Below are 288,358 nucleotides of genomic sequence, written 5' to 3'. Positions count from 1 at the left end.
TATATATATATCAGTATTGTTAAAACTTGTGACACTTGAAGAAGGCCATTTGTTGAGCCGAAATATTTGTCAGCACGATTTAATAACAACATTTTCGTATTATAACATCTTATATCAGTACCGTTGTGCAAATCTTTAGACTGATATAATTTTTTCCTTATCTGCATAGTATCGCCTATTCTAGACGATCCGGTACATAGTAAATTTGCTGGTTTGTCGTTTTTATAGACTTTTATATATATATAAAGAAAGTCAAGACGATTGCCGAACAAAGAAAAGTTCATCAAACCTTACAAAAAAAATAACTTGATCAACCCTCGGATCCATAGTCTTTTAGGTATAGTTTCTGTAAGCAATTTATGGTGTAAAGGAAAAAATATACCTCATTCGAATCTGAATTGTTTCCCTTTATACAGTACTTGAATATTCTAGAAAACTGCAATGATTTTAAGGTAAAAATCGGTCTTTTTTCCTTTCTGATTTAAAGTTAACAGTGCGTTTACTGATATTTGATGGTCATATAGGTAAAAATGACATAATTTGTTTCAGCACAGCATGTACAAAGGGTTTTGAAATTTGCTTTTTTGATTCGGTAGTCATGTTGCAGATTTCAACTTATTGATACAATAATTTGGGATTCAAGATGATTTTTTGGGGGGTTGATAACCCTTACCAACCTCCAGTGGCGGATCCAGAGGGGGCATAGAGGGCGTACGCCACCCCTTTTGCTCGGGCTTTTTTTTTGTAAAATGATTAATCAGACTAGACTACGTGAACTTTGCCGTTTCCCGCATACTGTAGTATTAAATCTTATGGGACAATTCTTAACTTATGAAGATATTTTTCGCTGGAATTTACTGATTGTATTGTCAAAGTCATGTGATTCCCTATGGTGGATTTGACCAGTAAGTCGAAAAAAACGTCGCTTAGTCATTTTGAAATTCAAATTACAGTAACACATTGCTTAGGCTGAGGATAACAATTATGACACCAAGTCAAAGCGACACAGGATTGAGCAAGAACGTATTAACTTCTATTTCACTATTCCACCAAACACTTTATAGACTATTACACTCTCATGAAATAAAGTTCCACGGCAATATTATTTACCTACGAAAACAGTCATGTTTAACCCCAAACGCCCAAGCCTATTTTAAAATAACATAGCTGAATAATGATCCCCACTCAGTATATTCTAAATATATTTAAAGTCTAAGGTATACGGACCATTTGATATGTGGAGACAATTTGAGATATTTGAGAGAAAAAAAATACTCTGATTTTTGCCTTAAACATACAAATTTTGCCTGTATCTGGATTTAAAACAATAATATTGTCCACTGTTTTTGCTATTAGAAACAAAAAATTCCAACAGAATTATTTAGCATTAAATGAACATGATAAACAAAAACGGCATATTTTTTTGTGGCAGGGGTTTGTATGTCTGACAGGAATGTCTGTATCACCGAACTGATATATCAAATACTTTTTTCAAGACTGAAACCTGCCTGCTGGGTATGGCCTTTATGTCTCCATTTGTCGACCGTCATTCATAAATTTGTTGTCATTTCAGACTCATTCGTAACCTTTGGTTGATTTGGAACCCCTCACTTCCCTTAATTTTGTTGGGTGAAACATATCAACCAAACATTTGGATGAAAATTGCTTGTTTGTCTTTTTTAACTGGTGTCGGCTGTATTGTAAATTTCATAGAATACCCCGGTGTATATCTTGTTTACAACAAGAAATTTGTGAGGTTATGATAACTTAACTTACAACAAAACGGCGAGGTTTTTCCATGTTTATTTTTTATTGACAAGTCCCAAATCAAACTTATCAGTTCATATCTTTGGATCCATACTATCATTTTAATGTAGACAATTAATACAGCAAATACAGCATCGAAAATGTCCAACCCTTACACTTTACTACAACTACAAAATATGCATGCTCAATGCCAGAAACCGTTTAAAAAGTGCATAATACATGTACACTTATTTAATGTTTTTAGCCCAAAAAGGTCCCCAAAATTGTTCGCCTCGCTACGCTCGGCGATCTTTAAAAACTTCGCCCCCTTTCTAAAATACTGGATCCGCCCCTGACCTCTATAGAACTACTGTAACTTTGAGAAAGCATCAATAAAAGCAGTTTGTTTTTGTTATGATATTATTTTCATTACCATTCATTTTTACAGATTCATTAATTTGATTCAAGTAATTTATTTTAAAAAAAAAGACAAATACTACAGCAGTAAAACTTAACAAGTTCTAATTTGGTAGTTTTAAACTTTGGGGTTTTGAGTTTTAATGGTAGGTTAAAATGTAATGATTGGGAACGAGAAAAAAATATAATGAAATTGTGGAATATATTGCCTAAGACTCACAAAAAAAAATAAAACAATTTACCGTACCACGTCATACACAGAACACAACAACGTCGAATCTATAATTATAGTTTTTAAACATGAAATATACAATGTTAGCGATAGCTGAATTGAAAATAAGGAAATGAGGTCTGATTAATAAAGTAACTTTGAATTCAGAATATTAAACCTATTTCCTTATCCAGAAGTGGGGTCTGGTAAATACGGCTGATCTTCAGGACTCACTTTAACTGTTGAAAACCACATTTACATGTAATATAGTCTTCTCTGTTAGATTTAAGCTTTTTATAGAAGGATGGTATTTCGCATTGGAACCAGAAGGCAAACCATGATGTGCAGAAGGCAAGTGCTTCTTTCCTTAATCATCTTTTTTTTTTTATTTTTTTCCTGTGACAGTCCTGTCAGTCCTCAACTCGATCGACGCATCTTCATAAACTTGAATCCGCTTGTATTACGCTACACTCTATGAACAAAGTGTAATAGACTAGTCGGCCGAGAACCAGCTTAACCATTTTCATATCTGGTCCGAGACCACAATTATTTCGTAGTGCTTTTTTTTTTGGAACATAAATGAAAATTTAAAAATCCCACCTGCGCTTTCTCAATGAAATTTTTACAGTGTGTTGTACTACTTTTGGGACAAAATATATCAAAATCATAGAAAACTTCATCGGCTCTAACTCAAAATATGGACAATTTTATGTTTAGGGCGTTTTAAAATCTTTTGACAGCTTCCGAAGTGCTAATTTTTAACCTTCTTCAGCTGGACCAAATCACTACTTTACTTTAAAATTCTGGTCCCAATTATTTTACAGTGTAATTTCATCCCCCCCCCTTTACTTGCAGTTTAAGGCATTAAACATGGAAAAATACATTTGGAAGGGGTATAAAAATTACTGGCAAGTAACCCACTGTCAACACTAGGGACAAATCAAGGGACGACAACTGGGTCTCGGACCTAATCTTACTTATGCATTTGATTATTTGTTTTAAAACGAAATTATAAAGAGTTACACGGCATCATTTGTCTCGCTTTGATTTCTGCTTGTCAGAGTATAAGTGTAATGTTGACTGGAAGCGTGCGTCTAGCCTGCGATTGCTGGTGTCGGTGTACATGTTCCAGTGAAATGTTGAACGATATCCATTTGTCAGTAAAATACGGGGAGAGGGTCGAATTTCTTATTTATTTGATATTCTCTATGTTTAGTTCTTGACGAAGCTTCTGTCCAAGTTGACGTTGTCAAAAAAAAAAATAATCTAAAACTGTATGCAAATGCTAACTGCAAACAGCTTAGTTCAACGATCAGTATATATTATAAAAAAAGTGAGAAAAAATATCTTCAACCGCGTACGTCGAAATGTAAGGTCGCTTTATTTATATATTTTATTCAAGAGGTAAACAACTTCTGGACTTGTGTATTGCGTCCAAATTACGTATTTTAAATGGGAGAATGTGGGGAGATTCTTATGGTAAATACACTTGTATGAAGACAGTGAGTAGTAGTGTGGTTGACTATGTTATCGTGTCAGAAGACTTGATTGCAGACACTTTATTTTTTCATGTTGCTGATTTTTGATCAACTCTGTCAGACTGTCACTGTAAACTAACATTTGGCCTGTTAGCTAGTTACTCACCTAAAAATAAGGAGCAAGACATTACTATTTTATTTCCAGGAAAATATATATGGTCAGAAACCTCTACACAAAAACTTCAAGATACTTTATGCCAGCCAAATATTAGAAACAGTATTAAAAAATATTTGGACTCAAAATTTAATCTTTCAGAGGATAATATTGAACAAGCGGCTAATGAATGTTTAAATATAATAGATAACGCTGCCAGTAAATGTTTAATATTTCGTAAAACTAAATTAAAAGGTGTACGTAAACATAAAAACAAAAAATGGTTTGACCTAGACCTAGTACAAAAACGTAAAAGTCTTATTTCTAAAGGTAAGCTATTATCAAAATTCCCTTGGGACCCAATTATAAAAGGGTCTTACTATAAATGTTATAGAGAGTATAATAAACTACGTAAATATAAAGAAAGGAAATTTAAACAAAACATTCTTGACAGTCTGGATAATTTAAGGGATAATAATCCAAAGAGTTATTGGAATCTCATTAAAGAATTAAAAGAAGACAATTCGGATGGACCAGAAAATTCTATTTTCAATCTTTAAATTTTAACTCTGATAAATTTAAAGACAGATTAGAGGAAATAAGTAAGAAAGTAAAAAATTTAGAAAAAAATCCAACTTTTTGTGAACTAGATTACAAAATAACCCTAAAAGAAATCTTGGATGCTATAAATAAACTAAAGAATAATAAAGCTGCAGGATTGGATGGTATTCCAAATGAGATATTAAAATCAGGGGGAAGTATATTTGCACCTGTTTTGTAGAAACTTTTTAATTTAGTATTCTGCTCTGGAACATACCCTCGCAAATGGTCATTATCTTATTTATGTCCAATTTCTAAAGCAGGGAGTCCTAGTTAACCTGAAAATTACAGAGGCATAGCAATAAATTCATGCATTGGAAAATTATTTAACAGTATTCTCAATAAAAGACTTGACATTCATCTTGATAAAAATAATATAATTCATCCATGTCAGATTGGTTTTTCAAAAAAGAGTAGAACATCTGATCATATGTTTGTTTTAAAAACCATATTAGACAAATATACTAACAAAAAAGGGGGAAAAATGTATGCTTGCTTTGTGGACTTAAAAAAGGCTTTCGACAGGGTCATATACTGTGGTATGAAATATAAATTATTGGAAAATTTTATACTATTTTAAAAGATATGTACAGCAAGAATGAAATGGATGTGAAAGTGGGCAATGTATTAACAAGTAAAAACACAAAAATACTGAACTCCGAGGAAAATTCAAAAAGGAAAATAAAAAATCAAAAGGCAAAATCAAAAGTCCAAGCACATCAAACGAATGGATAACAACTGTCATATTCCTGACTTGGTACAGGCATTTTCTAATGTAGAAAATGGTGGATTGAACCTGGTTTTATAGCTAGCTAAACCTCTCACTTGTATGACAGTCGCATCAAATTCCATTACATTGTCAACGATGCATGAACAAAACAAACATACTCAAAGAGTAAAAATGTCAAAAATAGGGGTACAACAGTCAATATTGTGTTATCATCTTAATATGACTACATAAACAACAAATGTAACAAAGTAGCACAAAAAGGCATACATCAAATTCAACATTCTCATTTTGCTTTTCCTATACGGCTGAATTTATCTATGTAAAGTCTACCCATAAATGAAAGAAGGTTTTCATTACTGGTGTAAAATTAACACCATCTTTCAGTTCGCTAGTTGGGGTAAGACAAGGGGATGTTCTAAGTCCAAACTTATTTAAGCTTTTCATTAACGATCTGCCCCCAGAATTTAAGCCAAGTCCAGATGCTGCTGATATCAATGGGCGTAGAATTGATTGTCTTATGTACGCTGATGACATTATTGTATTATCAAACACTAAAAAAGGTCTTCAAACCCGACTTCATATATTGCATACTTATTGTATTGACTGGTGTCTAGATGTAAACTTGTCCAAAACAAAGGTTTTAATTTTTAATAAGCCTGGAAAATTTTTGAAGGAATCACTTTATTTAGATAAAGAGGCTATAGAATGTGTTAATAAATGTAAATATTTAGGGATAGTCTTTACTTCTAGTGGTCTTTTTCAACAGGGGAAAGAAGAGCTATTCAAAAAATCCTTAAAGGCAAAATTTAAATTACAAAAATCCATGTCAGCTTGTAATCCAAGTATTGATACTGCAATTCATTTATATGATCACACAATAAAACCAATTTTATTATATTGTAGTGAAATTTGGGGTTCATTTAAAATTAACTCTGCTGCTTGCAAGAAAAAAAGTGATTATCTATTTGAATTAATATACATAAATGATTATTTGGAAAAATCACATTTCAGATATCTAAAGTATATTCTTGATGTAAATAAGAAAGCCTCAAATTTAGCAGTGTTATCAGAGGTTGCAAGATTTCCTCTTTATTTTTCTGTCATTATATCTATTGTAAAATATGTACACAGGCTTAACAAATTGAAAAAAGGGTTACTTTATGATGCTTATGTTTGTAATTAAATGCAGAAAACATTAATTGTTGGTATTCATCTATGAAATATGTACTTCAATCACTTGATATACAAAATTTAGATACAAAGCTCAATAAATTAATTAAATTTGTAAAATGTAAACTTTGTAAGAGTTTTAAAACATTTTGGTTGGTCAAAAGGTCTGAAACCTTATCACAAGGTAATAGTAAATTAGAAAATTATTTCAACCTCAAGACTGACTTTGTAAAGGAGGCTTATTTATCAATTAAAGATTTTAGTATAAGAGCTATATGTAAAATGAGAATAAGTCCTCATGATCTTAGAATTGAGAAAGATAGATATAGTAAAAAATATATAGAGAGAACTCAACGTCTATGTCATCACTGCTTATCACATGGATCAAATTCTATTGAAGATGAGACCCATTTTACAGTAAATTGTCCATTATATAATAAACAGAGGAAATTATTATTTGATAAAGTTATCACTTTTTGTACTAATTTTAAAGAACTACCTAATGATAAGAAATATTTCTGGCTGTTCACAAATGAACATTTACCTACTCTCATGTGCCTAGGAAATTACATTATTAAAGGTTTAGAAATACGATCCAGATGTAAACAAAATATATGAAATAATATAATATTTTATTGTTATAACATTTAATATAATAGTTATATAAAACACATGTTGTGTTAGGCTCTGATCCTGTCCATAACGTTATAGTATGGTATTTGTTTTCTGTTTTGCTTTTTCCAATCATATTGTGTTGTAAAATGACGCCCTTTATGGGTTCTTGATTAGATTAATAAAATTCTTCTTATCTCGTTTGGCGACAAAAAATATTTCAACTTGAATTTCCTCCCTTTGAATATTTTTGTATTTAAAAGACAAATCCACAGGGACTCGGTTAGCAGATTAAAATTTTGTAAATCAATGTTTTTAATTTATTTTTTATTATTTCCTGTATAGTAATGTAAATAGACAGGAAATAATAAAAAAATAAATTAAAAACATTGATTTACAAAATTTTAATCTGCTAACCGAGTCCCTGTGGACAAATCCACTTAAATTAGATGCATAGACCAGTTTATTCCACCAACAGTTAATATTGCAGTTAAAAATATCATTAAACGATGCTCTTTTTAAAGAATTATTCGTAGTTGACTGTGAACGTCATGTTGCCCAATGTAATGTATGTTGTTCCTTGTCTTATTTTTATTGAGAAGAAATGATCTGTTAAAATAAGTTAATCGATATAGACTTAAATGGTATAATAATTTACTTGTATCACTCCGATTATGGTTTCCTGGAAGCATCAAATTAGGCAAATAATATAGAACTATGGTTTTGAGAATAACTTAGGAAAAAATGTACAGATTCAATTAACAAGCATGATGAAGGAGCCGTGGTTTGATTTGAGTAAAATATGAAAAATACCGAACTCAATAGATAATTCAAATCGGAAAGTCCCTTATCAAATCGCAAAATCAAAAGCTCAAACATATCAAACAATCGGAAAACACCTGTCACATTCAAGACTGGGTAGTTGGTACACGCATTTTCCTATGTTGAAAATGATGGATTGAAACTAGTTTTACAGCTAGCTAAACCTCTCACTTGTATGACGGTCGCATAACGTACCATTATATATTGGCAACAATGTGTGAACAAAACAAATGAGTGTCCTGGATAACAAAACAGTCACAAACCTCTCAATTTCCTCAATCTAATTGAAATATTGATCTCTGATTACGTTATACTACACATGTAGTATAATACGTAATCAGAGATCAATATTTTAATTAGATTGCAATATTGTCTCTGATTACGTTATACTACACATGTAGTATAATACGTAATCAGAAATCAATATTTTAATTAGATTGCAATTTCCTTAAATTCTTTTTCTTTTTTTTTTTTTTTTTTTTAGATTTTCTAGATTCATTGAATACTTCTTCAGGTCACACTACTTTACAATTTTGCATAATTTTGATAACGTGGTTAAATTAAGACCCCCCCCCCACCTAAGAACCAATATGCCAACTTGCTTCTTTAATATTTTGAATCAAACTGCCTGAATATCTTTGTTTTCGCAGTCGTGTTTGTAAAGAATATTTAAAAATATTAGAATCCTTCTTAATTTAACGTTTACCTGAGGGAATTGCAATTTTAGTATGTGTTAATTTGATAATAGAAATATTGAAACAGAGCGAGATTAATGAGCGGAGTGTATCGTCGGCGAATGAAGTTGATTGGACCATCATCCACCATTTACTTACAGGGCCCAGGCCCCTGGCTTAGAACAGACACACACATACATTAAGAGGCGGAATTATACATGGGTGAATGATACCATTGTTATGCGTGTATTGTTTTCAGAATAAATCAGGCTATATTTTCATTTTTCTTTACAATATTATTGTATATTATTGGTTTAGTTCATTGTTGAAGGCTGTACGTTTACCTGTTTTTATACGCCCGTCGTCTTTTAGACGGGACGTATTATGGTATACCGTTGTTCGTCCGTCCGTCCGTCTGTCCGTCCGTCGTACCGTCTGTCCGTCCGTCCGTCTGTCCGTCCGTCGTCCACACTTCGTACAATAACTCAAAAACACTTTCACCAATTTCCATGAAACTTAAGTGAATTGTTTATATCTATTGACGTAAGCTCCCTTTCGTTTTTTTTTAATTTCAGATTTTAAGTTTTGGATTTATGGGGCTTTATTCATAAAAAAGGGGGGATTTTCAACACTTAGGACAATAACTCAAAAAGGCTTTCACCAATGTCCATGAAACTTTGGTGAATTGTTTATATCTATTGATGTAAGCTCCCTTTCAATTTTTATAAATTTCAGATTTTAAGTTTTGGATTTATGGGGCTTTATTCATAAAAAAAAGGGGGATTTTCAACACTTCGGACAATAACTCAAAAAGGCTTTCACCAATGTCCATGAAACTTTGGTGAATTGTTTATATCTATTGATGTAAGCTCCCTTTCAATTTTTATAAATTTCAGATTTTAAGTTTTGGATTTATGGGGCTTTATTCATAAAAAAAAGGGGGATTTTCAACACTTCGGACAATAACTCATAAAGGCTTTCACCAATGTCCATGAAACTTTGGTGAATTGTTTATATCTATTGATGTAAGCTCCCTTTCAATTTTTATAAATTTCAGATTTTACATTTCCGTGTTATGAAATTTTATGCTTAAAAAAGGGGGGATTTTCCAATTTTGGGACAATAACTAACACTTTCACAAAATTTTATGCAACTTTGTTAAATTGTTTATATCTATTGACATAAGCTCCCTTTCCATTTTTATAAATTTTAGATTTTACGTTTTCTTAAGTAATGAATTTTTATACTTAAAAAAGGAGGATTTTATGAAACTTTGGTGAATATATTAATGTAACATCCCTTTTGATTTGTATATATATTTCTAGTTGATCATATAAATTCTTTTAAAGCATAAAAGACGAGTTAAAAGAGCAACGGGCGTATCATGCGCTAAAGCGCAGCCCTTTATTATTTATATCTTCAAGTTATTCATATTCTCATCATTTCGTTGCCTTGGTCTCAGGTAGATAGTTTTCTCACTGGTGATCACACCATAATTCCCCATGTTTATACTACAAAACTGTTTTTAAATGATTACACCAAAATAGTGTTTATTTTCAGATTTCGATTATCAATATCGAATATATCTAAAATGCTTACCAGCAAAAAAGAAAAATCTAAACAGAAACTGTCAAAAGAACACAAGTGCGTAATCCTGAGATAAATCATATTGAAGAATAGAAACCAATTTTACTTGTCAAATATTTCATTCGATTTTTCTATAATGGCCTAATAATGATAATAATCTTTAAATAAAGGAGAAATTGATTCACCGGGAAATATATTCCTCTTTACGTTCAATTGTGTATATAAATTGATTAAACACTATCAAAAGACCTAGCACTTGATTTTTTTCAACAATTTATAATTGTTTTCATGCGTTTACTAAGTGGTTTTTAATTTTCGAGGTTATATAGTTTGACAAAGACGATAATTTCAGTCTTATATCTGAAGTGCAACGATATTTAAACAAATGACTCGGATATGCACAAGTGTGATGAAATTATCCTTACCCCATGTCCAGTTTTTTTTTATTGCATTACACCAAAGAGGATTGTACTGCATTTTTGAGTCTTCTTGGGTTCAATGTTATAATGTCTTTGCACTTGTGATATTTTATGAAATTGAATTTTACACCTGATAACTTGGATCAACTTATATCTGTTTTAAAGCATATGCACGGTGGGTATGGTTGTCCTGCGAGAGAACGTTCTGTGCTGGTGATTTGGTCCTGACGGGTGCTGGTGATCAATGAAAAAATGTAAACAAAGACGAAAATGATGATTTTTGACGTTTTCCACATAAAAAATGGAAGAAAACAGTTGAGATTTTTCAATTTTGTTTCTTATGGGTTCATATGTAAACCATTAAAAAGTTGACCCTCTAAACTGTTTTAGTAAGCGTAACACAAAAATGCTCATTTTCAGAAAATCTAGAACTGAAAATATAAAACAAAAATGCTCATAGAGTCCGCTTTCTATACCGCAATCCACACGACAAAACTATTTTGTGAAAAAAACATTGCAATTTATTGAAATTAAGCATTTTCTCAATTTATTCATGTCCTGATACTGTGCTGGTGGGTCCTGTCATTGTGCTGGTGGGTCCTGATACGGTGCTGGTGATTTTGGATACGAAGTTGGTCATATTTGAAACAAATGTTACAAAATCAATAAAATTGGGCAGATAATTGTTGTCAATAGGATCTATGACTCCTATTTTAGCTCTTGTGCATCCTTTTGGCTGTTTAATATGTGTTTTCAAATGATCGTAACTTGTATTACATAATTACATAAAAGGGCAACATCTTTCGTCCAATATCAGATAACAATATATAGTATCTAAAATAAGAATAGTTTTGTTAAGATATTAAATGCCCCTTACATTGATGCTTCAACAATGATCAAAGCCCATGCCGCATAGACATGTTTGTTAGCGCTCCGCATACCCCTCCCCGCTTCCACCCAACCAACCCTCCTCATTTCCTCCTTCATTGTTACAGTGGTGTACCAACACAACAATTTATCACATAAAATAATAACACAAAGACACACATTATTGAACAACGAATGCTCGCAGGTACTGAAAGCTAGTTCAAAGCCGCATTTTCAACTAATAGATAAACCATGTTCTCATATACAAAAATCCCAATCGTGTCGATTAAAAAGGTTCAAAACTTAAGTTCACATTTTAATGTTTGACGAAGCAGAACTTTAAAAGTGTGCAGTGAATCTTGTGTTCACAACAGTTATTGTCATAATTATGTTTACATAAGACTTAAGGAATTAAGAAGGTACCAAGAAATATTTTACAGTTCAATTTAATGATCATGAATGGAAGGAAATGGTATGGAAGTTTACATAGGACAAAAAGAAATTGATAGTATTTTTTGGCGAAAGACTTAAACGCTTCTTTGCATTATATACTAGTAGTACAGCTCTTCTATAAAAGCATGCAAAAAAAAACTTTGATTGACTTGCTTGCTGTGTTTGCTTGGATGTTTTCAAACAATAGGTAGGCGGAGTTTCAATACATACTGAGATTTGATTGGACAAATACAAACTGACAGGAATTGAAGTTAATGTTTATTGTCCAAACAAATTCTAGTATATAGTAAACAGACTACTTACCTGTCGTTTACAAACATCCAAACAATCATAGCAAGCAATTTGATCAATGGTTTGCTTTGCATATATTTATAGAAGAGCTGTAAATTCTAAAAAAAAAAAATTCTTGTTGTCGTAGATGGTTAAATCCTCAACAAAATCTCAATAACTTTGTTGGAACGAATAAAGGTTTTAAATTAAATTTTCGTGGACTTTTTAGCTTCCACCCTGACGAGGCATGTTAGCTGTTCGTATGCTGTTGCACCTGACGCACGGAAACTTTCACATTTCCATCTTCTTTTCTGAAATATTTTACCCAGCTCATACTTGACAGGATTGTTATCCTAGTAAAAGGTGTAACCAATGAATTGAACACAAGTTAAAAATTCCACAATACTATATAATTCATTTTATGTGTCAATTTGTTCGAAAAAAGTCGAAAAGAAGAGAGTTTTTTTAATGTCATGATTATCTGTCGCTTTCTAGATCTATGCTTAGCATTTATTTCAGATGACATGGACTCCTCACCCTGGTGACCCTGCTGCCTTTCATAACTTTATCCGTATATATTAATAGATAAACAAAAGGCTGCAACTGGTATTTTTGTATTTAACATGATTCGTTGTAACGAGAATATTTGTGGTGAATGGAAACTGTGAGGGTCAAAATCTTAAATTGCTTATAAATGTTGCTGGACCCAGTTTCGTTATCTGATCTGAATTTTCTGAAATGTGCAAGGTAGATAGACATTGGCCTTTTGATTTTTTTTACTCGGTAAGTTTTGCCCTAATTGCTTGAACTTTTGCAATATTAAAGCCGACTTCAATTAGTGTGTAGACAAAGGGAATATCTTTGGTTATCTTGCTTGCTGAACAGAAAAGTCATTGTTAGGTTATGTACACTACCCTACTTTAAGAGTAGACTAGTCCGACAAATGACACATCTTTCTGTCTGCAGGACCAGGCTACTTCGAAAGGAGGGTAGTATACCTTACCTAACAATGACTTCACGGTTTAGCTAACAAGCAAGCTAACCAAAGATTTTACATTTGCCTACATACTCAATGGAATCGGCTGTAACTAAAAACTCGAATACATTTTAACAGACAGTGGTCATGTTTGTTGATGAATATTGTTTTTCCTAGATTCACTCTTGAAAAATCATTTGGTAACATTTGGTCAAGTAATTTCAGAAAAGATCTTTTTGTAATTGCGGACGCCAAGACAATACATGAACCTCACACGACACAGGTGAGCTTATATATGATCTTATAGCGATTCGGGTTGATAACCAGTTGAAATTAAGCCAGTTTTTTGTGTGTGTAGATTTGTATTGTTTTAAACTGTTATGACCTTTTAAAGTTAAATGTAGGTGTTTAATCTAAGAATTTCTTTTTTAAACTTATATACTTGTTTTATACTCAATTGGTAGTATAAAGCTACGAGATATTTTAAATTTTGAAATTGACATATTCTAGTCTGCCCTTTCATAAAATAGTGATTTTTTTTTAGTGTTCTATCGAACTTTCGAAAAAAAATACCTGATAACCGTTCAGACAAAAAAAAATATGTTGAAAAAATAAAAGGTACAGCAAGTGATTCTTAATAGCTATAAGATACATTTTTCTTTTAAAATACAACTTTTAAATCTTACGGGAAACTATTCCAAGCTTAAAACTTTCACTGTAACCTCGCTCTAACCTATCCCCCCCCCCCAAAAAAAAAAAAACCAAAACCAAACAAACAAACCCGCAATACTACTGTCATTCTTATAGTCAGCACTAAATTGTTCACAAACAAATGTGTTTTAAGCTGCTAAAGATTTATGATTCAAACGCTCAGAAAGTCCTTTGTTCTATATTTTTGCTCTCCATTTTTATGCAAAACCTTTTACATTTTTATTTTATGGGTTATTGTTGAAGGTCGTACGATGACGTATAGTTGTTAACACATACTTCCCTTGGTTTCTTATGGAAATTTGTCCATTGACAACAAACATACCACATCATCTACTTTATATAAGTATTGTATAAATTACAACGTATTTTGGTGATCTTGCAAAATGATCGTAATCCCGAAAATCGTAAACATATTTTCTTATCTTAAAAGGGGGCAAGAAGGGTTCCATTAACAGGCCAATAAATAAGATTACAGTTAATTTAAAAAAAAAATAAAAAAAATAGGGGTATTCTTTCTCTCATAATAACAGTAAACAGATTCACAACAATGTCAATTTCAAGAAAGCAGACAACAGTTAATTAGTCAGTAGCAGTACAGCATCAATGATCTTGAATATATGCCACTTTTAACTAAAATATAAAGGCACAGAACCAGGACATAGGAGCACAGAACCAGGATCACCAGCACAGCGTCAGGACAATTCCGTTTAACGAACTTGCACGACTTTTGCAATATAATATTGTTGTAATATACTTTGCATGGTACTTATGACGCATCAGAGAAAAATTAAGCAACAAAACATTCGTTTTATTGCCGTTCTGATACAATGTAAACAAACCCACCAGCACAGAATCAGGACCCACCAGCACCTGACAGGACCAAATCACCAGCACAGAACGTTCTCTCGCAGGACAACCATACCCACCGTGATATGACGTCGATTATTAAATGCGAAAAGATTTAAGAGTCTTTGTTTCAGAATATTTGTTTAATCTGCTGAAATTTCAGTTGTAGACACCTTTTTTTTACTGAATCTTTCGAGCAATTCTGTATTCCACTTTGATGCAAGTACAATAGTTGGTTGGCTTAAATTGATATATAAATTGATATATATGAACCTACTTACGTAGATACCGGTATGTTGTGGCTACTACTATCATTATTAACATGATTTCATATTAAAATAAGAAGATGTGTTATGATTACCAATGAGACAACTCTCCACCAGAAACTAAATGAAGAGGAAGTTAACAACTAAAGTTCAGCATACGGCAGGTACCAAACTTAGCAAATGACAAATGTAAAACAATTAAAACGAGAAAAAAAATAAAGAAAAAAACAAATATGGTATACAGTAACAAACGGCCACCTCTGAATTTTAGGCTCCAGACTGGGACAGGCACATACAGAATGCGGCGAGGTCAAATGAATGATGATTGATCCGTCTCCCTATCATGGGACAGTGGTGTCACAGTACATCAGATCAAATTATACAATTCAGCTGAAAAGGGCATAACTCCTCAGATTGATACAAAGCTAAAAAAAAAAACCAAACACAAGACACTAAGTACAGATCCGAGAGTATATTGATGCACGATATGTGTACTTTCAATGTTAAATCGCATATGTTTCGACCATTACGAAAATGCGCTAATTCTACGCAAGGCTCGTCATCAAAAGGGTGTAATCATGGTTGTTGAAAGAAACACTGAGTATGGCAAGCCGTTCTCGTCAAAACTGTGTTTAAACCCTTTTTTCGAAAAAAAAAATACACACTGAGATTTAAAAACCTAAAATAACACACTGAGAAATCGAAATTGCACACTGAGATTTAAAAAAATACACTGAGAATTCAAAATTACACACTGAGATTAAAAAAATACACTGAGAATTCAAAATTACACACTGAGATTTTAAAAAGACACACTGAGATGAAATAAATTGAAAAACACACACTGAGAATTGTTAATTACACACTGAGATTTCAAAAATACACACTGAGATTAATATGCAAATTACTAATGAATATTTATGAGATGAATAATTCAACAGATTAATATCTTGATCTCAAGAACTCTTGTCATAATGAAATGCGATTCCTTCAACCAACATTCGTGATAAATTTCAAGACTTAATCCCGCTAACATGTTTAACCCGGCCACATTATTTATGTATGTGCCTGTCCCAAGTCAGGAGCCTGTAATTCAGTGGTTGTCGTTTTTTTATGTGTTACATATTTGTTTTTCGTTAATTTTTTTTTACATAAATAAGGCCGTTAGTTTTCTCGTTTGAATTGTTTTACATTGTCTTATCGGGGTCTTTTATAACTGACTATGTGGTATGGGCTTTGCTCATTGTTGAAGGCCGTACGGTGACCTATAGTTGTTAATGTCTGTGTCATTTTGGTCTTTTGTGGATAGTTGTCTCATTGGCAATCATACAACATCTTCTTTTTTATATTTACATCGCTCATATTCATAAGTTTGTTGCCTATAATTACTACCAGTATATCGGGATTTTTTTTTTACTTAAAACCGTTTAAGCATGGGTCCCTTTTCAAAAGTCTTCCAACTGTTACCCTGATTTCGCAAGGTAATCTTTTATATTTTTGTTACGTTTATATGCTATAATAAACACTTGAGTAAACATTTCACTGCATTCTTTGTTTTTTTGCAGATTGTTCCAATGTTTTCTTATAATTTGAATAAAGTTTTTCACCATTTGGTTATATTTTGTAATAAGAGTAAGTGGGTGTTTTCTTGTTCTTGTATTTCTAAAGTTTTTTTTATAAATAATTTGGAACCAAATCGAAGGACTAAAGAGTTCTGTCCCCTAGTTGTTTTAAGCTTGTAATAGATTCAGATTAAGTATGCTAATTAAATATGTGCGCATAAAAAGTGCGCACAAATCTCAGTGTGTAATTTTAAATTCTCAGTGTGTAATTTCAAATTCTCAGTGTGTGTTTTCAGTTTATTTATTCTCAGTGTGTCTTTTTGAAATCTCAGTGTGTAATTTTCAATTCTCAGTGTGTGTTTTTCATTTTTGTAATCTCAGTGCGTCTTTATGAAATCTCAGTGTGTAATTGTAATTCTCAGTGTGTAAATTTTTCGAAAAATGGTTTAAACATAGTTTTGACGAGAACGGCTTGCCATAACTGAGAGACTTTTAAATAAATACTGAGTACCCATATCAGCAACGGATACTCCCGGTCGATGACCTACATGTGGATACAAGCAAACATTGAAGAAACGTATAAACACCATAGTCTGCAACAAGTTACTTGTAAAACAACAAACACTGTATCTTGAATAAGGAGACCCATTTCCTAAACGTATGAATTGTCACCGTATTGACTGTAAGCCAAACCTGCTATACTAAGTCGACATCAAGTTAAGGTCTTCTGATCATACTAAGGCAAATCTCAAATGTTACCAATTCTTTATATAAAAAAATATAATATTGATCACGATACGATCACAGAGACTCGATTTGCTTGTATCCATGTGATATGAACTTTGGTTTTGATTGATAGTTTGATCATTGGTAATCATACTATATCTCCTTTATTTTGAGTTCATTAGAGGTTCGGAAAGATTCCTTAATGTATATATAGTAGTAAAATAACCACAGGGACACAAACGCATTGTAATCTATGTTAAGTTTTTCTTTTGAAAATCGATTTCCTGTCCAAGTTATAAAAGTAGAATAATAGTATCTGTATACATGCTATTAGATCTTGATTGTTGAATGTTTTAAATGGGGAAAAAATTATCATAACTACATTAGTCAGTTTCGCTTAAATACCTTATCCAATTTGTTTTTGATAATATATAAAATTGAGAATGGAAATAGGGAATGTGTCTAAGAGACAACAACCCGACCATAGAACAGACAACAGCCGAAGGCCACCAATAGGTCTTCAATGTATATGTATATGTTTAACATGATAGGCAGTCTATGAAAAAGACTATTTAAACAGTCTGTGTTTTCGTTAGATGTTTTTTGTTGTATCGATCTGATGAGTAAAGCCCTTTTTAACAGATTTTTTATAGTTTGTTCTTATGTGGTACTGTTACACCACTGCCCCAGGTTAGGGGGAGGGTTTGACGCCATCAAACTAGTTTAACCCCCCCCCCATTCCATATGTGCTTATCCCAAATCAGGAGCCTATACCGGTAGTTCAGTGGTTGTTGTTGGTTCATGTCTAAAATTGTTGTTTTCGTATATTGTTTTGTTATAAATCATACCGTTAGTCTCCTCAATTGAATTGTTTCATATTTTTCATTTCAAGACCTTTAATAACCGACTTCACGGTAGGGGTTTCTCATTGTTGAAGGTCATTCAGTTGCCTATTATTGCTTACATTTACTTCATTTACACTTTGGTGGATATTTGTATCATTGGCAATCATACCACATCTCCTTATTTTTATATGGAAAAAGCAATTGTTATATCGGATCATGCAAGTTGACAATCCATATCGTCATATAGACACCTGGACTGTCCTGGATGCAGAACATTGCTAGTGTATCATTTGATCTGGGAGAGCCTATGAAGACGATTTGGACAAACAATAGAGACAACTGTACCAGTGCTACCGCCGACTTGTATTTTCAAAACTCATACGATACCGTACACTATATGAAGGTCTTGGTCTAAAATACCAGGGCGGAATAAATTGTTAAACAATTCAAACGAGATTTTTTATGAAAAGAGTTAACATAAAACACATGACATAGAACTGAACAACAATCATTGACAAATAGGTTTCTGACTTTAGACTGGCACATACATACTTTGGCGAAGTAACACATGTTATTGAGCGTGCACCCTTCCACCTAAAAAAATGTAAAACAGTTTGAAAGTTCTTGCCACACCATAAAATATGGTCATGAAAAAGACAAAAGATACAACCAATATTAGACAAGTCGCCGTTCCTAAAGAATAGTTCAAATCGTATTGCAAATAACTATTTGATCATTTCCTCCCAACCAATTCTTGATAATCAACCAGGACACATCATCAGAGGCCCCTGAGGGGCCTCGGGTGTATTGCCATCGCCTACTTTTCAAAGATCAAAGAGATGCATATATAATTAGTTTTGGAATAATAACCGACATTATAGACCCGCGGACCTATATAGTGCAGAATAAAATTTCGTATCGCTTCTTTTAAATTCATGTTTTCAATGGATACTCAGTTTTTTTTAATTTTTCTTAATGCAAATTTATAATATGAAAATGTTTTGTCGTTAGAAATATTTGTATATTAATCAAACGATCTTCAATATCAATGACGTGTCGAAAAATTGTTGTTGCGGATGAATACCACGAGTGCGCAAGAGGGCAAGCGCGAGCGTGTAGAAAATCGAGAGGAAATCAATTCACACATTTATACACAGAAAGGTAATTATATTTCAATTATTTGATTTGGAGTAACCTCTTTAAACCGTTTGTAGCATATATGTCTATAATATTAACGTAACAAAATCAGGAATATTTAATCTGACACAATATTAATATAATTTATCAGGCCGCGTCCCCCGCAGCCATTTTGAAAATACCAGCAGATTGGGTAGGAGTAACAAGAACCTGCAAGGCCCTTAAAGACAAGGTTACTTTTTGTGCATTCTTTATGCACCAATTTGGGGTTTTTTTAAATCTCAACAATTTTTGGAGTTAAATTTCTTTACTTCGTAAATAACAAGTAGATTGATCACTTGGACACACACGTGGAACTATTTTCTGTTTTTAAAGGCAGTGCTTTAAGGCCTGACTTTCAAGTCATGAGGTTAATCTTTTCATACGCAATCTATGCAGGGGGTCTTTTGGCCAGAAAAAGATCCGGAAATGTTCGAATTTCTCCTCTTTTTTTTATGGTATGATATGGTTTTTGTTTCTTTCATTTACATTGGGGACTAAAGAAACGATCAGTGTGTATTGTTCGTTTTATAGAACTTGTTATTAATGTGTATTTTGCATTATAAGCAGTCAACCTGACTACAAACTATCATTATTTGTATTCCGTGTGGAAAGAGGTCGGGTCAATTTCGAGTGTTATCTGAGATCTAAAGATTTTTTAATTAGTTCAGACGTTGATATAACAATGAAAAGTCGATTGAACATGATTAATATTGCATCTTCTATAATTCAAAGCGGAATTCAGTTTATAAACGAGAAACCGTAAAGCGTTTTCAATTTCGGTATAAGTTATGTATGTTGTCTACGTATTATCCTGGTTCCCGGTACTACGTTCCGGGTATTAGCTATTTGATATATCTGATGTGTAACATTACGATCAGGTACCAGCCAATCTACGTGTGTATGTGTACATGATTTCCCGCCAAAATGACCGACTTACAGCTATGGAAAAATAGTCCATAAACGTTCCGTATAATGATATGCAAATTCATAATTAATCGTAACTTTTTTTATCTTTATATAATAAATATAACAAAATGGATTCCACAAAATTGAAAATAGCATTATTTTACGAGGATTTCTAATATTTTTTTCACTTCCGGGCGCAGTAATACGTATGTTTTGAAGGAGCTCGAAGAAATTGACAAAGTGAATTGAGAAGGAAACGGATAGATATACGTCCTTGCTATCAGGTAAAACAATTTAAATGTACAGAAAAAACACATTTACTTCACACAAATAGTACAGGCTTAAGCATTTTATTGTCTTATACACGACTGTAGTCTAGTGTTTAAACGACGGCGGTGACCTACAAGGTACGGGTCATACTGGGTCAAGTCTAAATATGTAAACATATCCACGTGCTATTAGGTAGAAAGCATCGTAATGCAATATCTGCAATTTTTTCCTCCTTTATACATCGTTTAACCAGATATATTTCTCTTTCAAATACACTTAAACACGGGTTGTACGTACGTATCTTTTCTAGTGTTTTCTTGTCCTTATTAAAGTTCATTTGTTGATGTTTAAATATTTTTGAACGACTGAACACAGGAGTGAATGAATGCAACAATGATATATACTGAAGACTTGGGCTGTACAATGATAGTGTACGTATATCATACTGATAATTATTCTAGCAGTAATTATGTTAATTTAGGATGTAATGACAGGAATTCATGAGCTATGCCTCAGGCTTTCTGAAAAAATATCAATGACAATGTAAACAGGAACAAAACATTGACACGAATGATGCTCTCTTCTATATTATAGTTATTTAGGTATGTGTGTTGCACAAGTTTCAAAAAAACTTAAGTTATAAAACTTTTTTTCAGGGCACAAACCCACTTTAAAGAGACTTGTCTACTGCCACACCAATCCTATTTTCATGCACCATTTGCAAGCAAGAGACTGAATGGTTTGCAAAATTAAAAATCAGGACGGTGTCCAATTAAACCAAAAGAACTAAACTGGATGAATATTGTAGGAGAAATCTAGAGGAAAGTTTTGATTTGTGAAATTGGTTTTCCTGAAAAGTCATTCATCCTAGCCTGCAGAAAGGAACTATAACTGTCCCCCACCAACTGACGAGCTAATGTTGAGCTTCACATATGCAATTACTCAAATACCATCAATGTCTATGTTTTCAGCACAGATTTCACAAGTTATGACACAGCTGTGCTTTTTTTTATACCTGTTAAAGAGTTGTATACTAAATTTTATTTTTTTTATCAATAAATATATCTTGTGTCATTTAAGAACTTGTATTTTGCCAAAAGATGCATACTAGTGAATGAAAGTGGTGCAGTTCATTTTGCTTTGGTATATAGAATTGAATTACAATTGTTCATGTTATTGGAATGCATATAAAAATAAGGAGATGTGGTACAATGTATATACATGATATTTAGTGAGTTTATCAAGCAAAAGTGAATAAGAAATAGGTATAAGCAGTTACAGGTACTACTGTACAATCTCAAACAATGAGAAAAACTCATACCGTAAAGAGAATTTCATATTTACAAGTAAGTTTTGTTTGTGCGTTGAATAATTTTCTTCTATTGTTTTAATTGCAAATATTGGAAGTGGTTAAAATGCTAATGAGACAGCTGTTATGGCCACAGAGCCTTAATTGAAAACTTCTTTTTCATTCATACCGGTAGATTTTGCCTGGAGTTAGAAACATATCTGCCAACTTTTCAAAATGCACATGGGGGTTTTACGTGAAAGATGGTTCATATAGTCATACAAAACCTTCAAGGGGGCCTTCAAATGGAAGCAGGACAAGTCGCCCCACTGGCTAATCGCCCACTTTTAAAAAAACCGCCACAAACTGATTTATCAAATCGCCCCACATGTGAAATTGGTGAAATCATGTTAAATATTACTCCTGCCAACCCGCCCTACTTATAAAAAAACGGTAATATTTAGATTAATATATATATATATATAATTAAAAATAAAAACTCGCACCACTTTAATGAAAACTAATCTACACAGAATACAAACAAACCGAAAATTTATTTAATTACTATTATTGATATACTGAAATAATAATTCTAAAAAAAAAATGTATTGTTGAAGAATAACTAAGTTTTGAAGCTTAGTTATTTGCATAACAATTGAAAAGAAACCTGTTAATTGTATCATAGTGCAATATAAGGAATTTAACTTATATTCAACGGGATAACATCTTTTTCCATAAGTGGGGAGAGTGGCAAGACCTTTTCAGCTTTTGGTCTTCGGTGCTGTGCGGCTTTGTGCCTTTTTCACTTTCGATATTTTATATCTGGGCGTTATGTATTTGGGTTTAGTTTTCTGTAATTAGTTAATACTTCAGTTTCTTTATGTATATCTCTTTCATATTCATTTGATAAAATTTACTGTTTGCAATACCATGAATTGTTCTATATAATAAGAATGTTCTTATCCCGGGCATAAAAACAATGCCGTATTTGGCGAAACCTTTTCAACTTTTTATCTCCAGTGCTGTACAACTTTGTACTTTTTTCTCTTTCGATCTTTTATATCTGGGCGTCACTTGTAAGTCCTGTGTGGACAAGGCGCGTTTTTGGCGTATTGAATTTTAAACCTGATGCTTTTTGTTATCTATTAATCATGTTTTTCTTTGTCTAATATGTTCTCCTATTTATTTGTATTGTAGTCCTGTAATATGTTGTCATTTCAATGTTATATTTAACTTTGCCATTAAAGTGCGAGGTTTGGCATGCCACAAAACCAGGTTCAACCCACCACTTTTATTCCCTTTAAAAGTGTCCTGTACCAAGTCAGGAAGATGGCCATTGTTATATTATTGTTCGTTTCTGTGTGTGTTGCATTTTAACGTTGAGTCGTTTGTGTTTTCTCTTATTTTTGAGATATTGAGATCAGACGTGGCACGGTACTTGTCTATCCCTAATTCATGTATTTGGTTTTCATGTTATATTTGTTATTCTCGTGGTGTTTTGTCTGATGCTTGGTCCGTTTCTGTGTGTGTTACGTTTCGGTGTTATGTCGTTGTTCTCTTATATTTAATGCGTTTCCCTCGGTTTTAGTTTGTTACCCCGATTTTGTTTTTTGTCCCTGGATTTATGAGTTTTGAACAGCGGTATACTACTGTTGCCTTTATTTGGCATTACTAAATTCATCGTGGTTAATAATATATTTATCTAGATTTCACTGATTTCCATTAGGTGGGACCAGTTAGCAGGAGTAATATTAACGGAATTTAACTTATATACAACGGGATAACATCTTTTTACATGAGTGTAGTAAATTCTTCCTGGTTAATAATATATTTATCTAGATATTATCGTTTTCTATAAGTTGGGGCAAGTTGGCAGGAGTAATATTAAGGGATATAACACATTTCACAAGTGGGGCGATTTGGTTATCCAGGTTGGGGCCGTTTTTTTTTTAAAGTGGGGCGAGTTAGTGAAAAAGTGGGGCTTTTTGCTAATGGGGCGATTTGTCATGGATTCCCTTCAAATATATTCTAATGTGGTTTTTGGCTTCTTCGTGCATAAACAAGCTCATTGCCATTGTTGAATTAATTGTTTTCTTTAAAATAGTCGACAAAATTGCTCTTACAAAATTTCCATTTGGGAGCCTCGAGCTCGATGGGGGACATACTCTGAAAATACTGACAGTTGGCAGGTATGGTCATCAAAAAAGTTGATGTGTTACTATGTACATTTACCATTATGTTACTTGATGTTCTTGCTATACACACAGTACAGAGACTAGTCAATCTTTGTGAACTTCTTTTTATGGGAGTCATAGAATATGCGTATACAATCAATAATTAAAAATAGTCTATTTATATTGAAAAGGAAAAGTTCTTATATGTCTAAAGAAGAGGGATGAAAGACACATAAGGGACAGTCAAACTCATAAATTTAAAGCAAACTGACAAGGCCATGGCTAAAAATGCATTTCATGGCGAGGCACAGAAAATATACTGTAAACAGTAGACTATAGATATAGGTGAACTAGGTACAAAAGAACTCTAAATCTTAAATTCTACAAACCACCTCTGTTCTATGGAAGATAATGATATAACTGGACTAGAAATACACACAACCTGTAATTAACTGCCTTTACAGCGCTTTCGCGCTTTGATTTAAGGTACTGTTTCGGATTTTCGCTCCTTCTCCGACTTAGTTTGTTGCATTAGTATATTTGATTAATTATGTCCCTTGACTGGAAAAAACGCGGATTTTGTTAATGAATTTGTAAGTAATTCTATTATATAATTATTGGTTGAAATTATTGTATTTTATGTAATATTCAGAGAATCTTCGACTTCTTATTCTTCCAATAGAGTTGGATTTTTTGAGTGTATAATAAATCAAGAGTTATTACACTGAAATGTCAGAATTTGGGTAAATCATGATCACCATGTCACAATTAGTGGCGTTGTCCGTTACCATTTACTAGCCTATAGATATATTGGGAGAATCCTTACAATTTTGGAGATATAAATATAGAGTAACTGTCCTGTTTTTTAAGTGTTCCTTGCAGTATTGTATAATTTTGACCATACTGTACATGACATGTCAGGGGTGTGGAAATATTTGTTGTGAGCACTTGTCCCTGGGCAAGTAAAACTGAAAATTTTACTTGTCCGGACAAAAATTTACTTGCCCTGATGATCCCAATAAATATTGAAGTATTTCTTGTTAGCTAATATATGATTCTTACTAGCTTGGCACTATTGTGCATCACAAACGAATGAAATCCATTTGTTTATATGTGTAAATTTAAAAAATTAGGAAAGTAGGAAATGGGTTAACATCAGTGGGACAGAAACCTAACAGGAAACCAACCAATGAAATGACATGTAAAGGACAATTTTGCAGCAGTTTTGGAATAAAAATTGTAGCCAGTAGGTACATAATATACTAAATTTGAGGACAGTGATTCTAGCTTCCGTTTCTTTTTATGCCCCACCTACGATAGTAGAGGGGCATTATGTTTTCTGGTCTGTGCGTCCGTCCGTCCGTCCGTCCCGCTTCAGGTTAAAGTTTTTGGTCAAGGTAGTTTTTGATGAAGTTGAAGTCCAATCGACTTCAAACTTAGTACACATGTTCCCTATGATATGATCTTTCTAATTTTAATGCCAAATTAGAGTTTTTACCCCAATTTCACGGTCCACTGAACATGGAAAATGATAGTTCGAGTGGGGCATTCGTGTACTGAGGACACATTCTTGTTTTTTTAAATACTTTGTGTCCTCCGTTTGCTGTAATTGCATTTAAGGTTTTCTACTCGACTCATGATTCTTTTTGTCTTGCTTGCCCAGCTTTTTATTAAGTATTTGTCAATCTGAACCTCGATACAAAATTTAAAGAAATGACACAACCGGTAAATGATGGATAAAATTTAATCGACGATCCAGGGTCAATGGACAAAGCCAATGCAATGTTACGCGACTCTGGTTCGCATACTTATTTTTATTTATTTTGGTAAATTAATCGATCTATTTCCAGTAACATGTAATATTTATCGTCATGAACATTGATGTTTTTACTTGCTGAAGATTGGTTTCTTTTACATAAATTAAACATCTTTATACGTTTTGAAATTAATTTTATGTTTTTGTTGGATTTGAACTTTGTCTTGTACTTGTTGTATATTTTTTTACTTGTCCACAGGCAACCAAGACAAAAATAATTACTTGTCCGGTTGTTCAAATGTACGAGTCGGGCATAGCATTTCCACACCCCTGCATGTATTGCCAAAAGTATATGATAATTTGATGACATACATGTGCTAATCATACTCTACAGTATTATTTAAATTGTGTAACCATATCCATGTAAAATTTTAGTAATTTGAATTTGACATTTGTTCACGCATACATGAGTACTTGAATTGAGCAAATACAATCAGTTAACTTTCACTACGAGCACCCATGAGATCTTAAATTGAGCAAATATGATCACTTACATGTATGAGTAAAATTTGAGCTAGATCTACTCAATTGAGTTAGATATATCAATATTGAGACTAATCTAAATGGTTAATTTGAGCACACATGAGGCTATTTATACTAATGAGAGCGATATTGGGATTTTGTATGAGCAAACTTAGCAAATCTTTATTGAGACAAACCTACATGTATGAGCGCTATGCGGTGCACATGACTGCAAGAGATATTTTAAAAGTTTTCCGGAACCCCAGATTAAAAGTTGAACTGCAACATTGCAAAGGGTTAGTGTATTATTTTATTTTATCAAAATGTTAAATGTTTAAAATGTTTAATGTTTTTTGTTTCTTTATTATTCTGTGGAAATTTAAATCTGAAGAATCTTTCTGCGAGTTTGCATGAATAATTCCATGTTTTAATTTGTACCATAAGCCCAAGTCACACATAAGTTAACAGGGATTTAAAATGTCCACGATTAAAACCACATGTACATGTATATTGTAGATAATTTAAACAAAATGTTCAGCAACATTTAAAGGAACCTATCTATTTTTAATTCCCAAACATAATTGTTATTACTTAAGCAACCTTGTTAACAGTTTAGATTTCTATCAAATCGGATGAGAATCCAGGAGTTTTAAAGGGGGAGGGGTCTAGCTCCCTCCTCCCCCAAAAAATCTGCATCAGCAATTTTAAACCCTCTTACGCTATATATTCATGTAGCTGTACAGTGGGGCCTATGGGACTACAATCTACATTGTAAGTAGACATCTGAATCACCGAAAATCAACCTATATTTTCATGTATAATTTGATAATTAAATTTTAACACATTTATACATTTCTTTTAATTTGTTCTTGACAATTTTTTGTTCATTTAAAAATATAGGGACAACAGAGTTGATGTATGTGGGTTCGATTCCCACCCTAGGCATTCATTTATATTGGCTGGTGCAAAGCGGGCAGTTTAGCTTAGTGGCCCCACACTGACTCTGTTGTTCATATGTCACTTAAAAAAATCAGGCAGCCTCCTTCAGGTCTTGCCATCTTTATTTTTCTTTTTGTAAATCATACACAACAAAACCATTGAATAATTGTGAAAATTATACCAGAGATAACTATGGTAAAACTTTAATTGTTTTTGGCATAATTAACCTTGGCTGCCATCCAAGATCCAAAAAGTTTTTATATTGATGAATTATATATATCAGATTTGGATTCTTTTGGTCACAAAACATTTTGGATGGTAGGTGGCGGCCAAATCTTTATTCCTAAAGGCTTAATTTCGGGTCTGAAAATTGCCCAAAATCATATTTTGACAAAATTTGGAACATAAAATGTATTTTTATGAAAAGAACTGATTTATTAAGCATTAAGACTTTTGAAATAGACCCAATTACGAAACAAATTGTGAACTTTTTGGAGCTTTATGTTAAAGTTTATATTTTAGGCCATTTTGGGCAATATTAAAGTGAAACTTGTCCTTTGAATCAGTGGTTTCACAATTACCATACTAAATACTAAGTATCTGTTAGAAGATAGCTCTTTCACAGTACATTGTTAAACTTAAAGATAAATATATACCAACAATGACCAATATTAATGATGGAATGAGATTATACAATGTATATAAACTGTTTTATATTGTTACATGTACAGTACATACATAAATGAAAATTAACACCAAACTGTTGTCATTATTCATAAAAAAGAAACGAAAAGGGAGGTATGATTGGTATTCAGACACCAGCTCTATACAAAATGATGAAAAAGAAATAAAGCTTACCATACAACACTTTTACAATCAGAAAAAAACTATACATACATCAGTAAGAAATAGCCATGAAATGACAAATGTTAAACAATATATACAAGAAAACTAATGGCCACATCAATGTACAAACGCAAAATCAAGATATACACCAGTAACACCAAAAAATTACAAGCCCTGTTTTACATGCTTCTTACTAAGGACCGACACATTCATATGGTAGTTGTGTTCTATATGTATGGTGCAAAATTTTCTCATTGCTTAAAACCAGTGGTATCCAAAGTATTAAATCCAGAACAAAGTAAAAAAAGACTAACAGTTGAAAAACTATCCAGATGTTGTGAAATGCAATTAACAAAAATACCATCATTAGCGAAAGGCTATCTACATATAATACATTGTAATATTTACAATGAACCATTTAATAATTAGAAAACAGAACCTACAATGTACATGTATAGCTGCTGATTTTTTTTTTTTTTTTTTTTTTTAAATATAATGGATAAATGATTGACTGTGTTGCAATAAAACCAAGATAACTCAGTGAAGCTATTTATGAACATTTAAAAAGTTTTTGTTGACTGCAACAAAAATCTAGAATAAGGGATCATAGTAATATTGCTGTGTTAACATCCACTTAATTAGCGATTGATCCAAAAGCTAAATGTTCAGAAAGTAGAAGACCTGGATACTACATTTGTACATGAACAAACATTGTTAATAAATGTCATTTGTAGAGCAGGATCTGCTTACCCATCCAGAGCACCTGAGATCACCCCCAAGTTTTTGTGGGGTTCGTGTTGCTCAGTCTTTAGTTTTCTATGTTGTTTCTAGTGTACTTTTATTTGTCTGCATGTCTTTTTAGCTCACCTGTCCCGAAGGGACAAGTGAGCTTATGCCATCACTTGGCGTCCGTCGTCGTCCATCGTCTGTCGTCCGTCGTCGTCTGTCGTTGTAAACTATTTCAAGAATCTTCTCCTCTGAAACTACTGGGCCAAATACTTTCAAACTTTAACTGAATGTTTCTTAGGGTATCTTATTTATAAATTGTATCCGAAGTTTTGATCTATCAACAAACATGGTCGCCATTGCTAAAAATAGAACATAGGGGTCAAATGCAGTTTTTGGCTTATAACTCAAAAACCAAAGCATTTAGAGCAAATCTGACATGGGGTTATATTGTTTATCAGGTCAAGATCTATCTGCCCTGAAATTTTCAGATGAATCAGACAACCCGTTGTTGGGTTGCTGCCCCTGAATTGGTAATTTTAAGGAAATTTTGCTGTTTTTGGTTATTATCTTGAATATTATTATAGATAGAGATAAACTGTAAACAGGAATAATGTTCAGCAAAGTAAGATTTACAAATAAGTCAACATGACGGAAATGGTCGGTTGACCCCTTTAGGAGTTATAGCCCTTTATAGTCAATTTTTAACCATTTTTCGTAAATCTTAGTAATCTTTTACAAAAAGCTTCTCCTCTGAAACTACTGGGCCAAATACTTCCAAACTTTAATTGAATGTTCCTTAGGGTATCTAGTTTGTAAATGTATCCGAAGTTATGATCTATCAACAAACATGGTCGCCATTGCTAAAAATAGAACATAGGGGTCAAATGCAGATTTTGGCTTATAACTCAAAAACCAAAGCATTTAGAGCAAATCTGACAGGGGTAATATTGTTTATCAGGTCAAGATCTATCTGCCCTGAAATTTTCAGATGAATCAGACAACCTGTTGTTGGGTTGCTGCCCCTGAATTGGTAATTTTAAGGAAATTTTGCTGTTTTTGGTTATTATCTTGAATATTATTATAGATAGAGATAAACTGTAAACAGGAATAATGTTCAGCAAAGTAAGATTTACAAATAAGTCAACATGACGGAAATGGTCAGTTGACCCCTTTAGGAGTTATTGCCCTTTATAGTCAATTTTTAACCATTTTTCGTAAATCTTAGTAATCTTTTACAAAAATCTTCTCCTCTGAAACTACTGGGCCAAATACTTCCAAACTTTAACTGAATGTTCCTTAGGGTATCTAGTTTGTAAATTGTATCAGAAGTTGTGATCTATCAACAAACATGGTCGCCATTGCTAAAAATAGAACATAGGGGTCAAATGCAGTTTTTGGCTTATAACTCAAAAACCAAAGCATTTAGAGCAAATCTGACATGGGATAATATTGTTTATCAGGTCAAGATCTATCTGCCCTGAAATTTTCAGATGAATCAGACAACCTGTTGTTGGGTTACTGCCCCTGAATTGGTAATTTTAAAGAAATTTTGCTGTTTTTGGTTATTATCTTGAATATTATTATAGATAGAGATAAACTGTAAACAGCAATAATGTTCAGCAAAGTAAGATTTACAAATAAGTCAACATGACGGAAATGGTCAGTTGACCCCTTTAGGAGTTATAGCCCTTTATAGTCAATTTTTAACCATTTTTCGTAAATCTTAGTAATCTTTTACAAAAATCTTCTCCTCTGAAACTACAGGGCCAAATACTTCCAAACTTTAACTGAATGTTCCTTAGGGTATCTAGTTTGTAAATTGTATCTGAAGTTATGATCTATCAACAAACATGGTCGCCATTGCTAAAAATAGAACATAGGGGTCAAATGCAGTTTTTGGCTTATAACTCACAAACCAAAGCATTTAGAGCAAATCTGACGTTGGGTAATATTGTTTATCAGGTCAAGATCTATCTGCCCTGAAATTTTCAGATGAATCAGACAACCTGTTGTTGGGTTGCTGCCCCTGAATTGATAATTTTAAGGAAATTTTGCTGTTTTTGGTTATTATCTTGAATATTATTATAGATAGAGATAAACTGTAAACAGGAATAATGTTCAGCAAAGTAAGATTTACAAATAAGTCAACATGACGGAAATGGTCAGTTGACCCCTTTAGGAGTTATTGCCCTTTATAGTCAATTTTTAACCATTTTTCGTAAATCTTAGTAATCTTTTACAAAAATCTTCTCCTCTGAAACTACTGGGCCAAATACTTCCAAACTTTAACTGAATGTTCCTTAGGGTATCTAGTTTGTAAATTGTATCAGAAGTTGTGATCTATCAACAAACATGGTCGCCATTGCTAAAAATAGAACATAGGGGTCAAATGCAGTTTTTGGCTTATAACTCAAAAACCAAAGCATTTAGAGCAAATCTGACATGGGATAATATTGTTTATCAGGTCAAGATCTATCTGCCCTGAAATTTTCAGATGAATCAGACAACCTGTTGTTGGGTTACTGCCCCTGAATTGGTAATTTTAAAGAAATTTTGCTGTTTTTGGTTATTATCTTGAATATTATTATAGATAGAGATAAACTGTAAACAGCAATAATGTTCAGCAAAGTAAGATTTACAAATAAGTCAACATGACGGAAATGGTCAGTTGACCCCTTTAGGAGTTATAGCCCTTTATAGTCAATTTTTAACCATTTTTCGTAAATCTTAGTAATCTTTTACAAAAATCTTCTCCTCTGAAACTACTGGGCCAAATACTTCCAAACTTTAACTGAATGTTCCTTAGGGTATCTAGTTTGTAAATTGTATCTGAAGTTATGATCTATCAACAAACATGGTCGCCATTGCTAAAAATAGAACATAGGGGTCAAATGCAGTTTTTGGCTTATAACTCACAAACCAAAGCATTTAGAGCAAATCTGACGTTGGGTAATATTGTTTATCAGGTCAAGATCTATCTGCCCTGAAATTTTCAGATGAATCAGACAACCTGTTGTTGGGTTGCTGCCCCTGAATTGATAATTTTAAGGAAATTTTGCTGTTTTTGTTTATTATCTTGAATATAATTATAGATAGAAATAAACTGTAAACAGCAATAATGTTCAGCAAAGTAAGATCTTCAATTAAGTCAATTTGACCAAAATTGTCAATTGACCCCTTAAGGAGTTATTGCCCTTTAAAGACTTTTTTCACAATTTGTTCATCATGTTGACTTACTTTAAAAAATCTTCTCCTTTGAAACTGCTGTATCAATTTCAGCCAAACTTAGGCTAAATGAGTTTCAGAGTATCTAGTATAAATTTTATATTTTATTTCCTTGTATGTCAAGAAACATAGCTCCTATGGCTAAAATAGAACATAGGAGAAAACGATTATTTTTTTTTGGCTTTTGAAGAAAATAGGACGATCCAAAAAACATTTAAATAAATTGAAAAGCCAAAATAACCATTGATGAGAGATTTAACCAAAAGAATTAAGGTGAGCGATTCAGGCTCTTGAGAGCCTCTTGTTTAGTTTTAGTCATGGAATTGTAAGTTTATTTTCGATTTATGAGTCTGCTGTTCATCTGGTATCTTTAGCTCCAATATTACAATTTATCTGTTTTAATATGATTGTCTTGAACCTCTTTATCATAGTTCAGTGAGTGACTATATAGCTACTCGAAGAATTGTTTGCTATGTTGATTCTCTATTATAAGTTATATGCTAACTATTTTTGTATGTGTGCAACTATATGGTCATAATGCCAGTCTAACAGTTCTCATTTGACCACATAATCATTGATAATTCACTAAGTTAAGTTTCCTAGTTCAAGTCAGAATCTCAGATATGATATATATATATATATATATATATATATATATATATATATATATATATATATATATATATATATATATATATATATATATATATATATATAGCAAATTATAATATTTGTACTATATTGTAAGGTGAACATATCTGTCCGGCAGGTATAATATAAACACCTGTCTGTGTCATTTATCAATAATTCAACATAACTTGAGGTCCTCTGATGTTCAGTACTTCAGTACTTTGATTTTTCAATTATTGATACCGAGTTCTGTGATACAATGAGGAAAACATTTAAGCTCAGCAGTCATTTTGTTTATGATTGGATACCATCATATCGGAATAACTAGGGTGCACCAGTAAAACAAAAAGTCCACTCAACCAGTGAATATATTTCAATGGTACATAAGGGTGCATTTTGCTCAGGCATTTCGGCACATGATTCTTATCTATATGAGGATTAGTTCTTAGTTTCAAACAACACAAACAAAGGACTGTACCAATTATTGTCATTTGAACTAAAGGTGTTCTGGGCTCTTTATATCGAATACAGGAGAGGTGGCTTTATGTTTGAACTTTGCTTGTAGACAAATCTTGTTTATTTGTAGTTATTGTTTTGTTTTGACGTATTTAATTATTTGATAACTTTTAATTCCGACGTTAACCTTCAGATTTAAGTAGCTTATGTGCAATATTGTTTACAAACATATTTGTTTAAATTATTGAACTTTTAATATAAATCTAATCGACAATTCAAATTACCGAAATACTCTTTAATTGGTGATTCATATCGCTTTTATAGTCACACATACCAAATAAAGTGATAAAACTACTAACAGTTTTAATATATGTTGCTAAAACAAAAAAGACAAATTGACAAGTCATTCAAAAATTTATTACAGGTAAAATACATTTTATTAAATAAATATCATTATCATAAGATATGAAACGCATCAACTTAAAATCATGGTTGAACAGATATCTCAGTTTTGAGAGTTAAAAAGCAAGATAAGACAAAATATACTAAAGTTTTATGAACGCAATGAACCATTTATGTATTTCTGTTTTACTTGGCGAAACCTGTCCTCCGAACAGATAACAGTTCTTGAAAAGAAAAAAAAATATAGTCCCATTTAAGTCTATGCCTTGTATATAAAAATAAGAAGATGTGGTATGATGGCCAACTAATGACACAAAAATTAAAAACTATAGGTCGCCAGACGGCCTTCAAAAATGAGCAAAGTACATATACTGCGTAGTCAGCTATAAAATGCTCAGAAAGGCAAAAGTAAAACAATTCGAACAACCTATTGGCCTAATTATATATGTACAAAATAATGAACGAAAAACAATTATGTTACATAGCAACAAACGACAACCACTGAATAACAGGCTCCAGACTTGGCACAGGCACATATAAAAAGTGGCGGGGCTATACTGACAAATCAGTTGAACGAAAATTAACTCATCAGAAGAATAAAGATATAAAATGCATCAAAGAAAACACAAAAACGCACACTGGACATTTATAACCTTGCATTGGTCGTCCAGAACATGCATAGAATATTTGCCACTGGACGCAATCTTCGCTTTAAACTTAGTTAGTTCTCTGGTGTTGTTGATGGTGTAATTTATTTTTTTGCTTTATAAAAATTATCTCTATATTCGTAATTTGCAAAAGTCAGCTGTTTTTATCTATTCATATCAGAGGCGAACATCATGATAAATATATACAATGTTCATTCTAGTATATATACATTCTACATAAAAAAAAAACAGATATCCGATCTATTATTCTTAGCCATATTGGACTCTCAAAACTAAAATAATATTCAAGTTCTATCCGTTTATAAATAAAATAAGAAATATGATAGTAAAAAAAAATGCAGAAAAATGAAAGTTTAAGAAGTTTAAGAATATTATTGTATATAACATGTATATGCATTACGAGCAAAAGTTTACCAACTATTACCAGACGAAGCACTACTGCGCGTCGTCAGATTTCCCATGTCCCGATTTAGATATTTGTCAATTGCATTCATTCCAAGACGACACACCTCTATTGGTGGACGAACAAGTGGATTACCTTCCAGCAACGAGGAAATATATCTCCAGTCCCAGTCAATATTCCTCAGCTGACCAAAGTTTTTAGGCAGAGATTGCAACATATTGTTCCCAAGCCACAAACAACGTAACTCGGTCATTTGACAGATACTGTCGGGAAGTGTTCGTAAGCGGTTAAAGCACAGAAGCAATGTGTGAAGATTCTTCATGTTAGAAATCTGATGAGGAAGTTCTTCAAGCAAATTGTCACACATATCTAGAAATTCTAAATTTTCAAGATCACAAAGTTCGAGGGGAAAGTCTTCAAATTCGTTGTTAGACAAATGTAGACTTTTAAGATTTGTTAGATTTTTAAATCCATTTGGTAAGCTAGACAAATGGTTATTACTCAGAGCAAGTCTCTCCAAACTAACCAATAATGTTACTTCTGTTGCCAATGTTTGCATTTCATTGGTATCCAGAATAAGCACTTTCAGGTTGATCAATTTTCCAATTGCCGGAGGAAGTTTTGGAAGTTTAAAATCAAGACATGCCTCTCGCTCCGGACTCAGTTCCAAAACTTCTAATTCCAAAATACTAAATATAGATCTGGGCAACTCGTTTAGATCTCTTCCTCTTATTTTTAATTTTTTCAGTCCGTAATAAATTGGATCCTCTGTTTCTATAAGCCTTCTGAGGGATCTTGCATCACTGAGATTACGTGGTGTACAAATATAAGCCATGTTCAAGACTGATTAAAAAATAATTGTTCCTTTAATATACGTTTTTCCTCTCCATACCAACTCCAATCAATATAAATTCTACAAAACAAGAATTTTAAGATAATAATTTGAATTTATTTTATTGAATTTGATTAAATATTAACGCCCCATTGTGAAATATTTGTATTTTAACTAAGACATGCTTTAAAATCAATATCATTATTTACCTCCTGTAATTTGAGCTGCTTTCTACCTGCCTTCCTACACCTGTATCAAGCTTCCCAGGTGTATAAAGCTTACTTTAAACTTCCCTCATTCCTACGTAGACATGTTACGTTTTAAATCCGTTCTAACCATTAACTTTTATAAACGTATCAATTCTTTTGTTAATTCTTTTCATAAAACCGAATGTTTACGTTGACCGATGAATTAAACGGGGTTGAAATTTGTAATGTAAAATCGTGCTTTAAATTGCTTTGATCTTATGTTGCAATTGGTTTCAATATTAGTAGGGACTAAAACTATATCCATAAAATAAGTTTTGATATTTGTTTTCCAACGAAAAAGTACATATATCAAAAGTCCTTAAATAGTAAAAATATTTAAATTATTCTTCATTCAGGATAAGAAAAAGAAAACAACAATAAAATAACAATAACAAATTGTTAAACACTATGAATTGTCAATTCCACCTGCACATAGAATACTAATAGATTGAAGCCATTCTTTGACTTACAATGCACATATAAAAATTACGATTATCAATAATGAAATATATGGGTTGTCTTGTTTATGAATATACTAGGTAAAGCGTTTTAGGTTAGCGATGCTTTAGTTTTAAGCTTACTAGAACGCACCCGCGAAATCGCGGGCATATACAGCTTAAGAACTGTTGTAGGATGATGTTTTGTAAAAGATATTATGGATGGAGAATTCATAAAAGGTATCAAAAGCCCTCTCCCTTTTTCCAAAGTCCGATATTTGTTTCCTTTCTGTTAAATTCAATTATTTTCGTGTTTCTGGCCTCAGACCACAATCATTCTTCTCCTTCAACTTCGTACTTTATTTGGCCTTTTTAACTTTTTTAGATTCGAGCGTTACTGACGAGTCTTTTGTAGACGAAACGCGCGTCTGGCGTATGTACATAATCTAGTCCTGGTATCTATGATGAGTTTATTTACTACAATGCTTCTTTTGGTAAAAGTCAAATCAAATTAAAAATTTGCACCGTTTCAAACATGAAATATATGTAACTGCTTATATAAAGACCATTATTAATAAAATATGCTTCTAGGACAATCCATCAGTGCCTTTTCTTCTGAGAGCCTTATTAACATACCAATGGTAGGATATGAATCATGTATAAATGACAAAGACCGACTTAGGCTAATTTGAGGGGTGGTCGGAGGGGTCCTGATCTCGAAATCCCGAGCTTAAAATCATGAAATCCCGAGATGCAGAATTTAAAGAAATTCATATCCCGAAATCCCGAAATCGAAAAATATATTCCCAGATTGCGTAAGGATCAATCCCCAAATCCCGAGCTTAAAAACACCCGATCCCGACGCCCCGAAAAAAGGTCCTGCCTCCCTCTTATCTCTACCTTACTTTCATTTTTGCCAAATCACTATTTTCCCTTTCAACAATAAATTTTTATGCCCCATTTATGTCTGTGCATCCGTTCGGTCGTCCGTCCGTCCGTCCGTATGTCCTGCTTCAGCTTAAAGTTTTTGGTCGAGGTAGTTTTAGATGAAGTTGAGCATGTTTTACTTATTAATATTTATGCAAGTGGTATGACCCCTTAAATAGTAAACATTTCAAAGAAAACAATAGACAGAATGAGGGACTTTCTATACTAACATAAGAATGGATGACAAATGCGACTATGTATGTTACCTATAGGACACAGAGGCATGATGATTGATTTATTGTGGAAGGAAGAGAAACGACACACAAAATGAGGTCTTCTCGTTTAATAGTATAGATTTCACTTCTAATCCACTACTGCTGATACTAGAAAATTAAATGCAATTATACCACATACTTTACTGCTGTTTTACCATGCAGCAACCAGCATACACTCCTATATATTTATCATATAAAAATCGATATCATTCCAATCTGTCTAGTACAAAAATCTTCAAGTACCAAAATTTAAGTCCATTCTGGCCGTGTTTTTTTTCTTCTTCGGGAATATCCAATAGAGTCAAAATGTACAAAAAAAATAATGCACTTTTATCAAAATTTCAGATTTAAATTTTGACATTGATCCTTCGGAGTGGGAGAGAAATAAAAATAAAAATATCTTCACGATTTCATCGTGTATTGTAGTTAGCCTTTCTCTATAGCGAAACAATTGGACTAAGTTTTGTTATCATGCTCTCTTAATGGGGAGAATACACTCTCTACAATCCATATGCTGTTAATCGTCGTTATCGTAAAAAAACTTAAATGGTCAAACGGTACGACCGAACTCTATCCGACATTGACACAGTGCCAAAGAATGCTAACCTGTTTGTTCAATACACCACAATATTGAATGTTTATTTTCATAGTGATCAGTTGTAATAAAAATATATGTACATTACATATATTCGTTATTTAAAATCAAAACCTTTCGACAAAAAATAATTGTTTAAACTTAAATGTCGATATCAAAACTGACATCCTGGTTTGACGTAGGCAAGAAAACATTTAATCAACTTATTATATAGTAAAACTTTAGTACATATACACAACTATATAAACTAAGATGTACTTTTATTTACGGTGCGAAAAGGAAGCCAGTAAAATGACCGTTTTGATATTAATGATACATTTAATGGTAACTTAATGATAATTCATATTGCTTATTCTATAAAAATGGACACAATTTTATAAAGGAATTAGGTATATTTGTACTTCAAAACTGCAGATTATATACCTTAAAATCTCACTTGTCGCACATGTGTAGCTTAACCAACTAGACAACCGTCAATATTATATAACCATTTTGATGCATTGTGGTTTTGTTTATTTTAGCTTAGTAGAATAACGATACGACCATTACAATGGTGTCTAACTAAGAAAAGTATACTATTCATAAAGCGACAGCTACAGGATTTTACTATTATTTATCTGTAAAATTCTTAGACTCGTGCTTAATATGAATATATACATTTGATATAAGAGAGACTAATAAGTATTACGCCGTCCCTGTGAGAGTAATGGCGAAATATTATATTTAAACCCATACTTTTTATCCTTTTTTTGAAAAAAAGCACAGTAAAATCTTCATTTTGGCAAAGTATAAGAAAATTCGATCATTTTTTTTCTATACCCCTGAACTGAGACTACTATAACACACTATAAATCGGTAGTGACCAATCTCTGTGTTATAGTAGTCTCAGGCCTGAACTGTAACTGTCAATGCTTTCAAAACCAGAAACTGTAGCAGGTGCTCTGAAAGTATGTTGCAAAACAGACTTTCCAAATATTTCTGTTATCTTAAATAGCATAGCTACCATGGGGGTGACGAGTTGCGAATGTGAGCGATCCAACAGTGAGTTATCACTTTTAAAAACCAACCTGAGAACAACTATGGGACAATCGCGTTTAAACGGACTTGTGTTGATGCATGTGCACTACAGTTTGGAACTAAACATAAAACAAATTATAGATAACTTTGCAAGGAAACACCCGCGACGCATGATGTTGAATGACCTGATAAACGACTCTTTGTTAAATTAGTAAATTTTGAACAATTTTACGTAGAACTGTTTTTACCGATTCGGAACATTTATGTGAACTTTTTTTACAGCTTGCCTAATTCAGATGACAGTTGTATGTTGTGCTATTTTAGATTGCAAGATATTGTATAGAGTCTTAAATAAAAATCAGTTTTACATGTCTTTAAATTCCTTTACCTAGGAATATGTGCATTGCATGGTGTTGTCCAAATTCATGATCTTCCATAATGTCGAAGGTTTTTTTTTAACCTTTTTCATACCATTCAATATTCATTTGGGACCACCCCAATATTTTTCTGGATTCGCCACTGACTGAATTGTAAAGTACAGATAATACGTTTAACACACTATCAACAAAGACCTAAAATAAGTGATATTCATGAGCAAAGATTAAAAATTTATTTGTAAAGAATATAAGGGCACAAATGTCATCAAACAACCAAAAAGACATTAACATTAGAATATCGTAAAAATAAGCGTTAAACAAACTTATCAAACAAGTAAGATCTTTCAAATCAAAAGAAGCAAACAGCTGACTGAACAAATATTTGGTTTGCACTTCCATTTTTTATACTGTTTGTATCATGCTTATAATCTGTTTGTCGTTCGTGGCGGTTAAGGTTTTGAAATTTGTATTTTCTGAATAAATTTTTGTCACCACTACTTTGTATAGTCTTACTATACTAATATTTGGTGTCACTAACAAACTATGACTTAAATTTAAAAAAGAAAGAATATACCTTGTGGTCAATTAAATTCCATGACAAAAAAAGTTCCAGAAGCATAGACAAACAACAGCTCACAAAACAGTACATATAGAAAAGTTATGATATCGAGCAGCGCAAAATATTGCGTGAAAAAGTCTAATCGATTTTAATAAAAGTCTACAGCGGAGATATTTCTGTTTTATCACATTGTTACTGTTAAATTATTCTTTATAGTCAATGCTGTATCTTGTAACAGGATATCGGAGACATTCATGATGTTTCATTTTGAATAAAAAAACTACATACAAATCAATGAAATTTTAATTTTAGTTTCATTAGTGTTGCCATTGACACACGTACAGAGAATTCGATTAATTGGATGAATGAATTTTCTCATTGATTTTATTATATGATATATATTTCAAAAATGAATTTGTAAAATTTGATATTGCCTTTTAGGTTGCCTGTCCAAAAGCGTTAATTGGAAAGAATACACAGTAACCTTTACATTTTCGTTTTTAAAATGTTATGCAAGTTGGTATTTTTGCATATCAAAATGCTGTCAATCTTTGTGCTCAAGTTGATGGAGGGAGGGCACTGAGCTGCTAAAGAATATTGTCCAAGATTGATCTGACGATCTTCAGAGGTCAATCGTAAAAAAAACAGACAATCTGGACTATTCTGAGAGCATGTAACTTTAAAAAGTATATATATATTAGCATTGAAATAACAACGAAATCTTCCCTGACTTTTGACCGTGGCATTTTTAAAATTTGCTTCTAAAGTGGAAAATCTAATTATAACCTTTGAAGAAACTGACAAATATAACTCAGTGTATGGCACGTTCTCTGCATTGAAGCGAAAGGGATTATAAATTTAAAAGATTTGTTGATTGTTGAATACATTTAAACGTCCAGTGGCAGTTATTTGATGCCGCATATTCATAACAAAACGTTTCATTATATGTAAACTCTGCAAGGTTGGACGATATGGATAAAGGATGGGGAATGTGGACTGTAAAAAACAAAGTTATGTTGGATAGGGGACATTTTGCCTTTCAGAATATAACCTAGGAATCTCTGAACGAGTTGTTGCAAGGGTTCTTTTAAGTGTGACTCTCTCTACGGGAGGGATCTGACCAAAGGTACCTGATACTTCATGTACAGTAAAACGGACGTCCCACTTGGCAAGATTTTTTCCCAAGTCTGAAGTTGACCAAGGTGGCCATGTTTCTATACCCGAATTACCCCTGTGGTTAAATTCAGAAGCCGGCGTTCTAGTTAATATAGTGAGGCTTGAATCAACATGAAAATAAAGTTATCATTTCTCTCTCATTCTTGCAAATGGTTTGAACAGCATGCTGTATGAGCTTTATGTAAAATTAGTTAAACCGAATGTTGCTATGGGAATCACGTACTGGTCTTAAATTATTTGTCTATTGGGTGTTGGCCTATACGTATGTGTAAAAGAGAGACATGCAGAAGTTTCTTAGGGGAAAAGCAAACTCATATATGTCGATGACAAACTTTCAACGCCGTGGCAGAAAACGAAAATAAAACGACCAAAAGACAAACAAAAAATATATAAAACACATCATAAAAAACTTAAAACTAAGCAACACGAACCCCATCAACAAAACGGATATAACATATATGAAGGATCGACAAGACTGTGTTAAACACATTTAATTGGTGAATGCCGAAAGATGTATGAATATGTTCTTTGGCTTTCATTTTGTTTTATAAATATGCAGAAAAGATTTACAATTCGTAATATATTAATATATGAATAATGAAAATAAGACAATATATGCGTTCCACGTGTATATAAATAAGCTTATAGTTAAGCACTATTTTTTGGGGGTAAATCTTCGATTATAATTAAGAAATAATTAATTTCGACCATTTTTTTTAAGAACGGTGTCCTTTACAGTAATTCAGAGAATACACAAAATATTATACTTTCATAAAAAACAAAGAAGGAAACATTTTTCTAGATAAACGAACAAGGCAGGGAAAATTCATATTTCTTACAGACTATGCTGAATTTTCAGATCATATCTAATTGTTTCAATCATTTTCTTCTTCAATAGTATTTCTTTTATCATACTTGTTCAAATATGGAGTAACCAAAAAAAAGAAATAAAAAAGTAGCAACAAACCTGTCAATTGTAAATATTACAACCAATATTTCATTAAATAGTCTGCCTTCAAATGTCGTTCCTCGATTCAATGTATATAATAAAACCAATATTTCAAATTAATAATTCACTGATGCGTTAAGCACTTATCAAACTCGATAACTAGTGATTTTTGTTGTCATAGAATGGAGACATATTAATACAATGTAAATATCGAACTGAAGCGACTGGGGTTGGTTGCTTCATAAACACATAAAAGAAGCAGCAGTAAAATAAATTCCCGTAAACAACAATTGGGAATTCTATAAATGCGGAACAGATATATGAATAAACATCTCTGAACACTTCACGAATAACATCTACTCAACTTATATTTGATTCCCAGAGGGAGAAATATAGATTCCTACACTGCAACAAGTGTATTACGATATTTCTCCACTCGAGACAGTTAAATTTTATTATTTAAAGCGCGAGGCTTGCCGAGCTCTTTAAATAACTAAAATTTAACTGTCGAGAGTGGAGAAATATCGTAATACACGAGTTTTAGTGTCGGAATCTGTTTCTCTATTGATTATTAACCTTCTTTTTCAAAGATTTTCAGAAACTTGTATTTTTTATATGCGACGTCATCAGGCATTGCCGCCTTTTTTCATGGCGTCACAATAGCACCGTGTAGCATCGTACAGCGGATATAGGTACTAAGCAAGCGGGCATGATCGATTTTGAACTGACACGGTAACGAAAATCTTTGTTTTGTTTTATCATCATTCAGTGTACATTTCTCAACATCTGAAATTCTTGCTCCAAAATGATTTTCGCATCGATTTTTTCCTATTTATGAGACAACTTTTATATTCTTATAAGAACAATTAACTTGTAAATGCGCAAATAGTTGTGAATGTCAACACCAACTTTCAATTTCGATACAATTGTTGAGACATTTACATGTTTTACCTCAAAGAAAGCTAATACAGGGCAAAAGTAATAGTTACTAATCATAAACTTACCTGTGATTACTCATTCCTTGAATCTTTTTTGGGTAATAAACGAGTATGAACATTTGTTTTTGTGTACGGTGTACAGCAACTTAACTATGCACCGTACAAAAGGCTTTATGTGGTCACCTAAACACCGTACACAACGCTTCTTTTCGGAATAAAATCTCGAAAAAAACATATGCATGAAAGATTTCAATGCCAATTATTAATACAACTATACTTATTACACACTCACAGTGGCCTTCTATCAGAAAAAGAGTTACAATGAATATAGAATTATATCGGATGAGACGAGTGCCAACTTCTTTGACAAGTATTTGCACATGTTTTTAGTAATCGTTCTTGTTTTGGGGGAAATAATGAGACATCTGTAATCATCAACCTACGACCAAATCATTTCTTAAAACAACAATTATGTTTAAATTGAGGTACACATTGATATTATGTGAACAAAACACAGGTTTTCGTCATCGTGTGAGGTCAAAATCGATCACGCCCGCTTGGTATAGTACCTATATCCGCTGTACTGATGATACACGGTGAATAGGAAAATTCAGAAGAAAACAAAACATTTAGACGTCATAATCAAATTTCGACATCATTTGCCGAGAACAGATTTTTCACTAGTGAGGAGAAATATTTTTCTCAAACCGGTCAGGAAATGTGAAAATAGCACAAAAATTAGAGAAACAAAACCGTACACCCCGTTTCTTTCTTACCTGATGGATACTACTGACAACGAATTTCAAAGTACTAGTTGTTGCCCAAAAAATAAATATGTAACACTAACTTACTTCTACATTATCAAGTACAATATCTGTAACGTTAAAGATCCTTTCAGCATTTCTTGCTAATTTCGACGCATTTCCATACATAAATGGACCAAAATGCAGCCGTTGATAATTTGTCAGTATTGTCTTATTGTATACTATATGACTACTATCTTACCTTCTAATCGCCCAATACTTTCATAGAAAATGCATACTCTTTCATGAACTATATCAAGCTGTCATATCAATGTATTAGTATTAAATGAACAAATACATTAATTAAATAGCTTTATAGAAAACTGCGTGTGTAGATGATATTAAATGAAAGGAGTGTTTGATATTGGCTCATATACAATTTATTATTCATTTTGTAAGTGTGACACTTGATCTCTTATTAGTTTACAAATTGACAAATATTGCGTAATATATACTAAAATTCAATGTAAACCTTTAAATACGAAATGAAACCACTAATGACAATCTTGATACTATACTTATATTCAAAACCAAGGTTAAAATAAGAGTTAAAAAAGTAGAAAATTCAAATCAAACGGTAGAAGTAAGAACGAGCTAGTTCTAGCTATTTACCCCATGTGTTCTTTAATTCCCGTCCCTGTCTTGGTTCAAGAACTTTCAATGCTGCTAAACTTCATATCAGTATGACATTAATTTACGGTTTCAAAAGATTAAATGATTTTACTAATATGAAAGCAGCACTTTGCAGAATTTAGAATATAACACGCAAAGTGTTCTAGTATTCAATATTACAAAACAATTTGACAGACTGTGTACAGATAAAATAATGTGTTAGTTTCAGTACATAGTATCAATGCGTCGATCAAACTGCTTGCTGAGACTATAACTATAAGTCCTTATACGATATCATCCGAACAGTAGCCTCATATCATGTACTGTTCACAAACAGTTAGCTTAATGCAAAAAGTTATGATAAAAGAGATGATTTTTCATTTCCTATCGTTAATTATCCATTTTAAGATGGTGACGTTCCCTTGTCAACATCTTACGGTGTTCATATATCTCAACTTGTACGATTCACTAGTGTCTGTAACAATGTTTAAGATTTTAACTAGAGAAATTTATGTATTACTGGAAAATTATTACACCAGGGTTTTGAATATTACAAACTAGTCATAACATTTACTAAATTTTATCATCGGTACAAGAAACATCATTCGTAAATGTAACTCAAAATGCAGACTTCTTATATATACGTTCAGGTATTTCACATCCAATCTTTTATGGTAATATTCTTTACAAAGCACAAAAATGTCAGTATTCACCTCAGAAGCTAACAAAACCGTTAAACAGATTTATTAAGAAGGGATATAGTTACGATACTGTTTTCAGGTCATTAAAGATTGCATCTTTGGCTTTAATATTGATTCACTTATAGGGTCTTTGCATCGAAATTAAACATATTTATTTAAAAAAAAACAGTTCTTGGCATGACACGGGTTATGTTGTTCTCATATACTTTATGATGGTATAATACTAAACCCCTAACGGGAGGGATTGTGCCTGATATTCATATGATGAAGACATAATCTTTCAATCAGTTTAGTTGAAGTCGGGAGCTGGCATGTCAGTAACTACTAGTTATTTATGTATTATTGTCATTTTGTTTATTTTCTTTTTGTTACCTCTTCTGACATCTGACTCGGACTTCTCTTGAACTGAATTCAACTGTGCGTATGGTTATGCGTTTACTTTTCTACATTGGCAAGATGTATAAAGGTTGGGGGGGGGGGGGAGATCTCAAAAAACATGTTTAACCCCGCCGCATTTTTGCACCTGTCCACCTCTGGCCTTTGTTAGTCTTGTATGATTTTTAATCTAGTTTCTTGTGTATAATTTGGAGTTAAGCATGATGTTCATTATCACTGAACTAGTATATATATTTGTTTAGGGGCCAACTGAAGGACGCCTCAGGGCGCGAGAGTTTCTCGCTGCATTGAAAACCTATTCTATTGGTGACCTTCTGTCGTTGTCTGTTCTTAGTCGGGTTGTTGTCTCTTTGACACATTCTCCATTTCCAATCTCAATTTTAGATTTGCCGCCTGTCATTGTTCAAACCCCTTTCCATCTAAGAGGTTAGGTATCTGTCTCATATACATATGCTTCACACCTCCTTTTATTCGTTTTGCAAATTCCTACAGAACTGAAAATTCTGTTGTAAAGACACCAATTCCAACTATTTCATTTTACTAACTAAAATTATAAATCCTGGTTCGTTCAAAGAAATACTTACCAATGATAATTGCACTGCAAGGACAGGGGACACACTTGCGATGCAACCTATTGAATAAAATGTGGAATGCATCTATCTAAAATAACTGAACATAGTATAATATTTTGTGACAGCGACTTTTATTTTATAATGTGAAATTGAAATGTTGTCAGTGTAGTGAAACTAAAGAGAGTTGTACTGGATGTATACCGTACACAGTGGCATCAGGTTGCCTGCTGTATGTATACAATCATGCTCTATGCACGTACGAAAACACTTTCGCAACTCATTGTCCATGTGTTCTTGTTGCACAACACAATGTTTGAAATATCTAATATACCATCCTTTTTCCATTGGCAGTCTAAATTTCTTTTCCTTCACGTCGGTCCACCAAATTTATAGAACTAACATTTTGGATTTTATAGTGAACTTGTCCTGAATAAATATATGTGCAGGCTGTTGCATAGGCGCTTTGGACATGGAACCTTCTTTTCATTCATTCTTTCATTTTTTAGGACTGTATATTTTTTTCATTCAAATGTTCTTTGTGCATGTATTAATTTCAATTTATTTACCATTCTCTTGTTTGTTCTTTGTTCTTAACTACAGATCTCACTATAGCTGTAACCGGGAGCTGTAATGTATTAGCGCTGCCCTTTTATTCATATTTTACACATTTTAGTAACAGAAAATCGATATACGTACAGCTTCTTGCCTCCGAGACTTTTAATTCGCAGTATTTTCTTTCATCCAACAAGATGGTTATCAACTCAAAGTCTTATACATAGATATAAGAAGATGTAGTATGATCTAGTATGAGTGCTAATGAGACAAATCTCCATCCAAGTCACAATTTGTAAAAAGTGAACCATTATAGGTCAAAGGAGCATTTGGCTCACACCAAACAGCAAGCTATAAAGGGCCCCAGAAATGACTAGTGTAAAACCATTTATTCAAGATTTCATGCAAATACATGCAGAACCTGATTTCGACATTTACTCAAGTTCCGTCATCAGAATGAACTGTATGGTTAAATGGAAAAGCAATATTTCAAATGTACCGAAGGTAAGCCACGAATTGGTCAAAAATAAGGAAAATATGAGTTTTAAAAATCTTCAAAAAATATTAAAAAAAAAACCAAAAAGATACGGTCAATAAACGATCGTGTAGATCAACTTACAGTACAAACAGTCTTATTGTGTTGTTGGATCGCTTTTCCATTTTTAGTTTTTGTTTATCATATTGAACTTTTAAAGTACATTTAAAACTATTGTACTCTTTCTCATGAAAACCATTATTTATATGTGTTGCTCGGTATCAAAAGAGGATAAATAAGGCATTTCAAAGAATGATCAGTCATCTAATATTTACTAACCGTTTGTAAATACAATAAACCTATAATATCAAAATGCATTTCAAATGAGTAAACAATTCTTTATGAAACCAATGATGATTTTCCGAACACAAAGAGAATATACATTACAATATTTGAAATATCTATGCTATAGGGACTCGGTTAATTTTACTTTCCGTATTTTTAACCAAGGTTTACTAAATTATAACTGATTACACAGATGTGTACGTTCAATATGTGGTACTATAAATTATAATAAAAAAAATCCCAATATTACGGCGTACATTGATAATAAATAAAAAAAGAAGGCATATGATGGTTAAATAAATTGTATCCACTATTATATCCGATATTAAAAAAAAGAAGAGTATAGTTTTTACAGTAAGTTTCATTACAAATGTCTTCAATATAAAAACGGAAGATAATTAGAATTATGATTTAAAGATATACGAGATATAAAAAAAAATGAGATTTTGTTTTGTTTCATAAATGAAAGTGAAATAGTAAAATAATAATTCATTTTTAGAAGACAGTCTGGTTCAATTTGGTAAAATAAGGTAAGAAAGATCGCTGATGAATCATTCACTTGCTAGTGAATAATTTGACCTCAGTGAATCCGTATTCATGTGAACTTCAATAAACACTTCAGCTAGAGATGGGTTACGCATGAATTAGGCGTGTTAAGTTAAAGAAATGAATATCACTGACATTGAAAGTAAAACAAGGGTAATCCATTTAATTGACTGATTCGATCAATAAAAACTCATTCTTATACAGGTAAAAACGATGATTAACATATATTTTAAAACTATGAAATGAAATCAAACAGGGCCTAAAAAAACCAATTGCGGTCCGCTATAGAACCTTTTGTGACCCCACAGTTTAAGTGTCTTTTACAAGTACATAGTGAGCAGTGGTCGTTACAGACAAACGTTCACATAATCTGTCCCAGTCAATGGGATAATTTAGGTCGTCAATCAATGACCACAGCCACACTGTTTTGAATATGATTCTATATTTATATGTATGTTTATATCGGGTTATATGACTGTCGGCAGTCTTCGGAGTTAATAACGTCTAGACTAAAATACACACGAAATGTTGATACATATTATCGAGCCTATGCATTTTAAATTGTTTATTTTAAACTTTTTTATAAATTAGATATTCGTTTTAGTATGTTATAAATCAAATATCAATTTATGTCAAATCGGTTAACGTGAATTTGACAGCTGGAAATTGGATTTCTTTCACGGTGCTTGCATCACACAGGGTTGGTTAAAATTTGTGGGTTTACTATCCATACAAACCCCTGTGCCTTATTCAAACACCGTCAAAGAAACCCAATTATTGATGATGCAATGTTGTGTCTACATTTATCAAACTAAATACCTTAAGGTCTATACGTTAATGCTAATAAAACTACAGAATCAGGAAGCATTTCCATTTTCTGGCTTCATGCAATGAAGTAATGAATTAATCAAAATGACTACATTCAAGTGTAATGTACCAGTTGTTTATTCTTGTCAAGCTGCAGTTGTAGTATTGATCTGTTGCTTTTTTTTATATTTTGTTATTGAAATTCCTTGTATCTTACATCCATTAGATAGCATTATAAATTGGCAAACATAAAGCATTGATCAAGCTTATGTGATTAATTTCATGAAGTTTGTCTGACTTAGAAGGTAACAAACAATGAAAGATAATTTTGAAATACACAGACAAATACCTTTATGTAAAATAAATCAGTCAATGTTTTCAAATCTGAATTTCTACAATCAATGATTCATGATACGGCCATTCTACGGCTTATGATACAGATATCAGTTTGAAAGGACGACATGCAGAACTAAAGGAATTATTCATCATATTTTTGTGTGAAAATTTCGAAATTTTGTAATAAAGTACTATTTGTAAGCTATTTTTGCGATATTACTTGTCTATAGCAACGGATATAACATCGTAATTAGATAACTTTGAGCTCCCCATAGGGTTTGCGGTAAATTCAAACTGTGAAACTATAAAACTGTTGTGTTTCTTGCATGCATAAATGATACGGAGAAATAATCATTAATTGCGATAAAACATATATAAGTTATTACTTTTAGTTTATTCGCAGGAACATGTCTCTGAAAACAAGTGTTAAATTACTAGTATGGTATATAGGTTTTTTTTAAATATAAGTGCCTGTGTTTTAGAATAGAAAAGTAACTGAGCTGATAAATCTATAAATACTATCCATCAATATATTATGTACCAGGATTTGAGACTTGATCAAAAGTTATTTTAATAAAACGAAACCTTCTATACTAGTATATAGTCTAGATACCAATTAAATGCATTAAACCACAAAACTTACTGGGTCATGTTTTAGCGTTCTATGTGATTTTTCTGATACAAATGAGGAATAGACTGTGACCAACATGGCATGGATAGTGTGCCTCCTAAACAGTTTGGGGAATACAATCAAGTTTTGAGGTATTGCACGTGAGCAAATAGTGTGGATTTATTATTAAATAAAGTGATGATGAACTTGGTGGTGAAATAATCTTTGGGGGAAAACTGTCGAAAGATTGAATTATAGTAGTAGTTGAAAGATAATTTTGCTTTTGGCCTCTTTCGCTTGATCTAAATAACACTCCAAAGTCAGTACAAAGCATTTTCTTTGGAATTAGGAATATTCGATATGTTGTAAAATAATTCATGCAAAATTGTCACAATGTAGCCCAAACGTTTAAATTTCTATCAGTACAATAAAAAGTAGGATAAAACCCAAACATTCAACAGCTAGGTGATACATAACGAAAATATATAGATCTATGAATCTATAATATTTTATGCAAATTTCATCTCTAGTAAAGTCCTTCAAATTTTATTACATCTTCAGGATTTAAATTGATGTATACAGTTTTACAATGTTCAATCGAATTCAAGGCAAAAATCACACTAATTTGATAAGCCATTTTAATTTCTCTAAAAACACTAAAACATATCTCATAGAAATGCAGAACAAAAAAACTGAATTGGATGAGGCTAAAGACGTGCTTTTTATCTTATCCGGTTGATGATGGTCTGGTCGAAACACAAACATAGATAATTTATATTTCAGATAATCTTCTGAATATGAAACTGGAAATCTAGGGAATATTGAAACCAAATTGAAATATTTCCCATATTAAATTTAGATTTCAAGATAATATAGAATGCTAAATACTAGTGTACATATTTATACGGTTTCGGTTGTGACATTTGACTTTTAACGAAAAAGAAGGGTGTGGTCTATTTATTCACGAAACAAATATCCAGATCATATAATTACATTAGATGTACGTTTCATTATGATACTTTATTCTGAAATTGAAAACCCCTTATATGAGCTCAGGGAAACTTACGGTCTTCATCTGAGACTACTATAACACATGTGCTATAGTAGTCTCAGTTCATAGACATATCCAAAAACTGGCTGCTAGCGTAGTGGCTGCTAGCGAGTGGCTGCTAGCTTGAGCCTGGTCAGTCTTCATGTAGAATATATTAGCACGATAAATCAACTTTCGTTGAGGTCTGTATTTATATTAAGCCTATACTCAAAATTAATTAATCAACATATTTGTTTCGTCGTCACTAATATAGCAATAATATTCCAAATAGCATGAATTAAAAAGAAAACAAAAGTAATTGATACATGCATATATTGCTACTTATTTTCTGTTATATAATCTAATGTCCTAAACTGGATCCCTGCTGTTGTTCAGTGGACCGGTGATACGGAAGAAAAAATGCAAGTTGTGATATCAGTGTATTAGAAGAATAATTAGCTGCGACAAATAACGCTTGATTAAAATAAGTACGCGGCGTTCAAATGTTCCCCGCCGATGCACATTTTTCAACTGTCAATGGGCAATAACTCTAATATATTTTTGGGGTTTCTTTTTATTTTTTTTAGTAACGAACAACCTTCGTCCGAGGAATTCTAATATATGGCCTGGGATATTCATTTCATTAAAATCTGACAAGAATTGTATACATACGTGACAGCGCAAATAACAACCGACGGACCGGTGCAACGACACACGGATATGGGCGCCAAGCGGAATATTTCAATATTATCCCTTTCCCCGTAAAATGATGTGGGACAATAAGGAGATGTACAGTAATTATAATTATCAATGAGACAACAGGGACCAAAGGCCATTACGCAAGCAAGGTGAAACTTAGACTGCTAACATCAGATCACAGCTAGGAGTGTTTACTATCCATGGGAATCCCTAAACTTAAGTGATGTTTCGGGAGTTCCCATATGCATGGAAAATAATTCCGGCCAATGAGAAACCCTTAAACGTGATTTTGTTAGGAGTTCCCATGGATGGTAAGCACGGCAAATAGTATAACAAATTGTGATATGATGTTACCAGTCTATCCCTTTGAAATTTCATTAAAGTTAGTATGAAGTAACTGAATGATTTTTGCCGACTACCCTTTTCAGAGACTGCGTCTTGTGTTCTTTGTGTAGTTAATATATTAATGTATCTATTTAAGGCAGTCCATTACATATCGGTATATTTATTATAAGAAGTTGATTCTTTCTTTTAGGGTTTCACAAAAACATTAAAAATTCTTGTATTATATGATGCATAATCAATTGATATAGCTTATAAACCATTAACTTATTTATTTACTTACATTTTGGGGTAACACGACGGTTGTCATATGTAGATCCTGCTAATCCTGTAAAAGTACCTGACTTCACCCCCGGTTTTCGGTTGGATTTGCGTTTGCCCATCACTTGTTTTATGTGTATTGTTTCATAGACTGTTTGTCGGTATTTTCATACTTTTTCTTTTCGGTTATGGTCAGTGGCGGATTCAGAAATGTTCCTAAGTAGGGGCCCAGACTGCCTAAAAGGAGGCCCGCTCCGGTCAAGCTCCAGTGATTCCCTATATAATCAATAAAATGTTTTGTCCCCCCCCCCCTTAAATCCGCCTATGATGGTGTTGTCTGTTTTTATTAAACCTTGGATTTTTATAGTAAGGATTTCACTATAGTAATCCTTCTTCCGTATTCAGTTCAGACCACCATCTGGTGTATTTCCTTGATTCATATCGGATGAGTTAAAATTGTCCGACCTTTATACCTTAGGCTTCAGCTAACACATTCTGAGTTATTTAAGCACAAACTGTCAAACATTAAGCATACTTATTGGAATCCGTACTGTTGAGTAGCACTTGTTAAATTCGGTTAGAAATAAGTTCTGCTACCAAAGAATTTTATTTTGAAGAAAGCATATTCAGATTAAATCTGAGAAGATTATTACAAATGTATAATCTCAGATTAAAATGATCAAAAGTGTCTACCCTTATTTGTTCCGCAAGTATTTTCAAATTTTTTTGGGGGGAAACTACTTAATCTACATAGAATCTATATAAACTTATGAGAGACATATTTTATACAATATTGTCTGGGCCTACTATTATAAGAAAAACAACGCCGATTTGGACGCTATCTCACTATTCATTAGTAATCATTGGTGGAAAAGTTTTCGAAGGTGCCTCGGTGACCGAGTGGTTACTACTATTGTAAAGCAAAATTATATCCGGGTGAAATTTGATCCGGAGGAAAAAATGTCACAGTAGTTGTTGTTATTTTTTATCCGGAGGAAAATATTTCCCTGGGATATTTTTTCCTTTGTCGTGAAATTCTATCTGGGTAGTTAACTTATTGAATAGTTATTAGAAAAAAATTATCCTTTAAAAATACTATGAAATGATAATAGTGTATTTGAAACAAAGCGAAATTGTTAAAAAAAATGTATTATAATGGGAAATAATTTCACAAATTATCCTTGAAAAAAATTCCTGAAATATTTAAGTCAATATCATCCTTTTTAAAAGAAAATTATTATGAAACATAGGGAAGAAAACCAGAAGTAATTTCAAAGATCGTAATTGTGAAATAATATCATGATTAAATAAGGTTAGTGAAATTCATGTAAAAGTGAGTTGTTTTCAGATCTCAGTACAAATATAAAATTAAAACGGTAAGGTAGAAATTTAGCACATACTTACAACAGAGCCCCTCGCTCTAATTTTCATAGTATATACCTTTCTATACAATAACCGAGACATAGTTGCATTACTACTGTTAACAATAATAGAAGAATTTGATTATGGTGATATTTTTAACTATATAAATAGTTTTGTCTGGGAACAGAGATGTAGTTGTTGATTATATGGAAATCAGATAAATCATAGCATAACAATATACTAGAACAAAAGCATGTTTAACAGCTGGATGGTTTTTACCTGTGAAATGTTATCTGTCTTATTAAATCAAGTTGTGAGTCATCTTTTTATATAAATGAATATATAAAAAATAAGATTCAAAGAAAAATTTCATTATAAAATAGATTCAGAAATATATTATATTAATGTCATTAATGTCTTTAAAACACAAATTGCTCATAATTAACTCCCTTTGATAAATTATGTAAATTTAGTCTACCTTTGTGAAACATTTTATTATTATAGTCAGGTATATATTGATTGTGAGTAACTTACATAGTAGTTAATGGGACTCTATTTCACACGATTCTGTGAAATATAGTACGGCAAATATATACCGGTACATACTATCCGCATAACACAGATAGATTTTCACTCCTCTGGAAAAAATCAACCTGTGAAATACCATGCCTGGAAAAAAATTACCGGGACAAATTATCCTCAGGATAAAATATCACAGGAAGAAATAAACCGTTACACTATCACTATACTGGGGTTGAGAGTTCGAATCCCAAACTGGCCGCCACGAAAAAGCCTGCAGCGGTGTTTGAAAGAGGCGTTAAAAACACAGAGAATAGAAAATTCTACTTGTACAGCCACCCAGTTTGGCATTCTCTTTCGTGCAGGCATCCCCGGAGTATGTCCGTCATTCGTCAAACTTTTAGACACCGGAAGTAGATGCCACGATTCCAAAACAAGCGTCTGCACCTTCTAGAAAATCAGGTTTCACACACAAAAAGACCGAAAGACAGGTTGACAATTACTTATCAATAGAGAACTATATTTCAATGACAGGTAGTTGGTCATGTTGACAATTTTAATGATTCTGTGTACCTTCATGACAGAGTATGGGCCGAACAGATTTTGTTCCGAATCGTGACTTCATTATCTTTGTTTTGTGATTACGTGTTCCTCTGTGATAACCGGCAGTTAAATGTAAACATGGATCCATTCACTAAGAGTAGGGACATTTGTCTATGGTTTCAGCAACTTGGCATTCTTATTTTATTTACACAGGTTTTCTTATGTCAAAGTACTTGTGATGTTGAACTTGACACTTTGCAAAAAAGAAGTGCACCTGGCCTTAAAGCCCCCAAAAAACTTTGGTGGGCCAAAGAATTAACTCCAGATTTACATGTTGCTGGAGGTTTGATTGAAAGACAAATAAAATATGCAGCTGAGGCTGGATTTAAAAGCATTATTTCACTATTTAATGACTTGCGTGCTGGAGATTTTGGTGGGGAATACTTACCAACTGCAATTGAGGCAAGTCACATAGCTAAAATCGCTGGGCTTCAATATCTTGCAGTATTAGAAGAAGATGAAGAATTTGCTTCTGAAGATGCAATAAGAAAATTGACAGAAGCTATTTCACAAGTACAGAAACCAATTCTCCTACATTGTAATCGTGCATTTACAATAGCATATACAACATTGTTGTATTTGGCAAATCAATCAAGACATGATCCTAATTTTGTTCCACATGTTGACAGTGAAAAATTTTACAAAATGAGTGCCCTTATGGGTAAAGATTTTACCTCAAATGAAACCTTAAAAGCTGTGGTTGCAAAAGTCACTGGTGAACCAATTGTAGAAAATCCTCCAAAACCAGAAACTGAGCCAGATGACTGGCTTGATTTCTGGCTTGCTCATCCTGTATACAGAAACTGGTATACTGCTGGACAGATCAGAAAAGGACATTTACAGGAACTTGAGTTCATTGGCTTTAAATCTGTCATTAATATGAGACTTGATACAACACATAATGGAAAACCATCACAAGAAACTGTTACACTTCTCAATGTCCTAGATGGCACACCAACATATGACAAGGATTATAAACCTTTAAGACAAACACATTCACATATAAAAAACATAATTCTTGATGCTTCAAAACAGAACCATTATATCTCGCCAACTTCTCCAGTCAATTATGAACATCGACATTATGAAGAATATGGTGATGAGATAGGCTACAATGAAGATCTTCAGAGTGAACACATTAAAGAATTTGATCTTGACTACTACCTTTTACCAATAGGTAGGTTCTTTATTTATATATCATTTTAGTATCTTCAAAAAAAACTTTCTTTTAGAGGCAGGTACAAAAAACAAATATAGTTGCAGTGTTCCCTGGCATATGATTTTAATGACAAAAAGATGTACAGCTCTTCTTGAGCCTGCTTCTGATATATGTATGGTATGAAAAAAAGGGAGTTACCTCTGAAATAAGAGGTCATCTAACATGCACATTGTTATAACAGTCAAATTTGGAAAGAAACATACACCTCTAGAGCCAATCATATTTAGTTTAGCATAAGTTAATCAGGTAAATAAGTATACATCAATGTACAGAGTAAACTAAATGTTCCAATTATTTATTAATAGAGTCAACTGGAAAGTATAGTAAAGAATTGTTTGCAAAGTATAAAGATAAACTGCTAGAGATTGGAAAACAAGGCCCTGTGTTAGTTCATTGTGCCAGTGGAAAGAGAGTTGGTATGGTTTATGCTAATAGACACTCCCTTTTTTCATCATTTTTGATTTTCAAATTTTGATTACCTATCTTTTGTCAATATCATAGTCAAAGTAACAATAATTTAAAAAAAAAACTTCTTTTAGTGCTTAATATGATTAGGGTAATGTAGGTATGCCGTATGCCTATGTCTGTTTGGCTCAAAAAAATATTGGAAGCCCTGGGTATGCCTATGTCTGTTTGTCTGTATTTGTGTCAATTATGTTCCAAAAGAGGGACAAAAGATACCAGAGGGACAGTCGTCAAACTCATATACAATGTATGTAGATTGAAAATAAACTAACAACGCCATGGCTAAAATTAATAAGACAAACCGACAAATAATAGTACAGAAGACACAACATAGAAAACTAAAGACTAAACCACACCAAAATCTGGGTTGATGTCAAGTGCACTGAAAGGGTAAGCAGATCCTGCTCCACATGTGGCACCCGACATGTTGCTTATGTTATTAAGTTTGTCCAAAAGTTTCCAATTTATGAATACACAATCCCTATATCAATAATATGTAATACAACAATTCAATGTAATAAACACCAAAATACAGATATAAAGGTGTTAGTTTTCTTCACTTTACTTTAAAAAAATAAAAATCAACAAAATGCACCATTTCATAGTTATGTCCCTTTATTAGGTATGTGTCTAGATGATACATGTAGATAAAAAAACAAGTAAATAAATAAAATATTTAATGAATGATTATAATAAGGTTAATAAAAGACATGCTGAGGTTGATTCTTTCAGTGTTATTTGAAATTGTGTGCCATTTGTAATATAAACTTTTTATTATGGAAATAATGATGTGGTCTAAAAAGAGACTATAAAGTAAGTTTCACAAGCCTATTTTTCAGCATTTATGGCAGTCCTTGCAGCAGCTTTACAACATGAGAAAGATTTCAAGTGGGCACTGAAACGGATCAATGAACTAGGATTTGAAGTGAGTCGAACCAAGAATAGAGATGTGTATGAGATGTATTCTGCCTGGCTTAATCCAGATCATGGTAATAAAACAGAGTTATGATAAAAACAGACTGAATATCCAATTTTCATAGTTTCTATTGCTCACGTTACATATGTCTTGTTACTGTTAAGTTTATTTTTATGTTTTTTTTTCTCATAAATGTCATCTCTTGGGTAGACTTCATGACTTGAAGGAACATAAGCTTACCAACATGTTTTCTTTGTTGTTCAACAAAGGACAGAGATAATCATTTTATTTTCTAGATATCAAAATTCATAAATATGACTAACCCACCAAATTATTAGTGTCAACTAATAATGTTATAACATATTAGAAAGAATTATTCCTAAGGAATGATACCAATTTGTTTAAGGTAAAATGCTTGATAAAATTGAGAATGGAAATGGGGTATGTTTCAAAGATGCAACAACCCACCAAACAGCAGAAAGCAGCACAAGGCCACCAATGGGTCGTAGTGTAAACATATTTTATTACTTAAATAAATTCAAGATAAATAATGAACACAATTATGCATTTACATTTTAATACAATTGAATAATTAATAGGATCCGGAAACAAGCTGTTAACTTATATTAATCCATTTCCCACCAATGGGTATTCAATACAGCGAGAAAATCCTGCGCCTGGACGTGGGCTTGAAAACATGTATAAAATCACATTGCATGTTCTTGACAATCTCTAAATTGTCAAGTTTTTGGCAATTCCACTCTATTAATATTATTGTTTTCTAAAAAAATGAATTTAAAACTATTTGAAGAGAGACAACTCTGTCAATAAATTTGCTTTTGATATATATATTTGTTTCTACTGATAATATTCACAGCATTTATTCAGATATGTATTCATATGCAATATATGTTATCAAAATGTAAGTTTTTTACTCTATACCTATGTCACAGAAAGTAAAACACATGAATCTGATAAAACATAAAAATCTCAGAATGTTCTCCACTGCCAGTGTTTAATATCAATTTTTCAAATTCTTCACAAACTTTTAAATTTTACATCTATAAATTAAAGTATAAAATATAAGACATGTTAGTATTTACATGATAAGATCATATGTTATGTGAAATCTCTGTGATGTCTTTATGAAAAACTTTAATGAGGAGCAAAAAAATATAGTTTAATATTCAATTCTGTGATGAAATATTTTTTTGTAGCATTTCTATTTTTATACCTGTTACAAATTGTACTTAAAGTTTTAGGTTTTCCCCTTGTACCTACATGTACATCTGTTCAGAAATCCATTTTTGTACTCCACAACTGCAACTCTCTTATATGGTAAGGTATAACATTGCTATTAGTGTTGCATTGATTTACATTTTATTCTTTATGTTTTGTGCTATATCTATGTTCCATATGAATCCTGCTCAAATTTATTAATCATACTGTTATTATTACACATTTCAGTATCTACTAGCTATGTAAATTTTCATGTTTATGATCATTGATATGTTACATAAGATTGTGTTACTTGTCATATCAGATTATTCCATTAGAAAACTTTTTCATATTTTTCTATCAAAAGTTAGATATAACCAATTGTAAAAAGTTATGGTTCCAAAGTATCAGTTTGTACCGTATATGTACTATTAAAATGACAACTTTTACATTGAACTGTTATACAGAGGGCTATAAATTGAAATTACAAGTAATCCACAAGGCCATTAATAATATAGGAACTGCTTTATTTATTAAGATGCATGCATGCATGGTTATAAAGTTTTGAAAGTTGTGACTCAATTATTTTGTTTATTTGAAAGATTCACCGGTTACTCGGTAAACATGAGTAATGACTGACCTGATGACCACCACAAAGTTTACATTATATGCATTGTTTTGTTTTATAAATAAGATGTGAGCGACAACCCACTTAAACAATTATTTTGGATAAAATACCCCAAAAAATTAGAAGCTAACATTTTTTTATTTGTTTTAAGAAGGGGTTCATCTCTCATAGATTATTTTTAAGGACATCCTATTAAATTGAGATATGTTAATCAGTTGAAGAATAAAACTAAGAATTAAACAAATATTTTGAAATATTATTCATATCTCAAAGACTAAATTAGTAATTTTATATTGATAATTTTGCCATGTTTTAACATTTTCAAATCTAATGGTCACAAACACATGGTTTAAGAATGCTGATTATTTTAAAATGTTACCTTTTATGAAAATTCCATAAATTGCTGCTGAAACAAACAAATTGAGAGTTGATGAGACTGTAGCCTTCAATGTAGTGAATCAAATCTAAGATATTTTTAGACTATAACTCTTTCTTACATGAATAACATTTTACTTGAAAATGGTAAATGACAACGGGTAAACAGATTGAAATATAATGAATTATCATTGTTATTAAATTGTAGATCATACATCTATTTATTTTGGTTGTAGTAAGGAAATGATATTATTATATTTATAACAAGGAATTAGTGTTTTATTGCCTGTATTGTTATTATAAATTGTGTATTTAGACATTTTTTTTATTACTTTCAAACATTCCCAAAAATTTCCAAAATTTCAATTTGAGCTAAAATCTATCTGTGTTTGTCTATAACATGTATTTCTTTCTTTCTTTTTTTTTTTTTTTACATGAAATGGGTTACAATGTTAAAGTTTTTTAATAGACAGTTCTATTTTTCGTGGATAGGTAATCAAAGGTAATCTTTTTGTACTGATAAATAGTTTTTTTTATTATATTTTTAGATATTTATTTTCTTATATTGGCTACAAAATCTATAGAAGGTTGATTTTAAATCTTGGTATGATCTGATGTCAATTGAAAATAATTCTAGGCAAAGATCATTATCATGTAGATCTATATTTATTCTTGTTGCAAAGAGTAGAGTCATATATTTTTTCATATTTATAAGATATGTTTAGCAAATAAATTTATTTTCCTTTTGGTTAAGGGTATTGGAGGAAAAAAAATGGAGTTGCTAGCTTCATTTATATTACTGTTTATAAATATGAGCATTGGACATTTCTGTTGAAATTACTAATAATTTTTGTCCTAAGATTTTTTTGGTGAAAAAAACGCCTGCATCTGAAATGAATGTATTGATTATTATTGAAATAATGATTTCTTCCCAATTGTTCAAACCCTTAGAATATGTTTATTCATTATTGCTTTAAATTGTTCTCAGTAATTATTACATGATGTTAAAAATTATTGGAATACTTTTTAGCTCACCTGGCCCGAAGGGCCATGTGAGCTTTTTCCATCACTTTGCGTCCGTCATCGTTAACTTTTACAAAAATCTTCTCCTCTGAAACTACTGGGCCAAATTAAACCAAACTTGGCCACAATCATCTTTGGGGTATCTAGTTTAAAAAATGTGTCCGGTATCCCGCCATCCAACCAAGATGGCCCCCACGGCTAAAAATAGAACATAGGTGTAAAATGCAGTTTTTGGCTTATAACTCAAAAACCAAAGCATTAAGAGCAAATCTGACATGGCGTCAAATTGTTTATCAGGTCAAGATCTATCTACCCTGAAATTTTCAGATGAATCGGACAACCTTTTATTGGGTTGGTTCCCCTGAATTGGTAATTTTAATGAAATTTTGCTGTTTTTGGTTATTACCTTGAATATTATTATAGATAAAGATAAACTGTAAACAGCAATAATGTTCAGAAAAGTAAGATTTACAAATAAGTCAACATAACCGAAATGGTCAATTGACCCTCTAAGGAGTTATTGTCTTTTATAGACAATTTTTAACAATTTTCAAAAAATTTGTAAATTTTTACTAACATTTTCCACTGAAACTACTGGGCCAAGTTCATTATAGATAGAGATAAATGTAAGCAGCAAGAATGTTCAGTAAAGTAAGATGTACAAACACATCACCATCACCAAAACACAATTTTGTCATGAATCCATTTGCTTCCTTTGTTTAATATTCACATAGACCAAGGTGAGCGACACAGGCTCTTTAGAGCCTCTAGTTTTTTTTATTGAAACTCTTTTTACTTTATTGTGCAGGAGCTTTAATTTGGTCAAACTATGTTACCATATCTCAAATATTGAAAGAAAAATCAAGCATCATTTAATTACATATTAAAAAGTCCAACTTCATACAATGTAGGATAAAGATGAGCTCTAATCATGACTACTATATTGACTATCATGCAATGTATTTTTAACTTAAGGTGGTACCTAACACTACAGGGAGATAACTCTGTAAAATCAGCTAAACGTTTGAATAACTATATGTTGTTAAGAGAATATTAAGCTTCTCAAAGATAAAAATTAATGTTTGTCAAACTGCTATATAACCAGTGTAATTATCCTGATGAAATGGTTGGTTCAAATTTTTTGAAATTTTTATATTTTTGTCAAAGGGTCAAAGTAAATATTTTGTCAAAATTTTATGAAAATTAAACGAGACAAATTAATTTAAGAAAACGTGTTAGGTACCACCTTAACATATGTAGCATATTATAAATCATCTAATCTTCTTGTACCAACTATCAAAAAGATTTTTAAGTGATGTTTGAATTCATTGCAGTAAGCTCATTAGACTTCTTTTAAGATTTTAACTTTTGTTATTCATAGATATGCAAATTCATTAAGGAAAAATTGTTATGTTTTTATTGAAAGGGTACTGGCAAATCATGTATTACTGATATATTTGTTTAAAAGTATTTTCACTGATGATTTAAGAGCTTTAGATGTGATAAAATGTTGTATGACATTGAATCGAATGAATACCAATTGTGTATACATATTCTGTTATGTTATCTATTTTCTGTTCTACAAATCTATTGACATTCTCAGTCATTTTATCTATAATTTTCTTAATTTGTTTAATTATATACTTATTATGAAAATAAAGAATACATTTGATTAAAATTCTTATTATGCAAATTCTGTCCATTTACTAAATTTGTTAAAACAAATTTTACAACCCTTTACTGTTGTTCTTATAATGCTAAGGAGTAGTGGTATGGTTGCAAATGATACAACTATCAACCAGAAACCATAAGACGGGGATGTTAGTGTCAGACTAACATTACATACTTACAAGATTGCTAACCATAAAACACAAAATAGACCCAGTAAAACTTGCTGCAATCAAGTTTACATATGATAATTTTCTCAATGCAGTTATAAAACATGGTAGCCTGAAATTGAAAATGTTTTATCCTGATTGGAACTAATTTCTCTTTGGTTTTATTGTCTCTATTGTGATGAAAGTGGCAGAATTTGAGACATGAAGATTACAATGTGAGACATGAGGATTACAATGTGAGACATGAGGATTACAATCTGGCGTCAAAAACTATATAGACAACTATAGGATCTGGGTTTTCTCTTTGTTGAAGGTCAAAGGGTTATATACATAGCTTACATTCACTTCATTTAAACTTTGGTGGATAATTGTCTCATTAGCAGTCATAAAACATCTTTTTATTATTATGAAGTAGACAGCAACTAATGACCACCACTGAAGTACATGTAAGACACCTGACTTGGGACAGACATATACAGAATGTGGTAGGGTTTAACCAGTTTGTGAGTGATCAATCCTATACTTGGAGTAACAAGACAAGATAAGAAAAAAAATAATACAAACCAATTGAAGAAGCGTGTGATACCAAAGGAAAAACTGACAATGGTAAAAACACAGATTTGACAAAAAAACATGTTCACTAAACACTTCTTAGACAAGATACACACAGCCTCACTTTCTTTACTAACCACTGATTTAATGCTGATGGTCCTAACTATAACGCTTTACTATGAGTAGCACATAAGCTTTACTATGACATATTGCTTATAGTTTCTAAGAAACAGACTGAACCATTAAAATGAGGTCAAGGTCATAAGACCAATGTCGGAAAGACATGTTATCCTTACAATGAATCTTCATTACATATAATTGACCTATTGCTTATGGTATCTTAGAAACAAACTTAACATTGACCAATGAACCATGAAAATAAGGTCCAGGTCAAATGATAACTGCCAGACAGACATATACACCTTACAACCCTTACATATAACAAATATAGTTGACTTATTGCTTATTTATTGCAAAAACTTAACATTGAGCAATGAACCGTGAAAATGAGGTCAAGGTCAAATAAATTTCTGAGACTAACATGTTCATCGTAAAACATTTCCATACATCAAATAAAGTTGACCTATTGCATACAGTATTAGAAAAAAGACCAAAACTCAAGACTGTACTTTAACCACTGAACCATGAAAATGAGGTCATGGTCAGGTTGGACATGTACACCTTAAAATCATTCCATACATCAAATATAAAAAACCTATAATTGATTATAGTATCTGATATACGTACTTGACTACGAAAACTTAACCTTCTCTACTGATCCATGAAAAGAGGAAGAGGTTAAATGATAACTGTCTGACGGGCACGATGACCTTGCAAGGTTATCCTATTACTCATAATAAGAAAAATTAAGATTACTTACAAAAAATCTTTTTACAAGTAGTCACTTTAAACCATTAAAATATAACAGACGGAAACTTCGTAACAAATATGGCATCTCTACATGTATACATGTGTGCCGTTTTCAATAAAAACGTGATTTCTTGTCCCAGCCACTTTAAAAAAAAATGTGTTTGATCTTTACAAGTAATTTTTTGTGCAGTCAGTACATTGAATTATATTTAACATTTTAAAGCAAAGAAACAGGCTATTTTTTAGAGGGATTGATAAGATATTGATTCCTGAATGGTCCAAAACAACCAAAATGGCATGTCCCTAGACAGCCTGATCAACATTCACACTCTAAAATATCGTAAAAAAATGTAGAAATAAATGTTATTTTTACTTAATATAAGTTCTTTAATAATTCAAAAGTATGTTTAGAGCCAACATATTTTAATAAACAGCTAGATTTTCAGAAAGTGTGTCCCTGACAAAATGTCCACTAAGAAACGAAGTCATTAAAATTTGCTAATAAACAGTTTAATAACATCAATGTAAGTTTGCTTGCAAGAGATATAAACATTACGGTCTTACAAAAGAATTGATGATTTTGTAACGGCAGTTAAATTGTTGGTAAGAAAAATTGAGCACATCAAATGGACCAGAGTGATACTGTATTTTTGTTTATGTCCACTACGAAACGGGTCAAATCTCCTTCAGTATCTGGTTTTAAAATTATGAAAAAAAATATCAGTGTTCAGCTTAATACATGCTTTGCTGAATACAATCAGTCTTGTTACTATTGTAACATAGGGACTGTGGGGGAAAATAAAACATGTGAATATGTCCCTATGAAACGGTCACCTACGAAACAAGTATGGTAGAAAAACGTTTCGTAGTGGACACTACCACTACCATGCAGTCTCTTTTTACTCTTTTTTTTCAATTATATTCGTGCAAAACAAATGACAAGGGTTAGTTTCATGTAATTTTTAATATGTTTTTATTAACATAGAATAAGGTTGATGTCAACTACGAAACTTTTGGTCCACTACGAAACGGTTTTGTCAATTACGAAACGCATCAAAATGTCCACTACGTAACATGAGTTGTACCTTAATATGTGAAGTACTGTCTAATCTTTATAGATATAAAAAAAAATGGTTCTCCAATTCAGAAAAAATAAGATCTTTCTAGTACTATAAAGTAAACAAACTGGAATGTCTATAGGAGACATTTAAAATTGCAATAAGATGTGTGTTTAGAAGTAGTTTCGTAGGGGACAAGTGTCCCCTACGAAACAGTACACAAATTATGAAAACAATAACATTTTAAAGAGTATTTAAGATTGCACTTTTTGTTTAAGGTATTCAAAATAACGCTTGAAATCAAATTTTAGAAAAGTTGATTTTCCATTTTTTTTTCGGTCTGAAAGTCACGCTTTTATTGAAAAACGCCCATATACAAAGTATAAAGCATTCAATTATTCCAACTTAAATATGAAGCTTTAAAAAATAAAATCACAAAAATACTGAACACCGAGGAAAATTCAAAACGGTAAGTCCCTTGTAAAATGGCAAAATCAAATGATAAAACACATCAAACGAATGGACAACAACTGTTAGCTAACGCCCCGCCGGATCACTATCCCTCTGTCGAGCTCTCTGCGACAAAAGTCGTTGGCTCGACAAAAACTCAAGACTGAACACCTCAAAAACTTGATAGAGAATGTGTCTATGACAATATTGGAACTTATCCGTAAATTGGTATTGACATCAAAGAACAATTTGAAATGCACGAGTATACCCTATCAAATGTTGTTGGAAGATATTTTGCAAAATGTGTAATATTTTTTTTTCTCACAAAAGCTAATTCCGTATTCGACCGCAGAGGGACACAAGTTTGTGGAAAAAGCTACCATGAAGAGAAATTGATTTTTTTCACAAAAGGTAAATCAACATACTACATGTAGAAGCTCAAGCCGATTTTGAAGTTCGTTTAACCGGCCAAAAATCAATAGAGTATTGTCATTGAGAACCATTAAGTTTTGGTGAAACTCTAGCACAGAAAAGTTTTTAACAACAATATAGTCATCATCTCACCTAAATAGAAACGAATAGGACCTTCCTATTATAGTTTCAACACTGCATTTTTTTTTTTACAAAATCAGAAATAATATTGATTTATCGTACGACATTGAAGCGCTGACTAACGACATGAAAGTCTTGACGGACGACATGAAAGTGCGGACAGAAATAATATTGATTTATCGTACGACATTGAAGCGCTGACTAACGACATGAAAGTCTTGACGGACGACATGAAAGTGCGGACAGACATAGGGCTCATATTACGGTACTATACTGTTTTCATTAAAACAATGTTAGATAAGTTAAAATTTTTCAAATTGTTCAATGAACGAATAAATACTCCATGCGCTTTTAAATCACAAATTCAGACCAGATGCTCCACAGGGCACACCTTATACGACCGCAGAGTTCGAACCCCGAACATTGGGGCAAGTATGGACACAACATTCAAGCTTGATACAGCTCTGAATTTGGATTGTGATTAAATAGTTGACACAACACAGGTTTCTGACACATAATGAATGTGGTCTAAGAACTTAAACTTAAAAACTTTAAATTTTAAACTGGACATTACCAATTATGGTCCAATATCCAAAATCTAAATACATGGTTAGATTCAGCATATCAAAGAACCCCAATTATTCAATTTTTGATGAATTCAAACGAAGTTTAATTTTTCACCATCTGGGCCCCTTATTCCTAAACTGTTAGGACCAAAACTCCCAAAATCAATCCCAACTTTCCTTTCATGGCCATACCATACACCTTGTGTTTAAATTTCATAGATTTCTATTTACTTATACTTAAGTTATGGTGCGAAAACCAAGAAAAATGCTTATTTGGGCCCTTTTTGGCCCCTAATTCCTAAACTGTTGGGACCTCAACTCCCAAAATCAATTCCAAACTTCCTTTTGTGCTCATAAATCTTGTGTTTAAATTTCATTGATTTCTATTTACTTATACTAAAGTTATTGTGCGAAAATCAAGAATAATGCTTATTTGGGCCCTTTTTTGGCCCCTAGTTTAAACATTTTTTTATTGTTCAAAATGACAAAAGGATCAGACATAAGTTTTACATATTTTAGGCCCCTAATTCCTAAACTGGTAGTGATATGCGTCTAGTGCATTTATGCCGCTGACTAGCATTGTATGTGAAAAGAGAGCCGAGTGCGTCAGTCTCTCCTGTCAGTACATAGCCTCTACACTACCAAGACTCCATTGGTGCCTCCTCGTGGTAACACACGGATACTGGTCTCATTCGATGCCAGGCTTTACTGATGGAGATCGGGGAGCAACAAGGGCCCTGTAGATGCAGTGTGTAGGTCCATCGGCGTGTGGATATGCCCTAGCACTCATTAACCTTGTCCCAGCTATGGGTAAATAGCCAGTCAGATGGGGGTTGATAGCCCAGAAAGGCAATCCATCTAGGAGAGACAACTCTGATACCAATCCGGGTAGATCTTTGCTCGTAAGCCTAGGCCGGCATTCGATCTAGGGGAATGGAACCTCAACTACAAATCCACTGGCCCTCCAGGTTAGGGGGTTGAGCACAAGACTAACTATCTCGTCTCATAAAAAAACTCTAGTTACGGAAACCAGACCAGTAAACATAAACAATTGCAACGGTATACCAGTGGATGCACGTTGTCAAGGCAACAGCATGAACGTTGTTAGTGAAAGCTTTCTAGAAGCTAACAACAGGAAAAGCAACCTTCTGGGGCCGAAAGAACATCTAAAGATAGGAGCATGGAACGTACGAACCATGTATGAATGTGGAAAGACTGCCCAGGTAGTTAAAGAGATGCAATCGTACAATATTGATATTCTTGGAGTAAGCGAATGCAGGTGGACTGACTGTGGATCTGTTACAACATCTACAGGTGAAACGATTATATACTCAGGTAGAAAGGATAATAAACATCACCAAGGGGTTGCTATTATCATGAACAAAAAGGCTAAAGGTGCACTCATTGAATGGTCACCAGTAGATGAGAGAATTGTTGTTGCAAGATTCCATTCCAAATATGCCAAACTGACAATGATACAATGTTATGCACCAACAAATGATGCAGATGATGAAACAAAAAGAACTTTTTATGAGAAACTCCAAAGTATAACCTGCAAAACACCACGACATGACATCCTTATAGTCTTAGGTGATATGAATGCTAAAGTAGGAAATGATAACTTAGATAGAGAAAGAGTTATGGGCAAACATGAACTTGGCACTATAAACGAAAATGGAGAACTACTTGTAGATTTTTGTGGAGATAACGACCTTGTTATTGGAGGTACACTTTTTCCACACAAAAACATCCATAAAATCACATGGAACTCCCCAAATGGTCGTGACAAAAACCAGATAGATCATTTGATGATAAACGGAAGATGGAAAAACTCACTTTGTGACGTGAGAGCTATGAGAGGAGCAGACTGTGGTAGTGACCATCACTTGATTTGTGGTAAAATTAGACTGAAGCTAAGAAAAGCAGTAAAGAATAGAACCAACAAGAGGGAAATATTTGATACAGTCAAATTAAAACAACCTGAAATTCTCAAGAAATTTAAGATCGAGCTAAGAAACAGGTTTCAAGTGTTAGAAAACCTACAAGACAACAAGCCAAGTACTGTAGAAAGCTTAGAACAGGGATGGAGTAGGATTGAAACTTTGTTTAAAGAAACATCAAGAAACACTCTAGGGCTCCGACAATGTGAAAGGAAGAAATGGATAAGTGATGACACATGGACTAGCATTCAGCAGAGAAAAGACATAAAGACAAAATTGAACAGCACAAAATCAGAACGAATCCAAACTACCCTAAGGAAAGAATATTCAGTCAAAGACAAAGAAGTAAAACGTAAAGCAAAAGCAGATAAGGCAATATACCTAGAGACACTTGCTAAAGAAGCAGAGACAGCAGCTTCTAAAGGAGAACTTAGCACTGTTTATAAAATCACTAAAGAACTAAGTGGTAAGCACACGAGCTCCAGTGTTCCATGTAAGTCCAAGGATGGTAAAATACTAGCCTCAGAAAGTCAACAACTGGAGAGGTGGACTGAACACTTCAAAGAAACATTGAATGCAGAACACCAGGCAGATGTTCCAGTTATAGAACAGTTTGGAATAGAACTAGACATCGATATTGGGGAAGTATCAAGGGATGAGATCAGGAAGGCAATAATTCGACTCAAGAACGGGAAGTCACCTGGCTTAGATGCAATAACAGCTGAAATGCTTAAAGCAGACATAGAAACAAGCACAACCATGTTTCATGAACTGTTTAGGCATATCTGGACACATGACACTATTCCAAATGATTGGGCAAAGGGTCTTATAATCAAACTACTCAAGGAAGGAGACAAAAGTGACTGCAACAACTGGCGTGGTATAACTTTGCTGTCAGTACCAAGCAAGATACTACTGAGAGTACTTTTAAACAGAATAGATGATGCTATAGATGAAATTCTGAGGAAAGAGCAGGCAGGGTTTAGATCAGGTAGAGGATGTATCGACCATATTTTTACACTCAGAAATATAAAAGAGCAAAGTATAGAGTGGCAAAACAAACTAGTCCTAAATTTCATTGACTTTCGTAGAGCCTTTGACAGTATTAAAAGAAATTCCTTATGGGCCATCCTTAGGGCATATGGTGTACCTTTTAAAATAATCACCTTAATACAAGCTTTCTACAACAACTATGAATGCTGTGTATTACATAACGGTCAACAGTCAGAGTGGTTCCAAGTAACATCTGGAGTACGACAAGGGTGTGTAATTTCTCCTATCTTATTCATTACAGCAATAGATTGGTGTATGAGAACAACATTGGGTAATGAAATCACAGGCATCAGATGGACCATGAATTCTTTTCTTGAGGATTTAGATTTTGCAGATGATATCTGTCTACTTTCCAGCAACAGAAACAACCTGCAGAACAAAACCACCAGACTGAATGAAACAGCACAAAGTATAGGCCTGACTATTAATGAGAAGAAGACCAAGCTCATGAACATCAGCAGTAATACAATTCAACCAGTGTACTTGGGACATAACATCGTAGAAGAGGTTGAGGACTTTACATATCTTGGAAGCATGCTAAGTAACACCAATGGAACAGCAAAAGATATAAGAGCCAGAATAAGCAAAGCCAGATATGCATTCTGCCAACTACAGCCTATATGGAAGAGAAGGTCCATCAGTCTGAAGACAAATATCAGAATATACACCAGCAATGTGAAGTCAGTCCTTCTATCTGGGGCAGAATGCTGGAGAATTATCCAATCAGACATGAAAAAGCTTTCCTCATTCCATAACACCTGCTTGAGGAAGATCTGTAAGATATTCTGGCCCAATACTATTTCCAACAAAGACCTGTACCACAAAACCAATCAGTGTTGTATTGAAACAGATATTAAAAGGAAGAGATGGCGTTGGATTGGCCACGTATTGAGGAAAGGAAATGAGGATATCACCAAGATTGCTTTGAGATGGACACCTGATGGTAGACGAAAAAGAGGGAGGCCAAAAGAGACCTGGCGCAGAATGATAGAATCAGAGATGAAAGACCTTGGGAAAACCTGGAAGGAGATCGAGAAGAAGGCAAAAGACAGGCAAATGTGGCGAGTACTGGTTGAGGCCTTATGTGCTGACAGGCACGAAGAGGATGAGTGAGTGAGTGAATTCCTAAACTGTTGGGACCTAAACTCCCAAAAACAATCCCAACCTTCCTTTAGTGGTCATTAACCTTGTGTCAAAATTTCAAAAAATTCTATTTACTTAAACTAAAGTTATGGTGCAAAAACCAGGAAAATGCTTATTTGGGCCCCTTTTTACCCCTAATTCCTAAACTGTTGGGACCTCAACTCCCAAAATCAATCCCAACCTTCCTTCCTTTTGTGTTCATAAACCTTGTGTTTAAATTTCATTGATTTCTATTTACTTATACTAAAGTTATAGTGCGAAAACCAAGAATAATGCTTATTTGGGCCCTTTTTTGGCCCCTAATTCCTAAACTGTTGCGACAAAAACTCCCAAAATCAATCCCAACCTTCCTTTTATGGTCATAAACCTTGTGTTTAAATTTCATAGATTTCTATTCACTTATACTAAAGTTATAGTGCGAAAACCAAAAGTCAAAAATTTCAATTTTTGCGGTCGTATAATAATGTTATTAGGTTGCTGTTTTATTGAAAAATATGGCTGAGGATTAAATAGCAAAATATAGGTTGTTCTTCTTTTGCGTCTCAGATCAGGCCGCCTTGAAGTGATGTTCACTTTTACATTTCAGTGTAGTTTGACTTATTAGTTTGTACGACAGTTTTGATGTTAGTCATGATGTTATCTGTTTCTTCGACTTATATTTTTGAGTTTGTTTCCTTTGGATCGTCTTGCTTTTTCATCCACGAGGAAGATGCACAGATTGTCAAAAGTTCGATGATAACATGCACTCACATGGCTAGATACTAAAAAATTAGAATATAGAGAATATATAAAAAAAAATCTAAAATTGAAAACAACGTTCATAAGTTCGTCTGAACCAGTGAAAACTCTACGACAGATTTTTTTCCATCGGATCACTAGTGATGGTGATACAAGGCTGAAAACACATCATCAGTCTTTATTTTACTTATGCTTTAGTTAAAGTTCTAGATTCCTTAAAATGTAATTTGATTTTTGGAAAAAATAACATTTTACCCAACACAAGCATATTACAAACCGACTTTTGTTATTAAATTAGAATAACGCGAACATAAAAAACGACAATCTTCTTTGTTTATAAAAAAAATCCACCAACAAAGCCGTCAAACTACATGTAGGGCGAGACCGTGGTAAATAATGTCTGCTTTAATATATAGTATTACATGACACACAATAATACCAAAAACTGATCTAACATTTTCAAGTTAGTTTCAATTCATTGTAACCATATATATCCTGATTGTACATGTATAACCTTTCAATATGCCAATTCTCAATCATTGTATGACAGACGACATTCAGGAATTAATCTACTACTGAAATAGTTTTCTGCTAAACTGTCATCCCGAACCAATCTTATACTTCGTCGATACTGTCAATGTAAGCTAGCCGTAATACAGTCTAATTTTCTGAACACCCTTATAAGCCGTGAGACAGGGCCTCAGTTTTCTGAACACCCTTATAAGCGGCGAGACAGGTTTTTTTCTGATGACATGTCATCCTGACCCAATCTTACATGTCGTCGATACTGTCAATATAGCTAGCAGTGAACCAGGGCATCAGGGTAGTTTTCGGATGACCTGTCATCCTGACCCAATCTCACATGTTGTCGATACTGTCAGTGTTAGCTAGCAGTCAGACACGTCACAGGACACCAGGCTAGTTTTCTGAACACCCTTATACGCCATGAGACCGGGCCATCATCTAGTTTTCCGATGACCTGTCATCCTGATCCAATCTATACTGTAAGTGTTAGCTAGCAGTAAGACACGACACCAGGCTAGTCTTCTGAACACCCTTATCCAGATATATTATGTGGAACACCGATCATAGCATTTTAATGTAAAACCATGGGTAAGTAAAGTGGGGCTCAAAACTTCATCAATTATGCATTTTTATATGTTACTTTTGGTAGAATAACAACAGCAAATTACGTTATAAGATAGTGCCTACTTTTGTTCTTGATTCTGATTGATTGAATTATGTTATATAGATACAATGGATAAGCGTGGATTCTTGTAACCCGGAAACTATGGTATTGGTTGAAATTGTAATCCAGAATTAAATGTCAATGTAACTTGTCTACAATTTGTTACTAGAAAAAAACTTTTTTAGACGTGGTTTCTTTCTTCGGAAAGTCACAGAGACCATATCAACTACTGGTAACAGTTTTAACTTCTTTTTCAATTGTCGACTTACATAATTTTTATGAATTGACAATACAGCCAAAGTAACCTAGAAACACAATCATACAAGTGTTAATTGAAAAAACGGGACATTTGGCAATAAATTCGATCTTGAATTGTACAATATTTTATGCAAGCAATAGTGACTATACCAAACCTAATTGTCTGTAAAATAAACGGAAGGATATAAGGATATGACTTCTCCACGTAAAGTCTAAGAATACAAAGATCATCCGGGTTCAGAAGTACATCCTACTTTTTTTTTAAATTATTGTTGCACTTGAGGTGCACATTCAGCTGACAATTTTGTGGCGTTCTATACGATGATGATGATGATGATGATGAACCAGCTTTCTTATCATCAAAAGCAAATATTATTTTCTTCTGTTAACAGCTCATTCATTTCAACCTAACGGTCTATTAGGAAAAAGACTTTGGTAAGATGGTGGGGCAGTTCGTGATGATTCTGTCGGTAATCCTCTGTGCTCTTCATAATATGGTGGCGGCGGAGAGCCAGAACTTAGATGATTTGGCTGTGAAACTATAGCAATACACAGTTCTCGAGTATCTGGTTGAGTCCAATGTCGTTGATTGAGTCTACGCCGAACTGGTTGCGATGTTATAGGTCGAATTCTGCGTCTTCGATGTGTACGCCTCGTATAATGTTTTTCTATAATATAACCACAAAAGAACAGGTTGAAGCAAGAGTTTCAATATTTGATACAAAACATTACATGAAGAGCATTATTTTTTTTTCCAATTTATATAAATGCATACATCGGAAGAACAGGTTTTTCAAAGCAATGCGTTATTTTTATAATTGGAAAACTACCATGCATTTGGACTGTAAGAATTGTGAAAATAAATAAAAATAAATAGCATTCTGTTGCAGAAATGGGCAATACAAATATTGCATTCATCTTGGAATTTAAATGTCGTATTGCTATTTGCAATGTATGTTTTCCAATGTATGTTGTCGATAAACTGTAAAATCTTTATTTTTGAGGAGTTTAAGTTTCCAAGACTAAATTATTTAAAAGGCTAAATGTTTTCACATTTTTACTTATTCTCATAACTTAGTTGTTATTTCGCAATTCTATCATAGTTTTAAAAAATAAACCACTCGATTAGTAAAACCTACTAGACATTTCAATGTAGGAATATCCCCAAATAGCGCTCCAACACCAACCAACGAGCAGAAATGCTGTAAACAGTAGCTGAAATAGTCCAAGCACCAAGCCACAACAACACGATGTACATTTATCCCCAAATTCCATATCGTCATTTTCAGCACAACAAAAAACTGAAACTCCTGCAACAACAGTGCCTAAAAGAAAACAATGCAAAACAAATTCTCAAGGTAATGTTAATCTCATGAATATATTTGTGTAATAATCTAATATTTGTTACACATACCATTATAGTAGAAGTTCTAAAAAAAAGTAGACATTCAAAAATAAAATACACACACCATATGTTTATACTTTACGTCTAGAATAGGTAAACTGGTGATCGGGAACGAAAAATCGTTTGTTTTGTCGTAATTTTCGTAACTCCATGTGCACTATGAAACGAATATTCGTATCCGTGCCAATTTTTTATTATTTGTGCTCAAAATCTATAGTCATTTCATTTTTTAGCTTATGAAGAAACGGAGAGAAAAATAAATCAGCTATCTTAAAGATTACATGTTGTGACCGTACTATTCCTGTCATATTTAAGGGTCATTAACATTTATAACCGATGGTTTACGAATTTGGTTATGTCAAAAGTTAAGATAATATAGTCAATTGCCAATCCACTTTATCACGTGATCACTTGAGCAATGTATCATCTTATTCCATAGAGGGAACATGACATGTGGAGAAGGATCTGCTGACCGTTCCGAAGAACCTGAGCTAACCCACCCCCGGTTTTGGAGTTCTTATTAATCAGTCTTTATTTTTCTATGAAGTGTTTAGTGATCTCTTCGTTTTTTCTTTCGTCGATTTCGTGTTTTGTCATGCATGTCGTTGTCAGTTTCAATTTGACTTATGAACTTTGAATGCCCCCCTTTGATCTTCCGCCTCTTTTGTAAATTCGCCTTAAACATTACAAAAACCCAGAGGAAAACAATGAGTGCAACAGAAAGACGTTTGGTTTTCTTTTTTTTCTAGAATACTTTACACATTCTCTTTTTCCAAAACCTCTTTCTTGTTTCCCGATACCACATTTCCGATGCTATTTTTTTTTTGTCAGAAATCTGAACGTCTCCAGGAAAAAAGGAGAGCGAAATTGTCTAAAAGAAATTCGTTTTCTTTTACCATTTAGATAAAAGATAGAAAATCAGCAGCCGCACATTAAGTTTTTTAAGATTTTGAATCTCTGTTTTTGAATCTTTTTTTGTTGAAAAAAATAAAAGCGAGGTGCATGCTTGCGTACCATGTACAGTTTGACTTAATGTATATTGACCTCAGAATTCTTTGACTATGTCCGAGACAATATGACATGTTAACTGTTTTTTCCCTATGTTTTGGGTATCTTTAGAGGTCTCTTTGGAGACGCTTACTTTTCAACTTTTTTTTCTGAAATTTTATTTCTTTACACATATAATGATTATCTTACCTGATCCAGGTATTATGAAGTTCAGAACACAGCAAAAATAAGCCATACAAAGTGGCATTGCAGGAGTTACAATTCTATCTGCAAAATCACCAGGCATTACAATTATTATTCCCAAAACATAACGAATGTATGGCGATGTAGTGCAATTAAAATCTTTCGTATTTCTTCTTTTTCTCTATGTTTTTAGTTCGTGTTGTTCATTTTTAAGTTAAGAATCATTACATATCACATATCGCTATATACACAAATATTTAAAAGACATATTTTGTGTACGTCTGTGTTGTCAATCAATATGTTTGAACATTTTTACGTATACAAACATAGATTTAAATTTCATTCATTTACAGTTATTCATACAAGTGTGTGTTGTACAGCAATAACTCTAAAAAATAAATTTTAAAGATATCGTTTGATATCGTAGTCTATAATCGACTTCTCAAACTGCAATCTAGATACCCGAAGGTTCTAAATCTTTTAAGATTCTATGTCTGTAGCGATTTTCTTACGTGGCCGCTCACATTCTGTATGTTTGTGCCGGTCCCATGTGTCTAAAGTAAGGAGCTTGCAATTCGGTGGTTGTCGTTTGTTTATGTGCTACATATTTGTTTATCGTTCATTTTTTGTTCATATTTAATGCCATTAGTTTTCCCATTTGAATTGTTTTACATTGTCATTTCGGGTCCTTTTATAGCTGTCTATGCAGTATAGGCGTTGCTCATTGTTGAAGTCCGTATGGTGACCTATAGTTGTTAATTCTTTGTAATTTGGTCTCTTGTGGAGAGTTGTCTCATTGGCAATCATATCACATCTTCTTTTTTTAATTTAAACACAGACTGGACTGGCCAAATCAGAAAATTGCTACGGATTCAGAACCCAGAAAGGGATTTAAAAGGTCCTTCAATGACAGTGACTGGTTACTACATGATAATATAGAAGTAATATAATATGTCATCTGTGTAAAAGGTATAATAGTTGCTTATTTTATTTTAAATGCTTTATTCGTGAAAAACATTTTTTTATTTACTGCACATAATCCTTTAATAACTAGGAAAAACTTATCTTAGCTAGCCAAGGTTTTTCGATCGACTCCCCTCCTCTCCACTACAAGGGTTATGATCCACTCCCCTCCTCTCACACAGTGGAGAGGAGAGGAGTGGATAGTTACCCTTGGCTAGCGAAGATGGGAAAAACATCTCAATGATTAACTCATGTCCTCACTTTAAGCACATGAATCCTAGATAGAAACTGATCTGGCTACTTAATTAATGAAAAAAAATCTACTGGTGATACAAGCAATAATACCAGTTCAAACTTCATTGACATACACTAAACCAAGTCGCAACCAGCAAATATCTAGGTGTAACCATTAGTTGAGGCAGAAATATTGATAATATGACTGGCAACCGAAATAAGAAATTATTATTTATCAGCCGAAATCTTTACAAGAGTGCATACGCTACGCTGTTCAAAATGTCTTGCCTGCTTTACTGACCTTCGGTTGTATGTTGAAAATTTTACACAAAAGGGTTTTACTAAACTTTTTTAATGATCTATGAAAATGATGTCAAGGTAGGATAAATCGTGTCAAATAAAACATGTACACCTTACAATTTGTTCTTCTATACATCAAACTTAATAGTTGACATACTGTTTTACTCTATGCTTATCGAAAACAGATCAAAATACAAAAACTAAACATTATTCAAAGAAACATAAAAAAAATAGGTCAAGGTCAGATTATCGGACAGACATATGCACATTACAATAAGTACATACGCCAAATATCTTACTTAAAAGTTAACTCGTTGTAATTACTTAGCTAAGTCTTTCGAATTGTTAAGGGCGTACGATACAGTTACAGGGGAGGTAATGACGTAAAATATTATTTTCGCGACGTCGAACTATGACATATCGGGAAAAGATGCATTTTTCGACTGATTTTGATCATTTAAACTGATTTAATTTGAAAACGAGTGCATGGACCCTATTTTTTTAAAACAAAATTTTGTTTCATTTTGCAGGGAGATTATGTTGACCAAATTTTATAAAACTGTAAATAGTGCAATTTTTTTAATTTTGATAAATATACAGCAAAAAAATACGTTTTTTTTCTCAATTCATGACCATTTGATAAATATGAGTTATTTCTGAATAATTTAATTTTGGATGTAACGCGTCTTCTGATTGGCTGACGTTATTTTGTTATTAGCCCATAGACATAATTTAGTCATGTGACCGTGACGTCATCAACGGTTTTTCATGGTTTTTTACGGTTTAAAATGGAATTTAGAATTAAATTATAAGAAATGACTAAGATTTTTCTGTCTATTCGAAAGAACATAAAAAATGTTATGCACACTGTTAAATAACCCGCTACGCGCGTTATTCAGTGTGCACAATTTTTTTTATGTTATTTCTTCATAGACAGAAGAAATATTACAGTCCTTCCTTAAATAAAAATGCATAAATTTTTAGGATACTTGTAAAATACAGAAATTACAAATTATTTAACAAAAACAATTTGTGTTTATCTTTTAAAACAAAAAAGTTGTGGCTTTCTTTCGAAAGGGAAAATACGGCCACAATTCCGAATTTTGAGCAAATATACATAACTCAAAAAGTAGCACATGAAGGTATATTTTTTATTACATATTTGATTTAATCAGGCAAAAAATAGCCTATATGGAAATTTTCATCAAACTGTAAATACGGGATCAAAACTGTATCGTATGCCCTTAAAACAAAACTCCACTCCAGTCTGATACTAACCGGCCTCCGTAGTAAATAATTTGACAGGACTGGTAAAAAAATATGCATGTGCGTCTCGATTTATGCGCTCAATAGACAGTTTATGGTTTAAACTTGATCTATATAGTGCCTGTCATATCTATCATCATGTCTATAAACATGATTAATATAATCCAATAGTTCTCACGGTACTCTGACCACACACAGACTCTTAACTGCTTTACACGTGTTATCTGTATAGTAATGTTTACTGATGTAATATAATATCCATGATGTGTAGCTTGTAATAAAGTGTAGTTTAATATAAGTCTTGAATGAATACAGACGTACATACATGCCCCATGCAGAATATAACATCGATAAATGATTCGACACCATTTAATCCATGAAGGATTTTGCATACGGCTTTGTGAAACACTTCGCTAGCAGATTTGATTCCAAACGGTAATCTTAAGAACTTAAATCTTCCGAATGGTGTATTGAATGCACATAAATTAGAACTTTCCTCGTCTAATTTGATGTTCCAAAATCCACTTGAAGCATCAAGCTTACTAAAATATTTTGCTCCTGCTAACTTAGCGGTTATTTCTTCCTGTCTCGGCAATATGAAATGTTCTCTCTTTATTGCTCGATTAAGATCTTTAGGATCTAAACATATCCTTAATTTACCATCTGCCTTTTCTACAATTACTATTGAACTAACCCATTCAGTAGGTTGTTCCACTTTTTCCACAATGCCTAATTTTTCCATTCTCTCTATTTCTGATTTTAATCTATCTTGCAGAGCAATCGGTACTCTACGTGGTGGGTGAATAACCGGATTGATTGATTTATCTAATTCAATATGATGATATCCTTCTAATTCCCCTATTCCATCGAATAAATCACTATTTTCTTTCAAAATAGATTCAGCACTTTTCTCAACTGACATAACTCTATTAATTAGATTTAATTTTTCACAAGCACTTAATCCTAAGATACATTGAGCATTGAAATTAACAACTGCAAATTCCATTCTTTCAATTTTATCTTTGTGAGATACATTTATGTAACATTTCCCTAGCACATCCATTTTTTCACCTGAATATGTGACTAATCTTGTTTTGCTTGGAATAATTTTGGTATCTCCTTTCACTAATTTCAATACTTTGTACGGAATTACATTTGCTTGCGCACCCGTATCCAATTTGAACTTGTGATATTTTCCATTCAAATTCAAATTAACCATCCAAGAATTTTCACTTTTCTTTTGATTTTCGATACATCCAATGTATAATTCGTCTTCGCTGTCGCTTTCTTCTTCAATAGCATTTATTCTTCTGTTTTTGCACATTTTCTTAAAATGATTCGGCTTTTTGCACTGGTTACACGTTTTTCCGTAAGCTGGACAACTTCTAGGTAGATGTTGCATTCCGCATTTCTTGCAATCGTATTTCTGGCCTTTTGGGTTGTCTTTTCTATAATCTCTGTATTGTTGTTTCACTTTTGGTTTGTGTCCTGATTTATAGTCTTTCCTCATTGCGTGAACTGTTTTTTCATCTTCTGTTATAGATTTTAATTGTTGTTTTGAAACTTCCGATGCGCGGCATATATCTATTGACTTTGCGAGTGTCAAGTCTGGAATTCTTAGTAATCTTTCGCGAACATTGTCACTTAGTATACCACATACTATCCTGTCTCTGACAAAACTGTCGCATAACTGTCCAAATTCACATGTTTTGGCTCTGTTTTTTAGCTCTGTGGCATAGTGGTCTATATTTTCTCCTTCACTTTGCGAACACGTGTGGAATTTGTATCGTTCGTAAGTCTGGTTTTTTATCGGATTGCAAAATTGCTCAAATTTTAATAGCAATGGTGCAATTTTGTCCTTTTCATCTTCCACGAAATTAAATGTGTTGAATACTTCCACGGCATCTTCTCCAATACAATGAAGTAACAGCGAGCATTGTAACTTTTCTGCCTTTTCATTGAACTCAGTAGCGTCCAAGTAAAACTGGAATTTTTGTTTCCATTTTCTCCAATTCTCGGAAACATTTCCCTCTATACTTAAGGCTATGGGTGGTTTCAGTTGATCCATCTTGGTAGTTAATCAATTCGTTTTTTCATCTGACACCATGTTATATTCTATCGATGATATATTAGTGTGGGGATGTACAAAAGAAGAGCACGACAAGAGATTAAAAGAGGTTCTAGAACGAATCCGTACTGCAAATTTGAAGCTAAGGCGTGATAAATGTGAAATGGGAATTTCTGAAGTGACATATTTCGGTCACAGGTATACACGAGAAGGATTGAAAATCGACGACAACAAAGTAAAAGCGATAACCGAAATGAAATCACCGACCACCAAAAAAGAACTTGAACGATTTCTTGGAATGGTGACGTATATAGCAAAATTCGTACCAAATTTCTCATCAAACACAGCAGTATTGAGGGATTTACTGAAAAAGGATGTACCGTTTCAATGGGACGATAATCATGATAAAACATTCAAAGATCTGAAAACATTGATCACAAACTCTCCAGTGCTAAGATATTTCAACAGTACAAAGCCAGTGAAGTTATCCGTAGATGCATCACAAAATGGACTAGGTGCTGTACTATTACAGAAAGAGTTGCCAATCGAATATGCATCGAGGGCATTGACTACATCGCAGAAAAATTGGGCACAAATAGAAAAAGAGCTATACGCCATCGTATTCGGGTGTGAAAGATTTCATCAGTATGTATACGGAAGGACAATTGAGGTAGAAACAGACCATAAACCTCTAGAAGCAATATTCAAAAAGCCGTTAGTAAACGCGCCTCCCAGAATACAAAAACTTATGTTACGACTTCAGAAGTATGACATTAATGTAGTGTACAAACCAGGAAAATTGATGTACATATCAGACACTTTGTCAAGAGCTTACCTTAATGAGTTCGACAACTCATGTGACAAGGACATAGATGCACAAGTACATTTATTAGTAAAACATGTGTCCGTATCAGAGTCGAAAATGGATGAATTCCGAAGAGAAACAGACTGTGACGATGCATTAACAGAGCTAAAGAAAACTGTAAAGGACGGATGGCCCGAGAGCAAGTCCGAAATAAACGACAAAATTAAACCATATTGGGACTACAGAGAAGAAATTCATGAAGCACAAGGATTAGTGTTCAAAGGAGAAAAAATCGTAGTGCCGTTTGCTTTAAGAAAAGAAATGCTGCAGAGAATTCACGAGGGGCACCAAGGCATAGAAAGATGTAAAAACAGAGCAAGGGATGTTTTGTTCTGGCCCGCAATGTCAAAACAAATAGAAGACATTGTCCAAAGGTGTGACATATGCAAGCGATTTCAGAACTCAAATGCAAAGGAACCAATGATTAAAGCCGAATTACCATCGCGACCGTGGGAGAAAGTAGCCACAGACGTGTTTGATTTTAAAAACAGACAGTATTTATTAATTGTGGACTATTATTCAAAGTTTTTTGAAGTTAGTATCCTGAACAATTTGACCAGTGATACAGTCATGATGAACATGAAGTCCATATTTGCACGACATGGCATTCCAGAAGTACTTGTATCTGACAATGCAAGATATTATACAAGTTCAAAATTCCAAGAATTCGCGAAATCGTGGGAATTTAAACATATAACGTCGAGTCCGAGATACCAACAAAGCAATGGATTAGCGGAAAGGACAGTGCAAACCGTTAAACAGCTACTAAAGAAAGCTGATTATGAAGGAAAAGATCCGTATATGAGTATATTGAATTTCAGAAATACTCCGTTAGACAGTGACATGCCGTCGCCATCTCAACTATTGATGGGTCGCCGTTGTAAAACGAAATTACCTATAACGAAGAAGTTGTTGAGAACCGAAGTTCCGGAAAATGCAAAGAAAACATTTGTTAAAAAACAAGAGAAACAGAAACTGTATTATGATAAGAAAACAAAAGAATTATCAAAATTGAATGTTAATGACAATGTATATGTTCAAAGAGAAAAGCGTTGGGAACCAGCAGTCGTTGTTCAAAATACAGACAATTCGCGTTCGTATATTGTTAAAACAGAAAATGACAAACTGTACAGAAGAAATAGAAAACATTTGATGGAAAACAAAAACAATGTTGTAATTGAAAATGACGATTTAGACGATATAGTGCAACCTAATACTGTACGAAACGAAGTAAATGATTATAACCGTACGCGTAGTGGAAGAATGGTGAGAAAACCAGAGAGACTAATTGAAAACATGAACTAATGTGTAGGAGTTAGATTAATATTTAGATAAGGACAATTTAGCTTTAGAGACAATATTTTCATTAATTACATACACATCATTTCAACATTTCATTATTACAATTTATTTGTTTAGTAAGGCAAAGTTTTACATGATGCCATTTCATTTCATTTAAGTAAAGAAGGGGGATGTCATATCTATCATCATGTCTATAAACATGATTAATATAATCCAATAGTTCTCACGGTACTCTGACCACACACAGACTCTTAACTGCTTTACACGTGTTATCTGTATAGTAATGTTTACTGATGTAATATAATATCCATGATGTGTAGCTTGTAATAAAGTGTAGTTTAATATAAGTCTTGAATGAATACAGACGTACATACATGCCCCATGCAGAATATAACAGTGCCCGTATACATTTATCTCCAAACATATAAAATATCAATGATATTGAGGACATTGAAATTATATGAATTTTGATCAAGCACATAATGAACAAACATGAAAATATATATGATCTTTCAAAAACTTTATTGGTACATGTTTTTAAACAATAAAAAAAATTTGAATATAAATGACGGTTCATAATTCATATAACTTCCCACTTAGATCTTTAATACCGAAAAATTCATTTCGATATAGCAGACGAAGTTGTTTACATATCACAATCCTTTATTGATTTTACTTTATGACTGCCTCCGCATGCCATATAAATTTAATCTATGTTATGAAAGCAATAGGTCACGGAGTTTGTGTAGTATCTATATATATTTAGCATCATTGGCTATATAAGTGCGCAATTCACTAGCAGAATGATTGTTAGAATAGCAAAGAGGAATACAGCAGTTGTTCAGTATGGAATTTTCTTTTTTCGCTCTATGTCGACAGGAGGTGTTGATCTTCGCCTTGATACTTTGTCCACAAGAAGTGCTCCTGGATTCAAATCATCAAAGAAATTATGGTGGGCAAAAGAAGTGACACCAAAACTGTATGTTGCTGGGGGATTAACAGAAACGCAAATAAAATACGCACATGATGGAGGGTTTAATGGTGTTATATCTATTTACCATGAAAACGACCCTGGTCAGTTTGGTGGTGAACAACTAGCATCTGTATCAGATGCCAAATATGCTGCAAAGATTGCCGGTCTTCAGTTTGATGCCATTCTTAAAGAGAACGAAGACTGGGCTTGTGTCAAAGCAGTCGAGAAACTAACTCACTCAATTATTGAAATGGAGAAACCAATTTTGCTCTATGGCAGCCAACCACAAGCTGTAGCTTTTACAACATTATTGCATACGGCTCACATGTCAAAACTGGACTCTAAATACGAACCAAGAGTTAATAGTGAGAAATTCTATAAAATGAGTGCTTTAATGGGAATGGATTTCACAGAAGATAAATTGAAATCAGTTGTTGCAGAAATTACAGGTGAGCCAATCGTTAGCAACCCCCCAAAATGTGATGCATACCCAAATTGGTTAGGATATTGGCTTGCTCATCCTGTATGTCAGAATTGGTTCACTGCCGGTCAGATCAGAAGGGGTCATTTAAAGGAACTGGAAGCTCATGGATTTAAATCAGTCATCAACATGCGGATGGGTAAAACTTTAGACAGCAATCCTTCACAAGAGACTGTAAATCTCATCAACATACCAGACAACGTCAATACTTATGACGAGAACTTTAACCCTGTGCGACAAACACAATCGACCTTGGAGAAAGTGGTCTTAGATCCAGCCTTGGACAGAAAACATATATCTCCTTCATCGATGGTAAATTATGAAACCCAGAACACTGAGGAGTACGGTGACGCAATTGGCTTTAATGAAGAAATTGAAAGCGAACATTTTAAGGAATCATCATTGAAGTATTATCATTTACCTTTAGGTAAGGTTGCTTTTTAATCAAATTTAAGACTTTCTAAAAAGAACAGTTAGAGGGAATATTATAGAAAAAAAAAAGAAAGACGATGAACAAAGGTTTTTGATTGTATGCGCTTTGCAATATATAAAGGTGAAATGAAAGCCCAGTATGAAATAGGTAAAATTTCTCCTGAAGTAATATCAAAGGTCCCATAAGAAAAAACATTGAAATGACTACTCTATTAATTGTCAAACATTTGTTTATAACCATAGTTACAACTTTTTACTATGTTTACTAAACATTTGATATTTGCAACATACATTTCTACATACTCTGGTTGTCAAGCTTTAATTCTTTCATTTTTAAATCAACTTCATTTATAACTTTTTCAGCTTACCAGCTAAAGCAATGTTATGTAATATTCCTAAATGTGAACCAAGATTCATGGATTATTAGTTGTCCATACTATATTTGCATATTTAAAATTAAGATGAAATTATATTTCAGATTTAAATATTACATACAGCGCAGAAGTATTTCAACAGTATAAGGACAAGCTACTAGAAATAGGACGAGACGGTCCAGTTTTGTTTCATTGTGCTATAGGAAAAAGAGCCGGTAAATTTTAATAGACCATGAAAGTATATTATTTGTTCATTCGAATTCTCATTCAGTGATGAGGTCAACTAGAGTCATTAACCTGAGGTCAAACGACCATGATACATAAAGATATCACGGCCATAGTCAAGGTCAACTTATTAACCAAGAAAAACTCATAGGGTAGAACAAATTTTTTTTACCCTTCACCTTTTAAAACCCCATATTTTTTTGTGCCATACTGACATATATATCTAACAGAAACAATAATATAACATGTGTTTATGGTTATACCCATCAATTTCTAGTTGACTTTCCACCTCGGTCAACGATACTATAAAATATAATAGTTGCATCGTGCGTTCTTGAGGTTCCTTACCTTCTGACAAATATGGCCGTATTTTTTTTTAAATCTTAGTTCAGACTAACGTGTGCACCCAGTAATGTTTACGTCTGCACGGATGGTTATACTGCAGATAACCTGAATGCATTCTTTGGAAGAACCTTAGTCCTAATGACAACAGCAAATTAAAAAAGAGTTTTCATATCGAGAATGAAGCCCAAGTTCATTATTTTTATACGACCGCAAAAATTTTAATTTTTCGTCGTATATTGCTATCACGTTGGCGTCGTCTTGCGTCGTCTTGCGTCGTCGTCGTCCGAATACTTTTAGTTTTCGCACTCTAACTTTAGTAAAAATGAATAGAAATTGATGAAATTTTGACACAAGGTTTATGACCACAAAAGGAAGGTTGGGATTGATTTTGGGAGTTTTGGTTCTAACATTTTAGGAATCAGTGGCCAAAAAGGGCCCAAATAAGCATTTTCTTGGTTTTCGCACTATAACTTTAGTTTAAGTGAATAGAAATCTATGAAATTTTGACATCAGGTTTATGACCACAAAAGGAAGGTTGGGATTGATTTTGGGAGTTTTGGTTCCAACAGTTTAGGAATTAAGGGCCAAAAAAGGGCCCAAATAAGCATTATTCTTGGTTTTCGCACAATAACTTTAGTATAAGTAAATAGATATCAGTGAAATTTAAACACAAGGTTTATGACCACAAAAGGAAGGTTGGGATTGATTTTGGGAGTTGAGGTCCCAACAGTTTAGGAATTAGGTGCCAAAAAGGGGCCCAAATAAGCATTATTCTTGGTTTTCACACCATAACTTAAGTATAAGTAAATAGAAATCTATGAAATTTAAACACAAGGTTTATGACCATAAAAGGAAGGTTGTGTTTGATTTTGGGAGTTTTGGTCCCAACAGTTTAGGAATAAGGGGCCCAAAGGGTCCAAAATTGAACTTTGTTTGATGTCATCAAAAATTGAATAATTGGGGTTCTTTGATATGCTAAATCTAACTGTGTATGTAGATTCTTAATTTTTGGTCCCGTTTTCAAATTGGTCTACATTAAGGTCCAAAGGGTCCAAAATTAAACTTAGTTTGATTTTAACAGAAATTGAATCCTTGGGGTTCTTTAATATGTTGAATCTAAAAATGAACTTAGATTTTGATTATTGGCCCAGTTTTCAAGTTGGTCCAAATCGGGGTCCAAAATTAAACTTTGTTTGATTTCATCAAAAATTGAATAATTGGGGTTCTTTGATATGCCAAATCTAACTGTGTATGTAGATTCTTAATTTTTGGTCCCGTTTTCAAATTGGTCTACATTAAAGTCCAAAGGGTCCAAAATTAAACTAAATTTGATTTTAACAAAAATTGAATTCTTGGGCTTTTTTGATATGCTGAATCTAAACATGTACTTAGATTTTTGTTTATGGGCCCAGTTTTCAAGTTGGTTCAAATCAGGATCCAAAATTATTATATTAAGTATTGTGCAATAGCAAGAAATTTTCAATTGCACAGTATTCAGTAATAGCAAGAAATCTTCAATTGCACAGTATTGTGCAATAGCAAGAAATTTTCAATTGCTCAGTATTGCGCAATAGCAAGAAATCTTCAATTGCACAGTATTGTGCAATAGCAAATATTTTCAATTGCACAGTATTGCGCAATAGCCAGAAATATCTAATTGCACAATATTGTGCAATAGCAAGAAATTTGCAATTGATTGGAGTTATCTTTCTTTGTCCAGAATAGTAGTTGAGTCAACTTAAATCATTGTTTTATACAATTTACAATGTATATTCACTTTTACTACCAACTGATAAATTGAAACAATCTTTACCATTCAGTGATAACAAGCACCTTTTGTTACATTTTAATATTTTATGATGTATTTAAATGAGTAGTTATTGTTGCAAACTCCATTAGAAATTTGAATTGAGATCAGTTTTGGTAAAAGGGAAAGGGGGATGTGAAAAAAATGGGGGGGGGGGGGTTAAATTTTTCTCATTTCAGATTTCATAAATAAAAAGAAAATTTCTTCAAACATTTTTTTGAGAGTATTAATATTCAACAGCATAGTGAATTGCTCAAAGGCAAAAAAAATTTTTTAAGTTCATTAGACCACATTCATTCTGTGTCAGAAACCTATGCTGTGTCAACTATTTAATCACAATCCAAATTTAGAGCTGTATCCAGCTTGAATGTTGTGTCCATACTTGCCCCAACCGTTCAGGGTTCAACCTCTGCGGTCGTATAAAGCTGCGCTCTGTGGAGCATCTGGTTTTATTTTTTAGAATAACTGTCTTGCGCATCTACTAATCTAGTACAAAGAATAATTACAATGAATGGATTTAAAAAAAAAATCGCAACATTAGCCACCTTTGATTTGTAAATATATTAATACTCCTGACTATAATATAAGGCAGCCGTATTACTTTTATATTTATTATCTTATTATCTGAACTGATTTATTTCAGCATTTATTGGTGTCCTGGCAGCGGCATTGCAGTACAATAAAGATTTACCGTGGGCTTTAAAGCGCATTAATGAGCTCGGATTCACTGTCAACGAAACAAGTTTTAGTGATGTCTACAAGATGTACAATGACGTGCTTAGTCCAATTAAGAATACATGACTTTAGAAATTTCTTCGCACTGATTTTTTACCAGTATTTATATACATGATCATTTTCTCTTCAACATAGAAATAACTAACGCAACATTTAATGAAACCATTGCTTTATAATTTCTATAAGTTGTTTCTTTTTTGTTCTATCGCAAATCCAATGCATATTGCACTGATAGTTATGTATATTTTCTATTTTGAATTGCGTTTTTAAATAAAGATATATTTTTACTGTATATATTTTTTCACAAATTGCGCCCGAATACATAAATAAAAAAAATCATGAATTATTGATATGCTTCTGCATTTATACTTTAATACATTCACGCAAGGATTTATATAGTAAAACAGTACAAATCCTTGATTCACGTAAATCGCTTTATGGAAAGGGTTAATTGGCAATTTTCTGTAATTCCAGCCTTGCCATGGTCGGAATAACATAGCAAATATTGGAGTATATATTCGCATGTAAATATTGGTGAGACACAAACTATTGTCACCCTTTGGAGATCTTTGGAGGTACTATTAAGCTGTCTATATTCCTACGGTCGCCCTCGGTGACATGGCAAACTTTATACTTAGAGATGATTTCCAGTACAGTATCCCTAAGCTAGATTCCTATTCACCAGACTCGTAATTTAATTTGCATACTATTAATTTAATTTGCATACTATTTTGTTTGTGACTTCTGGCTCTATAGTCATTGTAATAGATCTCTTCATCAGACCAATTATTATCTGGTGGGTTTTTGAAGGCATATATGGGGAGCTTTGTTAATTTTATCTGGTAGTTTGTTCCAGGTTTATTATTATTTGTTCTACTAAAATTAATACAAATACAAATACCTGATTGGAAAACCAATCAAGTAATAATAAGTATATTTAAGATAAGTGTTAACTTCTTTATAAACTTTAAATTATATTCATGAACTCTTCTCAATATAGTTTGTTGTTCATAGGGACTGTCACGAACTGTAATATCTGTGCACGTAAAGGAAATTGGTAAGTTTGAACAAATTTAGTTACATGTTAATACTTATATACAGAATGATTGTTTGTTAGTAGCTGTACATCAGTAACTGATTTATAATTCAAGTCGAAACCAATGTAAACATGGTAAACATACATATATTGTACAACTTTACGTATAATTCAAACCCCTAACTACGGGGCGCCGAATGGGACCCTTGTGGTTTTGTACAAAATTCAATTCTGTCATAACAAAATCATTTTTGTCTTACAAAACTATGTGAAACAGACTTGTTTTATGAAAACTTCAATTTTGTGATTACAAAATTCATTTTTGTAGACAAAATTCATTTTTGTCATGACAAAAGTCAATTTTGTCAAAAAGGTATGCAATATATAAACTTATTTGCATACAAAATTGACTTTTGTTACCTGATATGGAAATTAAAACACAAAAGTCAATTGTGTTAGACAAAATTGACCTTTGTGAGACAAAATTGACTTTTGTGAGACAAAATTGACAAAATTGAATTTTGTCTCACAAAATTGAGTTTTGTCTCACAAAAGTCAATTTTGTATCACACAAGTCAATTTTGTATCACAATAGTCAATTCTGTCTCACAATAGTCAATTTTGTCTCACAAATGTCAATTTTGTCTCACAAAAGTCAATTTTGTCTCACAAAAGTCAATTTTGTGTGCAAATTAGTTCACAGAATCCAAACTAAACAAATTTGCATACAAAATTGACTTTTGTCGTCCAATTTTCAAGTTAGGTAACAAAAGTAAAGTCTGTGTTACAAAAATGAATTTTGTCATGACAAAAGTAACTTTTGTCCACTGAAAAATAATTTCAGGGGCGGATCCAGCCATTTTAAAAAGGGGGGTTCCTCACCCAGGACAAAGGGGGGGGGGGTTCCAATTACATGTCCCCATTCAAATGCATTGATCGTCCAAAAAAAAGGGGGGTTCCAACCCCCGGAACCCCCCCCCCCCCCCCCCTCTGGATCCGCGCCTGAATTTTGTATGACAAAACTTTAAATTTGTAGTATGCTACAAATTTTGTTAAACTGAACTCATTTTTGTTGAACAAAACTCACTTTTGTCCGTACAAAATTGAATTTCGAGTACAAAATCACAAGAGTCCCATTCAGCGCCCCGTACTAACAGCCACGATATATGAAAATTGAATATGGTAAGATATTTATCATCTTGAAAATATGATCATATGACATAATGTTTGCCAGACGGAAACTAGCGTATAATATGATTTGCTTTCCTGTTATATTCATATAATCTTGCATAATAATTAATAATGAACATCCGGATGTTGATGAAAAACTAGATGTTTGCTGAATTTTAAACAAACACCTTTTGTAGTCTTTGTCTCTACTTAGACTTCTTATTGAGTTCACATTACAGAAAGTTGTACTCATGCACACTATGTATCGTTTATACTAAAGCCATGTGTTCATCAGTTGTAACTTTTCCCACCTAATATTGGTGATGGGACAACAATATTTAGAAGAAAAAAAAAGAATCATTGTGATGTCTTAATGCCAGTCAGACAGGATTAAACTGACCTTAGACTCATTTCATGTTCAGTGACCAAGGTTAATTTTTCGTAGTCGTATCTCGGGTACTATAAGCTATAGGTTAACTATATTTGGTGCCTGGAATGAGTGTAAGTAAAAGAGACAGAAGATTCAAAGGGAACATTAAAAACTCAGTTAGTGGGGGAAAACTGACAGCTCGAAAGACGACGTAAAGACAAACAAAATAACACAACACTGAGCAACACGAACCCACCTAAAGCTGGGTCGATCTGGGCAATAAGTTGATTCTACTCTACTAGTATCACCCGTACATATGTAAATCTTCATCAGGTTACCATGATTTCATTTCCATGCTTCATTGGGGGAATGTTTTGTTTATGCGGTTAGGCCCTTTTCTCAGATTGTGTATGGAATGGTTGCAAGTCTGTCTGGTAGGTTTTATCGGACTTACCTTATTTTTACGGTTCATTGGTCAATTTTAAGTTTTTATGATAGTGTTAGTTTCTCAGATACTTACATATAATTGCTAACACCCACACCATTTGAACTTCGGTGGATAGTTGACTCTTTGGCAACCATACCATATATCCTTTTTATGTCGAGCATCCTATTTTTGTCGCAGAAAGCTCGACATAGGGATAGTGATCCGGCGGCGGTGGCGTTAGATAACTTCTTAAAAGCTTTATATTTTAGAAGATGGAAGACCTGGATGCTTCATACTTTGTATATATATGCCTCATGTTACGAAGTTTCCGTCAGTCACATGTTCAATTTCCTTGACCTCATTTTCATGGTTCAGTGACTACTTGAAAAAAAAGTTAAGATTTTTTGTAATGTTAAATTCTCTCTTATTATGAGTAATAAGATAACTATATTTGATATTTTTGCCTTGTAAGGTCCTCATGCCCATCAGACAGTTTTCACTTGACCTTGATATCATTTCATGGATCAGTGAACAAGGTTAAGTTTTGGTGGTCAAGTCCATATCTCAGATACTATAAGCAATAGGTCTAGTATATTAGATACATGTATATGGTAGGACTGTAAGGTGTACATGTCCTACTGGTAGGTATTTTAGTGGTTATAATTAAGTTTTTATGTTTTGGTCTGTTTTTCTTATACTGTATGCAATAGGTCTACTATATTTGGTGTATGGAATGATTGTAAGGTGTACAAGTCTAGCTGGCAGGTGACATCTGACCTTGACCTCATTTTCATGGTTCAGTGGTCAAAGTTTAATTTTTGAGTTTGTTTTTTTTTTTTTTTTTCTAATACTATATGCAATAGGTCTATACTATTAAACGAGAAGACCTCATTTTGTGTGTCGCTTCTCTTCCTCCCACAATAAATTAATCATCATGCATCTGTGTCATATAGGTACCATGCACAGTCGCATTTGTCATCCTTTCTTATGACTATTCAGTTTGGATTATTTTGGGAGAAAACGAAAATAAAGGTGTCCGAATATTTTTTCCGTTATCAAACCGACTTTTATGTCAGACATGACTTCCGGATTAAACATTGAGAACCAATCGAATGATAGATAACAAAAATGAAAAATAAATAAGCCAATCAGAGCGTTGTCCATATCTTGGTTTTCATATCGTAGGAACCACTACTTTGTACCTCGGTTTTAACTTACACATAATTTTCAAAAGTACTCGGACGGGAAAAGGACAATTATTTTCGCGTTTATCTGCATGTATACTGTGATCAATATACTACTATAATATATAGAGACTCTATATAATATAGCAGTGAGTTTCCGTCATCAAAGCGACTTTTAAGTCAGAATCACGGACTACCGGTTTTAACATCGAGAACCAATCGTATGATAGATAACAAAAATGATAAATAAATAAGCCAATCAGAGCGTTGTTCATTTCGTGGTTTTAAGATCGTAAGAACCACTACTATTGTACCTCGGGTTTAACTTACAGGCGTTGTTCATTTCGTTGTTTTAAGATCGTAAGAACCACTACTATTGTACCTCGAGTTTAACTTACAGGCGTTGTTCATTTCGTGGTTTTAAGATCGTAAGAAACCACTACTATTGTACCTCGGTTTTAACTTACAGATAATTTTCATAAGTTCTCGGACGGGGACGGGACAATTATTTTCGCGTTTATGTGCATGTATACTATAAAAATTATACTACTATAATATATAGAGACTCTCTATATAATGGAGAAGACACTTTGAATTGATAGTTAAAATAGAAAATTAAATACACTTTAATATTTATAATATAGTATACGTTAACGTATGTTCATAATATACAGAAACGCGAAAGTAATAGAATTCAAGTAACAGAAAAAAATAACGGACTTTGGAAACAAGGGAGCTTAAACTGTTTCCAAGTACCTATGCATTTTGACACCTTTTCTGAAATACTCCAAATATGAAATTGTTTCAAGCTAAAATCCCCCAGACACAAAATCTCACAAGCTCTAAATGCCCGCGATTTCGCGGGTGTGTTCTAGTATATTTGATGCATGGAAATATTTTATGATCTATATGTCAGTCGCGCAGGTTTTATTTGACCTTGATCTCATTTTAACGGATCATTGTACTGTGTTGTTTTTCTGTTTTGGTCTGTCTTTCTTCAAAAAGCAATTGGTCAACTTTTTTTGTTGTATGGAAGAATTGTAAGCTGTACATGTCTGCCTGTCATGGTTCATCTACCGGTAACCTTGACCCCATTTTCATGGTTTATAGGTCAATGATTAGTTTTCTTGGTTAATGTAAGTTTATGTGACAGTTGTAATAAAGCTTTATACGTAGGACTATCAACATTAAATATCAATGATAAGTAAAGAAGGCGAGACATTTCATCGTGTTCACTCTTGTTTTTATATCAAGTAATAGGTCAATTAAATAGTATTATGTATATATGCAATGCTTACAAGGTGTACATTTGTGTGTGCCCTCTTTTATTTAAATATATATATATTTATATATCAATGCTACTAATAGATATTATGTGTCTTCGAATCATTCTTTTTAATATAGTGTATGATAAACAAAGAATACGGAACGTCAGAAAACTATCTTTGATGTCTGGACAAGCCAAAAGAAACAGCAGTAGCAATAGTAATGATTCCTTACTTGAAAAAAGTTTGTTACTGGATGCTAGTGTAATCATCACAGGGTATGAAAAGCCCTGGCTTGATAGATCTGCTATTAGTTTGGACGCCGGGTCGGATACAGATCATGAGAAAATAGAGAACAATGAAACAGCTCTTGATTGCAACTTAAACATACGAGGAAATTCAGGTATATTATTTTTGTATAAACTACAATTTTCGTTCTATTGAAAACAAAAATACAAGTCACATGTAATACCTCCTATCCTCGTTCATGCCATCGCTGTGGATATTTGTTTACCCTGATTACCGAAACTGTTGCCACTTAAACAGTTCACATTTACTTTGGTGCATCGCAGGTATTACTGCTATCCATATTTATGGATCAGTAGTGATCATTATATATAACATTGAACCAAATAAATATCAAAAGATACAAGCAGTCACAAATCTGATTATGATAACAAAGAGCACTATGACCAAATGAGATACGCTGCAACAAAACTGGCATTGATATTTGAAATCATATGAAATCTCAATATACAACACAGAAAACTAAAGATAAAGCCACTCCAGCTTAAGAAAAACCAAAGAACAATAGAAAAATTGAAATTCGAAACAGAAAACACAGTTCTCAAAACTTTTCAGTGTATATAGTATATCCAACTATTGTATGTGTATTGTTTTAAAACATTCTCCACCAGGCACTCTCCGAGCCAAGAGTCCATACAGTCGCGGGGATAAATACATGAGCAATAACGCACCAAAAGGGGACTAAATCAAATTTCCAAACCATCCTTCATCATTTTTGTCGAAAAAGCGAGACATAGCGGTCCTACATTCCGTCGAAAAAGTTCAGGTTTTTAGTATTCTTAATTTCTCTCTAATTATGAGTAATAGGATAACTATCTTTTGCATGTGCGGACCTTGTAAGGTCGTCTTGCTAGTTTGGTTTGTCTGACCTTGAACTGATTTTCTTGGATCATGTAAAGTTTATGTGATAGAAATGAAAATAGACAATTGCAGTAGATATATCATTTTATATTTTATACTTTTATAGAACAAAATAATGAAACAAGGCGGTCATCATTGATGTCTATAAAGAACGATTCTGGAATCGAAAATAGTATGACAATAGATAAAAGTATTATCATTACCCAGTACGAGAAACCTTGGGCTGACAGATCTGCCATTGACCTTGAAACTGATTCTTTTTCTGAACAATGTGTTGATAAAACAACTGAGTCAAACACTACTGAAAAGGTTAATAAAAAGGAAAAAATAGAACTCGAGCCTGATAGGTCTCCTCAGTGTCATTCAGACATACAGCAAACAGCACGTGATCATGAGAGAAGAAAAACCCGTAAACACAAACATCAAGACGATGAAAACGACAGTAAACAAAAAAGAAGCAATAGAAAAAGTAAAGAACGATCAAGAAGTAACACACCCATTCATCGCACAAGACGAAAACCACGTAGATATCGATCAAGAAGCAGTGAAACAAAACATCGGTCCAGAAGCAAGACACCAATGTATCGCACAAGACGTCAAACTAGTAGATATCGATCAAGAAGCAATGAATCAAAACATCGATCAAGAAGCAAGACGCCAATGTATCGCACAAGGCGCCAAACTAGAAGTTACCAATCAAGAAGCAATGAAACAATACATAGATCAAGAAGTAAGACACCAATCCAACGTTCTAAACGCAAAAAGCGCAGATGACGTTCTAAAAGTCATTACTTCAGGTCAGCGATCATTGACATTGGACGCAAGACATCCACACGTAGGAAATAAACTGATAAAAGCGTAGTTAAACAATCAAAGTTATGATGGAGTTATCAGTAGTACGACATTATTGAAGTGTTGTTAGTTTGTCCTTTTGCAGCACATGAACTATTTTAAGATGTTGGTTTTTTCTGGGAATAAATGCAATAACCTAGCATGAGGATGTATACTCTAATAGGAAAATACATTATTTTTTATGCAGCAAAAATACTGCAATCTGATTGGTTAATTACCCCGGTGTAAATAAAATTTGTTCACCCCGGGATAAATAAAATTTTGCCAAAAAAAAAAAAATAAAAAAAAATTGCCAAAATAACTCAAATGTCAAAAAAATAAAAAAAAAATAAAAAAATATAAAAAATAAAAACTAAATAAATTTGAGGATAAAAATTTGAAAAAATTTGAATAAAATAAAAAAATCCTAAAAATTCAAAAGAACAAATTTTTTCTGAATCCCCCCCCCCCCCAAAAAAAAAGTATTTGACACTATGCAGCAACATCTACGCTGAAAAATTTCCATAAGCATTTTTTATTTTCTTATCCCGGTTTTAGAAATGAATAAAGGAATTGTTTCATTCGTCTTAACTCGGCTGATTCCAAGGAGAGTAGCGGATTCTACCGAGGATTGCAGAATGATTATGTTCATAAGAAATAAATTCGTTATCTTGGTGTTATCAGGGGTGTACGGAATTTTACACCGGTGTTGAAAATTCATACACCCATTCGACTGCGCCACAGGGTGTATGAATTTTCAACAACGGTGTAAAATTCTGTACTTCCCTGGTTACACCAAGATAACTAATAATACACCGTATACGCTAACGCATTTATCAAAATAAGGAGATGTTGTATGATTTCCAGGGGGACAACTATCCACTTAAGTTCAAATGAAGTGGATGTAAATAATGATAGGCAACCGTAATGCCTTCAACACTGAGAAGAACCCATACCGTATAATCGGCTATAAATTTCCCCGATTGATGAGGGAGGGGGTGGGGGCGCAATAACTTTTTGTGTTAACCGGTTTTGGCCTTTTTCAAGGTGTTAACTGAGATAAATTTAAAGTGTTAACTGTTTTCAACCCACTGTGTTAACTGTTAGTAGCATTTTTGCATTTGTTGTTAACTGTTTTTGCCAAAATCGAGGTTTGAACATGTTAACGGACCCCCTATTGCCCCCTCCCCTCATTGATGATTATACGTTGTTGTTTTTTAAAGAAAAATTAAAAACTAATACTTTTCCTCGATTTCAATTACTTATTAATCATAAAAGAAGGTAAAATATCATAACAAAAATAATTTTAAACTGTGAAAATTTAGTGACCACAACAAATATTTCACACACTCTAAGTATTCCCCTTTTTACGAACACAAAATTCAAGGATCCCGTATTTTTTTTTAACTTTCTATACGAAAGTTGCTGCCCTCATAAATAGTAGCACCGAATGTTATCAACGGCTAGCTTTACACTAGTTAGTTTGTCTTATGGGTAATTGTGTTTTTCGATGTTGTTTCGTTGCTATCTTGTGCACAAATACCTAAAAATCTCCGTGTCATCATCAATCATATTAATGGCTATATATCAGCTAATCCAAACACTCGTTTCTTTGCATAGAAACAACTCTTCGTCAATCTGAGCATAGAGAGAATACTTTATATCACAAACTATAAATGTGTATACAAAAATTTAAAAACTAAGAAAAATGTATGTTGGGTTCTTAAAAGCTTTATATTTTAGAACCAGACTCAAGCTAGCGACCAATCCTAGCGACCAATCAAGCTAGCGACCAATTCTACCTACCTACCTAGTCCTTATTATGCCCGGGGCACATAGGGCAAGGACTAGTTCTTTCCACTTATCTCTGTTCTGTGCTTTCTTTTCTATTACACCCCAGCTGATTCCATGTTCTTTCATTTCAGCTTCAACTGTTCTTCTCCAAGATGTTTTGGGGCGTCCTTTCTTCCTTTTCCCCTCAGGTGTCCATCTTAGGGCTACTCTGGTCAAGTCCTCTGCTGGTCTTCTAAGAACATGGCCAATCCATCTCCATCTTTTCTGCTTCAATAAAGTCTCCATGTTGTTGGATCCTGTTGTTTCATGGAGGTCTTTGTTTGTGATCTTACGCGGCCAGAATATCCTTAATATCTTTCTAAGGCAACCGTTGTGAAAACTGGAGAGCTTGTTGATGTCTTTTTCTGTCATTCTCCAGCATTCCGCCCCATATAGTAGCACTGCTAGTACACAACTGTTATATAATATAATTTTGGTGTTCTTACTGATGTTGCTTGTCTTCCAGATGTGTCTTAGTTTTAAAAATGCAGTTCTTGCTTTTCCTATTCTGGCTCTGATGTCTTTGTCTGCTCCTCCTTCAGATGTTACGATGCTGCCCAAGTAGGTGAAAGATGAAGTGCAAACTAGGGGTGTCCCATTTAAATCTATTAAAGGAGGCTCTGAGGCAATCATTTTTCAGTCTTTCTGTACAGTTCCCTACGGCAAAGTTTTTTCCCACACCTAGTGGGATTGAAAGCTTGTCCCAGACCCTTTTATTCATGAAAATGCCCAGGTGGGAAAGTGCACCGGAAGCTGACAACAACATACTCAATTTCTCATTTTGGTCCATTATGGGTGGTGGCAGCAGTCGCTTTACTCCCATCCCCCTACGGCAAAGTTCTTGATCGCATGTGGTTAGATTGAAAGCTATTATCCGTATTTTCAACTCGTATCAATCCCTGGGTGGGAAAGTGCACCTGTAGACTTCACTGGCCATCCAAAGTCCGAGGTACCTATACAGTTATGGGTATGGGCTCATTTTTCAGTCTTTCTGTACAGTTCCCTACGGCAAAGTTTTTTCCCACACCTAGTGGGATTGAAAGCTTATCCCAGCCCCTTTTTTCATGAAAATGCCCAGGTGGGAAAGTGCACCGGAAGCTGACAACAACATACTCAATTTTTCATTTTGGTCCATTATGGGTGGTGGCAGCAGTCGCTTTACTCCCATCCCCCTACGGCAAAGTTCTTGACTGCACATGGTTAGATTGAAAGCTATTATCCATATCTTCAACTCGTATCAATCCCTGGGTGGGAAAGTGCACCTGTAGACTTCACTGGCCATCCAAAGTCCGAGGTACCTATACAGTTATGGGTATGGGCTCATTTTTCAGTCTTTCTGTACAGTTCCCTACGGCAAAGTTTTTCCCCACACCTAGTGGGATTGAAAGCTTGTCCCAGACCCTTTTATTCATAAAAATGCCCAGGTGGGAAAGTGCACCGGAAGCTGACAACAACATACTCAATTTCTCATTTTGGTCCATTGTGGGTGGTGGCAGTAGTCGCTTTACTCCCATCCCCCTACGGCAAAGTTCTTGGCCGCATGTGGTTAGATTGAAAGCTATTATCCGTATTTTCAACTCGTATCAATCCCTGGGTGGGAAAGTGCACCTGTAGACTTCACTGGCCATCCAAAGTCTGAGGTACCTATACAGTTATGGGTATGGGCTCATTTTTCAGTCTTTCTGTACAGTTCCCTACGGCAAAGTTTTTTCCCACACTCGGCGATGTTATTTTTTTCGTGTCCAACGTACATTCTATCGGCAAGCCCCTCAAGGTCCATAGGGGTAAAGTTCGCCACCGGACATGGCTCAAATGAAAGGTAATAAATCAGAGCAGGGTCCACTGAAATGATTTTTTGGGGTTTAAAACCTTCTGGGAATTGAATCCCACCTACACTTTCTCAATAACATCCAAATATTAAAGAAAAAGTCCTTGGCTCTAACTTCAAATATGGACAATTTTATGTTAAGGGGGTCCAGAAATCTTTTGAAAGCTTCCGATGTGCTTTTTTTAACCTTTTCTTACTAACTGGACCAAATCACTACTTGAAAATTTATGACCCAATTTTTTTTTAGAGTGTGCTTAATCCCCCTTACTTGCTATTTGAGGCATAAAACATGAAGAAATGCATTTGGAAGGGGTATAAAAAAATGGCAAGTAACACACTGTCCACACTAAGGACTATATTCGTGGACAACGAAAAATCAAAGGACGATAACTGTGTACTCGGACCATTTGAGGATGCCGAATGTATAGAAAGCCAGTATATATTAATTCTTTCGAACATAAGATATTTCTTATTTCGTTTATTTGAAAGCTTATACATTGAACACAAGACCGAGTTTAAGTCAACTCACATTAAATAGTTATTCTATGCTACGCCTACAACAGTAAAGACCGTAATGTTATCTGATCTGTAGGTTTATTCGTTCGTTCGTTTTTCCATGTATCCATCCAGTTATACTGTCTTTGTTTGAATCTAAGACGACATTGTAGTCAGATCAAGTTGAAACTAGGTAAACATATTTATTAAAATATGTTCTTTTTAAAATTATTTACGGTTCTCTGAATATGGAAAATAATTGTGCGATCAAATCATCATAGACAAACACTGCTGTTTTTTTTTTTCTAATTCAATTCTTTACTTTTTAATCTCATTTCGTATCCGTAAATTACTCGTATATAACTATTATGTGATTGGGGGATATACGATCCGTTTTTAATAGTTTATTTGCAATTCTAGATTTTTTTTTTACCATCTCGGTTAAGAGTTTGGAAAACCGAGAAGACTTAAAGAAGACCTCAAAATATAGTATATGCCTTTCTCAATAGAGTTAAATACGTAGAGGAGCGCACTTTTCATTCTATAAATACATATATAATAACATAAAGTATGTGTTTATGTAGGGGAATAAAAATCGTTCGCTAAAAAAGATTGTTCCTTTGCTTTTGTGTATTTTTCGCTGTGCATTTGCTGATTAAAGATACCTATCTCCTTTGTTGTTCTATTGTATTACTATATTTTGACTTTTTACGATTTTCTGGGACGTTCTCTCATTACTGATTATATTGATGCAGACATTTAGCAAGTAAACTAGTCAGTACATTAGGCTACAGACGACATTGATGTTGTAGTGTCCCTTTTGACTTGATATGATGGATATCTCTAGTTATTTAAAGGTTAAAAATCAATATAAACCGTATTGGTAGCCATATTTTATTTTTAACAGAACTTTGTTTCATTATGTCGTTTTGTGGTTTTCTCATATACCACATTATGATTCTTTGACAAGTTGATTCTCATTGTGTTCTTTAGTGGTCGCTAGAATTGGTCGCTAGCTTGATTGGTCGCTAGGATTGGTCGCTAGCTTGAGTCTGGTTATTTTAGAAGGTGGAAGACCTGGATGCTTCATAATTTGTTTATGGATGCATCATGTTACGAAGTTTGTGTCAGTCACATGTCCAATGTCCTTGACCTCATTTTCATGGTTCAGTGATTACTTGAAAAAAAGTTAAGATGTTTTGTAATGTTAAATTCTTTCTTATTATCGTAATAGGATAATTACATTTGGTATGTGCGTAGCTTGCAAGGTCCTCATGCCCGTCAGACAGTTTTCACTTGACCTCATTTCATGGATCAGTCAACAAGGTTAAGTCAAGTCCATACTATAAGCAATAGGTCTAGTATATTCGGTGTATGGAATGATTGTAAGGTGTACATGTCTAGCTGACAGGTGTCATCTGACCTTGACCTCATTTACATGGTTCAGTGGTCAAAGTTAAGTTTTTGAGATTTGGTCTTTTTTCTAATACTACGTGCAATAGGTCAATTTTTATTACTATAACTTGTGTATGGAAATATTTTATCATCTATATGTCAGTCGCGCAGGTTTTATTTGACCTTGACATCATTTTCACGGTTCATTGCTCAGTGTTAGGTTTTTGTGTTTGGTCTGTTTTGGCTAAAAATAGAATATAAGGTTAAAATGCAGTTTAGGGATTATAATTATAATGGTTGCATTATTTCATGCATCAATTGTAAACAAAAATATCAGGTGAGCGACACAGGCTCCTTGGAGCCTCTAGTTCTTTATTATTGATGAAATAAGTTGAATACCCCGTAAACATGGAAATTGGAATAGTAAGGCATATGAGATTGTATTAATATCTGGCAGTGACTTTTATGTATGTTAATCACAGATAACCTAAGTGGTATTGCTATGAATGGTTAATGAGAAATACCTTGTGCGTAAAAGTATTATGAGCTGGCCTTATACTGCTCGTGTGTGTGAGAAATTGCTTTAATATGTGTACATTTCATCACTTTTAGCATCTACAAAATAAGAGTAAGGTCTGTGATAATTTCATAGTATTCTATATCATATGCTATTGACTCACGTTTATGACAAGCAAGATATTTTCTATACATGTAGTACTCCGCAATGTGTTACCAGATGCTTATTCCACAAAGTTAGCTATACCAGTTACAGTTTACTTGCTCGTTTAGATATATATCATATTGAACGTTTGAGAATTCTGAATAATATGAATGTAAGAAACAAAGATCTATATTGGTAATCTTGATCATGTATTTGTATTTGCCTATGATAATTTTCTGTCTGAAAACGAGATTATACATCAAACTCAAATTGGGTTTTCTAAGAAATCCAGGACTTCAGATCATGTCTTCGTTCTAAAATGCATTATTGATAAATATTTAAATTGTGGTAGCAAAAAACTATATACATGTTTTGTGGACTTTCGTAAAGCCTTTGATAAAGTGCTTCACGTTGGTGTCATGTTGAAATTGTTAGAGGGAAATATTGATGTTTTTTTCTATAGAATTCTAAATAGTATGTATAACAATGACAGACTCTGTGTGAGGGTAGATAATAAAATAACTGATTTTTTTAGTTCAAAAGTTGGAGTCCGACAAGGGGATGTTTTAAGTCCTAACCTGTTTAAATTTTTCATAAACGATTTGCCCAAAGCTTTAGAGGACAACTGTGACTGTTTACAATTAAATAATAAATGTGTACCTTGCCTTCTCTATGCGGATGACCTGGTGTTATTTTCAGATAATAAAAAGGGGTTACAAACCCAACTTAATATTTTATACCAATATTGTAATGACTGGTGTCTTGAAATAAACACAAAGAAAACACAAATTATAATCTTTAATAAAAATGGGAGACTACTGTCAGATGAATTTAATATAGGTGCAAACAGAATAGAGTGTGTGAAATTCTATAAATACTTAGGATTAGTTCTTACTAATACTGGAAAATTTAATGCAGCTAGAAAAAACCTATATGATAAAGGACTAAAGGCTTCTTTTAAATTTTACAAAAACATTAAGTCATGTTCTCCATCTATTAAGACTTTACTTCATATATTTGATCACACCATCAAACCAATAGCTTTATATGGCTGTGAAATATGGGGTATGTTAAATTTGACTCCAAAAAGAAGAGCCATGCATCTTTTTGAAATCTTCAAAGATTGGGAACCTGATAAATTAAATCTTAAATTTTGCAAATATGTACTTGGTGTCTCCAAAAATTGCACAAATATTGGAGTTATATCAGAGCTAGGTAGATTTCCTTTATATATTAACATAGTAATTCAAATGTTTATGTATTGGCACCGCCTTGAAAACTCGCCCACTGATCTCTTAAGTGATGCTTATATTGAAAGCTCCTCTGATAAAGCTGTGGCTAATCAATCGTGGTATGCAAACATAAAGTTTTTTAGGGAAAAACTTGGTTTAAATTTAGCACTTTGTAAAAAACTCAGTAAAAATAAATTCAAAATTTTACTTAGAAAATGTATCAAAACTGATTTTTTTAACATATTGGAGCCATCAAAAAGACTCAATTAAAAAAGATGATCACAGTAAATTGAGCAACTACTTTAAATTTAAACATAATTTCACTTTTGAAGATTACTTCAATATTAAGAACAGAGATAAGAGAGTTATACTAACTAGATTTAGAATAAGTAATCATTGTCTCCGCATAGAGAGAGGCCGTTACGAACGAAAAATTGATGACCATGGAAAAAATATTACACTGCCAAGATCAGAGAGAACATGCCAGTTTTGTTCAATGAACTCGGTTGAAGACGAAGAACATTTTTTATTTAAATGTACCCTTTATAATAAGGAAAGAAAAACCTTTCTGGATGAACTCTTTGCAAAATACCCATATTTATCCCAAATATCCGATAGTAATCTGCTTATTTGGTTTATGTCAAACGATAGCCTTCATTTTAACTCTAAATTATGTGAATTGCTATCCTCATTTTACACATTGAGAAACTAAATATTTGCTTAACTGAAACTTATAGTCTTCACCAGTTCATTGTAACATTATATACTTGAATTGTTCTTTTCTGGGCAGTAAGAGTTATCTTTCGTTCCATATATACACTCTCCTCATAAAAAATACATTTGTATTGGTATTTTTATCTGTATTTTATTTTTTTCATTTACATGTTGTACTGTAAAATCAATCATCCTTAATCAGAACGATAGTTGTATGTGTGAGTGTATGCGAGTGGGAGAGAAAGGATTTTTATTTTTACTTTATGTGATTACATGCTTGTTATGAGCCCTATGATTAGGAAATAAAATATCTTTATCTTTTATCTTTATCTTTTATGCTCTGATTTGCAAATATGCAATGCACAAATTCATTGGAAATTTTCTTTCTGTTTGGTAATGTTATATATATTATGTTATATATGTGGCATTCAGTTTATATGCTATTTACGGAATTGCATGTACAAGTGATGTCCGGAAACGCCTTTTTGTTTTACTCTTTCTTTTATTAAATGTCGTCAACGTAAGACGTGTTTTTGTTAATGAGCAAGTCCCAACCCAAAACTAAAGTTAAAAGATGAGTCCCATATCGTCACAACTTGACCTTAATTTCTGGTTCATTGTCATTTTTGAGTTTTTATGGTCGGGTTTCAGTGGTGGATCCAGAACTTTTCCTAAGGGGGGGCCCGCTGACTGACCTAAGGAGGGGCCCGCTCCAGTCATGCTTCAATGATTCCCTATATAATCAACCAAATTTTTCCCACGAAAGAGGGGGGGCGGGCCCCCCAGCCCCCTCCCCCCTGGATCCGCCTATGGGGTTTGTTTCTCGTATGATAATCATACTTCCCTATAATTGCCTTCATCCACTTCATAAGTTCATTTAAACTGAGAAGGGGGGGGGGGGTCTTTAAACTTCAGTGGATAGTTGTCTTATTTGCAAACATACCATATCTCCTTTTTAGCTCGCATGACCCAAAGGCCCAAGTGAGCTTTTCTCGTCACTTGGCGTCAGCCATCGTCGTTAACTTTCACAAATAATCTTCTCCTCAGAAACTAATGGGCCAATTTTAACCAAACTTAACAACAATCATCATTGGGTCACATAGCTTTAAAAATGTGTCCAATGACCCCGGCCAACTAACCAAGATGGCCGCCACGGCTAAAAATAGAACATAGAGGTAAAATGTAGATTTTGGCTTATAAATATCTCTGAAACCAAAGCATTTAGAGCAAATCTGACAAAACTTGTTTATCAGGTCAAAAATCTATATGACCTGATGTTCTGAGATAAATTTAACCAAACTTGGCCACGAATGAGCATTATGGTATTAGTAGTTTTTGTCGAGCCTGCAACTTTTGTTGCAGAAAGCTCGACATAGGGATAGTGATCCGGCGGCGGCGTTAGCTAACTTCTTAAAAGCTTTATATTTTAGAAGGTGGAAGACCTGGATGCTTCATACTTTGTATATAGATGCCTCATGTTACCAAGTTTCCGTCAGTCACATGTCCAATGTCCTTGACCTCATTTTCATGGTTCAGTGACCACGTGAAAAAAAAGTTCAGATTTTTTGTAATGTTGAATTCTCTGTTATTATAAGTAATAGGATAACTATATTTGATATGTGCGTACCTTGCAAGGTCCTCATATCCGTCAGACAGTTTTCACTTGACCTCGACCTCATTTCATGTATCAGTGAACAAGGTTAAGTTTTGGTGGTCAAGTCCATATCTCAGATACTATTAGCAATAGGGTTAGTATATTCGGTGTATGGAAGGACTGTAAGGTGTACATGTCCAACTGGCAGGTGTCATCTGACCTTGACCTCATTTTCATGGTTCAGTGGTTATAGTTAAATTTTTGTGTTTTGGTCTGTTTTTCTCATACTATATGCAATAGGTCTACTATATTTGTTGTATGGAATGATTGTAAGGTGTACCTGTCTAGCGGGCAGATGTCATGTGACCTTGACCTCATTTTCATGGTTCAGTGGTCAAAGTTAAGTTTTTGAATTTTGGTCTTTTTATCTAATACTATATGCCATAGGTCATCTATATTTGGTGTATGGAAATATTTTATGATCTTTATGTCAGTCGAGCAGGTTTTATTTAACCGTGACCTCATTTTCACGGTTCATTGCACAGTGTTAAGTTTTTGTGTTTTGGTCTATTTTTCTTAAACTATAAGTAATGTGTCAACTATATATGTTGTATAGAAGCATTGTTAGCTGTACCTGTCCGCCTGGCATGGTTCATCTGACCTGGACCTCTTTTTCAAGGTTCATTGGTCTTTGTTTAGTTATCTTGGTTAATGTTAAGTTTATGTGACAGTTGTAATAAAGTATTAGTATTTCAGCGTGTGCACTCTTGTTAAAAATGTGTCCGATGACCTTGCCTGCCAACCAACATGGCTGACATGGGTAAAAATAGAGCATAGGGGGGAAATGCAGTCTCTAGTTTTTATATCATGCAACAGGTCAACTAAATATTATGCATATAACGATTACAAGGTTTACATTTCTTTGTGTGACCTCTTTTTCATATTTAGAAAAACAATTACATAAAATAATATATAAATGCTACTAGTAGATATTATGTGTCTTCAAATCGTTCTTTTAATATAGTGTATGATAAACAAAGATAGCAGGTCGCCAACAAACCGTCTTTGATGTCTGGACAAGCCAAGAGAAACAGCAGTAGCAATAGCTATGATTCCTTACTTGAAAATAGTTTGCCACTGGATGCAAGTGTAATCATCACTGGATATGAAAAGCCCTGGCTTGATAGGTCTGCTATTTGTTTGGATGCAGGGTCGGATACAGATCATGAGAAAATAGAGAACAATGAAACAGCTGTTCAAGGTACATTATATTTGTATAATTAACTTTTCAAACGATCAAAAATGAAATGTAAATCACATAAATACCTCCTATCCTCTTTCATGCTATCGACTTACATATGTTCACCCTAAGCACAAAACGGTTGCCACTTTTACTCTGGTGTTACTGCTTCATATATTTAATTTTCAATGACATATTGATGGATCATTAGCCTTCATTACATATAATATTGAACAAAAAATATCAAAAGATACAACCTAGCAGTCGCAAACCTTATAAGAGAGCACTATGGCCAAATGAGATACTCTGCAACAGAACATGCATTGATATTTGAAATCATATGAAATCTCAATATACAACACAGAAAACTAAAGATAAAGTCACACCAGCCCAAGAAAATACCATTTGGAGAATAGAAAAATTACTATAAAAAAAAAAAGCAGAAAACACAATGAATATTTTTTTACTGTAATATTCAATTATTGATTTATATTTTTGAAACAATCTTTATCAGGAACGCTCCAAGTCAAATGGTTGTACAGACGCAGGGGTATAAATACATGAGCAATAATGCATGAAAAACAAAGATCCAAACCATCCTCGGTCATTTTGCCTAAAGGAGTTGCAATCGTAGTTTTCGTTTAATAAAAAAAGGCAAAAGATAACAAAGGGACAATAAAATCACAAATGGAAGAAAACCCGACATTACCATTACCAAAAAACGAAACAAGATAACCACAGTCTAGAAACACTAAATAAATTAAAAAACACAGCGACACGAAATCAACAAAAATCGAAGGCGGTCTTAAAAGTGCTCCCAAAGGGTATGCAGATCTCCTATTTCACATGTGGCACCGGCCCATCGTGTTGAAAATGGCAAGTACAAATTCGGTGACCATTCATTCGGTCATGCCGCAAACAAGGAAAAAAGACGTGAATATTGAAATGACAATTGGAAGCGTTTGAAATTGAAATAATTTGCATCGGAAGGCACCCATAACCATATGAAATAATTTTCATATAAAGGTAAAATAGCTTAATCCAATGATAGTGTATATATTGATGGTTTAGTCTTAGAAAACATTATTTATTGTTATTGGGCTTTGAACTATGTTTCAGTTACTGCGAGTAGTCTTAGTTTTATACTTTGTATCTTTCGTCTTTTTGTTATTTTTAAGTGCAGAGTAGCGATCCGATGAGTCTAGCCTTATCAAGTTTGTTCTTATGTTGTTTCGTTACACCTCTATCCCCTGGTGACGAGATAATTGAGTGTTTACATATATGTTTAGCTCCGTCACATTCTACATGTGACTGTCACAAGCTACTGCCTGTCATATACAAAGAAGATAGGATATGATTTACAATGAGACAACTTTCCACAAGAGACCAAATAACACATAAATTAACATCTATAGGTCACTGTACGGCCTTCAACAACTAACAAAGCCCATACAATATATTCAGCTATAAAAGGTCCCTAATGACAAATGTTAAACAATGCAAACGAGAAAATTAATGGTCTGATATATATACAAAATAATGAACGAAAAGCAAATACATACCACAGCAACAAAACCACAACCAATAAATTACAGGCTCCTGCTTTGGGACAGCTAAAGCATACATGTGTCATAATTGTTTTTTTGTTAAACACCAAAATTTGGAATAGACGTTACTAAAATGAAAAACTTGTGTCTAATTTATATTTCACCCTTTTATAGATCAAGATAATGAAACAAGACGGTTTTCATTCGCGTCTTTAAAGAACGATTCTGGTATTGAAAATAGTATGACTATAGATAAAAGTATTATCATTACCCAGTATGAGAAACCTTGGGCTGACAGATCTGCCATTTACCTAGAACCTGATTGTTATTCTGAACAATGTGTTGTTAAAACAACTGAATCAAACACTACTCCTTCAGACGTACAGCAAGCGAAACGTGATCGTGCAAAAAGACATACCCGTGAACACAAACACTCAGACAATGAAAATGACCGTAAACAAAAAGTTAGCGGTAGAAAAAGTAAAAAACGATCAAGAAGTAACACACCCATTCATCGGAAAAGACGAAAACCACGTAGATACCGATCAAGAAGCAGCGAAACAAAGCAACGGTCCAGAAGCAAGACACACGTGCATCGCATTAGACGCCAAACGCATCGATACCGATCAAGCAATGAAACTCAACATAGATCAAGAAGCAATGAAACTCAACATAGATCAAGAAGCAATAAAACTCAACATAGATCAAAAAGCAATAAAACTCAACATAGATCAAGAAGCAATGCAACTCAACATAGATCATGGAGTAATGAAACTCAACATAGATCAAAAAGCAATAACACTCAACATAGATCAAAAAGTAGGACACCAATATACCGTTCTAAACGCAAAAAGAACATATAACGTTCTAAAAGCAAAAAATCAAGTCGAAGATCTAGAAACATTAATTGACATTGGCCGGGGAGCAAAACATCCAAACGTAAGAAATATACTGAAAAAAAGTAGTTAAACAAAATAAAGTTATGGTGGAGTAAGACATTATTTAATTGTTGAACTTGTTTGTTTATCCTATTGCAGCACATGACCTATAGTAAGTTGTTGATTTTAGGTAATAAATGTAATAACCTAGCATGATGATGTATATAATTAATAGAAAAACACAGTACACCGCATATACAAAAGCACTTACCAGGAGTTATTGTTCGTTCTTCAAATTAGTAGTGCAGTTTTATCGTAACGCCATGTCACAGAAAGTGCACACCCACTCACCTTTCACCAGTTTCTAGAGATAAATAATTCTTCAAACTCATTTATTCCTTTAGACAAAGGTTTTTGATTTGACTGTTATAAACCCATCATATTTTTTTTCGTGTGTCATATGTCCATTGTACTTTTTTGATTCAGTGACTGCTTAAAAATATACTTGTAGTTTTTTAAAATGTGAATTTCTCACTTACTATGAGTAAAGATCAGTAAAAGGATACCCGTATTTGGTAAATGGGTTCCTTGTATGATATCCGTCAGACAGGGTCACCTAACTTTGACCTCATTACATAGATCATACGTCATTAAGGCCGTTTCTCCGATACAATAAGCAGTAGGCCAACTATAGAACTTTGGTGTATGGAAATTCAAAGATTGTAAAGGTGAAATTTCGGTTTTGCAGGTTTCATCTGACCTTGATCTCATTTTCATGGTTCATTGTTTTATGTCGAATTTTTGTCGAGCTTGCGACTTCTGTTGCAGAAAACTCGACATATGGATGGTGATCTGGCGGCTCTACTATGTAGTACAACGAAATTCGAGTTATAAATTTAAATTATATTGGAAAGCGCCACTAGCTCATTAGAGCCTCTAGTTTATTATTATTTTACATGCACTATTTGATGACACATATCTACATATTTGGCTTATTTGAGGATACCAACATAATTTTATTGAACCCTATCTTCAACTTGTCTAAACTTCACTATGCCCTTGTAGTTTTGAACATTTCAGTGCGTGCTTTCAACACATATGTCAAATTGAACTTGAAATTTCAAATACACTAGAACACGCCCGCGATATCGCGGGTCCGTGACTGAATTAAGTATCTAATTATGTGTAAGCCTTATTTTAGTCTGCATTTTTAGTATTGGTATTATCCGATAAAGTCATGCTGATTATAAGATGCATAGTTTTCTCTGCTTTCAAATTCTTTTGTTTGAACCCGTCGACCTGGAACTTATCAATTATTGGTAATATTAATTATTTGGAAAACAAAAGGGCCTTCGGTTATTCGTTTATTTGTCGAAAAAAAGGTCTTTAGATTTAGTAGTATAGATATACTATGAAAAGTAGGTCTGCTTAATATTTGGATAACATTTAAGAGGGACAATTTTGAAATCAACACCAGACAAGCTGTACGGTCACCATTAAGAATAAGTTGACGGTAAAGATGCATCTGTCTCAAATAACAAAGAGACATGTCTTTCGGTCTTAAGATACCCCAATATACTTCTGATGCTACCGATTGTTTCCCAGTCGGAAACCCGGTTGAAATAGAACAAAAGAATCGAAGCTCTTTGTTAGAGAAGGCAATAAATGCTTACTGTAATGTTTACTATAGTGACCAAAATTTTAAAAGTTAATATAAACAAATAAAATGACAATTTTCTTCTCAATTACGAAGTGATCTATTTTAAAATCACCATTTGCATAAGGTTTCAATTTATCTATTACATAGTTAAGCAGAACAATTAGATATCAAGTTGACGGCATGGGTATCTATCAAGTTGGATGTAGAAAATGCATAACCTCCGATTTTTTTGAAATAATTACCACGGACGGAGAACATATCAATCTATTAGTTCAGTAATTTTCGTGTCTGCCCTTCCATTATGTGACACAAGAAAAATTCTAAAAAATGGGTAACAATTATATCGAAAAGAGAAAATCGAGTGCACCTTTTTATGTTAGGGCGTGTTTGGGTTGAATATTTTGTCTTGAAAACGTACAAAGCAAGAATATTTGATACATCATCTCGCTTCAGATTCTATCATTTTTATATATCAAAGCTACAGGTTGACTTTATAACATAAACAAATCACAGTGCGAAAAGATGAAATATATGGGTCAGTGAAATACCTATCTACTGAATCATAAAAACAGAATAGGTGTGTTCGAATAGCTATTTTTTTACTAAAAGTACTTGACGACAGTCTTTCAAGTTGGATGATGAAAATGCATATCTTCGAAAAAATATATTTTTTTGTGTGTGACAACTAGGGTTTATACTCTTCAACAACTAAAAAAATCTAGTCTGCCCTTCCACGAAATATTTAATTAGAATTTTTTTTAAATGTTTATGAATTTTTGAAAATTCCACCTGACAACCGATAAGACAATAGTTTTAAGTAGAATCAATGCAGACAAGATCATTAACTGATGCTCATTAGCTAGTAGATACAGTTGTCTTTTAAAATACAACTGACATATAAGGATCGTTATGGTGCTATGCGGATAAATTTATCGGTTTTCAAGAGCAAAATTGACAGCGCGTCATCCCTACAATGGCTTCCATTTCTACGATTGTGAAAATGAACTGGCGTAATGGGGAGATAATTTAGACGAAGTAGAGTCCTGACTGTTCCAATCACCTATTGTTATATTTTTCCCGAAAATATTTTGTTAAGGTGGTAAAGCATGCATAGCAAGAGCCCCTTTCCCTGTTGATTTGCAAGGTTTGAACACAGGTATAATCTTCGGTTGCCTCTCATCCAAATGTACGTCCATTTCAGTTAAACATAATGTAGAATTTGGAGCTCCTTGAAAGATGCTAGTACTTAACATTATTTTAATGTAAGAATAGATTTGATCCCTGGTTTAGACAAACTTTACATGTAGGCGAGTGATATGAGAGCCAAATTTACATTTTTAATGCACCTACCTAACACACGGCTAAATTATATATCACTGGAAAGCTAAAAATGTGCACTTTCTAAATATCCCGGTCGTCAAAAGAAATTATGGTGCATTTTTTTTTTTAATCGAGGTCAAAGGTCATGGGTGCAATTTCAATTCACGGATACTTCCAGTAGAAAAATCGAGTCAAAACAAATGCAAAAATGAAACAATTTTATAGGAATGCTGTATTACTGTTGGGAAAATATATTTCTATCATAGTATTAATTAATTTTGGTTGATTTTAACGGTAACGCATGTTACATATGTTATAACGTTTTCTCTCGGAGTCCTTGAAAATCAACCATCAAGTCACATAAATGTATCTGTAGTCGCCCTTGCATTATCTAAATCTTATAATGTTTAATTTCTACTTTCTTTTTGGCTAATTATTATATATTTAATTGATCCAACTTTTTGTGTACTATACATATGTGGATATCTATTTTTCTTTTTTTTTTCTTTTTGGGCTGCTTGTTTGTTATCTATATCAACCACACTTGTAATAAAATGCATTAGTATTAAAAAAAAACCAACATACTATAGATTCTTTATCTACGTATTCTTTAAGAACTTAAATAGTTCTCTTTTAACTTTTTTTTTTTTTTATCTCATTGTTTGTATTGTATTATGAAAAAATTATTGATGTTGTAATGTTTATGCCCTTTGGGGCCCATAATTGGAAATAAAAATATCTTATCTTATCTTATCTTATAATACCCCCATATCATTTGATTGCACGTATTTACAATCATATATCTGCAAATTTGATATAAATAATCCGAAACAAAATATTTGAAGCAGGGAGAAAATATAACATATGACGTATTTTTAATTGTTTAGAAAGTCCCATGATGAGCTGTACATTAAAATTGAGGAAGCGTATGGTCTCCTGTTAGTTTGAAAGCCTACCAACCGCTTCAAGATCAGACAACCATAGGGCGGATTTTTTTTTTTTATTATTGTAGTGCAATATGTTAAGTCTGGATCATACCGCAATTTCATTTACATCACTAAATCAGATATGATAAGAGTGAGTACTAACTAACATTACTAAAATGAGTAAAGTACTACTAGTATATTTATATCAACAAATTGACAATTTTAATATAAAACATCACAAGGAAAATATGACCACTCATTGTACGTCAAACTGTGTTTGATTTTACTTTAGTCGGCCGCCGTGTATCTTGAGATATCTTATCAATCAAACAACACTTGACAAAGGAGTTTGTACTTTTTTTAAATTACGCTAGTGATGACCTTCGGCTACTTTGACACTACGTATTACTTTTTTATATCTTGTTTCACCGCTTCAAACGGAGGATAAGGTTCTCCTAATATTGAACCTTTTATTTGGCTTTCTTATGTTAAAATCCCGTTAGCGTATAACCTAAATGATCGAAACGTCGGACCAATGGGATGTAGGACCATTTAGGTGTCGGAATATTGCGATATCGGAATATTATAGCTTCATTTTAACTTGTAATCTCATCATTCTTATCGGTCAAAATATCCAAACAAAGACAACTTCCTTGGCATAGGCATATACCAGTACAGCAGAGGTTTTACTCAAAGCGGACACAAGATCTACTATATACAGATTGAATTAAAAATTGGAAATGGACATGAGGGATTTGTCAAAGAGACACCAACCCGTTCAAAAAGCAGGCAACGGCCGAAGACCACCAATGGGTCATTAATGTAGCAAGAAACTCCCAAACCCAGAGGCGTTCTTCAGCTGGCCCCTAAACAAAAATGTACTAGTTGAAATGATAATGGACGTCTTACTAAGCTTCGAAATAATTATACTCAAGAAATTAAAACAAAAAATCATACAAAAATAAGAAAGGCCAGAGGCTCCTGGCTTGGGACAGGTGCAAAATTGCGGCGGGGTTAAACATGTTTTTGCAATCTCAAACCTCCCCTGCGTGAACAGATCAAATCTTGTAGAAAGTTGGATAACATCATACCGGACCGATGTTGCCTTTTAAACATCCAAAATCATACGGAGAACTTTTATCAGGGGCGTAGCTAGAATGAAACGATGTGCAAGCATATACCGCCGAGCGATGCGAGGCGAAAAATTTTGGGACCCTTTTATGCAGAAAATGGTTTGTTTTTCGGGATTTGGCCATAGGACGGTTAATTGAGAAGCTACATGTACATAGGACGTATACATAATTCATGAATGCAAACTATTCAAAAATCTTCTGAATAGAACATCTAAATAGAATAAAGCATGGTTAATTGAATACATAAACAACACATTTTTGTGTTATGGAATTTACTAAAAATTGTCAAAAATCTGCCCTTCGGGTCTTAGCAGAAACGAACTTCTTTATTACTTTGTCAATATTCACACAAAATCCCGATGAATATGCAGCAATGCTAGCGATGCTAAACCGTCGTTGTTCGTTGTTAATCGTACATATGTTTTCAACAGACGTAGTACAATGAACGATCTCTCTGCGGTAGCACCCGCGAGATGTAATCCAGCGTGTTCGCCATCGAGCGACCTCCCGATTGAATTTGTCAAAATTACATGACAAGTCAGTTTCGTATGTCTCAAACAATGCTGCGATTTGTTCGTTTGTTGTATTTCCTACAACACGAGGAAGCAGATATGCGCAAAGCAGTGATTTTTCTGACTGATATCAGACGCGACTCCAGTTCCATAAATTATCATGTACCTATGTACATGTAGCTTCTCAATTAACCGTCCTATGGCCAAAACCCGAAAAAACAAACCATTTTCCGGTACCACGATTTCCCGAGAAATACAAGAAAAACATTATATCCCCAAAACAAACTGATATATCCCGAGAAAAAGACTTTTTATTGTGTTATGCTACGTTTTATAGTGTTATACTACTTTTAACAATATTAAAGAATATTAATTAAAGATATTACTCGTAAATTATCATGTGGTCTATGGACGCAAAATATAATGAGACTTTCCAAGACTGTTTTTGCGTGTGTGCAGGGTGATTGGCTTTGGTAGTCACATCGCATCGGCATAATTAACGATATCGAAGGGTTCTGATAAATCTAATGGCCGATTGGTACATCGCATTCCAAACAGATAAACCGTACTCTGTAAAATGTTCTCAATTTTTAATTTATAAATTTTTATTTTGCAATTTTTTTTTTTGCATGCCGAATTGATGTGCACGCAACTGCGTGTTGGCGTATAGGGAGCTACCCGCCTGTTTATTGTTTCTGTAGTTAGGTCGACATTGTCTTGGATAAAATTTTGACCCCCAGAAGAAAAATAATGCCTTGTAGATTGTATGCCCCATTTTCAATTTTTCTAATCTGTTGATTAGTCAAACTTGTCAATAGTTATCAAAGGTGTGTCCATAAATAAACGGTGCATTTGTAATGATAAATCTAAATGAAAAAGAGTTAAAAAGAATAAGACAAAATTATAGAGCTTCTGTATACAATATTGAATGTACCTTGGCCTTGTTGAGGCTGTATACATGTACATTGTAACTATAAATTGACCATATATTTTTAGTATTTGTTGAAGCTGATAATATGTTATGTAGTTTTCTCGGCGGCGATCCTCGGGATAAATTAAGCCCGGTTAACTGATCAAGTAATTAAAGTTGTTAACCAGAATACTTCCTTGTGTACAGGCACGTCATCTTTAATCGTCGAAATGTTAGTAGAAGCTGTTTTATGTTCAGAATAAAACAGCTCTTTACTTTCTGACTTCAAATTTTGTAGCAAATATTTAGCGATGCAAGCTCGATGGTATAAAGATTTAATAGTAAAATTATCATGAGTTATTTTGTAAATCAGATCATTACGTCCACTTGTGTTTTTGTCCATCTGATGAGTTAAGCCTTTTTCAACTGATTTTTATAGTTCGTTCTTATGTTGTACTGTTATACCACTGTCCCAGGTAAGGAGGAGGGTTGGGATCCCGCTAACATGTTTAACCCCGCCACATTATTTATGTATGTGCCTGTCCCAAGTCAGGAGCCTGTAATTCAGTGGATGTCGTTTGTTTATGTGTTACATATTTGTTTTTCGTTCATTTTTTTACATAAATAAGGCCGTTAGTTTTCTCGTTTGAATTGTTATACATTGTCTTATCGGGGCCTTTTATAGCTGACTATGCGGTATGGGCTTTGCTCATTGTTGAAGGCCGTACGGTGACCTATAGTTGTTAATGTTTGTGTCATTTTGGTCTTTTGTAGATAGTTGTCTCATTGGCAATCATACCACATCTTCTTTTTTATATATTGTAGGAGATATATGTATTAACACTCAATCCAGCTTGAGTTTGCTACTCAGAGGATACCTTATGAAGTTGTGTAACTTGCTTATAGGCTTTATACATTTGCAAAATATACAAACAGACAGGTCGGTAGAATTGGTACATGTAGTACAAAGTCTTTATACAGACAAAACAGAAGATGATAGGTTGTGCTTACTTTTGAAATATTCATAGCAACTCATATGATATTTTGTATTTTCAAATGGGATGTTTTCATTTTTTTCATATTCATCGACCAGTCTTCTGTAAACTTCATCTTTTCGTTTTCCCACTGCGGCAATACAACTGTATCTTCATTTAAGTGTTTAACTACATAGTTTCTATGTAGTAAATACATGACAGACTATGCATCTGTGTCAATCAATGGATAGTTTTTGCTCTTTAGCATAGGAAGGGTTTCATTGTGAACTGGACTGTGAAAATTTGACACGACTCGGAAGATTTTCTTCAATTTTCCGATACGATTCCTTATTTAGAAATGGGTGAATTCTACAGAACTCAAAAACTATGTTTTACTTTGATTTGATCTTAATTTCTGACGATTTTATATCTATTTAAGCTACACTGAAATTCAAGATAGAAATAGAACCGTTTAAATATGATTCATCGTACTCTAATAGTTGATCAAGTACACGGAAATCGAGTCATATATTCAGTAAAAAAAACGATAACGAAATAGATAAGGGATTCCGGAAACTATAGTGATTTTACCCAACATCATAAAATTACAGAAATTCGTGATTTTAAGAAATGTTGAGATAAAGTCTTGATCTTGAATGAAAAAACGATAACTGATGAGTGATTTGGTGTGTTCTAAAACGGATAGAGTGCAAAAGCATTTAATGACAAATTTAATTGTAGATCCGAAAAGGTCAGGATTATGAAAATTTTCGTACAAAATGTCTAATATTTAGAAGGAATGCAAAAGCATGCGGAGTTATAGTTGTAAATATTGTTTTTCATTATTTTAAGAATCTAATTCACTTAATTATTCTGTCTGAAAGAAGAGATACGACTAATTTCTTTTGCTTGAAAAACATGTCGTAATTTTATAATTTTCAACTAATTTCTGAAATAAACGTCAATTTTACAAAAACTGCACCGTACGATTTTGTGACGACCGGGCAAAAATCAAAGTTAGATCATTATTCTTTCATTTAAAAAAGAAATTAGCCGTGTGTTAGGTGGGTGCATTAAAGTCCTTAACTAGACATCTTTTTCAAATATTACACTCGCCTAATGGGATATAAATCTTTCAAATATTACACTCGCCTAATGGGATATAAATCTTTCAAATATTACGTCAGGTTATAATCACATACGTTATGAAGAAAATGTCTTATTATTTGATAGTTTAAAAGTAAACATAATGATAAATTCATTGAATATGAAACTACAGGAGAAAGCATATTTTAGGACATGTCACAATAAATAGTCTTATCAGTTCTTTTATTAATAAAAAAAAATAATCATAAAATATAACAATGGAAATGTAAAAAAATGCACTTTGTACAAGACTAGTGTGTGATTCATTAACAAAACACATATAAAATGTATGCAGACAAATGAGTTATGCCAGTTAAATAATGTTAAAAAAAATATACAAATGTCCTGTTTAAAATAATAAGTATATGCCAGTTATAGATATAATGCACTTTACAAAAATCTCGACTCACAAACTCCTTGAAAACTCAATCACACACGCACTGCTATAGACGTTTTCTGCATTCCCCGAACATTGCATGAACATTTTGTTGTCGTTAGTTACTTGGTATAACGATTTATAAATGAATTAATATATATAAGAACATTTGACGTGTTACATGTAGCCATTTTGATAATGCAAGCAAACTCACTCATAGGGTACAGACATACAGAATAATAATACAACAGAAGAGAAACATTGCAAAGTATAACTGTAAACTCCATAAACATCATCAACAGTAAATTTAAATAAAGTTGTAGGGCCAACTTCCCTTATGTCACACCACTGACCATTTATTAAAAGACACAAATATTTTCTTATATTACATATGTGTATTATGCAAGGCTTATGTCAGTTATTTTTTGCTCATGCGACCAAATCTTATATGTTCAAGATGACAAAAAACTGCAATTCTTACAGTTTTTTTTGCAAATTTTTAGGTTATCTTAAAATGAACGAGCCATAGAAAAAATACTGAAGGAAGTAAAAGTAAAGCATGACGTATCATTAGTATACAAATTAAATCATTTTGGATACAGGCGTCAAAATCATTTTCATCCTATCACTGGCTATCGGTACGACAGGAAAAAATTAAATAATATCTGATTTTAAACAAAAGTAATTAATACTATAAAACAATATGAAAAGGATAAATTATATTAAAACAGTGTGTAAAATTGACAGACTCTCACATTTCTCAGATCTTTTTCTTACATAAAACAAGTTCACACCGATAAGGAATGGTTAAAAGCACTCCGACTAAAATATCACCCATCATCCAATAGCAGCCTACAACCATAAGTGGATGGCGGGGACTGGCATTAGTCAGCCTACAACCATAAGTGGATGGCGGGGACTGGCATTAGTCAGCCTACAACCATAAGTGGATGGCGGGGACTGGCATTAGTCGGACTGGTTTAAAAGCACCGTTAAACAAAAAGATATTTGCATTGATATTAACCCTCCGTACATATTCCTGGCAATCGGAATATTATACTTGGTCACGAAAGAGTGAATGCTTTTTCATACCACATCTTCTTTTTTATATTATCATTATTTCTTTGGATGTGGATCATTGACATCATAAGGAGGTGGTGACTCATGATACCCTGGTGGTGGTTCATGATATCCTGGTGGTGGTTCATGATATCCCGGATGTGGATATCCCGGGTTGTCTTCCGCCGGAGGTGCAGAAGGAGCAATAGGTGATTGATTAGATTGTCCTTGTGGATACCCTGTATGTCCTCCTGGAAAGTATCCTGGTCCTGGGCCAGTCTGTCCAGGATATTGACCCCCTTGAGGATAGTATCCTTGACTTGGACCAGGCTGTCCACCGTATGGTCCTCCAGGCGGTGAACTCCACTGACCAAGATTACGAGGATTTGCACCAGGTTGACTGGTCACTACGGTATTTGGTTGTGCATCATCAAATGGTTTATTATCATGATAGTATTCCTCTACAAAATGTACAAAAAATTATATATAACGTCTTATCTGACCTTGCATAGTTTAAATGACATCGCTCAATATGGTAAGTTTACAACCGCCAGGGTCCACTTGCGTAATGAATCACAATTTAGTTTTAAAAGTACGACTAATAAGTACTACAAACTGTAAAATAAGATTTTTGCAGTCAGCACTATTGGCGGTTTTGATTTTATTTTGTTAGTCTAGGACATTTAGGATGAGATATAGCACATGTTTTAAATTACATGCAACATATTCATTTAATAATTTTAATTGACTACTTGTATGTACAGTACTTCAATATTGATCGATCGCCATCTTTATTACCGACAATTGAGTTTAATTGTAAGAACTCGTGATCCTACATCCTGTTGATATTTTTGCATTGAACAAGCCGTTGATGACGTCTTTTTCCCCTCACTATAAATATATATATAAATCCGTTGGATGTGCAATGATTGATACATTAATCTGGGAGAACATGATTTATTCATTAGTTGAAATTGGCTTTTGAACTAGTTTTCAGTACTCTTATTTCTGTGCTTTGTATCTATTGTGTTTATGTTAGTACAGTGGTTGTATCAATAATACTACTCACTGTATGAATATCATTAAGGTTATTCTATGATATTACGAAACAAAGAAGTTTTTACATTTATACTCACTTGACATTCCAATGAACGAAACTCCCCAAAAACAGCTCCATACCCATCCAACAAAAAGTATTGGTGCGAGTATAATTTGTAAAAGTCCAAACAAAACACTTAAAAAGAAACTACAGAACTTGTCACAACACGTCATATCTTCATTTCTAGCACAACAACACACGCAAAAACCAGCTATAATTGTACCTGAAATTATAAATATTTACTATACTTCAAGGGAGAAAAATGTAGATTCTTTCTTAATTATTCTAAACGTTTATTCTGTGAACCGCAAAACCTTTTAATAGATACCGTGTATACGAATTAACACAGATGTCACTGTAGGATTATGTACAGGTCAACTCACTTGTCTTATACAATATAACATGGTCAAAATAGTCCCGAGTATAGATAAAGTTATGAATAAACTCCTTCTGTGTTATTTAGAATTCGAGATTTAGAACTAAAATGTGAAAGGCACAACGGGACAAGGCTAAATGACATGATGGGTGATATATATGGTTCTTGCATGTGTATATGCGATACTTCAACAGACTGTCGACATTCCAATGGGAACAAATTGTACCCCTCTTCTTGCAGGCTTGTTTCTTTATTATTATAAGGCTGACTTCATACAGGAACTTCTTAGGAAGAAAGATAAGACGTTAGCAATATCCTAGCTTGAACTCTACTTTCCGCTATATAGATGATGTTCTTTCACTAAATAATTCAAAATTTGGTGACTATGTTGAACGCATCTATCCCATTGAACTAGAGATAAAGGATACTACAGATACAGGTAAGTCGGCCTCATATCTTGACCTACATCTAGAAATTGACAATGAGGGTCAGTTGAAAACAAAACTATACGACAAAAGAGATGATTTCAGCTTTCCAATTGTAAACTTTGTATTTCCAAGTAGCAACATTCCAGCGGCACCTGCATACGGTGTATATTTCTCCCAATTGATACGATATTCCCGTGCTTACATGCATTTCCTATCATGATTTTCTTGATAGAGGGTTGCTGCTCACAAGGAAGCTATTAAACCAAGAGTTCCAGATGGTGAAGTTGAAATCATCCCTTCGTAAATTTTACGGACGCCATTATGAGTTGGTTGGCCGTTATGGAATAACCGTAACGGTTTCACAAATCCCTTTCTCTTTCATGAATGTGACCTACCGAATTAGACTAGTTACCGGATTTGTAATAACATAAGCAACACGACGGGTGCCACATGTAGAGCAGGATCTGCTTACCCTTCCGGAGCACTTGAGATCACCCCTAGTTTTTGGTGGGGTTCGTGTTGCTTATTCTTTAGTTTTCTATGTTATGTCATGTGTACTATTGTTTGTCTATTTGTCTTTTTCATTTTTAGCCATGGTATCTTTCGTCCTTCTTTTCTAACTATGAAGAAATGAACAAAACCGATATGGCGTATTGGTGTCTGGGGCAGTAATAGGAAAATAAACATCTTCTATTGTTACAAGTGGGTTTTTTTTCTCAAAATTTCTCGAGGTATTCGTATTCATTTTTGGTATATTTATATCAACCATGTGGAGCATTATAAATAAGAATTAGTATACATTGTATTCCTACAAGACAAATAACGAGCACCTCTGTCGCTGCATGTTATTGATTGAGGCGAGGATTGAGGTTGCATATATGAAGGGCCTGATGGTGGGTGTGTGGGGGTGGGGGGGGGGGGGGGGTGGGTGGGTTGGTCTCATCAAGATTCACGAGTTGATTTTTTTGTCACTCACGATTCACAGAAAATAATTTTTTCATGATCACGGATTACGAAAATATATAAAAAAATCTGTTTTCTCACATATACCGAAGCATGAAGACAAGAACATGACGAGAATTTTTCCTCTACGATAAGTGTCACTGGAGTAAAGCTGATGACCGTAACTGCATTCACGGTCATCCCAAGATGTCGGATGAAAAATTAGGTCAGTATCTGTATTGTCTGTTACCGACAAATGCTCCTAAAACGCGAAATTCAATTTGAAAAAATCGCTAAGATGTCCGTAAATCATTATCAAAATATTTTCAAGTTGACCGTAACATAAAACAAGGATGACCGTGATTGGTAAACAGATGACCGTAACCGTAAAGAATGACTGTAATTTATAAAGGATGATCGTAACTTTTAAATGATGACCCACAATTCTAAGAATATCCGTATTTGTATTCATGGCTTTTTGTTGTGTTTGTCTCAAAAGGGGCTTAGTTAGTGGATATAAACATGTTTCATCAATTTATCTTTAACTATTTGCCGTATTTTGAGTTCATGACAATGATAGTGAATTGCAAATTTCTCGTAAACAATGAAATATTTATTGATAACGACTTTAAAATTTTACTACAAATTGACAGAGATACGACGAAAAGTTGAAGAAACAAGAATGTGTCCCTCTGAGGTGTCTCTAGTACATGCCTCATCTACACTATAATTTTCTATGTTCAGTGGACCGTTAAAATGGGGAAAAAAATGTAATTTGGCATTATGAAAGAAAGATCATATCTTAGAAAACATGTGTATTTAGTTTCAAGTTAATTGGACTTCTACGTCATCAAAAACCTCCTCGACCAAAAACTTTAACCGGAGATGGAGCAGACGAACGGACAAGCATACGAACGGACGCACAGACCAGAAAACATAATGCCCATGAATGGAGCATAAAAAAACACTAATCAAACATATGAATATCCGGTAATTGAGCCTCTGTGCATTGTTCCAGAGGAAGCAGATTAACATCTTAGTCTGTCTTTATATATGAATAATATTGCTGTATATACAAATTGACAAGGTTCCCCTCAGTGGTGGATCCAAGGGGGAGGGGTCCGGGGGTTGGAACCCCCTTTTTATTTACCGATCAGTGCATTTGCATGGGGACACATAGATTGAATCTCCTTTACCCTGGGTTGGGACCCCCGTTTTTTTTAAATGGCTTAATCCGCCCTGCCTTTGTGATACGCTAAACGCACAAGACTATTTTAAGGCCATGATCTATTTTGTTGGAGCTCGTCTTCACTAGTTTAGTCGTAGTATTTTAAAAACAGGTTCTATTATTTTACTTGCAAGACAAATCAAAGACGATATAATATCAATGGGTGTACATCCACTGGCATTTTTTTTTTAAATGCATTTATTATATGTCATTACAAGGAATTCCAGAAATAAAAAAAAATGTTTTGGCTTTTAGTTGGAGGCTGTGCAGCACACTTTTTTTTTTTATAATACTTGTAAGGTGTCATTTAATCGCGCTTTTGTTGCATGTTTTTCCCCACTTTTTCATGTGCATGTCTTGTTGTATGTGTTCATTTTGAAAATTATATCCTCTACCGTTAAAAAAGATATATATGGTGAACTTTGTATTTAAAGCACGTTTTATTTTCTCCTACCTATAGGATAATACTCTCATATAAATACGTTTTATATCAACACCATTAATCATTTGATACAAAAATGTTGTTATACAAATACGGATATTTCTTAGAATTGACGACCATCCTTTAAAAGTTACGGTCATCATTTAGAAATTACGGTCATCCTTTACAAATTACGGTTATCTTTTAACCAATTACGGCCACCCTCGTTATAAATTGCTGATTCTGTTACGGTCATCTCGATTGTGATTTACGGTAATCTTAGCGATTTTTTTAAATCGAATTTCCTGTTTCATGCACATTTCTCGGAAGTAATTTGTGATTTCCGTGTGAATCTTTTATAAATTTACATCGTATCGATGTCTCCTTTGTAAGGAAAATGATATAGAAACACTGTAACAGACAATACAGATACTAGTACTGACCTATTTTTTCATCCGACATCTTGGGATGACCGTGAATGCAGTTACGGTCATCAGCTTTACTCCAGTGAAGTGTTGTAATTTTAAACTATCGGCAAACAGGAAGTGGCTACCGACGTAAATTTCTTTATTCCATATACATTGTCATTCGTACATTTTATGCAAGACATGACAAGAACCATAAACCAATTAATAGTAATAATTTGTATGTTGTATACAAATTCACATTTCGTCTAACATGTTATAATAAAATACCCGAAATATTTTACGACAGACAAATTTTTACCAGTAAATTACTAATTTTTTTTTTATCTCATTCATGTCATTTAAGAGATTTGAAAAGTTCTGACAAATACTGTTCATCATTTCGAAAAAAGATCTCTCTATCATGATCATTTTTATACATACAACTAATAATAAAATGTTCATTTTAAACCAAATTACGACGCCTCATTTCTTTTTATTTATAATAAGATTTGTATCTGTCTTTTATCCCTTTTTTTTTTTTTTAGATCACCACGATTATGGGTCTCTTCAGTAAAATTCCCATTTTACATGTGGCAGAAAATTGGCAAAGATAGATCTACAGAAACACAAGTTTTCATATTGAAACAAGCATTTAATTGTTCTGGTTTTTTTTGGTTCGTAATAAAAGAAGCAATACGTCTGAATTTTGAATATTCAGCTTTTTTTTATAATGTTACTTGTATGTATTATATATGAAAACCAGCATTCTATATTACTATCATTAAAGCATATTTTGTAAAAAAAAATATATATAGGTATCAGACAGTCATGACAGTATTATCATGATTATAAAGCCTTGTTCTATAATTTTTTTATAATTTAATCCAATATATCAGTGCAATATTTTACAATATAACTAGCTTTCCTAGTACTACTGCACCAGATAAATTTCTCTGACTAGTATATTAAGTTCAATGGCCATTTCATATAGATCTAGAAATTTTTTGGCTTTATCTAAAAAATAATAGATATGGGTAAAAATATTCTGAAATAAATATTCATTTTTTGTGGACTATTCATATGATTGACAAAAAATGACTACATCTAGATATAAAGTATAGATTAGTATACTATAGTACGTCATTTGGACATTGTCAGAGGCAGATTTAGGGGGGGGGGGGGGGGCGGGCCCCCCTTTTCTGGGAAAAATTTGGTTGCTTATATAGGGAATCACTGAAGCATGACCGGAGCGGGCCCCCTCTTAGGCAGTCGACAGGCCCCCACTTATGAAAATTTCTGGATCCGCCACTGATTGTACATGTACATGTAACATGTATATATCAAACTGATGCATAATATCTAGTAGTGAATGAATTTCCACATGCAAGCAGTGGCGGATCCAGAAATTTTCATAAGTGGGGGCCCACTGACTGACCTAAGAGGGGGCCCGCTCAAGTCACGCTTCAATGATTCCCTATATAAGCAACCAAATTTTTTCCCAAAAAGGGGGGCCCGGGCCCCCCTCTAAATCCGCCTCTGGCAAGATATGTTCAATTTTTTACTATAAATGAGGGGGGTTAGGAGGGGAAATCCCGGGCTTAAAAACACGATATCCCGAAATCCCGGGCTAAAAAACACGAAATCCCGAGGTCCCGAAATTCGAAAACTAGAATTCCCGGATCCCGAAAGTGTCAATCCCGAAATCCCGAGCTTAAAAACACCCCGGCATTCCCGGAGTCCCGTTAAAGGTCCTATCCCCCTCATAAATGTGCAATGCGTGTTGACACTCACATATACTTAGAAATATGAATCAGAATGACATAATTTGTATTACTCACCTATACCTGGAACTAGAAAATTTAATATACAACATATTACTGCCAGGGGCATGGGCATTGCCGGGATATATTTCCTGTCTTTCTTGGCCCTGGCCCTGGGCCTACAACCACTACCTTCTCCTAGTCCCATTCTCTTTCCTTGTTTTGTTTAGGTTACTTCGGTTTGTGTATTGAATACACTAATACACTAACTTACATGTAAAAATTTATCACGTTGTATTGATCAATATGGTTATTTTTAGTAACAGGAAACTTACACTTGTTTAAAGTTAAAACTAGCGGGAAATATGAATACCTCGGAAGACTGAAAAATACATTATTTTAGTCATAGACATATAATACATGTATCATATGTCTCTGTTTTAGTTGATTTATTTTTAAATATTGGATTCACTTTTGAAAAAACATAATATCAATATATTTTTTTGGTCATAAGCATAGATACAGAGAAAGCAAGAGATTGAATAATTTATTATTTTCATTTGAACATTGCGGTTAATTTCGCGCGGATTTGTCATGTTTGAACAAAATAGCCCACGCAGCATTTTATTAGGCAGACTTCATTTTCATTTGTGAGTTTGAGCCCTAAATGCGGTGCTTAAAAGTGGCGTGAAAAACAACAAAAATTAAAACCAAATCATGTTCATCGCGTTCTTGGGAAAAGTTATTTTATGGCAAGCCGTTTTCATCAAAACTATGTTTAAACCATTTTTCGAAAAATTTACACACTGAGAATTACAACAAAGCACACTGAGAATTAAAAATTATACACTGAGAATTAAAAATTATACACTGAGAATTAAAAATTACACACTGAGATTTCATAAAGACGCACTGAGATTACAAAAATGAAAAACAGACTGAAAATTGAAAATTACACACTGAGAATTGAAAATTACACACTGAGAATTAAAAATTACACACTGATTTCTTAGTGTGTTATTTTAGGTTTTAAAATCTCAGTGTATATTTTTTTCGAAAAAAGGGTTTAAACATAGTTTTGACGAGAACGGCTTCCCATATTATTTTCCTAGTTATTAATACCAGTTAGGTCCACAGGCGCTTGGGTATATGATACAGATTTTTTGAGGGATTTTTTTTTGCTGATTAAAACATTCAATTTTCTATAATAAGTATTTATAATACATATCTATCACTTCTGTGCATGTCACACCTAGTTTCGAGTGATTTAAACGACCCAGAGAAAATACCCAATTTTACTATCCATACTAAGAAACAAAAAGGCAACTAACTCGACGCCATTTTTCTGCTATCTATAAATAAATAGATAGGTCGAGTTAGTTGCCTTTTTGTTTCTTAGTATGGATAGTAAAATTGGGTATTTTCTCTGGGTCGTTTAAATCACTCGAAACTAGAAGAGACATGCACAGAAGTGATAGATATGTATTATAAATATAGAAAATTGAATATTTTAATCAGCAAAAAAAAATCCAAAAAAAAATCTGTATCATATACCCAAGCGCCTGTGGTTAGATCCTCAAAATATTCATTTCCAAACTCCTCCGTTTCCTTCCCCAGATTATGAAATTATCGGGTTAGCCTCACGTATCAAGGCATATCATAGGGGAGGGTTGAGATCCCACACCCAAGCACATAAACTGAGCGTAAATTAACTCATTTTGGGCCTGCCAGGTACCTCTACTCTAGCCTTAGTTAGTCTTGTGTGTGTATTTTTCTTTTTTAATTTTGGTTCATTCGTTTGTTTCAGACTTGGGTTAGGCGTCCATGATTTCTCTGAAGTAGTATGATACATTATTGTTTGAGTGCCAGTTGAAGCCAACCTCCGTGTGCCCGTTTATTTCGCTGCTTTTAAGACCCATTGGACATGGTGGCCTTGGGCATACAAGTTTTTGCTTTTCAGTGATCGGGTTTTTGTTTGTTTGACAATTCCCCGTTCCATTCTTTATTCTATTTACATTTTCTAAAATAAATTGAAACATAACGGCTGAGCTTGTCAAACTCAGAGAAATTAAATTGCCTTATGGGTTGTAAAATCAGCAACTAAATAAACAGACCGGAACATATCATGTTGTCAGTACTATATTTCCAGGTTGGACGGTGTATTAATAAACAAAATGACAATTCAAAAACTAGACATTGACCAATTACAATACAGGATACAATTTAAAACAAACTTATTTAAAAATGTTGTTAAGCAATTATGCTGTTGTGCCCTGAGAAATAGCAATGAAATAATCATACCTTTTCATGCGGCGCAGAACGTTTGCGCTTTTTTTAATGGACATTTGCGCTGTATGAAAAAGGACAAATTGTCAATAGCGCTTTAAATATCAATACACCATTTGAGTTAAACTACGGTTAAAAGTTGGAAATCATTTAACTTATAAAAGTTTCATTTCAATGTATAAAGAATTGTTTTATCTGTTATAAATCATGATGTATTGTCATGCTGCCCATCAGGGGCCCTTGATTGGAGTAATACATATTCTATTCTATTCTATTCTCTACATAGGTGGATCCAAGGGAGCCCCCTTCGTGTAAAAAAATGGGTTGATTATATAGGGAATCACTGAAGTATGACTGGAGCGGCGGCCCCCTTACGTCAGTCAGCCCCCCCCCCTTTTCCATAAAGTTCTGGATCCGTCACTGCTCAACTATATAGTTTAAAGACTTCATTTTTCGTCATCAAGCTTGTTCCAGATGAAAATGACAACGCTCCCAAGAGGATGCACGGAAGAATATTCCTTATAACAACCACAATTCTGTCTAATATACAGCATGAACAGCAAGTGATTTGAAAATAAAATGTCGTCATCAAATGTCGGTCTTTACAATTGAACCAAACTTAATAATGAACTAGATAAGCCATGATAGTTCAGTTCTTTGTTATATGAATGTTCTTGCGTGTGTTTGTGTTGTATTTCTGTCAAGTAGTGTTTTGAAGATAGTTAAAAGTTTTTAACATTGTCATAAAGCGGTAGGTTTGGATAGTCAGTGAACCAGGTTCAACCCATCATTTTTTTTTTCTTAAAATGTCCTGTACCGAAGAATATGGCAGTTATCTTTTAGTTCGTTTCTATGTGTGCTGGCATTTTTTTTGTTGCACTACGGTGTTCCTGTTTCCTTCATTTTCCTCTTATAGTTGATGTGTTTCCCTCGGTTTTGGTTTTTTAACCCGGATTTGTTTTCTCTCAAATCAATTTATGACTTTTGCACTCCGGTATACTACTGTTGCCTTTATTCAAATCAGCTAAACACATACGCATACATGTTACATAAACTGTGCTACTGTGATAGTTCTGTGCCATAAATTACCATTAACATGTATCTGTTGAAGTAGCTACGACTAAATTTTCCAATCGTAGGTTTTTATTTATGGCAATCACTTTAATGTTGTGTATTGCAATCTAATTATTCACTGCGAATACGTGTACATCGATTGAACTGAATAATGTACACTTCTTCACCACCACAGAAAGCACTGGTGGTAAGCGGATAGTCGTAACTAAAAGTTACGACCATCCGGAGATGGGAGACAACTCTAGGGATAAGTTTTTCTTTTCATATTTTCGTGCAGTAAAAGGTTCATTTGAGCCAAACCGCTTGTCTCATATACACTTATCGTGAGTGCGTTGATATTGAAACCAAATTTGATAGACAAAATCATTCCAATTTTCGTAAAATAGTCATTCAAAAGTTGGAGCATGATGGTCGTAACTTTAAATGTGTGATGGTCGTAAATTCAACTATAATATTTTGAATGATGGTCGTAACTTTGAAAGATGACCGTAACTCGAGTATTTAGACAAACTTTTATCAAAGTATTTTAAAAGTAAAACTAATAAACTCAGATGTCATATATGATTTGTTACAAACAATATTATTTGTTACTATGATAATGGTATGCAGAAATTGAGCTAGAAAATTATTAAACACACACAGTTCTGATATATTCCAAACGCTCATCATTTAGGAGTAACAGTGAAAACTTATCAACTCGCATTAAGCCAAAAAGTATGTTAGGGTTGTGTATTAATATATTTTTTTTACTGTACGTTAAGGCATAAAATTATTAAATGCACGTGTGTTCCCTCATATTTTTTTTTTCATTTTCGACTTTTTTTCTGCAATCATGTCGGCAGATGAAATTAGCTATTTCAGTTCTTATAAATTATAGGCCTTCAAATATTTGGCTTTTGGTGGTTCATGCGGAAATTAAATCCACAAATACACTTCGGAGTCCTGGGTTGAGTTCAATATCGTAGCAGCTACGTATAGTACTACGTAGATTTTGACTATTGAACGTGTAGCTATAGACTAGTTGCTACATAGATATTGATAGCAGCTACGTAGCCGCTACGATATTGAACTCAACCCAGGATTTTTTAACGTGCTGTATATTGTTTATCGATTACATAACGATTATATTATATGTTATTCAGGTCTCAGACAGGGTATATACTGTGACATTCCCGGCTTAGAGTTTCAGTATATCCCCTGAGCCGAAGGCGAAGGGGATATAAGCCCTAAGCCGGGAATGTCACAGTATATACCCTTTCTGAGACCTGAATTACACATATATTACGGATTACCCCTGACTTAATGTTATTATTTTCCAGTGCAGGTATTTGTTGACAACACATATATAAGTTGAAAAACCCAACCTGATATGTTCGGCATACGTGAAGGATTTTCTAATTTACTGTAAACATAATTTTATCGTGTATGTAATAATTTATAATAACAGCTTTAACATCAAATTTAAGTATTAAAAGTGTAAATTGCGGGATTTTGTATCAAAAATGTATTATTGACTGAAGCAGGTCATTATTTTCCCTCTGTGAGCCTCTGGCAGTCTGATAGCTCTGGACTACGTCACATAGTAACCGGTGTTATGATGACGTTTTTGAGGTTCCATTTGGGGATAAAAACGTCGTATATACCCCGGCAGTTTCCTGAATATATACTGACATCTCTATGTTGTTATCCAATCACAAACCTCGACACATTTGTAATCCGTAATATGGGGACGAAGTCCCCAATAACAGTAGAAAATTCAATAAAAAAAAAATTCGGGAAAATTTCCCGAATTTTTCATTGTACTAATGAACTCAAAATCGTTCAATTTTTTTTATGTCATGTTTTGAAATCCCGGACCTGCGCAGAAATGTACAATATACTTCCTTTTTCCGGTCTCGTTTTTATGAAACTTTGAGGAAAATATATATTTATCAGTCTAGTATAAAATAGGAAGGAACGCGCAATACTTATTTCATTTTTAATAATTCCTTGATATGAAAAAACGTTACCTAATGATAGCGTTTCTTGTTTACATTGCATATGACGTCATAATTTAAATAACGTCACAACTAAAATCCCTAACAACAGAACCAAAATCGGAAACGTTACTGTATTTCCGTGTCTTTTTTTTGGACAAATAATTGAGTTACAAAATAATAATTCATACAGACTTCGTCCCCATTTACAGGTAATGCCTGCCTCATATTAAATATTTATCATATGTTTAGCAGTAAATACAGTAGTTTTGCATATGTGATAAATAGCCTGCGGTTTAATCCATATCGCGCAACTTTGATGCGCACCCTTTATCGCATACCCTTTATCACACCCCTACCCTTTATCGCATACCCTTTATCACACCCCTTATAGTATAACTAATCGCCGTATTTGAATATCAAAAATAAGACAACGTGTGACCGAACGACGCATGGATTAAACGAGTGCGCAGCACGAGTTTAATCCATAGCGGCGTTCGGTCAAAAGTTGTCTTATTTTTGATATTCAAATACGGCGATTAGTTATTCTTTTTATTACATTGGCAAATGGCCTTTTTTTATGAAATTAATGTAGAAAATGTAAGGAACTATATCTTTTTCCTACGCATTGACAATTTGTTTTGATCCGACGTGATCGACGTCTTGACAACGCCTATTGTTGTATGACGTCAGAGAGTGAAATAACCACGTTTATTTCACATGTGAAATTATCGGTTTTTATCTAACTGGGAAATCAATGTAATTCATTGCAACCAATGTAATAATACCCTTTATCGCATACCCTTTATCACACCCCTACCCTTTATCACACACCTACTTTTTTTTTTTTTGCATAGTCAGTTTTGGTTTTTTTTTTGCTTAAAATTTAAGAAAAAATTTCCTCAAAATTGGTAAATTTTTTGAATGACGTCATTGTTTGGTACGTGACGTCACGAACGTCGAGTTTTCACATTGTATGTGACGTCACGAACGTCAAGTTTTCATATTTTTTGGCACACTAAATGCAACTATGAAAAATACAAAACACACAAATTAATACAATAATAAACAAAATATTTTTAAAACAACAGCACGCAAATTGTAAGGTAACCCAGGTGCTTCGGATAAGTAATTGAGCAGTTCTTTTAAGGCCTTTGAAACAAGACAAAAGTATAACTGAAGGTAACCCAGTGCTATGGATCAGAAAACAGTTCATATAATATAATACTCTTCTGTTGAAATATATGATAAAGCGTATAATACATGGCAAAATCCGTATCACATGCCGTATCACCCTCGACCATTATCATCCCTCGGGCCTAAAGGCCCTTGGGCTGATATTGATGTCTCGGGATGATACGACATATGATACGGATTTTGCCATGTATTATTCTCTATATATATAGCGGTATATCATTGATATTAGTTCTAATTATTGGTACGGAATGAAAACTGAATCCATTGTGTCGCAATGAAAATTGTATTAACATCGAAAGTAGGAATATTGTTGATATATATATATTTTACACTGCTACATGCGCTGACTTTAAGAGTAAAATAAAATACTAGTTTGAAGCCAGGCTTAAGCTTGTAACCAGGATAATATGTCAAAGACTTAGGTAGAACGAAATGTACTGCGGCAACTATCACATACAAACCCCACGGTATGCAGTTTGAACATTATGTGTATGTTATATGTTTATATTGTATGAATGGCTACACGCTACTCATGGACTTCGTAATGGACATAACTGTCCACCTTATTATCAGCTTGATTTCACCAAATAACAATATGACTTCTAAAAATCCAGGCTAAAAATAAAGCGTACGTGTTCTTTAACTCAGGTACGGACCTGCGAATTTGCGGGAATGGTCTAGTCTAGATAACGACCTTCATAACCTATCAATATTAACTTTTGGATTATTTTGACTCCTTACTAATGTTCTTCGACTTAATGTATCAATCTTAAATTGTAAATTTAAAAAAAAATCAACTAGTAGGTACATCCTCAATAAGTTTTTACAATGTTTATCTTTAACAAAGATGCAAAATCTCAGTAAAGAAGAAAACCAGGATACTGTTATTTCATGTGATGTCCAATTTATTAAAAATGCCTTTCCTTAAAATAATTTATTTTGTAATTAAAAATGATTTGATACATTTCGTGCTTTTTATTTCTAACTAAGAATTATCATAACCAAGGCTGTGTTTCTTGTATTAAAATGAATTCTCCACTTTTGAGAAATTTACATTGTTAATGAATTTAATCGCTTACATTAATTCAAATATTTGTCTCTGGTTAGTTTTATACATTATATTTTCAGTATATATGACTGTCATTTCATTTTGTATTGTTTCGTTCGATTCGTTCCAATTTTCTTCCGTTTTTGCACTTTACAGGTACCCCTCTCTTCACCCCTTTAGATTTTATCATTGGTGAAAACAACTTCACAATATATAATATAATATATTCATATAATAAAAAACACGTTTAAAACTCTTGACTTGCCTTGTTCGGTCCAAAACATTTTAAAAATTTGGAATTTAAACCAATTTGAAACTTTCATCAAAATTCCCCCAAACTAATATTTAAAAACTTTTTATTTTTTTTTTATTGATAAGTGTTACACGGATTGAAATTGCTTTATTTTACGTTGTATGTAAAAATTTTAAAAATCTTCAGAAATACAACATATAATATATGCATACAATAAAATACACGTTTAAAACTCTTGACTTGCCTTATTCGGTCTTATTTAAAACAGAGTTACGACCATCACAAATTTTCGTTATGACCATCCTCAACATTTTTGTTTTTTTAGTTACGACCATCATGCTCGAATTTTTGAATGACTATTTTACGAAAATTGGAATGTTTTAATGCATCAAATTTGGTTTCAATATCTCCGGACCACCGAATAGTATGTATGAGACAACCGATTTGACTCAAATGAACCTTTTACTGCACGAAAATCGGAAAAGAAAAACTTATCCCTAGAGTTGTCTTCCATCTCCGGATGGTCGTAACTTTTAGTTACGACCATCCGCTTACCACCAGTGAGAAAGGAAAGCTGACAACAGGCAATAAATAGGTGTCCTGTTTGTCACAAATTTCATGATTATTAAAGAGAAAAAAATCCAATATCAAAATCTATGAAAGGATGTGATGATCACCTTTTAACGTCGGTCAGTATACAGCAAGATCACTTCAGGTGGGAAATTTTACTTATTTTTTCAAAACCAATCTTGATTACTTAGAGAGAATATGTCAGCAATGGATCCGACATGATTCCCACATTTTGATCTACCAATAAAGAATGTTTTCAAACAAAAAAATGTATTTATTTCATATGGTAATAAAGTTGATAAAAAGACTGCACATAAACATCCGAACCAGCGGATTTGACAATTTATATAAAATACTTAAATTCATTGCCTTTATTTCAGTATTAATTTCTCATTTTGATTTACGCTGACTAGCAGCAATACTGAAATGTTAGTTTTTTTTCTATTTTCAGATTCTTTGCGTCCTCGGATCCTGTGAGACTTCTGTAAAACATTTATCACACACTGATACTCTGTCTTCAGCACGAGTTCTCAATACCTTAGTATAACACCTTCCACAAACATCTCTTGAACAACGCCGACAAAGATGCTAAAAACGAGAAAAAATACGAACAACTGAATCTTTTGTCTATTTATTTTGATATACAGCAAAACAACCTACTACAGTGGGACGAAGGACTATTGGGCATAATGAGAGCATTTACTTTAACTATCTATAATACTTATAAAGGAACAAACCAATCAATTTAGAGTATATTTAGCATCCGCCAATCTTAGTTTTAAATGCTACATTCTTTGTAAGAAGTTTTTGACGTTTTTGTGTGTACACACTCTTGATGCTGGTGTGGTGCTAAGTAATTTAATTCAGGACACACTACATGAAATATAGCCACAGTAGGAATAACAAAATTATAATTTCAAACGACTTTGACCCAGTTCTATAAATAATTTCGACAAAAGAGTTAAAAAAAAAAATCTCTGTAAAAACATACTTTACGAATATCAGCCTCATATACTCTATTGCACTGGGGACAATCCCAAGACATAACTTCACTAGAATCTTCCATTATTTGTGTTGTAGTCATCTATAAAACAAACATATAAGTCAGTTTGAGAGTTCAAAACATCAAAATTAAATTTGAGTCAGTTTGACGAAAGATATATATATATATATATATATATATATATATATATATATATATATGCTGTCATAACTTTAAAAAAAAATCTACGAAAAAAAAATCACTGCGATCTTTTAAAGTCAACAGTTGTTTTTCTTATTTGAATGTCAGAATCACCTATGGAATGGTAAGTCCGATTATTTGGAATAAGATGCGTATTATTAACATCTTATGTGATATCAACAATTGTGTTACATATGGTATATGAAAATAAGTAAACGATGTATGGTTGCCGAAGGGACGACTATCCACCAGAGAGGATAAGAATGTTCACAGTTACATCTCACCTCCACTATATACATGTTTTGTCTGTACGAAATATTCTTGGACTTGTGTTTCAAACCATTTATGGATTTTACTCATTATTGAAGGCTTACTGATGACCTAAAGTTGCTTTCTATGTCATTTGGTCTCTGGTTGAGAGTTGTCTCATTGTAAATTATACCGCATCTTCTAATCTTTACATATAACATGCACTCTTGTCATAGAAATGCATTGTGTTTACAGCCTTTAAGATTATAGTAATTTTACTATAAGGTTCTCCTTTGATCGTCATTTTCAATCATTTTAGAAATGGAAATTCTATTTGCGGTTTCATATTATGTAGACATGGTCCGACTGAAAGTAGAGGAAACTCAAACATTTTAAGAGGTCTAATTATGTTAATTTTTTTTACAAACTTACAGTTCTTGCAGATGACACATCATTTAGACGTCTTGTATCTGTTGTTAATGGTGATGCTGTAGTACTTCTGTATCTTTCGGATGAAGGTCTAGATGCGTAACGAGGTGGAGGTGATCCGAACATTTGGTACGGAGGGGGAGGACTATTATAGTCTACGTTTGATGGTGCTCTCATAGGATAGATGAAGTTTGATCGAGGCCTTATACTTCGCCGGGATCGGTTAGATGATGGTCTGTTCCGCCAGTATGTTGATTCTGGATCTAACGGATTGTAATTTGAAAAATCAGCTGCAGAAGAAAAATAAAGCATCTTGTAATATATATTGAAATAACCTTACATTTGTTTAAAAAGAAAAGAAAAATGAGTCCAATATGAACAATTTATTTAAACCTTGTGATATATGTACCAGGTTCTATACATCCAGTTTGTTCTTCTTTTCAGATTAATTGCAGATGCTTGGTATCTGCAGGGGAATCAAAAAAATTGTGTCAGGGGAAAAAGAGCAAAAATTCATGAGAACAATCAGCTTTGAATTCGTATGTCAGATAAGCAACTATAAACCATAAAGGGTCGATATTTCATCATAGGGGGACTATGTTTACTTATATATTTCAAAATGAAATGCTCTTTTTAAATCAACAGGTCATGATTTATTCGCCTACTCCTGAATATACACCCTTCCGCTTGAGTAACTTATCCATCCTTTTATTAAGTCTAGTAGTGTTATGATTATTGTCTGTTTATCGCACAGTTACGTTACAAATATTTCAAACATTTTCATGCCAATATCACATAAAAAAATAAAATCGTATATGTATAGGTTGTGCAAAATGTGTCTACCGCTGGATGACTAGAGTAAATTTAGACTGGCCCTTGAATATGTTGTAGAGGAGCAGATATTTGCTATGCAATAGGCCGCCTATGGACACACCAAAGATATGTTGCAACGGTTCTATAAAGCTGAAACACTCTTCATTTGTGGGACATGGATTTATTACAATAAAATGATTGACAAAATGACCCAATTTGACTTAGATAGCACTATAGCACAAAGGTCATATGCTGTTTTTATTTAAAAGCAGCATTCTTTAACTTAAAAACTATTTAATCCAGTCTTTTCGTCAAAGATGTCGTATTGAACTGACAGAAATGCTACATGTTAAAAAACAAAATGTCTTTTTATATTCAAATACTAAGTACTTGCGACGTGTATGCCAATCTATGGAGTTAAATTATTACTTTTCTATACTTACATGCTGTTCCTATCAATGCTATTCCCCATATTGCACTCCATACCCAACCTATCAGAAAACAAGCTGTCAGAAGAAGTTGGAGAAATCCTACTCCTATAATAACACAAGCAGACACACAACTGTAGTCTTTTATTCCTAGTTCAGACTTCGCACAACAAGGAGCACATAGTCCAGCTATAATAGTCCCTGAAAATGCAGAGAATATACCTATAAATTTCAATAACAGTCCTATATTTGATTTTCGACGGATATTTGTACACAGCATTGATAATATTTGGGCAAGATTATTGTGTAAAATATATAAAACACGGATGTAAGAAGATTCTCTACTTAATCCCCGATTGATGACATGTAAACATGTCAATTACAACAGATTGATACAAGAGTGTATATCAAAATAATAAAATAGAGTACTGTGTTTAACTAAAAAGCAAAAATGAAGATATATTTACCGAATCCAGGTAAAATAAAGTTAAGAACACCACATGTTACGGCTAATCCCATAGGAAGTATTGGTACTGTGAATTCATCGTCATCTGTTTCCACAAGTTCACGTTGACTAGCAAAATTAGCATGTCTTCCATTCAGTGTATATGCTGGAAGTACTAAAGTTCTATCTGTCGTTTCTGTTCTCCCACTTGATCCTCTATCTATCCTATCAAGTGTTCCTCTGTCTGATAATCTATCTATCCTATCGGGTAATGCAGGTCTAGAATGGTTTGAATTATTTGTCATTTTCAACTAATGTATAGACATCATTACATCACAGGAATGTAAGAAGTCAGCTTGTACAGTCAGATTCACATAAAAAGTAAGACCAAAGTTCGTTTCTAACTTTTTATACATTTGTAAATTTATTGTGGTCTGTTTTTCCCGTATATCTGTTGATAAATCTAGATAGTTCCTTCACATCAAACAAAATATTTCCGAGTTCAATACATTTTTGAACAATAATGTTAGCTTTAGATAATTGTTTCCAACAGGATTGTTATGATATTTCTTTTCAAGAGACAAATTTAATAAAAATCTCGTAACCTCAGACTTCTATTAAAAAACAAACAAAATGTAATAGTAACGTTACAATGAGTGAAAACTAAATAAATAAATCATGGCATGCTTGAAAAGGTCCCAAAAGATTTTTAAACGACAGTCTTTTTAGAAGGTTATTCCATACGCTCTTTGAGTTAATTGTTCCCATATTCTAAAGGCTGTTTGTAAATAAAATGTATAGAATGTTGATAGGTAGGAATACTTAGAGTTTAAATACACATTCGTAGGTTGTATATATATATATATGAATAGGCAATGTATACGTTACACGTGTTTCAGAACATCTCGAGGTTAGTCTAAATGCCGGTGCCTTATGCAAACAGTTGTTTAAAATTAAATCGTTTCAAAGAAAACAAATGCATCAAAAACTATTTGGCCAGTACAACTGTAAAAAAACATTTTTATTGTAGTTCCCCCATCTTTTAAATCAATGAAGATATATAGAGACCACATGCTGTTCATGGATAAAATAGTCGTCTTATTTATTGTATAATATCTGAATTCAGACATTTATACATCTTCGCTAGACAAATGTTATGACCCAGTCCCCTCCCACATTCATTACTGTACGATGGACTGAAGCTGATTACATTCTTTGGTCTTTAGTTGCTAGTGGTCTGTTTGGAAGTCTTATTCTACATCTTATTTCATATTTCCAAAAAAGTAAATCGAGATTGAGAACAGTTATACAATATGTTGAAAAAGGTGTTCATACTATTTTTGAATACTGTATGTACTGTCAATAATAACATAAATCTTTGGCAGTGGAAACGTTTTAAAAAAAAAGCTTTATTTTAGTTGTTCAGTTCACTAATTTCATTACGGTTCTATTCAACTTGATTCATAACTTTATTAAACTGAATTTTTTTAACGATTCAGCTACAAAACACAAAATTATAGATTCATTTTTCAAATGGATTTCATATATTTGTCAGGGGCATGGCCAGGTATTCAGTCAACTGTAGGCACCAATCGACAGGGGGTTTGGGGGCTGCTCAAGGCCCCCAGCAGGGTCCAGGGCAGAGCCCTGGTAGGGGGTTCAGGCCCCCCGACGGAAAACGGTTTTCAGCGTTTTAGCAGCAAAATTTTATGTACAAAAATATTAAATTTACTGGTTATTTAATCATGATAATTATGATATAAATGATGAAAAGTTCGAAGAATTATGAATAATTTACCATAACATCTACCTGGTGAATTAAATAACGCAGTACAAATGGAAATATATTAAAAAAAAATATTTATACAATATGCATTGCCCAACGTAGATCAGCGTAGCAGTACACCCGGTTTGGTATTGTTATATCTATTCCGTTCTGACTGATATACATGTTTAACTGAATTAATAGTACATATTGACAATCCTTCATTAAAAAAAAATAGGCACGTAAACACTGATATTACTATATAATAAAACTATCTTTTTGGCTAGACATCAACCATCAATCTTTCGATTCTAAGCCTTCACCCAAGCCACAAACATATACACACATAGTTCACACACATTTCACTAATGTTTATATAATCATTGTATGATGTTTTTGTATCTTGCCCGACAAGGGCCCATGATTGGTTTAATAAATAATGTCTAATGTCATAGTCGATGCCTAATGCAAAAGTTCTGTTCTGTTCATACTATGGTAACAAAATTAAAGATATTCATATGTCTTTATATCCTCTACTATAAAATACATACCTGCTTCGAAATTTGAATAATTGTGGTCATTACACGCATATATGAGAGTACTCAAAATTACTGGAAGCTAGTTGATTGATTGATTTTTAAACATTCAGTGTCAAATATTTATGCAAGTTCAGGACAAAATCATAATTTTACAATAATTTAAATACAACAGGAAGCTAGGTCCTGTAATAGGTGTCGTACAGGACGAAGGTCTGGAAATTTGAAGATGCCATGCATTGGAAATTGATGGATTATTGGAGAGTAGCAGAAATTTTGCCTTTCAGTAGATCAACTACGAACTCCTCAAAGATTGGCATTCTCTCTACAACTAGGCATCGGGTTTAATGTCCCCATTTTGACCAGACGTGACTGCGTATTTATACATCCTGCACAACCAAACGGACGACCAACATTGGCAAGGGTTTTGTTGTAGGTCGGGTGAAGACAAAGTGGAAAGCTAGTTGAAAACTAAAAACAACTAATTAAAAAAATCATGTATCTTAGTAAAGGTTCATTCAAGTTTTTATTGATAGAAGTGAAATGATCTGAACCAAAGTTCTAGCTTATAGTTTCTATATAAGGTAAAGTCATATTAAAACATTCAATTTTATCCAACATTCCATTCACTAAGGACGAGAGACTAGTGTACACATGACATTCGATTATTAAAGAGTTTTGACAACTTCACTGGCGTTTATCTACAGATAACGTTGTTTATCATTTTTTTTTAATAATTTTTTTTTGTGAAAAATGTATGTGTAGGCACGTGCCTTAAGTGCCTAACGGCAGCTACGCCCCTGTTCGTATACAATATACGACTCGTATATCGAAAACATAATCCAACCATAATGATTATTAAAAGCATAGCATTTAACATACGAGTTAAACACAAAGAGTACATTGGTAATGGTAAAATAATGAAAATTTTCTAAAAAAAATGCACATGAAAATATTTTGTGGTAATTATAACAACAGATTTTATAAGTTTTCGTATTGTTAATTGTCCTTTCCTCAATGGCCGTAATGGTCAATCATGTACCCGGGCGGTGGCTTCATCTCTTTAATTTCATTTATCTTCTTCTTCTGTTTTCGAGTTGGAATCAAACTTCACGAAAGAAAATTAAATATTTTAGTACAACAGAATTTGATAAAATAGATATGAAACTCAGTTAACGTTTGGTATCATATCATGGCTGGGGAAATGGAATTCCAAATGTGGTATTTTGCATAAAAATATATCTTACGGTGGTATTACTTGTATATAAGTAATACAGAAATTATTTAACAACCTTTCTAAACTTGACCTAAGTTGGTAAATACACAGAACTCCGCTATGTATAGTACTTTGCTTGCTTAACCGAAAATTATCATGGTTTTAATTTACGGAAATTCGGAGCGTTTTCGAATAGCATGTATTTTATTTGTCAAATGACACTTCCGGCATGGTGTCAAAGCAAGCAACGGATTATTTATGCAAACAAATGACACTAAGCAGCTGAACTAAATTGAAAACTAATGTATATTGAAATGAATTCAGCATGTATGTATATGGGCGAAATACCCTAGTTTAGTTTTAAAGCCTATATGATTCTCCCAGGCACTCGTCTCAGAGTTTTTTCCCTACCTTTCACTGAGACTAAACACTGTCTCAGTATAAACTATAACACAAGGTACTTAACTTGCATTTTAGAAAGATGTCAGGCGGTGACGAAATTCCGTTATATGCCGCTTTCAAGTCTGTCAAACCCAAATTAAAACTTGTTATATCGTAAATCTAAATTGATTTATCTTTACAATGGTGTATAACATGCCTACATTTGTTGTAGGAATCATCTGAAGCAATCCTACCAAAGTATGTCAATCGTAATAATTTTGCCAACCGCTGAAAAACTGGCAATAAACATGTCACGTCTCCTTATATATCTCAGTTTCCGATTGGTCAATTTTATGGGAAAGTCTAAATGATTATCGGAGTTATCTGACCTTGTTTCATTTTCATATACTTTAAAGGGAAATTCCGCGATTTTTTACTTATCATCTAATTATGTTCATCTTAACATAAAAAACACATTTGCAAAGTTTTAAACTTATATTCCTTCTAATAACGGAGAAAATCAAGTATTTGTAACTTTTTTGGTTGAATTCTCGAGTGGGTCGTGACGTATTAGCCCGATTTATTGAATTCTGGGAAAAAATAAAATCTGTTTAACTCTTATAGCTTATCGACAATATACGTAATTAAAAGCGCACAGCTGACGAATGGTCGTAGTTATTAACCACAATATAATAATGAACGAAAATGAATATGCATATACCGTTTTGTATTCATTGAATTAAACTCCTATAAAATTATATGTCTCTGTCTCTAGTAAATGTTTTTGAATAAATTTAATTAATTATTGTTGAGATTTTATTCATAAAATATTTATTGAACATTTTTACTATTTACTTGTCTATTTACCGTTATTGTTTTGATAATCATTTCAATGCAACTAATGTGTGAGCAGAGTGTGTATATTATTTTGTAAAGGTCACTGTATATTTCTCGGCTTGAGGTCAATTCGTTTACCTTGTAGCTATTTAGCCGCAGGTGTGAGTTCAAGCGTACACAGGTATAAATGTTGTTATTTGGAAAGGTTATACAGAAAGGATTAGAAAGAGTATGATGTCACGATGTTAATACACTGAGATTTAATACACGATGAGAATAAAGATTCAATAATTAAATTGTGTAAATTAATTGAAAATAAAATTCAGATTCGTAAATCCGAAAATGTATAAAAATAAAAGGAAACAATTTTTGATTACTTTCTTAGCGGCAATTGGCGTAAAGATTCAAATATGAAGTAAAAAATAGTAGTTTTAATCTTTAATAAAAACTAAATGCAATATTACCCAATTTGATATACCATTGTACATCTGTTTGATATCATTGACTTTACCGGAATTTCTTAACTTGTATTCAAATCTGGCTGTGTTTAAATGCTAATAAAACTATTGCAATTTTAAAGTTTTTAATTGACAAAAAAATACAACATACATGATTTTTTTTTTTAGTTTCTTTTTAACATTTTATTCTTACATAATTAAATTCATTTGACAATCATTTACACGAACTTTTTGTGAAAAAATACCAATTATCTAAGCTAAGGCATTATTTTTTTTAAGGCTTTTTGAGGATTTTTTTTTAATTCTATGATAATAGTTGTGCAATGTTGAACATGATAGCCGTCATTAATCCAAATAAGTAATACAGTAGTTGTAATAAAAGTTATATTTTAGTCATGCATAACTGATATTGACGAATTTAGAATAGTTCGTCCATACATCGTTGTTCTTGAAACAATCATTATTAGTATACATGTAAGTTTCCTGACGTATAAGAGCCATTGAGGATGAGCTCCAGAGAAAGCAGACTAGTAGCGTTTCGTTCGTTTGTTTGTTGGGAAAGGAGAGGAAATGCAACCGCTTGTACAGATAAACAACAGAATTACCATACAAGCATTTATAGTCAACACAATCAGAAACAGTTCCCATCGTTAGACGAGGAAAATGAAGGCTTTCAAGAATGAACAAGTGACATGTCTAACTCGAACAGTTAGAAAACGGACTATCGACATCGACCGCTTGTTCTTGATATTTGAAATTGTATGCATATATACGTATACGTTTATGATAGTGATGTGTTCTTGTGTCTGACAAAAACTAAATTCCTTCATGGTTATATCTTGCCATACGTTTATATTGGTTTGTAAGGTGATTACTCAAAATCGTTATTTGAAAATCCTGTTTGTGAGATGTATATTCATTTCAATACAGAAATTTCGTCTATATATTTCACAAGTGTATAACACGGAGAAGCTCTGAAGGTCCATTACTCCCATTTTGTTTGGGTGTGAACCATCGATGTTGACAGCAATATCAAAGAATAAGATGATGATGGTAGAAAGAACTATGGGCGTTATGTGGCAAATATTACATGCATATCGGACAATGAGTTGTCAATCTGTATGAAAAGATTTCCAATACAACCATATTATTGAGAAGGAATGTTTACATGCTATACTCTCGTACTAGTATTACAGGGTTCTTGTGGCGTTCACCTTAGACACACATCTTTTTAACGATGTTTAAAAAAAAGACAGAACCAATTTAATGTCATATTTCCCTATTTTTTTAAAATATAACTAAAAGTCTTTCATCTAACAAGAATACCCCTATTTAGCGGACAAGTAATTTATTCTTTTTTCTGTTATTGAATACCAAGAAAAAAAAAATCCCGAAATTAATTTGAAACTTTGATACTCAAAAGTTTCCCAGCAAAATATTCACATCCCTTCGGGATAATTAGTGTTCGTCCAGTGGCATATATAACAAGTGTGATGACGAATTCCTTCCTTTGTTCGAGAACAATCTTTTTGAAATATAAATCTGTGATTTTACTATGTCCACAACTTCAATGAACCAAAGCAAAAGTTATACATCGACCTGTATTTAAATCAAATTGGTTCTCTTCTTCTTCTGGTATACAATAGTCTATCGACATTCGATGATTACATACTGTTGGCATACGTGGACTAGTCTATTTACAACACTTTTACCCCTATTTATTCAAAATATATGTTTTTTTCTTATGTTCACTGTATACATGTATATATTTTAAATTGCGCTATAGTTCCGTACCATTCTATCCAGTCGTATAAACGAATCGTCGGCAAGTGCGTACATTTTTTTAAATCAATATTTCTGGTATGTTCCAATCTGTCCTTCACTTTTGACAATGAGTATATATTACATTTTCCCAAATTCACCCTTGGAAAAAATATTTAAATAGATTTTAATTTCATCAAATCTTATTTTTTGGGTATTATTTATATTTTTATGAATAATATTCTTTACACCAGAAATGTTATTTATAAACAAGCGTATGAGTTTGGTAATGACAAGTAAGACAGAGTTGTATATTATACATCTGATAGTTCAAAATGGAAAGTTAAATGTTATCAGCCGTGTACACTGATCAATACCTGCAGAAGTGAAACGATGCGTGAACTTTCAAGCCCGACAGGAAATCGCTTGAATACCTGGACGTGTCACCTCACACCCCTCACAATACCTTTGGAAGTAATACCTTTAGCCATGCTGGTGATCAGAAGAGGGAAGATCAAAATTTATTTGAAAACAGTTTATTACTTTAAAGAATTATGAACAAATTAGATTTTCGAAAACAATTTTCACGGAACACTTATTTATGATTTCAACTTTGACTTTTCACCTAATTCCAATATCAAGTTTAAAAACAACAGACCATGGTTAGTTAGTCGGATAAAACAACCGTACGATTGACAAGATATCGACACGCAATTACGACTACATCGGTTACTGTAGTTTTGTTTCTTTGTGGTTTATAGACATATCGTTTCATTAATCGGGAAAGAAGGACAAAATGGCGGAACGCAGAGAATTAATACTCTAAATTTAAAATCGATGGTGATCGCTTATCTAGCGGAATAAAACTTTAATATCTATGAATTTGAGCATTTTTATACAGAATGAACATAATATCATTTTTTGATTTTTTTGCGAAGTTTCCCTTTAAGTCAAGAGAGAGTCTGAGTGACATTGACGTCATGGGAAAATTTGTATCTAAAAAAAGAAAACTCGTAACTTATAAGACATACCACAAATAACACTTGTGAGGTTTGGGCCAGCTGAAGGACGCCTCCCGGGTGCGGGAATTTCTCGCTACATTGAAGACATGTTGGTGACTTTCTGCTGTTGTTTTTTTCTATGGTCGGGTTGTTGTCTCTTTGGCACATTCCCCATTTCCATTCTCAATTTTATTATGGTATACAAATGTCCAGTGTCCGTCTGTCTGTCCGGCGTAAACTTGTCGCACCGTAACTTGAGAACGACTCATCCAAATTTCATGAAACTTAACAAGTTGTTTCTTATGATGGTCAAATGATCTGTATACTTTTTGGTGAAAATAAGACTAAAACTTTTTGAGTTACAGCACTTTGTAACTAAAACAGGGGTGTTTTTTTTTCACATGTTGCACCGTATCTCAAAAAACGATTCTTGATTATTGCTTAAAACTTTACACACTTCTTAGTTATATTAAACTTAATATCTGTATACTTTTTGGTAATGATTCAAAATTTAATTTTTAAGTTTTTGAGTATTTTGTAAAAAAGGGGGAGGTTTTTTTTTTCGCGCTGTATCTCAAAAACGATTTATAATAAATATTGCATTAAACTTTACACACTTCTTTGTTATATTAATTTAAAGATCTGTATACTTTTTGGTGATGATTCAAAATTTTTATACGACCTCAAAAATTGAAAATTTTTTGGTCGTATATTGGTATGATGTTGGCGTCGTCGTCGTCCGAATACTTTTAGTTTTTGCACTCTAACTTTAGTAAATGTGAATAGAAATCTATGAAATTTTAACACAAGGTTTATTACCACTAAAGGAAGTTGGGATTGATTTTGGAAGTCTTGGTCCCAAAATTTTAGGAATTAGGGGCCAAAAAGGGCCCAAATAAGCATTTTCTTGGTTTTCGCACTATAACTTTAGTTTAAGTAAATAGAAATCTATGAAATTTTGACACAAGGTTTATGACCAGAAAAGGAAGGTTGGGATTGATTTTGGGAGTTTTAGTTCAAACAGTTTAGGAATTAAGGGCCAAAAAAGGGCCCAAATAAGCATTATTCTTGGTTTTCGCACAATAACTTTAGTATAAGTAAATAGAAATCAATGAATTCAAACACAAGGTTTATGACCACAAAAGGAAGGTTGGGATTGATTTTGGGAGTTGAGGTCTGAACAGTTTAGGAATTAGGGGCCAAAAAGGGGCCCAAGTAAGCATTATTCTTGGTTTTCTCACCATAACTTTAGTATAAGTAAATAGAAATCTTTGAAATTTAAACACAAGGTTTATGACCATAAAAGGAAGGTTGGGTTTGATTTTGGGAGTTTTGGTCCCAACAGGTTTCTAGGAATAAGGGGCCCAAAGGGTCCAAAATTGAACTTTGTTTGATTTCATCAAAAATTGAATAGTTGGGGTTCTTTGATATGCTGGATCTAACTGTGTATGTAGATTCTTAATTTTTGGTCCCGTTTTCCAATTGGTCTACATTAAGGTCCAAAGGGTCCAAAATTAAACTTAGTTTGATTTTAACAAAAATTGAATCCTTGGGTTCTTTGATATGCTGAATCTAAAAATGTACTTAGATTTTTGATTATTGGCCCAGTTTTCAAGTTGGTCCAAATGGGGGTCCAAAATTAAACTTTGTTTGATTTCATAAAAAATTGAATAATTGGGGTTCTTTGAAATGCCAAATCTAACTGTGTATGTAGATTCTTAATTTTTAGTCCCGTTTTCAAATTGGTCTACATTAAATACCAAAGGGTCCAAAATTAAACTAAGTTTGATTTTAATAAAAATTGAATTCTTTGGCTTTTTTGATATGCTGAATTTAATGATGTACATAAATTTTTGATTATGGGCCCAGTTTTCAAGTTGGTTCAAATCAGGATCCAAAATTATTATACCCCACGAAACGAAGTTGCGGAGGGTATAATGTTTTTGACCCGTCCGTCAGTCCTGTTTTTTGTCATCGCAACTCCTCTCAAACCACACAACAGAATTTCACGAAACCTTTTCAGATAATAAGGACATACTATGTAGTTGTGGCTGTTGTGCATATCGACGGGAAATTTGCGATTCAATTTTTTTTCTAGGAGTTACGCCCCTTTGAACTTATTTACTTTGATGTACTACTGCAACAGTTTGTCATCGCAACTCCTCTCAAACCACACAACAGAATTTCACGAAACCTTTTCAGATAATAAGGACATACTATGTAGTTGTGCATATCGACAGGAATTTGCGATTCAATTTTTTTTCTAGGAGTAACGCCCCTTTGAACTTATTAACTTTAATGTACTACTGCAACAGTTTGTCATCACAACTCCTCTCAAACCACACAACAGAATTTCACGAAACCTTTTCAGATAATAAGGACATACTATGTAGTTGTGCATATCGACGGGAAATTGCGATTCAATTTTTTTTCTAGGAGTTACGCCCCTTTGAACTTATTTACTTTAATGTACTACTGCAACAGTTTGTCATCGCAACTCCTCTCAAACCACACAACAGAATTTCATGAAACTTTGTAGATAATAAGGACATACTATGTAGAAGTGCATATCAACAGGAAATTACGGTTCAATTTTTTTTCTAGGAGTTATGCCCCTTTGAACTTATTTGCTTCAAAGTACTTCTGCAACAGTTTGTCATCTCAACTCCTCTACATTGTATGTATATTGACAGGAAATTATTATTCAATATTTTTTCTTATACAATTTTTTTTTCTTATACTTATTTAATTTCTCCAATGACAATGTGGGGACGTGGGGTATGTGAGCGTGCTCACTAAGGTTCTTTAATTATATTAAGTATTGTGCAATAGCAAGAAATTTTCAATTGCACAGTATTCAGCAATAGCAAGAAATCTTCAATTGCACAGTATTGTGCAATAGCAAAAAATGTTCAATTGCACAGTATTGTGCAATAGCAAGAAATCTTCAATTGCACAGTATTGTGCAATAGCAAATATTTTCAATTGCACAGTATTGCGCAATAGCAAGAAATATCTAATTGCACAATATTGTGCAATAGCAAGAAATTTTCAATTGATTGGAGTTATCTTTCTTTGTCCAGAATAGTAGTTGAATCAACTTAAATCATTGTTTTATACAATGCACAATGTATATTCACTTTTACTACCAACTGATAAATTAAAACACTCTTTACCATTCAGTGATATTAGATTGAATATATCAATAAAGGTGGTAGAATTAGAAAATGGGGCTATTATACTTTTTTTCTCGTTCCTTTGTGGACACTCATCGATTGTTATTGATAACACACTTTGACTGATGGCCATAGCAGAAGCCATGCGAGGCGTTGTTTGACTTCAATCTGTATCACACAAATGCTTACTGTATTAAAATTTTATTTGAAATCAAACGTTTAAAAGATGCCATTCAAAGGCTATACTAAACAAAAACCGTTTCCGGAAAAAACGGTTTTTGTTTAGTATAGCCTTTGAATGGCATCTTTTAAACGTTTGATTTCAAATAAAATCCGAATTTTTTTTTTTTCCGGGAAAAAAAAGTTAGGGTCGGCGCCAAAAAATTAGGGTCGGTCGGGCGACTGGAAACACACCTATTTTTTTTTTTGGCCTAACAAGCACTTTTTGTTACATTTTAATATTTTATGATGTATTTAAATGAGTAGTTATTGTTGCAAACTCCATTAGAAATTTGAATTGAGATCAGTTTTGAAAAAAGGGAAAGGGGGATGTGAAAAAAAAAATGGTGGGGGGGGGGGGGGGTTTAATTTTTCTCATTTCAGATTTCATAAATAAAAAGAAACTTTCTTCAAACATTTTTTTTGAGAGGATTAATATTCAACAGCATAGTGATTGCTCAAAGACAAAAAAATTATTTTAAGTTCATTAGACCACATTCATTCTGTGTCCAAAACCTATGCTGTGTCAACTATTTAATCACAATCCAAATTTAGAGCTGAATCCAGCTTGAATGTTGTGTCCATACTTGCCCCAACCCTTCAGGGTTCAACCTATGCGGTCGTATAAAGCTGCGCCCTGCGGAGCATCTGGTTTTACATTTTAATATGTATTTAAATGAGTAGTTATTGTTGCAAACTCCATTAGAAATTTGAATTGAGATCAGTTTTGGAATAAGGGAAAGGGGGATGTGAAAAAAAATTAGGGTGGGGGGGTAGGGGGTTCAATTCTTTTCATTTCAGATTTTGTAAATAAAAAGAAAAATTTCTTCAAACATTTTTTTGAGAGGATTAATATTCAACAGCATAGTGAATTGCTCAAAGGCAAAAAAAATTTAAAGTTCATTAGACCACATTCATTATGTGTCAGAAACCTATGCTGTGTCAACTATTTAATCACAATCCAAATTTAGAGCTGAATCCAGCTTGAATGTTGTGTCCATACTTGCCCCAACCGTTCAGGGTTCAACCTCTGCGGTCGTATAAAGCTGCGCCCTGCGGAGCATCTGTTTTTTTTGAGTTATTGAGTATTTTGTAAAAAAGGGAGGTTTTTTTTTACATGTCACGCCGTATCTCAAAAACTATTTATGATTATTGCTTTAAAACTCTAAACACTTCTTTGTTATATTAATCTAAAGATCTGTATACTTTTAGGTTTTGATTCAAAATTTAATTTTAGTAATATTTAGTTTCACATGTCCCGCCTTATCTCAAAAACAGAATATGGTTAAAACTTTCTCAAAAACTATTTATGATTATTGCATAAAACTTCCACACAAGATGTTGGTCGCATCATGCGCTCATGGCGCAGCTGTTTATTTTTCAAGGTATCTCAGACTCTTATACAATTTTACTAACTAGGTGATAAGTTCTATTCAGACAAAAAATTACATTTTTATCTGAAACAGTTTTTATAATTAATCATTTACTGCGAGACGTTTATTGCCAATTTTGTGTAGGTAGACAAAATTATTAGATTGACATACTTGAATAGGACTGTTAAGAATGATTCCGACATCAAAAGTAGGCATGTTATACACCATTGTGAAGATAAATCAATTTAGATTTACCACATGACAAGTTTTAGTGGGGTTGACAGGCAAGACATCGGCATATACATGTAACAGAATTTAGTCACCGCCTCATATTTTTCTAAATCTCGAGTTAAGTACCTTGTGTCATGTCTGTTATATAAAGGTATATATAGGTAAACATATTTCTGAGAGGAGTGCCTGTGATGATTCTCTACAGCCGACAGTTGGGAGCAGGACTGGCTCATGCAATTTTTCCAGTTTTAACCCTGATACTATATTATAGTGATAAATACAACTTTCTCAGTGTAACTAAAAATGCAAACCTTTAGACTTCACTTATAAATTAAACAATCTCTTTTGAAAAGAATTGATTCTACAAAATATGTAGGCGTACATGTATCTCCTTAATCAAATTTAAAAATGGGACAAACATATTGATAACATGACATCAAAAGCAAATCAGTCTCTTGGATTTATTCGTAGAAACCTAAACATAGCTTCACCTAAAGTCAAAGCTCATGTATTTAAAGCTTTTGTCCAACCAAAACAAGGTTGGCAAAAAAGCGGTCAATACTAGTATTGACCATGCCAGTGGTAAATACCGGTAATTACCGGGAAATACTGGGAAATACCGGCAAATACTGGTCGATTGAAATTTTGAGTGGTCATTACTATAAAAACCACTCTCTACCTGGTCAATTATAATTACTTTTAAATAATTAAATATAGAAAGTGTTCAAATCAGAGTAGTGCACAACTGTTTGGGATCCACATAATGTAAAAAACAGCAATTTTCACTAATTAAAAGAGATCAGAGAAGAGGTGTCTACATTGTAATTCTCATGTTTACCTCTTACCATTGCAAAATCGTACCACATCAATTCGTACCAATGTGAATTCGTTCCATTTAGAACTCATACCATTGCAAACTCGTACCATTTAAAATATATTCAATATACAAATGTCTTGTTGCCTACCATTATTCCTACCAGTCACAAGAACATTAGACACATCATGATTATACATTTCACATATCAATTGTTTTCCTTTATCAAAGGCGGTGTTTTGCATTTGCGCAGATTTTTTCTTTCATTTGCGTGAATTACAGAATAGATAAAAGAAGATGTGGTATGAGTGCCAATGAGACAACTCTCCATCCAAGTCATTTTATTTTTTTTTATTTATCATTATAGACCTCTTCCATTAGCCACTTGTACAAATGTAATGAATTGTCAGTTATAACATGTATATAACTGTTGTCCCCTGCTCACCATGGGGAGGTGGAAGAAAGCCAACAAGATACATCTCCAGACTTTTTCCTTGGCTGTACCCGTAGTTCTTTAGCCTCTGTCTTTCAGTCAACTGCTACATGGTTGTGCTTGTTCTGTGTTTTGACAATAGTCAGACCATCACGATACAGGCTTCTTCTTAATATACAAAATTATACACAAATTGTTGCAGTCCCTACATATAACCTTTTGATCCCACTAGACATGCTAGACAATATAATCAGCCTGATTCAGGCATAGCAGTCCACACTCATTTGGGCATTGAAATACAAACAGTCATGACAGTTTTAATTGGAATCATCTGCCACAATAAATAGTGTCATTCAGTACAGTACAGGGATACAAGAATATCATCTCAGAATCTGCTCTCATCCCTGGCCCATTTTCTATCCCTAATTATTTTGTTATCAAATGTAAATGTATATAGTTTTATCTAAATGTAAATTTTCAAGTGTACATACATTATTTCTTTTTTTTTTTAAGTTGACGGGGAACTGGACGCCAAATATTGAAGTATCGCTAGAAAATTTAAAGAAAAAAGAAGAAAATGGGTAGATCCTAGTTGGACTAAGACGTTTCCATATTACCTAGTCATTATCCTACTATGATAAAGAATTTTCTGATTATTTTGTAGGTTTTCAATCCATCACAAGAACAAGACAAATATAAAAAAGTTTCATGATGGAGACAGAAGTTGCCAAAGGGGATGACATGGTTGACCACAAAGCAAAAGCTAATCTGACTTACCTGAGATATTTGCCTAGTGTAGTATTAGTTGTAGCATTAGGGTTGGGACTGTACACACAATGGCAGTTTACACAGAACAGTGTGATTCTAGGATTTGCAATACTGGGATTTTTCGTTTTTGCAGTCTCCTGTGCTTTGCGATATTATTTTAATTTTGAACTCATTGGACAGACATTATTGCATATATGGCTAGGATGTATTCTCGGCATAATTATATTTGCAGATCAAAAAGAGATTGCGTTTGTAATGTCGCAAGAAGTGACAAATGTTTTGTTGGTAACAAGTGCCGTTTTAACATGGTGTTGGAATCTGTTGGAGAGGATGTTACATTTAGTAAAACATGAATCAAAGATGTTTACAACAGTACAAATTTTAGAAAGTATTGGATTAATGATCTCAACACTTGTAACAGGAAAAGATGCCTTATCTTTTTCACTTTTGGTGCTTGCATTTAATGTAAATTTAGCATCTATAAGACTAAAATCATTCCTAGGATTACTGAGTTTTATAGCAATGGTGTGTGTTTCTGTTTTTGTAATTTTTCAGCAGGTTGAATTGTCGGGAAACTTTTATGGACTAGCCTGTTTCGCAGCAAGACATTCCTTTGAACCATTTATTGATTTATATTTTTCTGGTTTAACAACATTGCAAAGATGGCAAGGATTTTTCAATCTTTCCAAATTTTTAAGATATATATTTGTTCTTGCTGTATTTGCCTTTAACATTGCAACTGGTGCCGTGATTGGTAAACTGTCAGCCAATCACAAAGAGTGGTACATTGTTGTACCTTTAACTGTTTTCTTTGCCTGTATCTGGCTATGTTTTCATTTGACGTATTTTATAACATGCTGGAAGCTTATGTCCAAAATCACTGAATGCAATCTAACATATAATAGCTTAACTGATGAGCGTAAGAATATGAGCAGAATAATGGCTTCAAAAGGAGTACGCCATTTCAGTTTGATCTCGCAAAGACTCATCTGTATAACTTTGTTGACTACAGTTCTACTTGGAGGATTAGGATGGGAAACAGGAAAAGATACCCCATACAGTTTAGGAATGATATTACTGGTACTACCAATAGAATGTATGACACTGAGTTTGTTTTGGTACCTTGGTGATAATCTTGGTGGCACAGCAACAGGCTATGCAGTTATTGCTCCTGTAACTGGTCATAAGTAAGATAATTTCTGTAGTTATGATATGTCTATAAGGGTTGCTATGTCTTTTTGAAGTTTTTGTTTTTATACGCTATTGCTTTGTGTAACTACATGTACATTCATGACATTTGTACTATGTTAAAAATCTGGACCAATACATTTAAATCTGTCTAGTACAAAGCAAGTTCATATTCATACTATGCTATCAGGTTCTCATTTTGATAATCATATGCATGTAATATTTGCCAATGGAATTAAACACTAATCAAACCATACAACCTGAATACATTAAGATTAAAACTATAAACTTTGAAATGTCAAGAGGATGCATTGCACTTTTCTTTGCTGTCTGGAACTGAAGCAGAGAATTAAGATCAACTGTCTTTTGAGTCTACATGTACATTGTAGATACATTACCATCAAGACTTAACTAATTAGGATATGACTTTATTTAAGAATTGAATGCTTCTTTTTGTAACTTCATTGAGGGTGTGAAAGCATTGACAGAAGTACATTTTGTATGAAGTGCAGAAGCGCTTCATTCTAAAAATGTGCGCACGCTCAACGCTTTTACAACCCTATGAAGTTACAAAAAGAAGCATTCAATACTTATAATTACATTTTTTAGCTATGATAATGAAAACACGAATTTTATAATTTTTTTATTTCATTCACCTGTGCACTTTATTGTGGGACCATGTGTAACTGTTATCATGAATGAAAAGTTTTATTGAGTAATGCAACTGCTGGAGGAATAACATGTGATGTGCAGTTAGCCAATCAGAATAAAGTATTATAATGAAACATACATCTAATGTAATTATAAGGATTTGAATAATTGAGATCATATTTTTCTCATGTTAAGTCATTTTAAAACACTATAGTGCAACAACATTTGATATGAGAGGATCATAGAATGGTTCAGAGTATCTGCTGCTGATAATTTTTTAATACTTAAGTGGTCTATCAACTTTCATTATATTCAACAATAGACAATTGTAATTTGATAAACAGATATACATGTATTAAAGAATGATGTTTTTAATCAAAGATTTGCTGTTTGAATGAATGCATAATTTTTTTCTGTTTGTATTTTTAATACTGTAGCTTTTCACATACTAGTATATGGGGAATAATAAGCCTACCCGGTACATGTACCTACATTTTATTCTACCATTTTAATTTATTTCAGGAGGGGATCAAGAGTAAATATTATGTCACAAGAGGCAATGCAAGATATGGGGACAAGGGCTACAACCACTTTGAACAAAGTCAGTTCTTTCTTCAACTATCACATGATAGACAACTACGGCTGTGATTACTCAACAAGTGGGCTAGCAATTGACTATTTAGAGTCTAAATTAAAGGCCTTCTTTGACAGAAGAATGTCAGATGGGCCAAAGTATGACTCTTATATCTTGTATTTCAGTGGAGATGTATATGAAAATGGTGAATGGGCTTTATCTGGTAAGTTTGAAATATGTACAATTAATAAACGATTACTGTGATAAAAATAAATGACATTATATGGGTCTTTTTCAAAAAATGTCGAATTTTGAAATTGAAAAATTTATTAAAAGTTACTTATTCAAACAACCCTCTACATAAGCAAATTAAAACAAACAGTACTTTAAGAACAACATATTAAAAGATGCAATCTTAATGATGTCATACAAGAATATCTTGAAACATTTTTTGATCGGTGGTACAATATTTTGTCTATCCTGTTACCATTTTCAAAAGAAATTTTGGGTTATTAAGAAAAGGTTTAGATAAAATGTTAAGCTTGTTTTACGTGACCAATTAGATGGTTTTCAAGAGAATAAACTTTTATATATATTCATTCTGTAAAATGATAGATAATTTGCCAATTTTCTAGGTTGTACTGAAAAATGGCTCTAAAAATTGGTTTTCAAAGGTTGTAAAAATTAACACCAGTAATGCAAGTCTAAGATAGCAATTTATATTGTTCGGCCTTTTTTCACCCTTTCAAATAAACCCAACATCAAGTAAATCCCTTATAAGTTAATTTACTTTTCTCTTTATTTCGTTGGTAACAGGAACGTATGTTTCTGATATATCACTATATAAAAGTCTATCCTGTTACCTTTTTGTCTATCCTGTTACCGATATCAGTATTGCACCTGCAAATGCTTAATTGGGAAGATTAAGACGTTATAACCTTAAGATGAGTTCAAACAATGAAATATTTCATTCGTTTTCCACCTACATGTTAAGATAAAAAAATTAACGACGTTTTTGTCTATAATTGTCTATCCTGTTACTGTAACCATATATAGCAACCATAGTAACAGGATAGACAAATTTCTTCGTTTTTGATTGCTGTTGTGAAATAACTACTCCCTTTGGTGAAGTGATTATGGTTTTCTATCGTGAATTTGGTTTTAAACACGTTATTGCACTTTTTACAACCATACTGTTAGTGTAATTAATCAAAATGGTTGGTAACAGCATAGACATGAAAAAAAGTACGCTCTATTTTTTTCACTAAATGTCTTGAAATTTCTTTTCTCTACACTGTCGTTCAAGAAACAAGGCGTTTTAAATGTAAAGATTACTTTGCATTTTTGAAATCAACACTGACTGATTCAATATTCATAGGGAGAATAATTTAACGACTGATTTAAGTAGCGGTAACAGGATAGACATGAACCTCCTGTACACTGATTGAATTTAGTTTGTAGATGATCTGTTACATACAATGATAAAGAAGCTACGATTTTTCGTTAGAATTATAATTAACGTTCTTAAAAAGTCCCTTTTGCAGATATCAAGGCGATCAGAAAATCATTTGAAATGTGTTTTTATACGACCGCAAAAATTTTAATTTTTTGGTCGTATATTGCTATCACGTTGGCGTCGTCGTTGTCGTCGTCAGAATACTTTTAGTTTTCGCACTCTAACTTTAGTAAAAGTGAATACAAATCAATGAAATTTTAACACAAGGTTTATGACCACAAAAGGAAGGTTGGGATAGATTTTGGGAGTTTTGGTCCCAACATTTTAGGAATTGGGGGCCAAAAAGGGCCCAAATAAGCATTTTCTTGGTTTTCGCACTCTAACTTTAGTTTAAGTGAATAGAAATCTATGAAATTTTGACACAAGGTTTATGACCACAAAAGGAAGGTTGGGATTGATTTTGGGAGTTTTGGTTCCAACAGTTTAGGAATAAAGGGCTAAAAAAGGGCCCAAATAAGCATTATTCTTGGTTTTCGCACAATAACTTTAGTATAAGTAAATAGAAATCAATGAAATTTTAACACAAGGTTTATGACCACAAAAGGAAGGTTGGGATTGATTTTGGGAGTTTTGGTCCTAACAGTTTAGGAATAAGGGGCCCAAAGGGTCCAAAATTGAACTTTGTGTGATTTCATCAAAAATTGAATAATTGGGGTTCTTTGATATGCCGAACCTAACTATGTATGTAGATTCTTAATTTTTGGTCCCGTTTTCAAATTGGTCTACATTAAGGTCCAAAGGGTCCAAAATTAAACTTAGTTTGATTTTAACAAAAATTGAATCCTTGGGGTTCTTTGATATGCTGAATTTAAAAATGTACTTAGCCTAGTTTTCAAGTTGGTCCAAATGGGGGTCCAAAATTAAACTTTGTTTGATTTCATCAAAAATTGAATAAATGGGTTCTTTGATATGCCAAATCTAACTGTGTATGTAGATTTTTTATTTTTGGTCCAGTTTTCAAATTGGTCTACATTAAGGTCCAAAGGGTCCAAAATTAAACTAAGTTTGATTTTAACAACAAATAAATTCTTGGGCTTATTTGATATGCTTTATCTAAATATGTACTTTGATTTTTGATTATGGGCCCAGTTTTCAAGTTGGTCCAAATCAGGATTCCATATCAAGTATTGTGCAATAGCAAGAAATTTTCAATTGCACAGTATTGCACAATAGCAAGAAATATCTAATTGCACAATATTGTGCAATAGCAATTAATTTTCAATTGGAGTTATCTTTCTTTAGATATAGGAAGATGTGGTGTGAGTGCCAATGAGACAACTCTCCATACAAATAACAATTTAAAAAGTATTTGTATAGAATAGTAGTTGATAATATATGTTGGAAATTTGCCAGACATGACTTTGATGTCATTTTCTATTTTTATTTGCCAATAAATTTATGTAAGTAACTTCATTGGAAATTTGCCAATATAAAATGTTGCTGATGAAGCTTTTTTTCCTTATCTTATCTAAAATGTTTTTAGATAATGTATGTTGGACATTTGCCAGACATGACTATGATGTCATTTTCTATTTTTATTTGCCAATAACTTTATGTAAATAACTTCATTGGAAATTTGCCAATATAAAATGTTGCTGATGAAGTTTTTTTTATTGTTTTATACAATAAACAATTTATATTCACTTTTACTACCAACCAATCTTTACCATTCAGTGATAGATAACAAGCAATTTATTTTACATTTTAATATTTTATGATGTATTTAAAAGAGTAGTTATTGTTGCAAACTCCATTAGAAAGGAGTAGGTCCGATAAGGACTCATTTTGGCCTCAAATTTCAGTTTCATCTGACGAAAGATTTTGACCACTTTTTAAAGACTTAAGTGTCTATTTCACTTGATTTAATTAGTACAAGTGAAAGATTTTAACTGATTTAGTCATTAAAAACGATCCGATTCAAGCTCAAATATGCCAAAAAACGTCACTTTTCAGATGGTTTTTGTCAAAAATGAAAGTGGCCGCATCCGTGTTCATCCACAACCTTTATATATGTTATGTATTATCATAAAGTTCAACTTACATTTCAATATTAAGGATGAACACGAATGCGGCCACTTTCGTTTTACAAGGAAACCGTCTAAAATTTAACTAAAATGATAGAATTTTGAAGATTTCAGTAATTTAGCATGACTTAATGGTGCTACAACCCGATATATGTGCATTGTATTGTCAAAAACAGCCCATATTTATGTAGCAGAAGCATTCAACTGTCCAATAAATAACTAAAAGTTTACATTTTAACAATTTTGTAAAACTGTTATATTTTGGGGCCAAAAAGGGGTCTTACCGGACCTACTCCTTTGAATTGATATCAGTTTTGGAAAAAGGGAAACGGGGATGTGAAAAAAAAAATGGGGGGGGGGGGTTAAATTTTTCTCATTTCAGATTTCATAAATAAAAAGAAAATTTCTTCAAACATTTTTTTGAGAGGATTAATATTCAACAGCATAGTGAATTGCTCAAAGGCAAACAAAAAATTTTAAGTTCATTAGACCACATTCATTCTGTGTCAGAAACCTATGCTGTGTCAACTATTTAATTTTAGATTTAAATAAGTTTGAAGAAGAAATCTTTAATTGATTTGTAAAATCTTGACATTTGTTTTGTGTAAAAAAAAATATGTAATGTCAAAAATTTGATCACAATCCAAGTTCAGAGCTGTATCATGCTTGAATGTTTTGTCCATACTTGCCCCAACTGTTCAGGGTTCGACCTCTGCGGTCGTATAAAGCTGCGCCCTGCGGAGCACCTGGTTCTGACAATGTACGCACACAAATACCCCCAAAATCGGAATTAAATGCAGTTTAATCTTATCAAAATAGATGTAAGGTGTGTTTATTATTAATGTTCTGAATCACAAATCTGACAAGCTTTCATTTAAACCATTACAACTGAAATTTCCATTAGAAATAAAAATTTAAGCATGGGTGTACTGAAAATTCAACATTTTTTGAAAATGACCCATATACATGTACAATTACAAGTAGTAAGAATAAGATAACAGTAAAACACAAAAATGAAATGAAACATGAAAATGGGAAAATTTGAAGAATTTTTTTTTTTTATTTGCTTTGAATGGATGATGTAGGGAAAATATAATCACCATGTAGTAGGTACATGTATAGATCAAGATTGAAATCTATCATCTAAGTTATTTTCATTATCCTGTGACGAATTTGTCATACATCCTTATTATAATTATAACCAGTTTACTTAAGGGTACAACTGCATTACACAAGAATATCACTTATCAATACATTTTATTAGAAGGTTAATCTTATAGAAATGAAAACGTATTTAATTTCCAACTAGGTCATAATTGTCAAGTGTATATATAATGAAAATATGTTAAGGTGTGGTTATCAATGATGTGCTTTTTGCAATGACACCATAGAACTAAGATACATGTAAGGAAAATTTAAAATGGAATTTGCTTATTATTTTAAACATATCTTAATATAAATTTGTTACAGATAATAGTGGTTTGAAACTGGAGACTCTGCTAGAATGGTGGGCATCTAAAAATTCTGGATTAGGGACTAGATTAATCTTGATTCTAGATACAACACATTCCTATATGTGGGCCAAAGATGTACAGAGAGTGTGGGGAGAATATGTTGCAATACAAACATGTACATTCCAGAAACCCAAGGACATAGAGTTTGGTAACTGTGCTCAAGTTGGCACTTTTACACAAGATTATGTACATTTTAATGCTGAGGCAGAAATATTCCCTGGATGGTCAGCAAAGGAGAGGACAGTAAAAGCAGTATATAAAGTTTCTAAATGTTGGACAGATTTCACATTCCATTTACCAACAGTAGATGAGATATATAATCATTGGGATAGTAGCTTCCCAAGATGTATGAAGCCTTTGATAAAAGCTGTGAATATTGGAGGTACAGGGAGCCTTTGCTTCTGTTGTCAGTGTTTAACAAGGTGTTTAAAAAGGAAAAGAATGAAGTGGCTTCCTCCAAAGCAAATTGATACTGGACATGGCTTTAAATTGATTAGATCATAGCTGTGATTTTTATGTGCCATTATGACTTTCATAGTGTTCTGTTCATTTATCAATGTTTGTTGTAACATAAATTGGATTTTTTCCTTTGATGTTTTTATGAAATAATTTGCTTAAAAAGTGTGGTGAGGGAAAACCATGGTATATTATATGCAAATTTATGTTGTACCATACTTTGCTAATTAAATATGCAACTCGACTAGAATCCAAAGGAAAAAAGGCGGAGCTTCAGCCATGGTATAACATATTCATTTTCATGTTATTCCATGGCTGAAGTTCCACCTTTTTTTTTTTTAAATGTATACGCCTCTAAAATATTTAGGAAACTGTAAAATGTACTAAAAGGTCAAGATCTTCATTTGTTTTCATTTTATAAGAAAAGGCAATAAATTAGGTGTACCACATTTCAAGAAACCCTTTTCAAACTAAAAAAATTATAGGATTGTTACGAATTCCCTTAATTTTGGAAACAATTATTAAATGTTTCTTCTTTCAGTTTTGAAAAAAATAAAAATGTAAAACTATCATTTCCTTTGCGAAAATTCAATTAAATTTCGATTTAAAAAGGGGGGTACCTATACAAAAAGGAATAAATATCAGCTACAAATATCTGTGAAAAAAACATGATAAGGGGACGTACATTGTCTACGCCCCTGGATCCGCCACTGTTAAAATATTGTTTTATCATTAAAATTATGTTTTAATAAATAATCTAATAAAATAAAGGAAGTCAAGAAAAGCATTTTTCAATTAGATGAAAATTCTGTAAAGTATGATTAATTTGTATGATACATTGAAAACAAAAAAAAAACAATTCTTACCGTCATTAGAATAATTATTTAATCCTTGTCGCTGGAATCTGACATTTTTGTTAACCTCAGTCAGACGACATTATGAAATTACCTGCGCCTACAATCATACACGGGGCACAAAACTAAAAAAAAAATCAGGAAAATCCGACATTTTCTGTACTCTCTGCAAATTCAGGAGGTTCTATTACATGAAATACACAGACGATCATACACGAAGCGCAAAAGTGACTTGCGCGAGCTTCCATTTCATTGGATAAAACTGTAATGTGATCAATTTCCAATATAAGTGGAAGGTCTTAAAGCTGTCAATCAGTTTATTTATATTACAAATTGTATATACCATGTGTCTTACTCATTAACATAATTAAACAAACTCATCCTTCGGATTCGTTTGTTTAAATATGTTAACTCGTAAAAACCATGGTATATACTTAACAATCACCCATTATTTATCAAGAATTTTTCTTGCACCCAAAATTGGAAAGGTTAATTAAATATTTGCAAATGTCCAGTGTCTGCTAATGTTATATTTGTACCTTAACAGAAAAAATGTATAATGACAATTAATCAGTAAAACCCATCAAATCATGATTTTGAAAATTTTGTTACTGTTAGAGAAACAGATTATTGGTTTGTACAGCATAATAAATTAAATTCTTAAGTTTATATACCAAATACATGTATGTGTTTCATTAGAAAAAAGGAGGTGCATGAGGTGTATAAATTAGCTTATAAATGCGGCATTGCAATTTGACTTCGTGCAACAATCCTATTGATAACAGGGATTAAAATTTATAAAAATCACCAAGATATTTTGAGGACGTCTAACCCAATTTGGTGTCCTTAATAACAGCTTTATGTCAAAGAGGACAAGGCTAAATGCAAGATTGAAGCATGTTAATTTAATAAACAATCATGGTTATTTTAATGTTTAATTATAAAATTGCAACACCCTATGAAAATGTGTTCATAATTAAAACTTGCCCTTACACAATATATTCACCAGTGAAACAATAACTTATCAACAAAGTTAAGTGATCAGTTTCTAGATTCTGGCAGATAGTGAAAGATTTAATCATGATTACATGTATATTTCTTAATTTCAATGTAGGATTTTCCAAGTCGTGTTATATTTATGCTCGGTCTTACTTACAAAAGAATGGAGATATAATAATAATTGTCTTTATTTTATACTGAAGTCATAACAACTAGATGCATACAACTAGAATACACATACATTGACATCATGGGCATAGTGTACATAAAATAGTAGAAGGTTTTGTGTAACTCATTCAATACTTGTACATTGAAATTTTTCTTCAATAATAAAGTTTAAGATGAAACAGAACAAATGGTGCTGAACTCTTTGTTTATTTATCCTTTGCACTTTTCTTTTTGTCCTTTAAATGTATTGATAAAATACATGTAACATAATCATAACCAGTTCTGATGTACAGGCCTTTGAATTCTATTTTCTATGAAAATGATTTAAGGAAGCTGTGACGTAACATTTTAATTGTTACAAAAGGTTTCATATCAATACAAGTGCTCAATGTTATGTTATTTTTGTTATTTTTCACATGATGTATAATTGGAAAGATACAGATTATATAGCATTGGTGTTAAGTGCACATGTTTATTTCCTATTTTACATATATCAGTGATTGTATTAACTTGTTTGCTAATATTGATCAACAGTGAGATTTTGTTATAGAAGGCCATAAGAACAAGTCTAAAGACTAAGCCATTGATATTTGACAATCTTGTGATATACACTTGTGGTTTTGTGTCAAATCTTGGTTGATATTTATGATGTATGACTGTGAACAATGCAGATGTTAGGTATAGGCATTTTATTATAGAATAATTTGAAATATTGAAAACTAGTTTAATTTAAATATTGACATAATTGATGTCTTCATGATTTTATGAATATTTTTTGGTAAATCTTAGAATCTTATGTCAATCCTGCTATCTTTGTTTTGGATGATAATTTAAAAAAATACCCCAGAAACAATCACTTTTGAATTCTAATATAATGGTACCATAAACCTTTAAACATGGTTAAAACAGGTAAAGTCTTTCATTCCTCCAACCTGAGATCTGCCTCTTGAAGTCAAATTCATGATAGTCAGGTTAGAGATATAGGCCGGGTTAGGCTACTGTTAGACTATAATAGTTTTATATGATCTCAACATATATCCCACAGATTTGTGTTGCCCATTTTAATGTCACTTTAATATTCAAGGGGGCTCACGGGTCTAAATCAATTTTTTTTTATTTAATATAGGATTTCTCTATAAATGAACATTATCTTATACTTAAGGATGTATTCTGACTTTTCAATCTCATTCAGTCTCGTTGAAATCTCGTTCTTGAATTATTTCCAAAACAAGTGATTCAAGTGGAAAATATCAATGAGTTTTAAAAATATTATAATCAAACATAACTCTGAAAAAATTGTGTATTTACAATGAATGGTTTTTGAGTAATCCAGTGTTCAAATTTTACGACCAATCAAGTCAGTATTTTTATCCAAAATTTTAAGAAAATGGGTGAGGGATACAAAAAATGACTTTACAAGAATCATGTACTTCCCATATCATTTTGGTCTTTCCAAATTTTCTTAGATATGTATTTTTTCAATCATGTTTAACAAAAAAGTTGAAATAGTATGAAATTCAAAACAGTGTAGCTGTGGCCATTGATTGACCCATCAAAATCATCCATTGACTGGGACAATTTACGTGAACGTTTGTCTGTAACAACCACTGTTCATGACGTACCTACGATAGACATTTAAACTGTGGGGTCAACAAAGGTTTCTTAACGCCTTTAATTATAAAATAATTCGAAAAATTAATCAGGAATAACCTTTGTGTTTTGATTTATATAATTGATATAAATCAAAATATCGTGTTATTTCTGATTAATTTTTCGAATTACTTTATTTAGGTGTTGAGAACCTTTGGTGACCCCATAGTTTAAGTGTCTTTAAAAAGTACATAGTGAGCATTGGTCGTTACATACAAACGTTCACCTAAATTGTCCCAGTCAATGAATGATTTTAATGTGTCAATCAATGGCCACAGCTACACTGTTTTGAATTTCATACTAATATGCATTTTGTTCTAAAAACTGAGAAAAATCACAAAAATACAAAATTGACAGCATGGTAAATTTTACACAAAAAAGTGTCAAAATGTGATAAAACTTTCTTATATTAACACCTACCTATAGTTTTTTTAAGTAAAATTTATTCAGATTGGTCCACTTCATCTTTAAAGAAAGTATGAAAAAAAGTTTAATTGTGGAACTCTGATTTTTTTCACGATAATAGCCCAAAAATAGGTAAAGATCAATGAAAAATGGGAAAATCATCAAAATTGGTCATTTTCAAAGTGCCGTAGCAAAAAAAGAAGTGCACCACCATATGATTTTTTCTTCAACAATTATTTTGTTACAGTCTTATAAACCCAAAAATCAGGTTAAGAAAAAAAGTTTAATTCTAGAAATTTTTGGCTCCTCAGAGGTGTACATTCGTAATAGAAAAATGAATAAAAAAATGGGGTCACCGTTCATTTACGCTCACAATCTGCCTTCGAAAGACGCATATGTTTTTGTTAATGTCCTTTTTTTCTGTTGAACTAATAGGAGAAATAGCGGTAATATCGAAATAAAAAAGAACTAAATTTCAGAAACCGCTTAAATTTAACAATTATTTAGTTTATATACAGCTTATTCGAAAACAACAATAAAAAATATAGGTCACTGATGAGTTGAAAAAGATATTTCAATTTAAATGCCAAAAAATGGCATTTTTGCACCAAAGGGAGATAATTTGGAGCTTTTTCAATGATATCTACATTTTAAAAGTCACCTGGGGCCAACACAAATTGATTTTTTGGAATGATGTTTGTACCATATGAAAAAGTAACAACTACTAAAGGTAATAAATAAAATTTGTAATAAAAAATTAATCTTTAATTTTTTTCTGAAAATCTTAGACCCGCGAGCCTCCTTAAAGATCATTTTCCTTTCAAAAAGGAAATAAGTTCTATTAAAAAGGTACATGTATTATGATGACTTATTGTTATATATTGTCATAATAATGTGTTTTGTGATATTTTTAATAAAAGGTTTTTTATAAATGGGAAAGAAATTTTGTAATATTTGAAACATAGCTTTCAGTCAATATAGAAAAGAAGATGTGGTATGATTGCCAATGAGACAACACTCCACAAGAGACAAAATGACACAGAAATTAACAATTATATTGGTCACTGTATTGCCTCAAAAATGAGCACAACCCATACTTCTTCCAGTCAATGTTATTTTCACTGCTGGATAAGTACGTAGTAAAAAGGTATCAAAATTAAGCCAAGTTTACTTGATTGTTATATCAGTCCATTCACATTTTGCAACTATTGCTATTTACTCTGGCAAGGTTCAGTCATTCCTGTTAATTGATCCAGATCACTTCTAAAACCGAAAACATACTCAAGTGCATTTAACTACATCACCAGAACTACGGCAAACTGGAAAACAATACAGATGAAACAAAAAAATAAAAACAAAAGTTTTTGCTGTTTATTTCATTCCAAAATAAACAAATAAACAACAATAAATATCTTAATATGACATGAAATTTTGTCTCACTTGACCGAGTCAAAAAGTGAGACATAGGTATGCTGTTTTCGGTTTCAGTGACGATGGCATCAACAATGTATTAGTTTGTGATAAGGTTTAGTTAAGTTTTAGTTTAAGTGTTGCTATTTTAATTTCGACATTTGCATTAGCGAAATTACCAAAAAAGCGAGACATATCTCTGTGTTTATATATCAATAAAGTAATATTTAAAATAAATGAGTTGAAGGTCTTGCTTGAAGTACTTCTGTACTTTAAATCAACAATAATTTGAGTCCCAGTGTCATTTAATTAATTTTGCACCCAGTTTAATTGCCAAATCATTTAAAGAGGAAATGTAATCTAATACTAGTATGGCTGTTATGACTACTGATATTTATCTTGTCAACTTTTAGTTCAGTTGCATTCTGAATCAGTTGCTGAACTTGTATGACCTTGTCAACTTTTCTAGGTAAATTAAGATCTGAATCAGTTGATGTACTTGTATGACCTTGTCAACTTTTCTGTGTACAATAATATTGAGATGTTGCTGTGCTGGTATGACCTTGTCAACCTTTTTAGGTTTATTGATGTCTGGATCAGTTGATTTGCTGGTATGACCTTGTCAACCCTTTTAGGTATATTGAGGTCTGGATCAGTTGATTTGCTGGTATAACCTTGTCCACTTTAAAGGTTTATTGAGGGGGGCTGGATCTGTTGATGTGCTGGTATGACCTTGTCAACCTTCATATGTTTATTGAGGTATGAATCAGTTGATTTGCTGGTATGACCTTGTCATTGACTAATATTAATGTACTTAAAAATGTGTCTTTATTCATTTCAAAGTTAACTTAATCTTTATAAAATTAAAGAAATAAATAAAACAACTAAGAAATGAAATATATTGAAAATTGATTTACTTTTATATATTATAATTTTAATATTAAAATATTATAATATTAAAATTATAATATATAAAAGTAAATCAATTTTCGATATATTTCATTTCTTAGTTGTTTTATTTATTTCTTTAATTTTATGTGATTGTATTTTGTAATTTACGTCTTGTTTCACATGCCAATGTGACTGAGTGTTTTTAAAATAAAGCATATTGTATTGTATATTGTCAACCTATTTAGGTATATTGAGGTCTGGATCTGTTGTTTTGCTGGTATGACCTTGTCAACCTTTTTAGGTTTATTAGGGTCTGGATCTGTTGCTGTGCTGGTATGACCTTGTCAAACTTCCTATGTTTATTGAGGTCTGGATCAGTTGATTTGCTGGTATGACCTTGTCAACCTTTTTAGGTTTATTGAAATCTGGATCAGTTGCTTTGCTGGTATGACCTTGTCAACCTTTCTTTGTATATTTATTCCTGGATCAGTTGCTGAGTTGGTATGTCCTTGTCAACCTTTCTATTTATATTGAGGTCTGGATCAGTTGATGTGTTGGTATGTCCTTGCCAATCTTTCTATGTATATTGAGATTTGAATCAGTTGATGTGTTGGTATATCCTTGTCAATCTTTCTATTTATATTGAGGTCTGGATCAGTTGCTGAGATGCTATGTCCTTGCCAATCTTTCTATGTATATTGAGATTTGAATCAGTTGATGTGTTGGTATATCCTTGTCAATCTTTCTATTTATATTGAGGTCTGGATCAGTTGATGTGCTGGTATGTCCTTGTCAACCTTTCTATGTATATTGAGATTTGAATCAGTTGATGTGTTGGTATGTCCTTGTCAATCTTTCTATTTATATTGAGGTCTGGATCAGTTGATGTGCTGGTATGTCCTTGTCAACCTTTCTATGTATATTGAGATTTGAATCAGTTGATGTGTTGGTATGTCCTTGTCAACCTTTCTATGTATATTGAGGTTTGGATCAGTTGATGTGTTGGTATGTCCTTGCCAATCTTTCTATGTATATTGAGGTCTGGATCAGTTGATGTGCTGGTATGTCCTTGTCAATCTTTCTATGTATATTGAGGTCTGGATCAGTTGATGTGTTGGTATGACCATGTCAACCTTTCTATGTATATTTAGATCTGAATCAGTTGCTGAGTTGGTATGTCCTTGTCAACTTTTTCATGTATATTTCGATCTGGATCAGTTGATGGCATGGAATGACCATGTCAACCTTTCTGTTTATATGGAGGTCTGGATCAATTGATGTACTGGTATGTCCTTGCAATCTTTCTAGGTATATTGAGATCTGGATCAGTTGATGTGCGTGACTGTCCTTGTCAACCTTTCTAGATTTATTGAGATCTGGATCAGTTGATGTGCTGGTATGACCATATCAACCTTTCTATGTATATTGAAATCTAAATCAGTTGATGTGATGGTATGATCATGTCAACCTTTCTAGGTATATTGAGGTCTGGATCAGTTGATGTGCTGGTATGTCCTTGCATGATCTTTCTAGGTATATGGAGGTCTGAATCAGTTGATGTGCTGGTATGTCCTTGTCAACCTTTCTAGATATATTGAAATCTGAATCAGTTGATGTGCTGGTATGTTCTTTTCAACCTTTATAAGTATATTTTAGAACTGGATCAGTTTATGTATATTGAGATCTGAATCAGTTGATGTGCTGATATGACCATATCAACCTTTCAATGTTTATTTTGAATGGAATCAGTTGGTTAGCGGGATTGTCTATGTCAATCTTTCTATGTATATTGCTGTCTGAATCAGTTGCTGAGCTGGAATGTCCTTGCCAACCTTTCAAAGTATATCGAGGTCAGGATCAGTAGCTGAACTGTTATGTCCTTCCCAACTTTTCTTTGTATATTTACTTTATTTATGTCTGGATAAGTTGCTGAGCTGGAATGTTTTTGCCAACCTTTCTATTTATTTTGAGGTCTGCATCAGTTGCTGAGCTGCTTTGTCCTTGTATATCTTTCTATGTGTATTGAGGTTTTTTTTTATCAGTTTCTGAGTTGCTATGTCCTTGCCAACTTTTCTATATATATTGAGATCTTGGACAGATGGGTTCAAATAGTTATCAAATTTAAAAAAAAAGTCTTTTCAGGATAATGGTCTTGAATGATGTTGAGAGTTACAAGGCAAATGCCTTTTAAAAAAATGTATGTCAAGTAGCGATAGCATAGGCATATTAATACAATGCATATAAAAAGGGTAACAGGAATTGCCAAAACATACAAGATTCATACAATGTATTGGAACGTACAAACAAAACCTAAACCTGACTCTAAAGCCATTTAGCCATTGTGACTATTATATCTATGATATATAGTAAACAGGTTCGTCAAGATGGTATTGTTTGGAAATGACGTTGTCAGTTTAAATGTCCCTTTGATATCTTTCGCCTTTCTTGTAAAGTATCTTGATAGAGTTATACAATGTTCCTTTAAGATTGAAACTGGTACAATATAGTGATTAAATCATGAATGGCATTTTTTTTCCAATATTTTTTAACTGCAAAGCAGTAACACCACTTTGATCTACAATGAAATTTAATGGACCACCGAAAAAATATAAAGATGAAGAACTGCTAAATATGTATTTCTTAAACAGTTATAAAAACTTATTGCTCTGTCGATACAAAGTACTTACATTTTGGTGTTGTATAAGGTCATGCTGTTACAACCTGTTTTGACGTGCTTGTACTAAATCCGATGGATTTGTACTGATTTGAATAGTACAACTTTTTGTTTGGAACATTATTTTTGTCGAGCCTGCGTCGGACTTTTGGTGCAGAAAGCTCGACATAGGGATAGTGATCCGGCGTTAGCTAACTTCTTAAAAGCTTTATATTTTAATAGGTTGTAAACCTGGATGCTTCATACTTTGTATATAGATGCCTTATGTTACAAAGTTTCCGTCTGTCACGTGTCAATTGTTCTCAACCTCATTTTCGTGATTCATTGAAAAATCAAAAAAGTTTTTTGTAATGTTAAATTCTCTCTTATGATGAGTATTGGGCTAACTGTATTTGGTATGTGCGTACCTTGTAAGGTCTTCATGCCCGTCAGACAGTTTTCACTTGACCTTGGCCTCATTTCATGGATCAGTGAACAAGGTTAAGTTTTGGTGGTCAAGTCCATATCTCAGATACTACAAGCAATAGGTCTATTATATTTGATGTATGGAAAGATTGCAAGGTGTACACGTCCAAGCGGCAGGTGTATTATGACCTTGACCTCATTTTCATGGTACAGTGGTCAAAGTTAAGTTTTTGAGTTTTGAGCTATTTTTCTTATACTTTATACAATGAGTCAACTTTATATTTAGTGTAATGAAATACTTTATGATGTACATGGCAGTCTCGCAGGTTTTATTGACTCCTTTTTTTCATGGTTCATTGTGCTCAGTGTTAAGTTTATGCGTTTTGGTCTATTTTTCTCAAACTATTAGTCTATAAGCATCAGGTCAACACTATATTTGCTGTATGGAAGGATTGTAAGGTGTACATGTCTGTGTTTGGCATTATTCATCTGACCTTGACCTCATTTTCATGGTTCATTGGTCAATGTTCTGTTGGTTCAGTGTGTTTCTTAGAAACTATAAATATCAACTACATTAAGTGTATTGAATGATTGTAAGGCATGTATTTCTCGTTTAATTTATCATGACGGCTTGACCTCATCTTCTTGGATCCTCAGTGGCGGATCCAGGGGGGGGGGTCCGGGGGTTGGAACCCCCTTTTTTGGTCGATCAATGCATTTGAATGGGAGCATATAGTTGGAACCTCCCCCTTTACTCTGGGTTGGCTGGATCCGCCACTGATCCTAGTTAGTTTATGTAATAGCTGTAGTAAGGTAGTAAGGCTTTCTTATTACGACTATCAAGATAATATCAATGGTTAGAAGGCGAGACATTTCAGCGTGTGCACTCTTGTTTTATTATATGAAACCTTTACCGTTTATATATGATGTGCGAGTTTACGTGTTAATTTTCCGGATTTCTAACCGATATTGCACCTATTTTTAAACTCACCCTAATCTGGTTACCAATACATTTCAGTACTTTTCTTGAGATAACTGAGGAAAACAAATTATATGAGTACCAGTCGACAGTATTTTGTAAACAGAAATCACATGTTCCTGACAATGTTTTTATTGAGAAGGAAAATACCATTTTTTACAACACGAATGCCTTTCTATCGAATTTGAGTTACAATAAGAAAGTTATATATTTCATTTTATTCTGCACACTGGTCTGACAGTGTTCTGAAAAGTAAGTTTGATAGCCAATCAGCAGGTCACCTGAAAAATGTAAACAATGAATTTTCGAACTATAAATTCGTCATTGAATATACATTGACATTTACATGTAGATAAGCAATGTCTTCTTTTTATCATTACAAGTATCAACCTTATTTCTCATAAAAAATGTCATTTCCCAAAAGGGTAAAATGTTTTTATAAATAAATGTTGAACATGTTGTTGAACTGTTGAAGGCAGTATGTTGCAATGTTAAGGTTCATCATAACAAATGGACAAATATGGCCGTATTTTCGCCTCAAAAACTACTCTGTGTACAAACTTACCTGTACTGTTTGGAAAGTTTTAATGCGTAGCATCCATTAGATATATAAAAGTTAAATGCATTTTGTGTTAAAGAAAGATAAAATCTTTTTTGGTTTTTGTTGTACATTTTTTTCCCTTTCTGCAGAAGGTGTAAAAATAAACAAACACCTGAATTACTTTGATACTGTCCACTCACTGACTCAGATGAACTCTTTAACTCACCTGTAGTTGTGAAGATACCTCTTGTCCATGTCAATTAAGGACACTCAAAACAATACAAACCGGTTTTTTACCTGAGGGAGCATCTCATAGTTGTACCACAACTTAGTTAATTTTCAGACCTTTTGCATGAAGGAAAAAAAATGCCCATCAATAGCCAAATGAGATTTTATCTTTCTGAAACACAAAATGCATTGAACTTTATTATATCTAGTGGATGCCAGGCAGTAAAACTTTTCCAACTTCACAGGTAAGTCTGTACTCAGAGTAATTTTTGGCATGTAAATACAGCCATATTTGTCCGTTTATTATGTTGAACCTTAAAGGGGGTCTCACTAATTAGCGACCAGAAGCATCAAGAAGCAACAAGAAGAATAATTTAAGCGACAAGAACCTATTTAGCGACAAGAAAACATTTTTTTTATTAAATATAAAAAAATATGCATTTAGTATTTTTTAATATACAGGCAGAAATAAATTGATAATTTTTATTATTATATTGATAGATGAAGAAATTATTTGTGAGGCAGGGATTGTGTAGTTTTTATTATTATATTGATAGATGAAAAAATTTAACATTTGTAAGAGCAAAGGAAATGCACACACTATGAAATGAAAATAAAAACAAAGATTTTTCACCTTTCCTTTGAAGGATTTATTGAAACAAAAACATGGAAATATTTCCTTTCTAACTGTACAATTCATTTTTCCTGACAGGACCAACGTTAGTTGTGGCTTCACCCTAAGGTAATACACAATGTAGAACATCAAATGAGATTAACGAGGTGTGTGTCCCTTGTTTTATTGCTACAATAACATCCAATTAACACCTTCAGTTTTGTACACACGTCAGACTATACAATTACACGCGCCAGAATATACAATCAGTGTTAATAGCAAACACCAGTTGAAAACTCAAGATTGTCGTTGATTTCCTTTAATCTTCAATCAACAATCTGCATAAACATGATAAATATTGTTAAATGAGGCAATACACTAAATAAAATGTTGAAAAATATTTACATTTTAATTATGTTTTCCTCTTGTTTGATTTCAGTTCCTTGTATTTCACAATTTGTGTATGTATTTTCTGGACAATGATGCACAAATAATGCATTTTACAAGTTTATTTAGATTGTACAAAGATAGTCTTAAAAACAAATTATAAGATAAATACATTATTGTTCTAAAACACAAGTAAAAGTAATATCATAATACGACAGGGTAAACGTAATACTTGCTGTGTTATACAATATACATAATAAACCATCATGTAAATAAATGTAGCAACTGAATTAGATCTGTTTCATTTTTTTTCTATCAATATTAACTTTCTTGTCGTTAAAATTGTTTTCTTTTGCATATTCTTTTAATATCTATTTGGAATAAGTAATTCTAATACAAAAAAATGTTTTCTTGTCGCTTCTTGTTACTTCTTGACGCTTCTTGTCAATAAAATTTTTCTTGTCGCTAATTAGTGAGACTGGATAAAGGATGTGACATTGTATGTAATCAAGTTTAAGAAGTATAGTTCACTAATTGTCTAACATACCATATGGCCCATTGCCAATTTAAAATGTATAAAGGTGATGTGCTCTCAGTAGGCTGTCCATGCTGTAGGTACAACAAAATGATCAGACACAACTTATTCAACATGATAAAAGTTTTTACCTTTTGGATTTGAAAAATATCAGAGAGAATCTATCAGACACCATTCTTGAGGTGATGGAATGTTTTTTGGCAGGCATATTTGAAGAACATTTTTACTTGACTATTTCTGTATTAAACTGGTAATTTTCATATTTTTAAATATCAATGATCAACAAAAAAATAAAAGATGTAATTATTTAAAAGCTCTGTTTTGGAGATTGTTGTATATAAAATTGAGAATGGAAATGGGGAATGTGTCAAAGAGACAACAACCCGACCAAAAAAAAAAACAACAGCAGAGGGTCACCAACAGGTCTTCAATGTAGCGAGAAATTCCTGCACCCGGAGGCGTGCATATATATAATGTCAAAGCTAGTTAATATTCTACTCTATTTTTTCACTACAGCTACCAGTATAAAACAATTCAGAAAATGGATGCTAGCAGTTATGAAGTATATGAAGAGCACCTGAAACATTTAGAAGAACAACTTGTTACAGTTACCATAGAAAATCAAAGCCTTGGTAAGTTGTGTGGTAGATTGGTTGCTTGTTGTTTAGACCAATTTTCATCACAATATCTATCTGAGATTTTTTGCTCATACATTTGTACATATATAGAAAAAAGGAATTATTTAGATTAAGAATGTTTTTTATATTTATTTTATGGCAACCAAAGATTAAAAACCTGCAAAGAAATGTATTGATATCATAAGTTCTCTGCAGTATGTGCAAGTAAAAGATATTTTTTTAAAATGATGAGTCTAAACAGATTTTTTTTATACAAGTCCAGGACTGGTGGACAAACTTTAGTGAAAACCCTGTGGATGAATAATAATTTGATTTGCCTTCATGTCTAAGACAATGCCTTGTCTTCTATCTAGCAGAACAATTTCAAAACAATTACAAAAAAACCCTAAACTAAGCAAACAGGGAAACAAACTGAACTCAATAACTGAAGTTTAATATCAGGCTTCAATTATAAAAAACTTCCAATACTTTTATAAGGCTTCAGATTTTCAAGCACATAACTGAAGGACATGACTAGGATTGTCAGTTTCCTACCTAAGGTTAGTGGTACTCTCTGGACACTCTGGCTTCTCCACAAAAGACCTGACCACAACAAAATAGTAAAAACACAAATCAATCAATCAATCAATTATAACTGAAGTTACCAGATAACTATTGGCAAATATGACAGCATTTGATTTTTTTTACTCTGAACTGAATATTAAACCGTTACTGATTATTGCTGTTGAACTAATTTTCTCATTGGAAGAACAATAGAACAATAATTAGGTCTTATGTAATTCAACACAGTCATATATTTATATAACTGTATTGAACATTGACACAGCTAAAAGTTATAATTCATATGGACAATAATTAATCATAATGGTATGAGTTATAATTCATATTTATATAAACAGGGAAACAAGTTAACCATGATGTATGAGTTATAATTCAATGGACAATAATTAATCATAACTGTATGAGTTATAGTTCATATGGACAATAATTAACCATAACTGTATGATTTATAAAGTCAGTAAGTAAGTAAGTAAGTAAGTAGATTATTTATTATAGTGACTTGTGTAATTACAGTAGTGTGTCAATTAACATAGTTAAATATAATATATACATATACACCTGACCCACTGGGTCTATAATTCACCGAAAAATTATACATTAAAGTTCATATCTGATTTGTGTCATGAATTTGATAGTAATTCTCAATATATATTCATCAATAAATTAAAGTTTGAGATAATTAATTTAACTTGTCCGAATACAACTTGACGTCGTTTCCTAATTGCATCCACCAGATATTTAGCAGTTTTTCGTGGAAAGTTGATTAAGATATGATAAAGTTTTTCGTCATTATAATTCATATGGACAATAATTACCATTACTGTATGAGTTATAATTCATATGGACTATGATTAATCATAACAGTATAAGTTATAATTCATATGGACAATAGTTATATTAGTTAACCAGAACTGTATGAGTGAAAGTCTCAATTTTATGATAGTTAACCAAAAATAACCATAACTGTATGATTTATAATTCAAATGGACATTATTCATACGCATAAGCAGGTAATGATAATTTTCCATGGGTATTATTGAAATGAGCTTTAGGTAATTATTATATAATTTATTATTCAGTAAGTGAACTCAATGGTTATAAAGACAAAGAATCGTTGGATAGATTAAGAGCAGAGATTGAGATTGAAAGAAACAGATACAGAAAGCTAGAAGAGAAATTCAAGTAAGTAAATTATGTTAAAAAGAAAATAATTTTAATAAATTACCAATTATATATGTAGTTAAGTTTTTTTTATCTTGTAATGGTATGATGTCGTCTGCATCATTGTCTGTGTCGTCATCCGAAGACACATTTGGTTTCCAGACAATAACTTTAGTTTGAGTGAATGGATCTCTGTGAAATTTTATAAGAAGGTTCAATACCACAAAAGGAAGGTTGGGATTGATTTTGTGGATGATATTCCAAACCTTTTAGGAAAAAGGGGCCAAAAACCAGCATTTTTCTAGTTTCAGAATAATAACTTGTGTATGAGTATTTTGATTGCTCTGCAATCATACCACAATGTTTGATACCAAAGGTAGAATGGTTGGAATTCATTTTGGGGTTTTATTGCCAACAGTTTAGGAATTAAGGGTCAAAAAGGGGCCAAAACAAGCATTTTTGTAGTTTCTGGACAATTACTTGTGTGTGAGTGTTTGGATCTCTCTGACATTGTACCACAAGGTTCCATATCACTAAGGGAAGTCTAGGATTGAGTTTGGGGGTAATTGTCCCAAACATGCAGGAAAAAGGGACCAAAAAAGGGCCAAAAACAAGCATTTATCTATTTTCCAGACAATAACTTGTGTTTAAGTGAATGGATCTCTTTGAAATTGTACTACAAGGATCCATACTACTAAGGCTTGAATTGGGTTTGGAGTAATTGCTCCAAGAAGGCATTCAAAAAGTTTGGGGGAAGGTAGATTTTTTTTAAACCTTACCATGCAGTACCCGTCATATGATGGGCGTACCCAGACCACCTTTATTTGGCTCCAACAGCGTGCTATACTTTAAGTCAGTTTTATGATACTTTTTCAAAAGTTATGCATGTTCTGTCAACCTGAGACTATCTAAAGTCATGTTTCTCATGCATAAATTGCATTTTGAGTACAAATACGGACTTGTAAAATTGAAATCGGATGAACTCGGTTTTCTGGAGGGGTGGGCTTCCCTTCTGTGTCTTACACAGGAAGTTCAGAGGCCTAATACTTGCAAAAATAGTGCGAAACCTTTAGGCATATAACTACTGATTGTAATTATTATCAAAATATGAAATTGGAAACAACTACTACCGGTTTCAGATCCATTTCAAGTCCAAAGTCGAAAAAATCGTTAAATTCTGTATTTTTGGTCAAAATGACCTTCTGTAGGCTGCTGAACCAAGATCAGATTCACTCCCAACTAACAACTGTTGGGGGTTAATTTATTAACTGGGGTCCACTCTACATGCAGGCTACAGCTGGATACTTTTACCAGAATCCCTGGGTCTTTGGGGTCAAGATAAAGGATGAAAATTGATGCTTTTTGCATCTGATGACCAACTTTGGGGCAAATTCCTGCCAGCCCACCCTGCCTCCTCACCCCGACCACTCCGCCCTGAGATCATAGTTAGACCATACAAATCCTTGATGGAGTCGATATGCTTCAGCAGCAGGGTTAAGCTCATTTGCATATAATTGCATATTTTTGCAAATTAACGAAAATTAGACATTTTCTGAAAAACAATTCAGCATGGTAAGTGTTAACTTCAATTGCACAATATTGCACAATATATTCGTAAGATCTTTGACCAGAAACCTATATATGTCAAAAATTTGATCACAATCCAAATTCAAACAGTATCAAGCTTGAATATTGTGTCCAAATTTTCCTCAACTGTTCAGGGTACGACCTCTGCGGTCATATCAGGCTGTGCTCAGTGAAGCATTTATTATACATGCAGAAGTATCAAGTTGTTTTCTATTGATATCAAAGACTACTGCGTATACTTAAGCATGTTTGTTCATCTGTTTCAAAAGATGATCTTTTTTGTTAAAATTTTGACTGTGTATCTGTATTTTACTTATAAATGGACTTAGTTTTTCTTCCAGTTAATATTACATACAGGCTGCAGTTAAAGTTTTTAAAACATTTATTAAATTCATAAACTATCCTGGATTTTTACCAAACTTGGACTGATGCTTCTTACAGTCGAAAAATAGTATCAAGAGGAATATTTTTATTGATTTTTTTTCTCATTTTTGTTGAGCCTGCAATTAACAGCAACAGTAGTTGAGACACTGGGTTCTGCGGAACCCTTACAAATTTTTTCTTTCAAAAACTATGAAAAAATAAGGATTTTATAAGATTTTCAGAAATGACTCTATACACTATATGTAATGAAATGATGAAAAGAAAGTAGGGGTTACCTGGCAAATTTTTATTTAAAAAACAAATTTTTTTTTTTTTATTGTAATTGCAGAAAACATGAGAAAGATTGTGATATCAAACATATTCAGAGCTTTGATAGTGCTCAGGGATGGGTTGATGTATCTATCAAATCCAGTAATTCAGGTAAGTAGTGAGGAATAGATCTCAATCTATCAAATCAAATTAGGCAGTAGAGAACAATATTATATATTCAGATCTTTTGAGATGGGGAGTATATTTATTTAAAACTCAATATAAAAATAGTCTTGGAGAAGATCTAACCAGAGGTTCAGAATTTCAGCTGCATTTCAGTTTATCAAATTTATTCTACAAGTCTTCCAACATTTTTCTTTTCAGCTGAGAAATCCTCTCCGACACCGAAGTCAACAAAGAAAAGAGTTGGAAGAATTAAAAAGTTTGACTTAATGTGGAGAAGAATAGTGAATTCTGTATATAACTTTATGGATGATTTTACAGAGGAACCTGAAGAACAGAATGAGAATGATGATGGAGAACCTCTCACTGTTAAACAGTTAAGTTTTGATTATTATTTACCACTGCTTTTTTTATCTTCAATATTTCTCTTGTTAAGATAGTTAATTTCAAAATTTCAAATCACAGACATGCCAATAATGTTAAAGTTTATACACAAATTCTAGGGAAATAATGTCATATATAAGAAATCAATGTCTCTTCTGCTTATAGATAGATAATTTTGTGTTCAATGAAATCAGTATCATAAATTTAACGTAAAGTCCAGACTTTCAGCATTAACATGGTTCAAAAAATAAAATTTTTATTTTACACTTTTAGTCACAGGTGTTATTAGTTACTCTAAACCATGGCCAACGTAGTTTACCAACTTTGAAATCTTGTAAATCAATAAGGAAGAGACAAATTAAGTTAATAAAAAACTGAGGGAATCAAGATTTTTAATTCCATTTTTGCTCCCAATGTTTTGGTGTTGAGAGTTTCTGATCAATATTATACATTTATATTGCTTAGTCTACAATAAGATATATTAATCATATGTACTGAATAAGGGGTCATCCATAATTGTCAACTATTTTCCAAAGTGTACAAAACGTACACTTGGGGGGAGGGGGTTAAAAAATCAACATTTTTACCGTACGCTTTTTTTTTATTTCCGGAATTTATATCGTTTCCGTAGGGAAAGTCGATTTATAAAATCGAGAATTGGCTTGGGTGTGTTTCTCTTCTTATTTCTTCTTTATTATTTTCACTTGATGATATTGATTTCGATATCATAATTCTACTCAATCGGGATTGAACGATTAAAAGATCAAATCATATGAAAACTAAAACTTTAAAAAATTCAAAAATATGAACTAGTAAAATTATTTAAACAAAAAGTTTGCAAGCATTTCTCAGTACCCCCGATTGTCAATTTCACCTGCTTTATTATTGATCGATATCGTTTTACTCTGTTTAATAAACAAAATTGATGGAAACACTAACATGCTAAATTCTTTGAATGTTTTGATTTTGACAAGACGCCATTTTGTGAAAAGATTTTAAACTGGTCCTTCGATTAATTTCCTTGTAGGGGTAAATTCAGTAAATAAATATACGTCATCAGGGACCGCCCATTTGGGGGAGAGCTTTCTGTCTAATAGTGAAGTCATGTGCTCTTCTGATTGGTAGATAATGTTTGTAATAAATATTTTATGGTAGATGGATCAAAACTAGAGTTGAAAAAAAATAAAAAATAAATGCTGAATGTAGTATTTTTTTTCCCTACAGGGTTGAAAAATAATGGGGGTCAGTATAGGAATTCATTGCAAATCTACATTGTTTGTAAACAAGGCCATGTGAATGCCCAAAAATGCCGCATGACCCTATGTTTTTATTGTTGCAAAAGATAGGGCTACATTTGTACTTTTATGAATGATATATGAAAGTTTTTAATTTCTAAAGGTAAATCAGGTATAAATTTATTTCCACACATAGATTAGCATTAAAGTCAATGGGAGATTTTTTACTGAATTTACCCCTGTAATGCATTCCAAAATAGTAAACCAGTAAACCGGAAGTAAACTTATTTTTCTTAGTATAAGCCTCCTTTAATTAGGAGCACCTCCATATGAAGTTTAACCTTAACTTAAAAAATATCCAATATTTGTACACGTTACAGTATATATACATAAACGATAATAGTGCCATGAATGGCATATCTACAGGGACCTTTTAAATAGAAATACAGGCGGGAAATTAAAAAACTCAAAATGTTTTAAAACATTACACTTTTATTGATTACTGTCTTGAGCTCTGATTCCATCAACAACTGTCAGTCCATACTTTACCAATGCAATATAACCATGCATTTCCCTTTCTTAGCATAATTTATGTGCCCTTTTGTTAATCTTTTGGGTGCTCTAGGTGCCCTTTTTTTTATTGGAGTTACCATTCCCACTGTGTGATAGGGGAAACACTAATTTTTGTACTCTTTATTCTGACAAAACACAAGCATCAAAGATAGATGTCATCAAATAAAACAGTCAGATATGTTTTAGTTTTTTTTCAATGCAAATTTATATATTAAACTAAAATATAATAGACAGGATCTTCTTTTTATTAAGAATGACTGATTCTTCTCTTGAAATCTGAAAATGGTTGATGTACACTTTTTGAGGGAGGGTGGGGGGTCTGAAAAAGTGTACGTTTTGTACACTTTGGAAAATGGTTGACAATTATGGATGACCCCTAACTTAACATTTTTTTCTTGTAGATTAAAAGCTAATATTAACAGATTCAGTAAGTTTGCTTAACACATTTGCTTGTTTGATACACTATTCTGTTTACAAAACTTCTATGTGCTTTTGTGAGATTTTAACGATACAGAAAAAAAGTTGTTAAAATAAAATATTATTTTGATCATTTTAAACAAATAAAAAAAAGAGGAACACTTCTTTTTAACTATATAATTCAAAGATAAAGTAGTGATCAGGTTTTAATATTGCTTCTATTTAATCAGTATCCTATTCTCATTGTAGAATCAGATTTAACCCCTTATATAGATACAATAAAAGGAATACAACAGTTACTAGCTTGGAAGACTCCATCTTATACTTTACTTATGTTCATGGTTTGTATTACAGAATTTGTTTTACTTTTTATACGACCACAAAAAAAAATTTTGGATCATATAATGGAATGATGTTGTCGTCCGGACAATTCAGTTGAAGTGAATGAATCTCTATGAAATTTAATAAGATGGGGGTTATGGTGCCAGCAGTTTAGGTATTAAAAGGGCAAAAAAGGGCCAAAAACAAGCATTTTTGTAGTTTCCAGACAATAACTTGTGTTTTAAGAATATGGATCTCTCTGAAATCTTACTACAAGGTTTCATACTACAAAGAAAAGGCTGGGTTTGAGTGTGGGGGTATTGCTCCACTGAGGGTTTAAATTTCTTTTTTAAAATTTTCAAGAAGAATCTTTAATTTCACAGTTTTGTGCAATAAATTTGTGAAATCTTAACATTTATTTTTTGTCAGAGACCTATATTATATCAAAAATTTGATCACAATCCAAATTCAGACAGAATCAAGCTTGAATATTGTGTCCAAAACTGTTCAGAGATCAACCTCTGCGGTCGTATCAGGCTGTGCTCAGCAAAGAATTTTATTGTCATTTACTATTGATAGATGTTCAAAAAAAAAAATGCTAAAAATCTATCAATTTTGTCAGAGATAGATATCAGATATCCTGCTTTCAGATACTTCTGAATATCCAATATGATAACCTGAAAAATTCTCATTCAGTATACCGTATAGCGGGCTATTTTTGTGGGGTGTAAATTTTGCTTATTTTCGTAGATAGAACAAAATCGACAAATTAAATTCCGCCAAATCAAAGAGTACACGCAAAGGTATTGATAAAAGTTTTGAATCCGTCAAAACAATAACTGCCAAAATATTTTGTATACCTTATTCAATGAAAATTGCTAAATTTTACAACCGTGAAAATAACCCGCTATAAGGTATTACGTGCTTGAAAAATGGCTACATTAAAGCCTGAATGCAAAGACAAGTGAAAATTGTCAATCAATTTCTGGAACTAGATCATGCTTTAATACCTATCTAGATAAAATAGAGATGACTGCTGATTGGTCACCTCTCCAACAAGATTTGAGAAGAGGTTTAGTTTGTTATGATATCTGGACCTAGAAAGTAGAGATTAATTACAGGGAGAATACCATGGAAATAGAAAATTGGAAAAAGGGGTAGTTAATGTTAATTTTAAAATAAAAACATCATGGATAACCTTCAGAGATTGTTTAGCTGTTAAACTGAGAAAATATAACTTGCAAAAACAACTTTAAAAATCCAAAATCCAGCCCCTCCAAAATATTGGCACCACTGACACTAAAAATTAATAAACCAAAAAATCAACATAAATATTCTGAAGTTTTTTTGTTTGATTTTATTTGAAGTGACTGAGTTACACTAGTTAGTTGATTTCCATTTCTAAGTTTTTGTCTTACTAAGTAACTTTCACCATAATATTATCACCATAGTATTTAGGTCCATCAAAATAATAATGTTTTTTTTTATTTCAGATTTATTTGATTGCTATTTGGCATGGTTGTTTTGTATCTGTGATATTGTTTTGTTTGGTTGTGAGAATGATGGTTAGTTATTTAAACCATTTGTAAGTACTTTTATGTGGTTATTATTTAAATTTTGAATTTTCATTATTTTAAGTCTGTTTTAAAAGGATTAAATGTAATTCTTTTCTTGTCTTTGAATTAACCTGAAATTAGGGCTAAATTAAGAAGAATCTCTTTTTAGATCATTCGAAAATTATGTTAAGCTGCTATCAAAGAACCACATGACACTATGTTGGTATAGGGTAGTTGAATTCGGAATAAAAATACAATACTGGTATGTGAGTAAAAACCTGAGCTATAATGAGTGATGCTCTTACAAAAAATATGAGTTTGTGTTTTGTTACATTTTTGTAAAATAATTGATATTTTGTTAAAGTCTCATACCATTTGACCACAGCTGTGTTTTCCATCTATTATTACTGATTTGTATCAGAATCCATCTTGGCATCCACAAATATATTGAAATACAAAGTTATATTAAGGGGCTACTTAAAATATGCCAACAAATGTGAAATGGTTTTATGAATTCTGCCTGTAACTAATGTGTATTTATATGTTTTCAAATATTATTCATTGAGCAAGAGATTCATCTTAACATGTATTTTTTTGCATTATATTTTTAGGGGATTCCAAATCAAGTTCAACTTTTTCCAGCCACTGGAAGAAAAGAAGGTAAGGCTTGTTAAAAATACCTTTTAACCCTTACCATGTAGTGACTGCCATATGACGGGCTTACCCAAACTGCTGTTATTTGTCTATAATGGCTCTCCATACTTTAAGGGGTTAACTTTATGATATTTATTTAAAAGTTGATGCATGTTCGCTCAACCTGAGGCTATCTATTGTCATGTTTCTCAGGTTTAAGGTGCATTTTGAGCTCAATATGAACTTGGAAAATTAAAATTGGAAATCGTAACAAAAACAAGTATGTTACACATCAACAAACAACAACCACTAAATTAAAGGCTCCTATGGTATAAAATTTTCATTTCTGAATTATTGTGTAAAATGGACCATTCACTTACAAACTTAAACAAATAAACTATGAAGTTAAGGAGTCAGTGACTTGGTTATACATATATTATTCATATTCTGAAGAAAATTATGTAATCATCATTATTCCATTTTTAGAAAATGCACAATTTCTGTCTTTTCCCATTTTTTCAATGACTTAATCAATGTTTTTCCATTAAGGGAAACATGGTTTCATTATTTTGGCAGTTAATTGGAAAGTGTCTCTTAAAAACAAATTAAGAAGATGTGTTATGACTGCCAATGAGACAACTATTTACCAAATAATGTAGAACTTTTGCCTGCTGAACCTAAAATGATTGCATGAGTGCAATGGAAATCAAATCTTATTTATCTTAGTCATTTTAGGTAGCAATAAACAGTTAGGAAAAAATATTAAAATTTGCCCTTATAAATTTTACCATCCCCTTTTCATTGCTTTCTTGTAATATCAAGCTTACTGTTTGTGTCATATATGGGCATATGTATGTAATCAGAATCTTCCATAGATTTTATATCCAGTATATCAAATGTTAAAATATAATTTCTTTTGGGTGTATCCATGGCAACAATCTGCATTTATTTGTTATAAAATATTGCAAATTGGGGGGAAAAGATGTCACATATTTCCCCAAAATTTGGCTAAAAGTAGAATTTCAATCGCTTGAAGTAATACCTTTTCTGAAACTGTGTACATATATAATTCAGCAAATCCAATGAAAATCATATGTCTTTCATCTCATTTTTTTGTAAAATTGCGTCAAAAACTTTGTGTAGAAAAAAAGTGTTTGTAAACATTACATTAATTTCTGGACCGATGGCCGGTCTAGCTATGAAAATATGGATTGTCAAACAGAAAACAGCCCATAAAACATGTAAAAAATAATCTTGATGCTCTTATAAACCATCTTTGAAGACTAAATTAGCACTCAGCTGTCTAAAAATGAATTTTATTACACAATAACTTTCCTATTTGAAAAATCCACAGGGGCCAAAATGCGAAACTAAACTCCTAACTGTGTATTGCTACCTTAAAGACAGATTCGGCATAATTTCTGAAAACAAATCCAATGCACGAGATAAGGATACACACAACGCAATGTTAATTATGAATTATTAAGGCTGTGCCAGTTTATATTTCAGTGTGTGTTTACCTTTGATCTTTATAAGGTTTAAATTGTCTTAAAAATGTTATGTACTTAGCTTTCACTATTTTAAGGGGGCTCGCCGGTATAAATCTTTTTAATATAGGATTTCACTATATTTTTCTTTAAATGAACTTTATCATATACTTAATAGAAAAATAAAATAAAAAGATGGGGTCACCGTTCATTTAAGCTCACCATCTGCCTTCGGAAAAAGCATACATTTTTGTAAAGGTACTTTTTTCTGTTGAACTAATAGGAGAAATAGAGGTAATATCGATATAAAAAAAGGACTAAATTACAGAAATCGCTTTAATTTTACAATAGTTAATGTACAGCTTATTTGAAAAAAATGATAAAAAATATAGGTCACCGATGAGAAAAAAAAGATATTTCAATTTTAATGCCAAAAGATGGCATATTTGCACCAAAGGGAAAATAGAAACATTTTAAAAGTCAACTGGGGCCAAAACAAATTGATTTTTAGGGTTGATTTTGTACTATTTCATAAAGTAACAACTTATAGTGTAATAAATACAATTTGTAATAAAAAAAATAATGTCTAAAATTTTTGCTGAAATTTTTGTACCCATGAGTCTCCTTAATGTTAGATTTTTGCTACCCTGTATTGTTAGCTCACCTGGCCTGAAGGGCCAAGTGAGCTTTTCCCATCACTTTGCGTCCGTCGTCGTCCGTCGTCGTTGTTAACTTTTACAAAAATCTTCTCCTCTGAAACTACTGGGCCAAATTAAACCAAACTTGGCCACAATCATCATTGGGGTATCTAGTTTAAAAAATGTGTCCGATGACCCGGCCAACCAACCAAGATTTTAAGTTGGTCCAAATCGGGTCCAAAATTAAACTTTGTTTGATTTCATCAAAAATGGAATAATTGGGGTTCTTTGATATGCCAAATCTAACTGTGTATGTAGATTCTTAATTTTTGGTCCAGATTTCCAATTGGTCTACATTAAGGTCCAAAGGGTCCAAAATTAAACTTAGTTTGATTTTAACAAAAATTGAATCCTTGGGGTTCTTTGATATGCTGAATCTAAAAATGTACTTAGATTTTTGATTATTGGTCCAGTTTTTAAGTTGGTCCAAATCGGGTCCAAAATTAAACTTTGTTTGATTTCATCAAAAATGGAATAATTGGGGTTCTTTGATATGCCAAATCTAACTGTGTATGTAGATTCTTAATTTTTAGTCCCGTTTTCAAATTGGTCTACATTAAATACCAAAGGGTCCAAAATTAAACTAAGTTTGATTTTAATAAAAATTGAATACTCTTTGGCTTTTTTGATATGCTGAATTTAATCATGTACTTAGATTTTTGATTATGGGCCCAGTTTTCAAGTTGGTTCAAATCAGGATCCAAAATTATTATATTAAGTATTGTGCAATAGCAAGAAATTTTCAATTGCACAGTATTCAGCAATAGCAAGAAATCTTCAATTGCACAGTATTGTGCAATAGAAAAAAATGTTCAATTGCACAGTATTGTGCAATAGCAAGAAATCTTCAATTGCACAGTATTGTGCAATAGCAAATATTTTCAATTGCACAGTATTGTGCAATAGCAAGAAATATCTAATTGCACAATATTGTGCAATAGCAAGAAATTTTCAATTGATTGGAGTTATCTTTCTTTGTCCAGAATAGTAGTTGAATCAACTTAAATCATTGTTTTATACAATGCACAATGTATATTCACTTTTACTACCAACTGATAAATTAAAACACTCTTTACCATTCAGTGATAACAAGCACTTTTTGTTACATTTTAATATTTTATGATGTATTTAAATGAGTAGTTATTGTTGCAAACTCCATTAGAAATTTGAATTGAGATCAGTTTTGAAAAAAGGGAAAGGGGGATGTGAAAAAAAAATGGGGGGGGGGGGGTTAATTTTTCTCATTTCAGATTTCATAAATAAAAAGAAAATTTCTTCAAACATTTTTTTGAGAGGATTAATATTCAACAGCATAGTGATTGCTCAAAGACAAAAAAATTATTTTAAGTTCATTAGACCACATTCATTCTGTGTCCAAAACCTATGCTGTGTCAACTATTTAATCACAATCCAAATTTAGAGCTGAATCCAGCTTGAATGTTGTGTCCATACTTGCCCCAACCATTCAGGGTTCAACCTATGCGGTCGTATAAAGCTGCGCCCTGCGGAGCATCTGGTTACCATTTTTAGTAAATCTTAGTAATCTTTAACAAAAATCTTATCCTCTGAAACTTCTGGTCCAAATTAATCCAAACTTGGCCACAATCATCTTTGGGGTATATAGTTTAAAATATGTGTCCGGTGACCCGGCCATCCAACCAAGATGGCCGCCATGGCTAAAAATAGAACAAAGGGGTAAAATGCAGTTTTTGGCTTATAACTCAAAAACCAAAGCATTTAGAGCAAATCTGACAAGGTAAAATTGTTTATCAGGTCAAAATCTATCTGCCCTGTAATTTTCAGATGAATCGGACAACCCGTTGTTAGGTTGCTGCCCCTAAATTGGTAATTTTGAGGAAATTTTACTGTTTTGGGTTATTATCTTGAATATTATTATAGATAGAGATAAACTTTAAACAGCAATAATGTACAGCAAAGTAAGATTTACAAATAAGTCAACATGACTGAAATGGTCAATTGACCCCCTAAGGAGTTATTGTCCTTTATAGTCAATTTTTAACAATTTTTATAAAATTTGTAAATTTTTACTAACATTTTCCACTGAAACTACTGGGCCAAGTTCATTATAGATAGAGATAACTGTAAGCAGCAAGAATGTTCAGTAAAGTAAGACGTACAAACACATCACCATCACCAAAACACAATTTTGTCATGAATCCATCTGCTTCCTTTGTTTAATATTCACATAGACCAAGGTGAGCGACACAGGCTCTTTAGAGCCTCTAGTTTGGTTTTGTCATCATAATCATTGTATTCAGAACAACATTTATGTTTCAATAAGAAGTGTAGCATTATTTTAAAATGAAAATATGTTAAGTACCATTATCTGCCATATGATGTTTTGCAGTAGATAAGTAGTAGTGTAGGAAATACTGTAAAACACCTGTACTATTTTTAGCCTAAAGAAGATAGCAGTTCTGGACTTACAGATAAATTCAGCCTGGTGATACAGGTGGCAAGAAAAGTTCAGGTATTTAATATAAATCATCAGATTATGAATGAACATTATCTGTCCTGCCAAAAGGTTTTAAATGTGGATTGCAACCCCAACTATATAACTGTTCTTTACTTTACTTTAATTTGCAGTCTTTTTATACCTTATAGTCCTTTGATTAACTTTGCCATTTCTAAGTTAAAGCCCTGAAATTTTATATCCTTGCTACTAACAGACATCAATCATAAAATTATACTCAGGTCCTCATATCATTCCAATATGCAAATTTTGGTACTTATCATAAATTTGAACCCTCATGCCGATAGTTTTATATAATCAGTTCCATCTACATTTATTAGTCAACCTTCAACATCAGCAAACCAACAGTATACTCATAGCTCAAATTCACGCTCATCGTCTAGCACAAACAACGAGTATCACAAGCTTCCAAAGTTAAACTTACCTATATTTACCAGAGATATACTAGACTGGCAATCATTTTGGGACTCCTATGAAACCGCAATCCACACAAATCCTACACTGAGTGATGCACAAAAATTCAACTACCTAAAGTCCCTTCTACAAAGCGAAGTGTTACAAACTATAGCAGGTTTTTCCATGACAAACACAAATTACGACAAAGCAATTTCATTACTCCAGAAAAGATAAGGGCAAACTCATAAAATCGTCCAAACCTACATGCAGGCCTTACTTGATTTACAGGCTCCAATTCATACAATTACTAGTCTCCGTAACTACTATGATAAGAGAGAAACTTATGTAAGAGGTCTCATGTCACTTGGACAGACAGACGATACGTACGGATCACTACAATTTCCTGTAATTTTAAATAAATTACCCGCAGAGATACGTCAACATTTAGCACATGACAGATCCACAAACTGGACACTATATGATTTACGCAAAGCGCTTCTTGAAGAACTAAATATTATGGAAGCCGGCAAATTACCAGAAAAAGTAGAAAGCCCACTCACTACCGCTACATTCTTGACCAACGCAAAATCACGTACAAAAGCATCATTCAACAAGAACGAAGGGTTGTATTCAGATAAAAAGATAAACACAAAGCAATTTTGTCACGAAATCGGACACACAACCGTCAACTGCACTAAAGTCACAACCGCTAATGCGCGGATGAATATATTCAAGACCGAACAACTGTGTTTCAACTGCCAAGGTCTCCACAAACTAGCTGCTTGTAAATCAAAAAGTAACTGCTGAAATTGTAACAAACGTCATCACACTATCATATGTAGTAAAGATGAGAAATTTGAGGAAACGGCCAGCCAAAGAAACCGAAAATACGGTATTACATTCTTCACTAACACAAAGAACTACAAATGTACTGTTAAAGACAGCCGTCACTACTGTAAGTTCAAGAAAATAAAGTGCAGAAGCCAATATTTTGTTAGATGAAGGTGCGCAGAGGTCCTTCATAATGGAGACATTTGCAGAGAAGTTAGATTTAGTTTCAAGCGGAAACAAGCAGTACACCTTTCCGTTTTCGGAGAACAAAATAGACAAGTAAGACACATCAAATCAGCAACAGTTTATATTCAAACAGATGAAGGCGAAAATATACCATTAAACGTACTAATTATTTCTGAAATTGCAATGCCACTACAAATTCACATGAAATCCGTTACTTACATGAGACACTTACGCAGACCAAAATTAGCACATCCTGTATCGAACGATGACATGTTTGAAATTGAAATACTAATCGGAGCAGATTATTATTGGAGTATAGTTGGAGATGAAATTATTAGAGGTGAAGGACCAACCGCCGTTGAATCCAGGCTTGGATACCTTCTATCAGGACCCACAGTGGCAAGTACATGTACCAAAAGTAGGATCTCTATTCTTAATCTTATCGTATCACACAAGACAGAGGAATTAAACCTAGAGAAATTTTGGGAGATTGAATCGCTTGGAGTTGAAGAAAAGACCGCAAATACTGAAAACAACGAATTTCAGAAAATGTACGAAGAAAGAGCAATATCTTACAATAACAACAGGTAAATAGCCAAACCTCCGTGGAGAGCAGAACATCCACCTATACCAACAAACAAAGCTGTTGCTTTCAGAAGGACTGAGAGTGTAATTAAAGTTTAAGTAAGGAACCAAAATTACTTTTAAAATACGGAGAAATAATTGATGAGCAGGAAAAGCGAAGATTCATTGAGAGAGTTGATAACGAAGAAATCAAACCAAATATCAAGCTGCATTACATAGCACATCACTCAGTAAAGAAGGATTCAGTAACGATGCCAATCAGGATCGTATATTATTGTAGTTGCAAACAGACACCAGATAGTGCTAGCTTGCATGACTGCTTACTGAATATACGGCCTAAATTAAATGAAGTCACCGCCATACTACTCAGATTCCACTTAAATAAGTATGCAGTATCTACAGACATCGAAAAGGCGTTTCTAAATGCTGGACTGGACATTGAGGACCGCGACATAACTAGGTTTTTCTGGTTAAGTAAACCAACAGTCCCAAACAGCGATTTAACAACATACAGAATCACATCCGCACTATTTCATATTGAATGCCGTATTATCAAAGCACTTGAATAACCATCCATTTGATTTCAATTAAAAACTTACCAAAGATTTAAATGTAGATAACATTGTATCAAGCTTTGAATCAAAGAACAACTGTTAAAATACTTTAAACTTGTTTGTAGTTTATTTGCAGATGGAGGATTTAACTTGTGCTCATGGGCCTCGAACAGTCAACTATTACAAGAATTATCAAGAATCGAAAACGTTATGGACAAAGATCAGCTAGTTAAAATCATAAGATTACAATGGGATACATCCAGTGACACATTAGGATTCGTTACGCCTAATCTAGATACATCAGAATTGATAACAAAACGCGAAGTACTAAGACAATCATCAAGGATTAATGACCCGCTAGGAATACCAAGCCCTATAACCGTCCGCAGTAAAATGTTAATGCAAAACATATGGGAGAAAAACTTCAACTGGGACGAATTACTACCTGACTCAACAATCATAGAATGGGAGAATATCAGAAAGGATATCCAGGAAGCCACAAAGACAGTTGTACCCCGACATTACTTTGATGAAAGTTCAGACACAAACAACGACAACGTAATACATGTATTCACGACTCTAGTATGAAAGCCTACGGCGCATGCACGTACATTGTCGCAAACGGAAAAAGTTCCTTAATAATGGCAAAGAACCTCTGAAACAACTGACAATACCAAGATAAGAATTGATGGCTGCCGTAATTGGAAGCAGACTTTTAGCACACATTAGGAACACTTTGCAGATAACCCGTGCAGTTTTATGGAGTGATAGCCAGATAGTTTTGATCTGGTTGAGTTCAAAGAAAACTTTAAAACCATTCATTTTAAACCGTGTTAAAGAAATTATAGAGCTAACAGAAGAGTTAACTTGGTGATACTGTCCAAGTGAGTCAAATCCTGCTGACTTACTGTCAAGAGGATAACCATGAGTAAATTCAAAGACAACCGACTTTGGATGCATGGCCCAGATTGGCTCACAGTAGAAGATAATTGGCCAGAATGGCACACAGATGAAGCACTAATTTTATCCACTATTGCGCACCAAGAAGTCGTAGTAGATACCATACAAGCTACACAGAACAAATTTACTATACACAGGATACAAGGGATAGGAAATGTCATCGATTTGAATAGATTCAACTCATTCAAGAAACTTCTTCGAATTACTGCTTACATGAGAAGATTTATTACAAACTGTAGAATACAAGCTATACAAACAGGTATGTTAAACACGATCGAAATACAAAACGCATCTATAACGTGGATACAATATACACAGAAAAAGCATTATTCAGAAATCATTCAAGATTTGCAAACGGGAGAGGGAAAAAAACACAACCTTGTCAAACAACTCAAATTATACATAGCTAAAGACAAATTAATTCGCTGCGACAGACGCATTCATAATGTACCTCTTGAAGAGTATACAAAATTCCCGATATTGCTACCCACAAATGACAAATTGACACAACTTATCATAATGGACGCACATGTAACTCATTTTCATTCAGGATTATCGAGTACCGTAACATTACTACGCCAAACCTATTGGATACCATCGATACAACAAATTATCAAGAGCATTATACATAAATATGTGATCTGCAAGAAAGTTGCTAGTCGACTGTATTCGGCTCCAGATCCACCTCCTTTACCTAAAGATCGACTTACAGAAGCACCCCGTTTACAGTAACCAGAGTAGATTTTACTGGTGCCTTGAATGTTAAAACCACAGATGGACTTACCAGTAAAGTATACATTTGTTTATTTACTTGCACAAACACTTGTGCTGTACATTTGGAAGTGGTGATGAATTTATCTGAAGAGACATTCATATTAGCGTTTTGAAGATTCACCAGTAGAAAATCATTACCAAAAATTATGATTTTAGACAACGATACAACATTCATTGCAGCTGCAAAACAATTAACAAGATCATCATCCGTTATAGAAAACTAAATAACTCTGGAACTACATGGAAGAATATACCAAAAAGAGCAACATGGTATGGTGGCTTTTGGAAAAGGCTTATAGGACTAACGAAGGACTGTATCAAAAAGGTATTAGGGCGTTCATTGATTCAGATTGAACTATTAAGAACCATTGTTACGGAAGTTGAAGCTATACTCAACAACAGACCTTTAACATGCGTATCATCCGACCCGTTAGATGAACCGCTCACCCCGTCCCACTTACTTTACAGACGTAGAATAACATCACTACCTTACCCTAATATTCAGGAATTGGAACATTCACAAAATGATATGACACATAAATCTACGAATAAACTGTTTAAGATGAAATTACAGATTATTCAAAGTTTTTGGTATAAATGAAAACATGAGTATTTAACAGCTCTACGAGAATATCATCGCAATACAGGGAACAATAAACAGCTGATCAGCATTGGAGACATGGTACAAATCTATTAAGATTCGCCGAGGATCAAATGGACACTATCCGTTGTCAAAAAACTCAAAGTAGGAGGAGACGGACTAGCAAGATCTGCCGTCATAAGGACCAAAAATGGACTTCTGATCACAAAACTGTACCCAATTGAAGTTAGTTTGAATAGCGATGATGACAATACAGACTGTGCAATTAAAACATGTCGCAAAGCTAAAATGGTTGCCATGGAGAGGATAAAGAAATAGACTAAGTGAATTATACAAAGACTTTAAATGTGTTAATAGCGAGATTCAATTTAGTTTTTCATGGACATTAATTCATTTGAGAAATGCTTAAAGTTTTCAGTTATTTTATTTTCTTAATGGTTAAATTCAATGTTTTTTATTAATTTCACTTTTGTGCGGCCCCCAGTATATCATAAATACCCCACACTTGACGTTTACTATGTACCGTGCTTTATGTAACGTCACATCACCTTGACGTGTTACTAGGCTTTTCTTAGACACCGTTCACACTAGCATTTTTTTTTTTATCAATCTAATTTGAATCGATCTAAATAAAACCAGTTAGCGTTCACATTATCTTTAATCATAATGATCTCTATCGGTCTAATCTGAACCACTGCGTTCACACTACAATTAAAAACGCAATCGATCTAACCTTTTTACCTGTAAAACTGTAAACATTGTGTATAAATAGAACTTATTTATCAAATTCATGTGTTGATACACTGATACACACACTTGAAAAAAAATTGGATAAAGTTATTGTTTCTCTTGAATCGCAAGTTAACATTTTGATACTGGTGTTATTGCAGTTTTCTTTAATTTTGAAAAAAAATAACCGTAGCAACGAAGTTACAACACGACGCCGGAAATACTGCGGTTCCTGCAAAGAAAAAAAATCAACATAAGAAAAGAAGACACAGATTTCGCAAATCTATGATACGGCGAAGACAACGTGTTTTCAGTTTGTTTTAAAGGTCTTTTAACAGAGAAATGTGGGTTAAACAACGAACCTCTGAGATAGTTTTGCCGCTATACATGCGCATACGTTATTTTCGATTCAATCGTACTAGTTTAAACCGATCTCTACGTTCACATTTAAAGTAAGATCGGTTTACTTTAGATCGATTCAAACTAAACTACCTCTTTTGGTGTTTTAGTTTAGACCGATTGAAGATCGATTCAAAGCGTTCACATTAGCCCTTAACCCGATCTAAAGTGAACCGGTCTAGTTTAAATCGATAAAAATGGCCTAGTGTGAACGGGGTCTAATACATCTATCAAATAGTCAAGACGTCTTTTATTTCTATTACCCACTTTATGATAGTACTCATAGGGCAAATATATATGAATGCAAGGAATAATAGGGTGTATATTAATGAGATAGATGTAGCTTTTTGTGTTGTTCTACTTTGCTTGCCTTTTGTGAAACACATCCTTGAATGGTTTGTTCAGATTGAAACCTGTATAATAGAGTTTATCCAAAAAAAAAGCAGGTCAAAAGGATATTTGGTAAAAATGTGAACTTACTAATGAAAATGATACCTCATAATTTTTTTTGTCAGTGAGTAAAACATTTAGTGTGACTGTGATGGTTTTAAAACTGATATTTCTGAATTATTTTTTTTCACATTATATGCTTTATCCTTGTTCAGCAAATATTGAAAGTATGAATATTATTTCAGAATGGACTAGGGGCTGCTGCGGATGGTTTAGAGAAAATACAAAGGTAATAAAAAGATTAAATTAGAAACATAAGAGTTGGAGCATCTATATATTAAGTTCATTTGCACTTTTATTTTTATAGAACTTAAACTAACATTGAAGAATTTCATTTATAAGATTTATATCATGTACCAAGTATAACTTTGTTTTTATTTTGTAAAACATTTGATTATCAAAAAAGTTTTTTTACTTAAAATGTTTTAAAGAATTGATTGAAGATGAATCATATAGCCAAATGGGAACAAGACCTTAGATATATATTACTATTAACAAAATTTTTTATGGAAATATGAACATGAACGATTGTAATATTGGGCTTATATATACATTGTAATTACCAATAACTTGCATAATGAATGAAAAATTCACTTAGAAAATGATTTTAATGATATTTTTCAGTTTATTAACTTGGAAGACTCCAGTGACCAGAAAGCTATTTATAATGTTATTTATTTGTTTTGTTATGTCGTTTACTGCATCAATGGAAAACTACAGTTATATAATGGGTAAGTATGTGGTAATGATAAGCAAATTAATCATAATCGCCCTTAACACCAGATGCAATGAAATTGTTATTTAGCCAATATATTTTAAGTGAAAATATTTAAACTTGGTTAGAGATTACCATAAAAATTTAGGCGAAGGCCTTTTCTAGATGGCTGTTGATAATGATACCTGTTGATTTTCAAATTCAATGATCAGAAAAAGACCTTATCCTTTAGAAAATTGATCTGAAGTGATTGTGGAGTGACTAATTATCTTCTTTTTGATAACCAGCTTTTGAAGTTGACATAATAGGGAATTTTTTTAATCTTAGGAAACCATTGTTTTGTGATCAATAAGTATTTGCTTTGAAAGAAAATATTATTGAGTGGTGCCATTGGTGCTTTAGTATTAGATTCTAAAGAATGCATTAAATTTGATTGGATAGTTTCCATTGTGGGTTGACTTTTGACTTTAGATAAGTAACATGTACAGTTTCACAAGGTTTTTGTTGCAGTTATTTATTAACCTTTTTATTTTAGGTATATTTTTAGGAATCAAAATGTTTATTATCAACTACTTTTATAATCGATATCCACGATTGAAGAGGAGGTATGATTCAACATACAAAACATGGCAACAGCTTCCAACAACAGTAGAATGTGAACAGAAAATGGTTAAGTCAGAAATTAATAAGGTTAGATTACACAGTTAATAAGGTCCCAACAGACCTTCAGAGATTATCCTATAGTAGTCACTTACTCTGTTCATTTGAAGATATTGCTATTTTTTAGTAAAGACTATAGGGATAAATAAAACAAAGGTCCATTGAATTTCACAAAGTTTGAGGTTGAGAAATAAGGATTCTTTAAAATTAGACAGTCAAGAGATAAAAAAAACCCAACTTTATATTTCATACAATAAATCATTTTGATTAATAAAAAATTCATCATTTTAAATGGACATGGTATAATAAAGCTTCCTTTTGTTTTTTTGATTTTTAGAGACAACACTTAATTGGAGTTTGTTCACTTTAATAATGATTTTTATCATTTTTTTTATGAACTCAAAATAAAGACATTGCAACTTTATATTACAGTTTATATTGTCGGAGACAGAGTCAACTTCAGAAGAGTCAGCCTCTGACACATCTACAAAAACAAAGAAAATCAAAGATACAGATGCAGAATTCTGTCAGTTATTTTCTCTACCGAATTCAGAAAGTCCAGTATCAGGTAGGTCCCTCTCTCTCTCTCTCTTTCTTTCTCTCTCTGAGCCCATAAAATTGAATAAATTACTTAAAAAGGAAAGGCCAAGAACTTATTGTTTATGATGATTTACATCAGGGTAATTCTGTTAAATATATCTTCTATCAACTAACTTTAATAAGAAAAGTTGACATCTGTCAACCAATGGAAAAAGGAATCTAGATTTTGCTATTAGATAACCATATATGCAAACCTGAGAAAATATGCAAAAAATGAGAGCTGTGGTGTAGTTGTTAGTGCATCAGACTTCAAACACAAAGGTTCTTGGTTCGATCCCCTTTCTGGGGAAAAAATTTCAGGGACTGAATTTTCAGCTCTCCCTCAACACCATTTGCGAGTATGGTCTCAGAAACTATGATTGTCTGACGGAAGGGGATAATAAATGGCTAGCCCATGTTAAGAGAGAGCAATATCTCTTACAAGTAAAAGACACCCTTGTAGATTTCGAAAAAGAACTTGCTAATGCCGCTACAAGGCAGCACTCGCACCTGCAAAGTGGAAAGGGATTAATATAAGTTGTAATAACTTGTTTCCCAATCCACTATAAATAAGTATATTTAAACTAAACCATGGAGTCATTTGTAAATAGACAATTTTGATTAGAAAAAGATGAATGCATAAAATGTAGATTCCTTTACTTTTGTAGGATGGCAGGGTGGGAAGAGATGTTCTCTTGTTAACAAAGAAAAGTCAGTTTTATCAGGATTAAAAAATGGAAAACTATATCTTACAAGAAGGTATGTTGATGCTGTTATTAAATCAAATTATTGCTACATAACCTTAAATCATTAGTTAATTGATTTCTCACATAAAATATTGGTTTCTTAAGGTATTCCATTTTTATACGACCGCAAAAATTGAAAATTTTTTGGTCGTATATTGGTATCACGTTGGCATCGTCGTCGTCGTCGTTGTCGTCCGAATACTTTTTGTTTTCACACTCTAACTTTAGTAAAAGTGAATAGAAATCTATGAAATTTGAACACAAGGTTTATGACCACAAAAGGAAGGTTGGGATTGATTTTGGGAGTTTTGGTCCCAACATTTTAGGAATTAGGGGCCAAAAAGGGCCCAAATAAGCATTTTCTTGGTTTTCGCACTATAAATTTAGTTTAAGTAAATAGAAATCTATGAAATTTTGACACAAGGTTTATGACCACAAAAGGAAGGTTGGGATTGATTTTGGGAGTTTTGGTTTCAACAGTTTAGGGAATTAGGGGCCAAAAAAGGGCCCAAGTAAGCATTATTCTTGGTTTTCGCACAATAACTTTAGTATAAGTAAATAGAAATCAATGAAATTTAAACACAAGGTTTATGACCACAAAAGGAAGGTTGGGATTGATTTCGGGAGTTGAGGTCCCAACAGTTTAGGAATTAGGGGCCAAAACGGGGCCCAAATAAGCATTATTCTTGGTTTTCGCACCATTACTTTAGTATAAGTAAATAGAAATCTATGAAATTTAAACACAAGGTTTATGACCATAAAAGGAAGGTTGGGTTTGATTTTGGGAGTTTTTGTCCCAACAGTTTAGAAATAAGGGGACCAAAGGGTCCAAAATTGAACTTTGTTTGATTTTATCAAAAATTGAATAATTGGGGTTCTTTGATATGCAAATCTAAACATGTATGTAGATTCTTAATTTTTGGTCCCGTTTTCAAATTGGTCTACATTAAGGTCCAAAGGGTCCAAAATTAAACTTAGTTTTAACAAAAAATGAATCCTTGGGGTTCTTTGATATGCTGAATCTAAAAATGTACTTAGATTTTTGATTATTGGCCCAGTTTTCAAGTTGGTCCAAATCAGGGTCCAAAATTAAACTTTGTTTGATTTCATCAAAAATTGAATAATTGGGGTTCTTTGATATGCCAAATCTAACTGTGTATGTAGATTCTTAATTTTTGGTCCCGTTTTCAAAATGGTCTACATTAAAGTCCAAAGGGTCCAAAATTAAACTAAGTTTGATTTTAACAAAAATTGAATTCTTGGGCTTCTTTGATATGCTGAATCTAAACATGTACTTAGATTTTTGATTATGGGCCCACTTTTCAAGTTGGTTCAAATCAGGATCCAAAATTATTATATTAAGTATTGTGCAATAGCAAGAAATTTTCAATTGCACAGTATTCAGCAATAGCAAGAAATCTGCAATTGCGCAGTATTGTGCAATAGCAAGAAATTTTCAATTGCACAGTATTGTGCAATAGCAAGAAATCTTCAATTGCACAGTATTGTGCAATAGCAAATATTTTCAATTGCACAGTATTGCACAATAGCAAAAAATAGCAAGATATTTTCAATTGGAGTTATCTTTCTTTGTCCAGAATAGTAGTTGAATCAACTTAAATCATTGTTTTATACAATATACAATGTATATTCACTTTTACTACCAAGTGATAAATTAAAACAATCTTTACCATTCAATGATAACAAGCACTTTATTTTATATTTTAATATTTTATGATGTATTTAAATGAGTAGTTATTGTTGCAAACTCCATTAGAAATTTGAATTGAGATCAGTTTTGGAAAAAGTGAAAGGGGGATGTGAAAAAAAAATGAGGGGGGGGTTAAATTTTTCTCATTTCAGATTTCATAAATAAAAAGAAAATTTCTTCAAACATTTTTTTGAGAGGATTAATATTCAACAGCATAGTGAATTGCTCAAGGGAAAAAAAATATTTTATGTTCATTAGACCACATTCATTCTGTGTCAGAAACATATACTGTGTCAACTATTTAATCACAATCCAAATTTAGAGCTGAATCCAGCTTGAATGTTGTGTCCATACTTGCCCCAACCGTTCAGTGTTCAACCTCTGCGGTCGTATAAAGCTGCACCCTGCGTAGCATCTGGTTGTTTGTTAAATTGCTACATATTATAATATATGTTTAAGTCCTGCTTGTCAAAAAGAACCAATATAAGCTATTGTATCATTATCATCATCATCAGAACTTGTACCTGTATCGATGGTCTGCTTTTTTAGCTCACCTGGCCAAAGGGTGTCCAGCGTCCGTCGTCTGTAAACTTTTACAAAAATCTTCTTCTCTGAAACTACTGGGCCAAATTTAACCAAACTTTGCCACAAACATCATTAGGGTCTCTAGTTTAAAAATGTGTCCTGTGAAGTGGCCAACCAACCAAGAAGGCCGCCATGGCTAAAAATAGAACATAGGGGTAAAATGTAAATTTTGGCTTATATCTCTGAAACCAAAGCATTTAGAGCAAATCTGACATGGGTTGAAATTATACACAGGTCAATATCTATCAGCCCTGAAATTTTCAGATGAATTGGACAACCGGTTGTTAGGTTGCTGCCCCTGAATTAGTAATTTTAAGGAAATTTTGCCGTATTTGGTTGTTATCTTGAATATTATTATAGATAAAGATAAACTGTAAACAGCAATAATGTTCAGCAAAGTAAGTTCTACAAATTGGTTATCATGACCAAAATGGTCAATTGACCCCTTAAGGAGTTATTGCCCTTAATAATTAATTTTTAACAATTTTCATAAATTTTGTAAATTTTTCAAAATAATTTCCACTAAAATTACTGGGTCAAGTTCATTATAGATAGAGATAATTGTAAGCATCAGGAATGTTCAGTAAAGTAAGATCTACAAACACATCAACATCACCAAAACAGAATTTTGTCATGAATGATCCATCTGTGTCCTTTGTTTAATATACACATAGACCAAGGTGAGCGACACAGGCTCTTTAGAGCCTCTAGTTTTGTCCAATATCTTATCATAAACTTTTTGTCATGAAACATCTGTGTCAGTAATGTATATATCTAGATATCCCTGCAGGAAAATTTCGTAACAATACAGTTTATATAAAAGATTCGGAAAATGATTTTGTAAAAAAACCTCATCCTAATAGCTTTTATCAAAATATGAACAATTGTTTTCAATGACAAAAGTAAATGAATGCTTGCTTAGACATCCTACATATATTTAACAAGAATGCTTTCCTTCAAAATGAAACATATATCTCAAATTGTTGCAGAAAAAAGCAAGATATTCTGACAAATATGATGTATAATTTTTTTTGTTCTTTAGTTTCCTTTGCTTTGAGAGAACAAAGACCCCATCAAAGAAGAATATTGTCATACCATTAGCAGATATAACAGAAATGTCAAAAGTAAGTTTCATAATGCATTGATTGATAATTTTCTCCTATAGTTCAAAGACTAAAATATGTTAAAATTAAACAGGTATTCTTTGTGCCCTGCCTTTAAGTGGAGGGGCATTTTAATGTTACTGTACATCTCTATATATGTCCCAAAATTGATTTTTGTTCTCAAACTTTTGTTTACCTCGACCAAATGTTATGAAACCTATACACTTTACTTATTTTCACAAAACACAGATGAAATTTAATTTGAGTGGTGTCACCTTTACTGTTCTTGAGTGATGTCCCTTAATATTGTGATATGCAGGGTCATCATCCCTGTCCCATGGATACATTCTCCATTTATTCATTATGTTTTCTGTCAGTATTTCCAATATAAAGTTTAATTCATAATCAACAGTATATAATTCTCTTGATAAAAAACCCGTTTTGATTATTGTATATCAGGCCTGGGGTAATGGTAATTTGTAATTGTAATGCATTGTAATATTACTTTTTTTGGATGTAATGCAAAGTAATTTGTAATGCACATTTTCTGCATTACAATTACATGTAATGTAATGATTACTTTAGTTAAAAATTGATGTAATGCCTCCATTACAGTACATTACTTTTCATTACAAATTGGTAAAATAGATAAAATTGAAGAATATTGTATAATAAAAATAAAATATTAACAAAAACAAAAGAAAGTATGGAATAAAATTTTTTTCACAGTTAATTACTGTATTAAATAAGGTAAGAAATATAAAATGGTAAACAATATCAAGTCTTTGATCTTGGTTTCTGATATTTGTTTAATATGATATGGGAATATTTTGGTGTTAGGTGGTCTTTTTAAAAATTATCAAACAAAACTATATAGATCAATGAAAAAAATATGAAGATGAAAATTTCATAATTCTATACACACCTTACATTTATTTCAATGAAATATTGAATATATCAAACAACATTTTAAACCAAACTGTGGTTTGGGTCCTGTCTGTGTTGTTATTTCACCTAATTAATATCACAATGTTTTTATTGCAATCAAATCTTCTCAACTTATGTTTGTCCTCACAGAACCCTTAGGCATTTCACAAGATAATCCTTTAATGACACATTTATTATATCCCCTTGAAATCCTTAATGATGTCTTAATGATTAAGTGATCAATGTTAGAAACAAAATTATATGATAATTTATTTATTTTTTACCACCACCTAAGAAACTTAAAAGTTACTTTTTCAGTTTCATGCCCCCTACTACTCATTCAAAGGGTATAGACACAGGTAAGGTGCAGTACATGATGTTGACATCTACTTGTCTGAGCCATGTGAAGAAATTTCAATCAATGCACTGGAATAATGGAAGTCAAATTCAGTGTGCCTTTCTTCTTTGGTTAATACAGCTATCAAGTATTTAGCCATTTCCCACACATAAGCTCCTGTAGAAAGGCTTTTAAGTATTGCCGGAAAGTATACAGAACTGATCGCTGTTCTCTTAATGGCATCACATTTAAACCACTTATGATGATAAAGTGCAATGGACATATTAAGTATTTGAAGTCTATGTCCCTAACACTGTATACATATGTACATATACCTCTGTCTTTGAAATGCTTTTTGTTTTTATATTGAAAAAGTAATGTGTAATGTAATGCATTACACAGGCAAAGTAATTGTAATGTAATGTATTACATGTGAGAAAAAATGTAATTGTAATTGTAATTGTAATGGAAGAATCACAAAGTAATTGTAATGTAATGCATTACATTGCAATGTAATGGCCCCAGGTTTGTAGTAAGTTAATCAGTACTATTACAATATTCTTTTAACAATTATTAACCTCTTATTTTTAAGGCCAAACCATATGCTATATTACCCGGAAGTGGAATGTCAATAGAAATAAAACTAGTTGGTGGCAAGGTAGGTAGACTGAACAAAAATATCTAGTATTTGATTGATGTATCATGTTCCATTTTTTATGAGGTGCATATCTGATGTGGAATCTTAATGATCAAAATTTAATCTGAAAATGTACCTGAGCGTGAGAAATGGTAAAAACTTTGGATTTTGTTTTTGTGGCAAAGTTTAATATCTTGATTGAACTGGACTTGTGGACTGGACTCATGGACTTGACTGGACTTGACTTTCACATGTTTAATTTTTTAAATTTTTAATATTTTTATATGTTTATTTTGTAATCTTATGATAAACACTGTACTTGACGCTGTTTTATTCAATATAATCATATATCATCATATAACAAAATTGATGCTGATATTCCAATCTGTAACTCAATTGATAAAAATCATTTGTTTGGGAGGTTGAATGTCATCAATTAATGCAACTTCATATGACAGACAGGTAATAAATTTAAATTATATATTATATATTGTATTAACAGCATCAATTAAAGTATTAATAAACTTGAACCAGGGTCAAGCGAGAAAATCAATTTTTCTTGAGATGACCAACGATAATCTATAAATATTGAATAGAAAAATAGTGATGACAATCATGGCAGAACACAATCAACTTAAATGTTCCACAAGTTTTGATAAATTTATGTAATAAATAGTGTTGTCAATGGTTAACTGGTTAACCGGTTAACCGTCGGAAGGACCGAATACCAAAAATGCTAACTGTTTAACCAGACGTTTTTGTCAATTTCAGTAGATTTGAAATAAATGTGTATTGAAATCATTTATAATTTTGTTTTATTTAGAAATTATTTGTCGTTGTTATTAGTTTGACAGATCAATTGCCCAGTATATTGATTGCTATCAGTAATTCAAACAACATAAAATCAATTAGAACTTAGACAACTTGTCTATCAGCTCGGGGCAAGATCTTAAGGAAACATAATTAGTGTACATGTTTTTGTCGAGCCTGCGACTTTTGTCGCAGAAAGCTCGACATAGGGATAGTGATCCGGCGGCAGTCTTAGCTAACTTCTTAAAAGCTTTAGATTTTAGAAGGTGAACGACCTGGATGCTTCATACTTTGTATATAGATGCCTCATGTTAAGAAGTTTCCGTCAGTCACATGTCCAATGTCCTTGACCTCATTTTCATGGTTAAGCGACTACTTGAAAAAAAAATTAAGATTTTTTGTAATATTAAATTCACTCTTATTATAAGTAATAGGATAACTATATTTGGTATGTGCGTACCTTGCAAGGTCCTAATGCCTGTCAGACAGTTTTCACTTGACCTCGACCTCTTTTCATGGATCAGTGAACAAGGTTAAGTTTTGGTGGTCAAGTTCATATCTTGGCTACTATAAATAATAGGTCTAGTATATTCAGAGTATGGAAGGACTGTAAGGTGTACATGTCCAACTGGCAGGTGTCATCTGACCTTGACTCCATTTTCATGGTTCAGTGGTTATAGTTAAGTTTTTGAGTTTTGGTCTTTTTTTCTAATACTATATGCAATAGGTCAACTATATTTGGTGTATGGAAATATTTTATGATCTATATATCAGTCGCGCAGGTTTAATTTGATCTTGACCTCATTTTCACGGTTCATTGATCAGTGTTAAGTTTTTGTGTTTTGGTCTGTTTTTCTTATCCTGTATGCAATACGTCTACTGTATTTGGTATATGGAATGATTTTAAGGTGTACATGTCTAGTTGGCAGGTGTCATCTGACCTTAACCTCATTTTCATGGTTCAGTGGTCAGAGTTAAGTTTTTGAGTTTTGGTCTTTTTTTCTAATACTATATGCCATAGGTCAACTATATTTGGTGTATGGAAATATTTTATGATCTTTATGTTAGTCGCGCAGGTTTTATTTAATCTTGACCTCATTTTCATGGTTCATTGAACAGTGTTAAGTTTTTGTGTTTTGGTGTGTTTTTCTTAAACTATAAGCAACAGGTCAACTATATTTGTTGTATGGAAGAATTGTTAGCTGTACATGTCTGCCTGGCATGGTTCATCTGCCCTTACCTCATTTTTATGGTTCATTGGTCAATGTTTAGTTTTCTTGATTAATGTTAAGTTTACTTGACAGTGTAATACAGCTTTACATTTAGGACTATCAACATAATATCAATGATTAGTAAAGAAGGCGAGACATTTCAGTGTGTGCACTCTTGTTTTTAACTGTAATTTGAAATCAGTAATTCGATATAGAATATGAAAGAATAGAAAATTTTATTTTAAGTCGAGTAACATGAACATTACAAACATAAGCTCTGTAGAGCCTTTTGCCGACATATTTCCAAGTTTTCACGATTTCCTTCACTATTTTTTGCTGGAAGAAGACTTCAAGTCTTCTGAAGGCCTATGGTGCCAACTTTAAAATCATTGAACCTCTGTATGCCGCATCCGTTTCTGTGTATTACAATTTTATAACAACCTCCGATTCATGACACCGATTTTTACACATGATTAAGCATCTGAATCATTTAATTTGCAAAACAATCACTATCATAAATATGTACCCTTTTATTTATGTAAATTATTAGATTTCATCTCATCTACATGAAAGTTATTTGTTTACTTGTAACTGGATGTTTCAAATGTGGTTATTAGTATTAAGAATGCGTGAATTTGGTATCGGGTCGACTCGCCCTGTTTACATGTTCACCTTTGGTCTGTTTGTCCTGAGTTCTTTTGCCCATATAGTATGTTCGCCCTGTGTTCATTCTCTTTACTCTTATCAAGGATGTTTTTTAATACGTCCTTGCATTTATTGAAAAATATTAATATTAAGGGTATCGTTAAAAAACTCCAAAACACGATTTTGTGAAACCCAAGGTAATACAATCGTGTTCAGTCAATCAAATTCTGTGTTTCTCATGATCAAATTAATAAACCAGTCAAAAACGTTTTCTCTGAAGATTATTCTAACATGCTAGATTTGAACTTGTCTGATCTAGTTGTAAAATCATGAACATGGGAGATGAATTTTCATCTGCAAGGAGGTTTTTACACAGCTTAAGGATAAAAGCACGGCTGATTGACAAAATTCAATGATGCAGTACTACCATAAAGATAATAAATAGTATTTTTTTCACTAATTTATTGACATAATACTTGTTGTAACATATGTTATTTATGTATTCAATTAAATCATTTAAAGCACAATGTACTACCAACAAAAAGGTTGGGACCCCCCCCCCCCCCAATTATGAGTGGTGTCCCTTAAATGAGGGACTGTCCCTAAAACAAGGGGTCATTTTACTGTTGAAAAAAAAAAGAAAGATTAAGAAAGATTTAAGATTTTTAACTGAAAAGTGGGAAAATTCATTATATTTGGAACAACTTTTCAAATGAGGGGTCAAATTAATAAAGAAGATAGTTCTGGGGGAAAAGTTTCAAATAATATGAATATAAAGGTGCTCATTTTTTACAGTGGGTTGTAATGTTCTTCCAATGAGGGTTATCCCTCATTTGGAGTGATGTTCCCAACCTGTTGAAGGTTGGTCTTTGTGCATAATTCAAAATTAGAAATTTCAACAAGCATCTAATATTCTTACACAAGAAAATAAACCCTGGTCTGCTAGCTACATGTTCATCTTTTCTACTGATTTAATAACTAGAATCATGCAAACAGACTTAAGACTTAAGACTAAACAAATATGACACTTTTTCTAGACAATCCAGATCACGCAAAATACTTTGCTAAAAATTGTAACCTTTAAAATTGTCATCGAGCACTAAAAACCCCCATGGGGACTTTCAAAAGTTGGCAGGTATGTAACAAGTCTTACTATTTTTATGCCCAATTTATGGGCATTATGTTTTCTGGTCTGTCTGTCTGTCCTGCTTCAGGTTAAAGTTTATGGTCAAGGTAGTTTTTGATGAAGTTGAAATCCAATCAACTTGAATCTTAGTACACATGTGTTCCTTATGATATAATCTTTCTAACTTTACTGCCAAATTAAAGATTTTACCTAATTTTCACGGTCCACTGAACATAGAAAATGAATGTACGGATGGGAAATCCATGTACTTATGACACATTCTTGTTTGAAGAAAAAAAATATGTCATAACGATAATGGAACAAAGCAGACTGGGTTAGTGGGGCTGCTCTTATGGTAATTCAAGTTACCTTTTATTCACCTTCTTCCACCTCAGAGCAATCAGCCCTATGATTTTAATTTAATATTGCGTACACCTACATATGAATGTGCAACCTCCACATCGTTCAAGCTAGGCTTTGTCATATTTTAAACGAAATGCCAACTCAAAAATTGAGAAATGCAAATCAACGTGAATGTAACTTACGGGTATGTATTATACTTGATGATTCAAGTTTTCAAACATTTTCAATTTGATAAGATCAAGAAGTTTATTTTAATTTTTCAATCTGAAGTTATTACAAACGCTATAGTAGTTACAGAGTATTGGATTACTAAAAATCAACCTTTGCAAGGAATCCTCACAGGCAAGCCTTATAATGCCAAAGGACAGACTTTATTTCATCGTAAAATAAAAATGTACATTTGTAGGGTGCAACAGATAAGGCTGTCAAACATCGTCTTGAATGAACGATTATTCGAGTAACCGGTTAGGCAAAATTGTATGATTTGACAACACTAGTAATAAATAGACTAGCAGTGATTTAACAGACATGAAATGATTAAATTGTTATATAAGATATTCATTTCCTTCAAAACTCTATCACTTGTATGTCAAAAAGTTATATTATTTATAATGTCATGCAGAAATATGAAATGTTTATCTATTTTTATAAGTAACCATGAGTGATGGTTAAATTAATGAGTGCAAAGAATCATTTACTGATGATCAGGGGGTGAAATATTTCAGCATTGATGGCATATAGTTTCCATTAGTGTTGTCAAATCTTACAATTTTTCCAAACTGGTTACTCGGATAATCGTTCGACCGATTAACCGGTAGTTTAAGTTGGTGTTTGAAAGCTTTATCAATAGTACCCTACACATAGATAAGATGAGGTATGAGTGTCAATTTGACAACTTTTATCCAAGTCATAAAGGAGTAGGGGCATTAAGGCCTGGTTTTGGCCCAAGAAAATAAAATGTTTGATAACTTTTTCAAATTGGAACATAATCTTTAGAAATGCATAGGGTCAAGAAATATAAATGAAAAACATTAAGATTCTTATGTGATGACGTCACAATTACGTCATAATATATACTGTTTTCACAAAAACGATGAAAATTCAGAATTTATGCAGTTTTCTATCTTTATTTCTGTTGTGGAAACATCGTGCGCAGCCAAGAAACAACAAAATAATTTAACTGAAGCTTTATCATTACTATTGACAAAATCTCACCAAATATAAAGTTGTTTCTTGGGTGCGCACATACTTTTCCAATCGAAAATATACTTAAAAATTTGATGAAAAACAAGGAAAATAACAAAATTTTACAAAATATGCAAATTAAGGCATGATTTGTTGCCATGGTAACTTGTTTAATGTCCAAAATTATTTTGATTTTCTGAACTTTTAAATTTGCAGTAATTTTTGGGCCAAATAAGGGCCTTATTGCCCCTACTCCTTTACGCTTATGGAATTGAAGTTTGTCCTTTGCCATTATAAGGCTTGCTATGTGGTCATCACTGTCTTTGTAAAATATAAGATATCCCTTCCAGTAATGTTATGTGGTCATCACTGTCTTTGTAAAATATAAGATATCTCACCAGTAATGTTATATGGTCATCACTGTCTTTGTAAAATATAAGATATCTCTACCAGTAATGTTATGTGGTCATCACTGTCTTTGTAAAATATAAGATATCCCTTCCAGTAATGTTATGTGGTCATCACTGTCTTTGTAAAATATAAGATATCTCTACCAGTAATGTTATGTGGTCATCACTGTCTTTGTAAAATATAAGATATCACTACCAGTAATGTTATGTGGTCATCACTGTCTTTGTAAAATATAAGATATCCCTTCCAGTAATGTTATGTGGTCATCACTGTCTTTGTAAAATATAAGATATCTCTACCAGTAATGCTATGTGGTCATCACTGTCTTTGTAAAATATAAGATATCCCTACCAGTAATGTTATGTGGTCATCACTGTCTTTGTAAAATATAAGATATTTCACCAGTAATGTTATATGGTCATCACTGTCTTTGTAAAATATAAGATATCTCTACCAGTAATGTTATGTGGTCATCACTGTTTAAGTAAAATATAAGATATCCCTTCCAGTAATGTTATGTGGTCATCACTGTCTTTGTAAAATGTAAGATATCTCTACCAGTAATGTTATGTGGTCATCACTGTCTTTGTAAAATATAAGATATCACTACCAGTAATGTTATGTGGTCATCACTGTCTTTGTAAAATATAAGATATCCCTTCCAGTAATGTTATGTGGTCATCACTGTCTTTGTAAAATATAAGATATCTCTACCAGTAATGCTATGTGGTCATCACTGTCTTTGTAAAATATAAGATATCCCTACCAGTAATGTTATGTGGTCATCACTGTCTTTGTAAAATATAAGATATTTCACCAGTAATGTTATATGGTCATCACTGTCTTTGTAAAATATAAGATATCTCTACCAGTAATGTTATGTGGTCATCACTGTTTAAGTAAAATATAAGATATCCCTTCCAGTAATGTTATGTGGTCATCACTGTCTTTGTAAAATATAAGATATCCCTACCAGTAATGTTATGTGGTCATCACTGTTTATGTAAAATATAAGATATCCCTTCCAGTAATGTTATGTGGACATCACTGTTTATGTAAAATATAAGATATCCCTACCAGTAATGTTATATGGTCATCACTGTTTTTGTAAAATATAAGATATCCCTACCAGTAATGTTATGTGGTCATCACTGTCTTTGTAAAATATAAGATATCTCTACCAGTAATGTTATGTGGTCATCGCTGTCTTTGTAAAATATAAGATATCCCTACCAGTAATGTTATGTGGTCATCGCTGTTTTTGTAAAATATAAGATATCCCTACCAGTAATGTTATGTGGTCATCACTGTCTTTGTAAAATATAAGATATCTCTACCAGTAATGTTATGTGGTCATCGCTGTCTTTGTAAAATATAAGATATCCCTACCAGTAATGTTATGTGGTCATCACTGTCTTTGTAAAATATAAGATATCTCTACCAGTAATGTTATGTGGTCATCACTGTTTATGTAAAATATAAGATATCCCTACCGGTAATGTTATGTGGTCATCACTGTTTATGTAAACTATAAGATATCCCTACCAGTAATGATATGTGACCATCACTGTTTATGTAAAATATAAGATATCCCTACCAGTAATGATATGAGGTAATCACTGTTTATGTAAAATATAAGATATCTCTACCAGTAATGATATGTGACCATCACTGTTTATGTAAAATATAAGATATCCCTACCAGTAATGTTATGTGGTCATCACTGTTTTTGTAAAATATAAGATATCCCTACCAGTAATGTTATGTGGTCATCACTGTTTAAGTAAAATATAAGATATCCCTACCAGTAATGATATGAGGTAATCACTGTTTATGTAAAATATAAGATATCTCTACCAGTAATGATATGTGACCATCACTGTCTGTGTAAAATATAAGATATCCCTACCAGTAATGTTATGTGGTCATCACTGTCTTTGTAAAATATAAGATATCTCTACCAGTAATGTTATGTGGTCATCGCTGTCTTTGTAAAATATAAGATATCCCTACCAGTAATGTTATGTGGTCATCACTGTCTTTGTAAAATATAAGATATCTCTACCAGTAATGTTATGTGGTCATCACTGTTTATGTAAAATATAAGATATCCCTACCAGTAATGTTATGTGGTCATCACTGTTTATGTAAACTATAAGATATCCCTACCAGTAATGATATGTGACCATCACTGTTTATGTAAAATATAAGATATCCCTACCAGTAATGATATGAGGTAATCACTGTTTATGTAAAATATAAGATATCTCTACCAGTAATGATATGTGACCATCACTGTTTATGTAAAATATAAGATATCCCTACCAGTAATGTTATGTGGTCATCACTGTTTTTGTAAAATATAAGATATCCCTACCAGTAATGTTATGTGGTCATCACTGTTTAAGTAAAATATAAGATATCCCTACCAGTAATGATATGAGGTAATCACTGTTTATGTAAAATATAAGATATCTCTACCAGTAATGATATGTGACCATCACTGTTTATGTAAAATATAAGATATCCCTACCAGTAATGTTATCTGGCCATCACTCTCTGTGTAAACTATAAGATATCCCTACCAGTAATGTAATGCTATGTGGCCATCATTGTTTGTGTAAAATATAAGATATCTCTACCAGTAATGCTATGTGGCTATCACTGTATATGTAAAATATAAGATATTGCTACCAGTCTCGATATGTGGCTATCTTTGTCTGTGTAAAATATAAGATATCTCTGCCAGTAATACTATGTGGCCACTACTGTTATTTTTTTTTCTATTATTAGTCAGATAATTACATACTTATTTATAAGATTAAGATAAGCATTTTTCGTTTTAGAAAAATACCAAAATATCATTCATGATAGCTGTCAATTATTTGATAAATGAATAATTTACTGACAAAAAAGATGAAGCTTAATCTTCAACATTTGAATGAGATGTTACAACTGATCATACTGTTCATTATAGTAAATAATAATGATTACCCTGTAACCAACAACTCTTTACATCAAACATAATTAGATATGTCAGTTTATGCAAAAGTTTCCTCCTAATATTTTCAGAGATAACTAATATATCAAACTGTTGGATGATTACTATATCAGGCTAATGGAATACACAAATGTGATATTATCACTTATACATGTTTTATTTCGCTATTATAGGCCAGTCTTGAAATTTATTCTTCAAAAACATCTTATGCAATAAAGAATTTTTTAGATGGTTTTAATAAAACATTAAACTTAAATTTAAGTGCAGATGCGTTTATCTGTTTTGACTAGATGCCAGTTGGAGTAATCACTGATCACATTAATGATTTCTAATTTTAAATTGAAAGTAGTACTTCCGAATGGGATTGTAAAATATACATGGACTTACGAATATGTGTCAATTTTATCGCATATGAGAGAATGCAAATGCTAGGTCTGAATCAGACAACTGCTGGTGCGTTAAATTTATAATGGACGGGAAAGGATGGTCTTCAGTCACCAATGAAGCGTTAAGCAGTACCAACATATCTCAGTTATTTAATCATTTAAGGTAGCACAATACAAAGATTTTATAACTCCAACTCCCAAGTTTTAAAATGATGTAACTTTCTTAATAATGCTTGAAAATTTATAAAAGTGGTAGTTTTGGATAGCTAACAGATTACTCTTTCAAATTAATGCAATGTTAGCATTATGCAACAATTATGTAACCAATTATAATGTTAACTGTGTCTAAAATATTTTTCACCAAATTTCCACTTTCAAATAAAATTAGCTTCTGCATAGGTATCCCTAGAGGGTTGATTATATAATATGTTGTTACTATGGCCATCATCTACAAAAGGGTGTCTCAGATTTCAGATACAATGTATAGAACAAATTTTACACCTAATCAAACATTATCTTCTTTTATGTGGTTAGGATGTTTACACTAATTAGAGATTTATGAGAGAATGGAATACCATAAGAACAATTTGAGACACCCTTTTGAAGCCCATGATGTGTTGATTAAGATTTCGTTAAAATTTTCTGTATAGTTAAAGAGATGATAGAGCTAAATTCATTCAAGTGAACTGACCCAGATTTTGCCACTAATTACATAATAATTGATTACATAATGATTTCATAATAAAAATATTGCAACCATTTAAAAGATTAATCTTTTATCTTTCTATATACAGCCCGTAACAGAGAAGTGATCGAATTGATGTTTCTTTACCGTCAAAATTAGCTACGTTATCGACAAACTTAATTGAGTAGTGACCGAACTATTGGTACTTTAACGTTAAAAAGATTGACAATGCTGACAAACTTTCGTTCTTGATTCGAGCGTCACTGACGAGTCTTGAATAAAAGAAACGCAAGTCTTGCATACTAAATTTAGGTCTTGTACTTTTATGACTTATATTTAGCATTGCAAACTGACATCAGATTTTCATTGGCAAGAATAGGAACGAGAATGAAAATCGGGATTGGCTGGGGGAAGCTGTACATGTGGGGGAGACCAAACTTTACATTCGTATTGTTTTTTAAATCTTTTTTTTTCATGTAGAACGGTGTGAATTATTCAGCTTGAAGCAAGAAAACTTTTCGATCAAACGAAGGAATCTCTGGTGTTAATTTACCAATTTTTGTCGAAATACACAAACATTTCTTCTTAACCGCGTTAATTGAACAACTAAGTGCTAACACACATCTGCTAAGGCACGAAACATTTGATTTTCAGGAGGGGAAAAAGGGGGGGGGGGGTATATAGTTATATATCTCAGAATATTTTAATAACCACTTCGCTGGTCAGATTTTTATGCCCCCGCCTTTAGGCGACGGGGCATTAAGATTTACCCTTGTGTGTACGTCTGTACGTCCGGTCTATAAAATTTTTGTCAAATATATATCGGCTTGTGTATGTCGGATTGGTTTGATATTTTGTCTTAAGCTTTATCAAGGTGAATTGTACCGTGTCTTCCCTTTTCAGGTCTGTCATTCGTCTACTTCCTGTTTTGCGGGGGCATCTGTGTCTCATAGACACATTTTCTCTGTTCTCTATTACAGTTTATACAGGAAAATTTTGTTGACAATTTTTTTTCATATGACAAAATATTGAGGCAGCAGATTTTTTAAGTCAATATCAGGGTCAGAATATTGTTTTCTAAAAACTACCAGGCCCCTTCCTCCATAAAAATTAAATGGTCCGTAGCAAAAATAAAAAATTCCCACATGTTCAACTTCAAAATTTGACCAGATTCTATTCTTAACTGTCGGATAATATACTAGGATAACATAGAAAATGTCCTGTATGGGACAATTCTGTACTCATACTTCACGCGTAGTTGAGTACAAGTGTCCTCGTAGTGAACGCACCCAACTACGCGTGCAGTAAAAAAGTGTACTCATACGTCGGATACCGGGCAGTTTCTTTGTTATATCTGTACTTTATCAAATACATGTACATGTTAATATTTACTTAATATTAAATAGGTAAACATTATTGCTGAAAGCCTGTTCAGGGTTTCTTTCTTGTGTATGATATAATTTTTCACATGCCTGCACTCATTGACGATAATGTAAGGTGCTCTATTAGAAAAAAATGGATTTCTAGTTCGGGTTTGAAAAAGAAATTTCGCCTTTTCTTGAGCCTGTTTTGTACACTTAGTTTAACAGATATGATCCAATGGAAATTTTCACATGGAACCTTCGGTAAATAGGAAAATGAAAAGATATGGGGTAATTTACAGAGAGACCACACTCCATCCATGAGAAAAACGGAGGGAATTTAAAAATCTAGAGGTCTCCACAAGGCTTTCAACAAGGGTGGAATCTCACTCCTTCTGAAAAGCTCTAAATCGCCCCAATGAACAAAGACATATGTTCGATTGAATAATGATTTCCTCGTAACAAATGATAGAAATTTCGGAGATCCCGTATTTGATCCTTTACCGTTAAAATGAAAATGCCAATGACAGAGGTTGATTATAAAAAATGTTTTACTGTGTTAAAAAAACTTCGACTTAAACAATGAAAACTTACACGTTGGACATGAAATATTTTATCGATGAAGAAAATTAAATTATGTCACTTCTGAAATAAGTTTGTCGATAACGTAACTTATTCTGTCGGTAAAGAAACGCGAATTCGATCACTACTCTGTTACGGGCTGTATGCCTCTTTTATTATTTTCTATGCATTCATAAGAAAGTTACAGCATTTTAAAGGTTAGTGATTGGAAGTAAAAAAATCTTTGTATTGTGCTACCTTAAGCCGGATTGCCTTTACTAAAGATAGTTACTTGCAATTTCTATAAATATAAACAAATATAAGTCAAAACTGATATTTTTTTTACATCTCAAACGAAAATTAACCATTTCTATTTCCCAATAGTTTTACACATAAAAGATCTGTGTTGCAAAAATCTTAAAATGTATTATATTTATCTGAATTATTTTTTTAAAAGTAATGTAAATTGCATGATGAACACTTTTTAGGCCACATGGATAATTATGTACGCCAACATGTAAAAACAAAAATGCTGATTATAGAAAATGATTCACTTTAGCAAAGTACATTTAAAAAAAAATCTAAACATAAAGTAATCGCTTTATACATCCGTGACTTAGTATCTATTGTTTCATTGGAACGAAAAAAAAGGTAAAATCACAAAAATACTGAACTCAGAGGAAAATCAAATGACAAAACACATCAAAAACGAATGGACAAGATTGTACAGTTATACAAAATTATACAGTCGGAAGATATAGTGAGGTTAAAAAAAATATAGATTTGTGGGTCAATACCTCAAAGTTCAAGATCGAAGTCAGAAAAAAGAATTGAATCTTTTGGGGAAAAAACATTGTGTCCGATGGTGACTTGAGTAAATAAATTTAATGAAAATTGAAGAGGAAACGGGAAAGTGTCACTTACTAAAAATAGAAAAAAGGAAAAAGGGTTTTGTCAATTAATCATGATTCAAAATTAGCTCTGGATTTTCATATTCGTCAACATTAAGATTTTAGCTGATTTGCTTTCTCACATAGAGAGCACTACTCAATATCCTTAAGTTTAATGGTGACACGTGACAGAGTTTAGATCCTCGCCAGTGGGACAGTCGGTCACTCGAAGGAAATTTATTATTCATTTTAGAATAAAATTAGATGCCTTCTGAATTTCGGGTCCATAGGATATATGTCAGGGTCACTTTTGTTGAAACTATTTTTTTGGTAAAATGGTTTGTTGATGGTAACTTAATTGAGTTTCCATTGCATGATTGGGATAAGATTGATACATATGGTAGATGAAGAGAGTAGTAAATAGGAGAAAGGTCTCTGTTAATATATTAAACAAGGTTTTAGGATGGTAGCTCCGGTTTACCTTACTTGATTTGAATGAAACATATGATAACGCCATTGTTAAAAGAAAAAGACCAACTGACAAACATTAGTACACAAAACACAACATCGAAAACTAAAGACTGGTCAACACGAACCCCACTAAAATATATATCTGGTGCTCCGGAAGGGTGACAATATATTAAAAGATGCCATTGGTGATGGGAGTGACTTAAGATACATGAATTCACTAGTCCTAGCTCTTGTACTGATTATATAGTAAATTCTAATGTGCATTAACTGTTGTGTATGTTATTAGAAACAAAAGAAATATATTTAATTTCTTTGTAAGCAACAGATACTAATATAGTAAATCATAAACTATTCATCTTTACTGATAATAGCAAGACTTTGAACTTTTTGATGGTAAATGAACATTTTTCACACATTTCTCCTGTACTACTACATAAAATGACTTCAAAGCTGGTCTGCAACTTGGCAGTGATGACTTGTTACAAGATCTGTCCGACCATACCTCCTTTTTATACGACCGCCAAAAAAATTGCGGTCGTATATTCGTATCATGTTGTTGTCTGCGTCGTCAGAAGACACTTGGCTTCCTGACAATGACTTTAGTATAAGATATTTAGGGGAGAGGGTGATTTTTACTTGAGATTTCTAGAATTCTCAACAGCATAGTTCATTGCTTGCTGCTTAATCCTGTTGCCCCTTGGTGGAGCATAGGCCACTAACGATATTTGTCCACCTTGTTCTGTTCTTTGCTAGCCTCTCCAGATCGTGTCACTTGTACCCTTCTTTCTCCATCTTGGCTGCAACATTCTTCTCCATGTGTATCTTGGTCTGCGTCTGCTACGCTTTCCTTCTGGGTTCCACTGTAAAGTTTGCCTTGTAATGTTAGTTTTTGGCTTCCTCAGTGTGTGTCCTATCCATCGCCATTTTCTCTTTTTTAACTCTTCATCAACTGGGGATTGGTTGGTCTTTTCCCAAAGATCTTTGTTTTATATCTTCTCAGGCCATGTGGTGTTAAGGATGCGCCTGAGGCAGTTGTTAATGAAGACTTGAAGTTTATGAAGCAGGTTTTTTGTTGTTTTCCAAGTCTCAGCTCCATATAAGAGTATGGTTTTTACGTTTGAATTGAACAAGCGTATTTTGGTTTAAGCGTAATATTTCGTGCTTTCCAGATTGACCCCATCATGTTAAATGCAGTTCTGGCTTTGGCAATTCTGATCTTTACATCTTTATCTGAGCCGCCAAGATTATCCACTACGCTTCCAAGGTATGTAAAGGATTCCACTTCTTCTAATGCTTGGGTATTAACCATAAGACTTGCTTTGGACTTTGTGTTTGACTTTAACACTTTGGTCTTGTTATGATTGATGGAAAGGCCCGTTTCTGCTGCTCTCTATTCAACCTGCTCTAGTTTGTCCTGCATTTGTTGGTGGTTGTCGGATAGCAATGCAATGTCATCGGCAAAGTCTAGGTCATCTAGCTGAGTGAACATGGTCCATTGGATGCCATTTCGTCTGCCTTCTGTGGCTTGCTTCATGATGCAATCAACTGCCAGGAGGAATAGCATAGGTGAAAGGAGACAGCCTTGTCTTACCCCAGTTGTTATATCAAAGGCCTCTGTTAATTGACCTTCGTGTATAACCTTGCTCTGCATTCCTGTATAGGTGTTTCTGATGATGTTCATAATTTTTTCAGGAATGCCATAGTGTCTCATCAACTGCCACAACACATCTCTATCTAAGCTGTCAAAGGCTTTGGCAAAGTCGACAAAAACGGAATAGGGTGGGTCCTGGTTTAGCACATCCTTGAAATGCTCAACCCATCTTTTCATTTGCTCTTCATGTGTGTTGAGTGTTTTCCCTTCTTTGCTTTTGACTGGTCTACTTCTTTTCTGGTATTTCCCTGCTAGCAGTTTTATGTTGTCATACAGATCTTTGATGTTGTTTGCTCTGGCTGCTTCATCTGCTTCTGCTGTCAGTTTGTCTACAAATGCCCTCTTATCTCTCCTTGCACTGTTCCTGACATCCTTGTTAGCTATAGTATACTCTCTTGAGGCTGATTGTTTTGCTGATCTTGTTTTGCTGTTGTTCAGGATATTTATTATATTTTTCCTTTTATCTACTTTTACAAGTGTTTCTGGCGTTATCTATTCCTGTTGTTTCCTATTTTTAAAACCAACTGATGCTTCGCAAGCATTTTTAATCTCTCGCCAGTGATCTTCTATTGACATTATTTCCTCTGCTGCATTCTGAAATGTTGAGAAGCGATTTTTTAGCTCTATCTGGAATTCTGATTTCTTTGTTTTGTTTTCCAGCGTTGATATGTTAAATCGTTTTCCTGTTGATTCAATATGTTGATGTTTCTTCTGCTTCAATTTGACTTTAGCTACAATAAGGTGGTGGTCAGTGGCAGCGTCAGCTCCTCTTTTACTAGTAACTCGGACATCTTGTGAACTTCTCCTAAACTTCTTGGAGATGCAGACATGATCTATTTGGTTTTCAGTGTTCATGTCTGGAGATACCCATGTTGCTAGATGACAATTTTAGTGTGGGAAAACTGTTCCCCCGATGACCAGATTGTGATTTGCACAGTGGTTGGCAAAGAGCTCTTCATTCTCATTCATTTCTCCTAGCTCATGTCTTCCCATCACTTGTTCATAACCGGTGTTGTCGCTTCCTACTTTAGCATTTAGGTCTCCCATTAAGATTGTGATGTCTTTGGAGCTACATTTCCTGGTGGTTTCTTCCAGCAATTGATAGAATTCTTCCTTGATATTGTCCTCTGCGCCATTTGTATGTGTGGGATTTTGTTCCTGTGTTGATGGCCTTCAACCGTTCTGCTCTTTAGTCGGGTTGTTGTCTCTTTGACACATGCATTCCCCATTTCCATTCTCAATTTTATTAATACTTTAAGTTTTAAAAGCCAAACATATAAATGTTTTAAAGAGCCTTTAGTCATCAGGCAAAACAAATTTGCAATTGTTTATTACATTTTGTACGTACAAAAGGTTGTCTGATCATACCTTTGTGTAATGGACCTCAATATTTTTGTGGCAAGATATAATTACAGGTTTATCTTTTTGTAGGTGTTTACATTTGGTGCCATTGTATACAGAGATGAAGCTTATGATAGTTTGATACAAGCAGGAATAGATCAAGCCCTTCCCTGGGCTACAGGGGTGCCATTAAACCAGGATACTTTACCTACATCATCACTCAGAAGGAGAAGTTCTGCAAAAAGTATTTCTAATTTTACTTGGGCATCTGATTATACAGATGCTGACTGAACTGTTACAGAAACGTGGATAATACGATATTCGTTATTACAAAACGTACTTAAATTAACCCCTTCCTAATCATTCATGCTGTTCACCGTTGTCATTATTAAGGATTTGACTCAAAATATATATGTTTATATATGTAAGATTACATGATCTAATGTCGTCTTGAAAATGAGATACATGTAATATTTACCACAGGATATTACGCAAACTCACCAAACAAAATATTTTTTATAATGTAAGATTTTTTTCCTCTTGAAAATCTTTTCATAAAATCTTACTGTTTTATGTAAGACTTATATAGAAGAAACACTTATCTGGCATGTGGCATGTTTAGATTATTAGCCTTGTATATAATAGTATTTATATACCAATTGTATATGTATTTATGGAATACCATTGTCAATCTGTGCATTCACATATCCACTGGTCTTAAATCTTTACAAGAGTACTTAACGATTTCCAGGTGATTTGTTCCAGATATATTGTACTTTTAGTTGTAAAAATAAACAATATTTCATGTCTATGATAACGTTCATGATAATTCAACATAAAAATACGGAGCTCACTGGTTTGATTTTAAAATTTGCTTTCACCTAATCACATTTAAGTCTTCAAGCAATGTCTAGCTCAGTGTCTAGCAGATTTGTTGACAGTTATATCCAGTGCTCTTATCACAGCTGATTTTAATGTCTTCTTGAATATATAGTCAGGAATAATTCAGTACAAAATTGTCTTGATTTCATAATTTATTCATTGTCGGCATTGTTTTTTTTTGAAATTTTCATACAAAGTAGGTGTACACAGATTTTAATGTTCATCTTTCAGAAATCCAATTTTCTATTGTTATTGTCGAGCCTTCGACTTTAGTCGAAAAAGCGAGACATAGCGATCCTACATTCCGTCGTCGTCGGCGTCGTCGTCGTCGGCGGCGTCCACAAATATTCACTCTGTGGTTAAAGTTTTTGAAATTTTAATAACTTTCTTAAACTATCCTTGAATTGTACGAAACTTTGACAGAAGCTTGTTTATGATCAGGAGATAGTATCCAGAAGTAAATTTTGTAAAAATAAAATTCCATTTTTCCCGTATTTTACTTATAAATGGACTTAGTTTTTTCTGCGGGGAAACATTACATTCACTCTGTGGTTTAAGTTTTTAAAATTTTAATAACTTTCTTAAACTATCCTGGAAATGTACAAAACTTGGCCAGAAGCTTGTTTATGATCAGGAGATAGTATCCAGAAGTAAATTTTGTAAAAATAAAATTCCATTTTTTCCGTATTTTACTTATAAATGGACTTAGTTTTTCTGCCAGGAAACATTACATTCACTCTGTGGTTAAAGTTTTTAAAATTTTAATAACTTTCTTAAACTATCCTGGAATTGTAAGAAACTTGGCCAGAAGCTTGTTTATGATCGGAAGATAGTATCCAGATGTAAATTTTGTAAAAATAAAATTCCATTTTTCCCGTATTTTACTTATAAATGGACTTAGTTTTCTTCCAGCTAACATTACATACAGTCTGCAGTTAAAGTATTTAAAACATTTTTAAGATTCTTAAACTAGCCTGGATTTTTACCAAACTTGGACAGAAGCTTCTGACAATCAAAAGATAGTATCGAGAGGAATAATTTTATTGATTTTTTTCATTATTTTTGATGAGTGTGTGATTAACAGCAAAAGTAGGCGAGACACTGGGTTCCGCGGAACCCTTACAAATTTTATTAGCTATACAACTATACTCAGTTTTACATTTTTATGATTATATAGCTTTTTTATGCACAAATGCAATAAAAGAATTTGCAGTTCTTATTGATGTTGTTGTCTCTGACTCTCTTGGAACAAGACCATCTTCAGACGTCTCACAGTACTTAGTCGCAAGTATCTGTAGTAATTATAACAGCTTTAAAAAGAAGAGTTATTCTGTTTCAACTCGGTCTGTCCATCCGACCGTCCGTCCCATGAATATTTTTCATCGCATTTTTCTCAGGAACTACATTACAAGGATTTCTGAAATTTTGTGTACGGGTTTATATTAGTCAGCTTTACTGTATGATGCGTTTTCAGATTCGTCACTCAACAACTTCCTGTCAAGTTACCGAACACTTACATGCATATTTTACATTATTGAAATTATCCACTTGCGGTGGGGTATCATCTGTGAGCAGTAGCTCGCAGTTTCACTGTTTAGTATGCCTCCTACGTTAAATATCATACAATCTGTTTTTGCCGCTTTATAAGTACGACAATGAAGACCTCTTTTTATACGTTATGCACTTAGTATAAAAGTCTCTAATAAAAGTCTCTATTTTAAAAGTAATACTATTAGGTCGAAAGTGTCTACATCCATATAGTAACATTTTATCTTTTATTCAGCATATGATACGTTTTTTTTTCAAAGACAAAGAAATCCATGTCTAAATAAAAGTTAAGAGATCAAGAAAAAACACTAAAATATAAAGCAAATAAGCAACACGGAACCTATTAAAAAATTGCGGTTAAATTATTATAATATAAGAAGATTTGATACAAGTGCTGTTTACTTTGTATCTTAACAGATTGATTTACAGCTTACATCACAGTGTTGGTCTGTTTTAATCATTTCCTTCTATATTAAATATTAAACGGTCAATCATCTAGAAAGGAAGGCGGATATCAAAAAGGTTGAGTGATGATTCTCTTTTATGTTTGTTTACAATTTAATGTGTATATATCTCCCAATTGATACGATATTCCCGTACTTGTATTTCCTATCATAATTTTCTTGATAGAGGGTTGCTGCTCACAAGGAAGCTATTAAACCAAGAGTTCCAAGTGGTGAAGTTGAAATCATCCCTTCGTAAATTTTACGGACGCCATCACGAGTTGGTTGACCGTTATGGAATAACCGTTTTACAAATGATATCGGATATGTTCTTTACGTCGTAACTACAATCCCGTTCCCTTTCATGAATGTGACCTACCGAATTATACTATTTACCGGATTTGTTATCACATAAGCAACACGACGGGTGCCACATGTGGAGAAGGATCTGCTTACTCTTCCGGAGCACCTGTGATCACCCCTAGTTTTTGGTGGGGTTCGTGTTATTTATTCTTTAGTTTTCTATGTTGTGTCATGTGTACTGTTGTTTGTTTGTCTTTTCATTTTTAGCCATGGCGTTGTCAGTTTATTTTAGATTTATGAGTTTGACTGTCCCTTTGGTATCTTTCGTCCCTCTTTTAATGTTTCATGTTGTGGAAGTCGAAGTAGACGTTTAAACTATCTATAAGGTTAACATGAAACATATATTATTTTATTCAACTATTATAAGCTTATATTGTATTCCAAAACTTTTCTAACTTTGTGAAAACTTTCAGTGTGCTTCAAGGACACATCATGACATACCTATTATATATTAAACTTTGTCTTGATTGAAAGTGGATTCAATAGATAGAAGAAGATGTGGTATGAGTGCCAATGCGACATTTGTAAACTAAACCATTAAAGATCAAAGTACGGTCTTCAACACAGAGTCTTTACTAACATCGAACAGCAAGCTACAAAGGACCTCAAAAATGACTACTGTTAGTGTAAAACCATGGAAACAGGAAAACCAACGGTCAAATCTATATAAAAACGAGAAACGAGAAACACTACTGAACCTTTTCATCAAACGACAACTACTGAACATCAGATTCCTGACGACGGACAGGTGGGAACAAATACTAACTGTTCCTTAAAATCAGACAAGATATGGCAATGTGTGTAATTTCCCTGCTTTCAAGTCTGCAAAATAAGAGTTCGATGCCTATAAACCTTGGGGTGAATGTAGTAACAGTGTTACACAATGTGAAATATTCCATATCTTAAAAGAGTTTTGTCATTTTATGACGGAATTAAATTTGATATTTCATAAATATGCACGTGAACAAGTTGACAAAAGTTGATAAATTTCACTATATCAGTGCCCAAGAGAATTTCTGGAAAATTAAATAAACAATGATATAACTATAAAGCCACATTTGGTTTTTAATCTAACATTCAGACTAGTTTGATTTATTTCTCATTCTGCAAAGACAACTGGGGTATAATCATTTGTGTAAATAGGAATGTCACTTTCAGATAATGAGCAAAACAATTCTACTTTATGCTCTTATTTGAAAGTTATTCGTGCATTGGGCATTTGTCGTTTGATCAGCTATTGATCTTTGTCAGCAATTCAAGGAAGACTTTCAGTGAAGAATTAACCGACTTATCCCTGTTATTCGACATTGAAGATAACTGAACTGCAGAGAAACATCTGTATGATTATGTTCAGTGGCAAATTTGTCATACATATATGGAATCCTCTGTAAAGTGGAAAAAAACGGGATGAAGAGTTGGAAACCTGGACTGATATTGATATTATAGAGGAGGAAGCCAGAGTTACCGGGGAAAACCATCGTCGTCCTGTAGGAAAACTGGCTATCCAAGTCTATTAAAAGATTGGAATCGAGCACACTACTTGTCTAGTAGACATTAAAGGCCCTGGTGCGACACAGCGTGCAAATATTAAACAGAGAAAAATCGTCGGGGGCCTGATGATTTGTACTACAACAATTACCGAAGAAACAAATTAGAAAACAGAATAGAAAGCAATCAACGACAATCACTGGATTACATGGTCCCATAGGCGGGTCCAGGGGGGGGCCTGGGGGGCCCGCCCCCCCCCCTTTTCGTGGGAAAAATTTGCTTGATTATATAGGGAATCACTGAAGCATGACTGGAGCGGGCCCCCCTTAGGTCAGTCAGCGGGCCCCCCTTAGGAAAAGTTCTGGATCCGCCACTGGGTCCCTTGCTTTGGACGATCACAAATAATGTGGCGGGATTCCTTAAAATTAGAAGATGTGTTATGATTGTCGGTGAGACAACTCTCCACCAGTGACAAAATGACGCAGAGGTTAACAATTGGAGATCACCGCATGGCCTTCAAGAAAGAGCAAAATCCATACCGCATAGCAAGCTATGAAAGGACCCAATGGCAAATGCAAAGCAATTCAAACGAGAAAATTATTGTATGAATAATATTATTATTTGCGGTAACATAATAGTTATTTCTTGATATATGTACAACGTAAACAAAAGACAAATATGATATAAATCTAAAAACGACAATCACTGAACTACTGGTTCCTGCGTTGGACAGGCACATGCAGAATGTATTCAAAAGAGTTGAAAAGTCAAAACTGTCAACTGATTCAAAAGAACTTAATTTTTCTAAAAACATACACAGAATATTTTACACTCCAAAAATAGTTTATTTCACTATGTTCGTGTGTTTTATTACGAACGATAATTTCTGTGCTTGAGATTAAGGAACTGAACACTGAAAGATTCGTAGTAGAACGCTTACTACAGGATGAGATAACACGATATGTTAAGTTGTTTGTTGTGTAATTTATTTATATATTATATATATATATATAAAGAGGGGGGTAAGGGGTTTAACTGTTATGCTGTTATGGGGCAATTTAATTCTTTGTTATCTGTTATTTTGAAAATATATTTGCTGTTAGCTGTTATTGTCTGATTTTTTGTTAGCTGTTATTGGGTTTTTAGTTTTTTTGTTATCTGTTAGGGACGACATCAAAAGATCAATGTAGGATAAAAAACTTAAATCAAATAGTTTGGGGGTGGGGGGGTTAAAATTCTGCAAGTTTTGTATATCTAAAATCGATTTTTACATATATCCCTATTGGTAAATCAATGTTTCCCAAATTAAGTTCAGAGGGGGGTGGGGGGGTCAGTGAAAAAACTATGTGAATTATGTTTTTTATCCTACATTGAACTTTTGATGTCATCCCTTATTTTTTGTGTTATTAAAATTTGCTGTTACAAAATATTAAAAATTATTATAAATTAAGGAATGTATCTCCCTCGTGCAAAGCTCTGATTCCTTTCACGAATTTGGCTATACTTTTTGGACCTTTTGGATTATAGCTCTTCACCTTTTATATAAGCTTTGGATTTCAAATATTTTGGCCACGAGCATCACTGAAGAGACATGTATTGTCGAAATGCGCATCTGGTGCAACAAAATTGGTACCGTTGATTTTATTACTACCACTGGGTCGATGCCTCTGCTGGTGGACTATTAGTCCCCGAGGGTATCACCAGCCCAGTAGCCAGTACTTAGGTACTGGCATGAAAATACGGATTTTTTTGTGTTATTAAAATTTGCTGTTACAAAATATTAAAAATTATTATAAATTAAGGAATGTATCTCCCTCGTGCAAAGCTCTGATTCCTTTCACGAATTTGGCTATACTTTTTGGACCTTTTGGATTATAGCTCTTCACCTTTTATATAAGCTTTGGATTTCAAATATTTTGGCCACGAGCATCACTGAAGAGACATGTATTGTCGAAATGCGCATCTGGTGCAACAAAATTGGTACCGTTGATTTTATTACTACCACTGGGTCGATGCCTCTGCTGGTGGACTATTAGTCCCCGAGGGTATCACCAGCCCAGTAGCCAGTACTTAGGTACTGGCATGAAAATACGGATTTTTTTGTGTTATTAAAATTTGCTGTTACAAAATATTAAAAATTATTATAAATTAAGGAATGTATCTCCCTCGTGCAAAGCTCTGATTCCTTTCACGAATTTGGCTATACTTTTTGGACCTTTTGGATTATAGCTCTTCACCTTTTATATAAGCTTTGGATTTCAAATATTTTGGCCACGAGCATCACTGAAGAGACATGTATTGTCGAAATGCGCATCTGGTGCAACAAAATTGGTACCGTTGATTTTATTACTACCACTGGGTCGATGCCTCTGCTGGTGGACTATTAGTCCCCGAGGGTATCACCAGCCCAGTAGCCAGTACTTAGGTACTGGCATGAAAATACGGATTTTTTTGTGTTATTAAAATTTGCTGTTACAAAATATTAAAAATTATTATAAATTAAGGAATGTATCTCCCTCGTGCAAAGCTCTGATTCCTTTCACGAATTTGGCTATACTTTTTGGACCTTTTGGATTATAGCTCTTCACCTTTTATATAAGCTTTGGATTTCAAATATTTTGGCCACGAGCATCACTGAAGAGACATGTATTGTCGAAATGCGCATCTGGTGCAACAAAATTGGTACCGTTGATTTTATTACTACCACTGGGTCGATGCCTCTGCTGGTGGACTATTAGTCCCCGAGGGTATCACCAGCCCAGTAGCCAGTACTTAGGTACTGGCATGAAAATACGGATTTTTTTGTGTTATTAAAATTTGCTGTTACAAAATATTAAAAATTATTATAAATTAAGGAATGTATCTCCCTCGTGCAAAGCTCTGATTCCTTTCACGAATTTGGCTATACTTTTTGGACCTTTTGGATTATAGCTCTTCACCTTTTATATAAGCTTTGGATTTCAAATATTTTGGCCACGAGCATCACTGAAGAGACATGTATTGTCGAAATGCGCATCTGGTGCAACAAAATTGGTACCGTTGATTTTATTACTACCACTGGGTCGATGCCTCTGCTGGTGGACTATTAGTCCCCGAGGGTATCACCAGCCCAGTAGCCAGTACTTAGGTACTGGCATGAAAATACGGATTTTTTTGTGTTATTAAAATTTGCTGTTACAAAATATTAAAAATTATTATAAATTAAGGAATGTATCTCCCTCGTGCAAAGCTCTGATTCCTTTCACGAATTTGGCTATACTTTTTGGACCTTTTGGATTATAGCTCTTCACCTTTTATATAAGCTTTGGATTTCAAATATTTTGGCCACGAGCATCACTGAAGAGACATGTATTGTCGAAATGCGCATCTGGTGCAACAAAATTGGTACCGTTGATTTTATTACTACCACTGGGTCGATGCCTCTGCTGGTGGACTATTAGTCCCCGAGGGTATCACCAGCCCAGTAGCCAGTACTTAGGTACTGGCATGAAAATACGGATTTTTTTGTGTTATTAAAATTTGCTGTTACAAAATATTAAAAATTATTATAAATTAAGGAATGTATCTCCCTCGTGCAAAGCTCTGATTCCTTTCACGAATTTGGCTATACTTTTTGGACCTTTTGGATTATAGCTCTTCACCTTTTATATAAGCTTTGGATTTCAAATATTTTGGCCACGAGCATCACTGAAGAGACATGTATTGTCGAAATGCGCATCTGGTGCAACAAAATTGGTACCGTTGATTTTATTACTACCACTGGGTCGATGCCTCTGCTGGTGGACTATTAGTCCCCGAGGGTATCACCAGCCCAGTAGCCAGTACTTAGGTACTGGCATGAAAATACGGATTTTTTTGTGTTATTAAAATTTGCTGTTACAAAATATTAAAAATTATTATAAATTAAGGAATGTATCTCCCTCGTGCAAAGCTCTGATTCCTTTCACGAATTTGGCTATACTTTTTGGACCTTTTGGATTATAGCTCTTCACCTTTTATATAAGCTTTGGATTTCAAATATTTTGGCCACGAGCATCACTGAAGAGACATGTATTGTCGAAATGCGCATCTGGTGCAACAAAATTGGTACCGTTGATTTTATTACTACCACTGGGTCGATGCCTCTGCTGGTGGACTATTAGTCCCCGAGGGTATCACCAGCCCAGTAGCCAGTACTTAGGTACTGGCATGAAAATACGGATTTTTTTGTGTTATTAAAATTTGCTGTTACAAAATATTAAAAATTATTATAAATTAAGGAATGTATCTCCCTCGTGCAAAGCTCTGATTCCTTTCACGAATTTGGCTATACTTTTTGGACCTTTTGGATTATAGCTCTTCACCTTTTATATAAGCTTTGGATTTCAAATATTTTGGCCACGAGCATCACTGAAGAGACATGTATTGTCGAAATGCGCATCTGGTGCAACAAAATTGGTACCGTTGATTTTATTACTACCACTGGGTCGATGCCTCTGCTGGTGGACTATTAGTCCCCGAGGGTATCACCAGCCCAGTAGCCAGTACTTAGGTACTGGCATGAAAATACGGATTTTTTTGTGTTATTAAAATTTGCTGTTACAAAATATTAAAAATTATTATAAATTAAGGAATGTATCTCCCTCGTGCAAAGCTCTGATTCCTTTCACGAATTTGGCTATACTTTTTGGACCTTTTGGATTATAGCTCTTCACCTTTTATATAAGCTTTGGATTTCAAATATTTTGGCCACGAGCATCACTGAAGAGACATGTATTGTCGAAATGCGCATCTGGTGCAACAAAATTGGTACCGTTGATTTTATTACTACCACTGGGTCGATGCCTCTGCTGGTGGACTATTAGTCCCCGAGGGTATCACCAGCCCAGTAGCCAGTACTTAGGTACTGGCATGAAAATACGGATTTTTTTGTGTTATTAAAATTTGCTGTTACAAAATATTAAAAATTATTATAAATTAAGGAATGTATCTCCCTCGTGCAAAGCTCTGATTCCTTTCACGAATTTGGCTATACTTTTTGGACCTTTTGGATTATAGCTCTTCACCTTTTATATAAGCTTTGGATTTCAAATATTTTGGCCACGAGCATCACTGAAGAGACATGTATTGTCGAAATGCGCATCTGGTGCAACAAAATTGGTACCGTTGATTTTATTACTACCACTGGGTCGATGCCTCTGCTGGTGGACTATTAGTCCCCGAGGGTATCACCAGCCCAGTAGCCAGTACTTAGGTACTGGCATGAAAATACGGATTTTTTTGTGTTATTAAAATTTGCTGTTACAAAATATTAAAAATTATTATAAATTAAGGAATGTATCTCCCTCGTGCAAAGCTCTGATTCCTTTCACGAATTTGGCTATACTTTTTGGACCTTTTGGATTATAGCTCTTCACCTTTTATATAAGCTTTGGATTTCAAATATTTTGGCCACGAGCATCACTGAAGAGACATGTATTGTCGAAATGCGCATCTGGTGCAACAAAATTGGTACCGTTGATTTTATTACTACCACTGGGTCGATGCCTCTGCTGGTGGACTATTAGTCCCCGAGGGTATCACCAGCCCAGTAGCCAGTACTTAGGTACTGGCATGAAAATACGGATTTTTTTGTGTTATTAAAATTTGCTGTTACAAAATATTAAAAATTATTATAAATTAAGGAATGTATCTCCCTCGTGCAAAGCTCTGATTCCTTTCACGAATTTGGCTATACTTTTTGGACCTTTTGGATTATAGCTCTTCACCTTTTATATAAGCTTTGGATTTCAAATATTTTGGCCACGAGCATCACTGAAGAGACATGTATTGTCGAAATGCGCATCTGGTGCAACAAAATTGGTACCGTTGATTTTATTACTACCACTGGGTCGATGCCTCTGCTGGTGGACTATTAGTCCCCGAGGGTATCACCAGCCCAGTAGCCAGTACTTAGGTACTGGCATGAAAATACGGATTTTTTTGTGTTATTAAAATTTGCTGTTACAAAATATTAAAAATTATTATAAATTAAGGAATGTATCTCCCTCGTGCAAAGCTCTGATTCCTTTCACGAATTTGGCTATACTTTTTGGACCTTTTGGATTATAGCTCTTCACCTTTTATATAAGCTTTGGATTTCAAATATTTTGGCCACGAGCATCACTGAAGAGACATGTATTGTCGAAATGCGCATCTGGTGCAACAAAATTGGTACCGTTGATTTTATTATTGTGATAATGTATTTGCTGTTAACTGTTATTGAAAATTGGAATGTTAGCATTTTTTTTTGACAGTCAATATTCGGTATAAATTGAAGATCATTGGACATTGGGGTCTACCACTACTAATATGTTTGTCCCGTATTCAGAGAAGGATTCCATTAACATATACCCATCTCAGAAGTGAGGTCCAGGACAATTCAAGTATATCTTATGATTATCCTTTGTAATAAATTCCATTTTTTGTATGAATGTGTATTTAGAATTATCTTATTTTTTTGTATGAGAATAATGTTCCTTGTTTCGCGTACGAACATATTAAATTAAAACAATTCTTAATATGAAAAATAGGAAAACATATGTCCAGGAATATCTGACAAGGATCTCAATTAAGGACTAGGTCCTAACAACCACTTAACCTTTTATATAACATGGTACATATACTCAGCTCTGTGATTCTTTTCAAAGCAGAACCAAATGCATTGTACAATGAAAGTTCCAACCATGTACTTGGGTCCGAAGCTGCACATAACTCATTACAAACAAAGATTTATTTCGTTTCAAGCCATTGTTTCCCTACTAAACTATGTATTTTACTTACTAGTACACTTGGTACAATCAAAAACCTCAGCTGATAAAAAAATTTTCAAATAAGGCCTTTGAAAATAGTGAAATAAATTGCTTTTGGAGTGTCAAAATTTGTTCGAGGTACTTGATAAATTGCATGCTTATAATTGGTGCTTTTGATTTTTCTACCCTATATACCACTTTGCCTCATAGTCTTATTAAGATAAATTCACACACCTCATTTAATGGTCATTTAGAAAAAGTCAGAATATTCAAACCCTTTTAGGTCATTTTTTTTATTAGCAACAAAGGGAGCTTCAGTCAATATATATAAACAATACACCAACGTTTCATGAGAACTGCTGAAAGCATTTTTGAGTTATTTTTGAAAACTAGAAAATACCACCTTTTTCTAATGAATAAAATCCCTTAACTCAATAACATAAAATCTAAAAAAAATTGTGTTAATGTCTGAAAACTGGAAAATCCCCCCTTTTTAATTAATAAAACCCGTTAACTCGGAAACGTAAAATCTAAAATTTATAAAAATTGAAAGTGACCTCATGTTAATAGATATAAACAATTCACCAAAATTCCTTGCTTTGTGAAAGCATTTTTGAGATATTATCAGAAAACTGAAATAAAACCACCAATTTTATTGAATAAAATCCCATTACCCAGAAACTTAAAATCTAAAATTTATAAAAAAACCAAAAAGGGAGCTCACGTCAATAGATATAAACAATTTCCCAAAGTTTAATGGAAATTGGTTAAGAGTTTTTGAGTTAATGTCCGACATGTTGACAACAGTATACCATAATACGTTCCGTAAACGAGCGTATAAAAAATATTATAATATATTGAGTAGTAATTTAAACACATTCTAGATACATAAATTAATACTAAAAACAAAGTCATAGAAAATGGAATGCATTACAAAGGATTATATCCGTAATAAGAAATACTGATTTGTCAAAGACCGAATTATTTTAATATTTCATTTACTGTTATCTGTTTTTGTCCATTTTAATTCCTTGTTATCTGTTATGAGCCAAATCAATTTGCTGTTTTGCTGTTATTGGGACCCCCCCTTGCCCCCCCTCCATAAAGTGCCTAGAAAATCAACCTAACGATGTTAGAGTAGATTTGATTCGTAACTTCCTCCCCGGCGCCGGGGCTGGAACCTGTACTTTATTTTCTAACTTTATATATATATTTAAGGGTACTTCAAATGTTCAGAAAAGGCGTATAGGTTAGATGAAATAATGAAATAATTGTGTTGCATGTTTCTGAACACTATCCTCTCTCAACCTGAAACTGTGGTAAAACATGACAATACTAAAATCAGTTAGGGTAATTTGATTGGTTGACAATGGACTTTTCCAACAACAATAAGACAAATACAAAAGTTTAGACACATGGTGGAAATAAAAATCAATATTGAGAGACATTTTCTTCGGAAAGATTTCCTTTTTAATACTAAATAATCTAGAACATCCATAGGTTATATCATCTAATCTTATAGTTTTGCAGATGTGATTTGGTTCCTTGCTGTGAAAACTATGTTGAACTGGATGTGGAAAAAGCCACTTAGAATGAAATTCAAAACAGTGTGGCTGTGGCCATTGATTGACACATTAAATTCATCCATTGACTGGAACAATTTACGTGAACGTTTGTCTGTAACGACCACTGTTCACGACGTACCTACGATGGACATTTAAACTGTGGGGTCACCAAAGGTTTCTTAACGCCTTTAATTATAAAATAATTCGAAAAATTAATCAGGAATAACCTTTATGTTTTGATTTATATAATTGATATAAATCAAAACATCGTGTTATTTCTGATTAATTTTTCGAATTACTTTATTAAGGTGTTGAGAACCTTTGGTGACCCCATAGTTTAAGTGTCTTTAAAAAGTACATAGTGAGCAGTGGTCGTTACATACAAACGTTCACCTAAATTGTCCCAGTCAATGGATGAATTTAATGTGTCAATCAATGGCCACAGCCACACTGTTTTGAATTTCATTCTATCAGGATTTAGTCTGTCTGTTTGGAAAGGTTAAGGTCAACATGAAGTATGCTTGACCTTGAACATTACAGAAAGTATTCGGATGACAGTTAACATTGAGAGAAAATTTTTCTTTCAAATGTTTTTATGCATTTATCGCTCGTTTTAATTTTTTTTTTGGTATTACATAATAAACATGATAAAATTTGAAAAGCTTTGATATAATTGCAAAGAAAGAAAGTGCCACTTTCCAATTAACCAAAACTCAATTGAACGGCAAAAATTTAAAACAGTCAAACAAAGTGTATCACCAAATTTGTCATCAGTACCCACATATCAAAGTTTGAAACCATTGTTTAAAAATCCGCCCAAACCCTGCTAGATCATAAAAATCGGTAAGACCCCCACATAAAAACAAAATTAGTCTCACGGCAGGAAAACAATCTATTTTATTCTTGGCTTTACAGCCTACAAATCAAATAATTATATAAATCGAGTATTTTATTTTGTTTATAGTTCATTGCACATCCTCCTTGTTCTTTTACAATCCGCTTTTTAAATAACATAAATAATCGTCACGTCATGCTAGTGATCATATTTGACTTTACAATTTGAAATTGTTGAAGAAAATTTTGGTAGTGCCGAATTTTCTGCTCGTGAAATATTCATAATATTGATAAGCATGCATTATCATTTCTTATATATCAGTTCAGTCTATATTGTTTGTAGCCTCGTTTGTAGCAATTGGCGCCTTTTCTTGTTCGTCTGTGGCCTGCTCAACATCAGCACTCTTGTTTGTTTGGCCTTCTTTACTGATCCTGGATGATTTCTAAAAGAAGAAAGTTAATCAAATACTATATTGACATGAGTAACAAGAAACGTGGTGTTTACATCAAAAGAAACAACAACCAAGCGGCCTTAAACTCAAAGGATTCCAGAGAATATGTCATGATCTTAACCGTTCAGTGCACAGGCACTTGTCTCAGAATTTTTTTACTATATACCTTAATGTGTTATATTAAGGTATATAGGAATTTTTTTCTGAGACAAGTGCCTGTGGTTCAGCGACTATTTTAAAGTATTGAAAAATTCAAATCGAGACAATCACTGACAAGATTTCTGACTTGTAACAGAGTGATGTAATTTGTTGATTCAATACTTGAAACAGCTTAACACTAGTTTTAATTCAAAATCAATACTGTTAGTTACATAGTGTGCTAGTGAACTTATACGGTATATACATGTATCGGGTCAGTAAATTCCATATGGGGTGAGAGCGAAGCTCGAATTCCTATATGGAATTTACTGACCCCATGCATACATTCCGTATTACGTCACTAGCACACTATGTAACGAATTTATCTTACCGATTATCTTAACGTGTAAAATTTAGACTTGTGATCTATCAAAATGAGCAAGCTAGTCTTCAATACTGTTAGCATTAAGAAACTACTTCCATTAAGTTTTTTTTTCTCAGTTCCGTTTCATGTTTATAAAGGGATGTAACACCACTACTAACCGTGTATGAAATAAGCCCAGCCTCCCTACTACCTAATATGGAATATAAAGGGACGTAACTCCACTACTAACCGTGTATGAAATAAGCCCCGCCTCCCTGCTAACTTAATATAATATCAATTATACACGGTCTACACGCGGACGCTTTTAACCAATCACATTCCTAGAAATGTATAGGAGGTAAGATAATGATACTTACCATTTTACGTCGTCTGTGGATTAAAACTTCGACGATGAGAAAGATGATACAGAACACTATACCAAGGAGAAGAACAACAAAAGCTAGAGATGCATCAGCAATAGTCAATGGTCGTGCTGAAAGACGTGCTGTTTCTTGTTTACTGATATAGTTCTCTAAACTGGAAGCTGGACACTTGTAATTAGATTTTGGGGTGAGCCATTTCTGCTTCAGTAAATGTAAACCTTCAGATTCCCATTCTTTTAACGCGACAGTAAGTCTGTTACATATGTCAACTGATTTACAAGCAATACCATATGGTATGTTCACAATGTTCGCTCCAACAAACATAAGGTCACAGGGCTCATTGTTAATGTATTTTGAACCTTCATCTACTGGAACAATGGCTGCAAACGATCCATCTGACTCCCTCACTCTCTTTATTCCATCCTCAGAAGAACTAAATGTCGTAGAATATGTTTCAATATTTTGAATAGCATGTTGTAGTATGGGATCCTTTGTAACTTTCATATTTCTATGCATCACACCGCCTGGTTTAACGCCATATAAAACACTTGACTGTGTCGTCATTTCCTGCCATGTTTTGAAAGGAACGACAGGTTTTACTGTTTCTCTGGCTAAGAAGAATGCTGTGAGATTGGCGATGTAGGCGATGACCATAAAAAATATAAAGCTAAACCACATTGTGACTAAAATTCTACCTGCTGGAGACCGTGGTACTTCTTTGTATCCTGAAATGGTAAAATAAACATATTAATAAGAATACAGATGCGAGTAAACATATTGGATAAAGAAGCCAACGCATAAGAACAAATTTTGTAACTTAAATTCTACATTTACAAGAGGAGAAGACTGTTGATTTAGAATTTGGACCATGTCATTTATTTGTTTAAAGTCTTAACTTTCGTAGGCCAGTTGTTGCCATTTTATCTGTGTGTTTCTTTGGTAATTTTTGTTTCAAAATCTTATAAAATTACTAAAACTACGTTTTGCGTTTACACGATGTTTTTCATTTCCCATCTGAAATCAATCATTTTCTCCACAAAAAAATTGAATAAATAATAATGATATACAATTAAAATGCCCCCTACAAGAGATATATGTAGTTGTTTTATTTCAATGGTGTCATGATTCTTTGACTTGTTCAGTGGCCTTCTTGTTCATTTTATTCCTCTTTATTTCATTATTATTATTTACGTACCTTGCCAAGTTAATGTACTGTGAACAAAGAAAAATGCGTTGTGAGCAGAAAAACTATCTTTTGCGTTTGTCGGGTCGTCCTCTGGACGGATCCTACTCCACTCTGAAGGACTAAACTTATTAACGATGAACAGCAGTGCAGAAACAATGAAACATATGACGATAACCATAATCCATAGCTGTAAACTAAAGGGCTCAAATAAAACACTCAAGGTTCGGAATTTGACCACTGGTTTCTTGATTACAATACGATGCCCAACATTAAGGAACGGTCTTGTGAACGGAACTGTCGATTTTCTCTCGTCTGTTATTACTATTGGCGCTGCAGCAATTTGAATATCCGGCTATAATTGAAAATTGAAAATGAAAATATTTATGATTCCTACCTGAAGATTTGTCCAGGAATATATCATAAAGAAGTAATTTAAATTTTCTACCTATTGATAAAAAAAAAATCAAAATCATAGTTAGCTTGCAATGCTGATAAACTTCGTGTTGAGTTTGCGGGCCGTAGGGTTGTCGTGTGTTGCTGTATATCATATTTGTCTTTCGTTTATTTTTGTTTTGGACATAAATCGTGCAGTTAGTCTGCTTGTTTTCTCATTGGAATTATTTACATCTGTCATTTCGGGACATTTTATAGCTTCCTATTAGGTTTAGGTGTGGCTAATTGTTGAAGGCCTACGGTAACCTTCTGTGCTATTTGATCTTGGTGGAGAGCAAGAAATCATACTGCGTCTTCTTATTTTTTAAATGGCTCTTCTGTTAAGTGTTCAACATCATTAGTAAGAACTCAATAGGTTCAAATATAACAGCAATTTGAGGGGAAAAACATTGATTCATAGTCAGAAATGGCTTATAAACTGATCTTTTCGTTTGAGAGTTTAACCTTTAACAACTTAACTTGAGGGAGTTTAACCATGCGATATATTAATTAGGGGAAACTGCAACTTTGAATCATATCAATTTATATTGATTTAATAGGTTTAACATATAAATATAATAAAATAATGGAGTTATAACTACCGTAAATAAAATAGGGGCAGAATAGTAATATATAATTTAATGAAGAACTGATGAGAGCAATGTGTTTTTTACTTTTTTAAACTAATGATTGAATGGAAACTTCATAAAAAGGCAAAAATCTCTTTGAAGAATAGATATACGAGCCACAAGATAATTACTTACATCTTGAAGTACTTCACCTATCATGCCATCCCAGTGGCCTGAGCCGTCCTGTGACCCATACTTGTTATCAGGGTTTAACCCTATTTCATACGAAAATCCATCTTGTTTCGATAGGGCATCTAAAAGATCTACCATAAAACCAGAAAATGTTCCATCACCATTATCTATCAAATAAGGATCCTCCTAAAAAGAAAAATAGTATGGGTGTTAGTACAGGGGGAGGCTAGTTACGAGCTAACTATTTCCAATCAAATAAAGAATCAGTTGTTAGCTAAAATGTACCTTATAAAATATTTTTGTTTAATTTCATTTATGTTATCATTGAAGTGTTTATGTAAGTTCAGATATACGATGATAATCAAAATATCTGAAATTAAAGAACCTTAGTGAGCACGCTCACATACCCCACGTCCCCACATTGTCATTGGAGAAATTAAATAAGTATAAGAAAAAATATTGAATAATAATTTCCTGTCAATATACATAGTATGTCCTTATTATCTACAAAATTTCATGAAATTCTGTTGTGTGTTTTCAGAGGAGTTGAGATGACAAACTGTTACAGAAGTACATTGAAGCAAATAAGTTCAAAGGGGCATAACTCCTAGAAAAAAATTGAACCGTAATTTCCTGTTGATATGCACATCTACATAGTATGTCCTTATTATCTACAAAGTTTCATGAAATTCTGTTGTGTGGTTTGAGAGGAGTTGCGATGACAAACTGTTGCAGTAGTACATTAAAGTAAATAAGTTCAAAGGGGCATAACTCCTAGAAAAAAAATTTAATCGCAATTTCCCGTCGATATGCACAACTACATAGTATGTCCTTATTATCTGAAAAGGTTTCGTGAAATTCTGTTGTGTGGTTTGAGAGGAGTTGCGATGACAAACTGTTGCAGTAATACATTAAAGTAAATAAGTTCAAAGGGGCGTAACTCTTAGAAAAAAAATTGAATCGCAATTTCCTGTCGATATGCACAACTACATAGTATGTCCTTATTATTTGAAAAGGTTTCGTGAAATTCTGTTGTGTGGTTTGAGAGGAGTTGCGATGACAAGAAACAGGACTGACGGACGGACGGACGGACTGACGGACGGACGGGTCAAAAACATTATACCCTCCGCAACTTCGTTGCGTGGGGTATACATATGATATACTTATATAATATAAACTAATGTTTGTTAACTTTGAACGTTATATATTTGTAAATATTGTCATGTGGGTCTTCATAACAACCAAGTATTTGGATTTTACACCCGGAATAAAAAGTAAAATACCGTACTCCTAGGAAAACGATTTGATTTGACAAAGTTTATGCATTACAAGTAGCTTCAGTTTCTAAAATTGAGTCTCTGAAGCTCGGCTTCGGGTGTGGAATTTTCTCGCTGTGTACAATTGGTGGCCTTGAGTTTTTTTGCTCTTTGGTCGGGTTGTTGTCTCTTTGAAACATTCCCCGCTTCCATTCTCAATTTTATCTGGTAATTCATTAACCCATTTTTTGGAAAGCATTTATATTTAGCTACAATAACAATAAGATGAATGTTGGAGTGTTTTTGGTTAGATGTAATTCTCACGTAATCAATGGATCTATCAGGTTCACTTTCCAACTGTAACGTAGTCTTGGAATTGTCTTTTGTCAATTAAAACAGATAATATAAACAGATGTGGTGTGTATGCTTTGTCGTAATGAGAATTTGATGTGGTAATGAGTTTAGCAAGTCTAGAACTATATGAAAAGTGTCAATCGAAAATACTTACAACTACTGAAGTTATGGTGTAATTTTGTCCCTGAAATAAAATGAGATGAAATCTATAAGTTTCAAGTGTTTGCAACATGATCAGATCGTGATTTATACTAACATAAGGTTACATTACATAAAGACGTGAAACCCTCTTTCTATATATATATTGAAAGCTATCAATTTACTTTCTCTACAGCAAGATGTAAATCACAAAAAAGTGCTATCATTTCTAAGTTTTAGTTATTTAATGATTAGTAGTTACATATATGTTAATTTAAAATGGTGGCTTTTGAATATAGAAGGTGCAGTGTTTTTATCGAAAAAAAAAAAGGATAATGATTATAATTTTGGAGAACCGAAAGGACATTTTAGCGAACATGTTGAAAGTGATCGGGTCCCTCAATTTTGTATTCTTTGGGTTTTTTTTTTAACCATTCTTCTGTATTCTATATACTTTTGTCATTTGTTCTTTATTCTATATATTTTATCACCTCATTTTACTCTATCTTTTATTTTTTGTGCCTTTTTTTGTCTATATTCTTTATGACTCATTATTCTGTAGTATCAATCCATGGATCACTATTCTGTAAACCGGTATCTAGACCCTCTTTTATGGAGTAAATGCTTGACATGATAACACCATACTGTGTCAATGCATTGAATCCAATCTACATGTATATAGACTAGTTAGCAAGATTCAATAGGGTGTGACCGTCACCGCACACATTTAGCACCGCATCTGCGTATTTAATCTTTACGAATCTCTAAGAATGTACAAACGCCTGAATTCGAGAATGAAGTTTTTAGACAATGACATATTTTACATACCAGATTCATTCTGCATACATGCATGATATTAAACATGTTATAAAACTTAATGAGCCACACCAAGAACGTAGAGGATAGACACGTAACATCACTAAAATTCCAGAGTGAGTAAATTAATATAATTCGTCTAAAATGTCCAAGTGAGTAAATATACATCCTCTTTAATTGTTATGATTTATAATTAAACCCGAACAACAAATGCACAACCATAGACTTATGGTACAACTAATGAGGACAGGATAGGACTGAAACAACCACAAACAGACAAAGACAGATATCCCATGAGACAACTATAGAGACGCAAAGGTAATGTTATAAATGGTGTTATGTGAGAACATATAAGTCGATACCTATAGATGTCGTTAAATGAAATTGGATACCCTCCATTTATCATGCTTTACAATAACATATGGTCAAATTACTAAAAGAACCCCTCCTAAATTATGGAAAATATCGGGAAAAGCTCTCATAATTGTGTTTTATACATAAATAGTTTCACCTTTTGTCATGTTGGGACCTTTATAGCTGTCTATACAGTAACGCGTTTGCTATATTGTTGGATACTGCATGTGCGGTGACCTGTAGTTGCGTTTACCCATGTCATTTGGTCTCTGTTATATAATTGTCTCATTGGCAATAATACAACCATAGATGTAATATACCAATGAACCTTATATGTAATATACATGTACTACCCATGGGTATCTAGGACACAACAATGATTTTATATTCTTTTCCTATTACAACACTGCCAAATAGCAAACACAAGAGGTGCAATAAAACATAAATCAAAAACGCTGCACGCTTTATACATTAAAATGACAGCGATAAGATAGTATGGAATGCACGTTCATACTGTTAGTATCTGTTTGATACCATGACTTCTGCAGCAGGTGTTATGTAGAAAAGTAAATGTAAATCAACATACTTATAGTGTGATAAACTTAGCACCTGTCTGACAGCTTGCCTCACATTTGTATTACTTATCAAGCGCTAATTAAGATAATATTTACGTTAGCTTTTCTACAATGAGACAAAAAAAAAATCAATGTTTTTTAATAATTGATAAAAAAAAAATACATCTTGCAATAGTCATGTACAGCAAAAATGACAACATACATTGTCTTGAAAATATGATAAACAAAACAGAGGTTTTATTTCTATGACCTGTAGCTGTTACACGATACTAAAATACCGGTATCTTACATAGTACAACATACATCTCTATATATAAATTTGATGCGTCCGCCAAAGATGTATAATTACTTGAAAAACATTACCAAAAGTGACATTAACAGAATAGCAAAAACCATCTAAGGCGAACTTTGCCAGATGGTGTTGGAATCTATGTTCTTAGTAATTGCAAGGTGTGATCAGACCTGACTTTATGAAAGATTGATAACATTTTACATATCCTAAAGTGTGAAGTGTTTTTTTTACCTGTCTTTTTCTTCTACCTCTTTTTTTAAAGCTATGTGTGTAACAACCTTACTTATTGACATACATGTGCTACTACTTGTAAATTTAAAAAAAAACAACCTTGCCTATCAATTCATAGCCGTTTTGTGCTAATTATTTTTTTTTAGAGCAGAAACAATTTGAAGCTTGATTAGAACAGATATATTGAAATAAGAAGATGTAGTGTGATTGACAATGACACAGATCTTCACTAGTGCATGTAAAACATAGCTCAAGAACGGTCTTTTACAAATGAATGGAAAACAAATCACAAACAAGATTAGATATAGGAAGATGTGGTGTGAGTGCCAATGAGACAACTCTCCATCCAAATAACAATTTAAAAAAAGTAAACCATTATAGGTCAATGTACGGCCTTCAACACGGAGCCTTGGCTCACACCGAACAACAAGCTATAAAGGGCCCCAAAATTACTAGTGTAAAACCCTTCAAACGGGAAAACCAACGGTCTAATATATATAAAATAAAAAAACGAGAAACGAGAAACACGTATAAATTACATAAAAAAACGACAACTACTGTACATCAGATTCCTGACTTAGGACAGGTGCAAACATTTGCAGCGGGATTAAACGTTTTAATGGATCCAAACCTTCTCCCTTTTTCTGAAACAATAGCACAACATCACAACATAGAAAAACACATGATAAAATATCAATTGGCAGGCTTAACTCAATCAAAAAACGTACATTAATACACTATAAACGAATAAATTTGATCTGCGATATCTGAATGCAAATGCACAGTTAATAAAATATTAGGGACAAACATTAATCTATTTAAATGTTAAAATGCAAGATTGGCTGCTGCAGTCTAATTGCTAATTCCCTTGACACTATATAGCATGTTAGGATATATTTTTTAAAAAAGACTAAAGGATTTAACTGACATTTTAAAATAATTAACATCAAACTATTACGTAATTTATATAACTTTGTTAAAAAATATAATTAAAAAAAAAAAGATAAGAGCGAAGCAGAGATTCGCCGGTTTCTATGTTAGCCACGTGCTATAAATCATATCTCTATAGATATGGTGCTGTTTTTCTTGTCTCAAAGGAATTAGTGACGTAGAGCAACAAGTTAAACTGATGGCTGACAGAGAAAAGACATACTGATTCTACCGCCCTAGTATGACCTCATTATTAGCCTGGATTTAATGCTTTCGTCCAAATCTTATGTAAACATTACAGCTAGTTTAGAACGCAGATAACAAGACAAAGATTCAATTTTGTACAAAACAAAATCTGTGTTCTTTTGCAAGATGGAAAATTCAATAAATTTTGAAGAGAGGTTCGGACTTTTTTTGTACATCATGTAGACCCATATATAATTTGTAATGCGATTGTCAAAAACGCACGAATCCAATACAGTAGTTATATATCAGAGTTATAGCACGAATCCAATACAGTAGTTATATATCAGAGTTATAGCACGAATCCAATACAGTAGTTATAAATATCAGAGTTATATTCTATCTTGTTTTTAGTGTGAGGAAAATTATGTATAGAAACATCACTCAATTCCAACTTTTTAAAATCTACGAAGCAAGAATGAGTTAACACTCAAAGAGTTGACAAATTGATACTTCAAAGGTTCAACTGTAATTTTTTCCTTTAAATTTTCAATTAAATCCCAAATCTGAAGTGCATTAATATCTATCTTGTTTATATGAGTGGTTACTTCTTGAACACAAAGAAAGGTCAACTGTGGGTAACGCTTGTTTATATAAGACAGAAGTACTATTAAATTAACCAGACGGTTCTGCCATTCTCATATCTCATTATAAATAAGGAGAGGCGTATTTTATATTTTGAACGATATCTACATTCCATCGAATTATCATAGTATCAACATAGTTGATAAAACTATCTTTGTTGATGATAAACCTAGAAATGAAGAAAGATTAACATTTTAAAGTTTGAGTTCATTTTTTGCTACATTTCTCGTTCTGTACATTATTACATCATCAAAATCAGAAGAAAAAACAGATCCTCTGAAATATCAAACATAATTTAAATTCATGAATTATCAGCTTCATAAATAACAAGCGTGGATTGTTATTAATAAATAGAGTTGTAAATTGTTGGAAAATGTACATGTATGTAATACAAGTGAAATACACATCTATTTCAATAATAAATATACTACAACATATTTTTTTTCAGAAAATAACCATAATTTTAATGAAAAAAAAAAAAAAAATGTTAAAATATAACTTCCTCATCTCCGTGAAAAAGAAAAGATCATAAAAATCGTTGATATCAAAAAGTTCCGAATTGCATTTGGTGCTGTTTATAAAATCAACTATAAATGCTCAATTACAATAATAACACTCTAAGTACGGGGCGCCGAATGGGACTCTTGTGGTTTTTTACTCGAAATTCAATTTTGTACGGACAAAAGTGACTTTTGTTCAACAAAAATGAGTTCAGTTTAACAAAATTTGTATCATACTACAAATTTAAAATTTTGTCATACAAAATTATCTATCAGCGGACAAAAGTCACTTTTGTCATGACAAAATTCATTTTTGTTACACAGACTTGAGTTTTGTTACCTAATTTGAAATTTGGGCGACAAAAGTCAATTTTGTATTCAAATTAGTTTAGTTTGGATTCTGTGACCTAATTTGCATACAAAATCGACTTTTGTTACACAAAATTGACTTTTGTGAGACAAAATTGACTTTTGTGAGACAAAAGTGACTTTTGTGAGACAAAATTGACTTTTGTGAGACAAAATTGACTTTTGTGAGACAAAATTGACTTTTGTGAAACAAAATTGACTTTTGTCTCAACAAAATTGACTTTTGTCTCAACAAAATTGACAAAATTGACTTTTATCTCGACAAAATTGACAAAATTGAATTTTGTCTCAACAAAATTGATTTTTGTCTCACGAAAGTCAATTTTGTCTCATAAAAGTCAATTTTGTTCTTACAAAATTGAATTTTGTCGTCACAAAAATGAATTTTGTCGTCACAAAATTGACTTTTGTCTCAACAAAATTGACAAAATTGACTTTTGTCTCAACAAAATTGACAAAATTGATTTTTGTCTCAACAAAATTGACAAAATTGACAAAATTGATTTTTGTCTCAACAAAATTGACAAAATTGACTTTTGTCTCAACAAAATTAACAAAATTGACTTTTGTCTCAACAAAATTGACCAAATCAAATTTTGTCTCACAAAAGTTAATTTTGTCTCACAAAAGTCAATTTTGTCTCACTAAAGTAAATTTTGTCTCACAAAATTGAATCTTATCTCACACAATTGACTTTTGTGATTTAATTTCAATATCAGGTAACAAAAGTCTATTTTGTATGCAAATATGATTATATTATCATATTTGCATACCTTTTAGACAAAATTGACTTTTGTCATGACAAATATGAATTTTGTCTACAAAAATGAATTTTGTCATGACAAAAATGAATTTTGTCTACACAAATGAATTTTGTCATCACAAAATTGAAGTTCTCATAAAGTCTGTAGCACATAGTTTTGTAAGACAAAAATGATTTTGTTATGACAGAATTGAATTTTGTACAAAACCACAAGAGTCCCATTCGGCGCCCCGTACTAAGCTGTTTTTAATTTAAACGAAAGAAAAATAATTTTCATTATATAAGTTGCATACATACCGAACATGAATTTATCCACAAAAGCACAAATATTAAAATGGAACTTATACTCTCCATGTTTTCAATCTTTAAATGCTGCAGAGTTCGCGTACTTAATATCAAAAACAATTTCAGAAATTTGATCAGTCGTTCTTATCAGTTTTAATCTATTTTCCCTGATTCCCGTATGAAATAACACTGCGCTATACTTCGAAAGATAATCTGAAGCGGAAACCAGCTGACTTGTAAACATACGTCTGTTCAATCTCTTTTTCAATGGCTTTCACACTTTTCAACTTTGTTTTCATCTGCTCAAATTAATAAAGGTTATGTAATGTGGTTTTGAATGTTTATTAGATATAATTATATATATAATTTTGATATCATTTTTCATAATTCACAAGTAAGAGAATTTGATCGATTGAAGCGTTTTGTAGGAAGTGACTCGTGTTTAGCTTTCACAACGACCTACATTGGTAAAATTGTCCCATGTTTCCAGTTTGTACAATACAAACAAACAAGTTTACAGTTGTCCTTTGTCCTATTGTTGATTTGTTTTTACATCTCATCAGGATTTTAAAACATAATTTTTTTTATCATCTTCTTTTCTGTATTGGGGATATTTTTTAAAACACATACAATAGAGTCTATCGCGTAAACGAGACACGAGTTGGAACTAAATTGCTTTACTCCCAATGGTCACATGAGATGACTGCGACTGGGACACAATGGTATCTCTATAGACTAAAATAAGAATATTATTAGGTATCGTCCTTTTAAAATCTTATTTTTAGACGTTGTCACTAGTTGTCTCTTGTTTCTATTTTCTTAGCATGACAACTCCATTGTAATGCTAACTAAGTCTGTAACCATCCTGTTGTTTCAACAGAGAGCTGAGCCCCTTTGCTTTTTTTCAGAAAAGTTAGCCGAAATTTATTTCTGAATTTTAATTTCGAATAATTGTTATGTCATCTTGAAATGCGAATATGACAACGGTTGAGAACAACGAAGCTAAGCCAAATATATACTTATACTCAATAGATGTCCAGAACTCAGTCAACTCACCACAAAACTGCCATCCTTGTTTTGTCAATTCTGGATCGAAATTGTAGACAACCTATCTGTTCTAATTTTTGAGTAACAGTTTTAATCAATAATAATCAATAGAAATAAAAACAAAAACAAAACAAAAAACGATTGAATTATTCATTACTTACGAGTTTTTCTGAAAAATGAGTCGCTGAAAACTTGTAAAAAAAAATGAACTGTAAGGTATTATTAGCCTGTGAAACTTTCATGTACGTGATTATATGCTGCAAAACTTAAAGATTTTTAAACAAACTATAATGTTATCATGTCAATGCATTTGAAACATAATTAGTGTCGTTATCATCGTTTATGTCGATCAAACAGGCCTAAGGCAGCAACCATTTGATTTTCTGGGGGGGGGCTATGGTTTTTTTTTCTGGACAAATTTTTTTCGCGACAAGTTGAAAACAATTTTTTTCTTTCAATTTTAGCATTACATATAGTGGCAGCTGAGGGTGAAACAAACAATTTTTTTTTCTCAGAATCAAAAACAAATTATTTTTTTCTCCAAAAACTGGAAACACTTTTTTTCCCAAAAAAACCCATAGCCCCTCCCCCCCCCCCCCCCCAGAAAATTAAATGGTTGCTGCCTAAGTAAAGCTATGTAATGCGTCTTATAGACGTCATCGAAATGTTACACCTTTCTTTGGACTTTCAAGAATCGTGCCAGTGGAGCCAGTGTTGCTAATGCAAAACCAAATTTAACACTCTCCTCGAAAAAAAAAAAGAAATCACAAAAATACTGAACTCAGAGGAAAATTTAAAACGGAAAGTCGAAATGACCAAACTTACATGTAGATGTTGGAAGTTTTGTTGAAAACTGTATATATGGAACACTCAGTAAACGTGTCTACTGGTATAGTACCATCGATAAGAATCAATCAGAGTTATCATAAGTGGTGCAATATAGAATAATAATATTTATTATTCCAATCAAGGGCCCTAGATGGACAGCTTAACATATATTAATTTGAGCATCGTGACTAAGATATGCCAACATTCTAATACATACTATTTTAGAGCCTTGTAAGAATCTTCTTGCCATTACAATTCTTTACAAGAATGTCACATACAAAACGTTTCATTTATTTGCATTGCTAGACCTGTACTGTAGGGAAAAACAACAAGGGTTTAATGAACAATACAGCAGACACATATATCGCACTATTTTCTAGTTAGTAAATCTTTAACAGATGCCTTACTTACAAACTACGATTGGCGAAAGCCTAAATTTACATTTTTAGCAACTACATTAAAAGCAAAAAAAAAAAAAAAAAAGATTCCCGCTTGTGGGATTATCAGATTGGCAATGTTCCAGTAAAGTTAAAAGATAGATGGGGGTATCATCACAAGATATATTCCCGAAATTGTGAAAGTGATTAAGATGTCATATACAGGTTTCATGATAATTCAAAGATTAAATTTGCCGAAAAAAAACACAAATCTCAATTTCACGTCACTTAATTACAAAAAATATACACCATGCTTTTTCATAACATGCAGCAAGGGAACTGTATAAATTGAAAATATCGACTACTTTCTTGGTTTCTTTCATGCTACGCTAGCCATGTCAATAATCAAGTTATTAATTCAAATAACTCACTTTTGACAAGTCATTTAAATCAAATTATTTCCCATTTTAGCGAAATAATAAAAGTAGAAAAAGCTTATGAGTATGCGCCAAACGACAGACTTTATTTGTTATGTTTTAAAAACTGCTTTATTTTTTTCACGATAAACACTTGCAGCCACAGTCCCAATGGACATCTTTTTGGGCATTTTTATGGATTTTATTGGCCTTTTGTGGAACTTTTAACAGTACCACATTTATTGGTGGGCATGTGGACATGATTTTAAGACGTACATGTCTGCGTATCATACAGGGCGATCCATTAAGCTTATGGTGTCTAGAATCTTTGCTCGTCTGTCTTTCTGAGTTTACAACGGTGTTACTCATTGCTTCATAGTTACTCATGATTTTGTATTCCTTTTATATACAGGGTCGTAAATTTCCTTCCCTATAAGGGGAGGCAGCTGATGTTTGCGAAAAATTTTGTGGACCTTTTTATGCAGAAAATGCAATGTACTTCCCCAGAATTCACCTCTTGTTAAATTTATGTAATATTTCAATAAATAAGCGCCTGGAATATATTGAAAATATTTATTATCCAAAGTTAGATAACGTGTAAGATTTTTGTTATCCTTTGTCCTGCTTTATGACTCTTCAAAAGCTATTATTACTAAGTTTTAGGGAACTAATTTGCGTACTTAAAATGAAATGCCCCTGAAGTTGAATATATTTTTTATGGTTTATCAGGTTTTTTGGCTGTCCAAATGGAGCTTTTTTACTTCATTTCAGAGACACAATTTTCAAACCTTAAAATGAAATTGCATACTTAACAAAACTTTAATTATCAAATTCAAATTATTATAGCGTAACACAGTTTGTTTACACTGAAAGTTTTATTCGATCGGTTACGCTTTGTCAAATGCTAAAGGGATTTTTCTGTGCCTGGTCGAATCCCATCTCTTTAGCACTTATAGGCATTCAATATTGCAACACTGTGACTTCTATGTAGATGTATGTGTTGCATAGAGAGACTACACAATCTGCTTTCCGTCACTGTTCACCTGTTCTGTGTTTTAATTGCATGACATTGCGTTTGAATGCTTGCTCTATCGAATATTTTACCCAACCTCCATAATATGCGTAAGAGTAACAACCAGTACTATTAAAATGAAGCATGATTTTAACCATTTGTTTGGTTTTTTCCAGTGTTTTTTTCTTCATTTTTTCTTTTTTTTTTCTCGGTTTGTAATAGGAGGCAACTGCCTGCATGCCTCTATGTAATTTACGGTCCTGATATATACACAAGAGTGCAATCGCTGAAACGTCTCGCCTTTTCTACTAACCATTGATTTTATGGTGATAGTCCCAAATATAAAGCTTTATTACAACTTCTTAGTATCACAAAAACTTGACATGATCCAAGAAAATGTGATCAAGGTCAGATAAACCCAACTGGAAATACATGTACACCTTACAATCATTTCATACAACGAATATGCTTGAAATATAGTTGACCTATTGCAAATAGTATTTAATACACAAAGTTAATCAGGAAAACTTAACATTGATCAACGAACCTTGAAAATAAGGCCATGGTCAGACATATATTATATACACATTACAAAGCATGCCAGATTGGTTTGTCCATGGGAAAATATTTGTATACCCCAAATATAGTTGACCTATTGCATAGTGTTAGAAAAACAAACCAAAAACACAATTAACAACTGAACCATGAAAATCAGGTCAAGGTTAAATGACACCTGCCAGTTGAGCATGTACACCTTACAATCATTTCATACACCAAGTATAGTACACCTATTGCTTATAGTATCTGAGATATTGACTTGATCACGAAAACTTAACCTTGTTCAATGATCCATGAAATAAGGTCGAGGTTAAGTAAAAACTGTCCTACAGGTATGAGGACCTTGCAAAGTACGCACATACCAATATAGTTATCATATTACTCATAATAAGATAGAAATTAAGAATAGTAAAAAATGAACTTTTTTATCAAGTACTCACTGAACCACGAACATGAAGGTCAAGGACAATGAACATGTGACACACGAAAACTTCATATCATAGGACATCTTTATACAAAGTATGAAGGATACAGGACTTCTACCCTCTGGAATATTAAGCTTTTGAGAAGTAAGCCGCCTCCTAATCACCATCCCTATGTCGGGCTTTTCTGCGACAAAAGTCGCAGGCTCGACAAAGAGGAGATTTGGTATAATTGCCAATGAGACAACTATCCATCAAAAATAAATGAAGTGGATGTAATCTAAGCAATTATTATTATAGATAACTGTACTCAAAAATGAGAAAATGCAATTCCGTGTAGTCCACTATAAAAGACCGCATTTTCTTGAAAAACCTTCCGAGTTGTCATTTATATCATTTTAAGATTAATGATAATCTTTCTGAATGATTTCAAAGTTTTTACCATTGCTAATAAAACAAGACCCAGACAAAAAATAATCGTTTTGAATATTCAAGGTAAGCATTACTGTTTAAACAAAATAATCTATAGTCTTTATTAAAAAAAATCGCAAGGATTGCCAATGAGACAACTATCCACTAAAGTTTAAATGAAGTGGATGTAAGCAATTATAGGCATCTGAATTGTGATAGACAATTATTGGCATTTGTGTAGTAAGTTACATTTCCGATACTTTAGGAATTTGGGACAAATATGTAAGAACAAAAGAATGCAGAACGTGTAACAGAAATCTTCCTAACTTTTTATTTCTCTCCCCCCCCCCCCCCAGTAATGCCCCAGCGACTCTAACAATTACTGCTGAACTAGTGTTACCCGTCGTGATGCTAGCGATAAGTAAACATAGGTTGACAAGTCGCATTTTGTGCTATCTGAAAGGATGAATAGAGGACTGGGATTAATGTTACAGATAGACTATATCCGTGGTCATCTGCATGTTTAACAAAGATTTGAAAACAAAACTTCCGAATAAATTACTTCAACCCTATAATTACACACCCCTGGATTAATAACGTCCTTGTATGCAGCTATCCTATACTTCGACGAGAATGTCTTTAAATGTAGGATGTAACTAAAATCAGTGATCATGACAAACCACACTGATTCCCACAACAAATACTAGTACACCGAAGATGAACTCATTAAAATGCTGTACTTTTTTATCGACAGAATAGAGTTTGGTGAAATGATTTTCCAGCAGAGGCGACACTCCCATAAGATCAAATTGCGCATCACTACTGGGGCAGGGCGATTTGTTTTTGTACTTTTATGAAGCAGAATCCATACGGAAACTTATTAAAGAATACATCTTATATATCCTAGTGAATCTAAAATCAAAGATACTACTAGCAACCAATTCTCAGCAGTTACATACCCTCTGATACGTCGTATGACGTTTACATATCTCATGCAGATAATGCGTTACTCTCAGAGGCGGATCCAGACAATTTTAAGTTATGAAGAAGACCGGCTGAAATCGGCACAACATAAGAGGGGGCCGTTAAAGACCAAAGGGATAATTAAACTCAAAAACAAACTATCAAATGCCATGTAAAACTAGAGGCTCTCAAGAGCCTACGTCGCTCACCTTGGTGTATGTGCATATTAAACAATGGACACAGATAAATGCATGACAAAATTGTGTTTTGGTGATCATGATGTGTTTGTAGATCTTACTTTACTGGACATTCTTCTTGCTACAATTATCTCTATCTATAATGAACTAGGCCCAGTAATTACAGTGGAAAATATATTCTAAAAATTTACAAAAATTTTTGAAAATTGTTTAAAAATGACTATAAAGGGCAATAACTCCTTAAGGGGTAAACTGACAATTTTGGTCAAGTTGACTTATTTGTAGATCTTACTTTGCTGAACATTATTGCTGTTTACAGTTTATCTCTATCTATTATAATATTCAAGATAACAAAAAACTGCAAAATTTCCTTAAAATTACTAATTCTGGGACAGCAACCCATCAACAGGTTGTCTGTTTTGTCTGAAAATTTCAGGGCAGATAGATCTTGACCTGATAAACAATTTATCCCTGTCAGATTTGCTCTAAATGCTTTGGTTTCAGAGATATAAGCCCAAATCTACATTTTGCCCCTATGTACTATTTTTAGCCATGGTGGCCATCTTGGTTGGTTGGCAGGGTCACGCCACACATGTTTAAAACTAGATACCCAAATGATGATTGTGGCCAAGTTTGGTTAAATTTGGCCCAGTAGTTTCAGAGGAGAAGATTTTTTATAAGAATACTAAAATTTTAGAAAAATGGTTAAAAATTGACTATGAAGGGCAATAACTCCTTAATGGGTCAACTGACAATTTTGGTCATGTTGACTTATTTGTAGATCTTACTTTGCTGAACATTATTGCTGTTTACAGTTTATCTCTATCTATAATAGTATTCAAGATAATAACCCAAAAACAGCAAAATTCCCTTAAAATTACTAATTCAGGGGCAGCAACCCAACAACGGGTTGTCTGATTTGTCTGAAAATTTCAGGGCAGATAGATCTTGACCTGATAAACAATTACACCCCATGTCAGATTTGCTCTAAATGCTTTGGTTTTAGAGTTATAAGCCAAAATCTACATTTGACCCATATGTTCTATTTATAGCCGTGGCGGCCATCTTGGTTGGTTGGCAGGGTCACGCCACACATTTTTTCAAACTAAACACCCCAATGATGATTGTGGCCAAGTTTGGATTAATTTGGCCTTGTAGTTTCAGAGGAGAAGATTTTTGTAAAAGATTACTAAGATTTACGAAAAATGGTTAAAAATTGACTATAAAGGGCAATAACTCCTAAAGGGGTCAATTGACCATTTCGGTCATGTTGACTTATTTGTAAATCTTACTTTGCTGAACATTATTGCTGTTTACAGTTTATCTCTATCTATAATAATATTCAAGATAATAACCAAAAACAGTAAAATTTCCTTAAAATTATTATTTTAGGGGCAGCAACACAACAACGGGTTGTCCGATTCATCTGAAAATTCAGGGCAGATAGATCTTGACCTGATAAACAATTTTACCCCCCATGTCAGATTTGCTCTAAATGCTTTGGTTTTTGAGTTATAAGCCAAAAACTGCATTTTACCCCTATGTTCTATTTTTAGCCATGGCGGCCATCTTGGTTGGTTGGCCAGGTCACCGGACACATTTTTTAAACTAGATACCCCAATGATGATTGTGGCCAAGTTTGGTTTAATTTGGCCCAGTAGTTTCAGAGGAGAAGATTTTTGTAAAAGTTAACGACGCCGGACGCCGGACGCAAAGTGATGGGAAAAGCTCACTTGGCCCTTTGGGCCAGGTGAGCTAAAAACAGTAAAATTTCCTTAAAATTACCAATTTAGGGGCAGCAACCCAACAACGGGTTGTCCGATTCATCTGAAAATTTCAGGGCAGATAGATCTTGACCTGATAAACAATTTTATCCCAGGTTTTTGAGTTATAAGCCAAAAACTGCATTTTACCTATGTTCTATTTTTAGCCATGGCGGCCATCTTGGTCGGTTGGCCGGGTCATCGGACACATTTTTTAAACTAGATACCCCAATGATGATTGTGGACAAATTTGATTTAATTTGGCCCAGTAGTTTCAGAGGAGAAGATTTTTGTAAAAGTTAACGACGCCGGACGATGCCGGACGCAAAGTGATGGGAAAAGCTCACTTGGCCCTATCCTGCTTCTGTAGTGACAGCTTTTGTGTTACCCATATTAAATATGTTGATATGTTATATAAAGTGATTATGCATCACCCTATAGCCAGATTAGTAATTGACTCTTCAATAGCCATATCCGAGTTTAAAATGTTTGAAATAAAAACATCCATTCCATGACAAAGGATAGACAAGACTGTTACCGGTATAAAGATCACATACAGTAAAAAATGAAAAGCATAAAGATCACATACAGTAAAAAAATGAAAAGCACAAACATCAACACTAATAAAATAATAAGGGCGCAGCTTGAAACTTTGAACAGTTGGGGCAAGTATAGCAGTCACACAACAGTCGAGCTTAATACAACACTGAAATTCGATTGTAATTAAATATTAGACACAGCATAGGTACGTTTCCGACTCAAAATAAATGTGGTCTCGGAACTTAAAAAATTGAATTGGAAACTTTTACTTTTAATATTACAGAGATAACCACAGACCACAATTCAGGTTTTGTACAAGAAATTTAAACTGAAGAACAATAAACCACTTTACAGTATGCATCTTATATCTGTAAAAGTTTCATTTTAATCTAAAAGAGAAACTCAAGCTTCCACCCAAATCATACAAAATAATTTTCTCTATTCTTAGTAACAGTGACCTTGGATCCCAAAATCAAAAGGCTTCGTCCACTTCCCATTATCCTACATCTGTATAAGTTTCATTCCAATCAAACAAGGGACACTTAAGAAATCATCCAGAAACTATTTTCAATTCTTTTTTTAACTATTTTAGGAAACATTGACCATGACCTTTGGTCGATTTCCTCCAAATTAATAGTCTTTCTTATATCTATCAACAGTATACATTTTATTTAAATTAATCAATTGACTATCTGGAAACCATGGTACTAAAAAGAAAATCATATTTTAGAAGCAGTGACATTAACCTTTGACCTATCAGCTCCAACATTGACAGTTATCTCCCCCTCCCTAATACCTTCTATCTTTCATGCAACCAGAAAAAACTGACTATTTCATCATTCTCTTTTTGACTGGATTTTATTCTTCACATCTAGATGTCTTTTTCACAAAGTTGTGTACCAACATTACATTTACTAAACATTAAAATGACGTTTTAACATTTACCAACATATTTCATACAATTATTTTGATAAAATTCTCTATTGTTCACATCTTCTAATTCTCTATCATCAAGTTTCATAACATTGCACTTTATAACAACCACACTTACAACTGTATGTTTATCTCATTGTAAACAAAATCATTGAATGGTTTACATCTTAGTCCACCCCATAACTAGTATTATATTTATATACACATTTTTTTTCTTTAACATCATACAAAAACCCAATTTGTGAAATCTTTTCTAAATAATGCAATATTTATTTATCTCAAATAGTGTACAGCTTGGTGAATTCACTGTTAAACTTTCAAGTATCATTCTTTTGAATGATTTTAACAGCTTAAAATCAGTACACAACTTCACATCAAACAACTTTAATATTAACCTAAAACTATACCTTTATCATGTTAATCTTGGATCTTTTAATCATAATAATGAGGAACAACAATTGCTTAGACTTTCAACCATGAAACTTAACTTAGTAATCCCTTGAAATTCGTTTTAATAGTAAGAATTTAAATAGTTGACAGGCTGATATAATTAAAGATGTGTTGACAGATAGACCGATGAAAACTGTATGCAACATGATTTTTATGGCAGTACATACACAAAAAGTATTAAACCCCCATCAAACAAACAAAAAATACAAAAAATAAGTTTAGGGTGAGGTGGATATTGTCATAACCTCACAATCTGAGTCATCGTCTGATATCGTATCATGAATAGTCGACATAGTATTGTCCAAATGAAAATCATTACTAGTTCTTGATTTCATTGGTGTACTTTGAAACAACTCTCTTCTTCTGTTTCCATTTGAATTGCTGTTCAACTCATGTTCAATATATCTATCTTGATCATTTCTTCTGTGGTCTTTATCTAAATATCTTCTTGTTGGTTTGCTAAAGTGTGTATTTAATGATTGTTTTTTCTGCTCAGTTGATATGAATACTTCATTTTGAGTAACATTTGATGTTGCCAGAAATGTTTTTTTACTTTTTTCACTAGAAACATATCTACTTGTCAAATTTGTTTTTGACTGTCTATCAAACATGCATTGAACTTCTGGGACAGTTTTAGTTCTTCTAAAATCAGAAGAAGGCTTTTTAAAAGTTTCCTCTTTTTTGGTTGTAATCTTGAATAAGTCTTCCATCTGTGTTGATTGTTGATCAGAAGGTTTAAATTTTGTGAAACGTTTACGACCCCCTGGTGATGGGGTCCTAAGAAGCAGACGAGAGAACATTGTAGATGGAGATTGTTGATTTGAATTGAAAGAGTATGGGTGATTTTTCCTGGGAGTATGTTGATCTCTAGAGAAAGGTGGCTCAATGTTTTGATATCTCTTTATCTGATGTTCATTTGTTTCCATAGAGACTTCTTGTTCACCATTCTCAATCATATGCAGACTTCGTTTTGCTTTCATCTTTGTCCTGCTGATGGCCTGTAACCTTTGCTCTAGCGGTGACATTAACAAACCAGACCGCTCTGAATATCTAGAATTTTGAAGTAACTTAGCTGGAACTGATTTACTTGTATCTTGAATATTTAAAGTATGCTGTTGATTCTTATGTAAGTCAGGCGAGCAGAAAGATGTATCAACATATGATTCTATACTTGATAAATCTCTTGCACTTCTATATGGAGATGCATTTCTATTAAGCTGTGGATTTTCATGTTTGTTTATTGTAATGTTATCATCCTGATATGATCCAATGCTATGATCAAAAGTGGATTTTGTTGTGTTTGTATTTGGCTGAGACCAATCCCAATGTCTGGATCCAGACTGATGTGGTTGTTTGTGATTAGATTCCTTTGACTGGTTTCTACTGCACATAGACAGATATGTAAGAGTTTCTTGAACTGGTTTTACTTTAGGATCAACTGGTTTATCAAACTTTCTATGAAATGATTTTGGAGATAAAAGTTTTACTACATCTTCTTCCGGATGAAAAAGTAGTTCTATAAGATTGGTTGTATCTTCTTTAGGAACAAACTTCCTTCTTGCTCTCTTGTGCAAGTTTTGTAACCTTACAGGAGAAGCCCATTTTTCACTAGCAGCAATTTGGAAGGTAGCAGGTATGTGGAAGTTTGCTGGATTCTTTTGGTCATGATAACAGTGTTCTCCATGTCTGATAATATTAACATCTGGAATGTCCTTCCTGTTTACACTTGCCTTTAACATACTTTCTGGAACAATGTTGTGTTTGTGGAGTTTTGATGACGATTTTGATGGCATATCTGAAGAATTGTTTTGGTTAAAATTTCTTTTTGCTATAGAAGGTTTCATACCATATTCCTTGGTGCAATTTGATTCAACATAGGAAGTGGGTATTAAGCTCAGTTCTTTAAAATTTGAAGACTTCTTATGAACTTTCTCTTCATTGAATTTAATAGCCGGAGTACTGAACGCAACATTACTTCTTTCCTTAGAAAATCTACTGGTTTCAACTAGTGTAGATGTTTTTGTGTTTATATCGTCATTTTCCAGAAAAAAGTCTACATTCTCCCATTCTTTCATTTTTCTTTGTGTAGGAGACAGAACTGTTGTTGGTTTCTTCCATTCATGAGTAAATCTTTTAACTGGTTGGAGATTATTCTTAGTTTTATCTTCAGTTTGTTTGTTACTCTCAGTCATGATTATCTTTGCTGCAATACCTACTTTGTTTGCTTTCATCTTTTTATATAATCTATCTGGAGAAGCAAATCGTGTTATAACAGGTGCCCTTGAAAATATTCTTTCACATCCATTTACTTGGGAATTTGAAGGTTGTAATTTGTTCAACTCTGACAAACTGTCTCTGTCTTCTGTTAAAGTATTGTCTGAAGAAAGCCTTTGTTTATTCTTCATATTCCTTTTTTCCTTTTCTCTTGATCTTTTTTCTTGGTTAGATACTTCTGAGGCCAATGTTAGTGGAACAATTCTTTTTGTTGATTTTACAATATCATTTCTTGAACTCATTTGAAGATCAGATGATTTATTGTTAATAGTTTGTGATTGTTTTGTATGCAGCATTGTGTTTGTAGAATGATCTTGAATACCAGTTCTGATTTTATGATTCACATTTAGTTTGTGAGTCTTATTTTGCTCTGAATGAAAGTTGTACATTACTTTGTTGTTTTCTGGGACAATATAAGTTTGGTTAGGATTTTGAAATCCTTGACCGCTTGTGAAATTAATTTGACTATTAACTTGGTTCTTTCCAGTCACTTTATTAATATCTTCCAGCCATTTCTCAATTCTTTCATTTTGATGATACTCCATTGTACCATTTTTCATGTCCTTTGGTGTTCTATAATTGAAATTTGCCTTTAACATTTCATCTCTGTTGCCATATTCTTGAGTTGTAGATCTTTGAGCCTCAACATTTGACTTGGTTGTGTTAATTGATTTGCCAGTTTTTACAGTATCACAGTCCTTTGATTTGTTAATTTTATTGTTTGAATGGGTCATTTCTCTGGGTCTGGCTGCTGATGTATAACCAGATTTATCTATATTCTTACATGGAAAAAATCCATCGACTTCATCATAAATTGCACATCTATCTTTTTTAGGACCACTAAACTGTTAATAAAAATACAAATCAATAACCATTATTATTATCATAAAACATGAAAATCTTATTTAAATTTGAAAATGATTTTGCTTTCATTGAACTAAGCATTTTACTGTGCAACAAATAGCTCAAATACTTTTTCTTCTCTTTGCTTTTGTGATATCCATCTGGGCTCTCGGTCAGAAAACTTTACTCAGTACTCCGAGTACAAAATAAGTGCTCGAAACACAAAATCCAGTATTTTGATTGGTTGATTCTTGAGTCTGAGTACAAAAATCGTGCTCGAAAGTTTTATGACTGCAAGGTCAGGTTTTGAGATAATATTGTCATTCTTAATACGCTATGCTGTGTTTACTGAAAGATTTCAATTCTGTGTGAGATCTGAGCACTGAGGAATAGTGTCTTTAAACTAGTTTAGCACCACATTCTATATGCACCTGTCCAAAGTAAGGAGCCTGTATTTGAGTGGTTGTCAGTTTTTGTTTTTTCTCATATAATTCGTTTATTTATTTATTGTTTTGCATATTTGTTCCCATGTTGTTCTGTTACAGCTACTGTCCCAGGTTAGGGAAGGTTTGGTGCCAACAATCTAGTTTAACCCCACCACATTTTGTATGTGCTTGTCTCAAGTTTGGAGCCTGTTATTCAGTGATTGTCTTTTGTTGCTGTGTAACATGTTTGTTTGTACATAAATAGGGCCGTTAGTTTTCTCATTTCAATTGTTTTAAATTGTCATTTCAGGGCCTATTATAGCTGACTATGTAGAATGGGCTTTGCTCATTGTAAATTGCCATATGGTGATCTAAGATTGTTAATTTCTGTGTCATTTGGTCTCTTGTGGAGAGTTGTCCCGTTGCTTATCATATTAAGTAATGATCTTTTTTTATTAACATTTAGTAGCATTGCTGACACTCTGGATAAAGCTCCTGTCCAAACTTCATCAATTTGATATTAAATTTTAGGTTTGACAAAGTAATTGATGCTTACAATGAACTCAAATGCCATTCAGCGACTTATTGCTGATGCCACTAACAAAGTTATATTTTGCTTTTACCTATAATTTGCTGCAGGCTTAACAAAATATGTAATTCAAGACAGTATGTAAAACCTAGGTTATCCAGTTCTATCCTAGACAGTATGTAAAACCTAGGTTATCCAGTTCTATCCTAGACAGTATGTAAAACCTAGGTTATCCAGTTCTATCCTAGACAAAATATTGCAGACTCAACAAAAACAATAATAAAATACTTACTGGAATAGAATTCTTATTCAAAGCATTAACATTCTCCTCTGTAGATGACAGAGAGCTGGTATCTTGGTCCATGATGTCAATGAGATGGGGACCTTTGTCGTCTGTCTGACTATCTTCATCATCTCCATCTTCCGACCCATCCTCCATATCACCTGCACTGTCGGAGGAGTAAGAACTGAGGGTCTCAGCATCACTAGGTTCATCATTCTGTTCACTGATAATCTCATAGTAACTAGCTAATATAAATAAAAAAAAATTATCACCATTTCCAAGGAATTGAATTAGGAAATTGAACATTTTAAAATTTTACTATTGCATAAAATTTCAATTCAGGTGCATAATTTTATAGGTTTCTAATCTGCTAATTTGTTAACAATAAATTTGCTTAAAAACAACTTTTGTAAAATTAAAATAAAAAGGTTGACTATCTTACAATGGTAGCTAAACAACTTCTTTTAATTCAATTAATAAATATCTTGTCACATCTTATCTTATTATATATTTTACATGAGGAGTAGGGGCAATATTTATTGGCCCAAATATTACTTAAAAACTAAAAAGATATGATAAATATTCTTAAATTACTGAAGGTACAAGGTATTCAGAAAATAAAAACAAATTTCACATTGAACATGTTACCATGGCAACAATTCATGACTAAATTTGCATATTTTGTAAAATTTCTTGATTTTCTTGTTTTTTTAAGTCAAATTTTCAGTATTTTTTAGATTGGAAAAGTATGTGCGCACTTAAGAAACAACTTTATATTTGGTGAGATTATGTCAATAGTTAAAGATTCTGTTAAATTATTTTGTTGTTTTTTGGCTGCCTAAGATGTTTCCACAATGTAAATGAAGATGGAAAACTGCATAAATTCTGTATTTTTCATCATTTTTGTAAAAACAGTCATTTGACAGTACATATCATGACGTAATTGTGACGTCAACAGATAAAAATCTTTATCTATTTCATTTATATTTCTTGACCCTATGCATTTCTAAACATTATGTGCCAATTTGAAATAGTTATCAAACATTTTATTTCATGAGCGACAACCAGGCCTTAATGTCCATACTCCTTTAACTACAAACTTCTTTAACATTTTCAAGAGGTTATTGATGTCTAGATAACTTTAAACATATACTATTTAAGTTTTAACTGCAAAAAGAAATAAATGTTTGAGAAGTTGACTCTTGATACTGCCAATTGATAACAAAAAAGATTATGGCAAAGTTTCATAAAATTCCATGTAGGGTTGACAAAAGTCTTTGATGTTTGAAGAACTTTGACCTTAGAGTGTATCACAATGTCAAATGCCCCCCAAACAAAGAAGTTTATTTATCAATAAAACATAGAAAATCTCTGATTTTGTTGAAGTATTCTTAAAATAATTTAAAGGAAATCTAAAATTTGATTTCTTTCCCAAAGGATATTTATGAAAACAAATCTTAAATGTGTATTCAACCAACCCAAAATTTTGGAATCAATTTTGTTTCAACTGACATTGGATTTTTTAAGATATCAACCACAGTGTAGATACTATTCTGTACGCTATCCGGAAGTCGCGATTTTCGAAGCGAGAACTTTTTGGATCACATTTTAAATTTGATAGGTATACTGAATTAAACGGTAAGTTGATCATCTGTACATTGCTTAATGATTAATTCAGCCGACATCGATATTCTCAAATGGTTTAGAATTAAATTCCACACATTCAATATTCGTGTCTTTGCCTTAATCAAGGGATTTTCAAGTGCATCACTAAGAAAAATCAGTCGGCGAACCTAAAAACAATCTTTTTGCCCTCTTAGTGTACAAATTAACGTAAAAACCAGACTTACTTAACTCAATGAAGTATATTTCAAGTGGTGGTAAAAGTTTCAACCAGATCTTTGAAGCCAGAAATAAGAAAATTACACTTGTTTGAATTTCTCACTGTACGATCAGTCTCGCTTGTTTATTTTAAAACTGTATGATCAGTCTTTATGTCACTGTATTCTAGTGGTGATTTCAAAGTTATTTACGATACATTAGAAGGTGGCATTTTTCTAAATAACGCAAATACATTTCAATACATTCACATCCTGAAAACTTATGAAACATGTTTTAGCTTGATAGGGTGTACTCGACTTACTACATTAAGTATAAGGATGTTTAAATGTTGCTAAAATAAGAGGAAGGTTTGATGTATACTAGTATATAAGTTTCAGAAATGTCCTCCGTTATACTTAAAATTGTACAAACACACAGATTTAGTTGTTACATAAAAATGCATGTATTTACACACATTCGAGGCCGTACTGTAGCCTATAATTGATCACAGTTCCTTAACTTTGTTTAAGATGTAGAGCTATATAAAAAAGATGTGGTATGATTGCCAATGAGACAACTATCCACAAAAGACCAAAATGACACAGACATTAACAACTATAGGTCATCGTATGGCCTTCAACAATGAGCAAAGCCCATACCGCATAGTGAGCTATAAAAGGACCCGATAAGACAATGTAAAACAATTCAAACGAGAAAACTGTCTTTTTGACACTCAATTGTACACCACTTTGTCAAGTAGGGGGTTATAGTGATAAAGAAGTCCGTCTTTCCGTTCGTCCGTTGGACCGGTACAATATGTTTCGCCGGTTTTGTAAGCGCATCTCCTCATAAACCACTTAATATACATTGGGGGTTCCGGCCATTTTTAAATGGAGAGGGGTCCAATCCAGGAGAAAAGGGGATTCCAAATATATGTTCCCATACAAATGAATTGATAGTTAAAAAAGGGTTTCAAACTGCCGGATCCTCTTTTTTTGAATCCGTCACTGATATAACTATTAATTAATCTTATTCGGATTCCTTATCATTAATGATAATGATTGTATTGTGTACCGTCTATTTTGAATTTTAGTAAAAATCTTTTATGAGGTTACTTTATATAAGATACAGACTTGAACATTACATTATATGGGGCACCCATCAGGTATTTCCAACACCTCCTAAACCAATCATTAAAGTTTTCTGAAATTGCTCCATTTTTACTCGATTAATGCATTATGGACCTTCTATTTCTGTAAACTTACCAAAATTATATCACATGAATTATCCCCCTACGCAAAGCTGTCTTTATCCATTTTTTGTTATTTTAAAAGACAAGCTTGATTTATGTTAATATCATCAATTGGTCAACGGCGGACGGTGTAAATAATCTTTAAAAATGTAATAGCTAAACAGATAACTGTAACGATACACTATTACAAAGTCCACAAGCGAATCATGTATTACTTTTTAGGCATTTGATTTTAAATAAGACTGATGGAACAAAAATACAATTATTTTGCCGTCTAAAAAATTCATCAGAAATATATTTGTATTGTCTGATGAAAGTAATTACATGTTATAGTTCCCTGGATAGTTCATAATATCACATATACACGTATATACCTTCAAATTGCTGTTGTTTTTTCTTCAAAATCACGACTGGTCATACAGTCAAAAAATCTGAAATCGCTTCTAGAATACAGTCAGTTCTAGACTGATCGTACAGTAATTTATTTTGGGATCCTCAAGGAAAACATATCTTTTTATGGGAAATACGAATATTCTACTTAAATACGAAAAGAATATTGAAACAGTATATATTTAACTGTAAACTGATGCAAATATTTGCAATAAAAGATTATTTGCTTTGCACTACGAGAGCAAAATTGTCCATCGATTTCACTTTTTTCTACCAAGTTGATGTGATGCACACATATATTTTATATTCTAATGCATGTTTTTGTTACAGTTACTCATATTTATGATGCTATATATACCTTGAAGATGTTCAAAGCACTTTGTAGATATAGGAGTAAACAAATGATGAGAAAAGTTACCGTAGGCAAAACCGTCCTGTTAGCCAGTTGGAAATCATCGCTTCGAAAATCGCGACTTCCGTATAGCGTACAGAATAGTATCTACACTGTGTCAACTATTGTCAAATTTTATTAGACTAACTTTTCAGTGCTAGGAATTCTGAATCTTCTTCATTCACAGGTTCAGCTTTATAAGATTGTGAAATTGTTTCTTTTGTGAATGTTTCTTCAACATCAGAATAATATCTATCAGACAGACTCCAATTGTTTATAGTCTGCAATGACAAATTTGTATTATATATTAAGATATGTTACATTGCGGGAAGCCACTTTGTGACAACATCTGATGACTTGTTTTTACAAATAAATTCAATAAACAACTGCCTGTTATATTTTCTATTTTCACAAAACTTATACTAGTATTACATGCATTTCTCGTTGGCAATTATAATACATCTCATATGTATATTTCATTCACACTTTTTCAGGTACAAATAAACAGCTTGACAATGATGAGTTGTGATGTGTGAGCACGTTTTTTTGATCTGTCAGACACCCTTTTTCTGTTTTCCCATACTTTAAACCATGAGTCAGTATCATAATGGGATCTGTCAGACACCCTTTTTCTGTTTTCCTATACTTTAAACCATGAGTCGGGTATCATAATGGGATTTGTCAGACACCCTTTTTCTGTTTTCCCATACTTTAAACCTCGAGTCGGGTATCATAATGGGATCTGTCAGACACCCTTAATCTGTTTTCCCATACTTTAAACCATGAGTCGGGTATCATAATGGGATCTGTCAGACACCCTTTTTCTGTTTTCCCATACTTTAAACCTTGAGTCGGGTATCATAATGGGATCTGTCAGACACCCTTTTTCTGTTTTCCCATACTTAAAACCATGAGTCAGTATCATAATTCAAAGCACAACAACATGGGCATCATTCAATATTACTTTTCAAAAAAAGAAATTTTAACGGATTTCATAAAGGTGAAGTATTTTTAAACATGTTAAAGAGTATGAACTTCAAATCATCATCATGACCATCCACATCAAAACTACCATGAGGGTAGTAATGCCCTTTACCGTCAGGTGTCAAACAGCCACTTCCGGCTACCATTAGCGTCAAATAGGTTAAAATTTTACCGTGATTTGTCAGAGGTCTCAAACAATTATCGTTACCATCATTTTTGGTAAAAATCAGATGATTTTTTTATCGTCTTAAAGAAAAATATATGTTTTGTGGTCATGCACCAAAGGTACAACCTCCCATTACCCCCTCTATCATCATCACACTTAAGAATGTTTGTGTGCTTTAAAGAGTTTTGGAAAAAAAATCTTTTCAAATATTATTGACATCTTTCAAGCAATTGACATTCTTGAATAAATACTAGATATTTCAGGAGTTTCTAGAACAACTTGTTCATTTTTTCTAATACTGTGCCATCAAAGATGTAAAAAATGTCAAACTTACAGACTTAAGTGTATCTCTCTAAAGGTTGGTCAGACCTTTAAATCAAAAGTTGCACCAAAAACTATCTTACAGAAATAATAACAAACCAAAATGCACTGTTCCTATTATAATGGTACTGTAAATTCAGAAATTATTGAGATGGTTTTTATTAATGCAAACAATGCAACTGGGTGACTATTGGAATAGTAAGAACTGACATATCTGTTACATTCATTGTATATCTGTTACATTCATTGCATATCTGCATTCAGATTTTCCTGATATCACAACAATAATGTCCATTCTTGAAAAATTACAATTAAGAAATGACGGTAATATTTTTTCTGTCTATGAAGAAATAACATAAAATATTTGGTGCACACTGAATAACGCGCGTAGCGGGTTATTTAACAGTGTGCACCACATTTTTTATGTTATTTGGAATAGACAGAAAAAATATTACAGTCATTTCTTATAATTTAATTCTAAATTCCATTTTAACCCGTAGAAAACCATGAAAAAACGTTGATGACGTCACGGTCATATGACTAAATTATGTCTATGGGCTCATAACAAAATAACGTCAGCCAATCAGAAGACGTGTTACATCCAAAATTAAATTATTAATAAATGCATGCAATAATTTCTGAATTTACAGTATATAGATTTCTGTTTATGAAACTTGCCGTTTCTTGTAAACTTGAATCAACATCAGTTATCATGGAATACACAGATTCATCTTTGGCAGTACAACTTCCATTAGCTCCAGATTCTGATAGTTCTATAAAAAATACATTTTAGATAAAGGTATTAATTAAATGTATTGAATCATGAACAAGTTACAACCATTGTGTTCCTCCATATATAAACTTTTTAAAAGGACACCTTTACAGAACTGTTGAAACTGTCTCATTTTTAACTTCCCATGTGAAAATATAGCATGCTATGAATAAAGTTGAAGTTCAGTTGTTGTTCAATATTATCATGTATACTGCTGATTCATAATTTGTATAGAATTGGTTTTAGAGGACAGCAGTCTGTCAATGTCATGATGACAGAGTACAAATAAATAAAACAGATCACAATGTACTTCTAGCTAATGTATTTCTACCTAAGTCAGCTTATTTAGTTTATACTTAAATTTTCACCTTTCTTCTTTGTAGTGAACAGTTTAGAATGACCAAATGGTTTTGACTTCAGCTTTTTAACAACACCTGTAATAAAAGAACTAACAAAATCATACAGCATTTATTTACTATTAAATATAAAATTATAACAGGGCTTTTTCCAAATTTGTTACTGTTTTAAAAAGGCATAGACTCTCAGATGTTCACAGTAAATGCATTATGGTATGTAGAAAATTGTACCTGTCTGACATATTCCAGCAGTTTATGAATAAAACACTTTTCTATCATATATATTATAGGATTAAACACCATTTTAAAGGAATTTATTGGTGTGTAAACTCTACCAATTCACTAACAAACAAACAAAAGTCCTATGTTTGTGAGTGACTTGGTCCAGTTTATACACCAATAAATTCTTTTAAGAAGGCATTTAATTCTTACAATAATTCTTTAAATTGGAGATAAGGAATTTATTTTTCAACACTCTTCATGCTCTTCACCTCTTTCACACATAAATTGTAAATTTATATCATTGAATTGGCCTGGTGCATGAATATATTTATTGGTTAACGCAAAAGTATGATACTTTTGTACTCCATGAAATTTGCTATCAGTTAAAAAATACGCTGCAAAAACTCGTAATATCATTCAAATGTTTTGTGTTTATCATTTAATTTAACAATTAACATGAAGTAAAAATAAATATTTTTAACGTCAAGCCTTATTGTGTTATTATCGTCGCCATGTTGTTTACATTGGTTACAAAAAAAAGTTCAGTCAACGTCATCTATTGAAAAATAAACAACGTCCATAACAACATCCGGAAGTCAGATATGGATTGGCTCTTTATGTTAAACAGCACAGCAAAAGGGTACTTTTAACATTAGCACAATATTTATCAGCCATCACATTAATCATGTTTCAACAATTTTTTCTAGAAGTAAATCAAAATAAGTAATATCACAAACTTTACAGCCTTATATGGTGTCAGAAAGTATAGCAACTGATAGAGGACAAATAACATGCATTTGTTCATTTTTTATGATGTTCATGTAATTTGAAATAAGAATATTATCTACTTACTTTCATCCCTAAAACTACTGCTGGTTAAAGTTGTTAAATCTATTTCAGCATCATCTGGAAAGTGTCTGTCATACTGAAAAATTAAACATACTGGTATTTATAAAAAGTTGCAAACATCCTCATTATTATCAAAACAGCTCTTCTCCTTTATTATTGAGGGTGGTGAAGATGGGGCTTGCACGAAAAAAAAAAGTGAAATAAGACATAATTTCACGTTGAATGTGAAATAATTTCTGTCATAAACGTTGCACGAAAAACAAATACTTTGATGTGAACCTTTTGTGACTGAGTCACTGTCTTCTTGTATACATCAAGTCTCTGTTTTACTTGATAATGATAATGATGTTCCCCATTAATTTAGTATACACATTTATGATATAATTGGTTAATGGCTTTCAAAAAAGTATTTCTTGGCCACCCCTGCCAAATGTTAAATTTTATTTGAAAAATACTGAGCGCGTAAAATAAGCATTTGAAAATCACAATGCACGTAAAATTAAATAAGCAGAACAGGTTAAGCAAGGCACCTGTCTTGCACGACTGAATGTGAAATAAAAAACGGTGATAACGTTGCACAAAAATTACCCTTTATCACACTCTACTATGCATATTTTGTAAGAATCCGAGTCTGTTCGCACCCATTCACATTGCACCCAAATTCCGTTCGCACCCTACATGTTAGCGCCCAAATTTTATTTAAACTATCATATACTATGAAATACAAATCGTCAATCATTGGTAAATTGTATCTTCATATCTTTTTTTTTGTAAAAAAATTAATAATGATCGAGTCAAAATTTTTATTGGTTTTGTGTATTGCTATATATGTTTTAGTCTGTTTAGCCATCATATATATCATACTGGTCCAAACACACATGAGATAAAAGCAGACAAGCTGTTGAAAACAATTATCTTTTATGTTTTTTATTTAAAATCTTCAATGTTTTAGTCATACCCAGCTAAATATATGCAGTTACATGTATATTATATACATCAAAGCAAGTTAAAAGACTTAAAACAACAATCATGATTTTTAAACACTAAAAAATAACACCAAATTAGCCGTTAAGGCCATAACTAGGGTTCGAATTCACGTGAGGCAGGGGTTTGGGGCCGCCGATTGAGGCCCCTTTGAGAGGGGGTTGGGGGGTGCAAGTATGATTTATTTTCTCACTGTAAAATGGCCAAAAATGACGCGTTTTCCTTCGATTTCCTTACTTTAAAAAATATCAGTATTACTTGAACCTGGAAGCAAATTTTATGCAAAAACAAGCTGAGATTGCTGTTTGGGGTGAGCCAAAGCTCCGTCTTGAAGGCTGTACTTTGACCTATAATTATTAACATTAAATATTTTGTGACCGCGGATTTTTTTTCTCAATAAAATCAGTGGCTAAAAATGACCCATTCTCCCTTCGATTTCCTTACTTTAAAACTTATCAGTAATCATGGTAATGCTTGATCCTGGAAGCAATTTTTATAAAAACAATTATTATCTGTATTTAAAGATATTTTTGTTAGAAATCAAACTGGTAAGTTAAAAAAAAACATATAAAGCAAGATAATAGAACAAAAGCTATTTTTTTAATCGAGGACCTTGAATTTCACTGAACATTATTGAAAGCTGAACAGACATGTATATAACTGCAACCAGGAATTTTCTCTACTAGTATATACTTAGTACAGAAAGTCCCTGCTACAACAAATGGGAGTGTTTAACTACTAAGACATTGACCATAATGTTTTCGTACGATTGGGAGATGTACTATCTGACTAGACACGTTAAAAAAATGATCCAACAACTGATTCAGCCGGTAATGAATTTCCGATATCATAAAAGATTCACAATACAAAGGGATCTTCCTCTGCTTAATTGAGCCCCTAAATAAATGTGAATAGTTTTATTGTTATTCAAAATTGTTGAGAGCAAAGTTTGATATGTGTTCTCATACCTCATAGGAAAGAAATACTAAATAACAGATGGACGGCCACAAGAAAAAAATAAAAGAAAACAAATACTGAAACGGTTCACTATCTATCAAAAATCCAGAAAATGACAGATATATCATGTATCATAACACTGTTAAAACTGTAAACTTGTGTTGTTTATAATATAAATTCAAGTTTTTCGTATAGATATTGTCAATACATGTATTTCATTTTATTACTTCAAAAAAAAAAATTGATGTAGAAAATTCAGGAGAAGGAGTGCCTCCCCTGCCTCAAAGGTAGTTACGGCCCTGATTAGGCTGTGTATAAATAACAATTAGCAGTAATCATACATAATTAACATTTAATAAAAAATCATCAAATTAATAAAAAAAAATTATTTGATAATTCCTCAAATTTTTTTCAGGAAAATAAAATTATTTGGTTTAATATTTCAACTAAATTTTAATACAAATTGGGCGCGAACGTGTACAGTGCGAACAAACTTCAGGGGCGAACATGTGAGGTGCGAAAGTATATTGGGTGCGAACGGACCTGATACTGTTTTGTAAACTGTCACACATCATGCACATCAAATTTCAGGTTGCAGTCTTTTTGTATATGACGCATTCCTCATTCCCATTTTCAATTTTATAACCATTGATAACAAAATTATATAAACATCCAGTCAAGTTTTTATTTTTGTAGGTGAATGATTTGTATAATCAATGCTCTTGTTACTGTTAGTAAGACTTTTTTTTTGCTTCTTCTTTGTATAAGCTTCCTATAGACAGGAACACCTCTAACAATATTAGAGTATATATTCTCAGATCTGCAGTGACATCACAACATGTAACTGACCAATCAATGATTAGCATTTATGTTATGTAAACAATGTTGATAGGTGATGCAGATAAGATTCCTCTAGATTTCCCATAGACTTATTGCAAATTAATTTAATTGATATATATCATAACCAGTTGAATATAGTAATTTTACTCTTTTAATACTGTTAAAGACACTATATACTATCTCCAATTTGATTTTTAACATACTATAACCTCTGGTTAAAAAATAATCGGCAATATAAATAATCAGTTATCCCCTTCAAATAGATGAAAAATCTAGAGGATTCCGGATTTCATCACCTCCTGACAAGTGTAAATGCCAGGATGTCCGGATCTGAGAATATGAGGGTAATTTTGTGGATAATTTTTTATGTTTTTTTTTATAACTGTGTACAGCACATTTATGTGTATGGTTGTTAATATATGCATGTTTTGTTTATTTTAGTTGTTGTTGTGACTTTTAAAGTTATATATACAGATATTACTTTTTAACTTGTTTATTATTATGTGCTTATCTTATTTACATGTGACGATGGTGTGTGTATCTTATTCATGTCAATGTCAATAAAATTACATAAATAATAAATGTTTACATAGGTGTAATTTACATAGGGAGTTTATGATGTTAAAAGAAAAGCAGCTTGGGATAACTTGTCATATGAATCTGACAACTTGTTAAAATAACAAATAATAGTCAATTCTTAAAATCTAAAACATATCTTTCATTTCATCTAGTAATGATATCCTACTTTGCTCAGTAGGATAAAAAATTCATATTAAAATCATATATTGAATTTAAAATAGTTATTTTATGCCATATTTTAAGATATTTGTACAATAGATTACACTGTAAAACAAATCCTATTCAGTTGACCATATTAAATAAAAAAATAAAATAGGATATTAAAATGGATAAAAAAATAAAATTGACTAAAAGAAAAAATTATAAAGTTAAGACTTTATCTGATTCACTTGTTGTTTTGCTTTTACACCTTTCAAGACGATTTTGACTATAGTGTCTCTGCAATGCATGAGTAAAAGTTGTAGTGCAAGATACTTTATAAATGGTTATGCAAATATGTTGAACAACCTTTCGAATTATTGCATCTATGTTGGACCTGTAACGTCGAAGATTATCCTTTTCTTCGAAAATAAACCTTTTCAAATCTTCCGCCATATTTGTTGTGGTTGTTAGCTCCCTTTGTAAAAGAGATAAAAACCCGTTAAACAAATCCGAACTCGAACCAACGATAATAGGTTAGAAGATTCACAAATAATAGTGTGGCCATAAAAAGCATGATTTTGTTGAGATATGAATACAAATAAATAATGTGTTACAGGAAATACTGATGAATTAATAATAGAAACGCTCAGCAACTTTTGCAAAAATATATTTTTCCTCACCATAAGTATAACAGTTGTTAAAATGAAAGTTCTTTCAATACAAATTATGTGAGACAGATGAATTCCTAACATCGATGATTACAACAAGAACAGCATAGTGATAGTAACTGTTTGATACAGTAAAGTGGTATTGTTGTATCATAATAAATGTGGATGTTACACTGTGATAACGGTCACAATTGCATAGATGGGGAAAGGTTGTAAGGGACGACCCTCAACATCTCCTATTGCATAATACTATAATAGACGTAACCGGTAAACAGCGATCCTCAACATATCATACTTAACCTATATCACAGAATTCTATAAGACTTAATCGGTAAACAAAGTTCCTCAACATATCATGATCTGTCATCCTTAACCCCTACCTCAGAATGGTATAATAGACGTAACAGGTAAACAACGACCCTGAACATATCATCCTTATCCCTACCACAGAATGCTGTAATAGACATAACCGGTAAACAACGAACCTCAACAATTCATTCTTTATCCCTGCAACAGAATGCTATAATAGACGTGACAGGTAAACAACGACCCTCAACATTATCATATCATCCTTAACCCTAGCACAGAATGCTATAATAGACGTAACCGGTAAATGACCACCTTTAACATATCAACCTTAACCCTAGCACAGAATGCTATAATAGACGTAACTGGTAAACCCTAGCACAGGATGCTAGTATAATAGATGTAATCGATTAACAACGACCCTCAACATATCGTCCTAACTCTACCACATAATGCTTTAATAGACATAACCGGTAAACCACGACCCTCAACGTATCATCCTTGATTTCTAACACAGATTGCTATAAGAGACGCAATCGGTAAACAACGACCCTCAACATACCATCCTTATCCCAAGCACAGGATGCTATAATAGACGTAACCGGTAAACAACGACCCTCAACATATCCTACTTAACCCTAACACAGGATGATATAATAGACGTAACCGGTAAACAACGACCCTCAACATATTATCCTTAACCCTAACACAGGATGCTATAATAGACGTAACAGGTAAACAACGACCCTCGACATATCATCCCTAACCCTAGCATAGAATGCTTAAATAGAAGTAACCGATAAACAACAATCCTCGCCATATCCTTATTCTCTACCACAGAATGCTGTAATTGACGTAACCTGTAAATAACGACCCTCAACATTTCATTATTAATCCCTACCACAGAAAGCTGAAATAGACGTAACCGGTAAACAACAAACCTCAACAATTCATTATTTATCCCTGCCACACAATGCTATAATAGACATAACAGGTAAACAACGAACCTCAACATTATCATATCATAGTTAACCCTAGCACAGGATGCTTTGATAGACGTAACCGGTAAACAACGACCTTATGATATCATCCTTAACCTTAGCACATAATGCTATAATAGACACAACAATTAAAAACAACGACCCTCAACATATAATCATTATCCCTAGCACAGAATGCTATAATAGACATAACAGGTAAACAACGACCCTCAACATTGTCATATCATCCTTAACCCTAGCACAGGATGCTTTAATAGACGTAACCAGTAAACATTGACATTTAACATATCATCCTTAACCCTAGCATAGAATGATATAACAGACGGTACCGGTAAACAAAGACCCTAAACATACAATCCATATCCCTAGCACAGGATGCTATAATATACGTAACCTGTAAACAACGACTCTCAACATATAATCCTTAACCCTAGCACAGGATGCTATAATAGACGTAATCGGTAAATAACGTCCCTCAACATATCATCCTAACTACCACAGAATGCTTAAATAGACATAACCGGTAAACAACGAACATCAACAATTCATTATTTTTCCCTGCAACAGAATGCTATAATAGACGTAACTGGTAAACAACTACCCTCAACATATCATCTTTATCCCTAGCACAGGATGCTATAATAGACTTAACCGATAAACAACGACCCTCAGCTTACCATCCTTAACCCTAGCTCGGGATTCTAAAAGAGACGTAATCGGTAAACAACGACCCTCAACATATCATCCTTAACCCTAGTAAAGGATGCTATAATAGACGTAATCGGTAAAAAACGTCCCTCAACATATCATCCTAACTCTACAACATAATGGTTAAATGGACACAACTGGTAAACAACGACCCTCAACGTATCATCATTGATTCCTAACACAGATTGCTATAATATACATAACCGGTAAACAACTACCCTCAACATATCACCCTTATCCTAGCACAGGATGCCATAAAAGGTGTAACCGGTAAACAACTACCCTCAACATATCATCCTTATCTCTTACACAGGATGCTATAATAGACATAACCGGTAAACAACGACCCTTAACGTATCATCGTTGATTCCTAACATAGGATGTTATAAAAGAGGGACGAAAGATACCAAAGGGACAGTCAAACTCATAAATCTAAAACAAACTGACAACGCCATGGCTAAAAATGAAAAAGACAAACAAACAACAGCACACACGACACAACATATAAAACTAAAGAATAAACAACACGAACCCCACCAAAAAACTAGGGGTGATCTCCGGAAGGGTAAGCAGATCCTGCTCCGCATGCGGCACCCGTCGTGTTGCTTATGTGATAACAAATCCGGTAAATAGTCTAGACGTAACCGGTAAACAACGACCCTCAGAATATCCTTAATCCCCACTACAGAATGCTATAATAGACGTAACCGGTAAACACTGATATAAAGGAAGAATTTTCTAGCCAAAAAAGGTCCATCAATCTGTTTTAAGTTATGATCAACCTGTCGATTAGATTCAGTTCATACATATCTATATCTTTTACTGCATGTCAAAAACAATTTTAAGGATCTTCGCATTATTAAAGCCCACTAAAAGGTTAGGTCAGGAAAACAATTATTACTATCCTATAATTTGAGATTGTTTTCATTTTAAAGGACCTTTTGATTAGGGGCACCCACCCTTGAGAAATACTATCTCCTATTTTTTGTTATACTATCCTTTATGCTAGTTAGGATATTTACACGTCATTAAAGAAAATCTGTTTCTATAATCCACTGGGATAGTCTCATAAAAATAATTCCACATCAACCTATTTTTATAAATGTATACTTCATTCAACATTTTTACTTATTAAACTGGTTCACCCATCACGCTCATTAGAATGTGTTACCTGATCTTTCGCAATCAGATTTAGTTTAATACATTAACAAAATCCTACTTTTTAAAAAAATAATCTGAACCTTTTCCAAGACTAGAAATGTACACTGAATTGTACTATTTGACACATAAACGATCAACTTTCATATATACACAATGATATATTGAAATTTGACCATGCTAATGGATTCTTTATCTTTAATAATTCGCATACGATTATTTGACGCGTTTAGTATTTCCTTCAAAAGTACAGAATGTATGCTAATACTTTAATTTGTAGTATTATTGAAGGATAGAAATAATTTTGATATTGTTCCATCTTTTGATTAAACAATAGATTTTGCAGATTTTGATGTTTTTATATTTAGCATATATGATTTATCTGCATTTACGATCCGATACCAGATCTTTTACGATCAGATTGCAATACTTGACTACTTATGCAAAAATCAGTCAAATCAAATACCAAATATCTCCTTACTTTCAAGATCAGCAATGCTATCATGTACATGTGCTAGAACCCAATTAATATTTAATCTGTGCCTGTCAAGTTTAACTGGCGACACTAAAATAGTTAACACCACTTTTCTTAGTAAAAAACGGTGACTGAAATACTGTAAGCATAAATACTAGTACATAAACTGAGAAGTTATAATTGTTAAAGAAAGGCGAAACATACTTAATGGATATTTGAACTCACGCTAGACCGAAAACAAACCGACAATTCAATGACAAAAACGATAAACGGCGAAAATACAAACAAAAGTAATCAAAACACAACATAGAAAACATAAGACTGAAGAACACGAACTCCATCGAACCCCATCAAAAAGCAAGGAATATCACAGATGCTACAGAAGGACAATGAGATCGTGCATCACATGTGGAACCGTCGAGTTCCTAATAAATATGTGTAAGAAGTACACAGTATACATCCGATGATAAAACTAATTCGGTAGGTCACATTGGAGGAAAGGATGACACAAATATACCATAACGGTTGACCAAATCATGCAGATCTCTATGAAATTTCCAAAGGAAAGACTTCAAGTTTTACCAATAGCTTCCAAGTAAGCCGACAACAACCCTATGTCAAGGAAATCATAATAGGAAAGTAATGAAAATAGCAATAACTCCCAAGTAAAACAACTGTATTTGCAGGATTCCCCCCGAAGAAAATGGTGAGTTAAACCAGGAAATGCAAGCCCTGAAATATCATATCAACTTAAAGACATGTAATCCATATGCAGACACCACTGCTATGTTCCGAATATAAATGAAAGTTCACAATTGGAAAGCTGAAATCATCTCGTTTGTCATAAAGTTCAATTCTCAATCGATCTTCACATTCTCATTTTCGGTATACATGTAAGTCAAGATACGAGACAGATTTAACTGTAACTTATCGATGGATAGACAGATGCGTTTAACATGCATTCACCAAACGTTTTATTGATTTTTGTGAGGATATCAATGGTTGTTATTTGGTTATCAAATAAAACATTCGTATTGCAATCTTTTGATAAATGTTTTTTTTTATTGACAGATATATACAAAAAACTAAGCTTGCCTCTCTCTTTTGACTTTGTATTTTTCTGTTTTATATAAGCCATTTTTGAAAATAATAGACTTATGAAAGAAATATTTTGCACTGGGTCTAAATTAGTCCAAGAGGAGCTGAAATAGCTCCGCACTCATTGACTGTGAACTTTACTTAACTAAATTAATGTTTTGGCTTCATCATTCATCTATAAATCTATGTAGAATATTTAATAAAGTATTTACATCTGTATTTGGTCTCATTTGCCAGAGCTCAGTCCCTGTGGAACGAAACGTTGTTCTTTCAATCAACACGAGAGAAAGGCGACGCCTAGCCGCATAACCCTCCTGTTACACATACATTGTTGAGGACCCTAACATTAAATAAAAGACAATTGTCTTGCGTTTACTAATAAAGTAATAAGATAATATAGTCTGATCACTTTAGTGAATAACTGTAATTTATTGTATCATAGAGACGTCGTACACATGATCAAATTAACATATTTTACCTAAAATAACATATGTGTTTACGCACGTTTTATGTTAAAATAAATATAGCCTGAAGTATAAACAGGCTTATCAAAAACGATAATTCAAAAGCTTTGTCATAAATCAGACTGTTGGTTTTCTCGTTTGGATTGTTTAATATTTTGTCATGTATTTTATAGATGACTATACAGTGTGCCTTTTGCTCATTGTTGAAGTCTACATAGTGACCTATAGTTGTCTATTATAACGTCAGTTAGATTCCGTGAACTTTTCTCTCATTGGCATTTATACCACATCTCCTTATTTTTAGTTATTTCAAATCTCCTACTTTTCATTTATCTAACAACTCCCAAAAAAGGGAGATACTATTGTAAAAGCTTTATGCACTTCATAATATTATTACTGGAAATTGCTCAGTGGCAACAATAGATTGGTCAAAAAGCTTGCTGAATAGGACTATTCAACTAAGAATCCTAAGTACTATTCAAGTGATTGGTATCAATACTTGAAGGTTTCTTCATCCTCCAAACAAATTAATAGAACTGCATCTCCCTTATATGCAGCAAGTCAGGTTTTGGAACATTTAGCTATTGCGTCTATTTAGTTTTCTATACATCAGATTTAAGCCTCGGTCACACCTTACCGGATATCTCGAACGGACGCCTAACGGATAACTTTTTTTCAATCCGTTCATGTCCGTTAGACGTCCGTTCTTATCCGTTAGACGTCCGTCCATATCCGTTGCATGTCCGTTAAGCGTACGTTTTATCCTTCGGCGCCCGTTCTGTCCGGTGGAAAATTTTGAGCATGTTCAAAACTTTGAACGGACGTCCAATGGATAAAATGTCCGTTGAACGTCCGTTAGGCGTCCGTTTTGTACGGTACTCGTCCGTTTCGTTTCCGTTTTGTAATCGTTACGTGTCCGTTATACATCCGTTGGAGGTCTGGAAGATAAATTCACCAACGGACTTCTACCGGACGTTTAACGGATAAAACGGATGTTGAACGGATGAGAAACGGACTTCTACCGGACGACACGTATAACGGATAAAACGGATGATGAACGGATCTGAAACGGATAAATGCAAATTGAAAATTTCGCGTTCATGAATTCTTATTATTCATAATCGATCTTAGAGTATAGGCACGTCTTCACAATCAAGCAGTTCTTATTCAGGCCAGACACTGCCCTTTGGCGGAATTTTGAAGAATAAACCAAAACCAGTTACACAGAAACATTTTGAATATATATGCGATTTACATTATTATTATTGTCGCCTTTGATTTTTCGGTATATATTGTTCATCCTTTTTATCCGGTACGCTTCCGTTAGGTGTCCGTTTTATGCGGTACTCGTCCGTTGGATGTACGTTCGACATCCGTTCTGTCCGGTACGTGTCCGTTTCTCGTACGTTGCATATCCGGTGTGTGTCCGTTATGCATCCGTTACACGTCCGTTTGATTCGGTCAGTACATCAACGGACTCCCAACGGATAACAATTTTGTCAACGGACAACTTTTATTTTCATCCGTTAGGCGTCCGTTCGTGCTATCCGGTAAGGTGTGACCGAGGCTTTAGGCGTCCGTTTGTGCTATCCGGTAAGGTGTGACCGAGGCTTTAAGGTTACCAGTAAAAAAAGCATTTGCCATTTTTATATTTTCTGCCATTTTTTATTCGAAACAATTCGTTACTACTGGGCACAACAACGTTTGCAAGCTCATATGTTACGAGAGGAGACTCAGTACACATTCATATGTTTTTGATATTATAAAAAGTAAAGCAACAAAAATACGTTACTCAAAGGAAAATTTAAAATGGAGAGTGCTTTGACGAATGAAAATTCAAACGCTCAATCACTTCAATGAATTTAATAAGCTATACATTTTTTGTAGTAATTACTGTCACGCATGCAGGTTTATATACACCGAGCATTACACAATTATAAACCTGAATGATAAAGCATATTAAGAAATACCATATATGCATACCTTCAATTGTAAATTTTAGATATCAAAACTTGACATTCATAGTGAATTATAGCTATGTGACATATTTGTTTACAAGGTTAAAGAAATAAGTGAATAAAAGAAATTAATGGCTTGGAAAGACAAATTAGGCATATAGTTTAATAAATTATAAGATAGTTATTATTCTATCGATAGGCAGATATATAATCAGCGAGATGGACAAGTTGATATTATGAACAGATTTAAAATCAAAGTATGAAAGTAGTGAAATTCCTTTTAATATCAATCCTTAAAATCGCCTTTCTTTAAGATGTTGATTGTTTTCTTTAAATACACAATGCAATAATAAGAATATACGGTTTAAAAATCTCCCCGAACAATGAAAAATAATCAGGTAATAAGTTGTTTATGATTGGTGTGAATCTGCCAAGCATGACACTGAAATCTTACCCACCGTATGTCATTTCTTACAAGTGTATATACGACACAATAAAACGAGGATAGTAATTCGTTTAAAAGAAATACTCAGGTCTACCGCACAACACCTGTTTAAATTCTTGCCATTTATTTGACTTTTATATAAATTCCACCTGTTTTGAAAATGGATATGAATTATAATTTAAACCAAAGTTTCAGCAGTTCTGGACATTTTAATGCTTTGACTCAACAACAGAATGCGACTGGTACGACTTTTACACCTGAACAATTACTAGCTTTTCAACAAATGCAATTAAACGCTCAAATCGGAAATTTAACACTAACAAATGGACTTCAGCCTGATTTATATCAGAGCCAGAATGTGACATCGCCAAATATTTTTCAATCAATGCCAAACTTTGTGCCAACATCTTCTGGACTTATGGCGGGAGTATTACCTATTTCACCGACATATCCGACGTCTTACATGCCATTCCCACAGTCGACAATGGACAGTTCAAACGCTGGAGTTTTCCAACAGTCAATGTTGTCAGGTCAGTCTTTTGATCCTTCTAGTAATGAATCGAAACAACAGCTTACTCTTATGTTACAACTTCAGAACAATATACCATCTGCTGTAGACTTGAGAAAAACTGTTCGAAGAGATATCGAGGGCTCTCAAAACTATGAAGAACCACAGTATTCTCCAAGAAGTCCTCAATTCGTATCAACACCAGTTAATTTATCATCTCCCAATACACCAAACACGACCACAAGACGACAGATAATGTTGTCTGAAACCAGCAGTACGACATCATCTGGACCTGCTTCGCCGTCGTCGAGTGGAATAGGAATGCAGAACTTATCGTTCTCAGATAACAGCCCAGGACCCAATTCTCCAAAATCGCCAATTCTTGTTCGACATTTTAGCGAACCACAAACTACAAATGTTCAAAAAGTTCCAACAAGGGCTTCATCGTTGAAAATCGAAACTAAATATCCTCAAGATAAGTGCTATCGTTGTATGAAAAAGGTATATCCGATGGAAAAGATAGGACCAGTTAAAGATGTTGTATACCATAAAGGGTGTTTTACGTGCAAAACATGTGGGACAAAACTAAATTTGAAGAATTTTTGTCATAATAAAATTTACGATTTGGATATACACGTATACTGCAAATCACACTGTGATCAGGGTTCTTCACAGCCAATTCATATGGATGCCAGTTCTGTTTTAATAAAAGGTGCACTATTGGCACCAAAATTAGACAAAGTTAATGAACAAATTCGTGGAAGTGAAGAAACGCACAAAGGGGGAAAATTGGATGCCAATTCAGTGAATATTCGGTCTGCACTATCGGCTTCGAAAAAGGACGATCAAAGCAAGAAGCACGATACCGGTAGTCGATACCATCTAGACATGCAGTCTTTAGAAATCGCCCATGCAAGAAATGTACCTGCAACCGACCTCCAAACAGGTAACAAAATCAAACAGCAAGCCTGGAAACGCAACGAACGGAAATCTGAATCGGTTCCACCAACGGATGTGGTTAGATACAGTGACACAGTACCAGAATATGATATGGAAAGTTTAAAACGATTTCAGGTAGAAAACAATCCAGATTATGATAGATTATAACGAAACTATTAAAATAAACATCAAACATTTCTGCAGAATCAAAATATTACCGAAAACGGGTGCATTTAATCCGCATTATAAGTGCTTATATATGTGTGCGATAAAATAACTATTTTCCAGTGTCATATAATATGTATCGAAATATAAAATATTTAAATTTATGCTACTATAAGGTTTATTTTATACTGACACATTTATATTTACAAACTGGCGACCTCCATCATTCTATACATGATGAAACATACAATTGATTACACCATGTTTTATCTGTTACATCGTGACCGGTTGACATCATAATTATATCAGATGCAAGTTTCTTTAACTGTTTGTAAATCGTATGGTATACATTACAACTACATATTCATAAATATGCGTCGTGTTTTATAGTACTTTATTGTCCTTAGCTACGGATCTTCATCACTTGTCGAAAACCTGCCAATAGCATTCCTCCTTATTATTTGAGGTCTTAATCCCTTTACTACATGTAAGGTCAGTCAATTTCATATAGGACAAATATTTAAATATTTTATTTATGTTCTATTTAAATATTTGATATACATAGGATTGTTTTACCAACAATATTATTGTTGTATTGGTTAAAAAGAAATACAATTTTGAAAGCATGTGTTGAGAAACGGCGACGCGTGACTAATGATACAAAAAGACGTAGTTCTGAGAAATTTAAAGATATAGTTCGATTTCAACAAAAATTACTGAATTTGTACTATTTTTGATTTGCTTAATATCATCAGAAGTAAATTACTAGGGCTTTTGATATCATTCATTAAATTTTACATATAATGTGGTACAATGCCAGTCAGAACATAGTCTCTGTCGAAAGAAACGAGATAATACCATGACCAAACTGACCAAAAAGTAAAAAAAAAAGACGAACAACAGTACACAAGCAAAACTTGAAATCAACCAACACGAACCCAACGAAAAATTGATTGTTAACTCGTTTGCCCAGGAAAGGTGAATTGGTCCATTCCTTTTTCTATAATAGATCTTAAGCCACTTATAACTTGTTTCATTTGACATCATACCACATCTTCTTATTGATGATCTTCTTATTTGATATTTACCGCAGAATTTGTTGCTTAGGGTTTTTTTTGCTTGTGGAAAACTGTCTTCATATCCCATTTATTTTTCTCTGGTGGAGAGTTCTTTTTTCTCACTGGCGCTTTTTTAAGATTACGTTTTTTTTGAGAAATCAGCACAATTTGTTACATCAAAACAGAAAACAAAAAAAACGAAAACGAAGTTGCAGACGTCAAAACTCCTTTGCGACATGTATGCTTCCTATCATGAGGACACCAATATCTCAAAAGAACGTTAAACAAAAAGGATACAAGCAGTTAGTATTTATAACCGCAGTTAAATTGCCACTGAGCCAGGAAATATCTTGAAAGTAATGAAAATCTACTATTGAAAAGTAGGTTTCCAAAATTTTATGTACATATATATAATTACATTACATTACATATATATATAGTTTTATAAAAATCCGTATTTTTGATTTGCTTAAAGCAATTCTAGTACCAAATTGTATTTCTCAATCAAATTCAGCATTCATGACAACACATGCTTCTCGTGAAAACTTCACAACAATGCATAGGATATCAAACGAAAATGAGCTAAATCTCATAAATTCATGGTTGCAGCCAAATAAATGTTTCAATGAGAATTGAGAGTTTCTTTCTGTAATTTCATAGGGTTGTTAAGGAGGTGATCTTGTGCACATTTTTAGCGGAGGCGCTGCATACAAAATATGCCTTGGTCAAAGCTTCCACATCTAAATAAAATTACAAAAAAGAAGCATTTAAATCTAAAATAATGACTTTGATAGTAAGAAATAAAATGAAGATAAAAATAGATAAGTGAGAAATGACCGAGAGCTTAAACAATAAAAAAAATGTCCAATTGATGAAGAAACAAATTGCCTTTTTCCTTAGGACATCCTACAAGTTCATCATTTGAAAAATATTCAATTCTGACAATGTTGATCATATTTGTAATTTTGAGGTCATGAAATTAATATACACATCTTAAACTGTAATGAAAGATTTACCTTGACATGAACAAGATATTTACTTTGAAGCTGAAAGTAGCCCTTGGGTATATGTAAAGTCTATAGGGATATATCATCGAAAAACAATTTACTGTAAGCTTTATATCATATTACATGACATATATATAGACATACAAAATGATACACACCCAGTATACATATAAAAAAGCTGTGTTCCATGTCCTGTTTTTAGTATTGTAACAAATATCAACTAGAGTTCAAATGACGTGAATGTAAACAAGTAACATCCACAAAAGGTCCTGACTAGAAAAATTCGAACAAGACAACTAACGGCCTTATTTATAACAATTCAATTTACAAAAAACAGACACAAAAAGCGGAATGTGGCGGGGTTAACATGTCAGTGAGGGTGCAACCTTCCCTTATCATGAGACGTTCAACAGCACAACATAAGAAAAACTGTAAAATTCAGTTGTAAATGGCTTAACTCAAAAGATGTGTACGATGTACACAAAAAAAAAAAAAAAAATCAAAAAAAATCAAAAAAAAAAAAATCAACAAAAAAAAAAAAAATCACAACGCAACAATTCCAACGGATTTAGTATAAAGACATCAGAAAGAGTCTGCGAAACTAATGGCAATGCCGAATGCCAAAATGTAAGCAACTATAGGTCACCGAGCGGCATTGAAACAATGAGTTAAATACATAACACATAGCAAGCTATAAAAAGACCAGAAATAACAAATGTTAAACAAATCAAACGAGAAAAACTAACAGCCTGATTTATGTAAAAAACAACAAACGACAAACAAATATGAAAAACGGCAAATCCAGGCTGCCGTTTCATTAAGCAATCGTTAGCGTACGTTTAATCGTTAACCAAACGTAACGCTAAAATTCCGTTTCATAAAACAATCGTACTTTGCGCCTGTTATACGACAATATTGCTTTACTTCTTTCGTCAATTTCGTTCAATATTTGAATCGACAAAAGAATATTGGTTTCTCTTGTCAAATTGAAATAATAACTCTTAAAAAGATTCAATAATTTCAGTAGGAGAAAAGTTCATACTCCAGTCCTTATAAAGCGTGAACCTGATACAAAGTTCCATTAATCACATTTTTAGGAATGCATTTCTCAATTCGAACCTTCAAGTCCTTACAAAGTGTGCTATTGAAATCAAATTTAACTCCTGTTTAACAATATGCGATACTGAACGATGATAATGAACAAATAATTTCTCAGTTCTAACATTATTATTCGTTGGGTACCAATTTTCATTGGTTTCGTGGGTTCAGGAAAACCACAAATTTTAATGTTCAACGAATTAAAAATTTTATAGGCTTTGTATGCAGAGACGGGCAAATCCACGAAATCAAATATAAAAAAAAAGTGCCATTTTTTTCAATCCACAAAAATTGATACCCACGAAAATAAATGAATCATCAGAATTCACTTTACTGATAAGGGTTGCAGTGCTTAAACTAAAGGGAACGGGAGTCAAGCATTCTTTATTCGCATTTGGTAAGGACATGCAGTATATTATTCCAAAGATTTGTTAACGGCAAGATCTTACTATACAAATCCTTGATTATTTGTTATTATTTGTGAATGATTTGTATCATTTCGTTTGCTTTAAACTCCAATAGTCTGAATTCTACCTTCTAAAAGTTATCAGAACTTACAAGTATCATAAGTGGAAATACACAATATATAAGATATTTTTTTTTTAATGAAACCTGAAATGTGATTGTTTTTCAGTAGTTTACTCATTAACAATCTGGGCTTGACTTTAACTAAGTCAAAATGTGCAAGTTTCAAAACCATGTCAGAAAACGCCGAGCATAATGGAAAATAACAGAAATTTTTACTACATAAAGTTATCGTAGCTTCTACAAATAAATGTTTATAGAACAAAAATGCTGAATATCCGGGACGGGGGTGTTGTCAATGAGCAAATTTTCTATAATATTAAAATTATACGCAATTTAATAAAACTGCCAAAATGTAATCTATCGTTTTTAAGTAAAAAACTAAAGTGATACTTAAATTTTATCTCAATACATATAGAGTTGTATTTCTGCCACAAAAAATGTTATCGGACTCTGCATTCTGAATTTGTCAATTCCCACACAGAATTAGTACATTCAGGTAACTTGAAACGACACCTATGTAATTATTTTTTTTCACCTCATACACTAATAATACAAGTAAAATCCTCCGTATAATCGCTATGAAATTTATTTAGGTAGATGAATCACCCAAGCAAGGATACACGGTTCACAATTTATAAAATAGGCGAATGTCAGGGACCCTGGTAGATAATAATTAAATTCACGGATGGCTACCAATTAATACTTTGTATAGTGATATGACCATTTATCAACCTGTGAATCCATTTTATTGACCTTAATACGGCATTTAAAATCTCTCTGATTTAATCTTAAGCTAAATTCTACATAGATCCTCTGTTTAGCCAAACAAATTTGAATTCACTGTCATCTGCTAATAGAGTATATTGTTTCCGCTGAAGTTAGATGTGGGTTTAAGGCAGTTGTGCAGTGCTATAGTCGGTTATGGAACCGTTTTGGGAGGACTCAAAAAATCAGATTTTTCTTTTAGTTCAATTAATTTATATTTACTTCACCGAAAATTATGTTTTATTGTGTTCGAAGCTATTTTATAGATATTCTTTTAAAATGAGACATATTGAGACCAAAAGTTAGAAAACCAAAGAAAAGGAATCACATGAGTTATCTAGTTTGTCTGACCCTTTGCATTCATCGTCTAACTGTCTTATTTTCTCTAAAACGCTCCAGGAAAATACTAGTTCAATTAACTAAACATAAGCGGTTTATATGTTATGATGCTTCATGCAGAAAAACTCCGTTGTCCAGTAGAAAAAAAAAACGGTCCAAAGAATAAAGCTGTATTCAAGGGGTTTGTTTTGGTTTTGGAATTCCCCAAATCGCTAATATTAGAAATTAAAATAGCAGGTTCCCAACTTCGTGTTCATTAGAAGAATCTGTGCAAGTGTAGATAAATTCTGGTCAGTCGTTTGGAAGGACTTGTGGGTAAAACATAAAGAAAAAGGTCCCTATATTGTCGCTGGTGACAGCCACAATGAAATTGACACCTTTCCCTTAGTTGTCAGCCCTTTTGATCCCATCTTACAAGAGTTTTTGATGCGAATATTAATCTTTGATCGAAAAGTGCCAAAATCACATACTAGTATGCGTTTTTTTCCTTCGATCTTATTTTGATGTTTGCACATACTGACTGGAGACACATTATTATCAAAGCAATCTAATTAAAATAATGGTCTCTGATTTCGTTATACTCAAATGATATATTCGAGATACATGTACGTCCGAATCAGACTGAAAGACTCAAAGAAAATAAGTGACCATTGCACGGAGATCACATTACAGAATTGACTCACATAATAAATCAAAAACATGACTTAGCTACTTGTGAAGTGGCACCCTATATATATGTAAGTTCTTCTTCTTCTTCCGAATGCGGGAGTAGACTCCTAGGTAGCAGTGTAAAACTTCCCGGAACTTGTGTGCTATGTACATATGGACTTAATTTAAAAATAATATGACAAAGAAAAATCGTTAACAATAACATATATACATTATGTACAGTGGCTTGTAGTTTAATAAGTTGTTGTGGATCCTTCAAATGTTAGAGTGGATATGCCACTTTTGAAGGATTCCAGGGTGTCAGACATACCTATTGCTTCAGGTAGTGAGTTCCAGTCCGAAATAGTGCGAGGATAAAATGAAAATTTATAGAAATCTTTATTTTAGTTAACCTTACGTGTGCAGTTTTTCAAGTTCCTTCGAAGAAAACCTAAGGTTTTATTTGCCTTACAGGTAATATTGTTTATGTGTGTTCCCCAATCAAGATCATGGCTTTTATAGTTACACCTAAATATATACTGTCTTTTACTGCTCCTAAAAAGAGTTAGGGAGCTACCATTTGACTTTTATGGGGGGGCTAGGATGAAAAATTTTGTCCTGCTTTTTTTTTTAGTTGTAATCCCTGTCCTGCCTTTTTATTTTTTACTCTATTTGGTCCTGCCTTTTTTTTTACTAGTTTATCCTGACTTTTTTTACACAAATTGTCATCCTGCCTTTTTTTTTTAACCAAGTTGCTCATCCTGCCTATTTTTTTTACTCAAAACTCCTGTCCTGCCTATTTTTTTCAAATTTCATCCTAGCCCCCCCATAAAAATCAAATGGTAGCTCCCTTAGCATTGCACTGAGATAACATTACATAATTGACTCATATAATATATCAGGATACTTAGTTTTTAATGAAGTGGCTCCCTATATGTCGAGTTTTCATATTGTAACTCTAAACTCACGAGCAGACATTAAAGTCAACAAGTGTGATCTTTCTTTAAAGGTTCGAAGTACTCAGTGGTATCAACATCAGATGCAGATCTATGATTTTACAAGAGTGAGTAGGCAACGTCAAAAGTTTGACGCTGTGAAAGTCTATGCTGCCCCGTGCACCCTTCACATCCGCCTCTGAACACTTTGAATGTTGTCACCGTAAAAACGTCGTCGACGACCCTATTCCTCTTGTAATGCATGTATAAAGTTCAAATTTGGACAAACCATACATGCACAAATCGTTCATAAATTAATATCCTTGAACTTTACTAGAACATGTATTTGAACGTACTGATGTGTGTATGTTAGATTAATTATATGTTACTCAACTGTATTTCAACATGACAATGTTGTAAACATTACTTTTACTGACAACATATAAATAAGACAGAAGCCTTAAGGTAAACCACAATAAACGATGATTTCATTCATGTGTAAAATGTGAATTTAAACTATGCAATGCTCATGTTTCAGTTTATATGAATTCTTTAAATAATTGTAATTTGAAATTCTTTACCTGAATTAATGTTTCGTGGTTGTAATGATAGAGTTGACAGCTGAGCATTCGTTAGAGTAATTGGAAATTGGCCAGATTATCTTTTTAAAAGAGTAAAGAAACCAATAAACAATATCTGTTAAGTTTATAATGTCTTATTTTTGTTTTTGTTATAGTTGTGGTAGGTTTTTCACAATGTCTGTACAAATCACAAGTAAACATTGGTAACTGTCAGTTTAGCTAATATGCATTAGAAATTTTGAAGTTTAAATCACATTTCTCTAGAAAAAAAAAATTTAAAAAATCAGAAATAAATTGTAATTAAGAATATAATACAGATGAAGGACTGTAAAGCGCATTAATAGGACATTTTCGCTTCAAAAAAAAAAAAAAAAAATGGACGGTTTAGCGTAAATTTATAATCAGTCTTAACCAAAATATTTAACCCACTTTAGCGAAAAGTGCAATTATAAATAGATATAAGAAGATGTGGTATGAGTGAAAATGAGACAACTCTCCATCCAAGTCACAATTTGTAAAAGTAAACCATTATAGGTAAAAGTACGGTCTTCAAGACGGAGCCTTGGCTCACACAGAACAGCAAGCTATAAAGGGCCCCAAAAATATCAATGTTCATTTTAGCGTAATATTTTTTTTTATTAATTTCAGCAAAAATGAAATGACCAATGCTCATTTTAGTGACAGAAATTAAATCGTAGTAAAATAATTAATTGTGAAAGAATCAAGACCACATCTCCTTATTTTCAAATTGGTGTCTACGTATTGCTTTATTAGTAATAACCAACTGATATAACCATATACAATGTATATAATTGGCCTAAGTGTTCAACGTTCTCAAAGTTCATGTGGAAAAAATCTTTAAAGTGCGAAATATCAAAATATAATCCACGGTGACGTGAAGATCTATACTGGAGCCCCTTGTCAGGAATATCGATAGCAAATTTTTCCTAGACACATTTCTATTGTTAAAGGCTTTACGTTGGCTTATACCGTATCTTGTAGATGTCTTTGGTAAATATTGTCGATTGGCTGCTATATTGAGACATGGTAAAAAAGACACCACCAAATTGTCCAAACTTGTCAACATATTTACAAGCTGTTCAAGTACTCAAAGGTTACATACTAAAAATGTAAGATCACATGTACACTTAGAGTGTACATGTATATTTTTATGACATATACAAATACATTTAGAATAAATAACATTTCAGAATATTAAGATGTGATGCACTTTGCCAAAATGTAGTTTGTTTCTTTTTTCTTTTTCAAACTGTTAACGATCTTGTTTTGATAGGGAAAATTCTGTCAAACTGCGTTGACAAGAACTAGTCACTATAAGATATGCGACCCTTCAACAATATTATCAGACCAGAAAAAATCGGTTTGAATTGTTAGCTAGCAAGATGAAATTTAATACCAAACCTTAGGTTTAATATTATGTAATCCTATATTCATGTGTAAGTACTATGGAGTCATTAATGTCGTAGTGCTTATGCTATCATTTTTGTTTAGAAAAAAGATTGATACGATACCGAAGAAAGCAACACTGATACATAAGATATTGGAAATTTAATGAAAACAAACAAAAATATGCCCGTAGCTATTTATGTAGATTTTCAATAGGTATGATACTTGGGGAATACATTAATACTTTTATCAAATTTACCTGAAGTAATTTGACAAAATAACCTTTGCAATGATATAAATCTTTGTTTGAAGTTTATATTAAAGAGAAAATAATTAAACACAATTTTGTATACATGTGTACATGCAAACGGATATATCTTTATGATTGAAAATAAGATAAACATATTTATCCTGTTGCCATATCTTTCCTTTTAATAAAAAAAATGTTGTAAAAGTAAAAGGAATGTTCATATTATTCAGAGTTAAGATCAAAGTCAGATATAAACGAAATTATTGTTTTATACGCAATCATTACCAAGACACTTGCATACTCAACATTGTTGAAATAAACATAACTCTAATTCAAAACCCGAAATACAAAACCAGCTTCAGTAATGACATGATCCAAAAATAAAAATGTTTATTCTATATTGGTATTATTTTAGTATGTTTCTCTATATGAATTGCATTTTGAATAAAAAAGCATATTCACCTGAGAAAGTGTTATTCACCGCGCTAAACGTCACGCGCTTTTACATGCAACGTTAATTGGTAAAATGTTTCGTGTAAAATTAGTTTTGGTATTATGTTTGTCATTAAATACATTTTCTTATCTCGGAATATGGAATAAAACAATTACTGTCTTTTGTTTCGGTAAATATGGGGTTTAATTGACTTTTGAAAAACTGATATTCACTTCGGCCGTCGGCCTCAGTGAATATCATTTTTTCAAAAGTCATTAAAACCGCATATTTACCTCATCAAAAGACAGTAATTGTATAGTATTTTTTTGCAAATAAACGATTTTCACGTTATCATTGATATGAAAATAATAAATCCATCCACTGAATAATAAAAAGTTAACATGGACGAGCGTAAACAATTGTTAACAAAAGATGCAAGAAGTAGCTGGGTTGATGTTCGTACTAAATTGTGTATATTTGTAATTATTCATGGATGTGCTTTGGAAATATAAAGTGTTACTGAAACACAATATGTGTATTCATATTTAAAGAAACACACACATAAAGACGTTACCTACGAATCCACGTCAAACAATTTAACCGAACAGAACTGCCCAGGAAATATGACTGGAGAGAATGATGACTATATACAAAGTTTAGCATCCGACTGGACGTGGTACATTCAACTTGTTACATATGGCATATGTCTACCAGTACTGGTAGTAGCAGGTCCAGTGTCCGATATTAAAGGAGCAACAATTGTGTAAATGTGCAATTTAATGATAAAAATCTTATCATATGCAGCTAAAGCCTACTCGATATAATATATGAAGATTTAAATCTTTACTGGTATGTTGGATTCAGTGCAATGGAAGGCATATCTGGATGTCACTATATATATCATCTAACTTGTGGTGCGGTTCTTACATACTCTACCAAACCAAACAAAGAACGGCCATTCATATGACAATACCAACAAGAAAACAGTCGACGTATTATCACTCCCAAAAAGCGTACAGTTTTAAGCACAAACAACAGTAAGCGTACAGTTCTTTAGCACAAACAACAGTTAGCGTACAGTTCTTAGCACAAACAACAGTAAGCGTACAGTTCTTAA

General features: G+C 33.0%; 10 protein-coding genes and 3 long non-coding RNA genes across 16 annotated transcripts; 7 read left to right on the top strand and 6 right to left on the bottom strand.

Annotated features, from left to right (window-relative positions):
- The first annotated feature begins 19,638 nt into the window (after positions 1-19,638).
- LOC143051793 (uncharacterized) lies at positions 19,639-21,571 on the top strand. Its single transcript, XR_012970906.1, has 2 exons — positions 19,639-20,511; positions 21,154-21,571. It is a non-coding gene; the product is annotated as an uncharacterized LOC143051793 (long non-coding RNA).
- Positions 21,572-33,457: 11,886 nt separating this feature from the next.
- LOC143051773 (uncharacterized) lies at positions 33,458-44,005 on the bottom strand. 4 transcript variants are annotated; one of them, XM_076224708.1, is made up of 2 exons: positions 43,871-44,005; positions 33,458-35,448 (listed from the first exon to the last, which is right to left on the bottom strand). In XM_076224708.1, the coding sequence occupies exon 2, from the start codon at positions 35,368-35,370 to the stop codon at positions 34,543-34,545; it is 828 nt and encodes a 275-aa protein (XP_076080823.1). In that variant the 5' UTR covers positions 35,371-35,448; positions 43,871-44,005; the 3' UTR covers positions 33,458-34,542. The 4 variants fall into 4 exon arrangements, with proteins under 4 accessions (XP_076080823.1, XP_076080830.1, XP_076080836.1 ...); XM_076224715.1 differs by lacking the exon at positions 43,871-44,005 and adding an exon at positions 43,717-43,853; XM_076224721.1 differs by lacking the exon at positions 43,871-44,005 and adding an exon at positions 41,946-42,039.
- Positions 44,006-54,221: 10,216 nt separating this feature from the next.
- LOC143051768 (uncharacterized) lies at positions 54,222-61,958 on the top strand. The gene is made up of 3 exons (XM_076224686.1): positions 54,222-55,613; positions 55,961-56,071; positions 56,960-61,958. Exons 1-3 carry the CDS (start codon positions 54,515-54,517, stop codon positions 57,127-57,129), a joined length of 1,380 nt encoding a protein of 459 aa, XP_076080801.1. The 5' UTR covers positions 54,222-54,514; the 3' UTR covers positions 57,130-61,958.
- A 10,218-nt stretch (positions 61,959-72,176) lies between these two features.
- Positions 72,177-75,338, bottom strand: LOC143051763 (uncharacterized). The gene is made up of 3 exons (XR_012970900.1): positions 75,090-75,338; positions 73,627-73,812; positions 72,177-73,155 (listed from the first exon to the last, which is right to left on the bottom strand). It is a non-coding gene; the product is annotated as an uncharacterized LOC143051763 (long non-coding RNA).
- A 7,450-nt stretch (positions 75,339-82,788) lies between these two features.
- Positions 82,789-87,745, top strand: LOC143051736 (uncharacterized). Its single transcript, XM_076224651.1, has 3 exons — positions 82,789-83,962; positions 84,446-84,556; positions 87,362-87,745. Exons 1-3 carry the CDS (start codon positions 82,885-82,887, stop codon positions 87,517-87,519), a joined length of 1,347 nt encoding a protein of 448 aa, XP_076080766.1. The 5' UTR covers positions 82,789-82,884; the 3' UTR covers positions 87,520-87,745.
- A 648-nt stretch (positions 87,746-88,393) lies between these two features.
- LOC143051749 (uncharacterized) lies at positions 88,394-95,069 on the top strand. The gene is made up of 3 exons (XR_012970894.1): positions 88,394-88,510; positions 93,045-93,308; positions 94,179-95,069. It is a non-coding gene; the product is annotated as an uncharacterized LOC143051749 (long non-coding RNA).
- Positions 95,070-118,211: 23,142 nt separating this feature from the next.
- Positions 118,212-125,293, bottom strand: LOC143051753 (uncharacterized). Its single transcript, XM_076224667.1, has 3 exons — positions 125,076-125,293; positions 119,473-119,658; positions 118,212-118,797 (listed from the first exon to the last, which is right to left on the bottom strand). The coding sequence occupies exons 1-3, from the start codon at positions 125,203-125,205 to the stop codon at positions 118,394-118,396; spliced, it is 720 nt and encodes a 239-aa protein (XP_076080782.1). The 5' UTR covers positions 125,206-125,293; the 3' UTR covers positions 118,212-118,393.
- An 8,361-nt stretch (positions 125,294-133,654) lies between these two features.
- LOC143051727 (uncharacterized) lies at positions 133,655-137,584 on the bottom strand. Its single transcript, XM_076224642.1, has 5 exons — positions 136,971-137,584; positions 136,519-136,704; positions 135,266-135,552; positions 134,393-134,485; positions 133,655-133,989 (listed from the first exon to the last, which is right to left on the bottom strand). The coding sequence occupies exons 1-5, from the start codon at positions 137,251-137,253 to the stop codon at positions 133,849-133,851; spliced, it is 990 nt and encodes a 329-aa protein (XP_076080757.1). The 5' UTR covers positions 137,254-137,584; the 3' UTR covers positions 133,655-133,848.
- A 3,081-nt stretch (positions 137,585-140,665) lies between these two features.
- LOC143051721 (transmembrane protein 168-like) lies at positions 140,666-163,385 on the top strand. The gene is made up of 4 exons (XM_076224629.1): positions 140,666-140,792; positions 151,814-153,104; positions 154,279-154,553; positions 159,341-163,385. Exons 2-4 carry the CDS (start codon positions 151,858-151,860, stop codon positions 159,886-159,888), a joined length of 2,070 nt encoding a protein of 689 aa, XP_076080744.1. The 5' UTR covers positions 140,666-140,792; positions 151,814-151,857; the 3' UTR covers positions 159,889-163,385.
- A 6,975-nt stretch (positions 163,386-170,360) lies between these two features.
- On the top strand, positions 170,361-219,800 carry LOC143051708 (GRAM domain-containing protein 4-like). The gene is made up of 18 exons (XM_076224624.1): positions 170,361-170,527; positions 173,096-173,211; positions 174,858-174,960; positions 177,239-177,330; positions 177,544-177,718; positions 179,936-179,961; positions 180,201-180,292; positions 181,766-181,857; positions 182,440-182,488; positions 187,066-187,137; positions 193,791-193,834; positions 194,230-194,336; positions 194,856-195,010; positions 195,413-195,548; positions 196,228-196,318; positions 199,644-199,725; positions 201,561-201,626; positions 217,794-219,800. The coding sequence occupies exons 2-18, from the start codon at positions 173,121-173,123 to the stop codon at positions 217,992-217,994; spliced, it is 1,674 nt and encodes a 557-aa protein (XP_076080739.1). The 5' UTR covers positions 170,361-170,527; positions 173,096-173,120; the 3' UTR covers positions 217,995-219,800.
- An 11,841-nt stretch (positions 219,801-231,641) lies between these two features.
- LOC143051699 (glutamate receptor 2-like) lies at positions 231,642-243,238 on the bottom strand. The gene is made up of 6 exons (XM_076224613.1): positions 243,016-243,238; positions 237,077-237,106; positions 235,316-235,498; positions 234,129-234,471; positions 232,928-233,658; positions 231,642-232,039 (listed from the first exon to the last, which is right to left on the bottom strand). Exons 1-6 carry the CDS (start codon positions 243,070-243,072, stop codon positions 231,920-231,922), a joined length of 1,464 nt encoding a protein of 487 aa, XP_076080728.1. The 5' UTR covers positions 243,073-243,238; the 3' UTR covers positions 231,642-231,919.
- A 9,138-nt stretch (positions 243,239-252,376) lies between these two features.
- Positions 252,377-268,764, bottom strand: LOC143051689 (uncharacterized). The gene is made up of 7 exons (XM_076224603.1): positions 268,666-268,764; positions 264,802-264,874; positions 263,740-263,805; positions 263,278-263,372; positions 261,277-261,409; positions 257,284-257,519; positions 252,377-256,039 (listed from the first exon to the last, which is right to left on the bottom strand). Exons 1-7 carry the CDS (start codon positions 268,750-268,752, stop codon positions 253,139-253,141), a joined length of 3,591 nt encoding a protein of 1,196 aa, XP_076080718.1. The 5' UTR covers positions 268,753-268,764; the 3' UTR covers positions 252,377-253,138.
- Positions 268,765-276,599: 7,835 nt separating this feature from the next.
- On the top strand, positions 276,600-278,356 carry LOC143051679 (uncharacterized). Its single transcript, XM_076224592.1, has one exon. The coding sequence runs from the start codon at positions 276,741-276,743 to the stop codon at positions 278,193-278,195; it is 1,455 nt and encodes a 484-aa protein (XP_076080707.1). The 5' UTR covers positions 276,600-276,740; the 3' UTR covers positions 278,196-278,356.
- Positions 278,357-288,358: the final 10,002 nt, after the last annotated feature.

This window comes from Mytilus galloprovincialis, chromosome 1 (genome assembly GCF_965363235.1).
Source record: "Mytilus galloprovincialis chromosome 1, xbMytGall1.hap1.1, whole genome shotgun sequence".
Taxonomy (NCBI): domain Eukaryota; kingdom Metazoa; phylum Mollusca; class Bivalvia; order Mytilida; family Mytilidae; genus Mytilus; species Mytilus galloprovincialis.
This window is presented reverse-complemented; position numbering and strand designations above follow the sequence as displayed.

Coding starts and splice junctions, on each gene's coding strand:
- LOC143051773 (XM_076224708.1), bottom strand. CDS start 35,370: ATGGCTTATATTTGTACACCACGTAATCTCAGTGATGCAAGATCCCTC.
- LOC143051768 (XM_076224686.1), top strand. CDS start 54,515: ATGGATCCATTCACTAAGAGTAGGGACATTTGTCTATGGTTTCAGCAA. Junction 55,614..55,960: donor CTACTACCTTTTACCAATAG/GTAGGTTCTTTA, acceptor ATTTATTAATAG/AGTCAACTGGAAAGTATAGT. Junction 56,072..56,959: donor TGCCAGTGGAAAGAGAGTTG/GTATGGTTTATG, acceptor CCTATTTTTCAG/CATTTATGGCAGTCCTTGCA.
- LOC143051736 (XM_076224651.1), top strand. CDS start 82,885: ATGATTGTTAGAATAGCAAAGAGGAATACAGCAGTTGTTCAGTATGGA. Junction 83,963..84,445: donor GTATTATCATTTACCTTTAG/GTAAGGTTGCTT, acceptor ATTATATTTCAG/ATTTAAATATTACATACAGC. Junction 84,557..87,361: donor TGCTATAGGAAAAAGAGCCG/GTAAATTTTAAT, acceptor GATTTATTTCAG/CATTTATTGGTGTCCTGGCA.
- LOC143051753 (XM_076224667.1), bottom strand. CDS start 125,205: ATGGGACTAGGAGAAGGTAGTGGTTGTAGGCCCAGGGCCAGGGCCAAG. Junction 119,659..125,075: donor TTTTCTAGTTCCAGGTATAG/GTGAGTAATACA, acceptor TTATAATTTCAG/GTACAATTATAGCTGGTTTT. Junction 118,798..119,472: donor TTCGTTCATTGGAATGTCAA/GTGAGTATAAAT, acceptor TACATTTTGTAG/AGGAATACTATCATGATAAT.
- LOC143051727 (XM_076224642.1), bottom strand. CDS start 137,253: ATGACAAATAATTCAAACCATTCTAGACCTGCATTACCCGATAGGATA. Junction 136,705..136,970: donor CTTTATTTTACCTGGATTCG/GTAAATATATCT, acceptor CTGCATTTTCAG/GGACTATTATAGCTGGACTA. Junction 135,553..136,518: donor AGCATTGATAGGAACAGCAT/GTAAGTATAGAA, acceptor TTTCTTCTGCAG/CTGATTTTTCAAATTACAAT.
- LOC143051721 (XM_076224629.1), top strand. CDS start 151,858: ATGATGGAGACAGAAGTTGCCAAAGGGGATGACATGGTTGACCACAAA. Junction 153,105..154,278: donor GCTCCTGTAACTGGTCATAA/GTAAGATAATTT, acceptor AATTTATTTCAG/GAGGGGATCAAGAGTAAATA. Junction 154,554..159,340: donor TGGTGAATGGGCTTTATCTG/GTAAGTTTGAAA, acceptor AATTTGTTACAG/ATAATAGTGGTTTGAAACTG.
- LOC143051708 (XM_076224624.1), top strand. CDS start 173,121: ATGGATGCTAGCAGTTATGAAGTATATGAAGAGCACCTGAAACATTTA. Junction 181,858..182,439: donor GTTAGTTATTTAAACCATTT/GTAAGTACTTTT, acceptor TTATATTTTTAG/GGGATTCCAAATCAAGTTCA. Junction 193,835..194,229: donor GGTTTAGAGAAAATACAAAG/GTAATAAAAAGA, acceptor GATATTTTTCAG/TTTATTAACTTGGAAGACTC.
- LOC143051699 (XM_076224613.1), bottom strand. CDS start 243,072: ATGGAGAGTATAAGTTCCATTTTAATATTTGTGCTTTTGTGGATAAAT. Junction 235,499..237,076: donor ACACCATAACTTCAGTAGTT/GTAAGTATTTTC, acceptor TTTTCTTTTTAG/GAGGATCCTTATTTGATAGA. Junction 234,472..235,315: donor TAGGTGAAGTACTTCAAGAT/GTAAGTAATTAT, acceptor TTTCAATTATAG/CCGGATATTCAAATTGCTGC.
- LOC143051689 (XM_076224603.1), bottom strand. CDS start 268,752: ATGGCGGAAGATTTGAAAAGGTTTATTTTCGAAGAAAAGGATAATCTT. Junction 257,520..261,276: donor AGAATTCCTAGCACTGAAAA/GTTAGTCTAATA, acceptor TATTTATATTAG/CTAGTTACTATGAGATTATC. Junction 256,040..257,283: donor TGAATAAGAATTCTATTCCA/GTAAGTATTTTA, acceptor TTTTATTAACAG/TTTAGTGGTCCTAAAAAAGA.
- LOC143051679 (XM_076224592.1), top strand. CDS start 276,741: ATGGATATGAATTATAATTTAAACCAAAGTTTCAGCAGTTCTGGACAT.